This window comes from Carica papaya, chromosome 1, assembly GCF_054855325.1.
Source record: "Carica papaya isolate Zhongbai chromosome 1, ASM5485532v1, whole genome shotgun sequence".
Lineage (NCBI taxonomy): Eukaryota > Viridiplantae > Streptophyta > Magnoliopsida > Brassicales > Caricaceae > Carica > Carica papaya.
In genome coordinates, this window is record NC_142309.1 from 7,475,073 (window position 1) to 7,761,104 (window position 286,032).

Genomic DNA, 286,032 nt, shown 5'->3' on the forward strand with positions numbered 1-286,032 from the left:
TTACTGAGGTAGTGTAGCTCACTCTTTTATTAATCATTTCAAATCAAGATGACCAAGATCCGGATCTCGATCTATAAGAGGGTTGCGAATAAGATGTTCAATTGTTTACTTTTCAGTTATTTCTTCGATTTTTTGTTGTTATTTTAGAATGGTCATTCTGTAGCCCTATTAGGTATTTTGAATTATTGTATAAGGAATGTAAACCATAACGCTATTATTTCACTTTCGCATTCAATTTATAATTTATTCCCTTTCTAGTTCCTGGTCATTACAGAATGTCCTTTATTAGGGTATCCAAGGCTGAGCATGGCGCTTCCCTAGACAGCTTTTACAATGAATTTTCTAATTCTCTTACCCTAAGCAAGCTTCAGCCTTTCAAGACTTCATAAAGTTTTGTAACCATTAAGGAATTGTGACAATTTTGTGTGTAACTCCCATATGCCATCTTGCCAAATAGTCTTTAGTAAATCCACTTGTCGAAGTGTTACCATAATCACCCTCATTGAACCATCCATGTTAAGCTTAAGCCAACCAGGGCTAGCTGTCCAAGGATACTATTGAGAGAAGTCTAAAACTTTTGAACTATCTAAATAATGTCATGTTAGATGGATTGGTTTTGCATGACTTGATAACAAAAATAACTTCGTTATGTTTTTTTCCACAAAATCCCTACTACGATAAAAGAAATCAATTTTTAACTTTCAATACCACAAATGCTTAAATTAATATTCAAGTTCCAAGAGATCCTCTTGTTAAAAGAAATAAAAATGAAAGCATTAGAGGACATTTCATCAATTAAATCAAACAACATGTTTTGTTAGTGGAAAATCTCGAATTGCATGTTAAGTATCTCTTATACTCATATATCATCTGGCGCATAGGTCATCCCAGTGATGTGTCTATATTTCTTATCAAAATTTGTCGAAGAGACTTTTAAAAGAAAAAAATCACATGAACTATCTAACACGTTTTAGTATAGGCAAAGTCCATATACTCTTTTAGTATCCCATGAAACTAGTCTTCTAATGGAGAGCTCATGAGAATGTTGGTTGATTTAACTGTGAATCTATCATTACTTTAATTAGACATGTAGGTTGTTCATGTTAATATCTTTGGGATCACCTTTACACTTATAATCACAAGACATACCAAGTTAGAAAAAATGAGGGGACAAAGTGCTTTCCAAGGAGATAGGATTGTTGATATGATAGATTTAGCAAGAATTGTAATTCCAGTTATAAAGAGATAGGGAACATGTCATCCCACAAAGTCTCTTCTATCCTTGATCAATGATATCCTAGTATATGTTGCAAGTGATTCTATAGTGAAAAAAAGGCACCCTTAAATATCTCTCAAGATCATTAATGTGAGAAATATGTGTATTTTGATTAAGTTATACATCGTCTTCCTATTGACATTTTATGAAATCTCTAGTGATCTCAAATTAGCACAGACGTGTGGAGCATTTCTTTATCATTTACATTTAACCTTTAGATGCTATTGCAAACAAATGATATCGCTAAAACATTGGCATGGGCTTGTGGACCAAGTCAAAAAAGTATACGACACTCTTTTAATATTGTATTGTACAATGTTTTTACTATTTAGTGTTAAACCTTCATTTTTTTTTTGGGTAAGATTTTTATCCATGCTATGATATGCCTCAATATTTTGATATATGAAAACATCATTTTGTTCTACACCGATTTTTATTTTAGTTAACTTCAAGAGTAATTATTATTGTTTATTGACTGCATAAAGTATATCTACTATGCCTTACATGTATTAAAGATTTATTCCACGAACAAGTTGCATTTTAACATGTCTTAACTCTCAAGTAAAGGTAAAATTTGATAGGTTTAAAGGAGAGAGATTATGGGAGAAATTACAAGAGAGGAAAAGGATTTTAATTATTATTGTTATTATCATTATTATGCTTTTTATTAAATAAATAAAGAAGATTAACCAATTTACAAGTAAGGATAATAATAAAAATTATTAAATAGAATAAAAATTTTAAAAGTTAAAAGCAAACTTTTTACATGCGCAAAACTGATTAAAGCTCCTCCTATCAAAAAAACATGATTAAGTTTATTGTTAATAACAAGAAATACATGTTAATTAATCATCGAGCTGATTATCATTTGATGAAGCAGATGAGATCTCGTCTCCCTCAATCCCCCAATTCTAATTATGTAACAGATTCTTCAAACAATTAACAAATCACAACATATATACTCTGCCAACCAAATTAAAAGGGTTTTTTTTTTTTTTAGTTGAAAAAACTTAATTATGTTCTTGGTTCGTCTGAAGATATATGGTGTTGAATCAAAATTTATATTACCTTCAATTTCTTCTTTTGTTAACAATTGGAAGTTTTTAAGACAATTCAACTGATTATTTTTGGAATTACACAATTATAATATGCTTTTCTAATGAAAACATGCAAATAAATATTCCCCAATTCAAATCTGCACCTTATAGAGAGGAGTAGAAATTTACAGCCAAAAAGAGGGGAAGCTTTTAAGTCAGATCATATACATTTCACACAGACAAACATACATATATATATATATATATATTAACATTTCTATCAAATATTACATTTGGGGGGGGAATAATTAACAGAACACTCTCTGTTTTCTCATCATAACAATAAAATTAATTAACTACAGGCTGCAATAGGAAAGATAATTAGAATTAACCTTGTGCTGGTGGTGGAGGGCTTAGAAGGAAACCAGTTTTGGGGTTGGTGTTTGGACCTGGATCTTGATAATCCATCACTTCAATCATCTCTCTGGATTTTCCTCCGCTTTCCTGCAAACCAAACACCCATCAATCCTATTTTTATATACCCTCAGAAAATCACTTTAATACAAGACAAATAAAACCCACGAAACCAAATTAAATAACCTCAATTTGGTAACTGGTGGACTCTCCATTTTCAGCTGTCGCCATCGCTTTCCTTCCAAATCCTTAAAAGTGACAAAAACAAAACTAAATCTGAGAACAGAGAAGAAGATTTTAAATAAATTTTGAGAAAAGAAAAATAAGGGGAAAGCAAGAACAGTTACCATGGGAGAAGGCGAGAAGCAGAAGCACCGAAAGAAGAAGAAGGTTGAGAAAACATGACCGACCCATTATTGCTTGTACACTTCTTGGAAGTGGGTATGCCTCAAAAACTTAAATTATATACTGAAATCGAAAAGAGAGAAAACCAGTTTTTCTAGGTCACTAGGAAGCTGCTTCAGCTTCAGATCCGATGACGGGGGCTTCTACTCTGTATTTATATAGGAAAATATTTTACTTCTACGCGGATTACCATCATATCACATATACACCCATCATGAGAGAGAGAGAGAGAGAGATATACATATATATATGTGAAAGTGCTTGAAGATGAGCTGTTGAGTAGCAGCAGTACGCTTATTTATTAAGAGGGTTGGCTTGGAAACTGGCAACTGCTTTTGTCTGTGGCGAAAAAGGAGAGCTTTTTTTAACGTTTTTGGAAATAGCTTTTCGATAACGTCAATGAGAAAATATCCAATTTTTTTATTCATATTTTTACGGCTTTTCATTCAACTTTTCTTCACAAAAAATGGGGGTTGAAAAGGGTCTTTTACGTTACGAAGTTGGAGACATCAACGAAGGTGAGTTTATTCATATTTATTATATATTAAACTATCGAATCGAATTTCGACCCATCAATTCTTAATATGAGTTCATCTTTGATATTTACTTAATACAAAAAAATTTATATATTATGTAATAATAAAAAAATATCTATTATGTATATATATATATATATAGGATTAACAGATGAAGGGAGGATTAAAAAATGTGATGAGAGAATAAAATATGAAAAAATAAGAAAATGAATTCTTCAAGTTTCATCCAATGTGAAAATAGGTAAGTGTTCATTAATTATGATTAGTATTATAATTTTAATGCAATATGAAAAGTTAAATAATTATTCTTTGCGTGCATATTTTTTTTTTTAAAAAAAAACTTTGAATTAAATAAATGATCTTCTACCTAAACTTATTTAAACACAAATTAAAGAATATATTTGTTATTCGGGTTGACTTCTTGAATCATATTATATTTTTAATTTCTGCGCAAATGGCAACTAAACGTGGATTAAAAATTGAGTTAGGAACAAAATGAAGAAACTATTCTTAATTATCTTATTAATTATTACTTTCAGATGTCACAACCTTGCATACTTTGAACGGATAATTGCAAGTGTATGTAAATCTTAATATAAACAAAAATAATTTTCAAATTCTATGAGAAGTTAAAAGTTTAATACGAGTGTATATTTCACTTAATTTAATAAATAAAAAATATATATTTATGTATAATAAATAAATAATTAAAATACAAATAAACTTCTCAAACAATATATGTATATATATATATATTCTTTTATTGAGTTTGTGTATAATAGAGTTAGTCATAATGGGAAAAAGAATGTCAAAATGGTGAAGTAGCAATTGAGAAGAAAAATGGGATATAACCCACTCCAAGTTTTTGAGAGGACCGATTACAAATGTCAAGTGATCTTCTGCACAATTTATAAGTGGGAGCAATCGTCTGTATGACTAAAAATATATGGTTGGGTTTTGTCTAAAAGATTTGGATTGTATAAACTTCAAGGATTTGCCCAAATCACAAGAAACTGAGAACAAGATAAGGTTATTATTTAAAGACATTTGGGCCGAACACTGTGTTTTTATTTTGTCTTCAAAGACAAGTTAGCTTATGATTTTTTACTTTTCCAGGTCAGTAAATAAGGTTTTTATTTTCTTTAAATATCTTTTCATTTTTCAAGGTTTATCAAGTGTCTCTTTTATTTTCTAAAATTTAGTTGCCTTTTTAAGTATCTTTTTCTCTTTTTTTTTTTAAAAAAAATAGAGGAAATCAATCGAAGACTTTGAAAAAAAAAAATTTATTTTAGAGAGGAGTTATCTAACTCTCTTAGCGGTGAGAATACCTCCTTGGCTATGTGTTTATAGGTTTTAATCCTTCAGAATTCGCATCACTTTATCTACCAACCACTTATCTTTGACTAACATTCACCAATCTTTAATACTACCACTTAAAGCTTTTTAAATAATTAACATTGTCGTTTTAGTGTTGTCTATGTTAAAATCATGACATGAAGACATATTACACTACTAACAACAAAATACAATTATTCCTAAAGAGTATGAAATACTAGCAAAAGAGAATAAACGATGGAAGTTATGCAATTTTTATTAAAATAGATAAAATTAGAATCACTTCATACTATAAATCATGAGATAAACATAAATGTTTAATTGAAAAGAAACTATTAGAAAGATTTGATATTGTGAATTCTCAAGAGAACATCAAAAGACCCTTAAAAGTAATATTTTGGACTCTTTTAGAGATAACAAAAAAAGAAAAACTCCTACTAAGGCCTCGAGGAGGTATGAAGTTGCAACAAGTAGAGGAACTAAACTAAATTTATATAAGAAATTATTTTAAAAAGTTTTAAATCTTGAAACTTGAATATTAAAATAAGAAAGATCTATATTACTTTAACTATTCATCTATGTCTCATTCATCTACTATATTAAAGAGATATCGCCTTAAACTTTAAACATTATCAATTTGATCAATATAATAGGTTGGTACTCTCATTAACTATCGTAATCACCATCTCATAAAGATGAAGTTTCATGGGGTTATTGATGTAATATTTTGTTGACGGTCTACTTTTACACCAAAAAAAAAAGCACGAGATTGATGGTAAGAACCATATATAATTTTAAGGAGTTGTTTAACTAATTCATCGCAATGTTACTAATAACTAGAAGCTAAAAAAAATTTGTATTGCCTTTTTATGAATGAAAAAGCAAATAAATACAGCCCTCCTTTAATGTATTTCACGCTTTATAATATAATTTACTACTATACATAAACTAAATGAGAGAATAATAAACTTGAAAAGATAACGTATTACTCATTTTTATGAAAGTTCAAACCATGAGATTTAAGGTATTCATTAATTCAAAATCGAGAACCATGTAGCGCTCGGGAAATTGAAGAAAAAAAAAAACGTGTGTGCCACGTCAGCAGACCCAGTCAGCAGTCCTGACCAACCAGGACCTGCCACGTGGCAAAACCACGTCGACCGGGGACAGGCCACGTTGGCGATCCGCGTGCGCGCGATCGGACGGCCCAGATCAATCGCGCACACGGACGGCCCAAATTTAATCAAAAACGGACGGCCCAAATTAAATCAAAATGGACAGCTGAGATCAAAAGGCAAAAGGGTATAAATAAGACCCCCCACACCAGACCCCAAACCCTAGCCGCCTGCCCTCGCCGGAGAAGACGAACCAGAAGTCGGCCGCCGCCACCCGCCGCCGCACCGGAGGGATTTCCGACCGCCAATCGAGGTAAATTTCATACCCCCGACTCGTTTTTCCACGCTGATTTCCCCAGTGGCCAAATCGGAGCCAAAATCCCGGCCAAACGGCCGGAAAACACGGCCGAAAGCCAGCGGCGATGCCGCGCCCCTCCTCGGTTTTTGCCTCCGATGAGGCCCTTCCCGGCCTCCGTTTAATGCAATTTTTATATCACCGTGATCACCATTCTTTTCTCTACGGGTTGATCGGAGCCGAATCACCAAAACACGAACTTCACCGGAGAGCCACCGCACCCGAGAGCACCGCCGCCTGTAAGCTTCGATTTTTCGTAAATTTTCGGCCCCCCGAGGGCCGTAGGGTTGTTTTATCGCAGGAACCAATGCGAGTGTGGCCGAATTCTGCCAAAAACTGCCAACCCGAGGCGAACCGCCGCCGCAAGCGGCGGCGCCGTCGCCGGAGCACGGCGGAGCCGCTGTGCCGGAGTTGCGATATTGGCCGAAAGGGGCCCTGGGCCTAATTTGGAATCTTTTTTGGAACACGTGCAGGTACCAGTAGTGCGTTTCAGTTCCCCGGAAAAAATTCAGGGAAAATTAGGGACAACCTGCAAGCGCACTGTGAAGCCGTGTTCGGACCCCGAAACGAGTAAGGACCCCTAACCCTATTTCCTATCATGGTATTAAAGTTCAATAAATGATAAAACGGTATTTCATGAATCAACGAATGTGTGAAATTGCTTAAGGTCGCTAATGGAGCCCGAGTCTAGTGTGTTTGTCGGTTAACTGTTATTTGACCTGTTTACAGTTTTAAATGCAGTATGAGGTTTGATGTTTTCATTTTACAGTTTCGTGTGCATATTTTACTGTTTTACTGATTATGGATTGAATGACTGGAGTATTGATGCTGTATGTTGTCTGTTTGACATAAATTACCGTTTCGCTTGTTTGTATATGGATTGATAATGCTGACTGAGGGAAAGGAGAATGAAAGGTTATGTAAATGGGTAATTGTATAATGTGGTCAGCCTGACTAGATATCCTGGGAGATGGTGGACGGACCGGGTCCGTAGGGAACCCTACCGGGATTATGGTCTCCCATACCGGACGGGGTATGGAGATCTTATGTGTTTTGGCGCCCATACCGGACGGGGTATGGGGACGGCCCGTTTCACCCTCATACCGGACGGGGTAATGAGGTTTATAGTTTTGGCGCCCATACCGGACGGGGTATGGGGACGGCCTTGGAATATGATTTCAAGTGTTAAGGGTTAACGGGTAGCGGGACCCCTATGGATCCCCATGGATACTAGTGGGCTGGTAAATGAGGAAAATATGTTGTGTAACGATTGAATTACGAAAGACTTGATAAGTATTATGTTATACAGTTTATATATGATTTCATGATGATGATGATGTTATTGCTTTCGTATATTGTTTTTATGAATTTCACCGAGGTAAGTGAATGGTAAAGGTTTTATTATTGATAAAATGATTTATTGTAAATTATGCTCCATTGGTCTTTTTGTGTTTTCTACCCACTTTTACCTCCGTGACGGGGAGATATCGTGATGTCTTTACTGGGCTAGTGTAGCTCATTCCTTATTTAATCATTTCATATCAGGAAGACATTGTTCCCGAGCGGTTCCGCAGGAGGACGACGAAGGGGACGCCTAAAGACTCCATAGTCATATTCGTAGCTTTTACTTTCAAGTTTCTCCTTTAGGTAGTTTGATCTTTTATATTGTGAGCACGTTTTTGGTTTTAGTGTAAGGGATGTTAATCGAATTTTTGACTTCGCTTCCGCATTTGATATTTTTAATATACATTCCATTATGAATTTTCGGGGCTGTTACAAACCAAATAAGAGTGAGTGAGTCCATACAAAAAAGCAGAGCATTCTCAATTTAGTTTAGACTGAAGTAAATCAAATTAATATTATTATTTTAAAATATATTTTAATAAAAAATTGTAAAGATTAAAAATTATTAAAAAACTAAACCGAAAATAATGTATATATATGTGTGTGTGTAAGTTATTGATTTTTTGATCATTTTGTACGTGGACTGAAAATCAGAGCAAACAATATTTGATTTGATATGTTAACAATTTTTCGATTTTAAGCAGAAAAAATATACCTAATAGCAGCAATAAATTTTAAGAAGTATCTTTTTATAAATCCAAAAATATTGAAAATCAGGCTTTGGAATGAGTCTACAAGTTGAAATACCAAATTATGATATAATCCACAATTAATAATTTACGGCTAAACTATTACATTCAGTTGAGTTAATGCATGATGCATCATCAACTACAAGATAATGTATTCCTGCCCACTCATATATGTATATATATATATATATATATATATATGTACATCCTACACGGATTATATGTCTAATTATACTGTTTTACTTTAGTATAATTTTTAATTAAATAAAAGTTTTACTTTTAATTAATTACACAGCTTGTGGAATATATTACATATCTTTTATACTTTTTCACTAGTTATTTAGTCGATAAAAAATTTATACTTCAATAATTTTAATTTTAATATAATTTTCAATTAATAAATTTGCAATACGTGTAGTTTTTTTTTTTTTACTTTTTATTAATTATGGTGTATTTTTAATTAGAATATAATTGTATGTAGATTTTTAATTTGACAATAATCATCATTGTTTAATCGACACTAGAATTGCTAACCTAAATTTTGATTTTTTTCTAAACTAAAATTGTGAATTCACAAGATTCGCAACATAATTAACAATTTGGATTATATTTTTAATTATATGTTAAATGAAATCAAAATATTTAAATTTCAATATTTTTAGAAACTCTGAAATATATTATTGCTTTTTATAGTCTGCGTTTATGATATTTTATAATTTAGAAAACTAAAAAAATATTAATCTTAAAGTTTTAAAATCTACACAAAATTGAAAATTTGGACACTTGAGGAATTATACAGAGCTGCACACTTGCATTTTTAAATACACCAGTTTTAATATTAAATAATTTTTAATTTTTTCATTTTTATTTTGAGTATCACATTTTTACTTGATCTTAATTTTCTAATTTACATATTTTCATTTAATTCAAAAAATAATTTTACTAAGATTTGGGATTAAATCATTTATTTATTCATTTAAATATAAAATTTTAAAACCTTATTTCAAAAGAATGAGACCCCAACACATGTTTTAATTGAGGACAACTACTTTAATAATGTTTATAAGGATTGATTGATTGATTTCATTTAGTTCTCTAACTCTAAATTAATTATTTATATATAATATGACCTATAAAATAAAGTATCGATAAAGAATTAATAAATATTATAATAAAATTATTACGAGAATAAAATATAAAATTATTTAACATATGACAAATTTCGTAATCTATAAAATTATATTACTCAAATTTCGTTCATTCGATGATTAAAGTAATATATAAACTATTTTAATATCTACATTTTATCATAGTTTATATAATCTTCTTACTAAAAAGGAGGGACCATCATCTTTGGTTTAATAAAATTTTAACCACGTCAATTTTCTTCTTTTTTTTTTTTTTTGGTAGTAATTACTGCATAAGTAATTTCTAAATTCTTATAATGTTAGAATAATATTATTGTGACACATATTCTATGTTTCTTAAATCAAAATAAGTTAAGGAAAAAAACTGATAATTATTATTGGATTATCAAAATAATTCTATAAATAGAGTTTAAATATGAGAATAAAATAGAAATTTTATAAAAATAATTATAATAAATTATTAAATATAGATGTTGACCTTCCCTTCTTTTTTTTTTTCTTTTTTTTTCTTTTGTTAACAAGTACAAGTTTTTTTATTGATTGTCTTCAACTCTTGCAATCTATATAAACATGGTAATGATTATGAATTTGTTTGAATAAGATATTCTCAACTTCAATGGCTTAAAAATGGATTTTGAGTTATTTTAATATAAGGATTATAAATATTTAATTTCATTACCACCTACTTATAACTTAACTTTTCTTTTTTATTTATAAATAATTCAAAGCTTATAACATTATATTATACTTTTATTTATATTAATATGAAATAGGGACATAAAAATGATGGAAGGGAATAAAGTGGGCCAGGCCCAAAGAGCTGGCCCACAAAATCATTCGGACATCATTTCTGAAAAGGCTGTACAAGCCCATTATGACTTCAGCCCACGTAATCTTTCTGCCTTTCCACTTTTAGAAAAAAAGAAATTAAAAAAAAAAAAAACCCAGTTACACATGCCGAGTGCTCTCTGCAAAATTTTGTGACAATAATTATAAACCAAGCAAAGTATACGACGCTCCCTTGTCCTCTCTGCTTCTCTTCTCTGGTTTCTCATCTCCGCCGGCCATCCTTAAACCTTTTTCATTTTCTTCAGATTTCCTAATATCTCCAAATTCAATTCAGATTCACTCTCCTAGATTTTTTCCCTCTTTTCTTCACCTGCTTTTGGACTGGAACACTTTCATACGTCTGCGCACCGACAAAATCTGATCTAAACTTCAGACGCACCTTCAATTCGTCTCCTTCTGCCTCTTTCATGAACTGGATCGATCCGATTATGCGTATCGGTTGGTGGGGTTTATATGGATTTACGGTTGATTAGCGGGTGTTTATAAGATTCTATTGGGTTGAAATAAATTGCTATTTTTCATTTTGAAATGGTATATTTTCATTGCTCAATCTCGGTCTGCAACTCCGTTGACCACCCACCGACCAAGATCATGGCAAACTCTGTGAACTCAGCTGATTTTTATCCCAAACCAAGGCTCAACAATCATCTACACAGAACCAAGAAGGCACCCAATTCAACAAACTGCTTGAAAATCCCCGCTTGCCACCGATTTCGATCCGCAGCAATTGATGTTTTGATGTTGATTGCGGTGATTGGTGCTTGTGGGTTCTTGTTGTTTCCTTACATCAAATTCGTGGCTGTGAAACTGACTGAAGTTTTTGGTGCAATTATGTATCTCCTCCGAGAAGAAATGGGGCGAGCTCCATTGATATATGGATCTATAGCGCTTAGTATCTCTTCTGCCGTGTTGGCTGTATGGGCCATACTTGTCTGCACTAGCAGGAAGTGTGGGAATCCAAACTGCAAGGGGCTAAGAAAAGCAGCTGAGTTTGATATTCAGTTAGAGACAGAAGAGTGTGTAAGGAACTCGAATATGAAAGACGGCGGTGTCAAAAGGGGCTTGTTTGAATTGCATCGTGATCACCATAGAGAGCTGGAAGCAGAACTCAAGAAGATGGCACCGCCTAATGGGCGTGCTGTACTGGTTTTTAAAGCAAGGTGCGGTTGTTCTGTAGGAAGATTGGAGGTGCTGGGACCCAAGAAGCAGCAAAGGAAAATCAAGAAGTAGGATTAGTTTCTTCATGTTTGGTAATCGATAGAGAGGGTTAAGTGAATACAGGAGTAGTCATAAAGCAGAGAGGAGGGTGCCTTTCTGGTTAGTTTTATGAGAATTATGCTTTGTTTAAATAAACTTTCATGTCAATAAATTTGTAAGGACCATACACAGCTTCTTATAGTGGGGAATATAACAATACTTTCTTTCAATTATTTTATCTCTTAGTGGCTTATGATGAATGCTTTTTTTTTTTTGCATTTTATTTTTGGCAAGTGCTACATTACAGGGTGCTTCGTAGGTTATATTTGCTGTTGCAGTTAAAAAGTTAATATCGGCTCAGTTATTCTTGAAGTTTTCTATTGGTGTAACCCACATGAGTTTTAGAATATTTATCTGTATAGTGATTATTCATGCTGATAGGAAAATAAATTAGAAGCCTGGAGGATAGCCCTGCTCCGTTGAACTCTTTAAATGCAGCCTGTTTGGATTCAGCAACATGTAATGTAAGCTAAAACTTATTCGCTCTTTCCTATGGTTTTCTTTTTTTTTTTCTTTTAGTTTGTGTTACATTAACGGTCAGGTTCTTCTTTCTTCAATGTCTGTGAATACATTATAGAGATAAAACTATTTCTTTATGAGAACAGAGTCCTTGAATTGCATTTAGATGTGATTTCATTAATTGGTTTATCTAACTTGAAGTTTGGATAAGTGAAAAGAGAGAATTGAATCTTTGGCCCATCATCAGTTTTCCTCAACCAGCTAGTATTAAAGTCTTACTGCATTTGCTAACTCCTTTTATTGTATCTAATCTCCAAATGGGTTTGGTGCTTCCATGAATCTACCATGTAACAGTGGCACACCAGTCCAAGGTTTAATATTTTGGCAATGGCTTTAGGCTTCCAAAAATGTGTATATATATATATTTTTGCATGGGAGAGATTTGAACTTGATAGAATCCAGAAGGTGAGAATTGAAATTAATATGAATATCTTATTTTTCCTTTTCATTTCATTTATTTAACATTGATAATTTTACTGCTGAGGTAGAATAATGATTATTTGTTCTTTTTATCTTTCAATTCTTTTTCATCTACACCTTTCTTCCGCACATTTCACTTTTTTACTTATTTTGTCGAAGGAAACCTGTGCATAAAAGATTTGATGGTTCTGTTGCCATCCACTCATTTGATGAAGCTCCTCGATTATATTGAAGCAAAAATGTGATAACTTGTGCAACAGGTGATTGACAATGAATGTTACTCTCCTTCAGAATAGATAAGAATACAAGTTATCCTGATGCTTCATATCGAGGATTACTTAGCTATTGTAAGATTTACGGAAACAAATTGTAGCATTCTCTAAAGTTTTCTGTCCATTTCTGATAGATTTCTCTGTCTATTACTGGTAGATTTGACTGTTCTGTCTTGGATTAAAATCATTTTGGTTATCTGAGTGCAAGTATTATATGTGAATACTGCTAAATTTATGTGATCAGATTACGCAACACAGTCTAATAGTAGATATTAGACCAGTTGATGGAACAAATACCTTGCCCACGTGTTGCATTTAGGTTCGAATGACTGACCAACCACAAAAGATGAAAGGTCTGATAGATAGCCTTCACACGGAATCAGCTTGATTTGTCTTCTGAGGATTCTAAGTTGGAATGTACCCATCTGATTGTTTTGCCAGGTTATTTCCTTTATTCCCTGGTTTCAGGACTAGCTGTAGTTTTTTGGTTGTGTTACTTGAGATTAAAATGGATAGATAGTGCCATACCATGAGACAGCTATTTTTAGACTTAAAAGTGCTCCTTACTGGAAATCTAATGGATCTTGATTGCTGCAAATTATGAATGGTCCCAAATTTGTATGTATATGCTTTTCTCTGCAGATCACATAAGTCAAAAAGATTCTGAATTCTTTTTTCTTAAAAAAAAAAAAAACTGTGCCAGACTCTGAGACATGGAGGAGTTGTAGAAGGGCTTCCTATCTGCTGACTGTTAAGGAAGTTGATTCAGACTAGGAAAACTCACGCGGGACAAGTGGCATTTTGATTGTGATGATGTGCAAAAGATTCTATAAATGTACAGCCTAGTTGACAAAGTCTACCAACTTCCGAAGAATCTGGTATCAAGACATTTCTTCCTTGGGAATAATAGTGGCAAAACAAAATCCTGTTTGTTCACGTAAGTTTATGGTGTCAATTTCTGTGAGAGAAATCCAGCATACTGCAGGGAAGAGCATATATAAGCAAAAAAAAGTTGGTTTTCCTCCTCAAATAACTGCTGGTTTAGTAGTTAGTAGTGAGACATGGGTAACCAACAGAGTATGTGCCCATTGACCTTATAATAGCTTTTGCTCTTTGATTGAGTATGTCCATATAGTTCTATTATAGTGTGAGTGATCCAGTTACTTTCGAAACAAGATCTCACCCAAGGCACATAATGACGTAAAAATTTCGAGTAGAACTCTTTGAATTAGTTTTTCTCAATTGTCTGTTGCAGCACATCTGCTTGAATTTCTAGTCGTGACAGGAAAGAAGTCAAAGTCAAGAATGATTTGCAAGATCCCATCCCTTTTCATGCTTTCTTGCTACTTGGGTAACCGTAAACTGGCTGATCCGTGCTTACTTTTGCTTGTTCGGATGAGATTAGAGTCGGTCATTCTCTGGGATCAGTTCATACGGTATCTGATTTAAGGTATTATATTCCCCTTAAGTGTGAAAAAGAAATTTGTTGATTTTTGAGTACGACTCGTGTTTTTTTTCTAGCAGATGCTACAGGAAATGCATTACTTGGTTTGGCTATTGGTTGCCTGGAGGCTAATGTTCTCAGGTCAAAGTCTTGTTGCCACAAGTAGCACTTTCCCTCGTTGTAACTTGAAAATGAAACAACACGGCTAGATTCCTGCCTCATCAATTGGGTATCGAAAGTAAATGGTCAATATTCAATTACTTGAGCCAGATTATACATCTTTTGGACTAATCTTAGGACGGATTTTAAGTCCACAGATTCCCATTATGATGGAGATCAAGACAAAAAGCATACTGGAGAACATGTAAAAGGAGACTGAGTATATAGTGTGAATGCAGGTCATAGTATGAACACCAACTCAAGATGCACAATAACCACATGGACCATTTTAGTGAGTCACTCACTAGATCACGAACCAAGAGATTAAAGCAAGTCTTTTAAATTTATGTTTAAGAATGGATCAATGAATAAGGAAGTCACATGGAGAAGCAGAGATTAATCTTCTATAAATTATGGCCCAAATTTCCAAACTTAAATTCATGAAGAATAAAATTTAATTAATTAATTAAATTAAATTTATTTATTTATTTTTATACATAATGTGGAATGTTATGCCGTAGAGGATGTATAGGAGTTATTAGGTTGGTGAGAATTTAATTCTATGTACAATTCAATTTAATTCACAAATAAAAATAAATATGTAAAATCATACGGAGGAAGTCGCAAGCTCCACCTAGAATCTCTTTCTTCACTTGAGAGGTCGCAAAAGAACTCATTGACAGTCTCATGAAAAGAGGTTTCCAAATAGTTAACCTATGTTCCATATGCAAATCTAACTTGGAAAGCTGCAGACACCTTTTGTTATGGTGTTCAACCACTTATAGTTTGTTGACTTATCTCTACAGTTTAATGGGTATTTATTAGGTTATAGCAAACTCCATTGAAGTTGAACTTTTTCGCATGGGAGGGTCTTACTTTCAAGAACAAGTGTTTCTAAGTGACTCCACTTACTATATTCTGAACTCTTTGAAAAAAAAAAATAATAGAAATCTTTAGAGTATTGAGAGAAATTTTGTTAATATCAAAAACACATCTTTAATTCTATTATCTTAGAACACAATTTTGATAGTTTTAAAAATTTTGGACTCATTATAAATACTTTTAAGGAGCTGTAAATTGCATTTCCTTGGTGCCTAATTAATATATGTCTTACACTTTTTTTTTAAAAAAAAATATTTTATATCGAATTCATTAATCTATATAAATTAATCATCTATTTTCTTATTGTGATTCAGAAATAGTTTATAGGTAAGATTAATTCATTCACACAATTAATTACTCAATTTTTTTTTATTATGATTAAATTTTAGCATTAAATCAGATCTTAACTTTATGACTAAATTAGATATAAAAATTAAGATTATTTTCCACTCCTTTTAAAGGTTGAGATTAGTACAACAGTTTTTATATAAAACTTTTTTATGTATATTTTCTTTTATTATGTTATTTTAAAAAATAATTTCGATAAAAGACCATTTTTTGTTGCACCAATAATTAATTTTAACTTATTAATTTTTTTTACATTTAATCAATTTTTTTTAATCCCATTCATCTTAATTTCAACTAGAAATTAATAGCTGATTAAATAAAAAAGATTTGTTTAGATATAAATTTTAATACTAATTGTACATGTAAGGGTTGTGTGTATGAAAAAAACAACAAGAATCTCTATATTCTTTTGTTTTTTATACCAGACTACAAAAAGAATTTTCATATTTTGTATGTATGAATATATATACACGCGCGTATTTTTGTATCCAGCTACAGCTCTCATTGTACGCGATCCAAATCTATATGCATCCGACCCGAGTCCGAGTCCGAGGCCGCTTCTTCCGGGTCATTTCGGCTGCCCGAATCCGAATCCGAATCCGAATCCATTTCCATGGAGTTACCAGCCAGAACCACGGGCAAATTCATCCAGAACATCAAACCCGTCCTTTGCCCTCCCCCGCATCACTTCCATCTCCTTCCTCCGCAGGCATAATAAAGCGGCAAATCGGGCAGGACCCATGCATATTCAGCCAGTTCTCGATGCAACCCGAATGGAATCCATGGTTGCAGGGCATCTCCCTTAACTCTCCGCCAACCTCGAACGCCTCCAAGCAAATAGCACACTCACTTCCCGCCGCCGTGACCTGAATTCTCGGCATCGCGTCTATTGATCCCTTTGACGCCGGCAACCATCCAGGCTTTTCCAAAGGTGAAGGGAAGTCTGGTTGTACGGAAGGCTCGATCAACACCATAATTCTTAGCATCTGCATTCGGGGCTGCCCCGTATTACCAGAGCCGACGGCGCCTGAGGAATCCGACATACTTGAAGTTGAGTAAAGAGAATGTATGAAATCGGTGTTTTTCTTCTGTTCGTTGTCAAGAAGGAAAATGGTTTTGGATATTACGTGACATTAAATGATGAAGACGGGTACATAAAGAGAGAAGGAATATTATGAGGTACGAGAAGAAATTAATGGCGGCTACCGGAAGGGTGTAGAACTGTACAACAGTGATAGCGAGTCGGCTTGGCGATCGTGTAAGCTTACGTCGGTGCATAAATCATATTAATTTTTTAACGATAAATGCTTGAAATACTTTATTAATAGAAAGTTATAAAAATGATAAATTGTTAAATAAATAAATGCTTACTTTATAATTTGATTATTAATATTTTTATTTTTATTATAATTTAATTTCTAATTTTATTTTATATTAATTTTTAATAAAAAAATTAAAATAATTATGTTATATTTTTATATTTTTAAAAAATAATTCAAGAATAACATTAATAAATTAATTAAATTCATAAATTAATAATAATTAAAAATAAATATGTATTAGTATTAATTTAGTTAATAATTAAAATTATTTTTGAGTTAGCTTTTAAAAGTATTTAAACATAACTCTAATTATTTTACTTTTTTATTCTAAAAATGGAAGAAAATTGCATGTTTAAAATTTTAGGAATTAGAGCATAGTGAAAAAATATATATATATTGAGAACTAAATTGTAATAAGTCACATAGTTTTAGAAACTAACATGGTAATTTATCTTAAAAATTAATGAAATTTTATCTATCATGTAATTTAATTGATTTTATAAATATTGTTTGAAATATAAATGTAACTTTTATCTCGTAATTAATATTTTCTTTTATTGTTTTGAAATTTAAAATAAAAGTCATTGTTTCAACTAAAGAGATATCGACTCCCGATTTGATTCAAAATTAATTGTGTGAGAGTTTTGATTACTAATTAATTAATTTAATGATATATATAATTTAATATTTAGTTGTATAATTTTACAAACAAATAAAAATATTAAAAATATGATAAGATATTTTCCTTGGTTCACGTAGGTTTGGCTAAAGGATTCTTCATGTAACATGGTGGTGATATAAATATTTAGTTTTCATGTAAAACAGATGACATATCTCCACCCCTTAAACTTTATGCAAGTGCATTTTAAAATCCTACTTTCGAAAATTCTATTATTGTTTTTGATTATTTTAATTTTATTTATAAAATGAAAACATAGTTAATATTAAAATTATATTAATGCCTTTACTTGACTAACAATAGAGGCATGGATTAATCCTTTACTGTTAGTGATCAACATCTTTATTGAGATGAAGAAGATGATTGGCTCACCTTTAAAGCCAATAAATCAACTTGAGGAGTGAGGATCAACACGATAAATGATTTACTAGAAATTCAAATATAACACATGTATTATTTAAGTACCACAAGCATGTGTGAACTAGAGAAAATATATAGATTGACTGATAAAATAATTTGTGTGATAGCCTTAATAATGATTGGAAGAAGGGACGAAGATGACAAAAGGACAATTTCATTGTATAATACAAATCTAGTTCTAAAAGGGGACTCGTTTCCTTATTATTATGGCTCTATATCAACTTTAAAGAAGATGGTGATAGTAGGATAAGAGAAGAGAACCATTCTTAATGTGACTGAATAGTCTACAGTGGGCATAACCATATTTTAAAGGCATGAAAATAAATTCAAAGGTTGCCACATTTCTAACAAATAAGATGATGAATCTATAAGATTGAACACTAGATATTCTAACGTAAAAGATGGAGTTAATAACACTGAACAAATTTTTGCAAAAACGATGCATTTATAAGAGTATTAAATATGATGGATCAATTTGATTAATAGATGACATAAATGATTGTAAAAGTTGAGATCCACCTCAAGTGTTGCTAATGGACTATGTAAGGTTTTGGCACGAACCTAATGCCTATATAACCTAAGAAGATATCTAGTGGAAGTAAGCGTGGTCATCAGCTTAGATGAAAGGTTTTTCTTTGAATCGTGATCTAATGTGTCACGCATGTAAGTTTACAAATATCCTAATTTGATTAGCAATAATGGTTGCATAGTAAGAATAATAGAGCCAAAATATAGACCTATAACCTAGATCCACCAATATGTTTTTCTTTTTGAAGTCTAATTCCTTCAGGGCTAAGTTTGAATTAGAAGTTTTCAAAAATTAACATCAATCTACGTCTAAACTACCATAATAGTCTAAAATTCGGTTTAAATTTGACTTGTGTAAAAAGTAAAGAGGTTTCATCATGAAACTTTGAAGGTTTATTAAAATTTGAATAACCACTTTATATGGTGTAATTCTATAGAGATAAGTGTACCTATAAGGATTAATTGTCAAGATTGGGTCTAGACTCCAATATTTTCCTTTAAGGATAAAATGGGTAATATTAGCTGTTGTATCTTTTGTGTGAACTTTTATGTCTTCTATACAATAGTATAGTAATAAAACTCACAATAGGTACAAGGTAGAGACTCCACTTAAAATTAACAAAATTCACATCTAATAGAAAATAAAAATGACAAATTATAACGGCCCCGGAAATTAAAAGAAAATGTATATATTTATTCTCAGTGCGGAAGCGAAATAAAATAGATTATGATTAACATCCCTTATACAATAATCAAAACGTATTAAAGATATGAAATGATAAATTAACTAAAGGAAATACTCTGAATAAATACTATAAGGAAAACTAATAAATCTTTAGGTTTCTACTCGCCAGTCTTCCTGCGGAACGGGCTCGGGAACCAAGTCTTCCTGATTTGAAATAGTTAAGTAAGGAATGAGCTACACTAGCCCAGTAAAAATGTCACACTATCTAATTGTCACAGAAGTAAAGGTTGGTAGAAAACAAAAACGACCAATGGAGCATAATTTATAACAAATTCATTTATCAATAATAAAATCCTTTACTGTCCACTTACCTCGGTGAGATTCATGAAAATAACTTATAAAAACAATAACATTATAAACATCATAAGATCATGCACACTCTGTAACATAACACATATCATACTTTTGTATTTCAATCATCAGGCAACAAATTTCCTCTTTTATCAGCTTACTAGTATCCATGGGGATCCATAGGGGTCCTCGCTACACGTGAACTATTCACCTTAATTCCAGAGCCGTCCTCATACCCCATCCGGTATGAGTGACAAAATCATAAACTTCAATACCCCGTCCGGTATGAGGGTGAAGCGGGCTGTCCCCATACCCCGTTCGGTATGAGCGCCAAAATATTTAAAGTCTCCATACCCCGTCCGATATGAAAGACCACGTTTCCGGTAGGGTCCCCTATGGACCCGGTCTGTCAACCATTTTCCAGGATATCTAGTGAGACTGTCGACTTATCCGTTCATAAATTCACATACCATCCTTATTTTTCTTAATCTCAATTACCCAATCAACATGAATACGTAAACCAGTAACGCACATCAAACAAGGCAACACAACATCGGATTCACAATAATTCAAACCATAATAGATTAAACAGTGATTCATGCATACATAACCACAGAATAAACAATCAAATACTATACTGTATTTAGACTGTAAAATACATCAAACAGGAACAGACCGACAAATACATCAGGTTCAGGCCCCATTAGCAATCTTAATTAATTATACATATCTATTAATTCATAAAATACCGTTTAATCATTTATTACGCTTTAATGCCGTGATAGGAAATAGGGTGATGGATCCTTACTTGTTTCAGAGTTTGAAATCAGATTTTCACTGCGCTTACGGGCAGTCCCTAGATTCCCTGAATTTTTCTCCGAAAACTGAAACACACTTCTTGTACCTGCACATGTCCCCAAAAAAAAACTCCAAATCAGACCGAGGGCCTATTCGACCAATTTTGAAATTCCGCCACAGTGGCTCCGCCGTGCTCCAAAAATAAGTTTACCTATTATTATTATTATTTCCCATTAAATTAAATTAAACTAAATTAGAACATTTATATTATTACTTAAATAAATAAATAAAAGAAAAAATTATAATAAAAATAAATTATAATAATTCTAATAATAATAACAAAAAAAAATTTGGGTGTTACAACTTTCCCCCCTTAAAGAAATTTGGTTCCCCAAATTTGCCTCTTACTCCTGGTTGAAGAAATGGAGATATTGGGCTCTAAAGTCTGATTCTAGCTCCCAAGTAGCCTCCCTTGGCGTGTGGTTCTACCACACGACCTTTACAAATGATAATTTTCAGTTGCGGAGTATTATGCTCTTTCAGTCCGTGATACCGACTGGTACTTCCTCATAAGACATGTCTTCTTGGAGTGGAAGCGGTTCATGAGCCAATACATGATAGGGGTCTGGGTTGTACTTACGTAACATGGACATATGGTGGACCTTGGAGAGCTCTGGAGGCAGTGCTAGTTTGTAGGCGGCAAAACCAATCCTATCCAAGACTTCAAATGGTCCAATAAATCAAGGGTTCAATTTTCCCCTCTTGCTGAACCTACTAATTCCCTTGAAAGGAGTGACTTTAAGGAACACCCGGTCGCCTTGCTCAAACGCTAAATCTCTCATCCGGGTGTCTGCATAACTCTTCTGCCTGCTCTGAGCTGTCTGAATGTTCTTTCTGATTTTAACTATTTTAGGCGTGGTCTCCTCTACCAACTCCGGGCCGAACAATTTTCTGTCGCCCACTTCTTCCCAAAAAATCAACGATCTGCATGGGCGCCCATATAACGCCTCATACGGAACCATACCAATGCTTGCTTAGTAGCTGTTATTGTCGGCAAATTCTATCAGGGGTAGATGGTCGTCCCAATGGCCCTCAAAGTCAAGGACACAAGCTCGGAACATATCCTCAAGTGTACGGATTGTCCTTTCTGATCGTCCATTAGTCTGAGGATGGAAGGCAGTACTGAGAGACAGCTTTGTTCCCATGGCCTGCTGAAAGCTACTCCAAAATCGAAAAGTGAACCTAGGGTCCCTATCGAATACTACTGTTACTGGAACTCCATGCAATCTGACTATTTTTCGGATATACATTCTTGCCAACTTGTCCAAAAGATCGGTCATCCTGATGGCTAGGAAGTGGGAAGACTTGGTAAACCGGTCAACAATTACCCAGATGGTGTTATGTCTTAAACGTGCCTTGGGTAATCCCATTACGAAGTCCATGGTGATATGTTCCCACTTTCACTCCGGGATCGATAAAGGCTGAGGTAACCCGCTTGGGCGTTGATGCTCTGCCTTGACCTGCTGGCATACCAAACATTTAGATACAAAGTCAGCTATGTCCCTCTTCATCCCATTCTACCAAAATCGGGGTCGCATGCTTTGGTACATTTTGGTGCTTCCGGGATGCATGACAAACTTCGAGCTATGGGACTCTATCATGATGTCTCCCTTTAACTCACTGTCGTCTAGAACACACACCCTGTCCTGAAATCGGAGTAACCCATCGGCAGAGATTCGGAATTCTGAACTCACTCCCTGTTATGCATCATTCTTGCGGGCTACTAGGGCATGGTCGACTGACTGGGCTTCCCTTATTCTCTGTATTAACTCGGGTTGGACGGTCAGACAGCCCAAACATGCGACTCCCATCAGGTCCTGAAGCTGAACTTGTTGTGTGGCCCCAATTTGCCTGTATTCTGAAACCATCAAATGAGCTAAGATACTTGCATTTTTCCTGCTGAGAGCATCTGCCACCACGTTGCCTTTACCCGGATGATACAAGATATCACAATCATAGTCTTTAAGGAGTTCCATCCACCTTTTCTGACGCATGTTGAGATCCTTTTGAGTGAATATGTGTTTTAAACTCTTATGATCGGTATAGATCTGAAAGGTCTCTCCGTATAAATAATGGCGCCAGGTTTTCAAGGCGTGTATGATTGTGGCAACTTCCAAATCATGGATGGGGTAATTCTTCTCATGATTCTTTAACTGTCTGGACCCATAGGCTATGACCTTCCCATGTTGCATCAGGACACAACCTAGACCTAGATAAGAGGCATCACTATAAACTGTATATCCCTCCGATCAACTCGCTAAATCCAGTACAGGTGCAGTGGTCAGCTGCTCCTTTAATTCTGAAAAACTTCTCTCACAGTTCTCATTCCACTCAAACTTGACATTCTTCTTTGTGAGTCAGGTTAGGGGAGCCGTTAGACTAGAGAATCCTTCGACGAACCTGCGGTAATAACCTGCCATTCCCAGGAAGCTACAGATCTCTTTAACTGATATCAACTTCTCCCAGCCAAGTACTACTTCAACCTTTTCAGGATTCACTGATACTCTTTCCTTCGATATGATGTGTCATAGGAAGGCGGTCTACTCAAGCCAGAATCCACACTTACTCAACTTTGCATATAGCTTCTTTTTTCTGAGGACCTGTAAAACTTGGGCTAGATGGTGAACATGCTTTTCTCTGCTTTTTGAGTAGAACAAGATATCATCGATGAACACAATAACAAATTGATCCAAGAATTCTCTGAAGACTCTGTTCATCATATCCATAAAGATGGCAGGAGCGTTGGTTAACCCAAATTGCATGACCAGGAACTCATAGTGTCCGTACTTAGTTCGAAAGGCCGTTTTAGGGATGTCTTCTGTTCTTATTTTCACATGATGGTAACCTGATCGCAAGTCTATTTTGGAGAAGACCTGTGCACCCTGCAACTGATCGAAGAGGTCGTCAATTCTGGGAAGGGGATATTTGTTCTTGATTGTGACCTTATTCAATCATCTGTAATCAATACACAGTCTCAACGTTCCATCCTCCTTTTTGGCAAAAGTGACTCCGACACCCCAAGGAGACACACTGTGTCTAATAAAACCACTATCTTACAATTTAGTGATTTGTTTCCTCAGCTCTTCTATCTCAACGCGGCTCATGCGGTAAGGAGCAACCGAAACGGGCTGGGTGCCTGGTTGTAGGTTTATAGTGAACTCAACTTTCCTGTCCACTAGCAGTCCGGGTAGTTCGTTCGGAAACACATCTGAAAAGTCTCGGACTACCGGAATCTATTCGATACAAATTTCCTTCTTGGGCTTGCCTAGTTAGAGAAAATAGCAAGGTTAAAGTACTTAAAAATTAAGGAAACTTGCCATCAAGGAATAAGTATCAAATGATTTTATTAATTTGTAAATGGTTCATCATTAGGAGGATTAAATACAACCTTCTTGTTAAAGCAATCTATGGTGGTGTAATACGCTGCTAGTCAATTCATCCCTAAAATTGCATCAAAATCCCCCGTATCTAACCCTATTAGGTTTACACTCAATTTTCTATTTGGTATCTCCACGGCACAAGCCCTGTAGATAACTTCCCCTAGTAGTGTTTCACCTCCAGTAGTAGACACAAACAACATTGAATCAAGTTTATCAGGTAATACATTAAGTTTGGATACAAAAACATGTGAAACAAATGAATGTGATGCACCAGTGTCAAATAAAACATGAGCAATATGGTTACAGATAGTGTACATACCATGTACCACGTCCGGGTCGGCATCGGCATCCTGCTGTATGAGGTTGTAAACCCTGCTCTGAAAAGGAGGTCTTCCTTGGTTCTGGTTCCTTGGGTACTCTCTCGCATAGTGCTGGGCACTACCATATATGCGACAGGTGTTGTTGAGACGATAGCATGGTCGGTCCCCGTGATCCCTGCTGCAGTGCTGACAGATCTTGCCATTTGCTGCCCCTGGAGCCTGAGGGGGAGCTTGGATCGCCGGTCTGGGTCTCTTATTTTGTTGGACAGGCGCAGTAGGTGCTGGTCTGCGAGGTGGAGCTGAGGGTCTGTGACTCCCTGCTGACTGAGAAAGGGTGTTGAAACTCCTCTCCACAATCTGCGTCTTTACTAAAACGGCTGAATATGTCTTGAGCTTTAGTACCAATAAGTGTCGCTTGATCTCTGGGCAGATGCCCCATTGGAATCTCCTAGCCTTCCTGCCCTCATCTATCAATGTCTAGGGGAGTATCGGCCCAGTTCTAGGAACTTACGAGCATATTCCGGTACCATCATGTTTCCTTGGACCAGTTGGATAAACTCCATCTCCTTTAGATGTCGGATGTGCTCGGGGAGGTACTCCGCATGAAAGGCTGCTAAGAACTGCTCCCAAGTGACTGGTGTAGGCAGGGTGATCTGCTTGAGCTCCCACCAACGACCTGCTTCCCCCACCAGCATGTAGGAAGTAAGGGTAACCCTCTGTTCGGGAACCACTCCTAATGTCTTGAAGGCCTTCTCTGTCTCCGCCAACTAGTATTGGGCATCTTCGAAAGAGGACTCCCCTACAAAAGTGGGAGGGTTCAGTCTCCTGTACCTCTCTACGTAGCCCGAGTCAATCAGAGAAAGAGGTGGGTCCCGTGAAAAAGGGATTGGGCCGGGCTGAGGATAGACTAGGGGCCCTGTGGTGGCACCTGCTGATATAATGGGGGTACTGGATTGTACTGTGGCGGTGTTGAGCAGTACTATGGCTGGGGCACTAGATTATACTGCGGCGGTGGTGCCGGGGGGTACTGTGGAGGAGCAGGCTCGTACCGGGGTAGCTCGGGATTCGTTCGCTGTAGTAGTGGCTCAACCTGTGGTAGTGGGGGAGGGTCGGGTAACTCCCTTCTCTCCTCTCAGCCTTGCTGGGCAGTAATGATCCTTTCTAGCATCTCAAATATTCTGTCCACATCTTCCCGAAACGAATCGTCCCGAGCTTCTCGGTTTAGTGGGGGTCTTCCTCTCCTCATCTCTCTGCACCTGCATTTCACAATGAAGGGTTGAGTAATGATTAATCGGTTGGTATCAGAGCCGCGTTCCTCGGACTCGTCCTTTACACAATAATATTAGTAGGCTGATAAAAGAAAAAATTTGTTACCTGATGATTAAAATACAAAAGTAAGATATGTGTTATGTTACAGAGTGTGCATGATCTTATGATGTTTATAATGTTATTATTTTTATAAGTTGTTTTCATGAATCTCATCGAGGTAAGTGGACAGTAAAGAGTTTTATTATTGATAAATAAATTTGTTATAAATTATGCTCTATTGGTTATTTTTGTTTTCTACCAACATCTACTTCTGTGACAGTGAGATAGTGTGACATCTTTACTGGGCTAGTATAGTTCATTCTTTACTTAACCATTTCAGATCAGGAGGACTTGGTTCCTGAACCCGTTCCGCAGGAAGACGACAAGTAGAAGCCTAAAGATTTATTAGTTTTCCTTATAGTATTCATTCAGAGTATTTTCTTTAGTTAGTTTATCCTTTCATATCTTTAATACATTTTGATTATTGTGTAAGGGATGTTAATCAAAACATATTAAATATATGAAAGGATAAACTAACTAAAGGAAATACTCTGAATGAATACTATAAGGAAAACTAATAAATCTTTAGGCTTCTACTTGCCGTCTTCCTGCGTAACGGGTTCGGGAACCAAGTCCTCGTGTAAGAGATGTTAATCATAATCAATTTCATTTCGTTTCCGCACTGAGAATAAATATTATACATTTTCTTTTAATTTCTAGGGCCGTTACACAAATAACTATTATTTACACTATTCGGATAAAATATAAAATTTTTATAACCAATGACTCTAATTGTACCATTTTAATAATTACTTGATAGTGACGTGAACTTATAACACAAAAATAATAAAGATTATTTTTCTACACAACCAACACAATAAAATAAAAGTTAACTTACCTATTTCAAGAAGACATACAGAGGATGAAGAAAAACAACATCATTCAAAGAAATTAGAAGAGTTGAACGATGAACTGGAAGCCGACAGGTCAATGGATAGTTATAAGAGATGAAAAATTGTATAGATGTGAGAAATAAAGTCGTTAGATGAAAAAATCAAATAGATCTAATATAATTTAGCATCAACTCACAAAGGAGATAACACTAACCTCTAGAAATAAAGAAAACTCTTAAAAGGAGACTATATTCTAGTGGGGAACAGTTTTGTGGACGGTAGAAAATGAGAGTTTTGTATATAGTTTATGAAAATTATTGAACTTCTTATAGATTTTTTAAATTCTACAAGAGCTGTTGTACTTCTTGTAAATTGAGTTTTGTGTGTATTTTATGAAAATTATTAAAATTCATATATATATATATATTAAAAATTTCATAGAAACTATTCAACTTTTTATAATTTTTTTCTAAAAAATTCCAGTATATTTGCCTATCAATTTAAGGTGGCCATAATTAATTTTGCTTTCTTTCATGTTCAGGATTTCCGGTTCACCCAAAAGGAGAGAAAAAGAAGAAAGAAAATCGCCACCGGATCCGGTTCGCCTCAGCTCATTTTCACAACATAAGAGTCTACTCGCCTCTCTCTTTCTCTCTCTCTCTCTGCCTGGCAAGACAAAAATCAGAGCAGCCAAATTGCAGAAGATAACAGGTACAGGAAGGGGGACAAATATAGAAACTCTGCTGTAACAATCTGTAAGCCTTAGGGTTTTAGTTTGACGTTTGTACCTCTCCCTGATCAAGGTTTTGCTGGCTGGAGCTCCGACTAGCCAATCTATGGATTCGTTGAGTTCGAATCGGATAGACATATTTGAGATTTATCGAAGATTTCGTGGTAACTTCTTTTACTCATTTTCATTTTATTTACTTTCGTTTTGTAGCATCTGCTGATTTTCTTTTTTGTTCTTAATTTTATTTTATCTGTTTTAACCTTGGCACTTATGTATATATGGATATGTGTGTATATATATATATATATATATTATCTTATATATAGAGAAAGATAGAGAAAAAGATATTTGATTAATCTTCTTTCCCATCGATTTCAGGAAAATGTTTCTAGGAAAACTGGCAATCTTGTATTTCAGTTTTATTATTTCTATTTTCACTAGAAAACCGGCAATCTGGGATTATGTCCTGCCTCTTTTATATTTGGACCAATTATTTGAAGTATGCTCGACTAGATTGCTTAATTGGTTGCAGAGCAACGAGCTCAGACTAAAACCTTGAAAATGGTGGTTCTGTTTTTTCTTTTTTTGTCTTAGTTTTTTCATGTGGGCCGGGTTAAGTGAAAACAACTATTCTTTTAATATCGTGCATCGCTTATGATTGGTTTATATACAATTACAACCTCAATGCATGAGGTGCTTTGAATTATGTTCTTCATTTATTTATCGTATTAGATGCTATGGTACCTGAAATTAAAGAAATCTTTTTTGTCTTGCCTAAGATTCCCCTGGTACATATCTCTCTAAAAAAGGATTGATAGACCTATGAACTGGTTCAGTTTAGGTACGTCATTGACTTAAAACATCTAATGGTTTAATCGCATTTATGTTTGGAAGAAAATATAGTAAACCTGTTCAATTTTAGTTTGTGTATGCTGTTGGTTAAGAATAGTTTAGTAAGTTTGAGTTTTCTTTCTTCTATTGCAGATATTAGGTCAGGAAACACATATTTTAGCAGGGAAGAGGGATCCAAACAAGATGATGAGTCACATAGAGCTGCGTATTCCAGGGAGGCCTTGTCTCAGCTCTTGAAATTAGTGGAGTTAAGGTTCCACACAAGGTATACAATCTTAATGGTTACTTGGATTGGCATTTGCTTGGAGTAATAGATAATGTTGCTTGAACTTGAGACAGATGTTTTTTCAGTAAGAAATATATATTTTGTTGGACAAGAAACGGTCATCCTGTCTTTAGAGAAGTAATTATCCTATAATTTTCTCCAACTTCAGCACCATAATCCAGCAAAAAGAGCAACTCTTGGAAGCAAAGTATCCTTTATATTCTTCTCGTAACCCTAGAGCGAGGAATAAATAGGACTTTAGAATGAGGAGAAACCGATTGGATATTGAAAGTATTAAACAACTAGCCAATATGCTCCGGTGTTCATCACAATTCAGAACACCACAATCTAATAAAAAGAGTTCATCCAGAGAGCAACCTATCCTCCTTATTCTTTCTAAACTCCAGATAGAGGAAAACCCTGGAATGGGAAGAGATCTCTTGGACACTAACAGTATCAAACAGCCTAGCCCACATCCTCCAAGCCACCTCAAAATGCAAGAAGAAGTGGCTATGGTTCTTGGCCTTCCGAATGTTGCCATCTTCCTCTATTTGTTCAAAACCGACTATCTTATATTGATATTTCCCCCTTCTGTCTGCTAAGAGGATGCTTATCCTCCCTCTTTTCATCCTCTTTCTCTCTTAATAATATTATCTTCGTCTATACAAAAACTCAAAACCACAAATACTGTGGAAATTGGTCTCCTCCCCAACCCCCAGCCTACCTGAAAATCAGCCTACTGAGATCATCCGTAATCACAATGAACAAGAAAGGGAGAGGGTGTCCCTTTTTTCTATGTCTCTTACATGATAATGATCATTGTTATTGGTGCCACGAAAAGGCTTAAGTGGTTCCAACTTGTCTTGAAATTTGCCCAATCACCCATCCAATTCTGGGAGTCTACCAGCCTTCTTAATGTCATATTTGTAAAAGATATCAGGTTGCTTGTTTCATTTATTGAGCTATTTTCTGGATCTGTACTGGCTTATATTTATGCTCCTGTTCAAGATTGTACCTACTATATGCATATTGAACACCAATTATCCATCTTCATTTTCTCTGTGTAGCCAAATACCGAATTTATGGAACCATTTCGAATCTTTCACCAATGATTCCTTTGACAGGTTCTCAATTTTTGATGAACTTTTCAAGCTGATGTCACGACTAGGCTTAATGGTAAGATTCTGGATCTTTGAAATTCTTTGTTGAAGTGTGTCTCTCTCTCTCTCACACATACACATTGATAATGTGATAGACCTGGTACTATGTCTTCTTTTTATAAGTATTTTAATTTTGTGGTAATTGATGTTCCATTTGTTGCTGCCGATCCATTTTACATGTACTCTTGTGTTTATTCTGGTACTTTGTGGTTTTGACTTTTATCTTTTCCTCTTTCTATAGGTGGACTTTTCTGAGTTCTCAAACTTCTATGATTTTGTTTTCTTCATGTGTCGTGAAAATGGTCAAAAGAATATCAGTAAGTTTCTTTTAGTTCTTTATTAATGAATATCCATTTGTTCAGTGTAAAAACCACATTTACTGATCCACTTTTTATGAGCAATTTACAGCTGTAAGCAGGGCAATTGCAGCATGGAGATTGGTTTTGGCTGGGAGGTTCCGATTACTTAACCAATGGTGTGATTTTGTTGAGGTATGGTTGTATTATTATACTAATGCTTCTAAGGCTCAACTTTCGATATGCATTCTCTTCTATGCTTCTGTTGCTCTTTCTGCTGGTGGCAATCTATTGTGTCTTGCATAAAAATTTACACCATTGCGAAAACTTAAGTGGATATGTAGCTGTGCTTTTTAGCTACCTTTTTTTTAGCCATACAGAGCTTCCTGATTGTACATGCTCAAAATTGAGGAGATGAATCTGTCTGGGTACTAGATAACACTGAGGTAGACGGCTCATTTTAATACCTTTTATGTGGACACCGGTACTTAGGAGAGTGATTAACTTATAGGGAGTTGATGTCATGCATGTTTTTGGGTGCTTCAATTTGGTGCCTGACATTTAAGTCATTATTTGAGAAAATTATAAAAGCAAGTACTTAACACAGTAATTAACTATAGATAGTTTATGTTATCTATGAATTCGGGTGCTTTTTGAAACTTTTTATATTTGCTGCCTGACATAGCTTTTAGGTTGTTATTTTAGAAAACTATTAGAAGTTCTATAAGTAGCATGGGTGCTCTTAACAGTGTCTATCATTATAGGCATGGTAGTCTTAGTCTGTGCCCAAGTTTGTGAATTTAGGTGTTTGCTTTCTTTCTTGTTGAGGTGTAGAATTAGCGTTGGCATACTAATGCAAACAAGAAGATTTATGATACACAGTATGATCAGGTAATTATGTAATTATGTAACTATGATATGTTATATTATAGATATGTAATTATCTTATTGTATATGTTTTTAGAAATATTTATATTATTTAGGAAATATTAACTAGTTTTAGAGGTTAGGTAATTTAATTTAGTTTAAGATTGAGCTTCTTTTTTCCTATTAAGAAATTCTGTTTTTTGATTGTTTTATTTTGGTATGTTGGTTGAATGGTTGTACCTATACAGTTGTTCTAGTATACAATTATTCGCTCTTATTCTGATTATTATTTAATTCTTTTTGAAATAAAAACATGCATATTACGTACAAGACCCTTTACAAGAATATTTACAAATCCGTTAGTACATCAAATACCCTCCCAAAATCATCCCATCCATACATATCATGATCCAGAATTAAAGTCCCAAAAGTATGTAACCATTTATCTCTAATTCTTCCTATATCCCTCACACACTCATTGAACGCTATATTGTTTCTCTCTTTTTAAACAACCCAAAAAATAGTCAAAGGAATCAGTTTAACAATCTTAAATCTATTCTCCATCCCATCCCAAGCCCACAATTCATTTTTTACCGAGCCCCCAATTACCCAATTGATATTTAATAAGCTGTACACCGTATGTTATAAACTACACGTCACCGGGCATCAAAATAGAAGATGGTTGCATGATTCAGGAGCTTCCATACAAAGGTAGCACCCATTAACCATAACGTGGCCCCTCCTCACCAATTTGTCAATAGTGAGAATGCACTCCCAACCCTCTTCCCAAGCCAAAAAAAACAATCTTCAGAGGTGCGTTTACTTTCCAAATCTGATGGTTCGGAAAATTTAAGCAATTATCCTCCTTAGGCATCAAATAGTCATAGAAGGATTTCACGGTAAAACTTCCATCTTTCTTGAATTTCCAAGTAGTCTTGTATCTATTAGTATCCAAATGAACGTCTGGAAGAACTTGAAGAAGCTTTTTATACTTGTCAATCTCCCAATCATTCAAATTTCTAACCAAATCAATGTCTCACCCACTCCTCCCATCCCTCCCCCTAAACGCCTCCTTCACCACCACATTCTTCATCGTTACTAAACTATAAACTCTTGGAATTGATTCATAAGACTACCCCTCCCTAACCACTCATCCTCCCAAAAATTAATGATGTCACCTCTCCAAATCTTCTATTGAATACCCTCCATGAATTTCTCCCTCCCGATATTAATACCCTTCCAAAGACCCAACCCATGAGGTCTAGCTAATCTCCTGCTATTCTCATTCCCCACCAGATCCCCCCACCTCGCCCCAATGACCCTACACCACAACATTCCCTCCTCCGAATGGTATCTCCATAACCACTTCTTCAATAAAGCTTTGTTCAAATCCACCAGTGACCGGAGACCCAAACTCCACCGCCCCTTAGGTTGCTTCATTTCATTCCACCTAACCAAATGATATTTTTGGTTTCTCTTATCATTTCCCCATAGAAAACGATATTGAATGCTCTTTAACTTCTTTGCAATTTTCACAGGGATAGTCAAAGGGGACAAGTAATAGATAGGAAGATTAGAGATTGTATTTTTAATAAGAGTCAATGTTCCCCCTTCAGAAAGAAAATTTCTTTTACACCCTGCAAGTTTTCTGTCAAATAAATCAATAACCAGGTCCTATGATTTCATGTCTTTATACTTAGCCCCAAAGGAAGACCCAAATATTTAATAGGCAAATTAACAAGCTTGCACCAAGAGGTTTAGCTAATTGGTCACCATTACTCTTACTATCCAGCATCACTAATTCAACATCACTAATTCAGACTTCTGCGAGTTGATATTTAACCCAGAAATAGCTTGGAAACACAAGAGAATACATCTCAAATTCAAGATCATCTCTTCTTCTGGTTGACAGAAAATCAATGTATCATCCACAAAGAACAAATGAGACACTTTCAATTGATCAGCACCTCTCCCAACCACAATATCTCTAACCAAGTTCTCCTCATTGGCTTTTTCAAGAATTCTGTTCAAAACTTCCATAACAATAATAAATAAAAGCGGAAATAAAGGGTCACCTTATCTTAAACCTCTAGAGGCCCTGAAAAAAGCCGAAGGGCCACCATTGACCATAATCGCAAAAGAAGCCGTTATTATGCAAGCTTTCATCCAATTCCTCCATTTCTTACCAAATCCCAACATCCCCAAACATATAATCAACAAATTCCCAGCACACATGGTCATACATCTTTTCCATATCCAATTTGCATAAGACCCCTTCCTCCCTCTTACCCACAACCTCACTAGCCACCAAAACCGCATCCAAGGTCTGTCTACCCTCCACAAATGCATGTTGACTCTCACCAATCATATCCCCAAACATCTGAGTCAATCTTCTGGCAAGAACTTTAGAAATGAGCTTGTAGATGCAGTCAACCAGACTAATAGGTCTGAACTGTCTAATATCTTTAGCACCCTCCACCTTTGCAATTAACACAATAAAGGTTGAGTTGAGAGATTTCACAAATGTGCCGATTGGTGTAATTCTTTAAATATATTTATCAAATCATCCTTGAATAAAGACCAAAACTCCTATAGAAATTTCATGTTAAAACCATCCGGCCCTGGTGCTTTATCACTATTGCAACTTCTAAGGCTGTCAAGAATCTCCTCTTCGGAGAACTCTTCCTCAAGATAATGCCTGTTTACCTCACTAATTTGCTTGAAATGAAGCCCATCCAACTTCAGTCTTGTCAAAAACTCTTCTGTGTATAACTGCTGAAAAAAGTTCATAGCTCCCTCCCTCAACTTATCATTACCCGAGACACTATTGTTATCACTTTGTATTTCATTCACATAATTGCACCTTCGCCTATGGCTAACAAGACTGTGAAAGTACTTAGTGTTACGATCTCCTTCCGCTATCCATTTCTCCCTTACTTTTTATTTCCATGAAATTTCTTACACAACCTATTTGCCAAGTCCGCTCTAACCATCACCCTCCTCTCCCCCTTCTCCCTCGAAAACCTGCCCTCCCTTCTTCAAGATCCAAACTCTCTAACTCCTTTAACAACCAATTAATACCTTCTTCAACCCTAACCCTCTCCTCCCGCACCCACTCTTTAATAGCTGCTTTCAACGCAATTAATTTTTTTGCCATCCAAAAACTTGCCTTACCAAACCCATTCTCTTCTCTCCACACCTTGAGACTTTGAGTTGTATTGTTGGGATGTGAAATCTCTGATGTTTGTTTGTTCAGTTTCTCCTTAGGTTTTCCTTTAAGCCTCCTTATCACAACAAAAAGCTTATTCTTTTTGTAAATTTCCAAGGATTCAAGATGCTTCATTAGAAAACTAGAGGTTGAGTTTTCACAAAGTGGGGGACAATAATACAGAACTGGAAGATATTGAAGCGAAATAAAGTAATGTTATGTTTTATCAGGAATTTTTAACTTAAGGAAATATTTAGTTTTTTTGGTAAATTTATTTAGTTTCCTATCAAGGATCCTATTTTGTTAGTTGTTTACTCCTACGCTTTGGTTGTATTGTTGTTGATCAATAAAGGGTATCTCTGTCATGGGGGCCTATTATAACTACTATTTAACAAAATTGGGAATTTTGAGTCTGTTGGATCTTTGTTATTTGACCTTTCTTTAATTTTCCCTTTGTCTTGCCTTAACCTATGCTTATGCGAAATTGCGTGAAATCAATTGAAGTTCAAATTTTTTTGTCTTCTATTAATATGTGATCTTTTGTTTTTCGCTTTTTAATAAAAGAGTCTAATGTCTTTGAATTGCTTCTAGAAAAATCAGCGACACAACATTTCTGAGGATACTTGGCAACAGGTTTTAGCATTCAGTCGGTGTGTGCATGAAAATCTGGAAGGGTACGATCCTGAAGGTATTGATTTCTTCTGTCTAGTAATGTTTTTAGATTCATATGGGATGTTCATCTAATCAGAGGTGATTAATCATAACCGTATATTTCTTTGCTGATGCGTCCTATGAAATAGATAGAAAGTAAACTGAACTGCTATGATATTCCTATTTTATCCATTATTTATATTGAACCAATCTTTATTTATTTCTATGATGCGTACACAAACATCCCCCTCTTTGATAACATATGTGCAGGTTTTCTGTGATCCATATAGTAACAAATCAAGATCTAAGATACAAAATTAGCTTTAATATAGCCTTTTTTTGATTTTGTGTAATTCTTGTTTGGTGAAGCAAAATTTATGTTTTCTAGAGGAAGTTTGATATGTTCTTTTAGCTATTTTTACTTCTATGTTTACAAATTAAAATTGCCTTTTTTTGGGGAGGGGGTGAGGTGGGGGGGTTCATTTTGTTTCAATAGAACATTATTCTGAATTCTCTGTTCTGTTGGTGAATTAATAATGTTTAGGTGCATTGATTATTGTTGCAGGTGCTTGGCCTGTTCTTATAGATGATTTTGTTGAGCATATGTACAGGTTTGATTTCTGAAATCTTGATCATTTCATGGAAGTCCTAAGTCATACATCCTTTTCTTGCTATCTATCTTTCTGTTCCAATTTTCTCCAATGATATTCTGTGATCTTTTCTATTGGTTTCTGTAAATACTGATATTTTAGCTGCAGTACTTCCTTGATGTTTGAATTTACATTTCATCCTGAGGCTTCCACGATGTCTGGGAAACAATAACTTTGTCAAAAATGATTTCCCAAGTGTATCTATGAATCTTGAGGGCTTGTTGAGTTACTCTGATGTTTGAAACTTTTTTTGTTGAGCTTATTGATCTTTGAAAACTTTAGGTGTGCTTCCATGAGAAAATTATAGATTTCTGGCCTATAAATGCAGTTATCTCCAAAAGTGATCCCTTGAAATCATTGATGATGGCCGTTCTGCGTGTTCAAAGGTTACCAATATGATTCACAAAATTATGCATGTTATGAATCTACCTGGAGAATTTACTGTTCTTGGTATTTGAATGTGAATCAATATCACCAAAGCACGATGCCTCTTAACTTTTTCCCTTGATAGCTATATTACATTCTGAAATTCAACGGATAAATACTCAATGATTAAGGTGGGGTAGAGAAGTTTCTCAAAAATTTTCTTTTGACTGTTTGACAACCTCTATTTAGATTGAACTGTGGATATTTGTCTCATAATGGTTAGTTCACGGAACTTTTTGCTATAGGCATTCTTCTTCTTAAATGCGTTTTTTTGTTTTTTAGCTATAAAAGTTAATGCACATCTCCAGACTCAGATTATTATGAAGCTCACAATTTTTTTTTTTTTTTTTAAATAAAAAATTCACCGAATTTTCTTAATGGATGAAAAGCAAAGAATACTTAGTTGTAGAGCAAGACTTGTGAAGAAGTGGAGCTTGCTAAAGTGATGGGGGCTATAAAAGCTATATCTCGGGTAGAAACAAGTTAAACCGAATACCTAAGTATTCTAGATCGGTTTTAGTTTAGTATTCCTGAGTCTAACTTTGTGCTAAAAAATATGTTGAAACACTCCATTCTACTCAGGGCTTGATTGAGTTTCCTCAAGCTTTAGCTTGATCTCACACCTTGATTTTTTTTGAAATACAAAGATTTGACGTCTTGATTTTGCATGCATAGGATAGAAATCAAGCTCGACCTGAAAATCAAACGTATAATTGCTTGGTAATTATGAAAAATCTGTATGTATAATTGTGCTGCATTATTAATGTCAATACATAAAACAATATATAGAACATCTAGTTAGTTTTTTATATTTAAAATTAACATGTTTATGAACTTTTGATCCGAGTATTTATGGCAGGAATAATCTTTGATCATAAATGACAATTAAGCTCAAGCTTAATTGAAATATTGTCAAACTGAGCTTGAGCCGAGTTTGATTGAACTATTAATTGAACTCAAGCATGGCTTGGTGCCAGTCCTACTCTATATATAAAGTATTTGCCTGAGGCATTGTGATATTAAGGGGAAATAGTTCTCTCCGCATTTGGTCATTAATGCATTTTCCTCGCATTACCTTAATCATAATATTAATTGTTCTTCCAGAGTATCGGGAGCCTGTGAAAATATAAATATTTTTTGTAGCTGTGGTGATTCAGAGTCTCAGTCATGCCTATACGAGGAATCTCTTCCTGGTAAGTCAATTAAACTGACATTCTGATTTAGTGCCATATATTAGCTAGTCTGATGTATATTAAACAAGTTGAATGTGCATCTGGTACTGTAATAATCGTGAGAGATTTTTGTTTAAGGCTTGAAAAGTGTCCCTGGTTTGAAAAGAAAGCTGCCAGCTCTTGAAGATGATGAGATGGAGTTTTCTGAAACCATTAATTCCCCACTGAATTCAAAAAGAAGTAGGGTGCTTATTCACAAAGCAGATAACTGCGGAGAGAATCCACCTGATAACCTTGCTGAAGATTGCATGGAAATCGTTAAGAATGGTAGTCCCTTGTGCTCTTCCAAATCCCCATGTGCAGTTGAAGGCTGTCTGTCCAAGGGCTTTGCTGGATTATTCTTTACCCGCTCCTATTTGCAATTTGGCTGAGAAAGAAGAGTTCCTTGTACCTAAAGCTCCCACCGGAGTTGCAAATATAGAAAGAGAGAATCCCTTGTGAGTCTAAGATTTGTTGCTTGCTCCAATGCCCCCACAATTTTTAATATTTGTGGGTATTTGAAGAAAAAAAAATTTCAATGTTTGTGGGAATACCTTATCTTTGTGGGACATTCATGGAACCATGGTTAATGCCTGAACTGTCATTGTTGTATTCTGTTTGGACTTTTTAAGTTAATAAAAAGAAATATGATTTAAGTTTGTTTATTAAGGTTCTTGATCAAGGTTCCTAATTGATTTCAGAAACTTCATTGGAAGGAAAAAATCACAAGGGCCAGCCATTTTATTAAAATCACAAGCGTCTATCACTTATAACTGAAGAGTAAAAACGGCAAGTTGCAATATACGTTAGTGAATATATTAATGTTACTTGCACGTGCGACTGCTCTCTTCCTCATCCTGACTTATAACAACCCCAAAAAAATCAATATTTGGGTACACCAATTACCTATATACTGACTAGCAACGCAAAAAAAACTCCTTTACTACTGTCAAAAAGCCTAAGCGAAAAAACAACTTGATCTTCGCATATCCTTCAATGAGAGAAGGCTCTTGGAATTGAAATTACTCCAGGATGGTTGATCTCCAAATATATCAGCCCGGCTAAAACTCAATATGTCATAACCACAGAACACAAATACTCACCATTGGTACTTGGCTGTAACAAGGACCTCCTCATACTTTTCTGCAGCATGATCCCAGCTGAGGTCTTGCATCATCCCACGTTTTTGTAGGCCTTCCCAACTCTTCTTGTATTCTCGGTAAGTGTATAAGCAGTTTCCTAATGCAGGTATCAGCTTATCTGTGCTAGCACTGTCAAATGTCCACCCAAGCCCTGACTCTTCGTATGGATTAAAAGGGACAACAGTATCCCTCAATCCGCCAACAGCATGGACAACTGGTATTGTCCCGTAGCTCATAGCATATAGCTGATTCAGACCACAGGGCTCAAATCTTGATGGCATGAGCAAAATGTCTACACCAGCAGTTATTCTATGAGCTGTCTTTACAGAAAATCCAACCCATCCCCTTATTCTGTCATTGTATTGGTTTTCAAAGTTCCTGAGCAACTGTTCTAGGTCAGGCCTACCAGTGCCCAACATGATTAGTTGCACATCCTGACTCATCATCCATGGAACTGCCTCAGCTATGAGATCAACACCCTTTTGGTCATCCAACCTCCCAATGAAACCAATCACTGGGACATGCTCACGTACAGGCAGACCAAGCTCTTTCTGCAAAGCTGCCTTACACTGAGGCTTCCCGATGTGCAGTGTCTCCAGGGAGTAATTAGTGTAACCATCTGATGTCAAGTGAACATCAGACACTGGGTTCCACTCTTCTGTGTCAATACCATTTACGATGCCACTCAATTTCCAGTCATTTTCATTTATGATACCATGCAAACCCCATCCCCCTTCAGAAGTTCTTAGCTCCCAGGCGTATCCATGACTCACAGTGACCACACGATCAGCAGCCTTTAGACCGGCAGCAAAAATATTGAAGTGTTCGCCTCCAATAGGGTCAAATAATTTGAAAAGGTCAATGTAGTGTTCAGGCAGATCCACAGAGAAGAAATCCTCCACTGGTCCTCTACCCTGGATATAACAGTATTAACTACAGAATGTAGAAAATCAATCATAGACTTCCATGCATCAGGAAGTGATATTTCAAATTGAAAATCTCTGCAAGTTTTTCTAGACTGCTAACTTTATTCTTGTAAAAACTTTCTTCTTAGAATCAAAACACATAAATCATCTCACTTAGTAGCTATCAAATTGCCCAGTGGTGTTGAATTCAAAAAGAAAATGTGCTTGTCCTAGCCAATAGGAAGGAACCAACCTGGTGAGCGATGTTATGAATTACAAGAACAGATCTTGTATATTTCATTAGTTCATGATCCCTGTAGTATGCTTTCAAGTAAACTGGCAGTAATGCAGTGTGCCAATCATTTGCAATGAAAACCAAATTTCCATCTCCATAGCAGACACCACCACATGGAACATGCCAAGGAACCTGAAGATAGAACATCGATTACCAAGAGAATTGCTGTGACAAGAAGGGAAAAAAAATTACAAATTCCCACTAGAAACATGTTAATTATTTAACAGTTCTCTAATTACAGTTTTCATGGTTTCCTTACACATTTATAGTGCCTCTGAATGCAAAACTTTTTCTATATCAAAAGATAAAAGAGTAAGGCAACTATCCTATAGATTATAAACATAAGTATACATATTACGACAGAAGCAATGCAGTTTGAAGGACACCCATTATGTGGTACCAACTATTTCTAGAGGTACTCTTAAAAAACAGACACATGGTATTCATTCTTGACACCATGTTCACATGTATCTGATGAAGAAAATGAAGCTCAAAGAAAGAAAATATTCTAATATAAAGATTTTTTTTTGCAAGTAATTTAAAATGACATTTAATGGTAGTTTATGTTTATTATTCAGTTCGGTTAATGATAAAAAGAGGAAGACCCTGTAATGGAAGTATTCTAATATTAAGAGATACTTATGTAATGATGCAATTATGCTTTTTATGCAGTATTAAGACATTCAGTTTATTTATGAACTGTTAAGACCATGTTTGGAATAAATAAATTTTTTTATGGAATGCATTTAGAGATCTTGTAGTTTTTATACTTTAGTTCAAGCATGAAAAAAATGAACATTCAATTTTAAATAAATTCTAAGTGGATTTGAAGAAACATGTTTCAAATTTTACCAATCTTGACAGATGAATTATGGTGGCTTTAGATATCTATCTGGTTCCTATCTTCACTAACCATTTAGGGCATGCTAAATGGAAATGACTTTCACAAAACTATAATTTATGAATAAGTTCAAGTATAATTCATTTGTTCCGAGCATATCCTAAGTATAGACTTGTTATTTATTTATTCAAGATCCTATGTAATCATTTCCTATCTAGTATTCCAGACATGATGGCATTTCTAAGACCCCTATAAATAATTAGATGATATTATATTATATTAAGACTGCCTATGAATAAATATACAAATGCACTCATTGGTTGATTGTCTTAACAACCTCTTACTGTAATTATATATTGTATCTTCTGGATTTTCAATGTCTGTGGTTGTAAGTCGAATATGTTTCTCCCTTTTTTGTCCTTTTTGCTTTAAAGATTATTGTGTAACCTCCAAACAAAAACACACGAAAATACAGCATAGCTTGAACCAAAACTTTTTACAGAAGAAAGGACTTACCAGTCATTGAACTTAGTGATTAGTGACATCAATATCTTGATTGAGAAGATTTTTTCCAATTTCAAAATAGTGGGACCAAGAATTTTTGGGGCCATTACTATAGTCCCAGAAATGTAAATTTTAACATGATTAAAATATTTACCTCCACAGCTGCCTTGCAAAACAGCACCATCCTTTTCAAGATATCCTGTAACAAAAAGCCAAAGATATGTAAAATTCAAAGTGTTTAAGGATGATGCTGAAGTATGATATCAATAAACTAACTATGGTCTTCACTAAGAGGTGCGAGCAAGACAGGAAGCAGCACTGCTCTATTGCAGGATATGGGACAAGTACAGCATTCTGGGAAAAGGTTGCACAGCGTTCTAGGGAGGGACTTATACACAATAGAAATTGGATTGTTTTGATGATGTTTAGTAATTAGTTTGCTCCATTAAAAGAAATTCCAGATTTGTCTTAGCAGTGTTATGATCTAATACATCGTGGGACTTGGCTCTCCATAGGAAATAATGTTTTCCTTAATTCTTTTCATGTTTCGGATAAATTTTCATGAAATGACCATAGTAATTTATGAATTATATACATCTAGCAGTCTTCAGATCTGGGTGCAGCTATCTTAGTCTTACCAGTTGGCTTCCTCCATATATGCTGCTTCCCAAGTGGCGAAACATAGGAGTATCCATAAAAACAAAATCCACGCCATCAATATAGGCTTGGAAGTAAGCCACCTCGAAGTCCTGTAGAGTAAGATTATTACAAAAATTTTCTGTTTGATAACATTAACCAAATAACCAGATAGGGAATGAAGTACAGCTAGGTACTCCAGAGTATTTGTACCTGACCATTCACCTTATACCGCTTACGAACTCCTGAATCTTGAGCTTCAGCATAGTCACCATATCGAGGTGCCACAACCTAAGAAAGAAATGGTGGAAAGGAAAAAGAAATTGAATAAATCTTATTGAGCTTGACTGGTTTCTAACTGATGTTGGAAAGTAAATTAAGCAATCAATGGAAGATATCCAGACTCCACGCTATCTGGATCCATGATGTTAAACATACAGAAAGAAAATGCTTGTGGCAGACAGGTAGTAAATAAAATAATTTTCCAGCTCACAAAACGTTCACTGAGATTCAGTTAATAATTGAAAAAGATATATTCCAAAAGAAGAAAAATATTACCATAACCCTATGCCCACGCCGAGCTAAAGCCTTCGGTAAAGCCCCAGCTACATCTCCAAGCCCACCTATGACAACTCTTTCTATGAGTCCATAGGCCAGATTAAGAATAAGGATATACAAGTCCATGGGTGTACGTTTGTGTGAATGTATGTACACAAGCATCTGTTCACAGTGCAGAAATCTAATTTTATCTAGTCCAGGATAAAGAGTATGTTCACAGCTTCAAATATGATTATGATTATATAAGTTACCAAGTATAGGGGATTGAATTCAACCATCAATTACCCTTGTCAAGAAGATAATAGTCAGTCCATCAAATGAAGCTGCACAAATGGGCATGCATGTCTAAATAGGAGTAAAACAAAGTTGAGTTCACCAGTTAATATGAAGTTGATGAAATTAGCGGCCAAGAGAACAATAAGCTGTTTTGACACAATAAGCCAGTTTAGATTGATAATATGATTGAAAAATCTCTTGTTATACCCAAAGTCTTGCCTTAGTTTTACTGAGATTAACTGTTACCATCCCAAGGAACAATGTTATCACTTTTTAGTGGATGAAATAAAAATCATTTGTTCCATTATGGGATGAACCATGTTTCAAACCAACAAATCCATAATATATCTACTCAGTCTGAAAGGAGAAATACCACATACACCCATGGAGGAAAAATCTCCTAACAAACAAAATCCATGGAAGAGAATCCTTTAACAAAATTTAAAATCATCTAATCTAAGAATATCTTCTATGAAGTATCAAAGGATGAAAACCTTTTAACAAAAGTTATTACCATCTACAACATGGAAAATATAGAATACCTGTTTTTGACCATGGAGCACATTCTGCAGCTACTAATATAATATTCATAACATTTGCCCCAGCCAACGGAGGGGGTTTTTCATATTCGGCAATAGGAGGATTTATTTCACTGCTAGTCAGTTCCAAAACTTGGCCTGCCAAATCTTCATGCTCTTCATCCTTTAAATTGGATTTGTTAGAGGCATTCGAGAGAAAAGATGGCAGCTCATCAGACCAAACCTCCTCTGATTTAGTCTTACTCAACTGTTTGGTTGAAACTGCGTTGGGGGAGACCTTGTTTGCAGGCAAGCTCTGCCCTGTTTCCTTTACTGAGGAAACCTTGTTTGGAGGCAAGCTCTGCCCTCGTTCCTTTACTGAGGAAACCTTGTTTGGAGGCAAGCTCTGCCCTCGTTCCTTTACATCTTCACCAGAACCATTACTGACAGCTGATGGCCGGAACTCTGGAGCTCTACTTGTCTTTGAGTGTGCATGGCTGCTTGAAAGAGTGCTAGCATTTTGGTTTCCATCAATATTTTTAACACTGGCTGAAGGGGGATCAATGGTAGAAAGAGATTTGTTCCCTAGTTTACAAGAAACTTCATTTTCTTCTAGGTTGTTAATGTTACTTTTTATGGATGAAATCAATTTCCTTCTTTCAGAAATCTGCTGAATATTTAAACATTGATTAAAAGCATGTAAATTCACAAAGAGCAAGCTAATTACATACGGAATTTGTGGGTATTTTCCGAGAAGGAAACTTTTTCGACCCAGAGAATATGATCAATTATGTTGGAAGACAAGGTCTGCAAACATGCCTAAATCAGAAAACATCCTTTTATCGTTTTATCTGCTTTATATGGAAAATAAGTACACACTTCAACCAAAAACATTTTCTGTTCTTTTTTTTCCTTGTCCATTTTTAAAATATTCTTTTTCAGTTCTATTTATTCAACAGTAACCTTTTTTTTTAGTGGGACAATAAAGCCAAACAGAAGATACAAGATTGGAAAATTAAAATGCAAAAAGTAATAAAAGGTGATCCATTAACTGGGTTTAAAGTGTATGAAATGCATGAATTAATGAATTGTTTTGTAATTAATGAAATGTATGAATTTACAGAAAAAGCAGAAAAACCAGCTTTCTGATATGGCATGAAACTCTTTCAAAACCACAATCCAAAGGATTTTCACCTCTTACTTCGAGTACTGGATTATAATTGTAAGCATCAATCAGACACAAGCTACGAAAAACAAGGTGTTCAAGGGCAAAAGAGCATGGTTAATGACCCCCTTACTAAAACCACACACTGATTAACAGCAGAGTTTCGTTATAAACAATATCTAATAAAAGAAACGTTCAAATTTAGAAACCCTTTCGGCCATTAAGAACCTCACCTGATTGTTTTAAAATTTACCATCGTCAAACAAAATCTTTTCTTTTTCAAATAATCAGAAAAGAATCAAATAGAACGTTTATTTTCTCAAATAAATTACCTGTTGAAGAAGGTCCCTTTGCATAGCAAGAACCTTCTTGCTCTTCTCAATGGTGGCATTAAGTGTATTCTCAGATTCAGAGCCTCCCACACCTTCAGCATTTGTTGCTTTCACATTCTTCGTACTCCATTGCTGTCCTCTGCTGCAACCAGCTCCGAGTCTATCACCGAACAGAGAGCCCCCACTTGTTGGATCGCCTAAAACAGCTAAAACTCTAGAATTTCTAGGCCTTGGCGTGGAGAAAGCCGAACTGGGTCGTTGCTGCTTTTTATTGGAAACAAGAAGACAAGTCTCAGCTTTCGTTTCAACAATAAAAGGTAAAGGTCCAATAGACGCCATTTATGTGTTCGTCAAATTGTCTCCAAGAACCAACAACAAGATAATGAATCACAAAATCTGAGACGATATTCCTGAACCGAGACTGACCCAGTTGAGAAAACTGGGAAATAAACAGACCCAATTGATGAAGTTGGAATCTGAGATGATACAATGAGGAAATTTATGGCGATTGAAAGTGAAGAAGAAGAAGGAGAAAGCATGAATATGACTGGGTGAGGATTTTGTTGATGTGGGTGGTAGGACCAGTGGATGGAAAATCATAGAGGTGGTTAATTTGAGGTTGAGGTTAGCTGAGAAAGGAGGAACAGAAGCGAGGTTTCTGCCAAGCCATTGCCACATGTTGATCATTCTCTTCGCAGAGAAAAATGGGCCTGTGGCTATGGTGTGGGCCTCTAGACTAGAGTTTGAAAAGGTTGCTGCATCGCCACAGCAAGATCCCAAAATATCAGTAAGTGATGACAAGGAAGATGATGATGGATCCAATTGTATATGTCAATTTTGATGAATTCGAAAACGTGATTGAATTAGTAATAATAAAAATGTGATTGAATTCTCTTCAAAAGATAAAAGTTTTGCCAAAAATATCTATAATAATGACAAAAGCAATGAAAGCAGCAGAAGGAGAAGCAGAATCAGTGTTAATGTTCTATGAATTCCCACGTGAAGAGACAAAAAAGGTTCACTGAATTCAACTTAATTATACAATATTTAATATCATCAAATCCTTGAACTTTGACTTTTAGATTAACCACCACCGTGTTGGTAAAAGGTTGGATCCTTTTTAGATGTTGTCTGTTTTTTTTTTTATTTTTGAGTTGTTATCAGAAGTCTTTGCTAATTAATGGAGAGCATGTTGCAACAGTAGTTGACTCCGAATTGTGAAGCTTTATGGTAGTTTCTCTATTCAATTACACTACACTTTTTCTCCACAATTTTTAAGTATTATACTTAATCATTCTACTTTTCAAAATTAAATAAAAAAAATTATTATATTATGAAATATCAAATGTAAATATATAGTCAGATAGAAAAATTTTTACTAAAAAAAAAAATAAACAGAAATTTTGATGTAAGTATTTAATAAACTTTAACATGATTATCGAAATAAACTAAACCCGACGTGATTATCAAAATGAATTTTGGATTCTAGCCCAACTCTTGGCAATTGTAAACCATTGATTAACACAATTAATCTATAGTTTTAAAAGAAATGTAGGTTGTGATAGAGATTGTAACAATGTTAAATCAAAACTTCAACTCAACTTACTTTGATACACCATTATACTTATTCAAAGTAACATGATTGATCTCATAAATTACTTGTATAGTTCAGACAACGTATGCGTTCAATAAATAATAAGTTCATTAAACTAAACTACATAAATTCCTTAATGAAATTTATTTCATTGTCAAGCATACAAGATTCATTATAACAATAATGCATGTTAGTCAATTATATTGGGAGTGTTCCATTTTATTTTAATATTATTAACTTATAAATTTTATGATTACTAAGTATATTATAAAGTTAAAAGGTACATGAGTGTTAATAAAGAGTACATCATTTTCAAATAAAAAAACTTATATTTTATATGACTGGAGGTATTTAATCTAAAAAAATTTTTTAGTTGAAAGTGTGACTAATTAGAAAAGAAATTTCTACTTTGATTTTGGGATTAAGCTAGCCAGTCATATTACATGGTGAGGAATGACATTAGTTTGACTTTGCAATGCTCCAAATCTAAGTTGGGTGCATCATAATGTTGCAGATCTATGAAAAATCTAGTAAATATGTAAGACCTAAATTCAATCTCGAATTAACTAAAGTAAAGCTCAAACACTATACAATAATAAATGCTTTAAGTTACAATTTTACTTGAAAATTCAAACAATTTAAACTTCTTACATAAAATAATTTTTCAATTTAAATTCAAAATATAATCAATATATTTAACTTTCTATATTAAAAGTTTTTAATCATTCACACATCCTAATTTTTCTTTGTGCAACTTATTTTTTATACATGAGTTTAAAGTCTTTTGGTACTTGGGATAATCCTCCATCACCTTCTCCCAGTTGAAAGAAGTCAATCGATAAAGAATGAGAATGAATATACCATTCTCAAAATCAAGAATTTGTTGTTTTTAATTCATTTTCGGAGAATAAGTAGTGTTGAACGTTAGATGATCTCTCTATCTTGAAAACCACAATTTTATCGAGAGAAATTGTGACCTCTCTATCAAGTACACTATTGATAATCTATGAATTTTGAAAGTTTAGGGACCAATTTGCATGTTCTGACTTATAGGACTGTAAGTTGTCAATCCTTCCACATTATAAACATGACTAACATTTATTCAAGAAATTAGTATACCAAGCTTATATACATTAGGTCCTAATTTGTGAAAAATGGCTAATATAGTACAACTGCAGTGGCTCATTAGTTTCCTTTGTTTTCACTTGGAGCAAAATCTAGCTTAATGTAACTAGAATTGTATTTCCATCCATTCAAGGATTGATTAATAATATGTTCAAGAATCTGGAAATAATCGACAACTGCCAGTTCTGAAGAGCTTTCCTTTGTTGAAGTGTATGCTGTCAAGCTTTTCTTGGCACCATTTGAGTTGAGAGGAAGACACCACAGACATTTGAAGCACTCTTGACACCAGTTTCATGTCTATCATTGTGAATAGCATCTCCATTTTCTCAGATTCTTCAACTACTGGTCTTATGCCTTTTCTAAAGCGGCATTTCTTTTTACCCTGAAAATCTTTGAACCATATCTCCTTCTGCAAATTACATATTTTTCCTTAATTAATTACACATTTATATTAATTTAATAACAAGTGGAAAATTAAAAAGTACCTTTTGGAGGTTTCTGGTGAGATGAGATAGTAGGTCAACGTCTCTTGGATCTTCTACGGGGGAAAAACTCCAGAGTGAAGTTGTTAATTTCCACCAAAGCTTTTGATTACGATCTGTTTGAACAAGAACCCAGAAAGCCTCTGTGCACTTCTCTATGGCTCTTAATACTTGCTTTACGTTTCTTTCAACTTCTTCATCATTTTCTTCTGCAACAAACCCTTCAAGAAAACGCAAACCACATCTCTGATTTATTATATTCTCTGAGAAAATAGCTATATTGATATATAATATATCAGCAAACAAGTTATTAGTCTTGTTGAATATTGATATATGACTATGTTTATATATGAGGTTACTAAAATGATAAATACATGTACGTTTGTTACCTGAAAGTTTTGGGACTTGAAGAAGGCTTTTGAGAGCAAATCTTCCTCTAACGAAATTCCAAACTCTCTTTCCCTCATACCTTTCATCTTCTAAAAATCTCTCTAGTAAAACCTGAAACCTTTGGAATTCTCCGGCTACATTATCATGAAACCTGCGATTTCGAACACCAGATGTGTTGAGATTTTTGACCTTTATATATTGATGATGGAGAGCCTCCCATGACAAGCATAACTGAGCCACGTAGACCAGCTCAAAATCACTTTCTATGCTTTTCAAGAGCCTTTTCCTAGCCATTTTGTCCCATGATAAGAGACTGCAGTCCTTAGAATTAATGCTTTCAGATGAAGTAATACTTGGACTAGTTTCCAATTGTATGTTCTTGATTGCACCTACAATATACCCAATTTCAAGTTAATCAGAAATCTCTTACAACTTTTTTTTTGTATTTTTTAGTCTTTTCTTTTTGGGGTCGAGGATACCAAATTGTTTAAGAATTAGTAGGTGAAGAAAAATAGATATAAAGATACCTACTTATTCCACATGTTCTATCATAATTGAGAATATCAAACCATCCCATTCTTTCACAGTACTCCTTGTAGAATCCATCTGATTCTTCATCACCATGATCCTCCTCTCTATTACTAACAATAACTTGTCTTTCCACAGCTGATAAAATATTGGAGCTGTAGATTGATCTTGATCTCCCTGAGCTTGAATCTTGAGCCGGTGACTCTTCAATTGAATCTTGAAGCAGTAAATTTGAACAACAAATTGAGGTTGAACTCTCATTGGAGCTGTGCAGAGATGAATAACTCTCACAATCTGAATCCACAATACCAGTAGTTAAAAAGATTGAGCTTTGAGCTGCACGGTAATCCTCCTTCCTTTCAAATTCATCTTTCTCATAATCTAACAACTTCAGCTGGCATCTTATTGGTGTTACCCTTAGAAAACTATGTGATTCTACAAGTTGGCTGAGCATATAAATAACTTGTACTGCAATCTCTAAGTTACCAGTTCCTTCTCTAAAATCAACATTAGGAACTTTGGTAGATGAGAAAATAAAGGTGATAAAACTTTTGAAGAGTCTGAAAACAGATAAACCTGGAAAATAAATTAGTCTAAGTGGGTAAGAGACAAGAAGTAAAAGCCATGTATTCAGCAATTTAAGCCAGACAAAAAGTAGGCAAACAGAAACAAAAACAGGATGGATATGGAAGCTTAAGTAAAACCATTTTAGCTTTCCATCTGGGATAACGAAAGATTCGATGATTAACCAACAATTTCCAAGCAAACCCATCTGATCACACTCACTTTTTTTTTACATGATTACTCCTGTATATGCATGAAAATAGTTATGCGTGTGTGTGTCCCTATATTGCAGTATGTATTTTCCTAGTTGGAATTAGATGGAAAGATTAAGCAGTTGCAGGGTCGTCTAGCTATTAAAAAGGAACGAACCCAGAAAGAGCCGTATTGAGAACTTGGCACATTGATGGAGGATTTATAAATTATATAGGGAGTTTTTTAGTTTTTTTACTTGAATAATATATTGTATATGGCAATAAATTCGTACATATATTAATTTGCTGAATAATTTCTTTGGTGCTTTCTGTCAATGTACTTGCTTACTCAGACACTATCCATAAATAGTTAAATAAAATAAAACGGCAATAGTCCGATACGTAACTCTCATATTGGTCAAAACGCTTTTATTTAAAGTTTGGACAAATTAATAAAATTCTTTGAGCTTTTATTAGGAAGTACCCATAAAAGAAAAGGGTTTAGATATCCCTTACATATATATATATATATATATTATATATTATATATACGTATATTGACATATGCGCCCCTAATCTGACGCTCCCTTCCTTTTCTTTATTAGACAGCCAAAATTTTGGTTGGACGAGACCTGGAGTCAAGCGGTCGTCCAAATTCTTCATCCACCCGAGCCTGCCGCAATTAGGGGCTCCAAGCTCAGATAAGGCTGCACTTTGCTAGATTGCTTCCATCCACCAGCCTGGAGTTCCTCTTTAAATTATGGGGTTCCATTTCCTTAGGTCTAACCTTCTCATTATTAGCCTTTTTATGAGCCAGGCAAGATGAGGCCCAATTATGATGAGAGGTGATCTTGGTTCTTAATGATGATGATGGGCTCTTCAGGTCTGGCCCAGTTGGCTTTAGAGATATTAGAGCTCAATAATGGTTGGGTTTGTGTTGATGAGGAGTTTGGGCTGCACGGCTAGGGTTTACTGTTAAGCCCAAGTCTTCTTCTCCTGTTTATTTCTTCTTCCAATGTTCGTGTTTCAGAGGGTATGACTCGTCAAAAATGACAGCAGCAGGTTCATAGCCGGTGTCCTCATCCTCATCAGCCTCTCGGTTTGTGCTGTCTCACTTATATTCTTTCTTCTGTTTTCCTGACCTTTTTCCTTTCTCCTGGACTTTCACTGACTGGGCCAACATTTGGGATTTGCATGTTCGAGTTCATTTTTTCCTTCGTCTTCCTCCTTCCTGAGGTCTGGATTCTGTGGTAACGTTCTCGTCAGGATTTCCCTCCATCAAATCTGAATCTAACGTTGCAAATCTCAAACCTTGGCGTTTAGGAGCTGGAACCCAAATCCTCTTCTGCCCTTTTTCTTTTTCCATAATCTAATGTAGAGCCGATTCTTTTGTTCCAATTCACTCATTGAGCTCGAGGAGCAGCTACCTTCTGCTCTTCAGTTGGTTGTTTTGACCTCGTGATTTTTCCTTCTCTGTCTCCCCAACTTTTGTTTTTGTTATTAGTTTTATTTTTTTCTTTCTTAGTATTTATATACATAAGTATTATTTATGTTAGTAATATATCCCACAGTTCCTTGCTACATGAATTATGTAATATTTCAACAAAAAAGTTACTGCCCATTAAATTCAACTTGAAGAAATTTATCTAATGTAGTTGATGTTATTTATCTTAAAATTATACACAAAATAAGTTTTATGAATAATTTTATTTTACGAAATCTGAGAACCATATGCTAGTAAATTATATCAGTTCATCTTCTATATATGGTGGGAATTTTTATGATAAGATTTTGAATTGTTTTTGAACTAGTGATGTCAATAAGAAATAAAATATTAGTTGTTAAAATTTGTGATTCTGTCAATAAACTTGAACGTTGGTAATGTGATTATGTTAATAGAGGTCCGAGTATTGGTTATTATGATTCTACAAATAGGAGTTAAAAAAACAATAATCATGTCAATATATCAATCAATTTAACACACAGCCGCGAAGCCTCACTGACTACTGTATGCCTATATTGGTGTATTTATACAAACTGGTCTTCTCTCTGCACGAGTATTTGTCTTGGTTGCTGAATTCAGGGAGTTTTCTATATATATATATATATATGCTGCGGCTACATTAAAGTGTATACATGATGCATGCATGGTAGCTGTAGCATTACTCCATCCCAGAAATCATTCACTCTCTGCGCCCATCCATGCCAGACACAGAGACAGCTACATCAAATCTACTCCCATAAAAAACTGTACAAGGTTAACATGCACAAATCATGTATCTAATCTGTTTTCATTTAAAATTTATTTAATTACTAATTAGGGTGGTAATTACTACATTTTTTACAAAAAAAAAAAAAATTGGGAATATAAATAATATTTATATTATAATTGATAAGTAAATGTGAAAGTAAAGAAAAAGTAAGATTGATGGATGTGGGAGGTAGTTGCAATTGGTTTCCTGAAAGACTACAGCTGTCTTGTAACCAAACCAATCTTTGTTTGGCTCCACAATCACTGGACTTCCCATTTCATAATAAATGAATCACTTTGTCTTCTTCTTTCGCTAACTCCCACCTTCAATTTCACTTCTCTCATCATTAAATATTCATCATTTTAAATTAAAATCTCAACCCAATATACGATTTGTGCAAGTTAATTGGAGACAAGTGATGGTGAAGTACGTCTAATTCAATTCAGGCGCAAGATTAGTTGGAGTGATCCCTTGTTAATTAATTATGTGTGTTTTAATCCTCTGCTTGTACTCTCTCTCTCTCTCTCTCTCTCTCTCTCTCTATATATATATATATATGTATATATATTTATATTTATAGTGGATACACTGCATATCTGCAAGATATTTATATATGCAGCTGTAGCTGTTGAGAAAAGAGTTAAGATTAATGAAATAAGCATTCACGTGGAAAATACAGTGTCTAGGGACCAAGAAGGACAGAAGTTTTGTCCCAGATTTGTTAAACCTATAACCCTTATCCCATTTCCTTTTAATTAAATTGGATTTTTTTGGAGACACCACCTGCAATAAATAAAACCCTTTTTAGCTGTCTCTCACTCACCACGTACAGAGCTCCTGACTGCCTTGTTATTTCATTGCCTTTTCTTTTCTTTCTTTTCTTTTTTTTTTTTTTTGTTTTTTATTTTTTCCATTCCCATGCTTTCTTCGAAAACCAAAATATAACCTCTTTAAGAGTTCTTCTTTGCAACCATTTAATTTTTATTAATTAAATTTTAGAATGTGATTGTTAGATTCTCTATGTATGTAAACTGATCCATTTTGACCAATGTTTTCACTACATGTGATACTCACGTGTAGAGAAGAAGAGGGAAGATCCCAATGGCTCTGTCGATATATATATGTATATTTATATACATAAAGAAAAAGAAAAAGAAAATGGGTACTTGCCATATTTAACTTATCTTCTTGGATCATTTTTTTATACTTTCCTCTATTATTCTATTCTTAAAACAGGAAACAATTGAATTGGAGTATAAATAAGGCAAGACAGATATTCCTAGGTCCACTACATATGCCCATGAGTTGGCGCTTCAAGTCCTATAAATCCCTATTACTACCTTGGTTAATTATTAATCAATGGATTCAAGTTATTAACTCAACTAAACAATCCATCAATATCGTGGTTTTTGTTTAGCCTCTATATCAATTAAAATTGAAATGCAAATCTATGAATTAATTATATTACTATATATTTCGTTGAATAATTAAAATTTACTAATAAAACTTTATGTAGGCAATATATTTATAAAATAAGGTAATAGAACTCAATAGATTCCTGCATTAAAATCAAAATTCTTACTGATTTTTAATAATAATATCCGACAAATTAGTGATGTCTGAGCCATGCTACAAATAATTGTAGAAAAACAAGCGAACCCAACAAGCCATGATGGTAAGATTTTCCAGTTTCATTGAAGGGTATTTTGCATATAAATATTGGTAGGGGCAGAACAGGTTTGACGGTGAATAAATTATTGAATACACAAACAAAAACCCTAATGAGTAAATAGATATACAAATTTAACTAAATGATTCATGTATCAGTGATGATGTGTTGGCATGCACCATTTACTCACTCAGTAAATTTAATTTTTCCGTCACCTGCCGTCACTCTATTTAAACCATTACGTGCTTCTTCTTCTTTCAACAATCACTGGCTTGACTTGAGTGTCTTGCAATGGCTACCAAACCTCTCCCTTTCCTCTTTGCCACCCTCCTTTTACTCACTTCTTGTGTATGATCTCTCTCTCTCTCTCTCTCTCTCCTTCTCTTTTTTCTCTGCCTCAGCAAAATATAGTCAGTTTTTTTTTTTTTTGGTGGCTTAATGTCTTTGTTTCTTTGCAGATTGGGTCCAATGAGGAGGAATTGAAGATACCTGTAAGTTGTAACAAATTAAAATGTTTGCTGCTGATTTCATTTTCTTCTCATTCTAGTGAAGATTTTTAATATGAACATGGGTTGTATGTATAGTTGTTCTGAAACTTTGGTATTTTGTAAAGGATGAGTCAGAAGCTTTAGCACACTACACCCTTTTAAGCAAACCCTTTTGTTTATTTACAAAATATGCTATTTAATATTGTAGCAAGAAAGAGAATTATTTTTTTCTTTTTTCTGTTTTAAATGGTTTTATGGAGATAAATTACAATCAGTTCTACAATATTTTAAACTTAATCTATTCGCTATGTTTATTTAATGGAAGTTTTTATTTTGTTGCAGGTTCCTTATTTGCCAAAGGTCCCAGTAGCAGCACCACCTCCAGCAAATATTCCAATAAAGGCTCCTCCTCCAGCACCTCCGGTCAAGCCACCAACTCCTGTACCCCCAGTCAGTAAGCCACCAACTCCTGCGCCACCAGTCACTAAACCACCAGTACCTCCGGTCAATCTACCAACTCCTGCTCCCCCAGTCAGTAAGCCACCAACCCCTTCACCTCCAGTCACTAAACCACCAGCACCTCCAATCAAGGCACCCAGCCCAGCACCACCGGTCCAGGTCCCAACTCCAGCACCACCAGTCAAGCCACCAACTCCTGTACCACCAGTAAACCCACCCACTCTTCCTCCCAGACCTCCTCCGGTCAGGACAAGATTGGGTAACATTTCTTTCATATCACTTGTATCCGTATTACGTGTATATAGTTAGACTTGCATTTTGTCCTAGGTGTTCCTTTAGAACTAATATATATCTGCTGTACGGTGATTTTGTTTAATTTGCAGATTGCTTCCCATTATGTGGACAGAGATGCAAACTACATTCGAGGAAGAATCTGTGTGTTAGAGCTTGTGTTACGTGTTGCAGCAGATGCAAATGTGTTCCACCAGGAACTTATGGAAACAGAGAGGTCTGTGGCAAGTGCTACACCGATATGACTACTCATGGCAACAGAATCAAGTGTCCTTGAAGCTCATGATATAATACATATATATATATATATTTATATAGGAGTCAAAAGCAGTCTGTAATACTTCTTTTTACTAGAGGGAAAAGAACATAAATATTTTTCCAGACACCTCTCTGCCACTGCTACAAGCTTAATATATATTGGTATTAATAGTGTTAAGGGGCCATGGCTTGAATTATGTCTTGTCTATTCAACGTTCAAATGTCAGTAGCAACTATTAATACATATATATATATATATATAGTAGATCATTGTTAATGTGATTGTTTAATTTTTCCTTCTTAAGGAAATTGTTCGAGTTCTCATTTCAACTGGTATATTTACTTAGTAACCCATTTCTTGATATGATGTGTGTATATGTTTTTATAGTAATAATTTCAGGTCTAACAATGTATTGAACTACTACAATGGGTATATTACAATGGCCAAAAATCTATTCGGAGAAAAAGAAAACATTGTAACAATCAAATTTCTCTGGTTAAAGAGTAGTGGGTGGGTGAAGGGAAAACAAGGATTTAGCCACGGGGGAAAATGGTTCGGTGCAGATTCCTGAAGCGTTGAGATGATGAGATGGGGATAATAGCAAGTTGGGTGTTGCAGGGGACGTGATAGTGTTAATTTCCATGAAGACAACTTCTTCACAAGGTTCTTTGCCTCGTGTTGCAGAAAAGAATATGGTCTCCTCCTTTTTTCTATACCTTTTTGTTTTCTTCTGTAATCTCTACTCCTTTTAATAAAATTGCAGTTTTAATCCTCGAGTACTCCAAATTGTTGTACCAAGTATACTAAAGTTTTGGGTACACACCCTTTCACCATCTGAGCCACTAACAAAAAAGTTTACAAAAAAAATAAATTCACAGAATAAAATTAAAAATCTCTAATATAAAATATTATAGCCGTTCGAGTTTGTGTATTTTAAAACAGAATAACTAAAATTAATTTAATTTAGAATTGAACAGGAGTAAATAAGTTAGACCAAATAATAGTTAGTAATAGTCTTCCCTCTAAAGATGGGGGGGGGATTGAATTGCTACAAGTTTAACAAAATTAAAAATTAAAAATTATTATTGTAAATTAACATTAAATAAGTTATTGTTTATTTTATTAATTGAAATATTATATATAAATTATTATTTGTTTTTAATTCAAGCAAGACATTTGACAATACTACATAAATAACACAAGTTTATTACTAAATCTAATACAAAACTATTCGCTCCATATTTTTTTTTTAAGTCAAAACTGACTTGACCGTTTAAATTATTCTTTGATTTTAGTAAAAAAAAAAATGTTAAATTTTTTTTAAACTTTACTTATTTTAAATTGACCAGCACCGCTTGTCGAGCTACCAACTTCTAGCTCGAGCCTCCCAGGCGTCCTTGAGTTACGACAAGATTGAGATTGGGTATTTCATTCTTTTCTCACTTGGATACTCTTATATGTGTGTGTGTGTGGATTTTCTTTAAGTCCTGGGTGTCTTCTTGAAAATAATCTATGCGTATGGTGATTTTGTTTAATGGGCAGATTGCTTCCCATTATGTGAAGAGAGATGCAAGCTGCACTTCAAGGAAGAAGCTGTGTGTCAGAGCTTGTATTACGTGCTGCAGCAGATGCAAATGTGTCCCCCACCGGGAACATATGGAAACAGAGAGATTTCAAAAGCATACCGTAATACTTTTTTTTCTAGAGAGGCAGAAGAAAATAAATGGTCTTCCAAGTCACCTCTCTCTGCCACTGCTACTGGCTTAATATCTTGGCATTAGTAAGTTTTGCACGCCATTTTGTCTAATTCAATTCTCAAATACATTCTGGTAGTATCTAAATTCTCAAATATTTTATATATTTAAAGATTTATTTGAAAATTGTAAAACATGACACTACTAATTTCAGTAGTAGCACGGTTCCTTCTTAATTTATATAATATAACTTTTAGTTGGAAACAATTTTTCTTAAAAAAAAAAATAACATATTTTGAAAATATATAAAAATTATTATATATCAATTTCTATCTCTTAAATAATTTTTTTTATTTAATATGACAATATATATAATAGTTACATGTTTAAATTATAAATTGTTTATTAAATAAAGTTAAATATTAAAGTAATTTTTTATTAATAATTATTTATTTAATTTTTTAAATATGGAATAAAATTAAATTTTTTTTTAATTAATTACGAAATCAATGAACATCAAGAATAAGATTAATATTGTAACATTTTTATGTTAGTTAAATTGTTAATTGACTATAACTCATTACCACGCAAATATTTATTAAAAAAAAATTAGTGATAACATGGAATACAAATATAATTTATACTTTTAAAGTAATAAAATTTATTTATATTTTTATATCTCATTCATTATCTAAATCTTTCACAAAAAAATTAATACATGATAATAAAATATTTTTTATATTTTTATTAAAAATTATATATAATTTTTATTCATAAAATAATATTTATGTTTTTTATAATTATAAAAATATTTTTAAAAATTTATTTGTACGTGAATAATATAAAAATTTAGTTACATTTAAATTTGGACCGGAATACAATTTCTACATCTAATTTTTATGGAATAATTTTCTATAATTTATGTATTTACTATGTTATTTCAAAAAATGCAATTTTTAGTAAAAAAAAAAATTATATTGGGTTTGAGCTCAAAACTAATTTTGATATTATCTAAAATTTTCATTAAAAAAAAATTAAGATATTTAAATTTTTATTTAAAAAATAAATATTGTTATTCATGATAATTAATTGGTCTTATGAACTGAGTCTTTTTTTTTTTTTTTTCGCTTTATAAAAAAGCTGGGTTAATTCTTATTCAAGATTTGGTGAAATTACCATCTCAGGTCGACTTTTCTTCTCTTCGTGATTCAGATCAACAGTTGCGGCGGCCCATTTGATGACAAGATAAACAAAACCCACTCGGCGGAGCTAATACCAGAATGCAGAAAGCATGAGAGGCAACGGGATCTTGGGGATCAATGACTTGGACCACAGCAGGGCAACTTTGAGCAGAAGAAAGAAATGGCTACAGAGACGAGAGATATGGCTTGTGATTCTTGGCGTAGTCCTACACGCAGTATACATGCTCAGTATCTTCGATATCTATTTCAAGACACCGATTGTTCACGGAATGGATCCTGTCTCCCCTCGATTCGCCGCGCCTGCAAAACGCCTCGTGCTTCTTGTTGGTATGATCTCTCGCTCGGACCACCCATAGTCCTTGCGCTTACTTATAATACATGATTTGTTAGGGGGAGACTATTTCGAGTTAGTATTTTCTCTGCGGTTAAGAAAGCCTTTTAGTAGTTTTAAGTATGAATTCGTTCGTGGTGTTCTCTTGTTGACTTTGAAGTATTTATTGTGAGATATGGGATTGACATACTTTAGTATAAATCGGGTTTAAAATGTTTTTTCGTGTTTTAAGTACAGCTGTTGCTTATGAGAAATGGGACAGACCCACGTCAATGCGAATGAAATTTACGACGTTTAATCGCGTTTTAGTATGTTTCAAAAGAGGTTTTATGTTCTGCATTTGGAGACATTGTCACTAATTTTGAATATTTTTGTATCTCGGGTCTATTGGATGTTTCTGCTTGCGTTTTGGTTGCATTTTTAAAAAGGATTATCTTGTTTCTCTATATGGAAATTGTTATCATTATTTTAATATTAAACATTTTATTCTGTCCAGTTTTATTTTGAGTGGTTTACAGTGGTTAATCTAACTGGCTAGTTCTGTTGTGAGTGATTACTTTGATTAATTTAACTGGCAAAAGTAATAATGAGGGCCTTGGAATGGAATTCTATCATTTTTGTTCATTGTGAAGTTTGTTTTCGAGATATCATCCTTAGAATCTGGAAATTTCCATACAGTTTTTATGATTGATTCTTGATTTTCTTTTGTTAAAATGGTGACGCCAGCGGATGGTTTACGCGCTGACAAATTCTATGAGGCAGATTCAGAAGGAAATTACCGAGCACCTTTTCTGAGAAGTGTAATTAATAACCAAGGTCGGTGGGGAGTCTCTCATGCTCGGCCTCCTACAGAATCAAGGCCTGGACATGTTTCTATCATAGCTGGTTTCTATGAGGATCCTAGTGCAGTTACAAAAGGTTGTCTCTTATGGCTTTTTCCCTCTTTTTCGTGGTTCCTTACTGATATCATAGAATGTGTATATGAGCACAGGCACCTAGTAAATGTTGTCTTCTTTCTTTCATACAACTATATCAATGTTATACATACACACCCACACATAGCCAGGTGTGCGTATTGCACCAATGACGACCCACTTAAAGTGCATTGATGGTTTGCATCCCGTTCTCTCTGCTAACGTAGTTAACAATCTTATATTACATCCTCAGGGTGGAAAGCTAATCCAGTTGAATTTGATTCTGTTTTTAACCGGAGCCGGCACACATTTGCTTTTGGTAGTCCAGATATTGTTCCAATCTTTTGTGGTGCCTTGTCACACAGTACATGGAATAGTTATTCTCACGAGCTTGAAGATTTTGCTACTGGTTAGTTCACAATCTCAGAAAACAATTTACTTACTCTTATCTTTTTTGTGAGATAATTTACTTACTCTTATCTGGATGCCGATACCAGATATATTTTTTATTGGAAAACCTTTTTAAAGAACTTCACAGCGAAATGTTTAGCATTATGAATCATTCCCTCATCTGCAAGCATACTGCTTCTTTGCCCCCATTATGTACAGTGGTTGCTTACTTTCTTCCGAAATATAACTGATATCCATACTTTATCCATCATTTGTGTTCTACTTTCCAGTTGCATTTGTGAGACATTTATAAAAAAATGCAAATTTATAAACTTTTGGGCTTATAGTTTAAATCCACTTTCTTCTGATAATGATAGCACTTATTTATTTATTTATTTATAATCTGTGTCAAATTAATTTAACTTACTTTCTTAGGAACTTGTTAATATATCCTGTATCATTTGCTTTTAGGTATATAGTTATTCTAAGAAAAAGTGTTGTCCAAACATGACAGTATGGTAGTAATAGGAACTGAGATGAGGGTCTGTGCAGAAGAGATCCTACAATTTAAACTTTTTCAGTTCTTTATCTGTTCAATAGTGGTAATGCAGATGCCTCCTTTTTGGATGAGTGGTCTTTTGATCAATTTCAGAGCCTTCTGAATAGGTCCCATGAAGACCCAAAGTTGAAGGAGCTACTTCTACGGGATAAGCTTGTGATTTTTCTCCACTTACTTGGCTGTGATTCGAATGGCCATGCACATCGACCTTACTCTTCTATTTATCTCAATAATGTTAAGGTTGTTGATCATGTAGCCAAACGGGTTTACAATCTTTTGGAAGGTTATTTCAAGGACAACCGGACAGCATATATTTTCACAGCTGATCATGGGATGAGTGACAAAGGTTGGATATTAATATTTGTATTTGCAATGTTGTTTTGCTTCTTCTGCAAAGATTTTGGAGTTTATGTGCTCGTAGATTCACCTACCATTGTTGACACAACTTTGTTTTACTGATAGGAAGTCATGGAGATGGGCATCCTACAAACACTGATACTCCCCTTGTTGCTTGGGGGGCAGGCATTAAATATCCCAAGCCATCTAGCTTTGATCATTCTGGCTCTCATCTTCGTTATATTGATGAACATGCACATGACATGGCAACACCTATGGAATGGGGGCTTAAAGATGTTGAAAGGGTGGATGTTAATCAAGCGGATATTGCCCCACTTATGGTTGTAGTTTTACCTCCTGAAATTATCTCCTCGAAGCAAAATTCACTTTCAGACCTTCTTATATTTGTCTAATGTTTTTTGACTTTGTTGGCAGTCAACTCTTCTTGGTTTGCCATGCCCTGTTAATTCAGTTGGGAGTTTACCCCTCAGTTATATTAATATGAATGAGGTGAGCTCTATTTTATTACAATTCAAATGTGCTTATCGAACGGTAATAATTGATACACATGCTTTCACAGACAGAAGACAGCAGCTTTGTCTTTTGAAACTTTTTAACCTAGGAATTGATTTACTGCTACTTTAATAATTTAGATGTCATCTTTACTTTTTTTTTATAATAAGAAAAGTAAGAATTCAACTTTTTGCATGAAAGGTCCATGACACGATTTACTCTAAAGTGAATGTAAAAGATTTAGGCTGACACAAACAACATCTCTGTTGTCATGACCAGGCAGAAGAAGTGGAAGCAGTGCTAGCCAATACAAAGCAAATTCTTAACCAGTTCCTTCGTAAATCACGTATCCTTCTTGTGTACCAATTATAGGAGAGTACCAGGCACTGCCTTTAAGCTTATGTATCAAAGTGTTAAATTGTTTAATGATGTTTTTTCCCACGAACAATTATTTTGTAGTTGGTAATCTAGCAGGACAGTATTTGCCCAAAGAGGTTCTAGTATGGAAGTTCTACTGACGACTATTTTACTTTCTGCAGTGCGGACTTGCCATTATGGACCTGCTTCTTTATTTTTGTGATTTTAATCAGTAAATATGTCTAGCCAAAGTTCAGGATTTAGGCTAGTTTAGTTGTATATAATATATTTCTGGTGGAATTCGTAAATATATGTCTATGCCTGTATTCCTTTCCATATCTTCTGTTCTAATTTCTTTGCCATGTTCCTTGGGATCGAGATTTTTTTTGTTCTTGACAAACATAGAAATAAAGCAGTCAAATTCATTATATTTCAAGCCTTTCAAGCCACTGGAACATTATTCTTCTCTTCTGGAACAAATTGAGGATCTAATATTGGCTCAGAACTATGGAGCTGCAATGAAGATGTCAGAAGATCTCAGAAGCTTGGCACTGGTGGGACTTCATTATTTCCAAACATACGATTGGCTGATGTTGATGACTATGATTACTCTTGGGTATATTGGATGGATGATCTTCCTTACTCTCCACGTGCTGCAAGCATATACTTCATTGCCAGGAGATATATTTAAAGAGGAGCAAACAGTTCTTCACAAAAAAAATACTGGAAAGGTAATGTCGAGAAGAGCTTAAAATTATATGTTTTATTTTTATTATAATGTAATGATGTGATTTCTCTAATATTTTTTTTTTTTTATAAAAAAAATATGGTTACTAGGAGATACCATGCTCAGTGATTCATTTAAGGCTTTCAAACATGAAACTGTTTCCAGTTTATAGTTGCTTTCTTTTATTTGAGATCATCAAGCACCAAAATTTCTTTTCGTAGGAGGCCTAAACTAAAACTCATTCAGAAGTATTTTATTTTTTAGCCTTTTTAACTAAGAGAAAAATCTCAGTTCAAGTGGTTGCAATCTTCTCATCTTCCTGCTGAATGCCCTGTCGAGTGTATTGTAGGATGTGTCTATAGCTATTCCATCCTCATATTAACATAAAAAAAAAATTATTGCCTTCTCTTCTAGCTCTTTTTGGCTACATGTGTGCATGTATGGATTGCAAAGTCTTTTTTTTTTCTTGAGATCTTTTTGGCTGGTTGCCTCTTAAATTTCACTGTTGGTGTGATTATAAAATAGCATCCCTTTTCTTAGGTATCTTCATTGCAATGCTTCTTTATGTGTCCCAGGTGTATCTATTCGGATGTCTGTTGGTGGGAGTTCTTTCTGTTCTTCTATTGGTGGAGCATTCTCCTCCCCTTTATCATGCATATGTTGCCATGACAGTTTTCCTCTGGACTCAAATTTTCAGCGAGTCTCAGTTTATCCAAGCATTATGGAGATACTTAAGTGGAAGGAAGAGCTATTTTGTTAAACTTCTAGTTGTTGGTGTTGCCTCAGTATTTATTCTGGAATTTCTGGTATGAATAACATATATTACTATAAGTTGCTTACATCTTTTGCTTTTAGTGTGTCATTCTGAACTGGCTGTTTTGATATTTTTGCAGGTCAATAGCTTCACTGAGAGGAAGCTCTATACTTGGTGTTTCCTCATATTGGGAGCCGGAGGTTCAATTCATCTCCACAATTCAATCCCTTGGAGATCTAGGCTACCTGTTTTTGTGTGTATTGCATGTTGGTTTTTATCCACGTTTACTTTGATGCCAGCAGAAATTCCTGACAACAATCAGTTAGTGTATGTCACTGATTCTGTCCTCTCAGCTATGTCTAGATTTATGTTCGACTTTGTTTAGTTTTCTGTTTTTCCTTTTTCTTTTCCTCAAATAGCTGTCATCTGGAGAAAATGGTTTAGAAATATAAGTTTTGCTTCCTCAAATAGCTCTTGGCACCAATCACGAGTAAGACTGCTTTCTGTCTGTCTGTCTCTCTCTCTCCTTTTTTTTTTGAGATGAAAGAATTCTTCTTGTTGATAAGTGTTTGCTACCTCTTCTATCATAAATCAGGAATACTTGTGTGTGTTTATTTACGAATTCTTGAAAAGAAAACTAAACCGGGTATAAACAATATTGAATTTTATTTAGTGTTCAAACTTTAAGTTTTGATCGCTTAAGTGCATTGTAACTTATTTGTTTATAGGCTTGCAAGTGTTTGCTATTGAGATGAAAGGATTCTTTCTTATTGATAAGTGTTTGCTACCTCTTCTATCATACATCAGGCAAACTTGTGTGTGTTTTTTTGTGGATTCTAGAAAAGAAAACTAAACCGGGTATAAACAATATTGAATTTTATTTAGTGTTGAAACTTTAAGTTTTGATCACTTAAATGCACTGTAACTTATTTGTTTATAGGCTTGCAAGTGGAGCTATCATTATCTTAATAAGTTCTGCTGCAAGGTGGCTTGACCTGCATGGTGAAGGCAATAAATACTGGGAAATTATCTGTAATTGTCAAAGGAAGAAACCGAGGTTCCCCATGCTCTTTTACTTACAGGTGCATTATATTTCTTTACCTTCCGGTTGAATGAATGACATTCAGTTGCTACTTGATATGCTTAAAAGTAGTACTTTTCTCTTTTTTTTTTTAAATCAGGCTCTTTTGGTTGGTTTATCATCAGTAATGGTATTATTATCAACATCTCACAGAACACAGAATCAAGAATTACATGTGTTGCACCAGTTAATCAACTGGTCAATTGCTGGTACGCCTTAGAACACTTACCTTACTTGAACACTCTTTTTTCATGTTTTCTGGATAGAGCTATGATAAGCACTTTCTTATCTCATGTTTCTGAATGTTCTTAAAATTCAAATGCTCTCTGATTAATACAGAATGCACATTTTGTTTCTTCAAACAAGTCTAACCTCAAACAGACCAGTAATAGATCAGTATAATTAGCAAATAATCCATATTTGTTTGTGACAAGCTATAGAGCAATTATTAGGGCAATGCTATTCCAACTGCATAGGCATGATCCCAGAATTACATAGAACATGTTTTATCTATTATTTTTCTGCCAGTACAGATTAAACTAATATGGTTTTTGGCTTTTCTGAAGAAGTTCCTTAATTGCATATTTATTTTGCACCTTAAGCATTTGCTATGTTTAATAACCTGTGCTACATTATAATGTGTATTTACCTTGATAATTTGCTTTCTTTTTAGGTTTCTCGATGGTCCTTCCGTTGTTTTCAGAAAATGTTATCTTGTCCCGGCTAAATTCTATATTTCTTGGTTTTGCACCAACATTTCTTCTTCTATCCATTGGGTACAACTCTCGCTTATAATTACATCATCATGTTGTCAATTGAAATCTTCTGGGGGCATGGAAGCTTGTCAGGTACATACTGATGATTCCTTTCTCCCTTTCTGTGAAACTTTTGCAGATATGAAGCTCTTTTCTACAGTGCACTTGCGCTTGTACTAATGTCATGGATGCTATATGAGAACACACTTCTTTATTTAAATAGAGTGAAAAAACCATCTGCCTCAATGGAAAATATGGAGGGACATCTAATTCTTTACAGTGATGATAGATACTTGCAGCTATCTGATGTGAGAATTCCGTTAATTTTTGTAAGTTATCTAAACTTGTTTTGGCTGTCTCTCTTTTTTCTACCCTTTCATCTCTTGTGGGTGTTGTTTCCTTCTCCCTCTTTTATGTCAGCTATAAAGCAGTCATATGAAGAGTCATTTCTGATATATTCTATAGTGAACAATGAACAAGAGTAAGGTGCTGGTGTTCTATTGTTCAGAAATTTTTATGGTTGATGGTTAATTTAGTTCTTCTTTGTCCTTTTGTGGAGCCTATGCAGCTTCATTGCATTTTATTACCATGGGAAATTTGTTGACTGGTGGACTTATTTAGTGGTTGTTCAAAACTGGTAGGTCTGGAAAGTTGCTTACTAATTTTGTCATCAAAGAGGAGACATGAAACAATGTTGAGATCTAGATTTCTCATTAAGGCCATGGGCTGGCTTATATGGTGATCTTTGAATTGACCTATTGAACTGTTATATATAATGTCGTGCTTATATCTCCCACTATTGCCACATGAAGCTCATAGATTCAAATTTGTGTCCATTAGTTGTACATATTTCAGTTGCTGTGAAAAGGGGATGCTTCTTCTTGCACCTCGATAGGGCTGTCTTGATGTTTTTGCTTTTCCGGGAGTTAGTAGCTACCGATCAAATAGAACATTTTGTTATGAAATAAAACCTTTATTATCATGCCAAAGAAAAAAATTGGCTCATCTCTTGCCAATTCCCACTTTCTTTTAATTAAAGAAAAAAAAAACTGCCTCATCTTTATGAGTGATTTACTTACTGTGGAGCCCTAACAATAAATACAAATGGTTATGCTAATTACATTATTACAATTGCTGTTGTCTTGTAGATGATTTTATTTAATGTTGCCTTCTTTGGGACGGGAAATTTTGCGAGTATTGCAAGTTTTGAGATTTCATCTGTTTACCGATTCATCACTGTCTTCAGTGTAAGTAATATACACTTCTAAAACAATTTTCAGTTTCTTGTTGTAAATCTTTTAAGAATCTTATGCAATTCAATCTATACTGCAGCCCTTTCTGATGGCAGCCTTACTGATCTTCAAGCTATTCATACCATTCATGCTTGTCATGTAAGTATAATTCAATTTTCAGCTTTCTAAATCTGTTGAATAAATTTTATAAGTGGAAGCTTACGATTGCATTTGAAAGTGGTAAATGATGTTTGCTAGGGTAGTGGAAAAGGTAAATAATGTTTTTACATTGTGCAAGCAGGATTTGAACCTTCTTGTCCAGAAAGGGGTAGTTTAGAAGTAGATGCGAGAATCGTTTTTTTCTGAAAAAAAGGGGACAAGAGGAATGAGGGGATTAAGGTGAAGAAATAAATAAAAATGGATAGTAGAAAATAGAAGAAAGAACTACAAAGATAACATGGAATAAACTGTAACAAAATAATTCTTAATTCATCATTCTCTTCTGCTATGTTTAGGTTAGTAGCCTTTATATTGGCACTAATTACCATAAATAAGGAAAATATCAAAGGAAAAAAGAGAAAGTTGAAAGTTTCTAACTTCTAATTAACTACCTAAATAGTGAAAATAAGTTGAAGTTTTTTTTAGAGATCATAAATTAAGGACATTGAGTAACAATAATACTTAAAGAGAAACAAAACTGTCCCAATTTTGGATTTTTTCTGCAACATGTTTAGAAGTTTTTGTTTTCAGTTCTTTGCAAGTGTGTTTTTACCCATTGCATTAGTTCTATGATGTTTTTAATTTATTGATTTGAAAATGCAGATGTGTTTTCAGTGCAATTACCAAACTACTACAAGTTCCACGCTTGGGATGCTATTTTCTTGTCATAATATTTTCGGATGTAATGACCATCCACTTCTTCTTCCTGGTATAGTAACTGTTCTCTTCAAATTTTTCCTTGTGAAAGTTTGGTTTCATCAAAATAAAATAATATTGTTGAGATAAGAACATCTGAAGCTGACATCTCTTCAGGAAGTACCCCCTTTTTTTTGTTTGTCTATGCAATTATATAGTTCCTTTAAAAAGTTGCTCTGGAATGCCATCCAGTGAGAGCTAGTGTTGTGAAGTTAGGCCAAGTTGTTTTCACTCTTTTACGGATCTTGTTTACTTTGCCTTCTTGAACATTCTTATAAACTCACTGTTCTGATGGTAAACAGGTGCGAAATACAGGCAGCTGGATGGAAATTGGGAATAGCATCAGCCATTTTGGAATTATGAGTGCACAGGTTGTGTTTGTGCTGTTACTCTTTGCCCTTACGAACATATATACAAAGGCGATCCAAGTTTCTACGTCTAGCACATCCTCTCGGAAAGCAATGTAAAGTTACAGAAGAAACATGGACTTAGGTATCAAACTCCGTCTAATTCTCTGCAGAAAAAACATTTTATGATCTGATGGTGGCTTCAAGGAATACCAGCAACCTCAGGTGATCATATCTTTAGTTTGGATTCTTTTGTTTCCATGTATTATGCGTGAGAAACTTGTAGAGCAATGAGATTTTCCACATCCTCTGTTGAACCATACAAATGCTGAGGCTGAATTTTGTAATGTTATTTTAACTCTTCGTTTAGACAAGCTTTTGTAACTCTATTTTCATGAATTCAAAACATCAAAACTGTAAACGACCCGCTTTTTCTGGTAAGAAATGAGCGTTACCTTACACATAAACTTAATAAATTTTGTGCAACATTATATTAATTTCTATAAATAAATAATACATTTCTTATATAAAGTCACAATTCATGAGTCTCACAATTTTTCGAAATTATATCACAATAATGTATTTAGATCTATTTCACAATAAACGTTCAAGATGGTTAAAAGATTCTTCGAAGTTTTCTTTTGATCTTAAATTTATTCATGATCTGAACTAATCTGCACTGAGGGTTGTGAATTGGGATGAGTTTTACGAACTCAATAAGAATAAAATAGTGTTCAAAACAAAAATATGCAGATGCACATTCATATAAGTTTAATAAAATAAATACACATATTATATATCATACTCATTATCATTATCGCAAAGTATAATAAAAAAAAAATCAAGAACCACATTCTTTTCATTACTCGTTTCGACATATCTATATTTAACTATTGTACATATCATTCTCATTCATAAATATTATCATATCGTGTTGAATTTATATTTAGATAATTTCGTTTTGTTCATAAATACTATCAACCACACCAGATACGTATTTAGATCATTTTCATTTTCATTGAATATTTTCATTTCTATCACCGGTATCTCTAAGGATCTATAGAGATCCCCATTAAACGTGGATGTACAAAATATTTCTTTTACAATTTACCGGTCATCCTCGTACCCCATCTAGTAATGAGTGCCACAATTATAAACTGTTTCAATACTACGTTCAGTAATGAGCGTCACAATTATAAATCGTCTCAATACCTGGTTCGATATAAACGTAATTAGACCAATTTTCGACCTCATTCGGTTGGGACTTCCCACCCTCGTACGATTAAGGACACTTCCACAGCAGAGTTCACTCTATGTACCAAGTCTGTACACTCTCTCCCATGATACCCGATAAGCTTTTTCTTCTTCAAAAATTATTTTTATTTCATATTTCAAATTCAGAAATTTAAACACCAATCATAAATTTACATATTCTCATATTTCTACACTTACTAACTTGTTCGCGTATCCATTATACATATAATTTATATGTATGTAGCACACTTCATATTATATATATATATATATAGCAATATATATCTTAACTATCCTTTATACATATTTCGTATATAATCATGTCTACCATTAAAAATTTATAGATTTACACCCACAGTCATATAACAGCTTTAATCACCCATCGATACATTCACTATATCATATATGTTCACACGTACACATCACTTATCAACATGTTCTTACCTGTGTATCCACAAATTTAATATATACATATGTTTGCGGTCATTATCAGCACACACAGCACCCATTAAAAACTTATATACACCTATACACATCCAAACACTCGTACATATGCATATTAAGACACCCATGCACTTCAATCACTTTCACATATGCACATATGTCTATATAATAGGATCCTTATACATATGTATACATATATATATATATATATATTTACTTGTGCTTGCACAATTAAGTTATATACTTGCACACCCTACCACATGACTTTCATTACATATAAGTCAACACACATCCTGCACACATGCATTCATCTTACCTATATACTGCATATATTTAACATATATCATATTTATCCATACAAAATTATATACTGCTCATTTAAAATAATTACCTACATAATCGTATGTATATGTATATCAAGATATACAGTTTGTAAATATACACTCCCACCCATTATCTCCTATACATGTATCTATTGGTACACGTACATACATTCAAACACTCTCGACTATGTGTTCGTACAACTTCAACATTATTTTTAATTATACAAACACAATCGTAACAAACCATTCACATATTTTTACATACATATGATAATTTGTAAAAAAATTTATTATAAAATCATCCATTAAATTTGGATCTATCATTTCGAAATCAATAAATTATTTTACGAACACATAAAATCTTCGAATAAAAACTAACTCAATTTTTACTAGAATCTCTAACGAAAGAAGAAATCGGAAAACTTTCGAATAATTTTGATTCCATATAGTCGACTCCCTTTTCAGTTTTCTATTCTCAATTTTTTTAAAAATTTCATGCACATGATTAAAAATTTAATTTAAAAAAAATAATGGAATGTAAGGTTGAAAAATATTTACCAAAATCGGTGTCAGAATTCAGACTTCCGACTTGAAACAATGCGGTTTCGGTCTCTCTCTCCGTTTCTATGATTTTTGGTCTCGCACGGATGTTTGAACGAATCTAAAACGTCACGTCGTAGTCTGCCTCACACAGATCAAGTCCACCCAACACACACTTTGCTTCTTCTTCTTCAGCAACGCGCGTTGCGCGCCCGACACTGCGCACCACACGCAGCTCTTCTCTTCCGACCGCGCACGTCGTGCGTCATACTTCCTTCCTCCTCCTCCTCCTCCTTCCTATTCCTCTTCTTCTTGTTTTTTTTTTTTTATCGTCTTCTTCGGCGATAGCGCACGCCGCGTGCTTGACACCGCGCGTAGCTCCTCCTTTCCAGCTGCGTGTACCGCGTGCCATGCTTATTTCTTTCTCTTTCTTCTCCTCCTCCTTTTTCTTCTTCTTCTTCTCCACTGGCCTTGTCCCTCTTTCTCCTAGGGCTTCTTTTTTCTTCTTTTTTTTTTTTTTTGAATTTCTTGGTGGCTTTCTCGTCTCCCTTGGACCTGGTTATTACGAAACATCTTACTAGCCATGTAATCTTTTTATCTTCTCTGTTAGAATTTATGGTATATTTAGTTTGTGAAATAAAATACAATTGGAATATACTAATTTCATCGAGAACCCAGTAATTTTATAATGAATTATAAGTATATTACAATCACTAATAACTCAATGTTTGTTTTGTTAGTATTAAAAGTCGAGACAAAATAATACCAAGTTACAAATGACTTAAAAGTTTTATTTATTAAATTAGTTTAAAATTAGTGTATCACATATATACATATTATTAATTAGCTTTTGCAGTCACTCCAAGATTCATTTCTAATTTTGGTGAAAATTTTTCAATTTAATTTGAGATTGTGAGTGTTTTTTTAATGAATTTTCGAGAAAAAAAAATTTATATTCAAATAATAATTTAATAATTCATTAGATGGAATTATCATATTTATTCAAAACGTAGAGAATATATTATTTTTTTTTTTTAGAATTAATGGACACTTAATGTAGTCACAGTTTCTGACATCTTGTAATATTTTATTAATGAATTATCTAAATATTAAATCTTGGTTCCGTGACTCCTATCAATTTTTGCATGCGACAAATTCCGGACAAACTATTACCTGGATTTGTGGAGTGGAAGATGAAGAAGGAGACACGGAAAGGGCAGAGAAAATTTAGTCGAAGACTTGAATTCCGTCGTTTACACCGTGGAATATTCCCTAATTTTTCGTACTCGAATACGATTCATTTCCTGAATCAATTTTTCTTCAAAATTTGGACTTTAATTTTATACTGAACTCCAACTTTGATTTGACCCATATTTTTCCAGTTGCCGCTCCCATGTAACGAAGGAAGGCAGGAAGAAAGGAGCCGAAAATGGAAAGGTAGAAACATGAAGTTATTCGGCTCGAGGAAGGAAGATAAAGGAGAAAGGAGGAAAGGAGCTTTCCCATGCGTTATAGCAGAAAATCTGAGAACAATGAAAGAATTCAGAGGTCAAGGAAGTAGGGGAACAGAGATGGATATGAATAGAGAAAGCAGAGGTCAAGGCTCAGAGGAACAGAAGGAAGTTAGGGATTCGAGGCGATGACCGGGAGCTGGGAAAGAAAGGCTCGGCTTTCGGCTACAAGAAGGAGACGAGAGAGAAATCAAAGTAGGAGGTTTTAGGGGGGTAAAATTTCGTAAAAGGGGAGAGCAGCAAGAGGTTCGGGGAAAAGAAGCAGAGATTGGGATCGATAACAGAGGTAGAAGAGACGGCGAGAGAATAGTCGGGGGAAAAAAGATAAGATTTTTCTGGGTTTTTTTGGGAGAATGTAGGCACAAGTTAGAGGGGACCTTGGGAGACGATTTTGGGGAATTTCTAGGAAAATCAGAGCGGAGAATTGAAGGAGTGAGGAGAATCAGTTGGAGAGAGATCGGAGCGACTTTAAAAGGGCGGCGCTTTTCTGGTTTGTTGAGAACAGAGCAGAGCTAGTGGAAGGCTGGGAACCGAAAGAGAGGGTCCACAAAGCCAGCGGCGGTAGCAGGGACCTTCAATTCTGAGGGACCATAGGGAAAAGGAGTGGTTCTTAAGTTGAACAAAGGCTAATCAAAAGAGAGGACGAGCTTCGACTTTTGGAGCACACGAGGGAGGGTATTGCCTGATCTCTTGCTTTCCCTTGTTGGTTTTGTTTCAGTATGTCAAAACTGTTTTCATGATTAATGAAGATAACTTTTGGTTCATTATTCCACTGACATTTCTTTGTTACCTTGGTTCTTCTGCTTGTCCTGTTTTGGTTTTGTTATGATCCATATATGGTTCTGCTCATGATCATCCGATGATATGTTGATCTCGGATCAATTGAAGTTGAGGTTTCCTTTTATTTTTGCTTTTCCTCCATGATCTGATATAATTGTTCCGGTACTTGATCATACTGATGTGAATCTCTTATTGTTGTCTATGGTCATTCTGTATTTTAAAATAACCATGTTTACCGTTTGGCATGCCAATTATCTGGCAAAAACCTGGGAGAAGGAATTAGCTTGAGCCTTTTGAATAGGTCTCTTTTAGGTCGTTCTTTCCATCTGTTTTCAATTGGTTCAATGGTTCCTAAGAAAAAATCTGAAATCTCTCTTGGGGCTCAATTTTCACTGGCCTTTTTATTTCCATCTTGATGCTGAGGTTCAATGAATGAGTTCGTTAAACCTAGGGTGCCATAAGGCATGCTTCGAACAATAATAGGTGGAGGCTGGAAAACTAGTTAAGGTTGCTTCCATTTCTCTTCATGTCTGTTTACTGTTCTAATCAAATGCATTTTTCCATCATTTTCTTCTTGCATTGGAGATGTGGACACTTATTGCCTTACTGAGCATAGATGTTTGAAGTTTGCTCTTGGAGAACTTGGCAGAAAAGCACCCTAGTGTCAAAAGAAAAAACCTTCAAATTGAAGTGATGGAAGAGAAGGTGAATGTAATGATGCTAGTAATATTATACCACCATGTAATAAGAGGGCTTGAATGATGGCTTATATACATTGGTTATAAGTACTCTAGCCCTCCCTATTCATCTAGTTTACTTATTTGCCTCTTGGAGTAAGTTAAGTATTCTCTTAAAAGTATATCAAGAGTATCTAAGTTGACGCGGGATGGACTTTGTTTATTGTGAAGAGCCTTAGTCAGTGATCAGTTTCTCTAGCACTTAAATATCAATATGAAACGTAACTTTGTTTATGCATATATAAGCTAACTAGAATAATTGCACTACATATCCATTTGATGATGCATGATTAAAAAGATGTTTTTAAGTCTAATTGTTTCTATATTTAAAGTATTAGTTATAGAATGAGGTAATCACATATTAGAGAAACCTTAATTCTTGAAATGGAGACTTCATTTGGTGATATTTGATCTTGATTGTGAAGAATTAATTGTAGAAATGTTCGAGCACTTTCTATCTATCCAACCTAAACAGAAGAATGTTCTCTCACACATGGAAGCGATTATGACCACTCTTACAAGAAAGTGAGTACATTGCAGTGAAGTTGCTCTTTCTACTTTCATCTAGTCTTCAGGGAGATAACATGGAGAGTTCTTGAAAGTTGTGCCATTAGATTTAAACTATTTTGATGCAAATAATTAAATCTTAAAGCATTCCCCTCCAGGATTACAATAATTTAGAGACCACTGTATGCCATAACTTATCTATGGCGCAGCATGATGTTATTGTCATTGATGATCCAACTCGTGAGAGCAAATTAATAAAATAACATAACTAGGGAGATAACCAATTGATAATCAAACTAATGATAACAAGTGAGTAAACAAAGTAATCAAAGAGATTCAGATCATGTTGTAAGTTTTACAACACAGATTGAGTCATGTAGTGATAGATCTCTCAATTTGGTTGTAAGCAATAATGCTGTGGAGGTTAAAGACAGGGTGACGTTATTGTTGATTTGAAGAAGAAAGAGGCTCCACTTGAAGATATTCCCAAGATTCTTTGTGGCTCCTAGTAGTAATTCGGAAAAGTTTGGCAATACTTCCTGGTTCTTGTCATCCTAATTGGTTTACTATTTTTTCAAAATCTTTTATTTTTGAACATTCTTGTTTTCTGATGATGATAACAAGTTCTGTAAGCTTCAATCACTAGGAAGACAAGTTTCAATTTTCATATGTTTTCTACCTCGACATTTCAAAACTTGAGGTTGGGTTGTCATCAAGTGGGGTAAAATAACATAGAAGAAAAAGATTCTAAAGTAAGCATATTTCAATTTGAAGAAATATTTATGTAACTATAATACTTATGCATTATTAAGGTGTTTACCTTATTTAAGAATTAGTATCTATAAACTTATTAGAGGTATGAGTTTATTATTTCCTGTTCAGTTAAGTTTCTTTATTATTCTATATTGTAGGTTCTTTAATAAATGATTTTCTTGGTTAGTTAAATTCTTAGATAGATTTACAATTTTCTATTCTTATTGTAGTCTGATTCCTATAAATAGGGTACTCTAGTTATTGGTAGACTATTCATATAATTGTCATGCAAATATTTAGTTACTAATTTGATTATTAAATATGAGATATTCATTTTGGTTCTTGATAATTCTTTTTCAATTCTCTTTTGTCCTACATTGCTAGATTTAGGCCACAATTAATTAGTCTACACAATAAAGAACCATGTCTTATACTTTTCTATCCTGTATAAATTTGGACCCAATTTTTTTTAAAATTATTGGTGCTAATCTTGGGGTCTAATACTGTCTTCCATAAAATCAGCGACAACTCTCCTTATTTTTAATTGAAATTTATTTTTCTATGTGCAACTGCTGTTGTGGCATCACTGGAGCATCTGTTTTCATTTATTTCCTTGGTTCCTCAGACCATCAACAAAAGCACAGAAGATGAACAGTGAGCAACCAGGACAGAAGATGAACTATTTGAGGTAAAAATGCTCCTCTTCCTTTATTTCTTGTTCTTTTCTTTTTCCTGATTTTTTGTTCTAATCTCCTTTGTGTTTGTTTGGGGTGCAATAATGTACCTTGTGTTGCTTCTTTTTGTAGATTTAACAGTGGGCTCGAACTAGCCAGCTTGTTGGTGAGTTCGGATCTCCTCCACAATTCATGGGCTATCATTCAGAATCTTTATGAAGTCAATCGAAGTGAACCAAAATCCCTAAGATATCAAATGTACAAACGAGCCAATATTACTTTTGTTGCTTTTGTTACTTCGCCCACTTGTAGCAGGAATGATCTTCAAGATGTAGCTTTACTTTGTTCATCCACTCCTCAGGAGACTTTCTCTCTGTTTGGGTTCCTAAGCAATGGCAAAAGTCCATCATTTTCCTTTCAAAATACTGCAGCCAATCTGTTTGCTTCTTTTCACAATGAACTGTCCCAATTGAAATCCTTGGTACTCCTTCCATTACTCTGTTATCAGTCTCTCTCTCTACATATATGTATATATGTATATATCTTAAAGATTTGGTATTTGCAAGATTAGAGCAAACCTTAAACGGAAAAACTCTCTCAATTTTGAGTGGTAGGAAGAGGCAAGTGATAGAGCTTTTAGACTTGGCTCTTATCTCAGATATTTGGACTGTTTTGCTATGCTTCAAGATATTATTGCATTATTATTTATTTCTTCCGGATATTATTGAACTATGCTTAGAGATTCATTCTTACTTATTCTAGAAAAATATTATTGAACTGAAGTACATGCATTGCATTCTTGTTCACTTCTTCTGGTATGCATTATTTACTTATATATGTATATATGTATATATTTAACATATTGGGATTGTCATTTAACGTAGAACAACGACGACCCTAAAATAGAAGGATTGCAATGTTAAGATATAATTTTTTAACTATAGTTTTTTTTGTATTTGGACTCTTCATTTTTATTTATAATCTAGTTTAGAAAGCTACCAATTATTTGAGAAATTTAACTGTAATGGGATATCTAGTCTGTGAATGATGGTATGTTATAAAACTCTAGTTAAGAAATACCATGATGGTGGACTTGTTAACAATGTGGTTGTCAGTACTTTCTGACTCTTGTAGTTGTGATCATATACCGGTGACTGTGGATTGTTTTTGTTTTTTTTTTTTCTTTTTCTTCCGATTCTAGTTCAACTATGATACATCACATTTTCTGATGCAGGTTGACAACACTTGGCCATTAGTTATTACTGGATACTCTCTGGGAGGATCTATTGCCTCTCTCTTTACCTTATGGCTGCTAGAGATCATCAATGGATCGACCTCCAAGCACCCCTTTTGCATTACTTTTGGTGCACCCCTTATCCGTGATCCTGGTGTTCAGGCAGGTTTAGAAAACTCAAGATGGAATTCTTGCTTCTTACATGTGACTGCAAGGGAAGATCCAGTTCTAAAACTTTTCATCTCACCTGACTACCGGCATATTATTGATTCAGCTTTCCCAAATAGAAGTTACAAACCTTTTGGGACATTTCTTTTGTGTTCTGAATTTGGATGTACTTGGTTTGAGGAGCCTGAGACTCTCTCGGAATTTCTTGTGGCAATGGGCTTGGAGAGTGCTGGAATTCAGATTCTAGAGGATGATAACTTATTGCTGCACTATGGGAACATATTGAAAGTTATTGGGTCCATGCTGATATTGAAAGGAAGTTCAGGGCTTGATAAACAGATTAGGCATTCGCTTGAAGCAGGAATAGTGTTGAAACTTGAAGCAATTGGGATAAAGAAGCCACAGGTAATCGTGCAAATCATGGTTATATGGTAGAATTGTCTAACTCTAGATAGAATTTATGCTACAAATATAATTTAACCTTCCTGCCAAAAGTCCATGACAATTAGTTATGTCCACTACACTTGCTAAAGCATAATTTAGGATGATAATAGTTAGCTTTTGTATGTATGTAACAGCTTATGGAAACACTTCTTATAATCGCTTGCAAGCTCTAGAAGCCATATTATTCTGAATAATATGAAATTCGTGGTTGCAGCCACAGCAGATTATTGATCCTTCTGCACTTATGACAAGAATGGAGAAACTGGAAAAGCCTTTTGTATTTGATCCGTCGAAGAAATTAAACAAAATGAAGATATACATGGCTGAACTGGAATGGTACAAAAAAGATTGTAGGGACAAGCAAATAGGTTATTATGACAGTTATAAGAACAAGGCGTCCAGAAGCGACATAAAAGTTGCCCGGAATAAGAGAATGCTAACAAATTACTGGAAAGAAATGGTTGCAGAAGCTAATAAGAAGCCTCAGAAAGAAGGGGCATCCTTTAGGACACGGTGGCTTTATGCTGGTACAAACTATAGAAGGATGATCGAACCGCTTGAGATAGCTGAGTACTACAAAGAGAGGGGCCAAGAAGATTACATAAGAAAAGGAAGATGCCAGCATTTTGTTCAGCTGGAGGAATGGCTGAAGGAAGCAGAAAAACCATCAGGTAGTTCAAGCAAGTTACCTAAGCAAAATCTAGCTAATTTGCTTACCTTTGATTCTTGTTTTTGGGCGCGCGTTGAGGAGGCTTTGATTTCATGCAAAATGTGGATGGATGAAGGATGCAATGCCAACGAGAGGATACTACTGAGAGATAAACTGATTGAGTTTGAGCAGTATACAATGGAGTTGATTGAGAACTATGAAGTTTCTCCTGAGATTTTTTTGGAACATAGCAGCTTTATGCAATGGTGGAGACAGTACGAGAAGATTATAGGAAATTGGTATCACTCGCGATTCACTAGCTTCATGAAGAATTGCAACTATCTTCGCTATGATAAGAGTGATTAATGAATGAGGTTATATTGAATCTATGAAATTTATTTGTAAATCAGTTATCAACAAAGTGGTAAAAAATCTCATGAGGTTAGTTTTAAACCCAGTTTTGAAGATGTGAAAAATTGTAGTTAGTGTTGTGTTTTTATCTACTAGGTAGTTGTGTATTTTTTGAAGAGGTCATGGGGATTTTAATTGTGAGGTATCTATTATCTAGAGAAGTTATGCAATTGAGTTGAATTATTATCTCAAAATTTAAAATATGAATATTACATTAACTTGAAACATCTCCCTGCTCCCTTAACACACACCTTATCCGCTGCAGCAAATCCACTTGGAGAAATTGAGATTTTAAAGCAACTCACTGGTCAGAGCTTGGAATTAACAATATATACAGAACCCTCGAAAGCCACCTTTGTTTATTTTCACAGTAACTAAAGAAAACATGATTTCTGCTTTTTTATATGCAATAGATTGAATCCATCCCGAGTAGGGGTGATGATTAGATATAACTTTTTAATAAATCTGGTAAGAAAAATTATGATGGAAATAATAATAATAATAAAAAAGAATATCCGGTGGAAAGTGCGTACTGGGGATTTTAAACCAAATGAAGCTGTGTGACAGAATGGAAATGAGCTGTAGCGTGTTTAACACGGTGAGCGAGAGCAACCCACCACATGCACATAATAATAACATCTATTTTCATTCTTCCTATTAACATTTCTTTAATAATAATAATAATAATAATAAAATTGATTGCAATTTCCCTGCTGTCTCCAGACCCCATTATCGTCTTCCTTGCCATTATAACCTCCAACGCCAGGGAACTTCTTCTAGAATTTTTCACTTTAGTTGCAAGCAAGACGTGCTTGTATATTACTGTGAAACTTCTTTATAAATTTTGTTTGTTTCTGAATTTCTTTTTATAAATTTGTATTTATATATGTAAATTTTATTTGGAGATTACAAAAATTAATTACTAGTTACGCTATAATTTTGAATAAACTGTCTGCTGCAAATCAGTCATGCTTCAGAATTGACATTAAAGTGAGGTAGCAAACTGCTTATAGACTTACCAACAAAAGGTTTCGATCATTTCAGCTATAATGTTCTAAAGCTATTAAGAGTTTAAAAAATATAGTTTAAGGTCTATCATTCGTCAATATAAATTTGAGCACTCGTGAATGATGTACTTTTGACGAGCAACATCGATCATCTTTTCCATCTAGAGGGTCTTAGCAAGCACGCGCACCTCTTGAGACAGTGCATAATGACATAATACGAAAATATGCATACACCATCACAAGACTATAGCTAATATTTTCTAGTTTTTATTAATAACTATATAAGGATGACATGAGTGTATTTTTTAAAAGAGGAGTTAGAGATTTTTGAAATGTTCGAGAAGTTTAAGGTCATGACGAAAAATCAAAATATTACTAACTAATCAAGACGGTGAGTTTGCCTTGAAGAATTTTTATTGTTCTTGTGAAGAATAAGATATTCAGATATAGTTGACAACAATTTATACTCCTTAATAAAATGATATCACTAAGAGAAAAAATTGAACGATTGTCAAGATGGCTAGATTGATGATTAAGGAGAAAAATATGTTTACAACAATATATAAATTGAATAGAAGTCTGACAAAATCAAATTCTAATTGAAGCATAAAACACTATCAAATCATATCAGTCACATTAAGATTTTTGATTGCATTTAATAATAAAAATAAAAGATTTATTTTTGTTAGTTATAATGATGACACAAAATGGTACAAGGTGTACAATTTGGGGGAAAAAAAAAGCTTAAAATTACTAGAGATGTCATATTCAATGAGAATACTTTCTAGAATTAGAAAGAAGAGAAGGTTCAAGAAAAGTAGTCATCACCAACTATTATTTCATTGGGTCAGTTAATTGCTCCAATAATTGAACCACATGATCAAAATAACACTTAAAGACAAGATGGATCTAGTTCAAATTTAAGCCCAAATTCTAGTAGAAATATAAGAGAAGAGTCGACTGCTTTAAAATTAACTTTAAGACATATAAGAAGCCTAACAAAAAATTATGAGTCATGTAATTTCTCAACTATTGAGTCATAAAATTCTTAAAAAGTTGAGAAATAACATAATTAGGTAAAAACAATAAAAAATGAAATTCATATGATAAAAAAAAATAATATTTAGGAATTAGTAGATTGAATATAAGATTGTGAAGTAATCAGTGTTAAATAGATTTACGAAATTAAATTGAATTATAACAGCTCAGTTAGAAATATAAAGCAAGAATTATAGCAAAATACTTCAAACAAAACTACAATATCGACTATTATGATATATGTACTTTTAGCAATATTAGAAAAAATTAAAACAGTTATTATTCTAGCAGCTCAAAGAAAAATGCTCTAGCAGCTCACAAGTGTATGTCTTATTCGACCACACAAATAGTATTATAAAAGTAAGTGCTCATACTAAAATTTAAATAGATAATGTCATTCATGCAATGAAATTAAAGTAACCCAAAGAAAAGGATATCAAACATCAAAATTAACTCGAATATACAAATATGAAAGTGTAAATCATATTAAGGCTACATCGGTCCATCTTGTCACCAAATGTAGACGTATTTGTTTTTTTAAAAAATATTATCTAATTTAAAAAAAAAGTAAAATTATATATTATTACGATGATCTCATTTATATATTTTTTAAATTAATTATTATAAAAATAAAGTGTAGAAATTATGGAACAGTTACTCATTGTGCAACCTACCTATCATATGATCAAACCGCAAATTATTAATTTATATAACAAATTATAACACAAAAGACATTAATGACATTGGATGTAATGCTTGAGTTCATAAAGGTCTTTGGATATGAGTTGTAAGTGGCCAAGGAACGTGCTCTTTCATGTGAACAGCTTAACGTAATACGCGGCAAATATATATCAATTGCGTCTTTACCAACTTCAACTATTTAAATAATAATATTCACAAATCAAATATTTTTAAATAGAAAAAATTCAATCAAAATATTATATATATACATAATATCCTCCAAATTTGCTTTTCACCGAAAGACGAAAATAAAAAATCTACTAAAACACCTGAGCCCACATATTTATATAAAATAGATTTTTAATTAACTATTAATTGGACTCTGTAATTTCGTTATGCTATAAATTAATTCTTTTATTATAATTAAACCAACTAGTTCAAAAATTGAACTCAATTTTTTTAATTAACACTAACATACTTTCACCCTATATTACAGGTTGTACTTTTGAAAAACAATAAAATCAAATCTAGCGGGTACGTGTCAACAAACGACACCGTTTACCCCTTAGAGGACGAAACACGCCACAACGACGAACCTACTGCATCCAGAACTGGGCCACAAATCACGGAGCGGCTGGCCCAGACAACGGCGCGTGTCTCTACGCTACCACTGAGATAAAAATGAACAACTGTAAAACCCTTGCATTAACTCACTCCCCTCCCAGACTTCAAGCTTTCACCTAAAAAACCCCCTTCTTATCTCTTCTTCTCTTTCACTCACTCACCCTCTCTCTCTCTCTCTGAGTTGGTTTTCACGGAAACTGAAGCAATGGCGACGGCGAAAAGATCAGCACCGTCTTTTCTGTTGGTGATGGGTGTGATTTGTTTCTTCCAGCTGATGTCCATGGCGTCGCTGGCTGAATCCAGGCTAACCACCGACTACTACGCCAAATCGTGCCCGAGATTCAACGAGATCATGCAAGATATTATAACCAACAAGCAGATCACTAGCCCCACCACCGCCGCCGGAACTCTCCGCCTCTTTTTTCATGATTGCATTGCCAACGGCTGCGACGCCTCTGTTCTTATCTCCTCCACTCCCTTCAGCACCGCCGAGCGCGACGCCGACATCAACCTATCTCTCCCCGGAGATGCCTTCGACGTTATCGTCCGAGCCAAGACCGCCCTCGAGCTTGCTTGCCCCAACACTGTTTCCTGCGCCGACATCCTCGCCGTTGCCACCCGTGACCTCCTCACAATGCTTGGAGGTCCCTACTACGGTGTCGTTTTGGGTCGTAAGGACGGCCGCGTCTCCCAGTCCCGTCTCATCCGAAATAGACTCCCCCTTCCTTCGATGCCCATTTCCCAACTCATCGACCTCTTCGCTTCCCGCGGGTTCAGTGTCCAGGAGATGGTAGCTCTGAGCGGCGCCCACACCGTCGGGTTCTCGCACTGCAAGGAGTTCAGCTCCCGAATCGGGAACGATAGCCATTACAACCCGAGATTCGCGGCCGGATTGCAGAAAGCCTGTGCTGGTTATCCCAAGGACCCGACCCTATCGGTGTTCAACGATATAATGACACCCAACAAGTTCGACAATCTGTATTTCCAGAACCTGCCCAAGGGTCTGGGGCTCTTGGAGTCGGATCACGGGCTTTACGGTGACCCGAGGACGAGAGAACTCGTGGAATTGTACGCCAAAGATCAGGCAAAGTTTTTCCAGGATTTTGCTCGAGCGATGCAGAAACTCAGCCTTTATGGAGTGAAGACCGGGAGGAGAGGGGAGATCAGGCGCAGGTGTGACGCCATCAACTAAATTTGAGGTCTGTTTTTGTGTCCATTGATTTTATTGTTTCCGGTGGTTTGGTGGATTAAGGTGGATTCTTTTTGGGTTGGGAGGATCTGGGTTCATTATATTTATACTTGTCTGTACCAATAATCATATCAAAAGCTTAAGAATTATACATATATTTATTTACTGGTTATGTGTTGTGGGTCGTATCTAATCTTCTTGGCAACTTTCCTTTCGCTTGTTCTGATTAGATTGCAGATTCTCCTCCTCTGGTTATCTATTTCTCCAATTGAGGTCTTCTTGAAGGGGAGGTGAATTTTGTGAGTTAAGAGATTTGTCATAGAAAAGCGTGTTCGTAGAAACACGAGAGAGGAGCTTGCAACTCACGTTTTGGAGAATATAATAATGAGAAAGGAAAGAGAAAATATGCTTTGTGAAATTGGATTCGCTGATGGATAGTTTTATTTTGATGGATTCAGTTGAGTTTTGTCTCATCCTCGGTGTCTGGGGGGAAGGGGGGTAAAAGTGCTTTGAGATTTGAGAAGAAAAATTGTGTTTAATATAAGATTTTAGTGTATTATAATCATGTTTAGTTTAATAATATTAGGCGTTAAGTGTTGTTTTGGTTGAAATTTTGCAAATTCAATTACAAAATTATAATTCTAACAAAATCTGTTTTTTTATTTTTTTTTTTTTTTGGGTCTTTGATAAAAGTGAAATCAAATGCTTTTTAAGAAATTATTTGTGTTGTATGAATTGAATAATAATATTTTTAAGAAATTGCCAAATGGGCTTCCAAGAATAATTTTCGTGGCCCTCTTGCCAATATAAACTTTATTTTATAATCTTAATACTAATTTTTTTTTAAAAAAAATCATAATAATTAAAGTTGTGCAAAGCCAAATGGAGTTTCTATGTAACACAATACAGCTGGTTGATGATGAAGTTTGATCAATGAGTTTTCTGAAAGCAGATTGATGGTGCTTGCCATTTACAATGCTTTTGGGTATTATTATCTTTTGCCAAAACATTGTTTTGTGTGGGTCAATTTTTTTCATCCACTCAATTACTTTTTTCTCTATGTTTGGTATAAATTCAGAGATGATATAGAATTTGTTTCTAAATACAAAATTAAGTTCATACAAAAAATATATATATTTTTTGTATTTGAATTTTATTTGGAATTAGAATAATATATTTAAATTGTATCGAATTTCTATAATTCTACATTAGTTTTAAACCCATTTTGAAGGGAAAGAACTTCAAAATTATTAAAAGCCAATGCCAAGGTCAAAAAAGAACTGGCGAGATATATATATATATATTCTTTTGCATAACTTTAAATGGTAAATAAAAAGTTACTGCTGACCAAAGTTTTATTAATATATTAAAATTATATTTATTAATTAATAATCAATCAATTTTTATTTTCTAATTTTAAGTTTTAATTTCATCAACACCTGAAAATAAAACAAAAACAAAAAAACAAGGTAAAAAATTTTTGTAAAGTGAATTCTGAAATGCAAAAAGGTTTCATCCCCGGCCCATATGACCCTCTCAATCCATTATTAGTTATTATTATTATTGTATGTAAATGCCAGGGGATGATGATACAAGCGGATATATAGAACCTTGAACTGCAAATGCAGAGTTCAAATTGATACTGAATTCAATAGCCTGGTTCTCAGCAACCTCCTTCCCCGCCGCCGCCACCAGAAAATCTTTTGCGGGGTTTGTGATCATCATTGTCGCCGCAAAATGAAGACGACCAATGACACAGGCGAGAGAGAGACAAGCACCATGAAAAGCAAGAAGAGGCCTCCACCTGCAAAGTTGTTCATCACAAAACCTGCACCTCCATTGCCTTTGTCACTAACATAGGCCAACTCTCTCGCCATTTCACTTCTTTTTCTTCTTCTTCTTCTAATCTCTTTTCTTACCTTCTAATGCTGGAATACTTGCTGTATTTGTAGTCATAAATATCTATGAAAATTCTAAGTAATGTCTTAATTAGCTTGACATTTCAAACCATATTTTTTCTTCTTCCGATCTTGTTTTATCATAGTTAGATTACTTGAGCGACTTGCATGTACAGCCTGTGGTGTGTGTGTGTGTGTGTGTGTGTGTGTGTGTGTATATATATAAAGCTCTGGTATATATAGAAAATGTATAGAAATCACCAGGCAACTTCGGAGGTTGAAGTTTCTTCCCTCAATAGATATTTCTAATAATGGATAAATCTCAAATGGTCTCCTAATCTTGTAAGCAAATCAATACACAGATGACATTGTTCGTATAAAATCAGTGTAGAAACCAGATTTTAGATACGAATTTGTAGATTATATTTCTCACGTGTACTCGTTATATTATATATATTCTCACTAAAAACTTGTATTATCATTGATATATAAGTATTTTACTTATTTAATAAAATAACTGGAAAAAGTCACCACGGACGCTGCAAGTAATCTTCCATTTCCTACTGACGCGGATCTCATTTGCTGCTGTCAGTGAGATTGAAATTGGGAACCACATGAGCACAAATTTCCTCTACCTTATCAAACGAAGATAATCCTTGTTGACTTATTAATTATTATTATATCATAATTAAATTATTTCAGAGTAAAAAATTTCTGCATCATGCAAGTAAAAGTAGAAAGGGTGAGCTTGTTGGTGATAATTTCCATTTTGCACATTAATTGAGGCTCTACTGATCTTCGTTTGGGTTGGTCCAATTGATTATTTTTGGTAAAAGATGGCAGATTCAATTCTATAAATAATCAATACAAACACAATAAAAGTTTGAATAATTAAATGTTTATATAGATTTTCGAAAGTAATTAAAATATTGATTTGAGTCAAGTCAAACTTTAAACATCAATAATTTCAAGTTGTTTATCTTCATCCAATCGTAACTAGTTATGCCAATCCAGCAATTCAACAAAGTAGAAGACGGCAATAAGGTGAAAATGGATATTATTCAGTGTAAAAACCTTATAATTTACTTGATATTTTGATTAAATTTATAATTTTTTTTTAAATTAACCTTAAATTTTTATAATTTAATAAAATTTATAGTTAAATATGTGAACTGAATTGATGTAATAAATATTGAGATAAATGTCTCACTCAAGGTCGAGATAGAAGAAGATTTTTCTATTCATTCCGAATTTTTTAAGTTAAGAACATTAGATGGTAATAGACTGATAAGGTGGGAATAGGGGAGGGGTCCCGTATTCTGTACTCATCATACTGTTATTCTTAAGTACAAAATATATTTATACATTAAAGATAAATAACCATGTTATTTACTAAAGTTCAATTTCAGTTATTAATATACAATTTAATGATATATTATGAAGGACATAGCATGCCATGTGACAAGAAGGTTAACAATGTTACACTATTCAATTAGTGAGAGATCTTGATTGAACACAATTAAATATGTCATGCCTTTTGTTGAATATGACAAAATGTTATATCATTGATAGCACAAATGTGCAAACATTAGTAATTAAATTAGAATTTAGCTACTTTGTATCATGCAAAAATTTTGAATGAATATGTCTTAATAAATTTTCAATGATGGGCAGAAGAGAGAAAATCCCAAACTTGAGACGTGACAGGCAGAAGAGAAAGAAGATGTTTGTGAGGGAGGAACGGGAACGGGTTGAATGACAAAAGAGAGAGAAAAGGGGAATATTAGGGTTTAACAACGTCTTTCTTTCATGGGTCCTGTAAAAATGGAGGAGCGTTCGTATTTTCCATTAATCTTTTGTTGTGTCAAGCTTGTGTTTGGTTCCTTAAATTGGAAGTGTATGAAATAGGAAGGGGCTTCATTCAAAGTTTTAGGTATAATACTTGTTGCTCCATCTAATTTTTATTGTTTATTAAGTAAAACATGTAAGTTACTTTCTGTGTAAATGAACACTTTTCTTGTTCCTTTATGCTTCTCTTGATTGGGAATTAATGAACTCTCAGCTTCACCTTAAAAAAGAATCCTCTGCTTTGGTGTTTCCTCCTTATTCTCCAACGAGTCGGTAAGCCGACTCATCAATAATCTTTTACTTCTTCATCTTTAATCTTTCGACATGCAATGTCTAAAATGAAAGGATGAAGAAAATGAAGCTGTTTGAAATAAGTCTTTCTAGTGAAATTAAAACAGACTACAGTGGCATGGTCCATCCCTTTATTTTAAGTCTTTTTCCTCTTTCTATTTCTCACTTTTTTTCTTCTTCTCTTTTTCTTTTTTGTTCTTTTCCTCTTTAATTTTCTTTCTTTTTCCCATTTTTGTCCTTTTCTCCTCAAATTTTTTGTCTTTTTTCTTTTTCCCTTTTTCCTATCTTTTCCTTCTTCATTCCTCTTTTTATTCCATCTTCGTTGAAATAAAAATAAAAATAAAAGAAAAATAAGTCAAAATATAGTATAATAATAATAATAAATGACATGGACTAATTCAATTTTTCCACTCATCACATCACCAAATTTTTTATTATCATTGTCTGTTGCTATATTATTATTATTTTAATTATTTATTTTATTTTGACGGGATAAAATTAATATATAAAAATTATCAATACCAGCAATATGAAAAATATTCAAATATTCTATTTTGTTACTATTACTAATCATCTTTTTGTTGTGATGATCCTAGATCAGAAAATGATCAAGAAATAAAATATTATGAGATGTGTATAATTAATAAGTACGCTAATAGACAATATATCAATATAAATTGCAAAAGAAACAACACTTTTTTAACAAGCAAGCTTGGAGTGAGTTAAATATCACCATATAACTAAACGCTAATGTATGTATTATTCGGCCAAGTGAAAGTATAATGAAATAAAAACATTTGCATTTGAGCAAATGTGCCTAGAAGTGTAGGAATTACTTTTTATCTTTTCTTAAACCTCACATTTTGAGAAACACGCATACATATACCAACAATTGCTATATATACGAAGTAAAACCACCATTATTGTCATTATTCTTAACAAATTAAGTCAAATGATTAGACAACAAGGTCATCAATTGTTAGTGCTCATGATAACTGAGAGTACAAATAAAACTACCAATTAAATTTGGACCTTGTTTATCAGTAATACCAAAATGAACAGGAAGCCGGTTAGTAGATACAGTTATAGAAACTTGATTTATAAAAGCAATTTGTCACTTTTGTCTTTAATTGTATAAATACCAGTAACTATTGATTTTGTAACACTTGTCTATTATATGTCCATGTAAATTACAATTAAAGAGAACCATTCTAAATCCATCAAAGTTAAATCTCTTGTGATAATCTGACTTAATCAAAAAACTCATTTTTACTTACTAAATGAGAACCATTATGAAAACTAATAACTTTTTCACACTTTTCTTAAGAAACTGAAGAAAATGCTTTTGATAATGCAGGGGATTGGACCAATATCAATTATTGGCCCCTGATTTAAGCAGCTAATTTTATCCCATGGGGAAAGACATTATATATTCCATTTGAAAGTATATATTTATCTTAGCAACTCCACATGTGCATTTTACCATAAGTACATTGGTATGAAATTGATTAATTCTTCTCATGATGTCTTTACCTTTATGAAGTAAACATTCATAGAGTTTCTATGTTGTGTATGATTAGTCAATTTATCATGTCGAAGCTGAAAGTTACAAGAATCATTATTCTACTAAAATTGATCCTTCATGTCATTCTATATCTAATGTGCATAGCCCGAAATGATGATATCATAAAAACTTTCTTTAGAGACTAAATTCAAAATTCATTTGATTACTATGTTGTTACTTCGATCTGTGAATGAAATATTGATAATTAAGAATCCATCCGTAGAGATAAATGTTTTTGGCAGAGAGGGTAGAGATCTATCAAGAAAGCCATACAAATTTTCATACTTTAGATTAGGAAAAATTTTGATCTTTTTTATCGCAGGTAATTTGAAAAAGGTAAGATTAATTATGTACGGTTGAGGGGGTAGAGGTAGAGATGGGAAAAATAGAAAAAATGTTAGGAGATTAAAGGGAATGAAGAATAGTTTCAGAATTTTCATTTGAGTCTAATACTGTAGATCAATTTAGAATATCTAAATAATTATTTTGTATTATGATTTTACCTTTATTTATAGACCTTATAATATAATTCGAATTGATAAAATAAATTTAAATATTTATAATAAGTGCATTAAAGAGCTATTGGAGTGTTGAAGGTAACTTACTTGACTACTTTTTTTTTTTTTTTTTGTAATTTTAAACAATTTGAATGAAACTCAATTAATTGAGAAAAACAGTTTTTTTTCAATGGAAAATCATCATAAGAAATCAATGAACCAGGACGAAAAAAGCATATAAAGAGAGAGAAAATAAATTAATCATTTAAAATCATAATTAACATAATAATATTCGAGAAATTATATTTTGTAGTTTCTTGAAGGTATGAATAAAAAGTAAATGTTATTTTTAAAAACCTTCTTTTCTCGGGAATCAATTCTTCTCACTTCATTTACACACCACTTTACAATTCTCCCTTCTTCTTCTTTTTTTTTTTTTTTTTTTTTTAATAAAACCACCAAAATTCTATTTTTAATGGAAAAGTTAAATACACCCCGACTCCAAATAAAATACTTTTTTTTTTATATATATATAAAAAAAAAAGAATTAAAATGAGAAGAAAAAATATCCAATATTACTCGGTTCAAAACTCCGATGAGTTCACACTTGACCCTTCCGGTCTGACCCGACTCCGACTCATCAATCCCGAGTCAAGCAATTCCTCCCAGTCCACTTCTTCCACCGTCTCCTCCATCTCCTTTCTCCTTCTCATCATCTCTAACATCTTCCTCGCCTTCTCTCTCCCCCGCTCGCTCCCTGTCCTCTCCACCTTCCGCAATACCTCTGCCCCTCCGGCCGCCATGGCCAAACCCTTAAACCTCAACCCCACATGGCTCAACCCGTACAGCACCGCTACACAACTTTCCCGAGCCGACTCCTCCAAATTCTCCCCTCTTAGGATCCTCATCAGGCACTCCACTCCACCCGAGTCTAACACAGCCGTTCGCCCTTCCCAACACGAAGCCAAGTTGCAGAGTATCAACAGAACCCGACCCCGCATATGACCCGACCTCAACATGTTTATCAGGACCGGTACACTACCCAGTTTCACCAATTTACTTCTGTTGCTTTGAACTAAAGAGAGATGGTAAAGAGCCAAGGCGGAGTCTTGCCGAGTCCGCTTGCTCTCGGATCGTAGTAAGTGAAGAAGAGGTTGCAATGCACCTAGTACGCCAATTGCGGTCTTGTTTTCGTCATCGAGGGCTAAGCTGAAGAGAGCACCGGAAGCGTGTTCTTGCGCCTCAGGGGATCCTCCCTTCAACACGTTGATCAACGGTGGGACTATTCCTGACCGTACGATCTTCACCTTGTTGGATTTTTCTAGAGATAAGTTTACTAATAATGCGACCGAGTTCACCTCAATTACGGTGTACCTCGAGATGATCAGAGATCGTAGGGCTGATAATAACTGAGGAGTGCAGAGACGGGCTCTGCTTTCCTCTCGTGTCCTGGTCATCTTTCTCAGTGAAGTCAATGCATCTTCAATCTCACACACTTGTGGACTCTTAAGTTTCGTAACAAAATCTTCTTCTTCTTCTTCTTCTTCTTTGGAATTAGGATTTAGGATTTCCATCTCTGATGAAGATGAAGACGAATAGCAACTCGGTCGAGTCGCAAGTTGCAGAGGCAGGGTCGACTTGACCGACTCGTCAGAACTCGAGTAGAAGTGAGTCGGGCGCCGAGTCACTTCTGTTGAAGCGTGGTTATCTCTCACCGAAGGATTAGTTGCAATTCCTTGAATGAGCTCTTTCTCTGAAGCGGATACTTTAAGGTCTTTCTTCTTCCGATGCGTATCAGGTTTCGGCTTCTGTGAGTCAATTAATGTACGGACAAGCTTCTCCGCCGAGGAAGAATCAAGGGGTTTAGGGGGTTCAAGAGAACGATTACTGCACCAGTTAAGAATGGCAGATTTAAGAGCGAGATTAGGAATGACGTTGGAGAAATCAGGTGGGATAGCGTCCGCAGTTGTAGGGGAGAAGCCCAGGGTTTTGCAGGCTTGAACGCAGGCTCGCTCGAAAGTATGGCCTGAAGAGACAATAACTGGATCAGCCATTAAAGACCCAAAAACAGGACAAAGAAACTCTTTAGGGGTCTGCCCCTGCTGCGGTGGGTGCTGCTGTGTATGTTGTACTGGTGTGGTTTTCGAGGAAACCGATGAAGATGGTCTGTTCAAGGAGATCTTCCATTTATGCTTGGCGGGAGAAACTGCGGCAGTATTTTTGTCTCTCTGGAAGATGGTTTGCTCAGGCGGTGGTTTGTGAACCATTAGCTTCATGACCGCTTCTCGAAATTCCATGGCTGTGGGTGGTGGTGGTGTTTCTCTTAAATGGATATCGGAGCTTTTATGAAATTAGCAAGTGAAGAGGGGATTGTGGAATGTAAAAGGAAATAGGGTCGAAACTCCATGATTATGGAGGAAAAGAGGTAGATACAAAAAACATGAAGAAGAAAGAAGAAAGAAGAAGAAGAAGAAGAGAAATGGAACAGAGAACGGATATGAGTAATGCAGCAAAAACAGAGGGATAAGGGAGTTTGTTGAGGAAGAAAGATTTGGGAGAAAGATTAGGGGGGTTGCAGAGCAGGTGTTTTTTAGGAGGAGAGAAAAGTAAGGAATATGATTCGTCTTGGCCGCTTTAAGGTATACGTGATTGATTGCTTGTTGCATGTTAAAATTACATATAAAATATTTTATAAAATTACATATATTTAAGCGGATAAAATCTAACAGCTTATATTACGTTAACGAAATTGAGCAAATATATATATATATATATATATATATATCGGTGGAAATAAGGCGGTGTGAATTATTAATTAATTGTTTTAAGAGCCTACTTCTGTACAACTTATTGGATTCAAACTTCATATGAAGAGTAATTTACTTTTAAAAAAATAAAAAATAAAAAACATATAAATATAAGATAATTTCTAATAAAAATGTAAACAAATTATCATATATTTATTTCTTTAGAAGATTTGCATTTGTGAGAAAAAATAGGTGATTAATAGTTATTCAAAAATTTGTCCTCAATTAAAAATTAACCACCTAATAATATTATCATACTTCTATCACATTATCTAGTTTTAATGTTTAATATTATTTATTAGATAATTTGTAATTAATTAAATTTAAAATTTAAAATTTAAAATTTTAAATAAATAAATTATCACATTATGTATAAAATTATGTAAAAATAAAAAATAAAAACCGATTGATGTGTGTCATATATATATATATTTTTTAATTTTACTTTTATATTTCATAACTAATAGATTTGATATATTCAATACGAGAGTTTAAGTTCGAATTGTAAGTGTTGCGTGTCTCGTGTTATATGTTATATGTGATCAATAAAATATGTAAAATTAATATTTTTTAATAAAACTAAACGCTAACTGTGGTATATTAATTTTGAATACATGTAATTTAATTGAGTTAAAAATGAAAAAGAAAGAATGACAATTATAAACTTTAGATTACTGTCAAAATCTGAATGTATTTACTTTTATAAATATTAAAAGTATTTACTTTATTTTAACCATATGTTTCACGTCTGGAGAAAGCTCCTTTTGTTTTTTAACATTTTAAATCCCTTTCACAATGTCCCATTTACTTTCCCTTTTTAACTTAAATGCAAAGGAGAGGTTTCCTGTTTACTTTACACTGGCAGACCAAATCAAATTATTGCATACTAGTTATTTTCTTAATTGCTAAGTATTTGGACCCTTAATTTATTAATTCTTTAAAATATTAATTCAATTATTATGTTGACTTTTGGAGTGTTCTAGGCTGGACGTCTTTCCCAACCCCCCACTGCTTTACAAAAGTTATTGGATTCCTCTGTGTTTTTCTCAACATAACCCCCAAAAGTATAGTTAATATTTTTTTCACAAAATTCATGCATCTATAAGATTTTGAAATTCAATTCAGATTAATTTATAAATACACAACTTTTTTTAATAAAAAAATAATAATAATTTTCTTGATAAAAATTAAAATTTTACACGATGAATCAGAACAATATATTCTAAATTAGATAAAAATTAAGAATATATAATTTTAATTCATTGTATTCCGAAATATACTCCGGTCATAATTCACAATGATTTCCTTTTCCAAGAAATTAAATCTAAAATTATCAAATGTGGAGAGCCAAGTCCCGATCACACACACGTATACAAACTGTATAATACAATTATTTATGTGGCAATAGAATCCAAAATGTGCACAGAGAAATAAAGGGTGTTTGGTGGTGATGTATATGTCATTATATAGGCACTAATTTTTTGGTTCTATTACTACTAATTTCTCCGTATATTATTTATAAATATTGAATATGTTTACATACATATATTAAGCATAAAAAGAGTTTTAGAAAACGTGGAGAGGAGGGGTTACCTTTACAAATGTCATGCACATTGTTAGTTAAGTACGTTGCTAGACTGGCCAAGTGGGCACAGTGGTCTAATTAGGAACATTGCCTTTCTTCATTTATTTATTTATTTTTATAAGAAACTTTGTTGAATTTTTTATAAATTTAATTTAATGTGGGTTATTTCAATCAAAAGAATTTAACTGTCAATTTTAAAGAGATTTATACAACGAATAAGAATTTTTTTTTACATTTAAAAGAATAAATAAGAATGTGTTATTTAAATAAAAAATAAAATTTCTAACCTAATATTATTTGGTAACAAAAAGTAAAATACGGTGGGAATTTATTTAGTCAATATAATAAATATATTCTATTACGTTAAAAAAAATGTGATAAATAACGATAAAATAAATAAATTATAACCTACTTGTAATCCCTCAAGTTTAAGGATTGAATATGTAATTGAGCTTAGGAGTGTAAAGCAAATGTTTAATTATTATCGTTCAATCTTTACTTTTTTTTAAAAAATAAAAAATAAAAATAAATAGAAATTCTCATTTCAAACAAAATCTTAGTTTTGGAGCCAATTTGAAATTATTGGTCCAACTTCAAATCTAAAAGCTGCACCAACCCTCATGGGGGCTTTTTCAATCTCAATCATAACTCTCTCCACTCTCTTATTCTAATAAATTATTAATTTTGTTTTCCTAAAACATAAAATTCTATTTATTTGATGAAATAGATATTTTACAAATTTCTATCTATTAAAACAAGAATGGGCCTTTTTTTTAAATCCAAGTATATTGGTCCTTGTGTTTTCTTTCTTTTTTACAAAAAAAAAAAAGTTTATAATTGTAAAGTATTTTCACATGAAGTAATTACGGGTTACCAACATTTCGGGTTTCTAGTAGCTTTGGGTTTTCAAAAGTTTCGGGTGTCCACTGGACTCGAGCTTCACCTACTTCTGGTTTTTTTTTTCTTCAAATTTCTGTAAAGGCCCGAACCCTTACTTAGCATTTCGAGCATATAAATCAGAAATACTGAGATAAATAAAACTGAAATTTATAATTTTCTCAAAAATAATTTAGAGTTTAGGGTTACATTTCTTGTACAGTTTACTCAAAATGCATAATAGGAGTACGTGAATACTCTTAGAAGACAAATAAAAAAGAGTAGTAAAGAAAACAAATATGTTCATCCTCTACTAGAAACTGGGTAAGTGAAGAGGCAATCTTCTACTTAGTTTTCTTGCTGTTTAGGATTCGAGTCTTAGTCATCTTGATATGAAATGACTAATAATAAAGGGTGAGTTACACTATCTCAATAAGAATATCAACGTCTTACCATTAATACAGAAAACTAAAAGTTTATAGAAATTGTAAAACAACCAATTAAGTTTATTTTTTTTCTTAAGTAAATTTATTTAACTGAAAACTATTTATTCTACACCCACTTTTAAGTTTCCAGATGCCATTTATGAAGGAAAGAATTAGAACAGTAATTTTTATTATACATTTTGAAAGACCAATGGTAATCAACATTTATCATTTTACTTACTTACCGGTGCCGCTGGAGGTCCATAGGGGTTCCCACCACACGTGGACCAAATATCCACTTTATTAATCAATCGACCGTCTCTGTACCTCGTCCGGTAATAGACGCCAAATACACTACCGCTTCAATACCTCGTCCAGTAATGAGCATAATCAAACAATTCCTAACTCCTTCTGTTATGGGATTCATCAGTCCCGTCCGACTGAGGATAATGTCAACGGCAGGGTTTACCCTATGTACTAAATCCATCAACCATTTTTCATGACATTCGGTAAGCTCCTTTAATTTTTTACAACATTACCTGCACGTACAAGTTTACATTATCATCTAGCCACTAAATACGTGCAACACTCACACTTCATAATTATAGAAAAATAGAACGATCATTTAATAGGCGATATAAATTAAAACCCAGTGATTCAAGAAAATGTAATTAAGATATTTGTTTCAAAACTGAATTAACGGATAAAGATGAAAATAATTGAGTAAACTAAATAAACAAGAAAAGTAATTAAAATCAATAAATCAAAGTACGCGAAGTAATAATAGGTAATTAAAGTAATATAACAACCGATAGACAACACAAATAAGCTAAGGGCAATTATACAGTTACCAGTTACTAGCTCCATCGGTGACCTATATTTAATTAACCAATGGGTCGCCAACATTTATAATTTTCTATTTGTTATTTATTATTTATTATTTATTTAACTTTAATTTAACCGTAACGGGAGAAAGGGTGAGAGATTCTTATTCCGGGTTGATGTCTGAAACACCACATTTTTCATTATACTTTACGGCGGTTCCTAGTTCTCGAATTTCTTGGATTTTTTTGTAAAAATTAAAACATACGTCAAATATCATGGAAATATGTAAAAAAAAGCCAAAAATGGTCAAAATTCTCCTGAAGACTAGTTTAGGGTTCCAGTATGGCGTCGCTACCGTGCTCTGGCACTGGTTCCGTCGACTACGGTGGCTCCGGCACTGGTCAGGCTAGTTTTGGGTGAAAATCTGCATTATTTGGGGTTAAGTGGCTTCTGTTAGTAAAAAAATATAAGGAAAATCGAAACTTACCAGCAGTTTGGAGTTTTTAGCACAACAACTCCGCCGTTCCTCCCTTGCGGTCGCGGTCCTCTTTCGATTGTCCTGCACTGAAAATATATTAGATAACCTATGGTAAAAAAATGAAAGGGAACAGAAAGAGGATTCGAGTTCATTGGAGGGGTTTTTCTGTTTCGGATGCGGTGGCTCAGCCGAGCTCCGCCCTCCGTTTCTGGCTTCTCCTTTGGTTTTTCGACGTCGATAAGGGTTTGAGGTGGTTTAAAATGGAAAGACAGAGCGAACAAGAAAAAAAACTCACCTTTCGGCATTGATTTGGTCTCTGGTGTGACGATGACAATGGTCAACTTCCTCTTCTTCCACGACTGGTTCGCTTTCCGGTCGCCCTTCTTCTTTTTCTCCGATGGTCTAGGCGACTAAGGTTTTAGGAGCTAGGTAGCAAGGTTTAAATACCTCACCGGCTTCAATTTGGGTTGTCCGTACAGGGACACGTGGAGCGGTGATGACCATTCGATCGCGCCTAATGGGAATATTGATATAGACCGTTTGATTAGAGACACGCAGGCTGTTCGATCGAGCTTATTCGAGAAATCAATCTTGACAGTTCATGCGCGCAGGAGAGGCCCCGAGCTGTTCGATCGGCTTGGCACGCGGATTGCTCCCGTGGCTTCTTGCATGGAACCGTGTTGGTGTGTTCGTCACGTGGCACATGACAGTTCGTCATGTTGCCGACATTGTCGTCCCACGTGGTCACATTTTTTTTATTTATGATTTGGCCAATGTTTTTCGATTTTCTGTTCAAATATATCATTCTTTTATTTATAGTTTGACCATAACTTTTGAAAATTACTTTCAAATACATTCAAAATGTATATTTCTCCCAAAATTCTAAAAAAAATTAAAATTTAAATTTTTTAAAATTATTATTAATATAAATTTAGTCATCCTGGCCTTGGAGTGTTAGAGTTTCAACCTCACTTTTCTAGTTTTCAAATATGCAGGAGATTAATGTGATGAAGGGGGGAAACACAACGAAGAAGATGAAGATGAAATTGGGTTGTCAAGTTAGGGCCCATTTTTTGCTGGGTTCGTTTGATGGAAGAAGATGAAGAACGAAGGGAGAAAAGAGGACCTGTTATGGTTTCATTCAGTTGTGTCACGTGGACGTCCACGTGGCTTACACGTGACCCGTACAAAGAGAAAAACCACATCAGCTGCCATGTGTACCTCAATTAACGGTGTCAAGTCTATCTAACGGCTAAGGGCTGGTTTGAAAGATTTTTGAAAATAAAAGGGTGATTTTGAAAATATAATCCACGTGGGTAGTCAAAATAGGAAGAACGCGTGAGGCTTGAGTCTAGAAACATCAAGATAATTAATAAGAATAAAACCAAAACACAGGAGGTTTCCGTCTCCTCTTCTGGTAGGCGGTTGCCTTTTCTTCCTGTCTTCCTCCCCAAGCTAACCTATTTATATATACAATCTGCGTCTTTCAACCTCAACAACAATCATCATTCTCTGAATTTTCATCTAAAACACAACACCATGGGAGGAGGAACAGAAGCTTTCCCAGATTTAGGAGACCATTGCCAGCATCCAGATTGTCATCAGCTCGATTTTCTTCCTTTCCATTGTGATGGCTGCAAAAAGGTATTCTGTTGGAATTCAATAAATGGAGTAATTATATATGATAATTACAATGCGTGAATTGAATGAATTGATTTAATCATATGTTGTAGGTATTCTGTTTAGAACACAGATCGTACAAGTCTCACGAGTGCCCGAAATCAGAGCACAATAGCAGGAGAGTCGTTATTTGTGGAATTTGCTCGACTTCTCTGGAAACCACGGGGTTTGACGAAGATTCAGCCAGGTTAATGGTAGAAAGACATAAAAAATCTATGGACTGTGATCCGAGCAAGAAGAAAAAGGTTGTTTGTCCGGTCAGACGGTGCAAGGAGGTGTTAACATTCTCCAACACCAGCACATGCAAGGTTTGCCATTTGAAGGTCTGCCTCAAGCACCGGTTTCCCGCTGAGCATTCCTGCAACCAGGCTTTAAAGGCGACGGTGATGGCCGGTAATGGGAGATGGAATGACAAGTTTTTGGTTGCTTTGGGTTTAAGGAATGGGAAAGATTGTGGCGGGCGTCCTACATCTCCAACAAGTACAAGTAAACATTCGGTTAAAGCTTGTTAATCGTTTTTAGATGGAGGGTTCAGCCAAAAACGCAGTCTCTTAAATGCCAATTGGGTCTCAATGTTGAATTCTTGTTTTTTGTATTGTTCATTTTATTTATAAGAATATCAGCTTGCAACTTCTGTAAAAGATAAATTGGTATTTTTAAATTATTTACATGCTAATCTTACTAGATTAATATACTTAATTTAAACATTAATTAAAATCAACCAATATATCCTCCTCAGGTTAAAAAAGAAAAATCAGTAACTATTTGTATTGCATAAGAGGAGAATTGTTGGAGTACTTCAACGGCAAATCTTCATCTCAATGTTGAAATATATTACCTGTTACTTACACTCTTTTAACTTCTGAAATCACACAAATTCATTTACATAAACATCTAGTATTGCAGCTAAGGTGGATGTCGTTTTGAACAGGCCTTCATCGCAATAAGAATCTTCTTCCTTGGTCCCTGTAAATCAAGCATAATATCGGAAAATCAGTTCATACTAAATAGAAGCAACAAACTCGGTGCAAAAAAATTAATTCCTGCTAACATCATACTGTCTATCTATTAGCTTTCTAACCACTTTGTCTGAGTAATTAGTAACCGAGTTACCAACTTATTGGTTGCCAAACATGATTTATAGAGTCAATGGTTACAAGTCATCAAATAGAAACAAGATCAACTTGTTGTAATAGAAAAGTTAATGATAATACCATTGGTATCCCCAACTCTTTTAGGTCCTCATCTCCCATCTGCTTCAATACTGTCATGTCTACCTGTAAACAAAAAAGGAAATAAAGAATTAAGAATCTACTGCACATAAAGTCATGTTGATAACTAAAGAAAGCACTCTGTGCTAGATGCGCATCCAACCTTGATGTCGGAAATCAACAAAAAATCCGAACTTCCTGGCTAAAAGAAAGATATGGGCTTCTATTGATCACTCTCATGCAGTGTGCATGAGTCTTTCCTCATAACTTGTTAATCAACAATTTCTTCCTTATATTCCTATCTACATGGGCAGGTTTTTCTTTTTTTTTTTGGGTCATTTTCAAGTTCTTATTTTCCTCTTCTCGACAGCCTTACAGCTCCTATTACCATATCTCCTACTCTGACTCACTTTCCACCTATTTGAAATTACATGGTCTATACATAAAGCATTCAAGAGCTTAGCAGCGTAAGTTGCAGGTTTCAGAGATACCGAGAAGTTCTAAAGATTTGCATGATCAGAGGAAGGGGAATCCATATTCGATGATCAGTTATGCGTATGACTTTGATTAAGCATTTATATGACATTTGAAAACCAGACCAACCTATTTCAGAGGGTTAATAATACCAGAAATGATCTTGTCAGGGCAAGATCTTAGAGCCTTTATTGACATTTTGTGTTCTTCTGAAATAGTTTTGGTCCTTTTCTTCGGGGCCGGGCATACCCCAGGTGCCTATTAATATAATATCCTTTTCCTTTTCTTTAATTAAAAAAAAACAGAAACGAAAGTTAAGTTCAAAAGTCTCCTCATACCATTTCAGACAAACACATCTAAAAGTTAAAAAAACCTGGGAGGTGCCCCACTCCTCAGCCTGAAATCATTATTTCTGTTCACTAAGTAATATCCTCTTGCCTTACTTAATGTAAAATAATGTTGCAAATTCCTAGGTTACACTCTAGAAGGCTAATACAATTGCCTATTAACTTTCGTGTGCTTTTGCTCAAACTAAAATTACCAAAATAGATTCCATTGGCCTTCTGAAATCATGATTTATATGGCTTTTAGTTCTTTTCATACAAGCAGGGCACTTACCTCTTCAGCTCGGAAAAGAATGGCATATTTGTCTAAGCCAAGCGAATGCAAAAAGCTTGAAACTGTGAGAGGCTGTTCCCCCTGTTGAAAGTACCACAAATAAGAAAAGAAAATTCAACTAAGTACGTGCATAAAGATCATCTGAAGACACTAAACACTAGTTGCCTGTTTGGAGATTTTTGACAATAAAGCAAGTAGATATACCATGTGTGAACTTCTCTGCACCATGCCACTAGGTGATGCATATTGTACATGTGGCCCAGATGTTCCTGATGTAGTTTTCATTGTAGTAGGCCCCAGCCCTGCCCATCTTCCAGTCATTTCATGCACAGAGTCAGGTTTCCTCAATGACACTCCTGTTTGAAGATCATATATAACTTCTTCAGGGGGCATGTGTCTCAAAATACTAGTTCTCTTCGGTTCGTGACTTTGTTGCAGCATGCTAACACCAGACCATGACTGAGATGATTTTAACAGATTCTCATGCAGTTTCTTCCTCCTCTGTCCTTTACTGACACCCACTATTTGCTTAGATAGGCTTTTATGGATCAGTTTTAATCTGAGATCATTTTTGCCAACCTGGGGAGCTTCACTCAAATCAATACAGTAAGAATAAAGGGGAAAAATGAATAAAAATGCCAGGTAAATGTGAAATACACAAAACCAAACCAAATTAATCGTTACCATCTATTACATTGACACGGGAGTTCCACGCGATACCATTTCCCCGTTGCCTGTTGAAAAAGGAAAAGAATTCTCTCCATTGGCATGTGACTGTACAGCTAAGGGTTTGCTTTCATAAAGAAAAAAAAAACATTCCTCATGACCCTAAGGCAAATTACTTTAAAAGAAAAAAAGGCTATTTGACAATTTACATAAGCTTCATAGAAATCCATCAAATTGGAAAGAATATTAACGAACTGATCTTAACAGCAGTTACTCAGCTAAATATTTAACTTCTCCCGGAGCAGAAAAAGTAAATCCACATTACTTAAAGTTTTGGTACTTTCCTGAAGCTTGCTAACAAACAAGTAACAAAATTCAAGGTCTTTTCTCCTAGTTATTACAGTTTAACAACATTATAGAAATAATAAATAACTGCAAAGTTCAAGGTATGCACCAAACCAAGAATGTTCTAACTTAAAAAGAAAAAAGAAAATTTGCACCAAGCCAAGAAAAAAAATCTGCGCAGCAGCAGAACCACGCACCTTTTGTTTGAGGCAAACGAACCAGTAGGTTGACTCTGTCCATTCGTTCGCTTCCGTCCACTCAAACTCCTCGATGTTGCTCCTCTCCTGACCACCTAGATTCATATGCATACATATCATACAAATACATATATGTTGTTTATGAATCGAATAAAGCGAACCGGAGATGTAGATACAAAATTTATAAAAGTAGGGCTCATCGGGAACCAAATAGAGGCAAATAGAAATAGAAGAAGTACCCGACCAGAGCGTCCCAGAGTGATCGTGACATCGGGGTCTGACATGGAGGTCGAAACGATCGTTCAGACAAAAACTTACAAAATTCGCATTCTGAAGAGGAAGAATAGAATAGAAGGTAATAGAGGAGAAGGATTCCATCGGGAAGAAGAAAGAGTCGCTGTCAATCACCGTTTCACTATGCGAATCGCTGACATTTGATGTGGGCCGGGAATCCTTCAACATATCAAACGGTTCAGAATAGATCAAACCAATAAATAATTTAAATTGGGTAAATTCATCTGAAAAAGAGGTAATAAATTTATTATTCGACACAAAATTCCAAAATTTTAATTCAAAGATGCTTAAATGTCCATTTTACTAACTTTAAAGTTAATTTTCTGAGCTTAATTATAAAACGTTTCATGATTTTTTTTTTACCCTTTTTAAATTTCGTATTTGACATTTCAATTAATTTTTTTAAAATAATTATTTTAATAATTCACTTTATAAAATAAATAATTCTTAAAACGTCATTATCATATAATAATTATTTCATAAAAAATAAAAACATATTTACCATAGATTAATAAATTACATTCAAAAACTTTCATCTATTTTAAGATTCAAACTTCACCCTTTAAATATTATCTTTATAGTTGTATTGTTCCTAACTATGTGATAAAAATTGATGATTGAATTTTTACGTATATTAACGTAATTTATATTTTATCTGTCAAATATTATTTATTTCAACGAATATTTTCTTTATGTATCGACTCAAATTTTATAAATATATTCAATTTAATTTTTAATCATGTGATAATTATATCATTAATTTTTTATGACATGACTATTACATAATATTAACATGTCTCTTAACCTACTTATTTTAACAGATAAGTTAATATTAATTTTTTAAAAATAAATAAATCAGAGATTTAATTACAATAATTAGAATGTTAGAGCTTTATACATTTACTAAAAACATTACAAGAATTAGTTATATTAAAATCAACAAAAACCCACTTATATTTTTAAATTATTTAACAGCATTATAAACATTTACTAGGTTGCCATTTATGTTTATATATGTTTAAGTTGGGCAAATATTACAATGTGTCAAACAACTTTACCAACAAAGGAAAAAGAAAGGCACGTCCCAAGTGTAAGAAGCTGAAGAAGAACACGGCTGCACCAAGATTTGGTGGAGAGAAGTTTACAGATTAAGGAAGAGTGAAATAGGAATAGATAAAGAAGACAGAAAGATTTGGTTGCTTGTTAGTATACAGATTTACATACAAACAATATAATTGTTGTTTTCCTTGTTTTCTTTTTCTCGTATTCTCCTTTGACCAAGTACAAAGTTAAATCTAATAATTCATCAGAGCTCACATATTTGCTGTTGTTGCCTTGATTTCTTCCAGCGAGATGGTCTGCACAGAAAACAGATATTTTTGTCTTCCTTAATTTCAACAGATCACCATCAATTATACAAACAAAACAACCATAGGAATACATCTCGGCAAACTTTTAACGATTCATTAAAGGGTGTCATGAATGAAAAAATAGCAGGTCCTCTAAATTACCTGATCCGTGCCAGCGAAATCATTGTCTGGAGTCAAGAAGAGCATGCAATGGCACTCCTTCCTGCTTGAGATGTCATACACTTTAAACGTGAAAACTAAGAACCACATTTTTTTTTGAAATAAGTGAAAACTAAGAGCCACATTAATGAACATAGAGCAGTCTTTTGTGACAAATCGTTTTTATTTGTGGGATTCTTTTCAAAATTCAATTTATTTAACTACGACAAAGGTGAAAATACCATCAAAAGTGTTTATAAACCAAAATTCTAGAGAATATAAAGTTGAATTAAGATTTGATAAGATCTGAAATGCATTCTTTCAATTTTAATTGCAATTTCTTATAAATTTAATTTTTATCATTTTTTAATAGAATTTTTATTACATTCCAATTGAACTAAACATAGATTTCTAAATAAATTCCATAAAAAAGCTCATTTACTAAAGAGTGATATAATCGAGAATTCAAGGAAGCTCTACAGACGTGAAAGATATTGCAGTGAGTTTATACAATTAATCATTCTCGTGCACCATCCTTCACAAACCATACTTCATAACAAAAATTCTCTCAGAAGAAATACTATGAAATAGGATTTTAGAATTATATAGTTCACTGGGAATTATTTCCAGCAACTGGAAAATGGACATCACAACAGGTCTTATTTTCTGGCCTTTAAACTGAGAAGAAATTCTAGCAAAACCATAACTTGCTGTTCTAGGATAATTATTTGTCTACATGTGGCAGGAGTATCACATACTTTTAAGCAAATGGAATTTCTCTCTGAAAGTGGAAAAGCAGATGAATAGTTGATTTCTTGACTTAAGCGCTTTCCGTCCTCCAGATAAATTCTTAACGAATGTTCTTTAAAATTATTAGATATCCTGAAGAACCATCTGACCTGGTTTCCTACTGCTAATAGTTCCCTGATAACTAAGATTCACCCGGTGACTCACTGATAATAGTTACAGGACAATAAAGGTTGCAGGGTTCCTCTCAAATGCCATGTAAAAAGTGCAGCCAAAAGCAGCAAATGCCAGTCTTGGTTGTTGAGATCTCCTCCGTTCTTCACTCTAAGCTGATATCTAAAGAAAGTTACTACATAAACTGTGTTCTGTTTCCTCCTCAACCAAAATCCTATTGTCTAAGGAAGCAAAGAGGAACTAACATCTCCGGCCATCCTAAATTAGCTCGTATACAAAGTTATGTTGAATTTTTTCAACACTGGAAGGAAAATCAAATTTTCTTTTTTGAAACAAAAACTCAGGAAACTTTTCACACTAAGTATCTGCTTTTCACGACTTATTCTACTGTATTCCTTTCCTGGAGTTGTTCTACTGTCAGGTGACTTTATACAACAGATTTCCTAAATCTCTTAATCCATCATCTCAAGGACCTTCATGCTGATTTATCTCTACGAACAGATTTCATATCTATAGCATGTAATAAATCTATCTCTTAATCCTTCTTTTAAAATTTTTCTATGATTTATAAATAACTAAATCAAAGTTTCAAATAGAAAGCAACAAGATTTATAGTCGTTGCATCAACTTAGTTGATATTTTTTTTTCAGGGAAAGATTAAACTTATTTGATATTAGTTAAAAAATCATGAAAACTGAAAGCTAAGGCTCCACTTGCTACAAGCTTTATCTGTGTTTATGCATGTATTATTCATGAAAAGTATGAGATGCGTGTCCGTGGAGTAATCCAAATGCAAATAAAGATTATTTCCTAGATACTAAAAGCAACATCTTAATTTTTAAACTTTGTCCTCATTTTTACTCATATTTTTCATTATTAACTAAAATATTTTTACTTATAATACACATGAAAAGTCAATAAATAAAAACTAAAAAGTACTTTATGTACCAGATAGAGCCTAAACCTTCTAGATTTTCGAACAAAAGGGAACTAAGACGTACATTTTAAAAGCAATTAGTAAGGTTCAATCCAAATTTATAATGTCATAGTAAACTGGATTTCAAAAAAAAAATCAAAAAAAAGAAACTTCTAAATTCAATTTTGGCTTGATCTTTGAAGCTTTTTCAAAGACTCTCCCTCTCTCCCGTCAAGTCAAGTGTAAAGAGATGAAGGCGTTGGATTGTTTTGAGGGGTATAGTGGTGGGATCCAATGCAGCATTTCACTTATCCGCAAACTGAATTATTGGAAGGTTAATGAGTCGGTATTTCTCCTTTCCACTTCGGAGTCTACTCAGATCCTGCTTGAGGTCAAAGGCAGACCTTTAGAAGCAAACCAAATGATGGGAGATTTAGTGGTAACTACTGTTACAGCTATATGATTTCCCTAATGTTGTCTTGGAGAATTTAACCTGGAAGAATACCTAGAAAATAAAGCCTACTCCTAGAATTCCTTTTTACAGGCGGGAAGTAGCGTGGGGAATTTAGATTATTAATAATCTTATAGAGATACAGAATTTCGGTTAACAGATGCTTCTCGTGAATTTAGTGATGAATCCACAAACCATTTCACTGGTGTCCAAAACTAAAAGGTTCCCTTAGTGAGCTCTCAACCTCCTCAACTTGTCTTGGATGGTCATCACTCACACAGGGTGGTGTTCCAACTACGCGAAGGAAAAAAGGATTCCTGTCTCTAATACTCTTTATATCTTTTGGGTTATTTGGAAAGAGAAAAACAATAGAAATTTTAAGAACTATACCTCTTCTATGACCTCCATTGTGGAACAATGGTTTCAAATACTTACAGTCTGTATAGGGGTCACCCTATGGTGGATGGCGTGGATTTGGTTTATCTTTCTTTTTTCTTTTTTCCTCTAGGGACTCCTTTCATACGTGGACGGCACTCAGTTGCTGCCCTTTTTACGTTGATTGTCTCTTAAGAAACAATCTTCTATATTCAGAAAGTTCGATCAGAGAGCAAAGATTTGCTTCATATAAAATCAGTAAGAAAATATACCTTTCTCTCATAGGAACGCATGGACAGTTCCAAAAGCCCTGCCCTGCCTCAGCAGCTTTGTCATCATAATGCCTGTAACACAGTGGGCCAAAACATGAAAATTATAACACGCGAGTTGCGAACAAGCTGAAATTTTTTTCCATTAACTGATGACAGATTCTAAAGCAAATGCAAGTACTCCAGAAAATAATGAATAAGATCCTAGAGGAAGATGATACCTGCAAGGGCAAAGAGGTGCACCCAATGAATCTTTATGGTCTGCCAACCCCTATCCAAAATACCAGGATGATTCGGCAGATGAATAAACAGCATCTATTTCATAGGAACTAGAACATACATTTAAAACCTTAGCAGTGTTTAAATATTTTAATATACTACAGTATATAAAAGAAACTTTGCTTCAAATAAGGCATCAAATTCTCAACTAGTATGAAGACGTAAATTCAACCAAGATTCTTTTTCCATCTACAGCAATTTAAGTGCCATCCCCAAATAAAATGATGTTCTCAGAATGATTACGTCAACCTAAACAAGTAAATGACATAACAACAAAAACAACAGTAATTTTTCAAGCCAGCTATAACATGTTATTCATCAGCTTGTAGTTAAAGAAGAACATTTTAGAATCTGCAGGAGGATAAATTTCAATCAAGAAATTTTTTTTTGGATAAAATAACCTTCACTTTCACAATAATATTTTCTTGCTCCATATACAAGCTTGCAGCAGCAGTATGAAACAATCTGCATTCTAAGTCAACATGATCCAAATTTTGCAGCCTTTGGCTCCATATACAGCAAAATTAGTCAAATGAACTTGCCAATTTATAATAACTTCAAAGCATGCTATTGCATCAGCCAGTTAGAACCACATGCACAACATAGTAATACGTCCAGCAACTATCATTTTTGGAAAATATGCCCAAGGCTATGTCTACACAAATAAACTATTACTCAGAAATTCATTTAGAAACCTATGCGTAGCACAGATATGAAAATATAAAAATTTAATTTTAAATAACATATAAGTGGAAATCTAACAATGAATTTCAAATTTTACCAAAATTGATGAAATCTGGAAACAAAAATCAATGGTGTAAAAGAGGAGTTGGTTCATTGTTTAGGTTTCTATCTTTACAAAACCATTTATGATATGATAAATGGAGAAACAGAATTCTTCATCTATTCCAAACATTACCAATACTAATATAATATACATTTGTCTACTTCTACAATAACAGCATAAAAGCATCAAAACACCTGATAAGTTCTTGAGCAAAAGACATACACAAAATAGATTCAACAATCAATACCAACATAATTATTTCTAATTTAACTGCAAAAAACAAAAGAAAAATAGTTAAAAAATACAACAAATGAGTATGCAAATACCTTAATGACAACAGAAGTAACTCCTTTATCGACACAGAAATAAGTTCCCGACCTACGAGCGTACTGCTCGGAGAATTTCCTCATGATTTCAATAGACTTATCAGATGGTTCCGCTGCAATAATTATGGCCCACTACTTTAATTAGAAACTAAAAGGAACAAGTAAAATACTCTAAATCTGAATTCACAATGCTAAGCTCCTCATTTCTGTCTCTTGAATCACAAGAATTAAAAATTAAGAGACAGAATGCTGAAATCAAGCAAATTACAGAAAAAAATCATTTTGAATCCAGATTGCACGGAATAAAAGAAAATGTCGAATTACTTTGGGCTCGAATGACAAAGCGGCTACGAGAAGTTTTTGGAGGGGAAATGAGAGCAGAGATACGGACAATGCTACAAGAACTCGCCTGAAGAGTCATGGTTTTCATCGATTTCTGGCTTACTCAATCAACAACCAACAAAATCTCTCTGTGTCGCAGTAATTTTTTTTTCTTTCAATTTTTATTCGATAAAAGGTTTGGTTTTTGGGGTTGTTATCTCAATCGTCTTAGGATTATTTTCGGATTTTATTTGAATGTTGAAGGGCTTCGTTGCCACTCATTGCAAATATCAGCCATGAATCCATACAGACCACTCAGTCTGTTTTGGGCCAATTGGGCCTCCATCACAATATCACTATACAAAAATTACAGAAATATTTTTAGATGATTAGTATTTAAATTTTAATTATATGGAATAAAAATAACAGTAGAATGCATGGGATATAAATTTAAATAAAAATAATGTTTAAGTTTTAAAATAATTTCACGTTAATTTTAAATTTATTTTTTTATAAAATTAAAATAAATTAAAAAATATAATTTAAAATAATATTTAAACATAATTTATTCTAATATAATACTACAAAGATACAACATTACATATTTATCAATCAAAATTTTGATAATTTTAACATATATATTAAAAGTAAAATTAAAAAAAATATTAATTAGATATATAAAGGAGAAACATGAGACGGACGCATCACGGGTAAATTATTTAATCCATATTCGTTATATACATATTTCATATTTATAATATTTTACCCATATCAAAACGTAGCTCATTAATTATGAATTTTTAATTATTTTATATACAATTGATTGAGGTAAATTAACGGATAACATATTTCTATGCTCGTCTTTAATGGAAATCATGTATTACGAAATAACTATGTCTTTAATTACATAAGAGTAAAGTTTGAATTCTTTCAACGAAATATTGGAGGGAAAGTTCATTCAAAAGTTTGTGTAATTATCTATAAAGCATTTTTTATATGAATGTACATATATATATGTATATTTTTTTTTTTCCCAAAGAGAATAGTTATCCAAGGTAGGCTTTCTGTCTCAATTCTTGGGGACCATTTAGATTTTTAATTTGGTATTCATTTGTAATGGAAACATTTCTAATTTTGACATTTGGTATACATTTCTATACAAAGATGTCTTTGCATTTTAGCATCAATCACTTCAATTTGATATTACCTTTCTTGTTTTGGATCTTGCATTTCACCATATTCATTTTCATTTGTTGGCCTCACAATCTATTTTTAGGTTCTTGAAAACTAAAATTTTCAGCTTTCAAGAGACACATTTTTATAGATTTAAGTATATATATTTATTTCTTGTCAATTATGAGCCAAGAATACTAATTCTTAGGTAATGAAGCATTAGGTGTGCCTCTTTTTGTCTCAATTATGTAGGAGGGAGTTGATCTTGCAATATATATTTTTGCTCAAGTCGGACTAATTTTATTGTACCTAAGTTATAATATCATATTTTTTCTTTTTTTAAAAAAATTTTATTTCTTATATATTTTTTAAGTTATAAAGATTATTAGTTGCAGAACTTAATTAAGTTTATAAATTTTGTGATATACGATAAAAATTTTTGCATAAAAATAAATTATACGGTATTGATCACCTGATTACAAGATATAGGAGTGCAATTTGTAATGATATTTTAACAATATTTTACAAAATCAAAAATATCATCAGGTAATAAACTGAATTCTTTTAAATGTCCGTACTACGAATTGAGTACTTTGAAAAATCCTTGTGCATCCCCTTTAAAAATTATATTCTGTATACTTCTATCTTGTGTACTTTCACACTACACGTAAACGAGATTTGCTTCATTATAATAAAAGCAATCATATATCAAAATCTTCAAAAAATGGCTCCCATCCCCTTCCAACCATCCGTTAGAAGCAAAGTATTTGTATTTAGTTTAACGTATGGAGCCAAGAAGCCTAAGAAGTAGGTTGAAGAGGTTAATGAATGAATTGTTCAACTTTGCAAAGGATTGCAATATATTTGTATGGTACATAAAACTTATTCATACTAGTCTTCTACCTTAATGTATAAAGTAGGAGCTATGATAATAAAAAAGATACTATAGAATTAGTTCTTAAACCATTACTGTTATTTTAATTTCTTTTTTAACAAAAAAAAAAACGTAATATAAAATTTTAATTTATTGTAATTACTAAAATTAAAAAAATTTAATTTTTATGATTTTTTTTTATAATATATAATAAATTTATTTATATTTAATCTAAATTTATAACTGCAACTTTACCAATCACGTTAGTGAATTAAGTAATTAGTTTTACTAGTTAAAATATTATATATCTGACACCATCAGTTCATATATACTCACAAAATAAGTAACAATCATTCGAACTCATAAATTTTTGAGTAGTCATGTTGTTGGTTATTGATAATTTTTACTTTTTGATGGAAATAGTTATGCTTTTTGATAACAGGATGGAACACGAGTGTGTATATATGTTACTGTATAAACTGGGAGCCATACTAATTGATAAAAACCCATCTTCTTTATATCCTCAAGTCGGCCAAGTAAAGTAAATAAACAGGAATAAAATAGGGTGTGTAACGCTTCTGAAAAAAGTAGACATGGGTGCAAAATAGTGTACTTTAATTTCTCATAAAAAAGAAGGTGTCTAGATAGAACAAGGTGATCATGATCATATCTTTTCTATGTTTTCTTGAACTGGTACCTATACATGCATATATACATAAATAATATTGTGCGTTAAAGATGATAAAATCGAGGAAAAAATGTATCCGCTGAATCCCTGGTGCTTAATATCTCAGATATACGAAATCTCTCTGTTGAGTGGTCTTTGAAAGAAAGTCCGTATAGAGATGTTTAGCCTTCGATGCCTCTTAATTAATCATTTTTCGAGTAATTATACACAACCACAAATGAATAAGAGGAAACCACATATCAAATCTTTATATGGATGTATATAAAGTTAATTCGATTGCATGTAATTGAGAGTCTCTCTATATGTATACATGCGTTTGCGTGTGTATATATATATATATAAGGAATTCATCAAAGGGCACTCTTGAGGACTGAAAGTTATAAAGCAAACCCTAATAAACGAGAACTGCACTTGCAGACGGGTGTAGTTAATTACTAAGAAATTAATGTCGATTATTTTCTGAACTACATTAAAAAGCATATTGCAAATGAGTAGATGAATTATTTCACATATTGAGAAGAAGAACACATGCTATGTATATGAAATATTATTTGATCATATCATATCAATAATATTTCATATGCATGAAACTTTAACTCGCAGATCTATAGAAGTACACACAAACATACATATTTATACATCCAATTAACCTTTACTCCTTAGCAACAAGAACACTTTTTGAGTTTATGTAGGAGATAGAGAAAGATAGAGATCATACATACATATCTATATATATATATATGTATATAAATAAATAAACAAGGTAAGAAGCAAGATATATTAAGCCAAAACCCAAGAAGCTAGAGTGATACAAGTAGAGATAGGTAGTACAAGTAAACTAAATAAGAGATGGTGAATGAAATATAAATAATATATGGTGGATCTAGGAAATAGTCGGACCAGGATGCTTGATTCCCCAAAAGAAAATTTAAAAGAACACGGAATGGATGAAAAAGTGTTTGGGAAAAGAGAAAACAGATCATCCCATATCGGCTCAAAACAAGTAATTATGATTTAAACTTGAAGGAACATGGAATCATGGATCTTACTAATTGAGCCAGCTGCTCCGAGGTGGTGGCCATGTCCATGTGCATGTTTGTTCTTGCTGTTTTGTGGATGGTAATGATGGATTGTCGTAAAAGGAAGAGGAGAAGTGGTGGTAGTAATGATGGTGAAAGAGAAAGAAGTTGGAGAAGACATGATGAAAGATAAGAGAATTCAAGGGTTTTTGTGCTCATCCTCTTCTTCCCTTTCTCTTTCTCTATCTCTCTCTCTCTCTCCTGTGTCTGACACAGAGTGAGAGAGAGAGAGAGAGAGTGGGGAGTGGGTGATGATGATGATGAGAACTAGGGCTACATATTATATATATATATATATATAGACGTGTATATATATGTTAGGTCTAATCCGGGTAATGGCGCGTGCAGGCTAACCTCTAAAGGTGATGAAAAATTGGCTTCATGTTTGTTGCCGGTATGATAAAAGGCACTTTTCAAGTTACAAGCCCGGTAAAAAGATAATCCTGGTTTAGTGCACTTGCCTTTTTTAGCTTATGGTAATTCTGAATATAATTGTTATTTGAACACAGAAATTAATAAAGTTAACAAAAAAACAATATTATACACGGTCTCTCTTTTTCAAGCTTGGGAATAAACCGAGTCTGACTCTACGGGACAAGTAAAGTAAACTCACTTTAAACTTATTAGTATTTTAATTTTGTAAATTTAGTATATACTAACGCTCTAAATTATAATATAGAAAAATGTATAGTTGTTAAATTATATTATGTTTTTGTATGTATAAAAATTGAGAATTTAGATGGGAATTCACCAAACAATGTGTATCACCTAAATTATTTGTATTTGCATTATAATTTTAATGTATTTGCATCACCTAAATTACTTTGATTAGTTTAAAAATATTTTTGACATTAAATTGAAAGAAGAAGAAGAAGAGGAATTTGCGAGATGGAAACAATTCCCATTTAAGGGAACATCATCTTTGACCCGTTGCTACTAATTTCTCTACTTAAACTCCGATCATTAATCTAACTCCCCCGCCACCAAGGTTGAATTATATTATTCAACTCATGTTGAATTACAATTTATAAATGTCAATAAAAGCTCTACTTTCTATGATTCGTAAAAACATTTAACGCACATTTTATAATACTTTCCATCACAAGTAATTCCAGTTCAAACACTGACCCATCGCTTCGGATACACATACATACATACATACATATATATATGTATATATACATAAGTTGAACTTGAACTTCAAAAGCCATTTTTAAGTCAAATATACAAAACAAATCGCGAGAAAAGCGCATGTACGGTCGAACCAGACAACTCCACTGGGAGCTTTTACTTGAATATTCAACGAGCTTCCTGTGTAACAAGGAATTTGCACAAGCACTCGTGTATGGTGCCATGATTTCTCATCAACAAATATGCACGAGAGATTTTTTCTTCTTAGTAGATATTTTACAGTCATATCCTGTAAATTTGCATTCATTTCAGAATGTCTTAACACAAATCCTCTACTCCTGTTACATGGTATGTACAAACAGGAAGCTAGATTTATTAGATCAATAAAACTAAAATCCGGTGACAAAGATTTCCATGTTAGAAAACCTCGAAGACTACCAATTTCCCTTCGTCAATTTCACTGAGATGGCTAGAGGTAGCTTTACCAGAGACCATTAAATAAGACTCAAGGAAGGACCCAAACCATTAGCCTCAAAACACCATAAACCATCTGATCTTGATACCTTTTCTTGGGCACAAATTAAGGAGGTGGCAAGAAAATAATTTTCAGGGTTCAGATAAACAGCATATAAACCTTAGCTTCCCGCCCGCTGAGCTGCTTCCTCCTGGCAGTCCAGTCCGCATTCAAGTTTGATGGCTGCAATGAGCTCAGGAGACACAAAGGGCCGACCATTGTCCTCTGATGTGATCCCTGCATCTCTTTCTTTGTTATAACGATAGCCAGGTCCAGCTCCTGCACCCCAACCCCTATATAGTATGACTTTGCTAGGCTCCTGAGAGACTAGAACTCCACCCGTGGCTTCCTGTTAAAAATAGGTAGAAAGGAAAGTTTACGGCATTTTAGTTGAAGTTAAAACAAGCACAAGTAGAATGGATTTTGCACAGCCAGACCTGCAGCTTTAAAACCACTTCTTGCACAGAGGTTCCTTTGGCTCTGCCTTTGACATTCACTATAGCAAGAGGGTTCTTTTCGAAGTGCGCCTTGATCACTTTTGCTACACCACTGATGAGATTACTTCTCCCTAAAAAATAAACAGTGAAGAGCAACACTATAAGTGATCAATGAGATAAACAAGACAGCGAAACCTTTGCTTTTGGCTCTTCATCTTTCTTCAGTTGGTTTGGGTGGGGGGAGGGGAGTGGGTTTAGAGACTTCATGTTAATAGCCCAATGCTTGGGCACCAGTTCAGATGAAATTGTCTAACAGTTCTCATAAAATTAGCAAAATTCAGATAGCAGAAATCACCTACTGCAAACAGAGGGCATTTCTTCATATTCAGCGCTTGCTTCCGCAATAGAAGCCTTTCCTTGTTGGACAGACTTCTGATTCTGGACACCATCATACTTGATCCATTTTTTATTACTGATTCACGTCCTATTTGTGAATTTTGTTTGGTTTGTTCTAGCAATAAATCCTCTGGTTCGTTATTGGATAAAAACTGCTCAGCATTATTATCATTGTCCTTTGTTTCTTCCAACTGTTTTGACGACACAACAGATACTCCATCAGAAACATTATGAATATCAAATTACAAAACAGAGAGGAAGAATTCATGACATTAAAATAAAATTATTAGGATGAGATAGGCAGTCAACAATGTCATTTTCACCATGCAAACCAGTCTTCCCACTTACATAGGCCTTGATGCTTAAATATTCAGAAGAAACTAATTCATTAGAGATATCCATTACCTTAGCCTCTTGGCTGGTTTGTAGAGAATTTCCTGTAGTATCCATGCTATTAGTGATCATGGAATTTGAATCCCACTCATCTTCGTTGCTAGCCTAAAACAAATATAAAAAAACTACTTCAGACACCATATTTGAAGAAATCCAATAGTAATAAGTGGACATGAGGAACTGATAAAAGAGGCTTATTGAATTTATTGCTATAAATAATTTACATAATGATTTAAATCTTTTGCATCAGCAGTTAGTATGCAGTAAGAAGAGTACGGAACCAACAATTGCATACTGTTAAGTTCCAAGCATATTCGGAAAAAAAAACAAAACAAAGAAACCAATCTATTTGCGCATTTAAACATCTTGCTGTTACAGTTCCTGTATTCACATTGTCTATGTGGGAAGAAGGAATAGAAGAATGGAAGCAACAACCAAATCCAGTTTCAATATCTGACTTAACAAATTCATCTGGCTCAGTTCCCTTTTCTTCTTTGTCCTATATTGTGATGGAAATTTCTGATTTATTTCAGAATAACAAGTCTACAAGGACGAGGATGTCATAGATTGAATAGAAACTTATGATAACTTCCTGATATCAATCTTGCTTCAGCAACAGATTGCACACTGTACATGTCTTTATCATTGACCTGCATTACTCTTAATTTGATTATTGAATAACCTGATAATTTATTTAACAGTCACAGTCCAACCAAAAACGAGAAACCTCAGAAAACTCACCAGCTGACGCTTCATATCATCTATATTTTTGGTAAGTTTTAAGACATGTAGTTTCAGAGACTGCACAAAAATAAAAGAGTGAATAAGATGATTATATGGTCAGATACAAAAACAAAAATAGAAAACGGGAAAATATGCAACAGAAAGATAATGCACAAATTAAGGTCAAATATTAAAAACTAAACAAACAGCCCAACGAGTCAATAATAACAAATAAACATCTAAACTGAGCAAGAAGAATACCATATCCTATTATTTAGTTTACATGCATATATATATGAATGTTAATTGAAAAGCCCCATCCATCATCAAAATCTCAACCAGAAAGACAACCATCACAAACACTTGAGCACCAGTTTGCAAGTAAGAGTTTCTATAACTATTTTCCTTTTGGGGGGACAGGAAACAATGAGCTCTTTCCTTTCCTGGAGGGGCTGAAGCGCAAAATAATCTTAAGACAAGCATGGTAATTATCAGAAGTAATCTTTCACCTCTTGACGCTGTGCCTCCAGAGAGCGCTTCATTGCTTCCCTTTTATTTAGTAATGTCTGAGGCCTCAAACGAGTAGGCCGGAGATAATTCTTTCCACGATAAACAATGATTGCATAACCTTTACTCACTGTCTCCACAGCAATCAATATGCCACCACTTTCTTCTTCCAATGTCTTTGCTACTTGGCGAGCAGCTTCAATGTTTCTCTCTTTGGCAATTATTTTTACAAGTTCCCTATATTTCCAATGAAGATGCATATTTTCAATAGTTCCGTCAAACACACCACGCCTACCTGACAACAAAAAGAGAAACTGCCATTAGGAGAAGGAAAGAGATGTACACCATAATGTTTCAAGTTCAAAACTACTGCATGAGTTAGAGTAACTCACCCAGCAGTAAGAAAGGCTTCATTCTCAAGCCAACCTTCCTAAGCATATATCTTTCTTCTTCAGTTATACACTCTTTATCTACTTCAGGTTGTTGGGGAATCTCCATTTTCTCGAGCTCTGCTAGAAGTTTCTCAGCCTTTGCTTTCTTTTCTAGGGCCTATAGTGAAAAACATATGAGTGACAAAATAAGATCTGGCAAATGGCAGCTAATAATAGCACCGCAATGAAGATATACCATTGACAACTTTGTGCTAGTTCTTTTAATAACTGCCTCAGGAGAACTTATTTGACTTGATACAGAATGAAGAGTTCCTTTCTGATCCTTAGTCTCCCCAACTTCTTTGTTTCTCAGCATATCACCCTCAGCAAATTCTCCAATCCGCTTTTCATGCCTTCTCCGCTCTTCAATTGCAGAAGAAACAGCAGATGGCAGGAAATCCTTTCCTCTATACAAGACAATAAATTCCCTATCTCGAGACAACAAAACTCCCCCTGTCAGCCACTGCAGAAAGAATATCTTTTATCAATAGAATTCTTCACAAATATCTTAACATAATTATCATTGGCACTAACTTTTAACTCTTCAGACATCAATTCGCTGTTAGTGTTCTGTACTCCTCTCTTAACAGCAATTTTGGCAATCTCACATCTCTCCCAGAGCTTGATAATTGCAGCAGCCAATCCATGAAGTTTTCTATTCCTACCTGGCAAACAAGGGGAAAAAGTGAAACAAACATCACGAGCAGAAAAAAAACAAGTAGAATCAAGAAGCAAACTCACCTAATGCAAAATGGCAAGGTAATGGTCGGCCAAGTCTCTTTAACGTGGTCATTTCATCATTTGTCAATTTTGGGTTCACACCAAATGGAAGAAGGCGGAATGGTCTCCTATATCCAGGAATAATAGCTGGTAGAAGGTCCGCATCAACAGGAAGAGGGTCGTATCCCCACCAGTCAGTGAATCTAGGGCCCAATCCATCCAATAAATGGTCAGCTTCCTCTACTAATTGAGCTTCGCCTGGAAGTTGAAACCGTAGCTTATTTGGAGAACCAACACCTTGAATTAATCTGGGTTGAGCTGTTTTATCACTTGCACTTGGTCCAGAAGCTTTTACACCCTTTGTTCCAGGCAAGCTGCTTTCCATCTTTTCCATTTCTCCATCATCCAATTGTTTATTCAGTAAGTCATTTGGTAGAATTTCTTTTGTAGAATCTCCATCACATACGAAGTAAGGATATTTATATTTTGCTCCTCTATACAGTATTATTTTACTTCCAGACCGCCAAACAACTAATCCTCCAGTTTTCCTCTGAGAAGGCAAACAGGAAAACAAACATCAGTCTCTAACCCCTTAGGACTAACTAAAAAAGCACAAGCCTTAAAGCATGAGTTTTTGCTCATACTATTGTAGAATTTTTGGAATTTGAGAAAGCTATCATGATTGATGGCAAGTAAAATAAAATGTATGTTTCAGATTGGCCAGTTTTACAAATGTACAGTATATTAAAGATTTTGAATAGACATTTTAATTTTTTAGGGTTATGCTATATCAGATGGGACATGTTATTTCTGAAAATATAAATAGCCAGTTGCGTCAAAAAATGACTTGACAAAGAGTTCAGTTGCTATCAAGTAGACAGAATATCTGCATATTTAAAGAGTCTGATAACAAGAAATAGCTCCAACTGCCAAAAATCTAGCTGAATCTTAGCCCAGATTGTAACAGATGATTAGTGTTGGAAAGTGACAAGAATTCCACATTAATGGAAATCCTGGTCAAAGTTCTTCCTGATTCTAGCATGATGCCCTTTCCACTTAGAATCCTTGATTCTGTGCTGATTTAGGCTAGTTTGATTAGATATTTTTTCCTAGAATATCTCCTAAATTTTCTTTGTAAACGTATATAGGATATACAGACTAAATCAGAAAATTTTATTCAACCATTCTGATTTCATAGAATTAGAGCCAGGTTTCTTACCAGCTCAATAAAACCTAAGATGGTAACCTTTTTTCACTGCAACCATGTCTGGTACAAGTCAACCATCATCCTCAGAAGAATAATCTACTATTTTTCCAAGGAAAAACGGTAGTATAATATTCTTTTCTTCAACAGAGGTAAATCATTCACTGCAAATCATCCACCACAGATTGAATGGTCAAATTTCTTTGTGATTTCAATCTATGTTGTTAGTCATCCGAGGAAAAGGGAAAGAAGATGGCGACTCCCTTCTTCAGTCAAGATCAGCAGCAACCACAGGTCATGGGAAATCGAGAATTCTGTTGTTGTGGCCTGGCTGATCAACTCCATGGAACCACACATTGGATGCACTTATATTTTCTACAAGACAGCAGACAGAATTTGGAAAGCAACTCAGGAGATGTACACTAACTTTGAAAACTCATCCCAATGCTTTGAGATTTAATAAACTCTCTGGAATAGAAATCAGGGTACAAAACCCGTAACAGAGATGGATTTATTTTATGCAATTATATTGAAGTGTATTAATGATGAGATACTGTACAATCAGGTACTTGAGAAAAACCGTGTCTTTGATTTTCTTCAAGTAAACAAGGAATTGGATGAAGTACGTGGGAAAATCCTTGGAACCAAACCGTTGCCATCACTTCGAGAAGCCTTCTCAGAAGTTAGATTGGAAGAAAGCAGGAAGACGGTGATGTTAAGTGTGACCTCGTACACAGGGCCTAAAGAACTATCACAAGGTTCTGCATTCAACACTACTTACTCAAACTCCTCTTATATCCAAGGTTAGAAATCAAGGGAGAAAATACTGTGGTGTGAATACTCTAAAAAACCTTTCCGCACAAAAGAGATTTGTTGGAACATCCATGGGAAACCATCAGCCTGGAAACCATGAATTGAAAAAAATGAAAACCCCCCCTACCCATATAGCAAAGCAGCTGTATCGACCAAGAAACAAAGTGCAGCCACATTTACTCCAGAACAAATGAAAACCTTGAGAACCCTTATCACCAACAAAGAACAGACCACTCAACCGTGACACCCATGGCAACAATGGTACAACGAGGTATTATCTCATCATATCTCTTATCACGAAAAGATGGTTTGGATGAATGGATTATAGACACTGGTCCATCAAGTTATGACAGGTTCACTCACTAGCTTCTGTAACTTCAAAAATGTGCTAGTAATATGAAAGTATCTGTGATTGATGGGAGTAGCTCTTAGTGACTGGGATAGGAGATATAGTTTATAGAAACATGCACCTAAAATTAGTACTTCAAGTTCCCAACCTACAATATAACCTTCTTTCTGCTAGTAAGTTAACTAAGGACCAGAATTCATGGCAATATTTCTACAGGATCATTTTGTTTTTCAAGATCTGTCTTAGGAGAAAATGATTGACAATGCTAAGGAACAAAATGGTCTCTACTTTCTTACTGGTTCTTCTCTAACTCCAAAAGCACCTATATTACTTTCTGTCTCTAGTACTTCTGATGTTCTTTTATGAAACAGTTGTATCCAAAATTATTCATCAACAAAGATCTTTCCTCATTTTTTTGTGAATCATGCATTCTTGCTAAACAAACAAGAAATCATTACTCTGTTGAAGAATATAAAATGTCAAAACCATTTCACCTCATTCATAGTGACCTTTGGTGAGCATCACGAGTCATTGATTTAGCAGGCAAAAAGTAGTTTATCACCTTCATAGATGACTGCGCTCAAGCCTGCTGGGTTTGGCATTTACTAAAGGAACCTAATTTTTGATGGCACAGTGTGGTAAAAGCAAGTTCATGCTGCACTAGAATAATTAGGACATGAAGAGGGTTCCTAAATTTTCCACAAAAGCCCCTTAAAAAGCAATTAGTTAGGCTAATGTTTCACTTCACCCGCTTGTCTGGGCTAGGATTGGCAATGAATCTCTCTTTCTTATTGAGACAATCAATGGGTAGGGATAGACTACTTGCATCTTTTCTCCGACGCATTTATAGATTATCTACTAGACATAATTTTCCAATTATTTGCTTCTTATCCCTCCATGATAATCATATATCCTAGAACCTCTAATTTTTTAAGAATCCTCAATTGATGAGAAACGTCGAACTTGGTGTCTTTGATCTCTCTTCAATTCTTTTTATCCCTCTTCCAACCCTGATTCTAGAATTAGGTCCCTTCTAAAGTGATAGTTTCCTTTCAGACAACAACACTTTAAAAAATTAAAACAAATAGTTTGCTTGGAATATGACGATCAGTTGCTTCTGCACTGCTTTGAATGTTTAGACAAAACCTCTCCCTCTTCCAGACTAGCTTGGGTTCCACCCCCAACCTCCATCCCAAACTAGATTTTCATTTCTACTCTGCCATTTTATTTAGAAGCAAAGAGCATTCCACACTATATAGGGAAATTTTTCCAATTTTTGGTTAGAGAGAAATATTATAATTTTAATCATTGTTTCCAATTATGTTACTGATTTGTGGGGCAAGATTGTGTTCTTTGCTTCTCTTTTGGCTAAGCAACATGGTATCTTTAGAGGGATTCCTTTTTCTGACTGTCAGAGGGATTGGATCGCTATCTTGTGCTGATTCTTGGGTTTCTTCATTCCATTGTATGTTTTTCTTCTTTTGAGTTTATGGAGGATAGCATATTCTCCTTTAGAATGTATCTCCTCTTTCTTTATCTAGGATACTTTTTCTATCCTTAACAAAAAAAAAGATGAGTGACTACACCACATTCCTTTTTGTTGCTACAAATATGGTTTCGTGGATTGTGAAAAAGCAAATTACGAACTATAGTTCAAGTGCTAAAGTCATGTAGTGATTGCAATAGCTGATATTCGTTGATCTCAGAGCATGTTAAGTGAATCACCTTGTACTTCTCAAGAGCATCCCATTATTTATTGTGATATTTCTAGCACTATCTATATGACAGCTAATCCAGCTCAACATACATGGTCCAAACATAGAGTTTGATATTCATTTTTTATGAGAAAAGGTTTCAAGCTAGCTCATCACTAGTTAGTTACATACTAAGTCATATCAGTTGGCTGACAGATCCACCAAAGGCTTTCATCTGCCTGGTTTAATCATTTGAGTCCAATTTATGCATGATACCCACATAGTTAATGGGGGATATAATAGGAAAGGGATAACTATGAATGATTAGTATTTTACTAGTATTTTAGATGTAATCCTAGAGATTTATGGCATAGTTTTTCTAACAGGATTGGACATCCATTTTTGTATAAATACCCATACTACATCATTGATAATGCCGGGTGAATCCATAAATGGAACAGACTGAACCTCAAGAAAGCTTATACATTTTTTGTCAAGAATTCTCCACATATTTGATTGTTCTTTAACTTTGTAAATATTTGGACCAGGATCCCCAACTTCCCTTAAATTCTCCTCTAGTCATATTTCAGCAACATCCCCTGAGCATGATTACCTTGGGCATGCGGTTTCATTTTGTTTTTCCAACAACTCTTTTATCCCATTTTAAATTCAGCATTCTTATTAAGCTTTAAGAATGCAACCAAGCTACTATCTTAGATACATTCCCATTTATACTTCATCAAAATTTCACTGGATTTCAAATCCGAATATCACAGTTAGTCATATGCTCACTTATTTGCTTTTTTAAAAAAAGCTTAATTTAGATAACAAAATATTAACTTTAAATCAAAAACCCCACAATGCGATCAAGTAGTAGCACAGAGATATCGAACAAAGGTTTCAATATATAAACAGCGAACAAACCTCCAATAAGTCATGGGTCCTCTTCATGTTCATTCTACATAAGTCCTCGCACACGATCTTCACCACCTCGGTCCTTCTCCACCGCTCATGAATACCATTCACAATGCCCTCCGTAATCCCTGCTTTCCCAACCTTCAGCTTCTTCTTCAGCGCGATTCCAATTGTCCTCAGTCTCCTCAGCTCATCCTCCGGCAATGTCAGCTCCGCCAACGTCGGAACCCTCACCTCCTTCTTCAACAACTGCTTCTCCCTTATCACCTCGCTCCTTAATTCATGATACCTGGATATCGCAGTACCCGAGCCTGGTTCCGGAACCGGGTTCTCTGGCGTGCTCCAGCTGGTGTCGATTGTGTGGCCGACCCTGTAATTGGGCAGCCGATTGGGCAAAGGGACAAAGATTTCTCCTGCAGAGGTTTTGTGAGGTTGGGGTTTGTCGGTTGTGGCTTGGGAGGAAGTTTCTTCCGTGAAGCCGAGACTGCGGAGCTTTTCAGCAATGCGTTGGATGGCTGATTTGGGGAGGATTTGGAGGTCTGGAACAGAGCTCCGGACAAGGAATTTGGAGGTTTTCGGTGTCGGGAGAGCGAATGTTTTACGAATGGAAATTGGAAATGGCGAGTAAATATCGTTTGTTAGGGTTTTAGGAAGAAGGGAGGGGTGTTGAAAGTGCAGATGAAGTAACATCTCATTGGCCGAGAGATAGAGAGACTGAGACACAGAGAAGGATTCAAATGCAGTGAAAGATATAAAAGAGAATGATAAAAGGAATTGACCGACTGTTCTAAAAATATCCTGTCTTATCTAGTTATGTCCACCTGAAGAGCCGTGAACTTTGGGATAACTAGTAACCAGTTCTGCAATATCGTTATTTGGTAAATCCCAATAGTTGAATATATGTATACACAATCGTCTGTTCATCTGAGAGTTAGAGAAAGAGGTTGACCATGTTTTGAAGAAATGAAATACAAAGTTCACACAAATTCTTTCAGAGTGGCTTATTGCACAACTCAACTTCATAGATTTAACTAATTACTGTACAACTTTTGAGCATGAACTGAAGGGGAAAGTAAAATTAAAAATTTACAACTTGTGCCATCAACTTATTTCCCTAGGATAATTCTTTTAGCGACTTCAACACTTTACAAACACATTCACACTATTAGTGTGCCTGCACCAACAGAATATGGTTAATTTCTTCAAGCTTGTTCCAAGTCTTTAAGACACTTGACCTTCACATCCAACTCCACATAAGTTGTATAGAAACCACATGAATTTTCACATGATGAAATCATGCCCCTTCCTGTACATGGTAAAACAAATGAATCACAACCCACATGGGATTATTCTGATATTAAGTGTACTACATGGACTATATATGCTTCGGCAGTATCCTCTCCATGCAGTTGAAACTACTTACATTTTTTTATGCAGATAGTCATACACAGTCAGAGGTTTAGCCCCACCAAACCAATCAATCAAAAATATATTTTCAATCTCTAACTTGAAAATCTGAAAATTGTGACCTTTAGGCCAGCCTGTTAAGAAATAAGATGAAACAAATAAAAAGATGGTTATCACAAGAAAGAAATGACAACAGAAGGGACATCTATTCCAGTCACTGGTGGTGTAAATTTATATGCATTACCCTCCATCTCTGGATGCTTTGAGAACAAGGCATGTCTAGCAACTTCTGCTTCCTCTGACTTTCCATCGACTACCAACAACTAATACACCAAAAAGTCCAAAACATATCCAGCATTAGTCCAAATCATTAGTAAACAAAACAACTGAACAATAAAGTTTTCCTCCTTATTTAGATTACGTTCAGGTTCAAGATCTCCCATAAAGCACCAAAGAGAATGCCATCTATAGCCCACTCTATTGCAAAGGGATATCTGGGCTAGTACTAGCAATCCTAACTTTCCCATCCACTTGCCTATGTGCCTAAGCAGCACAAAATCCTTGTTCTCTGAACTTTCTGATGGTTTTTCTTCCCGTGTCAATCATCATTCCAGTTATATTTTCATTTTGTTCAGGACCTAACCTATCTTAAATATTAGGGATCAATTAGTTTTTTTATGCAAGTTAATGTTTCTACGAATATCAAAGGGAAAAAATTATAATATTCCTGTGAGCAAACACAAAATACTACCTTTATGACAAATGGTTTGGTTTACATCAAACATTAAGCCCCATTTTATCAACCTTAAAAAAAACCTCCAAATATGATTATCATCAATGATTAATTTCATGTGCAGGTCACCCCAAGATCAAGAGGTAACAATTAAAGAACGAGGTTAAAAATCATGAAAATGCATCTGTCTAGTAGAGGTTATTCCTTTATGCTGAATTACCAACAATAGTTATATCATACATGATTAAACAGCGAGTATAAAATTGAATCCCAATATAAAAACATTATTTATGGATCTAGCATCCAGTATCTTCTTTTCTAATAAATCTTCTTTTTAATGTAAAAACAAAATCTGTGGATCATTTGGCCTTTTGTCCCACTGAAACTAGCGTTATTGATATAACTACATGTTGCATGACATATAAGAAGCAAAAGTAAAATTCATTTTGTGCCAAGAAAGTACACGAATGTACTCAAACTACAAATACAGACTAATAACAATATTAAAAACCAACATATTATGCCATAAATACTTTCTTTTCCATCATACCTTTCCTGTGAGGGTAATTTTTGCACAGGTGGGGTTCTCAGGATCAATTTTGCCACAAGTTCCAAGAGGATACTCGCTAATCGTGAGAGAAGACCTCTTGTCTACTAGTGCATTTCTTGCAGTTGGATCAAGAGCTGTCAAATAGAAGTATGGGATGCCACTACCTTCATTAGGTGGTCCATCACTAAATGAAACAACATTCCTGTATATCAAATTAACAATTGTTGTTAAGTGGAGCCAAGACTAGGAAAAAGAAGTGCAAAAATGTATAATCGGGAATCATGTTCATTCCCAAAATTCAAATTTTAAACAGGTAATTTTACAAACTATTTGGTTAAATTCTTTTTCTATTTCTTTTCTTTATTACTAGAATACTCTTAATGTGTTAAATGAATTATCTCATGTTTGTATCAACTCTCCTCTTACTTCAACTTCTTGGATTTCTGACTTTGACTTGTCTAGGTAGAAACCAAAACCCATCTAACTTCGAATTGAAAATGGAATAGAATGCTGTTCTTATTCTGGCTTTATCTCATTTATAACATAACAGAAATAGCATTTAAACCAAAAATAACTTTACTAATTCAGAATGACTCAACAAATTAAATAAATACTAGTAATCAGATGCTGATGCAGAAAATCATGATTTGAACTAATAGAGTTGTCTTGTTGAAGACACAAGAGAAGTAAACACAACTAAGCAGTAGCTTACTTACTGGAAGCAGAAATAACTCTCTTTCACCTTTATCCAAATAAAAAATTAATACATCCATATAGGGAAAAAAAGGAAAAGAAAAAAAAACTGCTTACCATTTAATCTGTTTCCTGTCATATTTTGGGGGAAAACAAGATTCCAAGTGAGAACTTAGCTTTATATATATCATTGAGTTTGATCAAGTTTATTATACTCTAATTCTGTTCCTAGATTGTAATTAGTTGATATTTGATGCACGACTAAATCAACCTCACTTGTATCTTAGATTCCACAATGATAGATTTGTTATCTCAATTATAAAAAGTAATTACAAAAATAACGAACTTAAATTGGATATCAAATTCATGTCAAATTACAGTACTACTTTATTCAAATCTTTGTCATATTTGTATTTTATTCACATTCATAATCTATAAAAACCAAATCCAAATCATATTTAACCTTTATGCTAATCTGCAACACACAAACTGCAAATGCAAAAGGCCCAAAATAATGAGAGTGCCTCAATCATACATTGAACTTCAGAAACATTAAATGCTCTTATTTTTTAAAATTATTTTTTCTGTTTAAAAAAAATCATACCAGCACTATATCCGAATTGAAGACAGACATCGGCTAAAATCCTTTGTTTCACATATATTTATTTCCTCAACAATGTTTTTCCCATTTTGTTGAGATTATCCACTAATTATTTATCAAAGTAAACATTTGTCTAGTAAAAAGTTATAATTTCCTATTGCCAAATCCCAATAAGAAGGCAGAGGTATAATGATAAAAATAGAAGGATGTTTACAGTATAAGAATGAAAGAAAGGAGAAATTACCCAAAAGGAGCTCCTCCCAACTCACTTGATATGGTACTGCAAGAACACAATAGCATATCAGCTTATATTTTCCACCAACAAAGGCATCTATTATCCCCTATTGAGAAATGTAATATTATCAACCAAATCACTACCAAGAAGGAATGTACGTCTAAGCAACAACAATTACAGGGCATAAATCATAGAACCCTCATCAAGAAAAGTATCAGATGCAAGCTCTGACATCAAAGGAAACAAGAACACAATCATCCAGTTTTGGAATTCATAAACAACAGTTCTTTTGTTCACTGCAAATTCATAAACAGTAAGCTTCGAATTCTCATATATGCCCATCATCTCCCCTATTATGGTTAATTAACAAGCAGAAACGAGTCAAACAAAGTCACTCCTCTCTACAATTTGAGATAGAGAAGAACCGATGGGAACAAGACTTAGCACCATTAAAGGCCGGAATCAGGGAATCAACTTAATAAAGTGATAAAATATAAAAATAGTAGAAAATCGAAGGTAGAGAGTAAGAAAGAGACTATTATACTTTAAGACCCCCCAAGAATTCTGGGCGACCAACCAACGAGCAGTATAAGCGGCATCTTTGGGGTCAGGACCGCTCAGCATCGATATAGGACGACCCTGTACGGAATCAAGAAAGCTCACAAGAAACAAGACGAGAAAAGAGATAGAGAGATAGCGAGCAAGGTTTTTGGTTTCCATGGTCTGATCTCTGTTTCAACGAGAAGATGAAGACCAAGATGAAGAATGTATGTATTTATACTGAAACGAACTTGCCGTTCTACAGTAAATTTAGAGGGTAATCACGACAAAAAAGCAGCAGCAAAGCTATTACCAGTCGTATCGATTTCAATCCATACACGGCAAAGCAACTGTTTTATAGTTGAAAGTGGGGTGTATGATAATTAGTTCCTTTCGGATTAATTGGACGGTCTTGATCTTTTAAAACCAGTTTTATCAAGAGCTGTGACAGCTTGATGATGATTTTATTATAGGCTCGGTGTAGCAGATTGAACAGGCGAATAACAAAATGGGTCGACAATTGTGGGGCCCATCAGAATGGTAAAGCCCTGATGAGTCACTGACTTGGATAGATATGGGCTTGATTTTATCCGGCTCACATGGGAAATCCTCCTTGTGGATTATTATTTATTGCTTGTGATATCCAAAAAGGATAAATAGAAAAAGAAAAAAATTGCATTATTTAATGCATGAAATAAGAAATTAATAATTATAGAAATACTCTGTAATTATTATTTTTATATAAATTCAATTACATGTAAACTCGTTACGTGCAGAGATTGATGATTATATGAATATAAAAAAATTAATAATTAAAAAGTAAAATATGCATATTATTTATTTATTAAAATTACATTAAATCAATATTTCTTAGTACAAAGGAATTATCATAGTCCCAATTTATTCAAATATCTCTGTAATAACTTAACTATTTTAAAAATAACTACAAAATATATAATGGACAAGAAAAAGTATTAAATATTTTGTATAATACCACTCTATTATGTAAAATCCACTTTTCTAATACTTCCAATATGGATAAAATATATAAAGATATGTTATTTTATTTAAAATTTTGTCTGGTCCTTATCATGATCAAATAGGCTATAATTTAAAAAAAAAAATTAAAAGATTATAATTATAAATCGATATGGAATGAATTATTGTCTATTTTATATATTTTATTAATTATTACTTGTCATATATAATTATGGTTTATAAACTTTTTATTTGCTTTAAATCTTTTAGGTAATACTCGGGGTCGAAAATCGATCCGAGATAAATTTTTTATTTATAAAAATGTTTATAAATAATTATTTTATTTTTTTTATTTTAATTTTATTAAATTTTTTTAAAATAAATTATTGACAAAATTAAAAGCAATTTTAGGAAAAGGCGGCGAAATTTTTAATCCGATGTGTGTTTTTGAAAGAAAATCTGAAAATAAGGGGTTAAATCGCAAAAAGGAGAAGTTTGGCCACTTGGGACGGCTCGATCAGCAGTCATGGCAAACCAGGGCACGCTGCGTGGCAACCCGGCTAACATCGACACCACGCAAAAGCCTCGCGAGCGATCCGCGTGCCTAGCGATCCAACAGTCTAAATCTTATCCCGCACGTGTGAACGATCCAGATGTATTCTCTCTTTAGACGGGATCAAACAGTCAGATTCAATTTGATCGTGCGGTCTAAATTCATTCTCCGATTAAGATAGATCCAAAGGATGAGAAAGGGTCACGTGTTCCTGAATGGACAGCTCAGATCGACACGGGAAGGAGATTTAAACATCGCATTTCAAGGAACCCTAACCCTAGTCGCACTAGCCTTCGCTGGAGAAGAAGAACCAGACGCTGGAGAAAGAGGCTAACAACCACCGTCGCATTGGAGCCACCACCGACTGCCAAAAAAGGTAAAAAAAAATTTCCTCCCGCTCGGAATTCAAATCCCTCTCCAATGGCCATATTTCTTCCCTATGGCCATATCGGAGCAAAATAAGTGGCGAATAAGCTGAAAACCGCGGGCAAAGCCCAGCCGAGCCGTCACGGCGAAAATCTAAATCCCTCTCCAATGACCTCCTTCCCGTTTTCTGTTTCATCCGATTCTTTGACCATCATGTTCACTATAATGACCCCGAAAATTTCAAAAGAAATATATTATAAATTAAGTACGAAAGCAAAATAAATAGTTAGGGTTTACATTCCTTATATAATGACTTAAAGTACCAAGTAGGGCTACGAGAATGACCATTTGAGAGAAATACGATAAATTAAAGAAATAACCAGAAAATAAATAGAATTGGCATCATTCTCGCAACCCTCTTGTGGATAAGACTCTAGATTCTAGTTCTCTTGATCTGAAATATTTAATAAATGAATGACCTACACTACCCCAGTAAGAATATCACGCTACTCACCGACATAGAAATGAAAATTGGTAAAAATAATAAAAACAACTAATAGAGCTTTTAATTTAGCAAAATCGTTTATCGTAAATAAAATCATTTACCGTTTACTTACCGTAACGAGATTTACAAAATAACTTATAGAGATAATAACATAACACATCTAAGGATTTCATATGCAATTGGTTGGAATAATAATTTTCTCTTTTATCAGTCTATTAGTATCCATCGGGGTTCATAGTGATGTCCTCATAATGCGTGAACCCTTTCTTTTAAAATTTTTAATTAACGGGCTGTCCCCATACCCCGTCTAGTATGAGCGCCAAATAACTAAACCTCAATACTCCGTCTGGTATGAGTGTCATATTACCAAACCTCGATACCCCGTCCGATATGAGGCAATGTTCACATTAGAGTTTCCTATGTACCCCCGTCCGTCCACCATCTCCCATGATATCCAGTAAGGCTGTCGATTCATCCATTCACTTAATTACACAATTTTCTGTTTACCTTTAATCTACAGTTTTTCAATTCAACCGTAATCACATAAAACAAACAATACATGCATTCAAAACTATAAAATCGATCAATCAAATACTATCATGCATTCAAACTACAAAATCAATCAACAAAATCAACAGTAAATAATTTTCGATTCTGGCTCCATTAGTAACTTGTAATTAATTATGATATTTTTTAAATTGCACAACATACCGTATTATTGTTAATTTGACTTCGATTTCATAATAGAGTATTGGGTGAGGGATTTTTACTCAAATTGATGCATGAAATCCTAAACTTGTTGACTGTGCCTACTGGCAGTCTCCGAGTTCTCTGAATTTTTTTTTTGGAGATTAAAACGTGCTACAAGTACCTGCAAATATCCTAAAAATCCAAAATCAGTGTGAGGACCCCTTTTTGGCCAATTCTGAAATTCTAGCACGGCAACTCCGCCGTACTCCGGCAACGGCGCTGCCCCTCGCCGCGGTGATTTACCTTAGGTCGGCTATTTTAGATCGAATTCGGTCGGTTTTACATCAATCCCTGCGAGAAAACATGTTAAGTGGCCTCAATTGAACGAAAAAAATGAAAAATCGAAACTAACCGGCAGCGGGGTCCTTCGGTGCGGCAGCTCCGCCAGCTCATATTTGCGGTTGAGTGTTTTACTTCGATCAACCTATAGAGAAAGAAACGATATTTATAATGGTGGAAGAATTACATAGAACGGGAATCGAGAAGGGCCTCAACAGAGGCGATTTTTGCAATTTCCTGCGGTGGCGTCGCCGGGCTTCACTTGCGATTTTCGAATAATTCGTCGGTCTTTTTGCTTCAATTTGGTTATGGAGGTGTTTAAAATTGAATTCTAAGCAAAAAATTTTTTTTTACCTCTTTTGGTGGTCGAAAGTGGTGCCGGCGCAGAGGTAGGTGGCAGCGGCTTCCCTTCCCAACGGTTGGGTCTTCTTCTCCGGCGACGGTGTCTGGCGGCTAGGGTTAAGATTTGGTATGAAGAGGGTTATTTATATTCGTCCCCTTTTAACCTGGGTCATTCATCGTGTTTAATCTAGGTCGTTCGATCGTGATTAAATAGGAAATGAATCTGAACCGTTCATTGTGATCTGATCTGTACTGTCCGATTGTGTTTAAATATAAAGTGGATCTAGACCATTGATTGCATTTAAATCTGACTGTCCGATCGTGTTTGGGGAGGAAACGCATTCGGACCGTTTGTGCGCGCGGGAGCGAATATGGACTATTCGATTGCGTTTGGGGAGGGAACGCATCCGGACTGTCCGTGCGCGTGAGAGTGAATCTGAACCGTCCGATCGCGTTTGGGGAGAAAACGCATCCGGGCCATCCGTGCGCGCAGGAGCGAATTTGGATTTTCCGATCGTGGACACGCAGATCGCCCGCATGGCCTCCCTCGTGGCATTGTGTTAGCATCCCTTGCCATGTAGCGTGTTCTGATTCGTCGGGGTTGCTGACTGAGTGTCCTACGTAGCACAACTTTCTTAAATTGTATAACCCACAGTTTTTGATTTTTCTTTTAAAAATACTCCAAAACCCAATTTTCACCACTTTTTCCCAAAATTATTTTTTTATTTCATCATTCACCTATTTTTCTTCATTTTTACATTAAATTTAATTTTGAAAATTAAAAAATCTATATTTATTACAACTCTCCCCCCCTTAAAAGAAATTTGGTCCCTCAAATTTATCTCTCTCTCACTCAATCAAACAGTTGGAGAGATTGGGCTCTGAAGTCCGATTCTAGCTTCCATGTGGCCTCGACCAGTGTGTTATTTTGTCATAGGACCTTAACAAAGAAAATTTTCCAGTTACGGAGTACTCTGCTCTTTCGGTCCACGATGCTGACCAGTATTTCCTCATAGGACAGATCCTCCTGGAGGGGAAGAGGCTCGTAGGCCAAGACATGAGAGGGGTGCAAGTTGTACTTGCGTAACATGGACACATGAAATACATTATGCACCCTGAAAAGTTCTGGAGGCAGTGCCAATCTGTAGGCAGCAGCGGACACCCGGGGATTTAACTTTCCCCTCTTGCCAAACCTACAGATTCTCTTAAAAGGAATAACCTTAAAAAACACTCGATCGCCTTTTTCAAATTTCAAATCTCTCATCCGGGTGTCCGCATAACTCTTCTGTCTGCTTTGAGTCGTCTGAATGTTCTTCATAATCTTAACTATTTTTGCTGTAGTCTTCTCTACGAAATTTGGGTTTTCTATCACCCACTTTTTCCCAACATATCAGCGATTTGCATGGGGGACCATGCAACACCTCGTATGAAGCCATGTCAATACTTGCTTGATACCTGTTGTTGTAGGTGAACTCTATCAGGGGTAGATGGTTATCCTAATGGCCCCTCGAAGTCAAGAACACAAGCTCGGAGCATATCCTCAAGTGTGCAAATCGTCATTTCTAACTATCCGTCGGTTTGAGGGTAGAATGCAGTATTAAGGGATAGTTTCGTTCTCATAACTTGTTGAAAGCTAAACCATAATCAAGAAGAGAACTTGGGGTCCTTGTCGGACACTACTGTCACTGGTACTTCATGTAATCTGACTATCTCCTAGATATACATTCTTGCTAACTTGTCCAAGGGGTCGGTCATCCTGATAGCCAAGAAGTGGGAAGACTTGGTAAGCTGGTCAACAATTACCCAGATGGCATTATATTTTAAGCCCTAGGCAATCCTGTTACGAAATTCATAGTGATATGTTCCCACTTCCACTCTGGAATTGGTAATAGCTGAAGTAACCTACCTGAGCGTTGATGCTCTGCCTTGACCTGTTGACAAACCAAACACTTAGAAATAAAGTCAGTCACATCTCTTTTCATCACGTTCCACTAAAATCGGAGTCGCATACTTTGATATATCTTAGTGCTTTCGGGATATATGGCAAACTTTAAGATATGGGTCTCTGTCATGATGTCCCTTTTTAACTCACTGTCACTTGGAATACAATCTTGTCCTAGAATCTGAGCAACCCATCGACAGAGACTTATAATTCTGAATTAACTCTCTATTCTGTATTTTTCTTGAGGGCTGCTAGGGTGGAATTGGCGGACTGAGCTTCTTTTATTCTCTAGATTAACTCAGGTTGAACGGTCAAGTGGGCCAAACATGTGACTCTCTTCAGGTCTTGAAGTTGTACCTATTGTGCAGCCCTAATAACCTTTCATTCTGAAACCATCAAGTGAGCTAATATACCCGTATTTTTTCTACTGAGTGTGTCGGCTACCACGTTGCCCTTACCCGAATGATATAAAATGTTGCAATCATAGTCCTTTAGGAGTTCTATCCACTTTCTTTAACGCATGTTGAGATTCTTTTGAGTAAATATGTGTTTTAAGCTCTTATGATCGGTATAGATCTGAAAGGTCTCCCCGTACAAGTAATGACGCCAAGTCTTTAAGGTCTGGATAATTGCAGCAAGTTCTGAGTCATGGGTGGGGTAGTTTTTCTCATGACTCTTCAACTGCCTGGACCCATAAGTTATGACCTTCCCATACTGCATCAAAACACAACCTAACCTTAGGTAAGAGGCATCACTATAAACTATATATCCACTCGATCTGCTCGGCAAGGCTAACACAGGTGCGATAGTCAACAGTTTCTTTAGTTCTGAAAAATTTCTTTCGCAATCCTCGTTCCACTCACACTTGACGTTCTTCTTTGTGAGCCGAGTCAGAGGAGCAGTTAGCCTAGAAAACCCTTCCACAAACCTGGAGTAATAACCTATTATCCCTAGAAAGCTACGAATCTCTTTAATCGAGGTCAATTTTTCCCAGCCGAACATTGCTTTAACTTTTTCGAGGTTTACCAACACTCCATCTTTTGATATGATGTGCCATAGAAAGGTGGTCTACTCAAGACAGAAACCATACTTACTCAACTTTGCATACAGTTTCTTTTCTCTGAGAATCTGCAAAATCTGAGTCAGATGGTGAGCGTGTTCCTCTCTACTTTTTAAATAAATCAAGATATCATCGATGAAAAAAATTACGAACTGATCCAAAAATTGTCTGAAGACCCTGTTCATCAAGTCCATGAAGATGGCTGGAGCGTTGGTTAGTCCAAATGGCATGACCAGGAACTCATAGTATCTGTACCTAGTTCGAAAGGCTATTTTGGGAATGTCTTCTGCCCTGATCTTTACCTGATGGTAACCTGAACGTAGGTCTATCTTGGAAAAGACCTGGGTACCTTGTAACTGATCAAAGAGGTCATCGATCCTGGAGAGGGGGTACTTGTTCTTAATCATGACCCTGTTCAGACCTCTATAGTCAATATATAACCTCAACGTCTCATCTTCCTTTCTTGAAAATGTGACTCCGGCACCCCAAGGGGATATATTATGTTAGATGAATCTATTGTTCTACAATTCAGTGATTTGTTTCCTCAATTTCTCCATCTCAACACGACTCATGCTGTAAGGAGCAACCAAAATAGGCTGAGTGCCTAACTGAAGGTTTATGGTGAATTTGACTTCTCTGTCCACTGGCAGTTCAGGTAGTTCATCTAGGAACACATCTGAAAAGTCTCAGACTACCAAAATTTCGTGAATATAAATTTCTTTCTTGGGTTTGCCCTGTACCACGTCCGAGTTGGCTTTTGCATCCTGCTGAGTGAAGTTATAAGCTCTGCCCTGGATAAGAGGTTTGGCCTGGTTCTGGTTCATCAGGTACTCCCTTGTATAATGTTGGGCGCTACCACATATGCGACATGTGTTATTGAGATGATAAAAGGGTCAGTCCCCATGATCTTTGCCACAGTGCTGACAGGTCCTACTGCGTCCTATCGCGAGAATCTAAGGGGGAGCCTAAGTCATCGACCTGGGTCTCTTATTCTGTTGAACATGTGCAGTAGGTGTGGAACTGAGGGCCTGAGGTTCCCTACTGCTGGAGGAAAAATACGAAGGTTCCTCTCCACTAACTGTGCCTTGACTAGAACAGCCGAGTAAGTACTAAGCTCGAACACATATAACTACTGTCTGATCTCAGGACGGAGACCCCACTCGAACTTTCTTGCCTTCATGTCTTTATTCATCATACTCTTAGGGGAATACCGACCCAACTCTAGGAACTTTTGAGCATATTCTGATACAGTAATGTCCCCCTGGACCAAGTGTGCAAACTCTATCTCCTTCAGATGTTGGAGATGCTCTGGAAGATACTTTGTGATAGGGTTACCTAAGGCACATTCAGTACATGATGTTATCTGGGTTATTGTAGATCGGCTCACCAATTCTTTTCATTTCTTAACTATTAAGATGACTGACCCCTTGGATAAGTTAGCGAGAATCTATATTCGGGAGATAGTTAGGCTATATAGAGTCCCGGTATCAATGGTATCCAACAGAGACCCCAGGTTCACTTTTTGGTTTTGGTCTAGTTTTTAGCAAGCTATGAGAATGAAATTGTCCCTTAGCACCACATTCCATCCTCAAACTGATGGAGAATCAGAGAAGACGATTCGCACACTGGAGAATATGCTCCAAACTTGTGTTCTAGACTTCGGGCACAATTGGGATAATCACCTACCATTGATAGAGTTCGCCTATAATAATAGCTATCAAGTAAGTATCGGTATGACCCTATATAAAGCATTGTATGACTAGCCGTGTAGGTCGTCGATCCGTTGGGAAGAGATCGATGATAGAAAATTATTTGTCCCGGATCTTATAAAGGAGACTACAACCAAGATAGTTAAGATCAAGAAGAACATTTAAACAGCTTAGAGTCGACAGAAGAGTTATACAGACACTCGGTAGAGGAATTTGGAATTTGAGAAAGACGACCAAGTGTTTCTTAAGGTCATCCCTTTTAAGGGAATCAACAGATTTGGCAAGAGAGAGAAATTAAATCTCTGGTTCATTAGACCATTTAAAATATTAAATAGGATTAGTACGTTTGCCTGTAGACTACCAAAACCTACAAAGCTATCTAGAGTCTATAAATTGTTTCATGTGTACATGTTATGCAAGTACAATCCTCAAACTGATGGACAATCAGAGAAAACGATTCGCACACTGGAGAATATGCTCCAAACTTGTGTTCTAGACTTCGGGCACAATTGGGATAATCACCTACCATTGATAGAGTTCGCCTATAATAATAGCTATCAAACAAGTATTGGTATGACCCTATATGAAGCATTGTATGACTAGCCATGTAGATCGTCGATCTGTTGGGAAGAGATCGATGATAGAACATTGTTTGTACCGGATCTTATAGAGGAGACTACAACCAAGATAGTTAAGATTAAGAAGAACATTTAAACAGCTCAGAGTAGACAGAAGAGTTATGCAGACACTCGGTAGAGGGATTTAGAATTTGAGAAAGACGACCGAGTGTTTCTTAAGGTCATCCCTTTTAAGGGAATCAACAGATTTGGCAAGAGGGAGAAATTAAATCTCTGGTTCATTAGACCATTTAAAATATTAAATAGGATTAGTACGTCTGCCTGTAGACTACCAAAACTTCCAAAGCTATCTAGAGTCTATAAATTGTTTCATGTGTACATGTTATGCAAGTACAACCCGAACCCCTCACACATCTTGTATCACGAGCCCCTTTCACTCTAGGAAGATCTATCATATGAGGAGGTACCAGTAGATATTGTAGACCGGAATAGCAGACTATTTCATAACAGAGAAATTCCCTTCATCAAGGTCCTATGGCAGAATCATACTCAGGAAAAGACTACTTGGGAACTAGAATAAGACATCAGAGTCCAGTATCCCCAACTGTTCGACTAAGTGAGAGGGTGAAAAATTTTAGGGACTAAATTTTTCTTAAGGAGGGGGAGAGTTGATAATCCGGGTCTAAAAATTGGCCTAGGATAAATTTTTCATTTATAAATTTAAATTTTATTATATTTTTGAAAAAAATGAATTAGGGATCAAATTGAGAATAATTTTGAAAAAAAAGAGTGAAATTTTGAATCCGATGGGTGTTTTTGAAAAAAAATTTGAGAAATTTGGTCACGTGGGACGACCCGGTCAGTAGCCCCAGCGAACCAAGGCACGCTGCGTGGCAATCCCGCTGACATCGGCACCACACGGGAGGCCACGCGAGCGATCCGCGTGCCTGGCCATCCCACGGTATAAATCTCGTCCCACATGCATGAACAACCCAGATGTTCTTTAGACACAATCGAACAGTCATATTCAATCTGATCGTGCAGCTCATATTTATTTTTCGATTAAGATAGATCTGAGGTACGAGAGAGAGCTATGTCTTTCCGAATGGACGACCCAGATCAACACGGGGAGGGTATTTAAGCATCGCATTCCAAGGAACCCTAACCCTAGCCACATCAACCCTCACTGGAGAAGAAGAATCAGATGTCGGAGAAGTAGGTCGATCATCGCCACCGCTGCACTGGAGTCACCATAGACAGCCAAAAAAGATAAAATTTTTCTCTTCCTGCTCAGAATTCAATTCTGAGCCTCTTTGTGGCCATATTGGAGCAAAAAAGGTGATGGGTGAGCCAGAAACTGGGGGTTAAGCCTGGACGAGCCGCCGTAGCCAAAACCCAAAGCCCTCTCAAATGACTCCTTTTCCATTTTTCGTTTCATGCGATCTTTAACTATCATATTCACTGTCACTTTCTGGTGTATATTAGTTGAAGAAGAACCCCAGTCGCGAAGGAGGATTGGTGGATCCGCCGCACTCGGAGATTACCCCACCAGTAGGTGTTATTTTTTTTTTATTTTTTGGGCAAACCGAGGCTTCCTAACGTATTTTTCTCAGAAATGCGTATAAAATCGACCAAAAACGACTAAAACTTACCTAAACCAGCCAAAATCGGCCAGACCAAGGCGAACTGCCGCATTAGGTGATGGAGCCGGCGCTAGAACCCTAAAATTTGTTGGAAAAGTTTTTCAACATCGATTTTGACTTTTTAGGGTATTTTTTTGGATACGTGACAAGTATTTTAATTTTTGCATAAAAAATTCAGGAAATCTGAGGACTATTAGGAGGTGTAGTAGATAGCACAGTGTTTTGAAACACTGATCCGAGTAAGAATCTCTCACTCTATTCTCTATTACGGTAAATTGAGACTTAATAATTGTATATCTTGTGTTTTGTGAAAAAATTAAAAAATTTTAAAAATAATTACGAGTTACTAGTGGAGCTGGAACCAATCAATTCATATTTGCCCTGATTCACTGTTTATTTTTCTGTATTGCTTGAGTTGTTTATTATTATATTGTGCGTATTTAATTGATGGTTTTGATTGTTTTCTCGGTTGTTTGGTTTACTTCAATGCACATTCTCGTATTGGTCTTTTCTGAAATAAAATATCTTATTTATGTTCTTAATGTACATATCACCTGTTTGCTTGACCTATTGTTGATTTATGAATACGAAATGTTAGTATGAATTTGATGATTGATTGATGATATAGATATATGAATAAAAGGCTTACTAGGTACCCTGGGAAAGAGTGGACAGACCCAGTACATAAGGAACCTTACTGTAGATATTACTTTAGTTGGACGAGACTGATAAGTCACATACCGGAAGGGTTTGGGAGACATGGTTCACCCTCATACTGGATGGGGTATCGAGACAATAGTGTGTTTGACGCCCATTACCCGACAGGGTATGCAAACAATTGGATTAACTGACAAATCTAGATATTGGATTTACGAATAAGAGAATATCTTTATATACCCCCAGGGTTTCTAGTAAGCAGGTTAAAAGGAGAATTGCTAATCTTGTTCACTTGTATATGAAACTAAAATAGTATATGGGAATTTATCTCCATATGTTGATTTTGGAAAACTCTTAACGATAAATCATAATGTTATCTAAGTGTTTATCTTTATAGATTGATTTTGGAAAACTTGTAACGGTAAGTATGGTATAAACAGTTTTCTTTATATTAAATAAATTTACTTAAATAAAGGGCTTCATTAGTTGTTTTATGTTTAACATGATATTTTTACTGAGGTAGTGTAACTCACTCTTTTATTAACCATTTCAAATCAAGAAGAACAATATTCATATTCTGATCAGCAGAAGAGTTGTGAGTAGATTACTTTTCAGACCCCATCAAGTGCTAGTGGAAGTTAACCCTCCTATGACATTTGTTTACTTATTTTTAATCCTTTATCTATTTCTTTTTATAAACTATTGTAGAAGGTACATTCTCGTAACCCTATTGGGTATTCAAATTTATTGTGTAAGGAATGTAACTCTAACATTATTGTTTATTTCCGCATTTAAACAAATACAAATTTATTTCCTTTAAAGTTCTAGATCTTTACAATTTATATTCATTACTTCTATATTGAAGGGAAAAAAAAATCTAATTTGGTCCATTATTTGATTCAATATATGGTTTAGAAGTCCAAAATATTTATTTTTGTTGTAGCTTTATTGTTTCTAATTTGAATATTATTGTTTGATTTAATTTAATTCAAAAAAATTAGATTCTATTGTGAATTCCAATTTATCATAAATTTTAAATGAATCTTAAAAATTTGTAGTAAATTGCTTTTTTCGTTCTTTTAATTCATTTATGTTTAGTTAATATTAAATTTATTCAAATATTTAGATAACTTACTTTTTATTTAATTATGAAATTGAAATATTTACACAATTTCTTCTAAAAATCATTATTTCGTTAGTGTTTTATAATATTAATATAAATTTGTCAGAATATTTTGTTTTTAACACTTTTTTAGAATTATAAATAAATAATAATAAATTTTAATTGATATGCTATATTTTGAATCTCATAATTCAATTCAATTAGCAGTTTTGTAAAGGTCCGGAACCTTAAAAGAAACGAATTTATAATTTAAATACGGAAACGAATAATAATATTAGAGTTTACATTACTTACATAATAATTTGAGATGTTCAATAGAAATACGAGAATGTCTCTTCTATTGGGTTCATAAAAAACAAACGGTAATTAAAGAAAAACTAATAAATAAGTATCCTAAAGCAACATTCACTAGCACTCAAAGGGAGTCTGGAGGTGGATTACTCACAACTCTTTCGCTGATCGTGATCTGGATCTTAGTCTTCTTAATATGAAATAGTTAATGAAAGGGTGAGTTCTACTAACCCAATAAAAATATCAGACTAATCACTGATACGGAAAATCGCAGGTCAGTAAAAATTAAAAAATAAATAATGGAGCTCTTACTTTAAGTAAATACATTTATCTTTAAAACTTTTTATTCGATACTTACCGTTACATTTTTTTTTATCTAAAATCAACTTATGAAGACAATAAATCAAATGGCATTTCAATTTCATGCATAGGATCAATAATATTTCTTTTTTAACCTACTTACTAAGACCCTTGGGGGTTCATAGAGATATCCCTCTACTCGTGGACCTAGTATTAAAATTGGCAATTAACCCAGTCATCCCCATAACCCGTCCAGTAATGGGCACCCAAAAACATCATCGCCTTAATACCCTTCTAGTATGAGACTTTTCAGCCCCGTCGGACTGAGGTATTAGTCCACGGTAGGGTTCTTTATGTATCAGGTCCGTTCACCATTTTTCAGGATGCCCAGTAAGCTTTCATTTATTTAATTCTCATCATCCAAACAACTATCAAAGCATACCAACGTTTTATTTCACTTTCACTGATTAATTTAAATGACATTTAAGCAAGCGATATAATTTATCATAACTAATAACTAGGTAACCAGATGACTAAATAAACAATGCAAGAGGAACCAAATAAACAGATAATCGAGAAGATCATAAAAACTATCAATTTAAACATGCACAATATAATAGTAAGCAATTTAGACAGTATAGAAAAATAAATAGGAAATCAAGATAAATATGAACTAATCGGTTCCAGATCCACTAGTGACCTGTAATATTTTTAAGATTTTTTTAATTTTTAACAAAACATACAATTATCGATTATTAATCATCAATTTACCGTAACAGAGAATAGGGTGAGAGATCCTTACCCGGATCAGTGTTTCGAGACGCCACACTATCTCCTAATGGGTCCCGGGTTTCCTGAATTTTTCTGCAAGAATCTAAAATACTCGTCACACAACTAAAAATACCTCAAAAACCCAAAATCTGTTTTGAAAACTCTTTCCGACAAATTTTAGGGTTCTTGCACGGTTGCACCGCCGTGCTTTGGCGCCGGCTCTGGTGCCCATGGCGGCGGTCTATCTTAACCTGGTCAGTTTTGACCGGTTTTACACATATCCCTACGAAAAATACGTTATGGGACCTCGGTTGGCCATAAAATAACAAAAAACCGAACTTACTGGCGGGGCCGGGTGGGGGGGTGCGTGGAAGGGGTCTCTTGGTACGGCGACTTTGCCAGTTCTCCTTCACGTATGAGGTTTCTTCTTTGGCTAACCTGCACAGAAAAGGACAGTGAACACAATAGTTAGAAAATTTTATGAAACGAAAAACGAGAATGGGCTCATCGAAGGGAGCTTAGGGTTTCGGTTGTAGCGGCTCCGTTGGGCTTTGCCCGCGGTTTTCGGCTCACCCGCCATCTCTTTTGCTCCGATATGGCCACGGGGAGACTCGAAATCAAATTTCGAACAGGTATGAGAGAATTTTACCTTTTTTGGCAATCAGCGATGGCTCTAGTACGGCGACGGCTAGGGTTCGGTCTCATTCTCCAACGGCTGGTCCTTCTTCTCCAGCGAGGGTAGGGCGGCTAGGGTTAGGGTTGCCATGAGATGTGATGTTTATATATTCATCCCGTGTCGATCTGGACTGTTGATTCGCGTTGACATGGAACGAGAAGAGTCGTCCAATCATTGCCTCTTTAGGCCGATTGCGTGGATGAATATGAGTCGTTCATCGCGATTGATCTCGTCCATCCGATCGCTCATAAGGAGGGAATGCAGCTGAGTCGTTCACGCGCGCGAGATCGAATCTAGGCAATCGGATCATTGGGCACACGAATCACCCGCGTGGCGTCGACGTCAGTGTGTTTTGCCACAAAACATGCGCTGGTTCGTCGGGGTTGCTAACTGGACCGTCCTATGTGACCAAATTTTTTCTTTTTATATTCTGACCCCCAATTTCTAATTTTTCTTTCAAAACACTTTTCTAACTCAAATTTTCACCAATCTTCCCCAAAATTGCTTTCAATTACGTTCATAACCTATTTTTTTCAAATAATTTAATAAAATAAAATAAAATAAATATTTTTAATTATTTTTATAAACACGAAAATTGAACCCTAGCCAAATTTTAGGCTCGGGTATTACAAATTCTCAATTTAAATTTTTGATCTCTTAGACTCAGTATGAATCTTGATTGAAAAACTATGATAGTATTATATAAATTTAGTTTTTATACGACCAAAATTATAATATTATTACATAAATTTAACTTTTTTATGTCATTAAGACCATATTTTATACTTATTATTCTTGTATGTTGCTATATTTAAACAATTTTTAATAAAGAAGTAATTCATATATTGTAGAGTCCCAGAATTTAAAAGGAAATAAATCATAATTGAATGCGGAAGCGAAATAATAAAGTTAGGGTTTACATTTCTTACACAATAATTTAGAATACCCAGTAGGGATACGAAAATGACCATTCTAAAAAAACAAATGAAAAATCAAAGAAATAAATGAAAAGTAAATAACTGGGCATCCTAGGACGATCTTCACTAGCTTTTGAAGGGAGTCCAGGTGGTGAGCTATTCACAACTTCCTTGTAGATCAGAATTTGAATCTTGATTCTCTTGATATGAAATAATTAATGAAATGGTGAGTTACACTAACTCAGTAAGAATATCACACTACTCACCGATACAAAATTGAAAGTTCGTAAAAATTATAAAAACAACCAATGAAACTCTTAAATTAAGTAAATTCATTTATCATAAATAAAACTATTTATTGCATACTTACCGTTATGAGATTTTCAAAATCGACCTATAAAGGCAATAACACAAACAACATCATAATCTCATATTCAAGTGGTCAGAATAATAACTTTCTATTTTTATTTGCTTACTGGTATCCCTGGGGGTCCATAGGGATATCCCATTATGCGTGAATCAATATCCAGCCTTGTCAACTAACCGGTCGTCCCCATACCTCGTCCGGTATGAACGCCAAAAGTATCATCCCTCCATACCCCGTCCGGTATGAGGGTGAATCGGGTCGTTCTCATATTCCGTCCGGTATGAGTGCTAAAAGTACCATCCCTTAATACTCCATCCGATATAAGGGTGAATCAGGTCGTCCGCATACCTCGTTCTATATGAGTGCCAAAGATACAATTCTTTGATACCCCGTCCGATATAAGACAATATTCAAGGTAGGGTTCCCTATGTACCCGGTCCGTCCACCATCCCCTATGATATCTAGTAAGACAATCATTCACTCATTCACTTAACCAATCAATTTTTCGTTTACATTTTAATTTTTGGTTTCACAATTTAACTGTAAATCACGCAAAATTAGCAATACATACATTAAGGAACTACAACTGAATAATCTTACCAATTTCAGTATATGATCATGCATTTAAAACTGTAAAATCAAACAATCAATTAAAACAGGACAAACAGTAATAAATAACCAGTTTCGCCCCTATTAGTAACCTGTAATTAATTTTCGGAGTTTTCTAAATTACGCAAAATACCGTATTATTGATAATTAAACTTCAATTCTATAACAGAGAATTAGGTAATAGATCATTACCCGAATAAGTGTCTGAAATACCTAACTTTGTACTGCATTTACTGACGATCTTCGGGTTTCTTGAATTTTCTGCGGAGATTAAAACATGTTTTATGTACTTAAAAATGCCTAAAAAATCTAAAATCGGGGTTAAAAATCCTTTTTCGGCCAATTTTGAGATTTCGGCATGGCGGCACTGCAGTGCTCCAGCGATGGCACCGCTGCTCGCGACGGTGGTTTGCCTCAGCCAGGTCGTTTTCAGCCGATTTTAACCAATTTATGCCGATTTTATACCCATCATGCGAGAAAACACATTAGAGGACCTCGGTTGGTCCAAAAAAATTAAAAAACAAAAACCTATCGGTGGTGGAATTTTTTGATGTGGCAGCTCCGCTGGCTCACCCTCGCGGCTGTGTGTTTTTCTTCAGTGAACTTGTAGAAAATATAACGGTAAACACAACGTGGAAAAATCACACGAAACGAGAATCGGGAAGGAGCTCATCGAAAGCGGTTACAGGTTTTGCTTGGAGCGGCGGCGTCATACTTTACTTGCGGTTTCGGGCTCACCCACCATTTATTTTGCTCCGATATGGCCACAGAAGTGCTCGGAATCGAATTCTAAATGGGTGAGAGAATTTTTACCTTTTTTAGTGGTCAAAAGTGGCTCTGGTTGGCGGCAGGCGACAGTCAGCTCCCTTCTCCGGTGGCTGGTTCTTCTTCTCCGGCGGGGGGCTGGCGGCTAGGGTTTGGGTTCTGTGTGACGCAAAATATTTATATCCATCTCGCACGAATCTGGATCGTTCATCGCGTTTGATTTCGGCTGTTCGATCGCACATCAGGAGGAAACAAATATAGACCGTTCATTGATCGCGACCGTCCGATCGCACCTAAGGAAGAAACGAATCTGGAACGTCCACGCATGTGGAAAGATGTCTAGACCGTCTAATCGCGAGGCATGCAGATCGCCAACGTGGCCTCCCACATGGCACTAAGTCATCGCGTCTTGCACGCAGCGCGTTCCGATTTGTCGAGACTGCTGACTGAACAGTCCTACGTAGTGTAACTTTTTAAAACTGTACTCTGACACCCAGTTTCTAATTTTTCTTTCAAAAATACCATCAATACTTAATTTTTCACCCATTTTTTTAAAATTGTTTTCAATTTCATCCATAATCTATTTTTTTTCTTCATAATTTCACATTAAATTAAAATTTATTAATTTAAAAAAATAATTTTTATATATTTTAAAATATTAAAATTAGTTCCCAACCAAATTCTGAATATGATTATTACATAAATTATTTTATTGACAATAATATTCCTTTTTCAAATTTGTAAAACTTCATAAAGACAGAATCTTGTTCTTTCGATCTTGAAGTTTGAGATTTCCATCAAGAATACTTCCCGAAAAAAATTATTAGACATACACAATGCTTTAAGTTATATATATATACACACACATATATACATATATATGTACATAAAGAAAAGGGAAAACACCAAAATTTTATCTACATCAATAACCAAACAATCAACAACAAAAACTAAGGGAATAAAATGGTTAAAATTTCATCTAAACGCCAATATTCTTAGTAATTTTTTTGAAATATATTATTATTCATAAAGTCTATGTTATTAATTTTTCTAAAATAAAAATATTATAAATCAAATCAAATTTTAATCTTTTATTTTTAAATCAAATTTTATTTATTTCTATTTTATATAAACATTATATATATTTCAAAGCTAGATTTTCAACTTATATACATAAAATATAATTTCAAAGAATTTTCTATAATTACATAATACTATAAATATAATCTTATGTAAATGGAATTATTTTAGTAAAAAGATTTCTAATAGAAATTTAAAAGATTTATCATATTTTATTTTTCAATAAAAAAGGATTAATTCGAATAATTTTTAAAAGTATAAAATATGAAAAAAAGAATTACTTAGAAACCAAATTTAAAAAAATAGTAGAAAGACAGAAGTTAGTAGTTAAGCATGACAAAATATGTTAAACTAAACTACTAAACAATGTATGCTACAATCATATGTTATTATTATTGTAGTCTAATAACAAATAGTAACTAAAATTATAACATAAAAATGGAAAATGCAAAATGGTAAAGATGTTGGGTCAATACTACTCACTCCAGAACGTTTCTCTATTGAATACTAAAGATGGTTTCTGATATCATCTTCATATTGGTCACCCAAATTCCAGTAAGAGCAATGATGTAAGAAGAAAGGTGATTGATAATTACTGAACAAAAGTTAAGTTTGTTACCTCCTTATCTCTCCACTGAGAGATTGATGGTTCAAATCCCTACTGCTTGCACCTAACTTTACTTATCTATCAAAAAGAGAAACGTGATTGATAGATAATCCAGACAGATAGAAGAAAACTAACCCACAATTTCAGTAGCCAACTTAACCTTCACCTTCATTTAGAGAACCTTCCTTGCGACCTTCGAAGCCAGGCCGCATGAGTTTTTTCTCTCTTTTTGCAATTCGCCGCATCTTCTTTTGCTGAATCCTCTCTGCTATGTTCTCTGATCTCTTTTGTTGTTTTTCTGTTTTCATTTTCACTTGGCTTTCAACTCTTTCCTTCCATTTCTGAGCATTTTTCTGAGTCCTCTTCTTCTCTTTTTTGATGCTTTGTTTCAACAACTTTGGATCATCATGGACTTTGATCCCTGCAGCTCGACTAGTTGCCGCTTTCCATGAATGCTTGCTTGCAACGATATCACCTTTCTTGGGATCTTTCTTTGCTTCTTCCAATTTCATGGCCATTTCAAGCTCCTTCATCTTTGAAACTTTTCTCTTCTTCCTCTTCCCATGCTCTTGCTCATCTCCAATTTTAACATGACTAAATGTAAGTTCCTTTGATGCCTCTGCGACACCTTTCCGCACTTTATCTGAAGGCTTACCAATTGTAGGATGCTTTTCCCTGGCTCCAGACTCTCTCTTCCGTTTCTTTTGCTGAATTTGCTTTTTCTTGATATTCTCATCCTTCTTTGCTTTATCTGAACCCCCACGACCTGCTCTAAGCTCTTCAATTTTACGACGAAGGCATTGTCGGAGTTCTTCATATGTTACTGATCGATCATCACCTTCCAGACCAGCCATCGCAGGTGAAATATCTGTTTCGTCATCCTCATTCTCCTTCTTTAGTTTTTCCTTCTCCAAGCTTTGTTTTAGCAAATCAAGGGTGCTTGTAGACGATATTTCTGGATCTAATCGATCTCTGCGAGCATTCTTGAGGTTCTCCCTCGTCTTCTTCTTTGCTGACGCTTTTTCCTCCTTGCTAAGTCCCCTAAACCATATCTTCTCCTTATCATCATTTGGTAAATAGAATTTTGCAGGTATGAGCTCAATCAACTTGTCAAAAAATAGAGAATGCTGGTGGATGATTCCCTTGAGGTCAGCAATAGGATCAGACTCAGGGATAACTTTTTCCTTTTTCTTACCCATCTGCATACAGATTGAAATTGAGGCAACATCATTTAATCAAAGCCATTTACTAATCTTTTTAGGGATTAAAAGCAATACCAAAATTTTGTACTAGGTTCCATGCTTAATTAAAGCTGAAAGAGAAGTATCCCATCAGACATTCTTTTATACAGAGTAGTTTTCCCTCAACTCCACTAACTGATGGAATACTCTTTTTTCACATGATTTATTTAAAAGTTTTACAATATAAAATTATTTAATATGTACAATAAAACATAATCATCCATAAAACTTAAATCAATTTATATACATAATGGTAAATAGAATCACAGGTAAACTTAAAAAGTTAATCACATTTGGAACCATGTCTAAAAAATAAACAACTAATATACAATTTAATCATCCAAATTACTAATTACAATCTGAATCAATGCAACAATCTGTTACGCTCCAAAGATCTAAGAAACAACCCAAGAAGAATATCAGATATTCAGACAATTAAGGAAACTGCATCAGTTATCAATAACACCAGCGGTTATACTACCATTTTAACTTGTGTAATAGTTATCCTAAAGTATGCAAACCACTGTTGTAATCTTCTATTTAAACTCTTGCAACTCAATGAAAAATTCATGTGTGTTCTTGTTTCCAAAATTAAGGTTATTCTCGCCTAAAAGAGAAATTGTCATCTAATTACTTAAGGTTCTGACTGGGACCATAACACAATTTCTAACCTATGCTAACCTTTCTGAATCTTAGTCCTCTGTACTACTGTTTTTCTAATGGTAAATAGAATCACAGGTAAACTTAAAAAGTTAATCACATTTGGAACCATGTCTAAAAAATAAACAACTAATATACAATTTAATCATCCAAATTACTAATTACAATCTGAATCAATGCAACAATCTGTTACGCTCCAAAGATCTAAGAGACAACCCAAGAAGAATATCAGATATTCAGACAATTGAAGAAACTGCATCAGTAATCAATAACACCAGCGGTTACACTACCATTTTAACTTGTGTAATAGTTATCCTAAAGTATGTAAACCACCGTTGTAATCTTCTATTTAAACTCTTGCAACTCAATGAAAAAGTCATATGTGTGTTCTTGTTTCCAAAATTAAGGTTATTCTCGCCTAAAAGAGATTGTCATCTAATTACTTAAGGTTCTGACTGGGACCATAACACAATTTCTAACCTATGCTAACCTTTCCGAATCTTAGTCCTCTGTAGTACTGTTTTCTTTCAAGTTTCAACCCTCTTACCGACTTCCTGTACACCAATTCCCACCTCAGCTTTTCAACCTCCCAGAACAAAAATACAGATATTGAAGTAAAAGTGATTTATTTGAATTGGATTGTCACTATGAATAAGAAGGATCTTACAGTCAAAACGTATGCTACATAAATACAAACTGAGAAACTACCCCAAAGAGGAGACTAGAAATCTTCAGAAGCTGGGAAGAGATGAAATGCTGCCGTGAAGACCCTTACTACGAAGAAGACATAAAGAGCCGCTGCTATCAACACAGGAGGCGCAGCTACAGCCACAAACCGCCTCTCCTTCCAAAGTTCAAAGAGACGAGAGAGGGAGAACTTCAATCTCTAGCTTCTCCAGGACCCTTTGTTGTGAAGATTATGAGATAACGGAAGAAGCGGGGCACGGCTGCCGATTTCGACAGGGAGAAAGAAGCGAAGAAAATATAATAAAACCCTATTTACACTTAAATATATATATACATATATATATATGTATATGTGGAGCTTTGCGTAAATAAAAATAAATTTGGGTTTAACTTTTAATTAACATTTTCTATTTACATTAAGGAGATATATAACTTTGAACAGAAGAGCATTTTTATTTTATATTAAATATTTATTTTTTCTGCTTTTTATATCTAAAAAAATTAAAGAGATGTAATTATAAAAATAGAAGTCATAAAAAAATTAATTTATAAAATTTATTATAATAATTTTAGTGTAATTATTTTACTTTTATAAGAATTATAATATTATTTTAAATGTTTATAATTAATACTGATTTTATCAAACAGTTTCGTATTAATTTTGAATTTAAATCTAAATTTGAGTTATATTTTTAATTTTTTTAGATTTAAATTTTATAATTGAACTACATTAAAATATATTAAAAATAAATATTTTTTATTTAAATTAGTTAATTAAATGAAAAAAAAAAATCTTTTAATTTCTTAATATCTAATTTAAAAATTAGATTAAATATTATTTAGTTTCATTTAATATGAACTGTTCAATTCGTTCCAGTTTAATTTTTAGTTGATACTAAAATTTGAACGAAGTCTAATATCTTTCACTCTTGAAATGCCATCTAATATGTTTTATAACATGCACGAACCTTTTTGAGCTTTTAGAAAAATATTATTTTTCTTTTTGTATGAATATAATATTCAAGAAAGAGGCTGGGCGTGGTTTTTGTCTAATAATTAGGGAGGTGGGGTAATTTTTTATATGTTTTAAACTGTGGATGGGCTTTTCTATAATTTATGAAACCTTTGGGCCCTACAATTTAAACTCCGCCTGCAGGCACGGCGGCTTCCACCGCCATCCGCGATGCAAAAAAAAAAAAAGAAAACCTGAATAAAGCAGAAAAAAAACAAAGAAAATACAACTGAAAACGGAAGCACTTGTGACATTCAAAAGGTCAACGACAGCAACAAGAGGACTACCCTACCTGTCTTCCCTGAAGATCTATATGCAGAAAGAAGCTAAATAAATTTTGACTGAGGGGTTAACTCAAGGATGGGGTTTTACGGTTACATCGTAGCAGGCGGTTGTTTCATTCTGATCGGTGCATGGGAATCTCTAGCCTCTTCGAACTCGAATCCTAATACTAGCCCTTCTTCACCTGTCGATGAAACCGGGAGTGCGATTACTTCAGCCGATAAATCCAAAATGTCTTCTTCATCTTTAACATTCATCGCGATCTCTGTAGTTTCTTTTCTGTTTATACTAAATTCTCTCTTGTCCTTGTTTGACGCGCTTAATTCCCGTGATCGGGTCGGCTCGGTTCTCCAATTGCAAGTACTCGTCATCGCGCTTCTGTTTCTGTTTTATGCTGTCTTGGGATTTTTTGTTAATTTCAAGACATCCTTTCATTTGCCTTGTTCGCTTCTCAACCTGATTGCTCTCTTCGGCTTTCTTGAAGAGTTCGTGTTGTTTTACATGCAGAGGAAGGACCCAAGCGGGATCGAGAATCGTTACTTCGATCTCCTACTCGTGCCCGTCACCATCTGTGTGTTCTCTACGATTCTTGAATTTAAATTGCCAACATCAAATTACCCAAGATTGGCACGTGGGTCTGCGTTGATTTTGCAAGGGACGTGGTTTTTGCAAATGGGTGTTTCGTTTTACACGAATTGGATGGTTCAAGGGTGCTCTTTGCACCAGAAGAGTAGAGGGAATTTCACTGTGAAGTGTAAAGGGCACCCTGAATACCACAGGGGAAGAGGGATCGCTACACTTCAGTTCAACTGCCACCTTGCTTTGCTTGTGGTTCTGACAGTGGGGTTGTACTCAATAATGGCAAGAAAGTACGGGGATGGCAGTGACTTTTCGCGGTATAGGCCGCTAGGTGCAGAAATGCGCCAGATGGAGAATATGGGTAACTTCACCTTGGATTCTGATGAGGATGATGGGATTAGAGACGAAGATAATGTGGCAAAGGAGGGAGCTATTGTTGAAACGGGCGTGAATGGTTTTGGTTCCCATAAGTGAGGTAAAGCTAATGGCTCTTTTAACTGACGAATGAAACACAAAATTTATTCTTTTAAGATGGTTGTATGTGGAATACTCGGCTGATTTTCTATAAACGAGTTGACACAGAATCTTTATCGCTTCTCAATTCTATAGATTTGCTTCAATTTCCATGAGTTAACATGCTTTCTCTTTTTTGTTGTTCATTAAATTCAGTTTGCCTAGGTTTCTGCCTTTGTATTGAGAAAACGTTTTGAAATTGAGTTGTTAACATTTCATGGCAGTCCTCTGAGTGGCAAAAGGTTATCCGACTTAGACAATAAATGGTTATGGAAAATGGGGATGTCATTGTCTCCTTTGCTGTAAATTTGTGAAAATGGAGATGTCATTTTCTCCTTTGTTTTATACTTGTAATCCAATGCACGGAAACGAAGAGAAGTTGTAAAAGGTGGGATGTGGTGATATTCACCTTTTCTAAAAGCTTCCTAATGGAGGAAAAAGTGGGTAAGGCTTGTGTAGGAGGTGATGCCATGTGAAACAAATAGGCAACACCCAACACCTCTTCTCTTGAAACACTGCTCATTGATGGTAGTTTTATTATTTTCATAGAAATCTAACTCATTTATTATTGCTCAACTTGGCAATCATAATCTCTTTTCAATCATGTAACCTCAATTTTGAAGTAGTCGTTGATTTGAACAAGTTTGTTCAGTGATGACACCTGTGGCTGTGACCTTGATTTTATTCATGGTTACAAATGCACGGAATGTTGTATTGTGTTTTCAACTGTTCATTTACTGGTGTCTGCTTGTGTGTTATACTTATCCTTAGTTACCAGATCAATTTCATGGCCAATCCCTTTGATAAGGTTAAGAGATATTCTAGGTTAACTGTGTGTCCATGCATGTTAGAGGCAGGGCCACTAACAATACCAGACTATGTTATTTTCCTTGTTCAGTATTATCGCCAGCTTTGTATGCATACTGGGTTTGGCTCATGGAAATGGCATGCCTGCTCATTTCTGATGAGGAGTTTGTTTTTATTTTTTTGGGTGAGTTTTATAACATTCTATGATTGAGGTTTAAATATATCTTTTAAATGAAAAGTTTTGGTAGATGAGATTGTTGATGAAGTTTCTCTATACGGCTTTGTCAATGAAATTTCAGATCTTACAAGGTCTAACCATGAAAATGATATCCGTATTTTGCAGTTGTCTTACAAGTTTCTGTTATGTGGTTTCTTGCATCTTGCATAAGAAAATCCCAGACCAAATTAACCTGGCTGTGCCGACAAGATCAAGTTGTAATTATGGTTGCTTGGGGATGCTATATGCGAAGTCACATAAAGCAACCAAGTAATACTTATTCCTGAAGATTTTTTTGGAGAAAAAAATTATTTATTTATTTATTTCTCATACCACTTATGATATTATAACTGAGGTATACATACAGAATTTTTGTCTAAGAATAAAGAAATTTACATTATTGTAGAAATTTTAATTGATTCTACTAATTAATTACATAATTATAGGAATGATTATAAAGAAAAAAATATCTCAACTAATGGAGTAACGGAATATTCTAGTTAACAACTCCATTGAAGGTTTGAATAACAGTAACTTTCATGTTAGAGAGGATGAAACTATTGACATTGAGGATTCTGTTGTTAAGTTAAAGGAAAAGTGGCTACTCAATTTCCAAATAGGTGCTTTTATTAATTTCTAGGAATATGAAATCCTTGGTTGTCAAGATAAAAAAAAGACACAGTTGATGTTCTCTATGGGGTGTGCTCAAATGGATTTTCGTATGGAACAAGTTAGGGCCATTTGGAGTCAACCTAAACCGCAATGAGAGAGAATGTGATTAGGTTTCATATTTAGTTTCGGTAATTTAGAGCAGGTATTGCCAAATGATCATCTACTATCTGAATAAATAAAGGTTTGACTCCCTTCTACTTTCATATGAACTATTTTATCAATCCTTGATTGAAGAACTAAATTTTCACTTATGTCTTGTGATTTGGAGTTGAATTGGATCTGCATTGAACATGACTTCGGAGACTAGCTAATGACTTGTATGGAACTTGATCTTTGTCTTCTCATTTCCTCGCTTAACCAATTTCTTTTTTAGCAGCAAACTTTTATGATCCAATGCAACCAACACACTTTTAAGTGCTTTGGCGTTGCTTACACAATTATAAATTATAAATTAAGTGCGGAAGTGAAATAATTAGTTCGGATTTAAATTTCTTACACAATAATTTAAAGTACCAAACAATGTTACGGGAATTACCCTTTTGAAGAAAATATAAAAATTTAAGAAAATAAACGGAAAATAAATAAAATTGGCATCTTATTCGTAACCCTCTTGTGAATTGAGCTATATATCCTGATACTCTTGATTTGAAATGATTAATAAATGAATGAGTTACACTAGTTCAGTAAAAATATCACGCTACTCACCGACACAAAAATAATGAATTATAGAAAAATCAAAACAGTTAATGGAGTTCTTAATTAAGCAAATTCATTTATCATAACAAAATCGTTTACCGGCTACTTACCGTAGCGAGATTTACAAAAACAACATTTAGAATCAATAACATAACACATATCATGATCTCATATTCAATTAAGTAATAACAACAACTGTCTCTTTTCATCAGCTTACTGGTATTTATGGGAGTTCATAGGGATGTCTTCACAACGCGTGAACCATTTCCTTTAATATTTTCAATTAACGGATCATCCCCATACTCCGTCCGGTATGAGTACCAAATTACAAAACCTCAATACCCCATTCTGTATGAGGGTGAAATGGGCCGTCTTCATACCCTATCCGGTATGAGCGCCAAAATTTTAAGTCTCGATATCACGTCCGGTATGAGGCAACGTTCACGGTAGGGTTCTCTATGCACTCGGTTTGTCCACATCTCCCTGAATATCTAATAAGACTGTCGTTTCATCCATTCACTTAATCACACAGTTCTTATTTACTTTTAATCTCCAGTTTTTCAATTCAACCGTAATCACATAAAACAAATAAACATGCATCATGGAATGCAATCACAACTCAGTTTCTCAATTTAACAGTAGTCACATAAAGCAGCAATACATGTATTCAAAACCATAAAATCGATCAATAAGATATTATCATGTATTCAAACTGTATAATAAATCGACAGAAATCAACAGAAAATAATTTTCGGTTCTTACTCCATTAGTAACCCGTAATTAATTATAAATATTTTTTAAATTGCACAAAATACTGTATTATTGTTAATTTGACTTCAATTCCATAACAGAGAATAGAGTGAGAGATTCTTACTCAAATTGATGTCCGAAAAGCTAAACTTGTTGATTGTGTCTACTGAGAGTCTCTGGGTTCCTTGATTTTTTTTTTCGGAAATTAAAACGCGCTACAAATACCTATAAATATATAAAAAAACTCAAAATCGATGTCATGATCTCTTTTTGGCCAATTCTGAAATTCTGACACGGTAGTTTCGCCGTGCTCCGACGACGGGGCGGCAGCGGTTTGCCTCGAGTCAGCTGTTTTCAGCTGTTTTCGGCCGAATTCGGCTAATTTTGCATCAATCCCTGCGAGAAAATACGTTAAGGGATCTCGGTTGGTCCAAAAAAAATAAAAAACTGAAACTTACCGGCGACAGGGTTCTCTGGTGTGGCGGCTCTACCGGCTCACCTATGCGATTGAGTGTTTTGCTTTGATCAATCTGTAGATGAGAAAACGGTGGTTACAATGGTGAAAGAATTACGCAAAACGGGAATCCGGAAGAGTCTCATTGTAGACGATTTTTGAAATTTTTCGCAGCACCATCGCCAGATGTTGCTCACGGTTTTCGACCAATCTGTCGATCTTTTGGCTCCGATTTGGCTATGGGGGTGTTTAAAATTGAATTCCGAGTAAAGAAATTTTTTTTTTATCTCTTTTGGCGGTCGGAAGTGGCTCCGGTGCGGCGGCGACTCTACTTCCTCGTGGCTGGGTCTACTTCTTCAGCGAGGGTGTCTGGCGACTAGAGTTAGGGTTTAGTGTGAAAATAGTTATTTATATCCGTCTCCTTTTAATCTGAGTTATCTATCACGTTTGATTTGAACCGTCCGATCGCAGTTAAATAAGGAGTGAACCTGAGCCGTTGATCGCATTTAAATTTGACCATCCGATTGCATTTGGGGAGGGAACGGATCAGGGCCGTCCGTGTGCGCGGGAGTGAATCTGGACTATCCGATCGCGGGCACGAGAATCGCCCGCGTGGCCTCCTGCGTGGCACCGCATCAGTGTCCATTGTCACGGGGTGCGTTCTGGTTCGTCGAGGTTGCTGACTTGACATCCTACGTGGCATAACGTTTTTAAATTGCGTTTTGACCTCCAGTTTTTGATTTTTCTTTCAAAAATACCTCCAAAATCAAAATTTAACCCATTTTTTTCAAAATTATTTTCAATTTCATTTTTCTCCTAGTTTCCTTTATTTTTACATTAAATTAAAATTTAAAAAAATTTAAAAATTATATTTATAAATTAATTTAAATTATAATTAAATTAATTTAGGTATTACACTTGTATGGAACCTTATCTTTGTCTTCTCATTTCCTTACTTAAACAATTTCTTTTTTAGCAGCAAACTTTTATGATCCAGTGCAACCAACGCACTTTTAAGTGCCTTGGCGGATTGCTTTTTCTCTGTGAATAGATGTTTCTTGGAGGATGGATATTGATGTAACACCCAAGTATTTTTAATTTGATTCTTATTATTATTATTTGTTTTTGTATTTGAATTTTTGAGATTTTTATTTAATTTAATTTAATTTAATGAAAATAAAAATAATAATAATGATAAAATTGGGTAAAAATATTATTTAAATTTAATTGAAATTAATTTTGAGAAAAATGGGTGAAAATTTAGATTATGAGTGTATTTTTGAAAAGAAAATCGAAAACCAGGGGTCAAAACGCAATTTAAAAACGTTGTGCCACGTCAGCAGCCACGTCAGCGGTCCGGTCAGCAGCCCCGGCCAACCAGGACACGCCGCGTGACAAGAAAACATTGACACGGGACGGGCCACATGGCAATCCGTGTGTGCGTGATCGAACGGCCCAGATCCGTTCCCGTTCGCACGGACGGCCCAGATCAAACGTGCGCACGGAGGGCCCAGATTCACGCGCACGGACGACCCAGATTCACGCGCACGGACGGCCCAAATTCACGCGCACGGACGGTCCAGATTCACGCGTACGGACGGCCCAGATTCAATCAGGCACGGACGGCCCAGATTGCATCGCGATGGACGGTCCAGATTTAATCCCAATTAAATCGCGATCGGACGGTCTAGATTTAATATTGATGGACGGTTGAGATTAAAAGGCAAATGGTATAAATAACTCCACCCACACCTGACCACAAAACCCTACCGCCAGTGCCTCGCCGGAGAAGAAGAACCAGACGCCGGAGGAGCCGGCCGCCGCCACCCGCCGCCGCACCAAAGAGGTTTTCGACCGCCAATCGAGGTAAATTTTCTCTCATTGGCTCGTTTTTCAATGCTGAGTCCACCTATGGCCAAACCACCGGCCAAACGGCCAGAAAACCCAACCGAAGTTCGGCGCCGCCGCCGCCGCGACCCCCTCTGTTTTTGCCTCCGATGAGGCCCTTCCCGACCTCCGTTCGATGCAAATTTTATACCACCATGATCACCGTTCTTTTCTCTACAGGTTGATCGGAGCCAAACATCAAAACGCAACTCACGTCGGAGGAACCGCCGCACCCGAGAGCACCGCCGCCGGTGAGTTTCGATTTTTCGTGATTTTTTGGCCCACCGAAGGTCTTAGGGTTGTTTTATCGCAGGGACCGATGCAAATTTGGCCGAATTCGGCCGAAAATGGCCAACCCGAGGCGGATCGCCCCTGCAGACGGCGCCGCCGCCGTCGGAGCACGGCAGAGCCGCCGTGCCGGAATTTTGATATTGGCCGAAATGGGCCCTATATCTGATTTGGGATTTTTTGGGACACGTGCAGGTACCGGTAGTGCGTTTCAATTTTTCAGAAAAAATTCAAGAAAATTAGGGACAGCCTGTAGACGCACTGTAGAGTCAAATTCAGACTCCGAAACAAGTAAGGACCCCTCAACCTGTTTCCTATCACGGTATTAAAGCTAAATAAATAATTAAATGGTACTTTGTGACTTTATAGATGTATAATTGATTAAAGTTGTCAATGGAGCCCGAGTTTGATACAGTGTTGGTCTGTTATTATTTGATCTAATTTTCAGTATTAAATGCAGTATGATGTTTGATGTAATTATGTTATGGTCTCGTATGCATGAACTATGGTTTCTTTTATTATGGTTTGTATTATGGTGAACCCGGTATTGTATTGTCTTATTTGGTGTCAATTACTGGTTTACATGTTTTGTATGATTGGATGATTGAGATTAAGGAAAAAGGCAAAAAGGTTATGTGAATTCATAAGTGGAAAATGTGGACAGCCTGACTAGATATCCTGGGAGATGGTAGACGGACCCGGTCCGTAGGGAACCCTACCGGAAACGTGGTATCTCATACCGGACGGGGTATAGAGACCTTATGTGTTTTGTCGCCCATACCGGACGGGGTATGGGGACGGCCCGTTTCACCCTCATACCGGACGGGGTATTGAAGTTCATGGTTTTGGCGCCCATACCGGACGAGGTATGGGAACGGTCCTGGAATCAAGTTGTAATGTTAATAGTTCACGGGTAGCGGGGACCCCCTATGGATCCCCATGGATACTAGTAGGTTGGTAAATGAAGAAAATATGTTGTTTAATGATTGAAATGCAAAGGTGTGGTAAGTGTTATATTATAAAGTCTATATGATTTCATGATGATGATAATGTTATTGCTTTCATATGTTGTTTTCATGGATCTCATCGAGGTAAGTGGACAGTAAAGATTTTTATGTTAATAAACGAGTTTGTTATAGATTATGCTCCATTGATCATTTTTGTTTTCTACCCACCTTTATTTCCGTGGCGGTGAGATAGTGTGATGTCTTTACTGGGCTGGTGTAGCTCATTCCTTATTTAACCATTTCATATTAGGAAGACATTGTTCCCAAACCCGTTCCGCAGGAAGACGGCGAAGGGGACACCTAAAGACTTCATAGTTATATTTATAGTTTTTATTTCGAGTATCTCTTTTAGTTAGTTTGTTCTTTCATGTTTTGAGTATGTTTTAGTTATTGTGTAAGGGATGTTAATCAAATTTTTATTACGCTTTCGCATTTGAGATTTTTAATATATACATTTCATTTAAATTTCCGGGGCCGTTACAATTGATGCTAGTGCAGGAGGTCATTTTTTATCCAATGTTGGTCTTTATCTCTTAACTCAGGCAGGAAAGATGTGATCATAACCTGGCTATGTTTAAAGCATAATTTGGGCCGAGCTCAAGCTTGGGGAAGGAAGATTGTATTGGATCTCAACCTGATTGTATTGGTATTATCATAACCTGACTATGTTTAAAGCATAATTTGAGTCGAGCTCAAGCTTGGGGAAGGAAGATGGTATTGGATCTCAACCTGATTGTGTTTGTATTATGGGGTGCCTGCAACTCCAATTCAGGAAAGACGGTGAGGGAGAAGCTCTTCAACTTTCGTACCATACCTAACTGCAGAGTTCCAATAGCTTTTGATCCAATAGCTTTTGATTGAAGGTTATTAGTACTACTTATTTCATGAATTAAGTGTCTAAAAGGAGGAAAAAGTGAGTTTCTTCATTCTGTATCTCCAATTCCTTCATCCACATCCAATACTTTCACAATTTACAACCAAATGACTGTAAACAAGTATTACACGTTTAATAAAACACACTACAAATCAAGACCTGAGATAATTCCATGACCATGGCCATGTTAAGCTGATTAACATTGAAGTTTCCTGCTATATGAAGCTGCTCCTCAATACATCAATATTTACATTGATGAAATCAACAAGACAGGAAAAACTAGAAAACTTTGAAAGAGCTCACTTACAATTTTCATCTTCGAAATCGCTCCTACTCTTGAAGCATTTGCACAAAACTATGTACAGTAACAAGCTCACTGCACTTGCAATTGCCAGAAGCCAGTAATATTTGTCTAACCCAGTTTCTCTCATGTTATCAGAGAACCAACCTTTTCTATCTCTTGAACTTGTAAAGAGTTCAATGAGTGAGATAAGCAAGGCACTCAAGAAGCTTCCCACACCAAAAACACTGGTGTAAAGTGCAAACCCCATTGTTCTCATTTTAACAGGAACCTCATTGTAGAAGAATTCTTGCATGCCAATAACAGTGAAAATATCTGAAATTCCCAGCAGAATGTACTGAGGCAACAACCAAAATATACTTAAATTTACTGTTTCTGATTCCATATTGAGAATTCCCATTTTCTTGCTCATCTTGAGCCTCTTGGTCTCAACAACTGCGGCTATCACCATGGCGATGATGGACAGAAACATGCCTACCCCCATTCTTTGCATCACGGTGATTCCCTTCTCGTCTCGGGCTATTAAACGTGTGGCTGGGATTAAAATTTTGTCATATAAAGGCATTAAGAGGATTATAGAGAGAGTGATAGCACTTTGTAGGGTTGCAGGTGGGATCTTGAACTTGCTTCCAATGTTCCTCTTCATGGTCATTCCTTGTTTGGTAAAAAATGTTGCAGGTTGTTGAAAAATTACTGCAAACATTAGGAGCATTGTCCATATGGGTAAAAGACGGATTATTATTCTCAGGTTTTGTAGTACATATGCTTCTGTGCTGGGATTCTCATCCAAGTCCTTTCTGCTGACCAAATTTGACGGACAAAGAGGTTTCTCTTGAAGCCTATAAACAAGCAACAAGTATCATCAGAAACTCATGATTATCACAAGATCAATCCTTACCCATACTTGCCTTGGGGCCCAATTCAAGGAAAACTTACTCTAGCTCCACCACATTAGAATTGTCATCTGATAAAGTGATTCTGCTACTCAAGAGTTTTGATGTTCTTGCTTTGATAGCCTGAGTTAGTCTCTGAAAAAGCTTAACATTGAGATTCCCACCAGCTCTATATGCATAAATACGGCTTCCACAGGAGAAAAATGCAATCGATACGATCATTGCAATTGTAGGAATAGCAAATCCTAGTACCCAACCAAATGTATCTTGAATGTAAGCCATGAGTGTGACACCCAACAAGCTGCCAGTACAAACACCAAAATACCACCATTGAAAGAATAAACTTTTCTTTGTAGACTTCTGGTCAGCTGTGTCAGAAGGCAGTTCTTCATCGTTATCGAGTTGGTCTGTTCCGAAGGCTTGTAGTGATGGGTTATATCCTCCTTGGCCTAGTGAAATCAAACATAGAGACCAAAACAGAAATGAAGAAGAGATTTTGCTGTTTGAAGGAGACCATGCCCGAGCTAATGCTGTTGATGTTACAGCCACAAGTCCCTTTAAGAAGAAAAAAGAGGAACAAAAAATGAAACTGAATTCATGAGTCACAAACCAGGATTTATTACTGTAAGAAACTCACTAAACAAGAATATTCAGTGTGCCTATGAAATCTTTCTTTTTTTTTTCTTTTCAACTTTACTGTGACAATCATGAACATGGAATACCCAAAAGTTTATCTTGAGTATAAAGTTTCAATGATATTGATACTGTCCATCTAGACTCCATAAAAGCAAATTACAATCTCTATCTCTTTACATTTACGCTCTTCTTTTAACCTTCTAATCATTAATGACCACAAATTTTTTTTTCTTTTTTTCTTTTGAAGATTACTTAGATTCACCAGTAACATTTATAATCAGAACAACCCAGAAACAAGAATTTAAAGAAAAGACGGCATTAGTGTTAATCTTGGACTAATACTTTTGTTTTCTAATGAGCCCATAAAGCAAAATGTTTTAATTGTTTCAAAATTGTGACTCTCGTAAGATAACAAAAACGAGTGGAAATGACTCAGCGCCCACCATGTTAGCCCTGACCCATGTCACAGGTGATGCATCAAACAGCAAATTAAAAAGAAAGACTGAACAGATTAATCAAGGATCCTGCTTTGCAAACTTGATGATTATTAAAAAAGGAAAAAATAAAAAGTAAAACAGATATATTTTTAATTAATTGAAAGCCAAGTAGCCCACTTCATATCATCTTCCTTTCCAATATCTGGGACATATGTACCTAATTAAATTAAAGCTATTAAAAAACTCCAAAAAAAGTTAAATGGGTCTTACCCAAACAAATCTCGAGTGCATAAAATAAACACTATATATATATATATATATATATATATTATACCTTTATATAATTAGCACGAATACAGAAAAAAAAAAGAAAAAAAAAAAAGAGTGATTATTACCACAACATATAGAAACGAAGAGGCGAGAATGGTAGAATAACGATCCCAGTAAGAATCAGCAAGAGGTGCCACCAGCAAAGGCAACATAGATGTGAATCCACACCAACTGTTCACCGTTTTGGCTGCAGAGGAGTTGCTCATGTCAACAATGTCAGTGAGATATGTCACCAGATTCGATGCTACTCCCTTGAATGCAAATCTCTCCATGCCAGCTACCACTGTATATATATATATATATATACAAACAAATTAATGTTATAAATACTTTCGAACAACTTCATTCAGACATTAATGTATATACATATATATAAAGAGAGAGAGAGAGAGAGAGAGAGATGAGAGACTTACCCAATTTATTGAAATGGCAAAAATCAGGAGAGTAATAAAAAAATGGGTTTTTTCATAATTAAAAGAAAATATATTATGTATATAGAAGTATATAATTTACGGTTGAATGTTTCCTGAGTAAAGACATAAATGATTACCTATAAGAAGAACACATGAGTTGCCAAGTCCTTTTTGTTTCTGCCTTCCAGCCATGCGAGCAAAATGTCAATGAGAAATTGTAAATGGCAAAACTGCTACTGTGCTCATATATATATATATATGTAGCAAGTAGAGAAAGCAAGATTTTTTATATTTCCATATCTCTGATGATTGGGCGAGCAGAAGCTTTCAGTACCTCATGGTTGATCCATTTCGAATGCAGCAACAGATTAACAGCCATTGATTTGTGCAGAATTATATATAAAAATCCACACGATGAGGGGAGAAAAAAAGAAAAAAGAAAAAAGAAAACAGTTTTGTTTTGGTGGGAGTTGTATATAATGGAACACTAGATAATCACTTATATAAAGCAAAAGCAAAAAAAAAATTTGCTACTTTTCTGCAACTGGTTTTTGTCTGCGGAGGAAAAAGGTTAATCCCACTTTCAGTTTTCGAGCTAGTGTCATGATGATGGCAAATAATGTCGACATTTATAAAGTAACAGCTCGGTTACCTGACAGTAGTCCAACTCCCATTTCTATGTTACGTACAAGTGTACGTCCCACTGGTCGACACGTGTAACCTTTACACGTGGGAAGTTCGCAGCGTTGCCAACTATTTGGTATGCATGAACAATTTTTTTGTGGGTTAAAACAAGTACACGGAAAGTGATGGGGGCGAAGAATTTCTGTTGGAAAAACAAAAACATTATTTCGTTCTCTAGCAAGAATTTTAATTATATTCTGTTTTGTATTATATACTTTTTAAATTAGAGAACTAAAAGATGTGGTAATTTTTTTTTTAGAGTCTATTGGATTGTGGTTAATTCCGTTTATTCACGTGATTAAATTGTGAATTTATATTTCCATTAGAAGAAGATTGTGTTATTATTAATTAATAAATATTACGTACTTAATAAAATATAAAAAATTTATTAAAACATGCATGCAATTCAATTTATTTTTTCACAAGTCAATTAGTGCCAACTCCTATGAGAGGGAGGAAAATGAAATTGATTTTAGATTAGTAAAGGCTATTTAGATATCTATTCGTAATAAATGTTAATCACATATCTAAAGTAAGTAGATTGTAGAAGATTTTGTTTGTTAAGAATCCTCCATTAAAAAAAAATAAAAAGTGTCAGAAATCATTATGAATCATAGTTGACAAGAGCATATTTAATTTATAAATAAGAATAGAAGAAGGATAAATAAGAAATAAGCAAACTATCTTGAGTCAAACAATATCATTCAGTTACTCATGTTTTATCTCTTCTCATTCGATTTTTTAATTTCAACTTATTACTTTTTTCTTGCTTTTGGTTATCAACAAGTATCAAATTGATGTTGATAATTGAATCAAACAATTTCAATTTTTTAAAAAAATTTGTCTCACTCATTTTGACCACAAATTGTTCTATCATATTTTACTCTTTATTATATAATTTACATAATTGCATAAAAGCGTATATGTGATCCAATCAACTGTTTTGTTATGATTTCTTAATTATTATTTGTAACCCTTTAAGTTAAATTTTTAGAGAAACAATCGTAATTCAAATAATTTGTTGCTTTTATTTCTTTGTAGATTTTTTTATCTCCTTTCTTAATAACGAATATCTTTTATTAGAATTTAGGGTTAACCACAATGTATATCAATTTATATATTAAAAGAATGTACGAAAAGAATGATTAGATTATTCAAATATGTCTTTCATATGTTGGCCATGTGTGTTTGTTTTTAATCTTTAATGTTCTTTTGTCATTACAAAAGAATTATTTAAGTATTAAGATCTTTAAAATGAAAATTTATCGGAGTATATAGTCAAGATTTAGTTTAATGCCTTATTTTTTCCTTTTATTTTTTAAAACTCCCATGTTATTGTTGTACTTGTGAAAAGAGAGTGAACTTTGTTTATTTTATGTATGTTAGTTAGATTTGACAAAAAGTTTAATTACTTTTGTTGTATTAATTTGGTGTTTACTTGAGTTAAATAGAAACAAATTGCATTTGCATCTTTAATTTGAAAGGAAGTATTTTGTTAATCTGACGCTTAATTGAGTTAAATGAAAGCAAATTGCATTGACCTCTTTACCTAAGGGTTTGGTCTTACTATTCCATAGCTTGATTTTTACTCAATATGATATACACACGAGAATGCCTCATATGTTAGTTTTGTTTTAGTGGTATACTTTTCATTAATTGATTTTAATTACTTTATTCTCAGCCATTTGAAATTTTTATGAGTGTGAGTTTGAGTTGCATTTGGGTTTCGTGTGTTGTATTTGAAAGTTGTCTTATCATTATATGCGAGTGTTAATTAATAAATATACGAAATTTTTACTAAAAAAAAAAATCAAAGGGCATTTATAGCATTATACCTTTAGGAATTTTTTTTTTCTTTTTTACTATATACATTTCAAATCAACACATAATTTAAAAGGCATCTTAAGAAGCCTTGATTAGTAGGTCCAGGTAATTGGCAAAAGAAAGTTAACTAGGATAGCTTCTTCATGACTAAATGGTAATGTTCTCTCTTATGGCATGTGATTTTTTACGATCTTAATTATTTGATGACAACAACATATTTTTCAAGAATAAATTTTTATAATGCATATCAAGTATGTCATTACTCTCAATGCATATATGGGGAGGCTCACGTGGTATATAGAATATATTTGAAAGAAAAGTTTCATGAGAATGAAATAGATTTTTTCTTTTTGTTACAAGATATTTTATATTAATATATGCGAAAGTGTGAGAATTAGAAAAAATAAATCAAAATATTTTATGAACTTTTACTTGTCATAAGTTACATTCTCAAACAAAGGAAGATTTCTTCAAAAAAATGGTAGCCATAGAAATTGTATGAAAACCTTTAAAGTTGTATATCATTTCATATATATTTGAATTTCACTTCCCGTTATGATTTGTGGAGTAAATAATTATTTTATTTTTAGTATATTTAATTATGACAATACTTTCTGTTTTATATCGTTTCATATATATTTGGGTTCCACTTCTCACCATGGTTTGTGGAGTAAATAATTCTTCTATTTTTAATATATTTGATTATGACAATACTTTTTGTTTTATATCATTTCATATATATTTGGATTCCACTTCCCACCATGGTTTGTGGAGTAAATAATTCTTATATTTTTAGTATATTTAATTTACCATTAAATATTAGAATTGTCTACTTTCACAATAGGTAAAAAATATGAGAAGTGCATGTAATTTAAATATTAATCAACCAATCCACATTATATTGTAGGTTCTTTATAATTCTAGTTTAAACTTAAATATTTGAATCACCAAACAATGTCAATATCAAACTTTAGTGTTTTATATTACCTCTAATAACTTCTTTAAATTTGAATATTTTTAGAGTACTGTCGTATTACCATAGAGACATATGACGTTACTAGAAGTTAAATATCTAAAATAATCATATTTTATGGCAAGTGGCAACAAAATATCTAACAAGAAAAAAATAACTAAAAGTAGACAAATCGATTGTAAAACACATAAAGCTCTCTCAATGGTAATTGCCTTTAAAATCGTGTACCTCTTGAAGATGTATATTGTTTTAACTTAAAGTCTACTAGATTGATAAACGGTTCGTCACTAGACAAATAAAAAATTTCGTCCTTAAAAAGAAATAAAAAATTATTTGCTAAGCTAGTTAGGAGGAGAGTAAATATTAAGTGGACAAAAGGCTTAGTGCATAGTAAGTACTAAATTAATAAAAGACTTGATGAATAAAAAATATCATACGGAAATAAATCTTGATTGATAGTAAAAAATTATTGTCAAAAGCTCGAAGGGATAATAAACATCGATTAGACAATAAATATAAATAAAAATAATACCAAATGGATAATAAATATAAAGTAAAATGAATCTTATAAAAAGATATAGAAAATTAGATAAACAGACAGAACTCTCAAGATTACCATGTGTCAATCTACTTCTTATTGGATAAAAGTAACTTGGCTATTTAATGAAGATGATAGTATATTGTTTTGAGGACAAATGGTAGTTCATTTCTTAGTGGAGAAAGGTAAGTATAATTTTTGGTGATTACACATTAATTTATCTTTAATAAACAGAACTCAGTCTATTTTATATAAACACCACAATAAAAAAGAAACAAGTAAAGAGATAAAATATGTTTATGTGTACAATACTAAAAAGTTCTTTAAATATTTTTTTAAATTTTTTTTTTAAATTTCGCTCAAAAAAGTGTGAGCTTTAGAAAAGAAAAAGCTCTCAAAAGGAGATACAAAAAATTAAAAGTCGTGAGAAAAAAATTTAAAAAAATAAAGAGACACCACTCTTGTACCCTAAATAGTGAGGAGACATTTTATATATATATATATATAAATGAATGAATAGTTTAAAAAAATAAATAGATAATTGTTGTTATTTTTATTTTTATTGCTCTTGATAATTATTATTGGAGGAACACAAACTTTTAATTTGATGTGAAAAAGAATCATGCTCAAGAATTTGCTACATTACTTCAAATTTTGTTAATTAAGGAAATATGAGGCATCTAATATATCAAAATTTGACAAATATCATGTGGGTGATACTTATATATATATATATATATATCTATATATATATATATGTAAGTATATATATATATATATTCATTTTGAATCTCTTCCACAAGTTGATCAGAAAAAAAAATATATATATATATATATCTCTTCCACAGCACACACTCTTAGTGCGACTCTCTTTCTCCTCTCACCTACATATTACACCTCTCCATTTTCCATCATAATTAAACATGATTATAACACCCACTAACAATAAGGATTAATATTACACCAAAAATAAAGTATAAGAGCTGATTTAGATTTTTTAAATATTACATAAAAAGTGTATTGAGTACGTACCTCACTACAAAATACTGTATTTAATAAATTTACTAAAATAACATAAAATGTAATGTAATTAAAAATATAAATATAATTAAATGTACCATGTTGCTGGAATTTTACCGCATGCTCCCAATCATTTCTATTTTGCCATGCACTGTACGTATAACCCAGTTCATGTCATATATATATATATATATATATAAACATGAAGAAGAAAATGAGTAAAAAAGTTGCCCCACGTGAAATTATTATCAATATATCTATGAATAAATCAACTCCTTTACATTTACTTATGGTCCAATACCTTTAGTCAAACATCCTTTTTTTTTTTTTTTTCCCACTCGAGACATTTCTTTTTTCTTAAAACTCAATGATTGAACATCTCACCAAATCAAAACAAAACTTTATATTAGCTAGCAAAAGATCTGGACTAGGCTGGCGCTTCTCTTTAGACACGAATAATATTTGAATTTATAAAATCTTGCCGAGTTAATCTTCACCACAAAGTGATCATGACACGACTTGGCTATATATGGCACATATACATACGTAGTGTATGTAGATAATCATGTGAAAAACTTTCCATTTATATCTTTAACATGTATATGACGTGGGTAACCCCACAGAAACCCTGAAGTAACAAACATGGGCATGTTTTGGCAAGATAAGATTGAGAAGATGTTGTGGAGCACTCAAAAGTGAGACAATTGATATTCCAATATATCTAACATAGCATACATACATATATATATATATATATATATATATAGTGTGCGCACTCACTTCATGTGTATTTGTTTTCTTGCACGAAATGCTGTTAGCACTTGGAATTTAGTTGATGCATTAATCAAAGTATATATCTACGTGCTTTAATGGGAATAGTTATCTAAATACGTGTGTGCGTGTATATATATATACACACACACACACAGCCACTATCATAATTCATACATAAGAGAATTTATTTACATATCAACCTTTTATGATAAACTTTTTTATCCATGAAGAATTGTTTTCGAACAACTAGTGGTGGTAGGTGCCAAGTCCAAGTGATTTCCGTCTCACAATACCACCAAAGTTTATGCTTACTAAATGTCGGGGGGGAAAAATAGAATTACATCATAATTATTTAAGAAAAGTACAAGCAAATACAAATCAAAAGTGTTAAGTAAATTCAGAGTTTAAGAGTGTAAATCAATTAGGTAATAAATATAGAATACATTTATCTTAGTAAATCATTAAGATGCATAGTAAAATTGTCATCAATTATATCGAGTAAAAGCTAGTTCTTTTATTCTTTATTATTTTTCTAGAATGATGATTAGAAATGAAGCAAATCATATGTTTATACCAATAAATGTGTTTCAAAAACTTAATTCCAAAACCCTCTCTAAGAATTGTGAAGTCGGCGTGCCTACAAGCTCCTTTGATTCATTTTTTAAATAAATATTTTACTAAAATATTAAATTTTATTTTATACTATTTACAACTAGTTAAATTTTACCATATAATATTTTTTAGTTCATACCAGCTAAAAAATTTAAAAAATGAGACAAATAACACTTCTCCTTATTAAGGCCACTTGACATCATTATATGATAAAACGATGTGTCAATGGTGTGGTAATAATATGTCTATCTCTATCTTTTTTAAAAAATCAAGAGTCTCTCACCATGGATATCCCTATCCATTAAAATATTTCAAAAACTCTTATCAGTTGAAATTTCTAAAAACTCTACATGTAAATATTGGTGCCTATCTTTATTACACGGACTCACTTTCTCTAATCGTTTTCCATGGAGAAGATTACGAGAGAAACAATGGGGTTTAACATTTAGGTAATAAATAATTGTGACAATAACTAGTTGTGGAATGAAAGAATTGCCATTGATAAACTTCATCTGAGAAGAAGAAGAGTTTGAGAGGTGATTCCAATACTTCAAAGAAGAGGAGTTTTGAAGGTGAATAATCTGAACCTATTAACCGACCTAAATCAATCCACCGGCAAATTTTTTAATCTTATATCATATATTAAGTTACATCCAATATAATATTTAGTTTACCTTCTTAGTAACAAAAAAGTATTACATATTTAGCGTTTCACTTATTTTCAGATAAATTAAAATATATTATTTTTTTAATAAATTTAACGCGTAATATTAAGTTAATAGTGTAAACAGTTAGTAATCAAGATAAATTAAATTAAATTGTTTTTTAAAAATATAAAAATAAAATTGACACAAAATAAAAAAAAAATTAGTTTAAATAAAAATAAATAGTATAAATTCTAAATTAGTATTTTAGCTAGAAAAATAAGTTAAGAATATCAGTCCAAATTATGTGGATGTGGTTTTAAGAATATTGGTCGATCCGTGTATATTTATGTGGGTAGAGAATCCTTTCTTTTTTTTTGGCACTATCAACAAATCAAAAGCAACATCGAGCACCTCCTCCTTATATTTCGTAAGGATGTATATACATGAATACGTACACACACATATAAGTATCTTATGGTTTGGTATAACTCTAAATCATTCAGTACCCACCAAATTCTTGTCAGGGTACTTTATGGTATATATTATTAATATTTTATTATTTATTATTTACAAAAGAAGCAAATGATTTTTTTATTAGCTTATTTTGTTGTTTGTTGTTTTTTATTAATTTTTCATTAAATGAATTATTGGGACAAAGTCCATTATATATATATATATTTTTAAAAAATAAATAAATAAATAAATTATGTTTCTAAAAGAACAAATATTTTCTACATAATGTAACAAATTTTATAGGAAAAAGAAAAGTTAGAAGAATGAAATATGTAACATTTCTTTTTTTCCTTCCCAAAGATTTCTCTACAAGACTCGTGCATTCATTGAAATAAACGAAATCATTTCCCCACCCAGAATAAATTATATAATTTTAGTACACCAAATTAAAAGTGAAAACTTTAACTAACCATTTAATTGATTAAACATCTACTTTTAAGTTTTATATATAAAATTAAATTGCTTTAAGCTATGTTTTACACCCAAATATATATATATATATATATATTACCATTTATGAATTCATTGAGATTCAAACCTAAGTAGCTTTTTTTTTTTTTTTTTTTGTAAGAGTGATTTCCTGTATAGAATTCAGGAGCTCCAAGAACAGATGCCCATGCACTCCCTACCCAAGTGAAGTCGGTTAGTGCTGTTCGAGTAGTAATTAAACATTACGCGTGTCAGAAAATAATAATTAAAATTATGAGATTGAAACAGCAGAATCATTGTACATATACAAAAAGAAACAATTCTCAAATAATAACAAGTTTATGTGTAAATAATATTTTATTTGCATGCATTTTGAACTGACAATAACGTGCCCCAAATAATAACAATCAGAGATTTCTTCCCATGTAAAAATTAACATATAGACGGCTTCTACCCATGGGAATGCTTGTATACAGTTAAAAATCAAAGTGGTCCGAGGATTCATATAAACCCCCAAATTCTGTATCAGGGAAATTTCCTCCCAGAGAAGTGAAATACTTTTACCATCTCAATCAGGAACCAACCAAACCCTTGAAACGAGCATACGACATAATCATCACGAACAAAATAGCACAAAGTACTCCTGTGAAAATCACCACCTACCAACAGTAACAATGGATGCATCACAAATTTGTGCAAATGAAATTCCATCAAACCAAACCCAGAAGCATACTACGCATACCCATTTGAACATATATCCATGATTTTCATTCCATGAGTACGGGATATTCATGCCAAATATTCCAGCCACCAAAGAATAAATGGATAAACAAACAGTTCCTGAACTCAGAAACAACTCCAACTGCAGCATTAAGATGAAGATCAGATCAGATTATAAAATCAATAACAACATAACTAATATCTACACTTCCTTTTTCACATGAAAACAGTTGTAGTTTACATTAAAAAACAGGTGAGATTGCTGAAAATAAAAATGTCTAAAGTAACGACGAAAATGTGGCATAAGTCAAAGGAAACTATTTTTTAATATTTCCCATAAAACTGTTCTCACGCTGCAGTAGACATAAAAATACCACCATGCTTATATGCATACATAAGAATTTAAGAAATCAAAACAAATTCTTGCAACATACAGATTCTTAGCAATTTCACTCAATAAAACATATGAAAGAAAACAAGAGAACGATAAAAATCAAAGAATGAATAGTAAGCATAACATAGAGTGGACATTTACACACCTGAATAAGCTGGTTTCGATGATTATCCAGCTGCAAAAAGGATGTAAAAAGACTAAGATGAAACTATTCAAGTACAGTCTACCAAATTTAGGTTTCACATCAGTTACCTGAATGTTAATATAATCCTCTGTGTCATCAATATACTCCCGCAGCTGCATGGCTCAAATTGAACAATTAAAAAAATGAGATTCAACAGGAGGAAGCTTCAATTGAACAATTAAAATGAGAACTGTCGGGGGAGGGGGGGGATATACGTGTCGAATTAATCAATGGACACAAAGAACGGCCCATCTCCAAAGTTGTTCCTACATACTAAATATTTTCTGCTGCATTTGCACCTGAACTACTTAAAGGTCTTAACCTTCTAAGGCATTGAGTTGACTTTCACTAAGGCTATTTTTGAAACAAATGCAAAATTTTGGTAGAATTCATTTGTAAGTTCATACTTGATTCAACTACACAATAGTGAAAATCCTCCTACAAAAGAACAACAATCTAAGATGGAATTCCACATGAACTTTATATGAGATTATATTTTTTGTTAATCCTAATACAATTTATATTTTGCGAAAATAAGTTCCACTATATTTCTGGATTTATTCCAAATATAAGCACCCACTAAAACAGGCCCATAAAACCACAGTCATGCCTCCATAATCCTGTATGTGACACATACTGACAAATAGATGTCTATTGAATTTGCTAAAACAAAAAAAAAGGGAAGATTAAGGGAAAAAAATTACCGTTGTCAATTTGTTCAAAGTGCCATCAATTTGCATGAAGTAAGCCTGCAAATTAGATTACTATATTTTCAGATTTTACATTTCATAAAATATGAAAGATATGTAATAAGTATATCTTTAAACCTCTAGTAACATTTCAAGCTCCTCAACATCATTCTCATCTCCACGAACTGTCGCTACACTTGCTCTACTAGCTCTGGAAATCTTGGAGCCTATCGTAGGGGAGGCAGCATACCAATTGGCTCCACCAGAGGCACTAACAGGTGATGACGCACCAGCTAACTTCCTTGACAAGTAAAGGTCAGCCATATCATCATCATCATCCAGTAATTGCTCGAGTTCATCCCTAACCTGGAGTATATATTGACCAATGGATTACTTTTCAGTTAATTGCATGAAAATTCTATGCAGCTGCATTTGTTTCTCAAACCAAGAAAGTGTTATCCTAAATCAATGCTACCTATTCAATACGATACATGGTCCACAAACTCTTTCTTCTTGAATTCAAATTGATTATGCACTATAATGGGTGGGCTGCTACTAAAGGCATGTAAAATGAAATGAGTGACACTGCATAGATAATCTGGTAACAAAAATAAAAGGAGTGGATGTCTTGGCAAACTTGGTGTTCAACAGATTTTTTTGTTGAAGGGCAAAAAGGTTCTTTTGCCATTATTTCTTCCTTCTTTTAACCATCACTGTACCTCATTTTTCTACACATCTTGTTAATTTTCCGTTTTCTCCTCTCCGTCTTTGTTACTGTTTGGCCTAGATTGTTAATATTTTTTTCTTCATCCACTTGATCAGTTTACCTTCACCGTTTCTACATTATTGTGCCATAAATTAATTAGCAAGTTCTCTTATATTTTCTGAAATTTATTTCCATTGAGAAGAAGATGAATAGATTGTTTGTCAACTACTTTATGGCAAATTACGTAGAAAACAAAAAAGATAAACTGATTAAGAGGAGGAAGAAAAAAGAAAGAAATAATAAAAATCTAGGCCAAGCAGGAATGGAGAAGAGACATAGAAAGGTGACGTATCAAAGAAGTGAATAAGGGCAAAGCTACCATTTTGTCCTTGAACAAAAAAAAATTGTTAAAGTTAATATATTTTTTTTATTAAGACGTCAATTGATACATGTTAAAAGTTACAGAACAAATGACTTGGGTCATAGTTTATGTGGTACATGGTACGAATAGATTTTTTTGTTTGAAATGTCATTTATGACTACCACATTGACTGCTTTGTTGTTGTTATTATCTTGACTATCCCAAGAAAAAGGAAGTCTTTATTAGTAAGTCATTTTTATTAACAATCAAGATTCTCTGCCCCAAGTAAAAAAGAGAGAAGTACATAAAAAGAAATTTGTTTGAACAAATGTCCATGTGTGAGTTTCACATAACAGACACTGAAATTAAACATCAACAACCAAGATTAACCAGTAAAGAAGGATGAGCTGGACTCATTTGGTAAACTTGGAAGTGATTCTATCCAACAAAGAGTCCACATCATGCAGCAAATTCAAGGAATGATTGCAAAGTAGAACAGAACTTAATTAAAAAAACAGAGTAACCTGATATATCTTTGGCTGGCAATTAGTAAAAGACAAAAAAAGAAATGAAGATTTTTTAAAGAAAAAAAAAGGAAATGTATTTTCCTTGATTGCATATCTAAAAATAAGGGGGAGAAAGAAAAGGACAGAATATGCAGTTTAATTCTCCTTAATAGCGCTTTAAGTTTTATGCAGTGTACATATATCCAGCATTGCAGCACCTCAACTGGAACTGCAATCTATATCTGGTAGTCTTGCTTTATCATGTTGACACAAAGTATAGAACCAAACTCAAATACACATGGGCAGAGGAAAAACAAAGTTTCAACAGCTATGAAGAAAGAATAGAATAGTAAAGCAACTACAATCTAGATGCCTTGAATATTTGGATTTTCTTATTTTTGAATTACTTATATTTTATATATGACCCAGGTGATTTTCTCTAATCTATTTCTTCACATATCGTTCATAAATCCACATAAATATAACATGTATAAATATAAAACAATCTTATATACACTTGAAAAAAAGGGTATCACATACAATGAACCCAAAATAATGAGGCACAGAAGTCAAACCCAAGTAGCATCTGCCAAAGAAAATGACGAACCATGTACTCGTACCATGTACCATACTAAACTATGACCCAGGTAAGTTAGTTTTATATAAATTAACAAAAAGAATTTGCTGACCCTCATAGTTTTCATAAGGACAAGAAACATGTTCTCCTCTTTTAATTAATCCTTATAGTTGGACACACTTCATTAAGAAAATAGTAAAGTGGACATAGAGAATTAAATAGACAATTGTTTATTTATAATTTTTTTAACTTCTTTCCTTATGCTCACTATCCCTCTCTTTTCCTTCCTATCTTTTCATTTTTTTATACGAACAAAAAATTATGGTTCCTTTCTGGCTTCCTCCTATTTCTTTTTTTCCTTTCACCTCCCCTTTCAATCCAACATAGTGTAAGAGAGTCAGATGTTGTGTTTGAATTCTGAACACAAATATAAATGTACAAGCAAATACAGTGCTACAATTAGTTTTGACATTAAGAAGCAATATAAATACCTTTTGAACCCGAGCGGTCAATCTTGTCATTGCACTCTTCAATTTACGAACCCTGTCCAAGTTGCGGCTACTAATCTGTATATTGAAGTACTCCACAAAAAACTTTAGAATTCACAAGGCAAGATTCAAACAACATGAAATAAATCATACAATCATATATTAAAGATTTATAGAGCACAAAAGCAAAACGAACATATGTATAGCGGATATGTAAGGAAAAAGGGGAAAATTACAAAATCTTATTGCCATCCATATCCTGAGGTTAATAACTCGTACACTCTATAGGGAAAAAAATAAGAAATTTAAAAGAAATCTCCCTGTAAGAAAGCTTCAACAGGCATAGAAGTTTAGAACTATATGTCACATGTACAAAAGCATTATGGATAAAGAAATGGTGAATGGAAAAGAATGTAAAATACGAAAATAGATTGATAAACCAACACTTAATAGAAAAAGATTTCCTTCCAAAAAGTTTTCATAAGAAAGAATTTATAGTTTTTTTAAAAAAGGAAAACAGTAAGAAAGCTTCAAAAGGTTCTTTTAATAAAAAATCAGAGTTAAAAAGTGAACATGCAAGAAAGCTTTAAAAGCCGTTCAACTAGAAGTCCATATGTACAAAAATACAAAGTATAAAGTGGAAATTTTCAAACAATAACAATATAGTCTTCTGTGAAAAAAAAAAAATCAAATTAAAATAATATTGCTGACTGTCTCTTCTTAATAAAAAATTAATATTGTTGACTGTACAAACATTGGGTTACATTAGTTCTAATCCCATTCTATTTCCACTTAATTTCTACTTCCAATCCTCATTTTAAGTCCTGATTTAGAAAATTAGAACATAATTTCATCTTTAATCTCATTCCTAAATCCATTTTGAATTATTTAGCGGTGGAAATCACTTATGAATTAAATTAGAAACTGAATTCACATAGATGACATACAAAAATTATGTACATTAAGGGTCCATCTGGCGTCGTTGGTGCTTGTGTTGTGTGCTTGTAAAAATACTTTAAGATGACTTTCAAGAAAAGCAGCTTTAAGGTAAAAAATAATATAAAATATGATATCATATTTAATTAATTATATTATAAAATTAATAATAAATATTGAAATAATAAAAAATTATATTATAATAAAAAATAACTTTTAAATAACATTATTTTTCTTGAAACTGTTCTAATAATTTAAATTATTTAAAACATTCACTTTAATTTAATTATTCTATTTATTTTATTTAATATAAATATTAATTTTTAATTATTATTTAATTTTACAATAAACATTATTTAAATAATTGATAATAATTTAAAATTATAACAATGAATTGATATTATTTTTATTTTCAATATCAACTATATTAATTAATAAAACATAAAGATAATAGATATACCCATCAAATTATTATTTACCTCTTACAGCACAAGTGATTTCTCGAAAACATCTATCTCCAGCTTCTAATCTTGTTGTTATCAACAGTAAAAAACAATTTCTGCTTTTACCTTAAAACACTTCTGTTTTTTAGCACTTAGCCAGACTATTGCTTTTCAACAGTAAAGCCAAGCCAAACAAATACTCAAAGACTATCAAAATTATAGGTAAAATTAAGTGGGAATAAAATGAGAAGAGAACAAACACAACATAATCTTAGTAATTGTTATAAAAAAATAGAAGAAAAATACAAATCAACGAATGTGGGAAAAGAAAAAAACAAAAGAGAAAAGCAAACAAAAAAACAAAAAACACAAAGTTTCTCTTTGGTACAAGAAAACAATTTTCTAAATTCATCTGTGTTTATGCATGATCATATTCATAAAACTACAGAAGAGTTTGTTAGGGGCAAAATAATTCCTTACCTTAATTCATCAAAGAATGAATTAAAAGGAATAATCTTGTGTACTTGTTTATCTATGTGTGTCAATTTAAATGTTATTATATAATTTTTATGTAAGCAGTTTTTAATCAAGTGTTAAGTATATATTTGGGTGGGAAATAAATATATTGTAAGACAAGGATAGTTTAGGTAATTCTGAAAATACAAAAATTGCAGAATTAACTACCTTCTTTTGTATGTATCCTCTGCTGTGGGATAAAAACAGCATTATGTCTGAAATTCTTCTTGAATGAAGAGTACTTTTCAAACCTAGAGATTGTAGGATTCTCTCTATCCAAAAGCCTATTATTTCTTTAATTTCTAAAGATAGGTAAAGGCAGAAAATCAAAGAAATTTCCTTAAGTAGAGACCTTAACAAAGTTGCCTATTAGTAGAATAACCAAAGCACCAAAAAAAAAAAAAATTTAAAAATAAAACAGTACTTAAATTTTCCAATTTTCATCTTAAATTTCATTATTACTCTTGTTAATTAACTTGCACAGTTTTATGAATAAAATAAATATAAATTTAGAAAATGAAAATTATAAAACATTTTCATGTACCAAATGGAGCCTAAATATCCCCTTTACAATATAAGATAGAAGTCCAAAGGTACATGGGTTTAAACGATTAAATAAATCTATGTTATTGTAACATAAGCAAACTACAAATTCAGAAAAGAAAAATGAGGAACATAAAAAGGAAAACAAAAATAACAATCTAAACATTCTTTAAAAAGCTTCTGTTAAAAAAAAAAAAAGAACTGTTCCTTAAGAAAAATGGGGAAACATTAAACCTACCCTTTATCATATAAAACCAAGGATTTCTTCAAGGATTGACAAAATCTGCCACATAACCATCACAGACGAACAGGACAATATTAACAAAACCTTTCTCCCATCAGACTACCTAGAAAATACAAAAACCTTCCAGAATAGCTGACATGGACAAGAATTTACAATGAGGAGTTACTTCCCACCCCAATCAACCAACTTCACCAAAGGTTCCGAAAATGTAAAACAAGAAAAATGCCCCAATAACTCTCCACTTTCTATACCAATATAATTAAGTTTGCACGTTTCATTCCAAATCATAAGCTAAAAGAAAAATAAGAAGCCAATAGAGAATATACCATAGAATGACAAGTCCACAAAGCAAATTTATACCCCATTTAAAATTTCAACCACCTTCCTCAACATCAATTTATTAGCAATATATAAAATCTATAGATTCAGAAATCAATGCATAACAGAATGTAGAGAAAATAAATGCAGCCAGGACATTTTGCCATTGGGCTTAAGAAAGAAAAAATAACAAGGAAAACGAACCTTAGAGGTAAGCTCATCCAGAGCAGGATAAGCAGCAGTTTCTAGCTCTGTTGTCCGAGCAGCTAGAAAACTACAAATAGCTTCCAAAGCTACCTCTAGTGCTCGAAATTCAAATGGAGACTCTACATTGTAAAATTCAATTTGTTCATATACTAAATAACAAATAGATACTAACTTTTCTAGAAGATTATAATTCAAATAACATAAAGACTTTTAAGATAAAGAATAAAAATCCCTGCTTTTGAATAATTAACTTGATTCAGTTTAACTCTTAAATAATAGAAGTAATGTGGTATACCATCTTCTTCACCCAGCTCAACATCATTTTGCCCATTTAAGTCTTTTCCATCTCCTTCACCTTTACAGATAGCATGGGAAGGGGGTAATCGCCTTTGAAGTTCCTCAACAACAGGGATAACATTTTCATCCAATGGATCTCTAAGGAGTACCTATTGCAAAATTTAACAAGTAAAAAAACAAATTATAAATGTGAAGATTGTATCTTATGAAACCCATTTAGTTCCTTCCTGAGGCAGAAGACCAATAACAAATCCAAACATCAATGCATTGGTCAAACATCAACAAGTGTCAGTACAGAGCTTGACTTTACAGCAAGGTCATTCCATAAAATATTAAAAATCAAAGTCGATAGTTTGAAAATGAGCTCAATTATTGATTCTCAACAGCATGTATATATATAAGTGACAGACACCAAAATTTGCCCATCCCACCGAATGCTCATGAAAGCTATCAAAGGGAACATTAACATTTGCAAGCGTACACCTTTACTTTTTTCCTTAGTGTATCAGAAAAGCAGTTTCAAAAGTACGATGGGATAAAGTTTATTTTAATAATCCATTATCGAAATTATCATTTGAAGTCATAATTAAGTTCTTTTCCAAACTTATACAATAACTGAACACCAAGGAATAAACTAAGATGTGAGCCTCTGTGTTATCATTTGTTCCAAAGTTCTCCAATGATGGAACAAAAACAAAATTGTCTACCCTTTCTGAAGCTAAGAACAATGCAATCATATCAGAAGCTGTTACTAATTCAAATACACTCAAAATATATACCTTTTCTATGGCTAAAAGCGCTACAATGATGTAGGACAAATTGGGTTGATTTATCCATTTAGGAATTCAGGGGTAAAAAACCTAGACATCGTACCTAGGGTTTCTTAGATGTCAATACCTCCACTTCCTAAGCCAAATGGCCAAATCAAACTACCCTGGATGAAAGATTCATTTTAAGCAACACCCAAGTAATTAAAAACCTAAAACTAAATACAAAATCAAAAATTTTAATAGCTGTCTCCTGATTACATGATTAGACTGGTGTCCCCTTATTTCTATTTCGCCAATAATAGAAAAACCTCACAACTTGCAAAGTAAAATAAACATTCAAACAGTTAACCATACAGCAAATCCCAGTTTTTACTTCAAAATCAACAACTAAATTCACAATCTAGTGATATTTAAAATTTAAAAGAAGAAGAAAAAGAAAAAAAAAACTAACCTCTTCGGCAGTAATGATCGCCTTGAGATGCTATATACACCCAGAAAAACACAAACAACCAAAAATCAATACTTAACAACCCAAAAAGAGGAAGAAAATAAAAATCAACAACCTAAAAGACCAAATAACATCAATACCTCCAAGTTCAAGACAATGGCCCTTTCACGACCCAGTATAGTAGAAGGGTAGGACAAGAGGGGGTCGAGGATGCGGAGATCACGGGCGTGGATCTGAACGCGGTGCATGATGGCATACTTGTCAACATCGAGGACGGTGCTCTGCCCTGTACAGTCCAAGAGGATCCAACTCCGCGATGACTGCACCTTATTCTTCACAGCAACCACTGCCTGTGGATCTGCCGGAACCACATACCCGTCTCGCGTCATCTCTGACCATCCCGCTTCCAACAATCACATCCCACTTATCCTTTTTACCGCATGTGCGACCCCTTAACACACGAGGCTCTCTCTATGGCTTTGTGGTATGGAGCCAAAAAGAGAGGCCAATAAGGGGACTGCATAAATGGAAGGTTTTCTATCACCTTTCTTTTGAATTACTAAAAATCCACTTATTTTTCAGAGTCTAAAAGCATATATATCATTTTTTAAAAATAAAAAAGCATATATATCATTGAAGTATAGAAATATCGACTGCTCAGAAAACAATGAAAAAAGATGCAGAAATATAGAATTTATAACAATTTAAGAATGAAACGGATCTTGCAATTGTTTCATGATTCTCAATTTGCCATGACGAACTTACTTCCTAACAGCGAACAAATCAGCATTCTAAGAAGCATATAACGTGAATTGATTCACACCGTTCAATGGTTTGACAATGAACGCTTTTCCTCTCTCTCTCTCCACTTAATGATTCTCACTTAAACCGTCAAACGATGCATATTAATTTTAAGATTTACCGTCAATGTTGAAGAAAAAGCAAACTCTAAATAAAATAGTGAATTTGATGGAATATTAGATTTTTTTATACTGGGAGTATTAGCTTAGGATTTTGCAGAATTCTAAAAACAAGCACATAATCATCTCCAAGTTTAGTTAAAAGTCTACTAACAACTGGTAACCGAATGAATCCCCAATCCCAAACTGGAATTCGAAATTTAATAACGCAAGACCTAAACCCAGCAATTGTTCACCAATCAACCTAAAAACCCAAAGTTCCATAACTATACTTACCTAGACCGGAGCTACAGAGAAGGGCCGAATCGAGGATGTAAATAAGCTTCAATCGTCCATCTACTTGGTTCCCAAAAATGGGGAGAGAGAGAGAGATAACCGAGAAAGTGAAAGGAAAATTCGCGAGAGCGGTAAAGAGAGCCGAAAAAGTGAAGATAAAGAAGGATTTGGCAAGAGAGACAGAGGCGAGCTCGTCGGTTGGCAAGAATGGTGGTCGCGTTAGAATGGCGGGGTAGAATTGGAAGCAGATGGTTAGGTTTTCTTCACTGTTGAGATTCATTTGTTTTGGTTTTCCTTTAAGGTGTTTGTTTGACTTCGGAAAGGAAACTTTCGGTTTTTTACTAAAATAAGTAATCACAAGTCGTAATCGTACAGCCCGGGTTCTCATATTTCTTTATAAATATTTATACATTATAATTTTTATAAAAATTTTAATTACTTTAATTAATTTTAATTTACTATCAATGTTTTCTATACTATAATTTTTTATTTGACAATTAAAAGAGCTTCTAATTAATTTTAAATTTTACCATAATTTTTATTTTTAGTTATTCAATTTTTCTAGTGAAATATTTTAGTTTTGATAAAATTCCAAATTAAATAAATAATATAATTTTTATCTAGATTATTAATAATACATCTTTTTTAAAAAAAAATTACTTTTTAAAACACTGATTTGTTTAGTAATTTATTTTTCTTTTCCCTCTGTTTTTCACCTGCATGGATTATATACATACACACTGCACTACCTGCACGTTGCAATCTCTCTCTCTCTCTCTCTCTCTCTCTCTCTCTTCTGACGCACATACATATACGTACTAAAGTACATATATCTAATAATACGTGTACGTATTATACGTACATATTTCAATAAACTTTTTTTATATAACATGGTTTTGATTTTCTTTTTGTATTCACACGTTTTTTTCAGTACATAAATATGATCAAATAAGTTAAATTTAGGAGACGTCACTAAACTTATATCTTAAATCTTATTTGATTATTTTAATTAAATTTAACTTTTAGTATAATATATAATGTATAATTATTATTAAATATATATAAGCACACTAATATAACCCGTATAATTTCAAAATTTTGTTATCATTACTAAAAATATTTTTAACCAATTTGTCTGTTAATAATATTAATATAGGATCAAAGCAGTTTCATTACATGTGTCGTAAATTCATTAATGTTCGCTCATATTAATATAATGAATGACACGAATCAAGTACCTACGTGTAGCATATAAATTGTATCTAATGTGATTTTTAACATGCTTAATTCCCAACTAATCCAATTATATTCTTTAATCCAATCAAATCCAACATATTTAGATTGAAAATAAACTATAAATTTTACCATTATAGTGAATAATCATGAATTATTCATAAAATAACTATAAAATACATTTATAATTAAAAAAACTTTAAAATATGATTAAAATACAGCATACTCTTTTTTTTTTTTTTTTTTAACTTTTATTTCGTTTCTCTTTTATACCACAATGATTATTCCAACTATATTTGCTTAAAAATTAATGTTTGAAATACGTTTTGTAATAAACACGGTGATAATTACCTAATTAGTACTATCATTTTTAAGCTCTGATCCATTTATTAAACAAAATATATGATTATACATACGTAAAATGCTGCACAGCACTGGGTTATTTACTAATTTTGTATATGAAAGTGCTTTTTATAATGTCTGTATATAATTTTTCTACCATTGGACTTAAAATATTACATAAAAAGTAGTGGAATAGAACTTTTAAAATCGGTAGCTACTTTGTCATCATTTTAATTCTTTTATTTAAAAAAAAAAAAAGAAGAAGAAGAAAATAAATAATTCGCAGGACAAAACTATTATAAAGTAATTACTTTTCAAAATTAAATCTGTAATTTTTTTTTTAGATTAAAAAAATGCTTATGGGTCAATTATCTAAACTCTGATTTGTAGGGTCCAAATTTTTTGAATTGACCAAAGAATGAAGTCTACGCATTATAAGTAATTTGTTGTTTGGTCGGTCCTCTTAGATCCTATTTTGCTCCTCTAAGCTCTCTCACCATCCACGTCTCGTACGCACATGGCGAAAACCACTAAAAATCCCTTAATTAGATTAAAGAAGGAAGCCTTGGATTGGGAAGGACAATAATCTGAAAAAACATAGAGAAAAAAAAAAAAGACATTAAGTTTTGTAGCAACTAAAGGAGAAGAATGCCCTTCTCCTCCTACGTTGGTAACATCCTCCGTGCCGGAGGAGGCAACTGGCCCCAGTCGCTCCTCCCGTCATCGGCCAAACCGAAGCCCGTCAATAGGAAATCACGAAAACGAACGACCCTCGTCAACTTTCTTTTCGCTAACTTCTTCACCATTGCTCTCTCAGTCTCTCTTCTCTTCCTTCTTCTCACAATCTTCCATTTCGGGGTCCCCAAACCCATCTCCTTCCATTTTGCTAGAGACCAATCTACTCGCTATCTTAGGTCCCGAAAGCCTATATCGAGATTCAAAAATGCCACATCTTCTGGCGCCCTTGTAGATATAACCACTAAGGACTTATACGACAAAATTCAATTCTTGGACTTGGATGGTGGACCATGGAAGCAAGGATGGAGAGTAAATTACAAAGGAGATGAGTGGGATACTGAGAAGCTCAAGGTATCAGAGGTGTAAATTAATTTATTAGTTGTTGTGTTTTTTGTTAATTAGTTTACCATTTATAAATACTTGTTGTATCTGATTAATTAGTAATTAATATGAATAATTATTTTTTTTCTCACTCTGTAATATGATGTTAAAGCAAATATTCTTTGCTCCTTGTCTCATAATTTCCTACTCACTCTCTTTCCTCATTAACTCCTAAAAAGAATTTTGATTAAAGAACTCTGATTTTTTATTTCTTGAAGTTTTCTTTTCTTCAAATATTAAAGAAAACTTTCTTTCTTAGCTTCAAAAAAGAAAACACCATCAACAATCCAACAAGTAATTTTTTCTCATATTATTTAGATAGTCCTGACTTAATGTCAGTGTTTCAGTAACTTAGCAGAGATCATTATTCTTCCTAAAATAAAGTGTTGACGATGTACTTTTATTAAAAAATAAGATAGAATTTATTGATGGATCTATTATAAAGCTTGATTTTTTTAATCAAAATCTTCTTGATTTATGAATTGCAACAATAATAGAATAACTTCCTGGATTCCAAAATGTGTCAAAAAAATTTAACAAGTATTATATTCTCTGAGTCCGCATTTTAAATTTAGATAGATTTTCGTGACTACTTCTAACAAAGTAATTGTACAATAATTTTTCAATGTAGAAGATACCTTGTTAACCATGTGCATAATCAAAATTCTATAAGTTTATATTTTACCAAGTTTAAAGCTATTTAGAAAGAACCGGATAATTCTTAACTTGAAATGCTCATGTGGAGGCATTAATGAACTGAATAGTTATTTTTGGAGAGAGTATGTTTTGTCTTTTCTCATGGGATTGAATAATAATTTTTTTTTTTTTTATATAAGAGAATAAATCATTCTTATGAATTTATTATTTTTTAATAATAAGAAGATGATGATTGGTATGGTTTATTAGTGAAATGACCTCTATATTTTACAATATGAAAGACACTCACTGGACATTGTAGATTCTATATTTATCAATAAAATTATTGTTCAATATGATCTTATGGAGCATGTCTTCTAATATTAATTAGGCATCGTGTCATGACTTAAAAACTTTATTTTTAGGTATTATATATTTTTTGGAGACTCCATGACCTCATAGAAGAGTAAAAAGTAATTCACAATTTGTAAATCATCTACAAAAGTTGAGTATCGTATCTTATCTTTAAGTGCTAGTGAATTCCACCGTATTAAACAATTATTTCATGATTTTGGTGCCGATGTTTCACAACTCTGCACCTGATTTTTTGTAACAATCAAACCGCTATTAATCTAACTTTCAATATCGTATTTCACGAATACATTAAACACATTAAAATTGAATGTAACTTTATTCGAAATTAGATTCTCGCACAACACATCAATCTTCTTCATTTTTGGTCTCAACACCAACTTGTGGATATTTCAATCAAACTTTATCTTCTCATGATATGTTTCCTCTATTATCTAATATGACAGTTAAAAATATATTTATTCTATCTTGATGGGAAGTATTAAAGGTATAAATTATCTCTTCCACTAATTACTTGTTTTTTAATTTACCTTTATCATTAGCTTTGTTGATATATCTATAAATACTTGTTGTATTTAATTAATGAGCAATGAATAAAAATAATAATTTTTCCTCACTCGGTAATACAAGGTGTTTGTGGTGCCTCACTCGCATAATGATCCAGGCTGGAAATTGACGATACAAGAGTACTACGAGAAGCAATCTAGGCTCATATTGGACACCATCGTAGAAACACTATCGAAGGTACATTAAGGGTTTGTTCTCTTTTCCTCTCAATAGAGAAAGATTTCATGCTAGACATATAATAAAAATTGAAGCAGACTTGCTAAATTCAGTGAAAAAGATTCAAAGTTATTAGTACAGGTGAAAACTAACAATTCATATATGCTAAGAAAAATGTTGGATTTAGTTCGTTGAGTTTATTAGTTAATGCCTTTTTAAGTAAGAGTTTTTATTTCTTCTACATATATATATATATATATATAAAATAATATTTGAATTATAGGATGTCCGACGGAAATTTATATGGGAGGAGATGTCTTATCTGGAGAAATGGTGGAGAGATGCCTCAGATATTCAAAGAGAATCTTTCATCAACTTGGTGAAGAATGGGCAGCTAGAAATTGTTGGAGGTGGTTGGGTAATGAACGACGAGGTATTTATAACATATTTTTAGTTTAATAAAACTTTTTAATATATTTTTTGGTTTAGTGTATATATATATATGTATAATATATTTTTTTGAAATATATATTTGTAATTTTAATTATATATATATATATATATATGTATCAATTTAGTGTCTATGTTAATAGTGTATATAAATATAATTTTGGTTTTGTTCTTCTTGCTACAGGCTAATTCACATTTTTTTGCCATTATAGAGCAGGTATATATCCTTATAACCCTCCCTATGCATATATTCATTTATGTTCTTCATATTTTTCCTTAAATTATTCTCTTGTATAGTTTTTCTCTTCAAATTTTAGCTTCAATAAAGTTTTCATCTACATATGAGGGGGGTGTTTGCAATATCATATCTATCTTTTGATTTTCTGGAACAAAAACAAATGTCATCTTGTGTTCTGAAAATCTAAAAAGAACAAAAAGATCCACTAGGTAAATATTCCCATGAAAGAGAACTCGTGGTAATATATTTGAGTAAGACTAGATTATAATACATACTCATACAAACATAAATAATATGCATATATATAATCTCAACAGTTAATAATTCATCATTAGTATTAGGCGGATGACTTGTATCTCTATTTCTCTTTATACCAGACAAGTTTCAATTTTGATTGGACTTTCTTATGTTTTTGTTAAATTATTATGTTATTATTGATATATGAAATATCACATAATTAATGAAATACGTAAAAATATAATTTTTATTTGTATTTTTTATTTTTATTGTCAGTGAAGTTCGGAACTTTTAAGTTATATAGTAATTAGTTACCACTTTCAGTCCAGATTTTTAATTGCTGTTAACATTTTTAATAGGTAGCAGAGGGAAATTTATGGTTGAATGACACCATTGGAGTTGTCCCAAAAAATTCATGGGCAATAGATCCATTTGGTTACTCATCAACAATGGCTTATCTTCTTCGTCGCATGGGTTTCGAGAACATGCTTATTCAGAGGACTCACTATGAACTTAAAAAAGAACTTGCTTTACATACGAATCTGGAATATGTTTGGCGTCAGAGCTGGGATTTTGAAGAAACTACTGATATTTTTGTACACATGATGCCTTTCTATTCATATGATATCCCGCACACGTGTGGACCAGAACCTGCCATTTGTTGTCAGTTTGATTTTGCTCGAATTCAAAGCTTTCTGTATGAGCAATGTCCATGGAAACAGAATCCTGTGGAGATCAACCAGGAAAATGTACAAGAGAAAGCACTGAAACTACTAGATCAATACAGGAAGAAATCAACTCTATATCGGACTAATACACTTCTTATTCCACTCGGAGATGATTTTCGCTACATCAATGTCGATGAGGCAGAGGTACAGTTTAGGAATTACCAATTATTATTTGATTACATCAACTCTGATCCCAATTTGAATACAGAGATTCAATTTGGCACTTTGGATGATTATTTTCGAATCCTTCGTGATGAGGCAGAGAGAATTAATTATTCTCTCCCTGGAGAGATTGGTTCTAATCAGGTTTTAGGATTTCCTTCTCTGTCTGGAGACTTTTTCACTTATGCTGATAGACAGCAGGATTATTGGAGTGGTTATTATGTTTCAAGACCTTTTTTCAAGGCTGTCGATAGAATTCTTGAACAGACATTGCGTGCATCAGAGTTAATGATGGCTTTGTTGCTAGGTTATTGTCAGAGACCACAATGTGAGAAGTTCCCCTTAGGGTTTACCTACAAGTTGACAGCTGCAAGGAGGAATTTAGCTCTTTTCCAGCACCATGATGGGGTAACTGGTACTGCTAAGGATCATGTTGTTAAGGATTATGGAATTCGAATGCATACTTCTCTACAAGACTTGCAAATTTTCATGTCTAAATCTATTGAAATACTACTTGGAACTCGCCAGGAAAAATCAGATCATCACCCATCTCAGTTTGAGCCAGAACAAGTTAGATCTAAGTATGATGTTCAGCCAGTGCATAAAGCAATTAGTGCTCGTGAAGGTACTGTACAATCTGTTGTTCTTTTTAACCCTTTGGAGCAGACAAGAGAAGAAGTTGTGATGGTTATTGTTAACAGGACTGAAGTTACTGTGTTGGATTCAAACTGGACTTGTGTTGAAAGCCAAATTTCTCCTGAACTACAACATGATATAACCAAGATTTTTACTGGTAGACATCGTGTTCACTGGAAAGCTATTGTTCCCGCTATGGGCTTGCAAACATATTACATTGTTAATGGTATTACTAGATGTGAGAAAACTAAACCTGTAAAACTCAAGTACTTCTCTGAATCCGATAAGTTTTCTTGCCCAGCTCAATATGCCTGCTCAAAAGTGGAAGATGACATGGTGGAAATCCAAAACAAGCATCTAACTCTAACATTTGATGTTAGAAATGGCTTATTACAGAAGATAGGAGAAGCAAATGGTTCTCAAAGTGTTGTGGTTGAAGAAATTGGTATTTACTCTAGCTCAGGAAGTGGAGCCTACTTATTCAAACCAATTGGTGATGCTTTACCTATTGTTGAGGCTGGGGGACATATGGTGATTTCTGAAGGTTCATTGATGCAAGAAGTATATACTTATCCAAGGACAAATTTGGAAAATACTCCTATTTCCCATAGCACTCGAATTTATAGTGGAGCTAATAACCATAACACTATTCAGGAGTTTGTAATTGAGAAAGAATATCATGTAGAGCTTCTTGGCCATATTTTTTATGACAAGGAATTAATAGTTAGATACAAAACAGATGTTGATAGCAAAAGGGTTTTCTATTCTGACTTAAATGGGTTTCAGATGAGCCGGAGAGAAACCTATGATAAGATCCCCTTGCAAGGAAACTACTACCCCATGCCTTCTCTTGCATTCATTCAAGGATCTAATGGCAAGAGGCTCTCTGTCCATTCTCGACAATCTCTAGGCGTTGCAAGCCTTAAAGATGGATGGTTAGAGATTATGCTTGATCGTCGTTTAACGAACGATGATGGACGTGGCCTAGGCCAAGGAGTAATTGATAATCGTCCAATGAATATAATTTTCCATTTTCTTATGGAATCCAATGTTTCTTCTACTTCTGATCCTATATTAAACCCCCTTCCTCTTAGTCCCTCTCTTCTTTCTCACTGTGTTGGTGCCCATTTAAATTATCCATTACATACATTCATTTCTAAAAAACCACAAGAAGTTTCCCTTCAGCCGCCTCCAAGATCCTTTTCCCCTTTAGCTTCTCCCTTACCATGTGACTTGCATATTGTGAATTTCAAGGTTCCCCGACCATCGAAATATTCTCAACAGCCAGTAGAAGATCCTAGGTTTGTTATAATTTTACAAAGAAAAAAATGGGATTCTTCCTATTTCCGAGAGTCCATATTAGGATGCACTAGCATTGTTAATGAGTCTGTAAATCTACTCTCCATCTTCAAGGACCTTACAGTGTCGAAAATAAGAACAACTTCTTTAAATCTTTTACATGATGACATGGAGATGCTTGGGTATGTTGAGCAGTCAAGAAACATCCAGGATGGACAGACTATGATTTCTCCCATGGAAATACAAGCATACAAGTTGGAGTTACAACCACATCACTAAATGTAAAATTATTTAAATTCATTAGGATTCATTTGTTGTTTGTCATAGCTTTCATTTTTTTTCTTTTTCTTCTAATAGAATTAACGTTTATGATCAAATTAGTCTCTCTTTTAGGAAAAGAGTTTAGGATATGGTGAATTTTAAAGAAGCATAGTTCACTCATAGGAGGTTAAGAATCAAGTTTGTATCCATACTATTACTTTTACTTGGAATGTATATACAATTAATTATCATTTCATGCATGTTTGAAAATTATTTTTCAAAAGTTGTATGTTTTGGCCCAGTCAATAAATATATCATCATCAATAGTGGCAAAGAACATGTTCTGGGTTGATTTTGCTGCGTATTTGATGGTGTAAAATTTCTATACATGGATAGCTTACTCCACCCAACTATTACCTTATCTATCCTACTTACTAACCCACTTCACCGAAACTACCTTACCCTGAGCGTCAAATGCAGCCTTGACTTTTTACGTATTTCTTAGTCTTAAGTACTAATTTAAACATTCAGGAACTTCAGACATTTTAAAATGATCAGTTACTAAAAAATGCAATTATAGTGTGAAAATCAATTTTCAACCTAACTGATCATAAAAATGAAATGTCCTAATTACGCATTCAGGACATGCAAGCAGATATAGAAAGTCATAGCTCAGTGGTATACCAGCTTTACATTGGAGTTGATGCCCCAGGGGACTGGTCCAATCCCATTCTGTGTTTACCATCTTGGGCTAACAAAGACAAAAAAGAGAAGCTATTATTCTCTGTCCTATAATTGTTCTCAACTGTGGTTTGAAGCATAATATCAAGGCATGAAATGGACATACTGGAATTACAAGTGGAAATATACTCTACCTAGTTAAGCAAGAAAAGGTTGAATATGAAAGTAGATAGTAAATTTTGTGCTACTTGGACATTCTTTACATGATTACATCTCTGCACAAATTTAACCCCCTTTAGTTGTCCCAAGAAAAATCATTATCTTTGATAAGCAGAAAAACGTATGCAAGATAACTAGGGGTTTCCAATTCTGACAGGTATACTTATAAAAAGAAACTTTGTAGGGTTAACCTTCCTTCCAAGTCAGAAACACAGGTGAAAGGCTAAACTTACTGACTACTTCACACCTTCAATCTGTAATGTCAAATCCTTTATCCCAGCATCCCGTAGAATATGAGACACCTGCAACTTCGTAGAGCCATGATCACTCTCCGCTGAGACATGAACATGAAGTGTGCCAACGACATCCGTGTTCGTGAAGCTCCATACATGCAGGTTCTGAATCCCTCGTACTCCGTTTATTTTCATAATATCATTGATTGCCTCTTTCAGATCCTGCTCATAGGTCCTAGGAACTCTTTGAAGCAAAATTTCTGCAGAATTTCTGAGCAACGGAATGACTGAAGATACAATCAAAACAGAAATAAATATTGAGCAAGCAGGATCAGCAACAACCCATCCCTTGTACTTTATCAAGAGGGTTGATATAACAACTCCAATACTTCCCATGGTATCGGCCAAAACATGCAAGAATATTCCTTCCATGTTGTGGTCAATATGGTGATGATGATGCTTCTGCGGCTCCCCATGATTGGATACCAACTTTTGCTTTTCAGAAGAAGAATGACCTTTTCTATCAGAATGGTGAGCATGAGTATCTGAACCTGCTCCTTCACCCTGAGGATTTTCTCCAATCTGCCATGCAAAAGAATGATCATGTGAAGTTCTAGAACTATGAAGCAGGCTTTCTTTGACAGAATAGTCATTGTGATGCTTATGACTATTGCCACTGTTGTGTGCATGGCCAATGTGATCATGGTGATGAGCATGGCCATGGTGGTCATGGTTCTGAGCATGGCCATGGTGGTCATGGTTCTGAGCAAGGCCATGGTGGTCATAGTTATGAGCAAGACCATGGTGATCATGGTTCTGAGCATGGCCATGGTGGTCAGGTTGACTAGCATGGTCATGGTCAACATGGTGCCTATGTTTGTGGTCATGGTCATGGTGGTCACTGTGGACATGATCACGGTGATTATAGCACTTAGCATCTAGAGTTTTCTGATGTCCTCTGCAACCTTCGGCACTTCCCTGTTGATTATCACGATGGTGGTCATCATGATCATGGGCAGAGCACAAGTCTTCATGGAATTCATGAGACACAACAACAAATTCGTGATGCTTACCATCACATTTATGATGTCCAGCATGATCGTGTTGATGGTGGTGATCATGATGGGAATGGGAGTGGGAATGAGAATGAGAATGAGAATGAGAATGAGAATGAGAATGAGAATGAGAATGAGAATGAGAATGCGTGCATCCAGATCCCCCATGGGCGTGATGATGTTCCTCGTGAAAGAAGATTAAGCCAACCACATTCACAAGCAACCCTCCAATTGAAACAACCAATAGACTGTTAGTTGACACCTCTTGAGGGTCCAAAATCCTCTCAAAGGACTCCAACACAATCAATACTCCAACCAGAACAAGGAAGACAGCGTTAACATACCCTGACAAAACCTCAAATCTCCCTCGACCATAGTTGAATTGATTATTCGCAGGCAAACGCGAAATATAAGAAGCATAGAGTCCAATTGCCAAGGCAGCACAATCAAACAGCATGTGACAGGCATCCGATATCAACCCAAGACTATTGCTCATGAAACCAGCAACAAATTCCACAACCATGTAACCGGTGTTAATCAAAAGGAAAAGTGCAATTTTCCGGGACTTCCTTTCACCCAAAATGTGGCGGATAGGCTTCATAAACAAGGCAGTAAATGACTCTGAGGATTCAGAACCGATTTCATGATAATTAGAATAAATAGGATCCAACTCCCTGACAGCAAAATACAGCAATAAACCACATAGTAGCAGCCCCCAAAGCGAAAGCTCTGGGAAATAAAACAACTCCAAGACAACTGTGCAAACACAGGTAATCAGGAACTCTCTTTGAAAATCCTTAGAACTCACTAACTTCTCATCACCATACTTCTCACTCAATAGCACCCCAAAAACGACAGTATTGGCTAAAGGCCAACCTAGATTCCCAATAGAGAAGCCATCTCCGTCACTTTCAAAGAATATAATGCTCATAACAGCAGGAACAAAAAGGAAAATTGTAGTGAAAAACAGCGAAATCAATCGAACACGTTTCCCACCCAGTTGCCGGATAGTTCCCCAATTCATGGAATCTCTTTCATAGCAAGCCAAGAAGCCAGATAAAAAAGGAAGCAACATAGGCCAAATCCTGAGACAATTATCCCTAGGATAAACAGAAAAGCCCCATTTTTCAATAAAAGAAGTCGAGAACGGGAAACATTCAACCCGGTCCCAACTTATTGATAGCAAAAACAACCCAAGAAACAAAAGAACAAACCCACGAACCTTAGACGAGCTTCTCCGGCTCCGTTCACTCGAATCCCACTTCTGCTCCTCCGCCACGAACTTCGCAGCCACGTTTCCGGACAACTCCGCCAAGATCATTGTTGCAGCACCGCAATAGCGGAGAGCCTGGAAGCGGAGGAGAAAAACGACGGCCAATAGAAGGGATTTGGCGAGTAAAACCTTGCGCTGCGGTGGGGAAATCGATGAGAGGGAGAAGAAAGGTTGGTTTTGCTTTTGATAGAGAAAAGGGTCTTTTGTAGATTGAGAGTAGGGGAAAAGAGAGAAGGAGAAGGAGAAGAGAAAGGAGAGAAGGGAGACGAGGAAGGAGAAAGGGAAGAGAGAAAATGAAGGAGAGGAACGAAGGAAAGGAAGGAGCGAGTACAGCGAACGGAGAGAGAAGAGGAGGAGGAAGAGGAAGGAAATAGAGGATTTGGTGGATTTGGAGTTGGAGGAGGAGAAAGAGGAGAGTCTGGTTTTAGATGGAGTTGGGGTTGGAGTGGTGATGGAAGGGTAAGGGTAGGAAGGGTAAGACCTGGTGGTGGAAATGGCAGTGGTTCGTGGGGGCAAGGAGATGCGGTGTGGCCGGTGCTGGTGGTGGCGATGATGGTGATCGGCCATGGCGATGATGAAAGTGAGAGAATTTTGTTCGGGTTTTCTGATTCTTCCCAGACAAACCACGCCCTCTTCAAGAGACTCAGTCAAAGCAGGCTTTGTTTGAATTCTCAAATCGCTCTGGCTGCCCGTTTGATCTGAGTTTATTGTAATTTTGTTTTAAATGGTTTTATTATTAAACGAAGAAAAAAAATTATTATAATATATCAATCTTTTTTTTCAACTACATCATAATATATATGTAAAAAAAAAGAATTAAAAAACTGAAATCACTATTGTAAACTAGAAGTCAGATAAACGTATATCAAAATTATTATTAAAATATATTTTACTATATTGTAATATATTTAGAAAACAATAATCAAAATTAGGATCGTTATTTTTAATTAAAAGCAGAATGAAAACTGTTATTAAAATGCATTAGGTCAGTTAAAACTTTAGTACTATTATAACTCTATTTTCATTAACAATGTTACCCTATACGGACAACTGTATGAGTAATTTTTTTAAAAAAAAATTAAATCATCCTTGTGTTAGTTTGATTATTGATGGTACACTCCAACTTAAGAAATATATAAATATATTTTTCTAAATTATAATCATCTTCTAATTAATTACTTGAAAATTGTAATGATCCGGAACTAGAAATGAGATAAATTTTAAATTGAATGTGGAAGCGAAATAAATAAAATTAGAGTTTAACATTCCTTATACAATAATTCAGATTACTCAATAGGGATATGGGAATGATTATTTTAAAAAAATAACAAAAATTAAAAAAATAAATGGAAAGTAAACAACTGAACATCCTATTCACAATCCTCTTGTGGATCGGGGTCTGGATCTTGGTATTCTTAATCTGAAATGGTTAATGAAACAGTGAGTTACACTAGTTCAATAAGAATGTCACACTACCTACTGACACAGAAATAAAGGTTGGTAAAAACCATAAAAATAACTAATAGAGCTCTTAATTTAAGTAAATTTATTTATCATGAATAAAATATTTACCTCATACTTACCGTAGTGAGATTTTTAAAATCGACCTATAAAAACAATATTATAATTTCATATTCAATTAGTCGAAATAACAACTTTCTCCTTTATCAGCTTAATGGTATCTATGGGAGTCCATAGAGATGTCCCTATTACGCGTAAGCCTTTATTCAACATTTTCAACTAACGGGACTGTCTCCATACTCCGTCCAGTATGAGCACCAAAAGATACCATCTCTCAATACTCCATCCTGTATGAGGGTAAAACGAGCCGTCCCCATACTCCGTCCGGTATGAGTGCCAAAATACAAATTCTCGATATCTCGTTCAGTATGAGATAACGTTCACGGTAGGGTTCCCTATGTATGCGATCTGTCCACTATCTCCAAGGATATCCAGTAATGCTACCATTCATCCATTCACTTAATCAAATAATTTTTCGTTTACCTTTAGTTTTCAGTTTTCCAATTAATTATAAATTATGTAAAACAAGCAATACATGTATCAAGAAAACACAATCGAATTATCATACCAATTTTAGTGTATTATCATGCATTCGAAACTGTAAAATCAATCAATCAGTTAAACATTGCAAACAATAATAAATAACCGGTTTTGTCTCCATTAGTAACTTTTAATTATCGATATTTCTAAGTTAAGTAAAATACCATATTATTTATAATTAGACTTTAATTTTATAACAGGGAATCAGGTGAGGGATTCTTACTTTAATCGATATCCGAAATGCTAAGTTTTCAACTGCGCCTACTAGCTGTTCCCGGATTCTCTGAATTTTTCTTCAGGGATTAAAACACGCTCCAAGTACCTAAAAATACCTCAAAAAATCTAAAATCGATGTTAGAAACCCTTTTCAGCCAATTTTGGGATTCCGGCACGGCGGCTTCGTCGTGCTCTGGCGACTGCACTACTGCTCGCGACGGCAGTTTACCTCGGGCTGGTTGTTTTCGGCTAGTTTTAGCCGATTTCGACCTGTTTTATACTCCTCCCTACAAGAAAACATGTTAAGAGGCATCAGTTGGCCAAAAAAAGTCGAAAAACAAAGGCCTACTAGCGGTGAGGTTTTCGATGTGGCGACTCTACTGGCTCACCTTCGCAGTTGGGTGTTTTGTTTCAGTCAACCTATAGAAAAAGGAATGCTGATTACAATGGTGAAAAATTTGTACGAAATGAAAATCGGGAAGGGCCTCATTGGAGGCGATTTTTTATTTTTTCCACGGTGGTACCACCGGGCTTTACCCGCAGTTTTTGGCTCATTCGTTGGTCTTTTTGCTCCAATTTGGCCATGGGGGTGTTCAAAATCAAATTTCGAGCAAATAAATTTTTTTTTACCTCTTTTGGCGGTCGGAGGTGGCTCTGGCACGACGCCGATCGGCTCCCTTCCTGGCGACTGGTTCTTCTTCTCCGTTAGGGGGGTTTAGCAGTTAGGGTTAGAGTTTGGTGTGAAGTGAGGTATTTATATTCGTCTCTTTTTAATCTGGGTCGTCCATTGTGTTTGATTTGGACCGTCCGATCGCGTTTAAATATGAAGTGAATATGAACCGTTCTTCATGATTTGATTTGGGCCGTATGATCGCGTTTAAAGGAGGAATGAATCTGGACCGTCCATACACACGAGAATAAATGTGGACCGTTCGATCGCGATCACGCGGATTACCAGCGTGACCTTCTGTGTGGCACCGCACTAGCGTGCCTTGTCATGCGGCGCGCTCCGGCTCGTCAGGGCTGCTGACTGGGCATCCTACGTGGCACATTTTTTAAAATTACGTTTTGACCTCTAGTTTTTGATTTTTCTTTCAAAAATACCCACAAAACCCAAATTTTCACCTTTTTCTCAAAATTATTTTCAATTTCATCATCCACCTATTTTTTCTTTATTTTTACATTAAGTAAAAATTCAAAAATCTAAAAATTATATTTATACATTAATTTTTAAATATACTAAAATTAATTTCGGGTATTACAGCTCTCCCCCCTTAAAAGAAATTTGATCCATTAAATTTGTCTCTCTCTCACTCAGTTAAACAGTTGGGGATATTGGGCTTTGAAGTCCGACTGTAGCTCCCATATGACCTCTCCCTGTGTGTGATTCTGCCATAAGACCTTAACCAAGGGAATTTTCTGATTACGGAGTACTTTGCTCTTTTAGTCCACAATACCGACTGGTACCTTCTCATAGGATAGATCCTCCTAGAGTGAAAGAGACTCGTGGGCCAAGATGTGAGAGGGGTTCGGGTTGTACTTGCATAGTATAGACACATGAAATACATTATGGATCTTGAAAAGTTCTGGAAGCAGTGTCAGTCTGTAGGCGGCGGTGCCAATTCTGTCTAAGATTTCAAATAACCCAATAAACCAGGGATTTAGTTTCTCCCTCTTGTCAAACCTATTGATTCTCTTGAACGGAGTGACCTTAAGGACACCCGATCACCTTTCTCAAATTCCAAATCCCTCCTCTAGATATATGCATAACTCTTTTACTTGCCATGAGTCGTCTAAATATTCTTCATAATCTTAACTATTTTGGATGTAATCTCCTCCAAAAGATTTGGACTAGACAATCGTTTATCACTCACCTTTTCCCAATAGATCGGCGATCTGTATGGGCGGCCATACAACACCTCGTACGGGGCCATGCCAATACTTGCTTGGTAGCTGTTATTATAGGCGAACTCTATTAGGGGTAAATGTTCATCCCAATGGCTCCCCGAAGTTAAGAACACAAGCTCGAAGCATATCCTCCAGTGTGCAGATCGTCCTTTCTGATTATCCATCAGTCTAAGGGTGGAATGCAGTACTAAGAGACAGCTTCGTTTCCATGGTCTACTGAAAACTAGACCAGAACCGAGAAGTGAACCTAGGGTCCTTGTCGGACACTACTGTCACTAGCACTCCATGTAACCTTACTATCTCCCGGATATATATTCTTGCTAACTTATTCAAAGCGTCAGTCATCCTGATGGCCAAGAAGTGGGAAGACTTAGTGAGCTGGTCAACAATTATCCAAATGGCATCGTGTCCCGAGTGTGCCCTAGACAATCCTGTCACAAAATCCATTGTGATATGTTTTTATTTCCACTCTGAAATTGGTAATGGCTGAAGTAGTCCGTCTGGGCATTGATGCTCTACCTTGACTCGCTGATATACCAAACACTTAGAAACAAAGTCAGCTACATCTCTTTTCATCACGTTCCACCAAAATTGGGGTCGCATTACTTTGATACATCTTAGTGCTTCCGAGATGCATGGCAAATTTTGAGATATGGGTCTAATGTGAAACCCCAAGACCCTTGTTTGAACCTTAGAACTCTTCAATCGGTCTATAACAGAATTTAGATCATAAGTAAAAAAGAATTAAGTTTGTTCAATCACCCAAATGGTAGAAATTAAATAGAACCCAAGAAAGATAAATGATATTCCTTGAACCCAATCCAAACAAGTACCAAGAACAATTGAAATAGAAAATCAAAATTGAAATATAAGTGATAACAATTGTATTCCAAATCAATAACTTGTGCATAAAGTGAAAAGAAAGTCAAAACACTCCTTAACTCAATTCTGAAATATTTGATTACCACTCTTGATGTCCACAAAGAAGAGTTCATATGGTATTTGTAGCCAAATAAATTAATGATAAGTTACAACACAATAACTACAATTGTAACTCCCACAATAACTAGGCTAATTATGTGATAATTACAATTGTAACTCCAACAATAACTAGACTAATTATAGGCATGTAATTATTATGTAACTCCTTGTAACTCCAATTTTCTTAACCAACATCGCTAATTGTTTGTGGCACCATATAGTTATGGGCTCATTCTTGTAATAACACTAAGAGAAGACTTAAGCCTAAATGAGTTACAATAGACTATATGGGTCTACTTAACTCAAACTAAAATAAAATAATCCAAAATACTTAAAATAACTCAACTAATCCGGCCTATACACAAGGCTTATTCACTCATTACCAATAAGACTCAAACAAGCCCAAATTATCCCAAATCATTTAAACCCAATTAAAGTTACGAATTTGGGTTGTTCAAAAAGCTCATATTTGAACTTTTCACAATTGGCCAGCTCATCATCCACATGTTTTTGAGTGAAAACTTGGAGTAACTTTTTAAACTTCTTTGTATTTGATCTTGTTACTAGTCCGTTGAAACTTTCTAGATTTGGAATTCTATTTGTGTTCACATCATTTGAAATCTACTCCAAGTCACATTTTGATGCTTTTTGAGTATCTTGAGTTTTTTTAGCCTTGTTTGTATCAGGGTCTCTGTCATAATGTCCCTTTTCACCTCATTGTCACATGAAACACACACTCTGTCCTGAAATCTAAGCAACCTAATGACAGAAACTTAAAATTCTGAATTAACTCCTTGTTCGGCATCTTTCTTGAGGGCTGCTAGGATGGAATCGGCGAATTGGGCTTTCTTTATTCTTTGAATCAATTCAAGTTGAATAGCCAGGTGGGCCGAACATGTGACTCTCTTCAGGTCCTGAAGTTGTACCTATTGTGTGGCCCCTATTGCCCTGCATTCTGAAACTATTAAGTGAACTAATATGCTTGCACTTTTTATATTGAGTGCGTCGGCTACCACATTGCCCTTATTCGGGTGATACAAAATGTTGTAATCGTAGTCCTTGAGGAGTTCTATCCATCTTCTTTGACGCATGTTGAGATCTTTTTGAGTAAATATATGTTTCAAGCTCTTATAATCAGTATAGATATGAAAAGTCTCCCTATACAAGTAATGGCACCAAGTCTTCAAGGCGTGGATAATCGCGGCAAGTTCTAAGTCATGGGTGGAGTAGGTTTTCTCATGGCTTTTCAACTGCCTGGATCTATAGGCTATGACCTTCTCATGCTGCATCAGAACACAACCTAACCCCAAGTAGCAGACATCACTATAAACTGTATATTCTCATATCCCGCTCAGCAAGGCCAACACAGGTGGGGTAGTCAACTGCTTCTTTAGCTCTCAAAAAGTCCTTTCACAATTCTCGTTCTACTCAAACTTGATGTTTTTCTTTGTGAGCCGAGTCAAAGGAGTAGGTAGACTAGAAAATCCTTCCACAAACTTGTGATAATAATATGTGATTCTCAGAAAGCCACGAATCTCCTTGATCGAGGTTAATTTTTTAAGCCGAGCACTGCCTCAACTTTTTTAGGGTTCACTGATACTTTATCCCTTGATATGATATGTCATATGAAGGTAGTCTGCTCGAGGCATAACCCACACTTACTCAGCTTTGTATGTAACTTTTTTTCCCTGAGAACATGCAAAACCTAAGTCAGATAGTGAGCGTGTTCCTCTCAGCTTTTTGAATAGAGCAGGATATCATTGATGAATATAATGACAAACTGATCTATGAATTATCTGAAAACCCTTTTCATTAAATTCATGAAGATGGTTAGTGCGTAGGTTAGTCCAAATGGCATGACTAGGAACTTATAATGTCCGTACCTGATTCGAAATGCTGTTTTAGGAACGTATTCTGTCGTGATCTTTATTTGATAGTAACCTGAATGCAAATCTATTTTGGAGAAGACCTGGCACCCTGCAACTGATCAAAAAGGTCATCGATCTTGGAGAGGGGATACTTGTTCTTGATCGTGACCCTGTTTAGTTCTCTGTAGTCAATACATAACATTAATGTCTCATCCTCCTTCCTTGTAAATGTGAATCCGGCACCCCAAGGGGACACACTATGTAAGATGAATCCACTATCTTGTAATTCTTTATTCTGTTTCCTCAACTCCTCTATCTCAACACGACTCATGCGGTAAGAGACAACCAAAATAGGCTAGGTGCCTAGCTGAATGTCCATGGTGAATTCAACTTCTCTATCCACTGACAGTCCAGGTAGTTCATCCATGAATACATTAGGGAAGTCTCGAACTAATAGAATCTCTTGAATATAAATTTCTTTCTTGGGTTTGCCTAGTTAGAGAAAACAACCAAGTTAAAGTACTTGATAAAAGGAAAATTTACCATAAGGGAACAAATGTTAAAGAATTTTATTAATTTATAAATGACTCCTCATTAGGAGGGTTGAATACAAGCTTCTTATGAAAATAATATATGCTGGCGTGATACACCGCTAGGCAGTTCATTTCTAGGATTACATCAAAGTCCCTCATGTCAATCTCTATTAGGTCTATACTTAATTTTTTATCTATTATATCTATGACACAGACTCTGTATATAACATTCTCCAGTAGTATCCTACTTCCAGGAGTAGACACAAATAATATAGAATCAAGTCTTTCAGGTAATACATTCAAGTTTGATGCAAAAGCATGTGAAACAAATGAATGTGAGGCACCAATATCAATCAAAACATGTGCAAGATGATTACAGATAGTGTACGTACCCTGTATCATGTCTAGGTTGGCCTTTTGCATCCTGCTGCGTGAGGTTGTAAGCCTTGCCCTAGATAGGAGATCTGGCTTGGTTCTGATTCTTCGGGTACTCTCTCGCGTAATGTTGGGCACTCCCACATATGCGACAAGTATTGTTGAGGCGATACCAGGGTCGATCCCCATGTCCTGCCGCGTCCTGTTGTTAGAATCTGAGGAGGAGCCTGAGTTATTGGCCTAGGTATCTTGTTCTGCTAAATAGGTGCAATAGGTGCTGGTCTGTGATATGAAACCGGGGGCTTGAGGTTCCCTACTGCTTAAGGAAAAATGCAAAAGTTCCTTTCCACTAGCTGTGTTTTGACTAGGACAGCCGAGTAAGTACTGAGCTCGAATACATACAGCTGTTGTCTGATATGAGGACGGAGACCCCACTCGAACTTTCTTACCTTCCTACTTTCATCCATAATGCTCTCAGGGGAATACCGAACTAACTCGAGGAACTTTCAGGCATATTCTGATACAGTCATGTCACCTTGGATTAGGTGTACAAACTCCATTTTCTTCAGATGTCAGAAATACTCTGGGAGGTACTTTATATTAATGACTACCAAGAATTATTCCAAAGTGATTGGAACGGATAGGATGGGCTGCTTGAGTTGCCACCAGCGGCCTGGTTCTCCCACCAGCATGTAGGTAGCAAGTATGACTCTCTATTCAGGATTCACCTCAAGAGTCGTGAAGGTATTCTCTATCTCAGCTAACCAGTACTCGGCCTCTTTAAATGAGGATCCTTCTACAAAATTAGATGGGTTTAGTCTTTTATACATTTCAATGTAGCATAGGTCCATCATGAGAGGAACTGGGTCCCATGGGAGAGGGACTAGATTGTGCTGGGGATGGACTGGATGGCCCTATGGTGGTACTAGATGATACAGTGGAGGCACCGAATTATATTATGGTGGTGTCGGGTGATGCGATTGAGGCACCGGACTATACTGTGGTGGTGCCATGTGGTACCGTGGCTGGAGCACCGGATCATACTGTGGTGGTGCTAGATGGTACTATGGAGGAGTAGAGTCATATCGAGGTGGCTCAGGATCCTTTCACTGCTGGGGTGGCTTGACCTGTGGCAGCAGGGGTGGGTCGGGTAGCTCCCTCTTTTACTCCCGAGCATGCTAGACAGCGATGAGTCTCTCTAACATTTCAAATAATAAGTCCACATCCTTGAGAAGCGAACCTTCCCGAGCTGCTTGATTTAGTGGGGGTCTCTATCTCCTCATCTACCTGTAACTATATTTCAAAAGGAATGGATGAATGATAATCCATTGTTTTTGGTGTTTCGTAAGGATTTTGTGTAAGAAATGCTCGGAATGCAGCTCTGATACCAACTGTAACGACCCAAAACTAGAAAGGGGATATATTTTAAATTGAATGCAGAAGCAAAACAAATAAAATTAGGGTTTACATTCCTTACACAATAATTCAGGTTACCAAATAGGGTTACGAGAATGACCATTTTACAAAAAATAACAAAAAATCAAAAAAATAAATGGAAAGTAAACAACTGAGCATCCTATTCGCAACCCTCTTGTGGATTGGACTCTGGATCTTGGTCCTCTTGATTTGAAATTATTAATGAAAGAGTGAGCTTCAGTAGTCTAGTAAGAATATCACACTACTCACCAACATCGAAATGAAAGTTGGTATAAATCATAAAAACAACTAATGGAGCTCTTAATTTAAGTAAATTCGTTTATTATGAACAAAATCATTTACCACATACTTATCATAGTGAGATTTCCAAAATCAACCTATAGAAGCAATAATATAAACAGTATCATAATCTCATATTCAATCAATCGGAACAATAACTTTCTTTTTTATCAGCCTACTAGTATCCATGGGGGTCCATAGGGATGTGTACTACAAGTGAACCTTTTTTCAATATTTTCAACTAATAGACCGTTCCCATACCCCATTCGGTATGAGCACCAAAAGATATCATCCCTTAATACCTTGTTCGGTATGAGCACCAAAATACAAATCCTGGATACCCTGTCCGGTATGAGACAATATTTACGATAGAGTTCCCTTTGTACCCGGTCTGTCCACCATCTCGAAGAATATCCAGTAAGGCTACCATTCATCCATTCATTTAATCAAACAATTTCTCGTTTACCTTTAATTTTCAGTTTTCCAATTAACTGTAAATCACATAAAACAAGCAATACATGCATAAAGGAAATACAATTAAATTATCATAACAATTTTAGTGTATTATCTATCACCACCTCTTCCCAACAGATCGACGATCTGCATGGGTGACCATACAATGCCTCGTACGGAGCTATGCAAATACTTGCCTGGTAGCTGTTATTGTAGGCGAACCCTATCAAAAGTAGATGATCATCCCAATGGCCCTCGAAGTCTAGAACACAAGCTCAGAGCATATCCTCCAGTGTGCGAATTGTTCTCTCTGATTATCCATCGGGTTGAGGGTAGAATGTGGTGCTAAGGGACAATTCATTCCCATGACTTACTGAAAACTAGACCAAAACTGAAAAGTGAACTTGGGGCCTCTGTTAGATACCACTAGTACTGGAACTCTATGTAACTTAACTATCTCTCATACATATATTCTTGCTAGTTTGTTCAAGGGGTTAGTCATCTTGATAACCAAGAAGTGAGAAGACTTGGTGAGCTGGTCGATAATTATCCAAATAACATCATGTCCTGAGCGTGCCTTAGGTAACCTTGTCACAAAATCCATTGTGATATGTTTCCACTTCCACTTTAGGATTGGTAATGGCTAAAGTAATCCGCCTGCGCGTTGATGCTCTACCTTAACATGTTGACATACTAGACATTTGGAAATAAAATCGGCTACCTCTCTTTTCATTTCACTCCACCAAAATCAAGATCACATACTTTAATATATTTTATACTTCCAAGATGTATGGCGAACTTGGAGCTGTGATCCTTTATCATGATGTCCCTTTTTAGTTCACTGTCATTTGGAACACACACCATGTCTTGAAACTTGAGCAATCCATCGACAGATACTCAAAATTCTGGATGTATCTACTGTTTTGCATCTTTCTTAAGGGTGGTTATGGTGGAATCAGTTAATTGAGTTTCTTTTATTCTCTAGATCAATTAGGGTTGGACAGTTAGGTGGACCAAACATATAACTCTCTTAAAGTCCTAAAGTTGTATCTGTTGTGCAGCTCCTATTACCCTGCATTCAGAAATCATTAGGTGAGTTAACATACATGCACTTTTTCTACTGAGCGCATCAGCTACTATGTTGCCCTTGCCCAAGGGATATAAAATATTACAATCATAATTCTTGAGAAACTCTATCCAACGTCTTTGATGCATGTTCAGATCCTTCTGAGTTAAGATGTGTTTCAAGTTCTTATGGTCAGTAAAAATCTCAAAAGTTTTCTCATACAAGTAGTGGTTCTAGGTGTTCAAGGTATGAATAATAGCGGCAAGTTTTAAGTCATGGGTGGGGTAATTTTTTTTACGACTCTTCAACAGTCTGGACCCGTAGGCGATGACCTTACCATACTGCATCAGAACACAACCCAACCCTAGGTAGGAGGTATCACTATAAATTGTATATCTACCTGTCCCACTCGGTAAAGCCAACACAGGTGCAGTAGTCAACCGCTTCTTGAGTTCTATAAAACTCATTTCATATTTCTCGTTCCATTCAAACTTAATATTCTTTTTTGTGAGTCAGGTCAAAGGAGCGATTAGGCTAGAAAATCATTTTATAAGCCTGCAGTAATAACCTGTCATTCTCAGAAAGTTACGAATCTCCTTGATCGAGGTCAACTTCTCCCATCCGAGGACTATCTCAACTTTTTCAGGGTTCACTGATACTTCATCCCTTGATATGATGTGTCTTAGAAATGTAGTTTGTTCAAGGCATAACCCACACTTACTCAATTTTGCATATAGTTTCTTCTCTATAAGAACCTGTAAAACCTGAGTCAGGTGGTGAACGTGTTCCTCTTTGCTGTTTGAATAGAGCAGAATATCATCGATAAACACAATGATGAACTAATTTAAAAATTATCTGAAAACTCTGTTCATCATGTTCATAAAAATGGTTGGTGCATTAGTTAGTCCAAAGGGCATGACTAAGAACTCCTAATGTCCGTACCTCATTTTGAAAGCTGTCTTGAAAATGTCCTCTACTCTGCTCTTTATCTTATAGTAACCCGAATATAAATATATTTTAGAGAAAACCTGTGCACCCTGCAACTGGTCAAAAAGGTTATCAATTCTGGAAAGGGAGTACTTGTTCTTGATCATGACTCTGTTAAATCCCTTGGAGTCAATACACAATTGTAACGTCTCATTGCCTTTTCTTACAAAGGTGATTATAGCACCTGGAGGAGATACACTATGTTAGATGAACTCATTATCCTGCAATTCATTGATATGTTTTCTCAATTCTTTCATCTTGATACAACTCATATGATAAATGGGCTACCGAGATAGGTTGGGTGCCAGGTTGACGATCTATGGTGAACTCAACTTCTCTATCCACCGGCAGTTAGAGTAGTTCATTAGAAAATACATCAAAGAAGTTTCGGACTATTAAGATCTCTTTAATGCAAATTTTTTTCTTAAGTTTGCCTAATGTAGAGAAAACAATAGAGTTAAAGCACTATGTAATGAGGAAACTACCATGAAGAAATAACATTTAAAATTTTCATTAACTTGTAAATGACTCTTCGTTAAGAGGGTTGAATACAACTTTCTTGTAGAAGCAATCTATGGTGGCGTGGTATACCCCTAACCAGTTCATCCCCAGGATTACATCAAAGTTTTCCTTGTCAATCTCTATCAGGTCCATACTCAATTTTTTATATGTTACGTTTATGATACAAGCTTTTTTTATAACCTCCCTTAGTAGTGTCATACTTCCAAGAGTAGACATAAACAACACAGAATCAAATCTTTCTGGTGATATATTTAAGTTTTGTATAAAAGTGTGTGAGACAAATGAATGTAAAACACCAGTATCAATCAAAATATGTGCAAGGTGATTACAGATAATCTACATACCCTGTATCACATCTGGATTGACTTCAGCATCATGTTGAGTAAGATTGTAAGCTCTGCCCTAGATAGAAGGTTTGACCTGTTTCTAATTCTGTGGGCACTCTCTCGTGTAGTATTGGGTACTCCCACATATGTGTCAAGTATTATTGAGACGATAGCAGAATCGGTTCTTATGATCCTTACCACAGTATTGGCAAGTCTTACCGCGTCTTGTTATCGGAGCCTAAAGAGGAGCCTGAGTCACTGGCCTAGACCTCTTATTCTGCTGAACCGGTGCAGTAGGTACTGGTATGTGGTGTGAAAATGGGGGTCTGGGATTCCTCACTGCTGGAGGAAAGATGTGAAGGTTCCTCTCTACTAGTTGTGCCTTGGCCAGAATGGCTGAGTAGGTACTGAGCTCAAATACATACAGCTGCTGTCTAATCTCAGGGCGGAGGTCCCACTCGAACTTTAGTGTCTTCCTACCTTCATTTATTATGCTCTCAGGAGAATACCGACCAAACTCTTAGAACCTTCAGACATACTCCGATACAGTCATATCACCCTGGACTAGGTGTGCAAACTCTATTTTCTTTTACATGTCGAAGGTGCTCTAGGAGGTACTCTGCATTGAAGGCTATCAGGAACTGTTCTCAAGTGACTGAAACGGGCATAGTGGCCTGCTTGAGCTTCTACCAGCGGCCAGCCTCTCCCACAAGCATGTAGGTGGCAAGTATAATTTTCTGTTTGGAAACCACCACAAGAGTCACGAAAGCCTTCTCTGTCTCAGCTAACCAATACTCGGCCTTTCAAAAGAGGATGCCCGTGCAAATGTAGATGAGTTTAGTCTTTTGTATGTTTCAATGCAGCCTGAGTTCATCATGGGTGGAATTGGGTCCTGTGAATGGGGAACTGGATTGTGCTGGGGAGGGACTAAGTGGCCCTGTATGGTGTCGGATAATATAGTGGAGGCACCAGGTTGTACTGTGACGGTAATAGATGATGCAATAGAGGCACAAGATTGCACTGTGGTAATGCCGGATGGTACGGTGGAGGAGCAAGTTTGTACTGGGGTGGCTTCGGATCTTCCCGCTGCAAGAGTGGCTTAAATTGTGGCTACGAGATAGGGTTATGCAGTTCCCTCTTTTCCTCAGGCTTGCTGGAAAGAGATAAGTCTCTCTAGCTTTTCAAAGAGTCGGTCAACATTCTCTCGAAGTGAGCCATCCCAGATTGCTCAGTTTAGTGAGGGTCTTCCCCTTCTCATTTTCTTCTACCTGCATTTCACAAGAAAAAGTTAAGTGATAGTTTGTATTTGGTGTTTTTAATTCTTTGTGTAAGGAATGGTTCCAAGGAACGCAGTTCTGATACCAACTGTAAAGACCTAAAATTTAAATAAAAATAAATTTATAAATTAAATACGAAAACGATTAATAGAGTTAAGATTTACATTCCTTACACAATTATTTTGAATGCCCAATAAGGTTATGAGAATGTCCATTCTAAAAGATAAGTGGTGATTAAAAAATAAAACGAAAAATAAATAATTAAGCATCTTAGGACAACCTTCACTAATACTTGAAAGGAGTCCAGATAGTGAATTACTCACAATCCTATTGCTGATCAGGATCTGGATCTTGGTCCTCTTGATCTGAAATAGTTAATGAAAGGGTAAGCTATACTATCCTAGTAAGAATATCATACTAATCACATATATGGAAAACTGAATATTGGTAAAAAATAAAAAATTTAACTAATGGAGCCCTTGCTTTAAATACATTTAAACTTGAAGACGTTTGTTTAATACTTACTATAACGAGTTTTCTAAAGATAACCTATGAAGACCCATATCAATACCACTTTTCATTTTCACGTATAATAGAATAAAAAATAATAGCTTTCATTTCGTATATGTTTACTGGTACCCTTAGAGGTCCATAGGGGTGTTCCCCCTACCCGTGAATCTGATATTTAATTTAAATAATTAACTGGCCGTCCTCATATCCCGTCCGATAATGGGCGCCAAACATTCCATCATCTCGATACCCCGTTCGGTATGATGGTAAACTATATCTCCCAAATCTTTCTTGTAAGGGACTTTTCAATCCCGTCCGACTGAGGTAACGTTCACAGTAGGGTTCTTTATGTACCGGACCCGTTCGACCATTTCCCAGGTAACCAGTAAGTATTTCACATACAGATTTCTATCAACAAATAACCAACAAGCGTATACCAATATCTCATTATATATTTATAGATCAATCAACCAATATTTAAGCAAACAGTACGATTTCATACCTCAACAATTAATAAACATAATTGGGGCTTTTATTTCAAATCAATAAATTAGATAAAGATCATGATCAAACAATCAATAAATAGGAAATAATTAAAAGTAATAATTTAATCATACAGTGGATCAATCAAGCAAGTAGGACTCTACAGAAAAATAAACAAAAAATTAAGACAATTATGAACTAGTCAGTTCCGGCTCCACTATTAACCTGTAATTATTTTTAGAATTTTTTACAAAAAAACATAAAACTATACATCGTTAAGTTTCAATTTACTGTAATGGAGAATAGGGTAAGGGATCCTTACCCAGATCGGTGTTTCGAGACATTGAGTTGTCTACTACGCCTCCTAACGGGTATTGAGTTTCCTAATTTTTTTTTGGAATCCAAAACACTTGTCACATATATAAAAAAATCCTAAAAATCTAAAGTTGGTATCTAAAACTCATTCCGGCCAATTTTGGGGTTCCGGCACGATAGTGCTGCCGTACTCCGACGTCGACTTCGCTACCTACGGCGGTGGTTCTCCTTGACCTAGCCGGTTTTGGTCGATTTTGGTCGTATCTATGCATAAAAATACGTTAAGTGCCTTGGTTGGCCAAAAAATCATAAAAAATCGAACCTACCAGCAGGGGGAACCTTCGGGTGTGGTGGCTCCACTGGTCCTCCTTCGCGGCTAAGGTTCTTTCTTCGGGTAACTTGTACAGAAAAGGACAGTGAACACAATGATAAAAAAATCACGTAAAACAAGAATCAAAAAGGGGCTCATCAGAGAAACTTTTGAGTTTTGATCGCCGCGGCTCTGCCAAGCTTTACCCTCAGTTTTCAGCTCACCCACGGTCCCTCTTACTTCAATTTGGCCACATGGGTGCTCAGAAGAATTCTGAGTGGGTATGGGAAATTTTTACCTTTTTTGGCAGCCGACGATAACTCCGGTGCAACGGCGGTCGGCAGTTAGTTTCCTTCTCCAGCATCTGGTTCTTCTTCTCTGGCAGGGTTGGCGGCTAGGGTTCGGATTTCTATGTGATGCGAAGTATTTATATCCATCCCGCGTTGATCTAGATCATCCATTGTGATCGATTTCGTCCGTCCGATCGTACTTAAAGAGGAAATAAATTTGGATCGTTCATCACGATTGATCTCGACTGTCCGATTACGTCTAAGGAGGAAACGAATTCGGACCGTCTACGCGCGCGAGATTAGTCCTGGGCTGTCTGATTGCGGGGCACGCGGATCGCCATCATGGCCTCCCACGTGGCATCGACGTCAACGTGGCTTGTCATGCGGCGTGCTCTGATTCGTCGAGGCTGCTGACTGAGCGGTCCTACGTGACTGAACTTTTTTTTTATACTTTAACCCTCTATTTCTAATTTTTCTTTCAAAAATACCGATAACCTTAAATTTTCATCACTTTTTTCGAAAATTACTTTTAATCTTATCTTTAATTCATAATTTTTAAAAATTTTAATTAAATAAAAATAAACTAAATTAAATAACTTTTTAATAAAATAATTTAATAAAAAAATATCTCAAATCTTTTTTCCGGGTATTACAAATAATGTATGTTTATACATAAATACTAACTCTTTTCTCTTTTTCTTTATAATTTAATTTTAGTTCTTTCTAAAATAATAATTACTGCCCAAAATAATACTTAATATATGTATATTTGTGTGGGACCAGGTTTTTCATATAAAATGTTATATACATATACAAATATATGTATATATCACAGTACATATTTGTTATATATAATATATATTTTATATATTATAGTATTTACATATATTAATATTACTGCATAAATAATTATACTACTTCAATGTTTAAAACTATTTTACCCAACATATATAATTTCTACTTCAACATGTTCTATTCTTATACCGTTTTTATTGCATGACATGGCCAGAACAAATACAACCCTGTGCTTTTCAAAGAATAGAGGAATCCCTGCGTCCAAACAGCCATTTAAGAAACGCCCATGTTTTTTTTTTTTTGGGAGACGACGAATGAAGGCGCTTGAATAAACAGATCCAGGTCCAGAACTCCAGTCCGCAGGGGCAAAGGGGTTTTCTCTCACGAATAAGTAATTCCAGCTAAACTGTCTGAAACCTTACCAGATCAAGGACCTTACTACTTTATTCTCTTCTTCTTAGAGGTAATAGAAAATGAAAATTCTCTTAGTTTTTTCTCTTTTCCTTTTTATGTTTGTTTTTTCTTCAAGGTATGGCGTCGAATTTTTTCGTCAATGGATTAGCTTCAGTATAATTTCTTTTTAGATCCGTTTAATTTATGTACGAATCATATTTAGTTTTCTTGGTTAGGTGTTATCCAAATCTTGAAGAACATAAATTCATTTTCGTTTGTTTGCAATATGCATCTGCAAATCCGGTTTAATTGTTTCCGATTTCGGCTTATAATATAGCGTATAATATGTAACTGCCATCTATTGGTAGACGGAACCTAGTTTGAAGTTTTCTAGAATTTTTAGGTTGATAATTTTGCTGTTGGGGCTGAGGGATGCTAAGTATCTAGTCTGGTGATTTGTGTGCTGATTTGTGATGAAATTGGATAATCTGGGTTATGGAATTCGAGTCACTCTTCTTAATTTGCATGGAGGATTAATTTGATATCCTGAGATGAAGTTAAATTGGGCTCCTTGTTATGGGTTAATCTCATCAATACAATTTTTTGGTTTGTTATCTTCCGTGTTTATCCTTATACTAGGGAAGGCTTTGTTGTGCTTGAGCTTTCTAAATGGTATATCCTGTTTTTGAATCTCATTATAATTTTTCTTTTTGTCGCCTGTGTTAAATTGAATATTTCCATGCTTTAAGCATAGTAGAAGTTCCTGAAAAAGTTTTGGTTAGTGGGTTTTGATTTACAGTTCTGTGATAATATATAATAAGCTCTCAAACAACTGCAGAAGTGAAGGAACTGGGGAGGTGGTAACAGGTAGGGAAATCAGGAAATATGCCTTCCCAGAAGATTGAAACTGGTCATGAGGACACAGTACATGATGTAGCCATGGATTACTACGGAAAACGTCTGGCAACAGCTTCATCTGATTGCACAATAAAGATAATTGGAGTCAGCAACAATGCTGGCTCACAGCATCTTGCTACATTGACGGATCATAGAGGTCCTGTCTGGGAGGTTGCTTGGGCACACCCAAAGTTTGGGTCTATTCTTGCTTCCTGTTCTTATGATGGCCAAGTGATAATCTGGAAGGAAGGTAATCATAATGACTGGCTGCAAGCTCATGTTTTTAATGATCATAAGTCATCTGTGAACTCCATTGCATGGGCACCTCATGAACTAGGCCTCTGCTTGGCTTGTGGATCTTCTGATGGGAATATCTCAGTCTTTTCTGCAAGGGCTGATGGTGGTTGGGACACCTCCAGGATTGACCAAGCCCACCCAGTTGGAGTTACATCAGTTTCATGGGCACCTTCCATGGCTCCTGGTGCTCTGGTTGGGTCTGGTATGCTCGAACCTGTCAACAAGCTGGTTTCTGGTGGGTGTGATAACACAGTGAAGGTATGGAAGCTTTATAATGGGGCCTGGAAGATGGATTGCTCTCCTGCCCTCCAAATGCACACTGACTGGGTTAGGGATGTTGCTTGGGCACCCAACTTGGGGCTTCCAAAATCCACAATTGCTAGTTGCTCACAGGATGGAACAGTTGTTATATGGACTGTGGCCAAGGAAGGGGAAAAGTGGGAGGGTAGGGTTTTGAAAGATTTTAAGACACCAGTTTGGAGAGTCTCGTGGTCTCTCACTGGAGACTTGTTAGCTGTGTCTGATGCAAATAACAATGTAACTGTCTGGAAAGAAGCTGTGGATGGCGAGTGGCAACAAGTCAGTGTAGTTGAGCCATAGTTTTCAAGTGAAACTGTTATAAGTCTTTCATTGGTTATTTTAATGGTCTTGTCCATCTCGGGAACTTGTCTGGTTAGTATAAACTATTTTCACAAATTTTCACAAATTGATGTTGAATATTTGATTTGTATGGTTGGTTTGGTTACTATTGTTTCTTACCAAACAAAAGAGTTGTAGCAAATGAGGATTATTTTTAATTGTAGCTATATATCTCAGCATCGCGTTCGGATACTGTTGAGTGGTTCAGCACTTGCTGTAATATGGTAAGCTTCAATGTCTGGTTACATTTTGAAGAAGTCATTTGGGAGAGAGTAAATAAATATGTAAAAGGTAGCCATAAAGTAAGTAACTAGGTTGATGTGAATTAGTTGTGATCCTGCTGGTTAAATTCCTGATTATGGTTATTGTTTGTTTGTCCAATTCTAAGTTGGGTAATAGATAAATTTATTTGCATTAAATTATGAGTTATCTTAGAATATATTTTTTATTTTTTCTTTTAGTTTGGTCTCTGAATTTCTCATTGTCTGAAAATGTAAATTTCTTTCAGTCCTATTGTGATACAAAAAAAAAAAAAGACGTAAAAACATACTAATTTCGTTAATAATTTAAGAATTAAAAAAATAATATTCAAATTTTATAGAAAACAACATATGAGCTGTTAAACCCAAAAAGAATTTCATGTATCTGAGCATATTTAATAATTTAATTGATTTTAATTTTTATTTGATGATTAAAATTAGAAATTAGTTTTCGTAAATTATTATAAAAATTACAAGAATCATTATGATACAGCAACATATATATATATTTATATATTTATTACATGTCTTCTCAGCATATAGTTGTGTATAAAATTTACCGTTTAAATACTTTTTATCTCATTATTTTAATAAATATTTTGATGTTGATAATGTCATTTGCATATTATTAGTTATATTCATAATTATAATTAATCTATAATTACTGGAAAATAATAAAGTTTATCACAGCCATTATTTTTAATTACAAAAATAGTTTAAATGTTGTATTATATGATATACTGTTTAAAATATTCATGAATATAAAATGCTAGTTATATGATAATGAGAGACATCAACTATGTACCGTCAATCTGGTTATGGTGCCATTACACTAACTCTGGACATATTAGGCTTTAAACATAATACACGAATATTCCTAATCATATCATCAGTTTATCATTAACACCGTAAGGCCCAAGCCTAAAGGAAGCCGGAACCACGATCCAGATTCAGATTTAACCTACCAAAGAAACGACGCCGTTTTCTCATGTTTCCACACCAATTAAAACCACCAAACGACGTCGTGACTAAATGCCTATTAGCTCAAAACTACGTACTTCGACGCAAGTTTCAAAACATTCTTTCGTCTTCTACGTTTGCCGGTGACGGCTGGACGGGAGCAAGCTACACGTGAGGAAGAAAGGAAGCATGATGTATACGAAGAAGAAGGGAAACGTGATGTGCAAAGAGGAAAAGAAGCATGGCACGTGGAGATGAGCCGTAGAGCTAGGTGCAAACGTGTGAGGACGAGTCAATGAAAGCTGCTCCACGTGAGAGGCCTGAGGAGATCCCCAGAACTTCTATCTTATGTGTGAGGATTAAACGAAAACACCGAAAGAGGTACGTTACGCGCAGAAGATAGAGAAGGTGTTTTGAAGGCCGTTAGAGAAGAGAGGAGGTGGGACGCCCGAGGGAAGAAGATTCTGTCTTGTACAGCGTTGCTCTTGCAACCCATGCCGCGTGTCTTTGAACCAAAAGCCACAGTGGAGAGTGAGAAAGAATAAATAAAAACAGGCGGGGAGGGGGAGGGGAGGTCGTGGGGATGCCAGCTTGAGTAATTCAATAAATTTAAGCCCGTGTTTGTCTTTCTTTGTTTGGGAACATGATTCTGTGAAGAAGGAAAACTTTCATTCAAAGCTTAGACATCATTCCCTTTCTTTTTCCTTTCTTTTAATCTGTCTTTATGGTCATGGATTGAATCAAGTGGTTTGTTCTTTGTTCGATTGAGAAAAAGGATTATAGGTACGGTATGAGTTCCCTTATATGGGTATAAACACATGACTGTTGATTGCTATATAGGTCGTAGAGTTTTGATTTGTGAAATGGGAGATTAAACCATAGGTTTCTGATACAACCAGAAGATCAGCAAGGGTCCCAGTCAAGAATCCCAAGTATCTCTAATTCTAGTATTGTGGAAGTAAGCAGAACTCCCCCAAGATCGGGTCAAATTGTTTGGCATCAACTTCTCTGTTTTTTTTTATTATTTATTTCCAGCATATATCTTATCTTTTTGTTGAGATTTTTTGAGTTCTTACTGGCTGTTGTGCCCCCTGGATAGTAGGGAGAAATTGTTGTTTCCTTCCCATTTAAAGTCCCATCAGATTATAGATGGGGGAGAATAAAAATTTACAAGAAAAGTGTGGGCTTTACTATCCCAAAAATAGAAACTTTCGTGCAATCATTCTTGCGTTATTCTGGTCATCCATAATTTTGGTATCAGAGTCATGTCTCACAAAGAAATGATTGAGAATTTGAAAGAAAGCCTCAGAGGACTGCAGGACAGCTTCAACCGAATGGAGCTTGGAGTCGCTGATGAACTCCACCAAATGGAGGATACCAACAATTAATAAAGACTCTGTTAATCAACCGTGAAGGCTCACGTTGCAACACCCCAAACCAAAATGGAGGAACACAACCGAACTGCGATGAAGGAGCTGAGTGAAATAAAGGTGGCTGACAACTATTCTTCTCCAAACTCGCCAAGCTGGAATTTCCTATCTTCTCCGGAGATGACCTGACCAAATGGCTCAATCGCGTCATGCAATTTTTTGAGTATCAAGGAATTCCCGAAGAGTAGAAAGTCCAGCTATCTTCTTTCCACCTAGAGGGCAAAGCCAACCAATGGTGACAATGGCTTCGCCGGACTTATAAAAAAGAAATGAAGAATGGTGACATGGACAGGATTTGAAAAAGAAGTCTGGGCTCGTTTTGGGCCATCCGAATGTGAGGACTTCGACGAAGCCCTATCATAAGTGAGATAGATTGGGCCCTTACAGGATTACCAAAGAGAATTTGAGAGTTTGGGCAACAAAGTGAGAGGCTGGACTCAAAAGGCCCTGGTAAGGACATTTATTGGCGGGCTGAAGCCTGAGATTCCTGAGAGTATTCGGATGTTCAGGCCCAAATCTTTGAAGGAGGCCATTAGCCTGACCTGTATGAAGGAGGAGCAAGTGGGTCGACAGAGAAGGTTCAATCGGGTCGGACATAACCCGATCAGCCCGCCCCCAACCCTAGCTGTAGATTCAGCCCCGAAGCACCTCTCATGGGAAGAGAAGCAGCACCATCGAACGCAGGGCTTATGCTTCAACTGCGACGAAAAATTTACCACAGGCCACTGCTGCTGCCGAGCTTAAGTTCTGCTCTTGCAAGGGACTGAAAAAGAAGAAAAAGAACTGAGAGAAAAGGAGCCCGAAATTTCCCTTCATGCTTTCACTGGTTGGTCCGCCACAAAAACAATGCGTGTTGTTGCAACTATCCACAATCAACGCATCGTCATCTTCATCGACAGCGGCTCGACTCACAACTTCATCAGTGAACGAGTTGCGAGTTTGCTGAACTTACCAATACTCTCGACCCAAGCCTTTTCAGTCAAGGTTGTGAATGGTAGCATGATGAGATGTCATGGACGATTTGAAAATATGTCGGTTAACATCCAAGGTATACTCTTCCATTTGACCCTTTTTGTTTTGCCATTAACTGGTCTTAATCTTGTCCTTGGAGTTCAGTGGCTGGAAGCATTAGGGGCGGTCATGTGTGATTGGGGTCGGATGACCATGAAATTCCAGTGGGGTGGTTAACTGCGACAGTTGCAGGGCCTTGACGCTCCACCTCTCCAAATTGCTTCAGCTGAAAAAATTGCCAAAAGCACGCTTCGACACTCCTCTCTGTTCACGATGTATCTGCAGGCAGAGGACAACACCTCTTTGTTTCCCGTCCATCCCGATATGCAAGCCCTCTTGGATCAGTACCAGGATCTCTTCAAGGAACCACAGTCTGTTCCTCCATGTCAAGACGCTGATCATCGCATCAATTTGAAGAAAGGGGTTGGACTCGTAAATGTCAGGCCATACAGGTATGCTTATTTCTAGAAAAGTAAAATTGAAAAACAAGTGAATACAATGCTTGATTTAGGGCTGATTTAGCCAAGCACCAGTCCGTTCTCTTCACCAGTGCTATTGATACGCAAAAAAGATAGAACTTGGAGGTTTTGTACCGACTACCAGGCCCTCAATTCACTCACCATCAAAGACAGGTTTTCCATCCCTACAGTTGATGACATGTTGGATGAACTCCATGGAGCTGTTTTCTTTACTAAACTCGACCTCACTGCAGGTTACCACCAGGTCAGGGTACATCCAATAGATATTCACAAGACAGTCTTCCACACTCATAACGTTCATTATGAATATCTCATCATGCCATTTGGGCTCTGCAATGCCCCTTCCACTTTTCAAGCTGTCATGAACAACATCATCCGCCAGCACCTCTGTAAGTTTGTTTTGATTTTTTTTTATGACATCTTAATATACAGTCCCAGCTAGGAACTACATCTTGAGCAGGTTAAGTAGGTTTTTGACATCCTCCGACAACATCAATTTTTCATCAAGCTAAAAAAATGTGTCTTTGGGTAAAAAGAACTTGAGTACTTGGGGCACATAGTCACCTCACAAGGGGTCAAAATGGATCAAACCAAAATTAAAGCCATATTAAATTAGCCTCGACTAAACAACATCACTAAGTTGAGAGAATTTTTGGGTTTGACTAGCTATTATCGGAAGTTTGTTCGGCAGTATGGAATTCTTGCTCGGCCTTTGACTAATCTCCTGAAAAATGGGCAATCTAGGTGGTCCGAAAAAGAAGAATCAACTTTCCAAAACATCAAGGTTGCCATGACCACCACTCCTACCTTAGCGCTCCTGAATTTTTAAGAGCCATTTATCATAGAAACTGATGCTTCTGGCTGCTGTATTGGGGTCGTCCTCACTCAGCATAAGCAGCCTATAGCTTACATGAGTCGGGCATTATGCATTGCAAAGCAGTCATGGTCAACATACGCCAAAGAGATGCTTGCCATTGTTATTGCCATAAAACCATGGAGTGGATATTTGATGGGTAGAAAATTCTATGTGCACACGGATCAGAAAAGTTTGAAACATTTGCTTAACCAACAAATCACAACTCCGGAATAACAAAAGTGGCTCTCTAAGTTATTTGGCTACGAATATGAGATCGCATATAAATTAAGAAAAGACAACTCTACTGTTGATGCTCTATCTCGTAGGGAAGATAACCCCACCCTACACGCTATCTCTATGCCCAAAAATAAATTATGGAATATCATCCGGGAAGCTACGGATCATCCCTTTATGCAGACAGCCTACAAGTTAGCCGCTGACTCAGCAAATGGTTCCTTTTCACTCAAGAACAGGTTAATTTATTTTAAAAATCGAATTATTGCCCCTCCTAAATCAAAAATCACACAACAATTACTGCAGGAATTCCACTCATCTTTAATCGGTGGTCACTCAAGTTTTCAACGAACTTATAAAAGATTGGCCCAACAATTTTATTGGCCAACCATGTATCGAGATATTAAAGAATATGTAATGGTATGCGACACATGCCAACGGGTCAAAGCCGAGACACTCTCACCAGTCGGCCTCCTCTAACCATTGCCAATCCCTTGCTAGATATGGAATGATATTTTCATGAATTTTATTGAAGGACTGTTTATCTCAAACGGAAAGAATACTATCTTGGTTGTGGTTGATCGTCTCAGTAAGAGTGCACACTTCATTACTTTGGCTCATCCTTACACTGCTAAGACCGTGACAGAAAAATTTGTGGACAATGTGGTTAAACTACATGGTATGCCTCGCTCCATAATTAGTGACAGGGATCCGATCTTTACTAACTACTTATGGCAAGAGTTTTTTAAGTTGTCTGGCACCCAGCTCCGAATGAGCTCCTCCTACCATCTGCAAATAGATGGACAGTTAGAGGTTGTGAACCGCAGAGTGGAACAATATCTACGATGCTTAGGCTACCAACAACCACACAAGTGGAGTTCTCTCATTCCTTGGGCCGAATTTTAGTACAACACAACCTGCTACTCCTCTATTAAGATGACGCCCTTTCAGGCCTTATATAGGAGGTTGTCGCTGCCCATTCCCCATTACCAAGACGACTCAACCCCTATCAATGAAGTTGACCAACAGCTCTGTAACCCAGATGCCCTCCTCAAACAACTTCAAACCAATTTACAAGCAGCCAATAGTCGTATGCAAGCTACCGCCAATGCCCATAGACGTGAATTTGAATTTCAGGAGGGCGATTGGGTCTTTCTTAGGCTCCAACCATATTGGCAATAAACGATTTTCAAGAGAGCCTTCTAGAAGCTCGCATGTCGATACTACGGGCCTTATTAGATCCTCTGTCGAATTGGCCCCATTGCTTACAAGCTTCTACTTCCACAAGGGTCGCGTATCCATTCCGTTTTCCATGTCTCTATGTTAAAAAAATAGATTGGTGAAGCAATTACCCCTACCGAACATTTGCCTAAAATCTCTGAAGATGGGATCTACTGCTGCAACCCCAAACCATTTTGGAAACTCGATGGATCGAAAAGGGATCAAAAATTGTTGAAGAAAGTCTTGTCCAATGGAAGAATTCGCCCCTAGAATAAGCTACCTGGGAAAATAAGAGAGAACTAACAGACAAATTTGGCTCCTTGGACCTTGAGGACGAAGTTCCTACAAAAGAGGAAGGCAGTGATACAACCAGAAGATCAGCAAGGGTCTCAGTCAAGAATCCTAAGTATCTCTGATTCCGGTATCGTGGAAGTAAGCAGAACTCTCGCAAGATCCGGTAAAACTGTTCGGCATCAACTTCTCTATTTTTTTAATTATTTATTTTCAGCATATATTTTATCTTTTTGTTGAGATTTTTTGTGTTGTTATTGGCTGTCGTGCCCTCTGGATAATAGAGAGAAGTTATTGTTTCCTTCCTATTTAAAGCCCCATCAGATTATGGATGGAGAACAAAAATTTACAAGAAAAGTGTAGGTTTTACTATCCCAAAAATATAAACTTACGTGCAATCCTTCTTGCGTTATTCTGGGCATCCATCAATTTCATCATGAAAGTCATTCGAGATACATTGAAATGTAATTATTTTTATTTGGTAAAAGATTTGATGATATTAAGAAAAGTTATAATTTGAAGTCTAAATTAGGTTTAGAATCTTTTGAGGATATGATAAATTTTTGCTGGATCATTTTTACTAGTTAGTCTTTAAGTAAGTTATCAATTATTTAGGTATATATATATATTAATGTTTATTTCTGATTGAAATCAAATTTTTTTACTATTCGTACTTGATTGATATTAATTTTTTATTGATATCAATTTAATGCTAGCGTGCATTAAAATGGTGTTCACGTGAGAACTTGTAAATAAACATGAAAAATTGTAATAGTATAAGGTTTTATCACTTGCTATGACTAAAGAAGGTAAACATAAAAGTAAATCCCACGAGTTAATGTAAACTAATCACAATTAATTAGGATACATTAGAAGTTAAATGTTAACACATTCCTATCTCTTTTTGTCCAAAAACTTAGAATCTCTGTCACTAAATCAATAATTTTCAGTGGTAGATCTCACTTCTAATAAAATTAGTTATGATTTAAATATTTTAAATTAATCATTTTTGCGATGTATAGACACTAACCATCAAGGTAGAGACGGAAAGGAGATAGGATCATGGCCCCCCATAGTTCCACCCATGATTATGTTTTATGTCACACGAAAAAATTCCATATATTAGTAACATTAAAGGAGAAACACTAAAAAAAAAGTTGCAGTGACTTAAATTTTAAGGATTATTTGTAGCATATCAGGATAGATCTCTTTATTTACAAATTAAATTTTTTTCAAGAGATCTATGTGATTAAATCATCTAAATTAGTATGTAGTGAGCACATATAGAATTGTTCTTGTATAAAGTACACAAACATAAAATGAGATTAATCAAATTCCTGTGTATAAATGTAGCCCATAAAAATTTATTATATAGATAAAACAATATTCGTTGTTTCTCATTTTATGACTGCAAGCATACATTTAATGAAAAGATTGAATGTAAATTAGGTCTTTATCATATTATTATTTTAAAAAGTAAAATACTTTATGAAATTAACTTAATTAAAAATTATAAAGTATAAATTTAACTCACTATCACCAAAACTGGAACACAACTATACTGCCATAGAGATTGATAATCATAACTGAAGGAAAAATAAAGCTAGTAAATTAAAGCATACATTAAACTAGAAATGAATTTGATTGATGTCATGGAAGAAAAGAAACACAAATTAGAGACTAGATATCAAATAGAAAACAAGCTGACAAGACAAAAAAAAGTCCAAATCCTGCATAAAAGCAAGTAAAATAATCCATAAGCCTTTTAACAATTGACTTTGAAAGCAACAAAATAACTACATTCCAATAAAGTAGCAAAAAGAGAAAGTAAGCACGTAATAGAAACCGAATACATGCCATGCAAGCATTTTATTTAAATAAAATAAGTAAATATCCAACTTACACTTGAAACAGAAAAAAAAAATTTAACAAACTTGAAGAAGCGCGAAACCAACATTGTAGTTTGTATGCCTATGAGAGGATAATATCATAATTCAACATATCTTCAAATAAGACCTCCAAACATGTGAGAATTTGTATTTTAAGGACTTAAGAGCAATAAACAATAACTATTCTTTAAAAAAAATTGTCATGTTCCCTTAACCGCAACCTGTTGGAATGAGGGAAAGATGTAAACCTTAAACCTAATATGAATCTATGATTTATTCAACTTTCTACTTCGAAAATATTTATAAAATTGACTTTTTTTATATTAAAAATGTAATAAAGAAGCAAAGCGCTCTTATTTTATCTTGTTGAATGGACACGTAAATCTCAATCACATTTACCAATTCCATCCATGAGTACAATGACTCATTTTACTTGTGAAAAAATAATTTTTAACTTTGACATATTACACACCCTTAAAAAGAAGAAAGAATATTTAATGATGACAATAAAAATTTATAAATATTAAATTAAGTAACTAATATTTATTCTTATAAGACAGTGTATCATTATATATGTACTGAAACTTTTTCTCGCTATCTCTTTATTATTTAAACACATTTTATTAAGCTTTTTCGATATTTAGAAGATCTACTATTACCATCCTTAATGATCACATTGGTAGAATGTGAAGATGTTTATGTTCATTAAAAAGTCTGTATTTATTTAGGTCAATACCTCTCACTCTACCTGCACAAATTCTAGCTTCCTAATGAAGGAATAAAGTACGCTAAAAAAAAAAAAAAAAAAAAATTGCAAGGACAATATGGCTTATAGGCTACTTTTGGAAAATAAAAAATATATAATAATAATATTATTATTTTTTTTTAAATCTCTTTATAAGAGATTTTGATTATATCCTAGTTCAATTAAATATAAATTTTTTTTAATAAATTCTTCAAGATTATTCCAAACGTACCATAAGTAATAAATTAGAGCAGAAAAAGACAAAATAGTGCCATTTATTTGTTATAACGTATCTAATTATTTTTCTATTTTATTATTATTTTTAAATACAATGCCTAATACACTAAATATTGCAGAGAGTTATTAATTAATTTGTTTAAATTAGTTATTTTTTTTAAAAAAAGATCTTACATAAATTCTCCAACTGTTATCAACAGAAGTCACCTTTAGAAAACACATGCTTTTCAAAAATTAATTTCAGTCAAAATAAACAAATTAGTAAATCATTTTGAAGTGTTTTATTATGCAAATATCTAGATACAGCAACCTATATATATATATATGTGTGTGTGTGTATGTTTGTGGGTGGGCGTTTGAACTTTTTTTCCGTAAATTCTAAATCATAAATTTAATCCTAATTAAGACTGTAAGACAAAATTCTAAAATTAAGAAAAAAAACCCTCACAAAATCCTGACAAGGACTAACAAATCCCACCTCTCTCATTGCTTCCCACGTGTACAAATGCAAGAGAAAGTGGAAACGTGAACTGTGTGCTGAGAGGTCACAAGGTAAAAAATATATATATATATATTAATTATATGTCAAAGCAATTATTATATAATATTTAATTCTTAATTAAACAGTAAATCTACGGACAATGATAATTAATTAATTGGGATAGACTTGTTTGCGAAGATAATTAACGTTAATTACATCCTAGAATACATTATCTTTACGGACAGTAATAATTAAAACATAGATATATATATATATATGCGTTATTACCAAAAATGAAAGTAATAATTAGCCTAGCGAGGGCATAATGGTAATTTCAAGTCAGCCGCGCTTCGTAATTTAAAACGCGCGAGACGACCAAACCACGTAAACTTCGGAGTGCATCTTCACCCTCTCCAGACTCCAAAGCCCTTTCAGAGCTAAGATCCTCTTCTAAACCTCAATTTCTCTCTTGAATTTTCATGTTCACCGATCAAATTCTATTAATCGGGAGTCTCTGGAGAATCAAGAATCAGATTGAAGTTTTTCCTTTTCGTTTCTCGACCTTGTTTGTTTCGAGAAAATGTCGCAGCAGCTTGTTGATAATACTGGAGAAGGAGAAACCGTGTTCAGCGATCGCGAACCTTACGATCGCAAAAAGAGATCCCTAAAAGTTCTTTGCGCCAAGTAGTCTCTCCTTCTTCCACTTCGATTACATCTTCTTCAAGCTTCGATTTTCTTATTTTATTTTTATTTCTGATGGCGTATCAGTTTCCTCAAGTTGTACGATAGAGACGAGACTTGCCTGATCGTACTGGATGAAGCGGCTTCAGAATTAGGTCCAGATCTCTTTTTTTTTTTTTATTACTTCTTCTTCGTTTTGATAGCTTATCGGCCGATATTCATTTTGAGTTTCACTGGTTACTGCGTAATTAATAATTTCTCCTCGGTTTAAACAAGCCTGAAATAATTTAAATGTTCCCAAGAGAAAGACGGAAGCCTGAGTTTTTTTTCCCCTTAAATTTGTTTTATATTTTTCTGCTGTTCGAATTCTTAGCAGCCGCAATAAGACTGAGCCAACTAAAGCTCATACTTTGAATTCTCAGGAGCTGGACGACGTCGCTTATATGACGTGGTGAATATACTGGAGAGTGTTGGAGTAAGAAAACAACGCATAGATTTAGATTTCTAATTGAATTAAATTGACTGATTTGATTAAATTAGGTTAAATTTTTTAAAATTCTGCAGATTGTGATAAAAAGTGGAAGGAATCAATACTTGTGGAAAGGTTATGAAGCAATTCCTCGGGTTTTAAAGGAACTTAAGGTATACTGTTTGTTAATTTCTTTATCTTTGGATATTTACATTAAGGAATTTCTAACAGCTTTCATGTTATGCAGGAAGAAAGCGTAAGGAAGACTATCAGCCTTTCAGATTCCAGAAACTCAGTCCAGGTTCAATCTTATATTCCCTGTGATGCTCCAAAAGAAAATGCTGAGACCTTGTTTGACACAGTTTCTGGTTTTGATTCTTATATTTCGAAAATATTTTTATAACCAAATGGAATCAAAATGAAGAGTAATTTTGGCAAAAGGTAAAACCCAAACTTAACTTTTAATAGGTTTAAACACAAAAACTACGATTTATAATTTTTAAAAAATAATTTTATAAAAATTTACATTTAAAACCTCAAAAATCATATTCATCAAATATAAATTATGTTTTTTTTTAAATGATATCATATTTTACAATTATTTTTACCATACACTACATAATTTTTAGCTAAAGACATTTCTAATGAACAACAATTTTACATTTTTTAGTAACAGATATTTGAACAATATTTTTAAAACAAACAACATAAATTACAGGCTCCTCAAAATGCCCAGTTAGTAAAAAAGAAAACCAGTAGAAGTTTACAAGTGCAGATAATTTTGTTTTTGTTTAATCAGGTTTCTTGTGATGATGATGACAATGGAGATTCTGTGAATGAAAAAATTGATGGGGAGGAAAATTCTTCACTCTCATGGATAACTGGTAATCTCGTTATTGTGTTTCTTAATTACATTATTTAAATTGGGAAGTAACTATTTTTCCCATCTCACAATAAACTAAACCTATTGGATTCTTAAACCATTAATTCATGATCTTTTTACTGACTTTCCAAATTTTATTCATATATATGCTTTATTTGGGTATGGGACTATTTGAATCCAACTTAAAAAATTGGAGACATGGATGTTGATCTTTTCAACCTACGCAACAAAAAAGGGAGGTCTCTTTGCTTTCTCACGCAGAACTTTTTGAAGCTTTACCTTTGTTGTGATGTAAGTAAAGGTTTATGGTGTTTTTGTAATGACCTACTATTTTTCTTTTTCCCCATCACTAACAGGCCTGATTAATCCCCTTCTTTTCTCATTTAGATCGATATAATCACACTTGAGGATGCTGCAGCTCAAGTGTTTGATGAACCCGACCGTCTAACACCTATCAAAAGTAACCAAATATATATATAATATCATTGATCATAAATTAGAAAGAGAAACAATAGTGAAGCTATGTATGACTGACCCTTTCTCTCAAAATGATTTGTTTTGCAGCTAAAGTTAGACGATTGTATGATATTGCCAATATTTTATCCTGTTTAAATTTGATTCAGAAGGTAAATTGATGCACATCCTTGTTTATGTATACAAGAGATATATACATAGAGTAGGATGTTTGTTTAATTAAGTAAATACTCATGGAACAGGCTAGTCACCCTAAAAGCAACAAAGCGGCATTTAGGTGGGTGGGATGGAGAGGAAAAGCTTTTAATTCATCTGGTATTGCTTTGTATGTGAATGATATGCCAAACAAAAGAAAGTTTGGGACTGAGGTTACAAACATGAACTCAAAGAAAAAGAAAGCTGAAGTGAAGCCGAACTCAAAGTCAGAGGAGAAGGAACCTTCACTGATTGAATATTACAGAGATAATATTCTGAAGGAAATGGAGAAGCAAAACTCAGACCAGAGAACCAAAGGCAAGATTGTTTTTGGTCCCTTTGCCCCCTCCACTAGTATGGCTCCCAGACAAGTACAGGATTCTGGAGATAACAACCATCAGCTCTCTTCTACCAATACCCAACGTCAGTATTACAATGAAGGTACATATTTTCTAATTAAACATAATTTGGATAGGAGTTTAACTCGAATAAATAAAAAATTATATAGGACTAAGAATAAAATTATATATCATTGAAATATTTTGTCAGAAAATAAATGAAGTTAAGATCATGCAAGTGAACTCTATAGGAAATATAGACTGACTTTTTGTTTTTCCAAGAAGATAATTTTTTTTTAAGAAAGAAACAATATTGTATGTCCTATACATTCATGTTAATTTTAGATGATTTTTTGTTTGGTTACCCGCTCATCAAATTTTAATCTAATTATTTCATGCATGCATGTTCTGAACTTCTGGGAATGTTTTGTTTGGTTGATCCACTGTGAGCTTTCTGGTTAAATTTGAGGGCTCAATGTAGTCAGCATGTAGCTGCTGCACCCGCATGCAGCTATTTATTTTCTTATATATATATTAATATATTAAAATAGGACAATACTCATATAAAATGTGTTTATTCCTTAAAACTTTGATAATATCGATATGATAAATAGATTTTTTAGTTTTTAATAAATAATGATATTTTTCAGAATAAATAAATTTAAAATTCATTTATTATATACATAAATTATTTTTAACAAATAATATTAGTTTTATGATATATCTATAACATAAAATATATTATAATCATTTAGTTATATTTTATATGACATTTAATTTTAATATATATATAAATAACATTTTAAAAATAGTTATTTTGCTTCAAGTATATTATGCAATCATCATGCAGTAATGCAGCATGGTTTCATGGAGGCATATTGTATTAAAACCTATATACATTAATGCACAATGGTTTTTTTTTTTTTTCTGTTAAAGAAAAATCATTTCATAAATTAGATAATAAAAATACATTCTTTTAAAAGTACCATCTCCAAATAAATGCATACATCATGTATACTAACCATCTTTATTAGATACAGAATATCTCCTGATAACAAACTAAACTCTGAAAAATTTTAGATAGAACAAAAGTTAAACTCCAAAACAACCTGATAATTGCTTTCCACGATAATATGAATAATGTTTTCCATAGACCTTTCCAGTTTCAAACCATATATGAAGGTTATAACCTTAGCTATCTCCATGGTTAATAGCATTGACATTCTTCCAAAAAGCACATTTTCACTAAAATTTTTCTCTGCACATCCTCCGTTTGAAGCATCAATATTTAACTATATATTTCCATTAGAGCCACAACCAAAGTAGAGAGGAAATAGTTTGCCATTTGATTCTTCATTTGTGGGTCTGAAATATGAGAATTATTTAATTCTTTCATTTCATCTAATCTATATTGTTACTGCACTACTAAATAATTTGGGTATTACAAAAATATTTAAAAATTAATCATCAACTCTATCAAGTCACCAAAATCCTCCATAAAGGTATGCACAAATTAGAATAACCTTAAATGGAAAATCATGACTCAAGGCACCTACCGGCCATGAAAGATTATTGCAAGCAATTAAATATTTCTATGTTCATAATGCATATACTGGCGATAAAAACCTCCTCCATACATCACCGCCTTATATGTTTACTCATTGCAGGACAAACATGAATGTTGTAAGTATACGAAGAATCAATACTAACTATTTATGAAAAAAAAATAATAATTCTAAACCGAAATCGAAAGAGAATCAATCTTCCATACCTTATTAGGATCGGTACATAACTAAATTAGGGTATCTAGGAGTAATCTTTATGCTTGCTACATCCATGATAAATTAGATCAACTTGCACTTTAACGATGAAATATCCTTATATAGTTATCAAATGAAATAGTTTGCCTTTGGTTAAATAGGTATATGTCTAACTAAAATTTCTTTAAAATCATCAATGAGATTCCATGATGATGAAACAGTTGATACCCTACTCTCATTAAGCCACATGATAGCTAGATTTAACCGTACATTCTCTATAACGAAAATTTGTCCAAAAAGACTACTCTAATAGGAGTCTTCTAGTTTGAGAAAAACTATCAATAAAACTTCAAAAGGAATGTGCAGTTATGAATTAATGTAGTATTCTAAGTATGTGATTGATTAGGAAAAAGCAAATATAAAACAAGAGCATGATGTAGAGTTAATGCCTTGGCAATTCGCAATTAATTACTTTGGATAAAGGAATAATTATTGAGTGAATCCAATGAGAAGTACTCTTTATCCATCTCTAAATCTCCAACAAAGAGCTGACTTGAGACAAAATAGAAGTACTCTTTATCCATCTCTAAATCTTCAACAAAGAGCTGATTTGAGACAAATTTTGCTAGAATGCTTTTCTAGGAATAGCTTGACTTATTTCCCAATTAAGTTGATCCAAAATCTCTACTTCACATATTTTGTATTCAGTATTTAAAAAATAGAGAATCAAAGTCATGTATTAACCATACCAACTGATTAACTAGTAAAGTTAAATATAAATATATGAAGGTCTCCAAAACCTAAACATCTGTCATATTTACTTGTATGATATTAGATCAAGTAAGGCAGTAGATTCTCCTTTCACTATCATTAATGCATTTATGTGATTGATTAATATTTTTATTTATTAATTATTAATTATTAAATATTAGTTACGATCTATAGTTATTATTTAATATCATAGATTTACCCTCTTTCCATTTTAATAACACACTTTTTTGCTTTAACTCACTTTGAACTTTTTAAAGAAATATTCTTGTTGGTATATATGTATGTGTATGTGTGAACCAAGCAATATTCTAGCTTTTACCTTACTGAAACTAGTGTTTGTACATGTAAGCAATTTTGATCACAAGAACATTTTGGTATCTTGCAAAGTAAGATAAGCTATTGATATGAATTGATATTTCATTAAGCACACCTATGCATGTCTTACAGGTACAAACCAAAAAGATGAGGAAAAATCAAAAACAGAAAAGCACAGAAATCTATTTCCATCATAAGAATTAATCTATAAGAACAGTAAAAAAGATTGGTTTTTAGTTTTATATATATATATATATTCGTTTTACATGTTATTTTATAGATCCATATATACTATTCATGATATCAAATATGACATGAATGATTTGGCAGCTCTCAGGGAGCTCCATACTTATTATATGGTGGCATGGAATGCATGGTATGAAGAATTAACAAAGAAATGACAGATCTAATGAAGATTCACAATGATGCTCGCTTCTCTTCTCTCATAATTTACTCAGGCTGACCAAGAAAACATGTTCAACAACATTATTTCTCTCAACTTTTTCTTAGATCATAATTTTTATTTATCTTTTAGATCAGATGAGGGTAGAAAATTTTTGTTGGGTAAGTATTTTCTAATATTTCTCCAACAAAATGAGTATCACCAAAACTTCTTAATTTACATTTACTTTTCAGTTTAGATAGAGAAACATCAATCAATAAGATCCTTACTTATTAGTATATAGCTGAAAAGATAGATATCTATATATATAGATAGAGAAAGAGGGTTTGAATTTTATGTAAGTTCTCTATATCAATATGTATAATGAGTATTGTCTTCATTAAAAGAGTATGTTTAGTTCTTTTTTTGTTTATTTTCCACGAGTTTTCATTTAGCAAATAGTTATTGATGTCACTATATATTATATATAAATAACTTAAAATTAATATAATAGTTGAGTTTAGAAAATTATATTAGTAGCAAAATTGTAACAGTGATTTTCAACCACCTAAACATGAGTAAGAATTACAACCTTTTTGAAATTTGAATTTCTCTTTTTTACAAGAACAATTATCAAATTATCTTTTTCATTGGTAAAGATATTTACTTTTTCTTTTTTCATTTGTACGGCTATGTTCATTTGCTATTCAATTCATCTTCATTATTATTCAATTTTTTCTTTTTAAAGAAAAGTAATTCGTATCCATTAATTAATTTTACTTTTATCTTGTTTTAATAAAATAATAAATATTAAATTAATAATAATAAACATTAGAATTTTAGGGTGTCAATTAATTGAAAACATTATGTGGTTCTATCATATGCAACTACTTCAATTTTATGGGCATTCTATCAAATAATTAATATTTGACTCCTAATTTTAATATATAATAATATTTGAAAATCTAAACATATTAAATTAGCAAATTTATCTTAAATATAAATAGAATATTATTTTTTAAAAGATATAATTACAGAACCAACTCAAAACAGCAAAAAATCTGAAATTTTCACATAAGATTTTAGAATCTTTAATAATTTTTCTTAGTCAATTAAATAGAAAAACTAATATATATATATATATACTAAATGTGAAAATTAGTAGAAAGATTTTTAGATCTCTTATTCCTTTAGAATTTTTCTAAAGAAAATCCTTTTAATTCTCTTTCAATTAACCTCTATTTTTCTCTCTTCTCTGTTAGAGATTATTGAAGGCTGACTTGGGTTGGCCCATTAATCATAACTTAATCTTAGAATTATGTTTAAATATAACTTAATCTTAGAATTATGATATGATATAAATCTTCCATCCCGTGTATTTCCAAACAAACAAAATTACACCTTTTCATTTTATTTTCTCATATTTGCTGTTGTTTCTATTTATATAGAAATCAATTCACTTTTTACGGACAGCAAAAGATGTTATATTTTTTGTAATTATTATATACTTTGTTCGCGTTCTATTTCTACCACTATATATGCTTATTTTTTTTTACTAACTTTATAATAATATTATTACTATTAAAATATATTCATCAATCACTTAAAGTATCCAAAAAATAATAATAATAATTCATTATGAACAAAAACGAACAAAACATTTTTATTTCAAATTTTATATTATTAATTATGAAAAATTTTACTTTTTAAACAAATTTTTGTGTTTTTTTTTAATGTAAAATGTGATAGGAGATAAATTGTATGATAATTTACAGAATAAGATCATTTTTTAAAAAAAAATTATGGTTTTTAATCTTGCATAAAACAAATTTCAGCGAACAAAATATAACTTGCAATTTTAAATTTATACAACAATACTCTCCTAAGTAAATAAAAAAGGCAAATTTAATTTCACGTCTTGTGGTTTAAGCTTTTTTTTTAGATTAAGATATTTTAACTTTTTTTTTCTTTTTAATAATTTATTATCTTATATTTCCGATGTTAATCAAACTCGTTAACTTTGCGAATGGTAAAAGTAAAAAGTGATGTTATGATTTTTTAGCCATACACGTGGAAAAAAGGAAGTTAGTTGTTTAATTAAAAATTAAATTTAAATATAATAAAAACAAAAAAGTTATAATATAAAATACTGAAGCACAAACTTAAAATTTTAAAATGTAGTAAAAAATTACTAAAATCTTAAACATATAACATAAATATAAAAGTTTGTATAACTTATATCAACCACCTTATCTATTAAATAAAAGAATATAGTACTAGGTACTTTATTTTTTTTAAAAAAAAATTAGCACTACTGATAAAAAAAATCATTGAATTTCAAAAAACTTCATAATCCTAATTCAAGCCTTTTTACTCATTAATATTTAATTATGTGAAAAGTAAGTAACTTAATTCTTATAAAAGAGTGATGACTCAAATTTATATATTATGTTATAAAAAAATCCTAACTATTATTTAATTGTATTTAATTATTTAATATTATTTTCATCATTCTTTAGAAAAAAAATTGATAAGTAACTTAATCAACTAAAATAACAATCCTTGTGCTTAAGAAATGAAACTAATCACATGGGTGATTTTTATGTAATTATTTAGATAAACGAAATACTTTTTGAGTTAAAATATGAGTATCTTATTATATTTTCTAGAAATTTTTAAAAGTGATAAAGACATCTTCTACAAGTGTACTCATATGAGGAGGTTGAGCGCAAATGGATTTAAATAGAGTTTGTGCATCACTTTCTACGGTAATATATTGACTACCTTTAAGTGTGTTATTTTTAATTTAAATATTGATACTAACATCTCAGCAATGTTAATTAAAGTCATAATAAAGGTTTCTTGAAGTTTTTATAAGTACAGTTATTTTATTTTAAACTTTATAAATAATATCAAAGTCAGTGTGCTCGTTTCGAATAAAGGCATTAGAAGTTAATTCGTGTACATTATGTAGTGGTAGATTTTATTCCAAAAAAAAAAAGTACTTGAGTTACGTGTTTATGTAACGTAGTGGTAGATTTTATTCCAAAAAAAAAAGTACTTGAGTTACGTGTTTATGTAACTCTGTTTATACATATTATCGAACTCAAAAAATTATAAAACTAGTAAAAGATGATCAATTTTAATTTCTTAGTGAACTTATTAATTTTAATTTTATCATAGATATACTTGATAGATATACCTGAAAGGGTGACATACTAGTTTATTTTATACTTACTCTACAATACTTACAATTTTTTTTTTAAATTTTAAAAAATATTACAATTTCTCTACAACAACAAATATTTGAATATAATTTTTAATTTTTTTAATGTATTTCAAAAGAAAAAATTAGCAAAAAGTTATTTCAAAAGAAAAAAGATTAAAAAAATGTTTGAATATAACGAGAATATGGTAATAAATAAAAATTAAAAATAAGAGGGAATTCGCTCGAGCTATAATGCCTTGAGCATCACTTTTTTTGGACCTTTTTGTCTAAATCAAAGCTCAATTTTATTATTTGAACATTAAATAACCATATGATTATAATAATCTTATCATATGTTTTATTATATTGAATAAATTAATACCCTTTACAATTTTATTAATTTATATAGTATGATAATTTTTAGTAAAAAATTAAAGTTAATTATAATTTTTATATCTCAAATATTATATACGTAGAAATTGATTATAATTTACACATTTTATACATAATTGAATTAACGTTGTTTATATTATCAATTCCACAATCATGAATTTGTAGTTTTATTTATTATAAATGAAAAACATAAATAACTGAGTTTAAATTAAACTTATAATTTACTGAATTTAAAATATAATTTTTAGTTAAATTTATATCTATTATAAATTTTTTTAAAAAAAGAAAAAAAACTATTAATTGCGCAATTAACCCAATTTTTATTCGACGGGCTAAAAACAAGAGAGCTTAGACTTCCACCGTTTTTTTTTTTTTTTTGTAAGAAAGATTTTTTTATTTCGAAGCGCAGACAGCCACAAGAGAAAGAGAGAGAAAGGAGAGAGTTGTTTGAGCTCTTCCATGGCGGCCACTAGTAGAGCTTTCGTTCTGTCTCGCTTCACTGACGTACCATCCAAGAAGCTCCTCCACCCTCCCCATCCTCCGCCGGCTTTGCCTCACCGATTGTGCAGACGGCGTACGGGCGTTAACGTGGCGACCGTCACGAGTTGCCTGAGCAGCGGTGGGGTTTCCGATGACTATTTCGTGTCCACCCGAAAGATCGGATTAGATAGGGGGTTTGCGGTGATTGCCAACATGCTGCGGCGGATCGAGCCCTTGGATACTTCAATAATCTCCAAGGGAGTCTCGGATTCGGCCAAGGACTCCATGAAGCAGACCATCTCCTCCATGCTCGGCCTCCTTCCTTCTGACCAATTTTCCGTCTCCGTTACCGTCTCTGAGCAGCCCCTTCATCGCCTTCTTATCTCATCTATCATCACTGGGTAAAAAATAGAATTCAATAATACTCACAGAGTTGATAATTGAAGAAAAGACTCGATTTATCAAATTCAATTTTTGCTTTATTTATCTTTTATTGTGTGTATGTGTTCCGGGATAGGTATACGCTGTGGAATGCGGAGTACAGGGTTTCGTTGATCAGGAATTTGGATATACCCGTGCAGCGTGGAGACAAAAGGACGCAGAGAGAAAGTTTCGATTTGAAGGACCGACAGACTGAGAGAGAGAGTGGTATTGAAGAACTGGAGACGATAAGGCCGCAAGTATTCGGGGATTTGTCACCTGAGGCTCTGAATTCTATCCAACGGTTGCAGTCGGAGTTATCTTGTGTCAAGGAGGTAAGCAACTTCAATGCTTTTTCCTATGTTTATTCCCAGTTATTTTTCCCCTTTTACTGGCTTGAACTGGAATGGATGGTAGGGAATGTTGAGAAATGGAGGAGATTCTTTAATTTCTTGATAGGAATCCTGCTTTCCAGATTATGCAGTTTTGTTTTCATCTAATTTCTGGTGCCACTAAGCCGAAAGTGTGACCGGAAAGCTTATATTTCCATTTGTCTGTTAGGAATTAACGTTTCTTGACTTTAAAGAAGCTTGCAAATTTTGGTTTCTTATTAGCCATTTCTTGATGGCTCTCAGAAGTTGATCCATCCACTATCATTTTTGCTCAAAGTATATGTAATTCTTAACTTGTTTATATCTGAGCATAGTGATTTAAACTTTAGCAGGCAGATTTTCTGTTGATTAATATAAATTATTTTTCCATTCTTCGAACTTTGTTGTGCCTATTTACTCCCAGTTTGTAGTTAGTCCCCACTGAGTTACACCATTGCCACTTCAATTGAACTTGGGCTTGTCCTTACTCTGCCGGAAAGTTCTTATTGCATCTTTAGAACCTGATGTATTAAGTTCTTTTTGTTAGCACATTCAATTTAAAAGAAAAGCTTGGTCATTTCTTTTTTTTCTTTTCCTTTTACATAATCCTTACAGAGCACTTAAGAAGATCTGTGGTCCAATCTGTTAGACAAGGCCTCTGAGTATATGGTGATGTTGAATATTTTAATGGTACAGCTCATAGCTTATCAGCATTGTGGCCTGATTATTTTGGACTGTCTGTTTGGGGAACTAGGGAACAGAGTTTAACTTCAGTAATTTAATGTGAAATTTTATGTTATTAATATATGCATTCACTGGTTTGGAGGTTATTTGCATGAATCAATTTGTAATCATGGACGATTTTGGCATGCCATAGGACTATGATGTGTATTTGATTGTATGGTTGGCGATGTTCCTCCTCTTAGAATATCACTATATGTGGTTTCAGGAACTAAATGCACAAAAGCAGGAGAAGAGACGAATGGAGAATGAGAAGAGTAGTAGGAATGATTTATTGGAGTATCTACGGTCCCTGGATCCTGAGTTGGTAAATCTTTTTTTCCTGTGTAAAGAAATATTGTCCGCATTTTTAGATAGCCATATCTCCCAAAATATCTTTGCACTCTTAATTGGTCGACAGGTGTCCGAATTATCCCAACCATCATCATCAGAGGTGGAGGAAATTATCCACCAACTTGTTCATGGTTTGTTACAGAGATTCTTTAAAGACGAGGCTACTTCCAATTTCATGGGAGGATCTGCAATAAGGAGTACGAGGACTGATCATGATGCTGGTGACGAAAGTCGAACTGTTGGCACTTCCAGAGACTACCTTGCTAAGTTGCTTTTCTGGTAAAAGTTTCACTTCAATGTTAAATTTCAGTAGTTATCTCAAAAAAAAAAAAAAGAAAAGTTTAAGTTTCAGTATACATGCTTTTTTATATAATTTAAGAATAGTCTTCCCCACACACACACACACACACACACAAAGGGATCTTTGCATGTTCCTGAATTTGCAAGTCAAATTACACTGCATGATCACATGCGTGCAGCAACAGATGCACATGTAAACAACACAAATCCACAATAAGAACTAAAAAAAAGTATGATTATTTTCCATTCTTGTTAAATAAGATATGGAGTCACTATTTTTCCTTTCAACATTTCTTTTTTTTTTTTTTTTTGGTTTGTTGTTCTAGCTTGAATTGTACACTAAGGGGTCTCTTTTGTGGTGGCAGGTGCATGTTATTGGGTCATCATTTAAGAGGATTAGAGAACAGATTGCATCTGAGCTGTGTAGTGGGGTTGTTGTGAAGTAAATTTTGGGAGGCATGTAAATTCTTTCCTCCCCCCCCCTACTCTTCTTTCCCCTCACGATCCTTATAATTTTTCTTTCTTCATCTGTAATTTAAATTCAGTTTTTCACTAACATAATTACAAAATTAGTTAATTTATGATGTTTCAAGTTCAGCAGTTTGAATTCTGAATGGCTTTTAAATTAACTATAAAGGTTTCAAGATTTAACTTAAAATCACAGTAGACGACTCCTTGAAATTTAATTATGAATTGGTGGAAGTTCCAGAAGACAAACCGTGAATTTTGAAATTCCTATGATTTTGATTCTTTTCATTTTCAGGTTTATTTTTTTGTTGGTAATTTTATATGAAAATATTAATTTTTAAAGGTTATTTTCTCAAGCGTTTTAGATTTTTGTAATTCTAATTTATTTATCAACTTTTATAAATGTGACCTATGAACAAATATATTCATGTAAATAAAAAAAAAAATGTAGAAAGTAACCAAAAAATAATTACAAGATAATTAAATTGTATAATTATCTTATTCATTCAAAGACAAAGATTCATTTATAAATTCATTCTGCATTCGGTTTGGTGGCACTTGAAAAAATTAAAAAAAACAAACAAAAAACAAAGCCTATACTGACATAGGACAAAAGGTTAAAAAATAATAATAATAATAATAATAAAAGTAAATCTAGCAACAACTCAGGTTATCATCAATGCTGGTATTATACTTTTTCCGGATGCCAATGTTTCTCCCTTTGAACAAGGGAAAAGCAACTTATACAAGACATCTCTGTTTCATCACTGTCTATACATGCACAACATATATATATATATATATAAATATATAGTTGTGAAACTGTAACGAATTAAAGAAGAAAAGAATTAAAAAATTGAATTTTTATCTACCGGAAGAAATTCTACTTTGGTCTATGAAGATCATAAGGCGCCCAAAGATAATCAACAGGGCAAGGCTGATGAGCATCAAGCCTGTCCCATGGCTTCCCTTTCCCACTCCAATGAAGCAAACTCACAGGTCCCGGATGCAATTTCCTGCAACTCCTCACCAAATTATCCCCGCCAAGTCCGTGCTGATTCCATCTCTTATCAATCCCTTCAATCTCCCCACCAAATACCAACAAAAATGGAGGCAATGAACCCAACTGGTAAATCCTCTTTTCCTTCTGAATTCTCATCCAATTCTCAACCCTTTTAGTATAATCACCCTCTCTCCATTTCATCAAATCTATCACCATCACTCCTGTATTGAAATAACATGGACTTTTCCCTCCAAAAACTGAAGATAGTTCTGGGTCTAACCAGAATTCTTCGGTGAAATACTTGCTCAAATCTACATGACAATACTGTGGAGCTCCAATTACTCTTGACCCGGTTAAAGGAATCCTCCATAGCTTCTGAATCTCATCCACTGCCAGCACATCTGAATCTAAATAAATCACGCGCTTTATACAAGGATCCAGTATGTCAGCCAAATAAATTCTTGCGTAGTTAAGCGGGTTGTCCAGAGCTTGTCTTATTGAAGACGAGATTAGATTCGTAACACCGTGTTCTTCAAATTCATAGACCTTGAACCTCAACGAAGGGAATGTAGATCTCATGATCTTGGTCAGTTGAATCGGATGAACTGATCTCGAAGTAGAAGCAATGAAATGGAAGAAGATGTTTTCCGGACACGATGAGTGTTTCAGAACGGAGTGTACTGCTGCTATTGTCCCTCTCAAATACTGCGAATCAAGTGTCATCGCTATGTGAACATGGGTCGGGTCACACGCCATATCCGAACCCGAAATCGGACATTGAGCTTCGTTCTGATACGCCGGTGCTTCACTGAACTTCAAATACCCGTCGTCTTCATTGATGTGAATTGATCTGATTCCTGCAACTGGAAAAACAAGAAGAGAAACCAACAAGATTGTCTGAACAATCCGCCGCATAATCAAAATCATTCTGGGTTGGTGTCGATTTTTGAACGGTGTTTTCTGAAAACAACAATGGAGATATAGATGTACTCTTGTTTTAAGGGCAGAAGAGACGGACCTTCTAGTCAACAATATACATATGGAGACATGTATCTGTATATATATATATACATATGAATAATGATGAATAAACAGGAAACAAAAGTGTTTAACACGTCTTGGTATAATAATAATAAATAATTAAAAAATATTAAATTAATTAACAACAATATAATAAAACGCGGTTGCGAGTTGCGATGGTCAAAGACCGTCGCGTTGACTAAAGACCAGTAGCCAATGGTTGAGCTTCTAAGAAACTACCATGAACATGAACATGAGCATGAGCATGAGCATGGGAGGTTTCAAACTCCAATTACATTGAATATGAAAATAAACACATGATTTGAACTGGGTTTCTCTCATTTCATTTGGGTTTTGTTAAATTTAATGAATTGTGAAATTTAAGGCAATGAATTAAAGGTGATATATTTAATTTCAAAAAAAAAACATACATTTTAATTGTTTTAGGGGGCTAGAAACAAATTAGTTTAGTTCACATAAATATGAATTTTGCACATGGAAATTTTTAATTCACTGCATTTATTTTTCTTCCAAAAAAAAAATAATTGCACCCAATTGTTAAATACATTGTATTAGAAGTACATAGCTAAAATAAGATATTTGTTGCATAATTAATTTGACTTCCCATCTCAAATAAAAAAATATATATATTTAATAAACTACCTCTCTGAGTACAATTTAGAATTTGGGTTTTCATGTTTGATATATAAATTACTTTTATTAACCTAAAATTTAGAAAACATACGTAATTTAATAAAAGCTTGAAAAAGAGTAACTTACCAAATGTCATTTTTTCAAATGCAGGTAAAGCATATTTCTCTTTTTAAGTATATGTATGTATATATATATATATATGTATGTATATATTCTCTTTTCGACTGCTGTGACAGGAATGTGCAACAAATCATTTTCCTTTTTTTTTTTTTTAAATAAAATTTTAGAAAATCTAAAAGATTGAATTAAGAATTAAAACAGATGGAACCAAAAGTTTTAAGTTATTGGTTAACTTCGCTCTCCTTTATAATGAAGAATCTATATATTTAGTTTAACTGATAATTGCACACCCTAATGTACAACACAACTTATGCTATCTACCAAACAATGTTCAAAATATTCTAATTTTGTAACTATAGAATACAAAATGTGTAGATTAAACCTGTGACAACAAATGAACTTAGGTATAAATTTATGAACAAATTACTCATTTTTCCATTAAATTGAAATAAAATTACAATTCATTTTTAAAAATATTTTTCATTTTAATTTAATCAATGAAAGTTTTATAATTACTTTTCTTTAATTTCTTTTAATTATTTCAATATGTTATTTATGAAGAATAATTCAAATAAAATAACAGTTTATTTGTAAGACAAATAACTCAAAGTAAACTTTTACTTGCGAAAAAATACATAATTTTCCCAAACAGCATTCAACAGTGGAAGGAAAAGGCAAAGTAAGCTATATATTATTTGGATATATTTATGCAAATGGCTAAAAAGTCCTGACTTTGGACTAAGCCTTCCATATGTATCTCTTTTGGTCTCTCTTTTGCAAGAACCTCCTTCTCCTCTCCATTTTTTTTCAAACCGGTTCCTCTTTCCCTTTTCATTCTACCCTTCATTCTTTTTCTACAAAAATCCTTTTGTTTTTTTTCATATTCTAATCTATTATAATCTCAACCTTTTATCACATTCAAACAAATGTTCTCACTATTTTATATTTATAGAAGTAAAATAAGAATTATAACATGAAAAGTTTTACATAAAATTTTTAAAAATGTATCAGTTCATCCTATCGATTGGATTTTATTAACAAAAACATTGAGAGTCAAAATTAATATATAAATTAACTGAAACGAATAAACAAAATATCGGTAGATTCACAATTCATACTACTAATTAGGTGACAAGTAACTTTCACGTTATTAATAACTAATTTATTTTTAATAGTTATATTTTTGTCACTTGTCGTATTAACTTTTTAAGAGATACATAATTTTTGTGAACTATTAAACTGAATTTAAACTTCTGAAAAAATGAAATTGCTCCTCTTCTCCTCGTCCTTGCTTTCTTCCCTTATTTTCTTCTTCCCCTGCCCCATTGCCTAGCATGTAACGCCCAATAATTTTAGAATTTTATTATTATTATTATTAATTTTATTTTTTATTTATTTTATTTATTTAGTTTATTTTAATTTAAGTTAATAAAAATAAAAATAACAATAATTGTAAAATTGGGTAAAAATATTATTTGGATTTAATTGAAATTGATTTTGGGAAAAAAAGGTGAAAATTAGGATTCTATGAGTATTTTTGAAAAGAAAATCGGAAACTGGGGGTTAAAACGCAATTTAGAAAAATTGCGCCACGTCAGCAGCCACATCAGCGGGCCAGTCAGCAGCCTTGGCCAACCAGGACCTACCGTGTGGCAAGACCACGTCGACCCAGGAACGGGCCACGTGGGGGATCCGCGTGCGCGCGATCGACCCAGATGCATCCCCGCGCGCACAGACGGCACAGATTTAATAAAAATGGACGGTTGTGATCAAAAGGCAAAAGGGTATAAATAAAACCCCCACACCTGACCACAAAAACCCTAGCCACCTGCCCTTGCCGGAGAAGACAAACCAGACGCCGGAGGAGCCGGCCGCCGCCACCCGCCGCCGCACTGGGGAGTTTTCCGACCGCCGATTGAGGTAAATTTCATACTCCCGGCTCATTTTTCAATGCTGAGTTCCCCTGTGGCCAAATCGGAGCCAAAATCCCGGCCAAACGGCCGGAAAACACGGCCGAAACCCAGCGGCGCCGCCACGCCCCTCCTCGGTTTTTGCCTCCGATGAGGCCCTTTCCAGCCTCCGTTTGATACAATTTTTATATCATCGTGATCACCATTCTTTTCTCTACAGGTTGATTGGAGCCAAAACACCAAAACACGAACCTCGCCGGAGAGCCACCGCATCCGAGAGCACCGCCGCCGGTAAACTTTGGTTTTTCGTAATTTTTTGGTCCCCCGAGGGCCCTAGGGTTGTTTTATTGCAGGGACCGATGCAAGTGTGGCCGAAAACGGTATTTCTTGAATTAACGCATGTGTGAAATTGCTTAAGGTTGCTAATGGAGCCCGAGTCTAGTGTGATTGATGATTTACTGTTATTTGGCCTGTTTTACAGCTTTAAATGCATTATGGGGTTTGATGTGTTCATTTTATAGTTTCGAGTGCATATATTACTGTTTTATTAATTATGGGTTGAATGACTGAAGAACTGATACTGTATGTTGTTTGTTCGGCATGAATTACGATTTGCTTGTTTAAATGTGAATTGATGATGCTTATTGAGAAAAAGGAAAATGAAACATTGTGTAGACTGATAATTGTATGATGGGGTCAGCCTGACTAGATATCTTGGGAGATTGTGGACGGACCGGGTCCGTAGGGAACCCTACCGGGATTGTGGTCTCACATGCCGGACGGGGTATGGAGATCTTATGGTTTTGGCGCCCATACCGGACGGGGTATGGGGACGGCCCGTTTCACCCTCATACCGGACGGGGTATTGAGGTTTATGGTTTTGGCGCCCATACCGGACGGGGTATGGGGACGGCCTTGGAAACTGATTATGAATGTTAAAGGTTAACGGGTAGCGGGACCCCTAGGGACCCCCATGGATACTAGTAGGCTGGTAAATGAGAAAAGGATATGTTGTATAATGATTGAATTACAAAAGGCGTGATAAGTGCTATGTTTTACAGCTTATATTATTCCATGATTGTGATAATGTTATTGTTTTCTTATATTGTTTCATGAATTCCACCGAGGTAAGTGAATGGTAAAGGTTTTATCATAAATAAAAGGATTTGTTGCAAATCATGCTCCATTGGTCTTTTGTGTTTTTCTACCCACCTTTACCTCCGTAACGGTGAGATATCGTGATGTTCTTACTGGGCTAGTGTAGCTCACTCCTTATTTAACCATTTCAGATCAGGAAGACATGGTTCCCGAGCCCGTTCCGCATGAGGACGACGAAGGGGATGCCTAGAGACTCTGTAGTCACACTCATAGTTTTACTTTCGAGTTTCTCTCTTAGTTAGTTTAATCTTTTATATTTTAAGTACGTTTTTGGGTTTCCGTGTAAAGGATGTTAACCGAAATTTTGATCTCGCTTCCGCATTTAATATTTATAATATAATTTCCATGTTGAATTACCGGGGCTGTTACAGTAAATCACAAGTTCACATAATTTAGACACTTGAAAGAATAATATTTTACTTGTTCAAAGATTTCTACACAAGTTTCACAAAATAATCAGTTTATGTCATTACGTATACAGTTTTACTTTCTCCATCTATGAAAAATTAATTTGCACAGAATAAAAAATGGCCCCATACTAAATCTTCATGGAAGATGGCATAATTATCCATATTAACATCTTAAAATCCACCTCGCATGCGCTCTGAAAAATGGCACTCGATTGCACCGAGAAAGCACAGTTGCTATTACCTTGATTAAAATAAAAAGAAACGTGTAGAAATATTGCCATCTAACAAGAGATTTGAATAAAAGCCTTTACTACTCTTCCCTTGGTTTCATTCTTTCTTTCACTTACATATAAGGCAATTTCAATCCCCCAGAAACTCCGAGATACAAATCAGAGCCCACTTTAGAACTGGAGGAGACAGGAAAAAAAGAAAGAAAAAAAGAAAAAGAAAAAAGGAGACTGTACCTATCCAGCAAGGAAACTAAGAAAACAAAGCACATTTTTTCTTACAAAGATGTCATTCAGCTATGTACACTAATAGTGAACCGCGCTGCTCATGGGAATTTACAATTACCCGCCAGTACCATTTCCGAGTTGTGGCCTGGCAGAGGATTTGCTGGAGTATGAGAATACAGTATGTCACATCTTGAAACTACGTCTGTTTCTTAAGCTTCTTTCTGCAGATACACAAAGGGAATAATGTTTTTAGTTACGTCTGTACAAGGTAAAGCACAAAAGAAAAGAGACTTGGGGGGGATGGGGGAGAAATGGGAGCCATGGAAAAAGAAATTCTAAGATGAAAGAAGGGCACCTGAATGCCAGAGTCCCTGTGAAACAAGAAAAAAGAAACTAAATTATTGTGATGTGCACAAGAATCTGTGAAACCGGTCTACTTTAGCCTGATCATGGCAGCCTGATCCTATCTTTGATGTCTTTCCTCTTTTACTGCGAAAGAAGAAATCTTCTGTATCCAAGACGTACGATATCTGCCTCAGCCAAAAGAGAAGCCCACAGATAAACATGCAACAAACGTTTGAAATCAGTTAGCTACATATCAATACCAAATAAGAGCAACAACACAAACTAGACCTGATAATTTTTGAAGAAAGTTTAATGCGGAATGAGATCAGCATTTTTTTTTTAATGAACTTACTGGGGATTGACTCCCAGCAAAATTATTCCTTATATGCACACACACATATAAATATGAAACATGCTGCATTAATAGACTTCCATGACATGGAACAGTCGGGTGGTGATGAAATACAAATGAAGAAACATGAGTTCTAGTTGCAATAGTACAATATAACGTTTTGGGTAGACTTCTACTTCACTCCCACCAAATTTTACCCCTATTTTTAATTACCTTGACATATAGAATTAGGATGCTACCTTTATTCAAATCTATCATTTTCATTCTATTATCATTCATATCACATAAAAATGGAACTTTAAACCAAACCAATTTAAAAAGTAATATGAGAATCTGAAGCAGGAATTGAACCAAAAACAGCACAATGGTAGCTGTAATTGTAATCACCTTGTATGTGCTGCAAGATATCTTGCACTCCAAACCATTAACAACTTGAACACCTTCCATGGCCTTGTTAATAGCAGAAAATTCATCTAGGCCAGCATATTTTCGCTTGTTTCTGCATACACCAATTGAGAGCAACAACGCTTTAATTAATTGGAAACCATGGTGGAAAATCTTTTCTTCGTAATCAATTCTAAAAATTCTAGTAGGTTATTGAACTGCTTGCAATTGATAGAGCTGAAACCTCAGATCAGCTACCTTTTTAGAGAAGATTTCAGATAACTGTCCGACACCAGTGGAATCTTTTTTCTTCCAGGGTGTAAATTCGTACATATCAAGTAGTTTGATGTACAGATTTTAATGTGTTTCATTGGACACAAGCAAAATAAGAACAGATTGAGAAAATAAGTAGTGTATTCATTTTTAGCGCTTACATATTTCATATATACACGAATTTCTAAATGTAAATAAAGAAATTTTCCTTATAGTAGGAATTCTAAATAATTACAATATTACGAGAGAAATTAATGATAGAACTACATAAGAAAAATAATACGGTCATTTAGAAAATAAAATTTGTGTCAACACCCTCCCTCAAGTTGGTGCAAAAATATCGCACATGTCCAATTTGCATATGAAGTTTTGAAAAGTTTTATTGCAGAATCCTTTGGTGAAGATATCTACTATTTGATTGCTAAAAGATACATGATATAAACATAAGGAGCCATCAACCACTTTTTCTTTTATAAAGTAACGGTCAATCTCAATATGTTTTATCCGGTCATGTTGAACTGAATTTTGAACAGTACTAATAGTTGTTTTATTGTCACAAAAAAATGATGGACTTTCTTCTTTAAATAGTTTTAATTCTTTTATTAATTTTTTCAGATATAATAATTCATATACTCCTAAGACCATTACTTTATATTTTGCTTCAGCATTAAAACAGACAACTACATTTTGCTTTTTTCTTTTTCATGTAACCAAGTTGTCTCCAACAAGTATGCAATAACCAGTGGTTGACCTTCTATCATCCGGAGATCCAGCCCAATTAACATTTGTAATAGTTTTATCTTAAGATGGTCATTTCTGGAAAAGAATGAACATTTTCCTAATGCAGATTTTAATATCGTAATATTCAAAAGATGGCATATAAATGAGCCTCGCAAGGATCATGCATGTACTGACTCACAAGGCTAACTGCACAGGTTATATTTAGTCTGGTATGTGAGGGATAAATGAGTTTTCCAACTAATCTCTGAAATTTTTCCATGCCAACTGATTTACAACTTACTTGTAATTTGTGATTACTTTGAATAGGGGATTCAATTAGCTTGCAATCCATCATACCAATATCTTTTAACAAGTCTAGAATATACTTTATTTGAGAAATGAAAATTCCTTTATTAGATCTGTCAACCTCAATTTCCAAGAACTACTGCAATTTTCCTAAATCATTGATTTCAAATTCTTAAGCAAATACTCCATTTAATTGAGGTATCTCCTTTGTATCATCTCCAGTCACGACAATATTATCTAGATAAACAATGAGAAGAGTGATCACACCCTCACAATGTTTGATGAACAAGGGTATTAGCATTACTTTGTTGATATCCGAAAGAAATTATAACTTTTTTGAACCTTTCAAACCATGCTCTTGGAGACTGTTTCAGTCCATACAATGCCTTTTTTAATTTACAAACCTTATCTTGTGTTCTTTCATCTTTAAATCCATGTGAAATTTTCATATATACCTTCTCCTCTAAGTTCCCATGGAGAAAGACATTTTTACATCAAAGTGGTGTAAGTCCCAATTAAGATTAGCAACACATGATAATAATATTCTGAATGTGTTCATTTTTGTGACAGGTGCAAAGATTTCCAGGTAGTCAATTCCACAAGTCTTAGTAAACTCTTTAACCACTAGTCTATCTTTGTATCTTTCAATCGACTCATATACTTTGTGTTTTATAGACCCACTTATAACCAACCATCTTCTTTCTTTGTGGATTGAATCAAGCTCTCATGTTCCATTTTTTAGCAATATTTTCATTCTTCAATCACCGCTTCTTTCCATTGGAGATCTCCTAGAGCTTCTCTCCAATTCTATGGTATAAATACAGAGGAATCAGACAAGACAAAAACTCTATAGTATAAAAACAAAGTCAGACATAAGATGCTTAGTGCAAGTTCTGATTTCTTTTCTAAGAGTAATGAGTTTATCAAATAATTCACAAGTAAAAAATGATTCACTAGTATCTTCAGGAACTGAAAAAGATTCTTGACTTGGGATACACTGCATGATGGCTTTTCTTGTCTTATATCTCCCTGAATTACGTCTGATTTATCCAGTCGTCCAACATTTTCTTCTTGAATAAAATCTTCTGACATTGAATTCTCCCATTGAATATAACTCAAGGGTTACCGAACTGGGCATCATCTCTTCCATTTCACTCTCCCCCTAGAGGCGTTGGGGTGAAACTGAAGTATGATTCAGATTCTCTAAAAATAACCTCCATAGTCACAAAATATTTTCTAAACAATAACTGATAATACTTGTAACCCTTTTGAGTAAGAGAATATCCAACAATTATGCACCTGAGAGCTCTAAATTCCAACTTATTCACATTTCTAGCATGGACAAAGTAAACACATCCAAACACTTTTGGAGGAACAGTATAGAAATTTGTACCTTACCAAACCTCCAAATGACTTCTAAAATCAAGAACCCGTAAAAACATTCTATTAATAAGATAAGTGAAGATTTTGAGAGTAGAAAAAACTCTTCATTCCATCAATGATTAGTGCCTCATTTTATAAGCAAAAACAGAAGAAAAGAAACAAATAAACAACCTTCCCTAGTGAAAGGAATAATCGGTAAATGTCAACTAGCATTCCGCTGCTGTGTCTGATCCTAGCAATAACTTATCTCTAATAAAAAATTTAAAAAAAAAAAACAGAACGCGGTAATAGTAAAAGTAAACAATAATTGTAAATACAACTTATTTCTAATATTTCTACACTCCCCCTCAATCTAAGTTACATAAATGTTGAGTAAGCCTAAATTAGATATCAATTCGTTGAAGGGTCCTTTGGGAAGTGCTTTTGTCAAAATATTTGCAGTTTGCTGACTTGTAGGAACATAGAGTATTGTAATTATTTGATCTTCAATCTCCTCTCTGATGAAATGCCTATCTATCTCCACATGTTTAGTTCGATCATGATGTACAGGATTTTTAGCCATATTGATTGTTGATTGATTGTCGCACCATACTTTCATAGGAGTAGTAACCAAGAATTTTATTTCCATTAGAACCTTTTTTAACCAAACTCCCTCACATATTCCATGAGCAAGTGACCGAAATACAACTTCTATACCACTTCGTGACACAACAGATTGTTTCTTTCTCTGCTAAGTGACTAAGTTTTCCCAAACATAAGTATAGTACCCAGATGTAGATCTTCTGTCAGTTATAGAACCCGCCCAATCTATATCTGTGTAGATTTAAATATTCCTGTTCATTATTTTCTGAAAAAATAATCCTTGTCTTGGAGTCTTCTTAAGATATCTTAAGATCCGATATACTACATTCATATGATCATCAGTAGGTTGGTTCATGAATTAACTTACAGTACTTACAGCAAAACTAATGTCAGGTCTATAAGCAAGATAAATGAGTTTGCCCACAAGTTTTTGATGTCTTTCTTTATCAACTGGCTTGCCATCGGTTTTAAGTCCAACTTTTGTAGTCGTTTCCATGGGTGTTTCTGCTGGTTTACACCCAAGCATCTCTGTTTCTCTCAACAGGGCAAAAACATATTTCTGTTGTGACACAAATATCCCCTTTTTAGAATGAGCAAATTCCATTCCCATAAAGTACCTGAGTGCTCCAAGATTTTTTATCTCAAATTTCGTGGCAAGAAAAGTTAAGTTTCTGAATTTCCTCTATTTTATCACATGTTAAAATAATATTATCAACATATACAATTAGGATAACTTTCTTACCAGAGGCACTGCTCTTGACAAACAAAGTATGATCAAACTGACACTGCTCATAGCCCACATGTTTAACTACTTTCATGAATCTATCAAACCGAGCTCTTGGAGATTATTTTAGACCATAGAGTGCCTTTCTGAGTTTGCACATCTTGTGAGAGTCATGTGGTCTAAAGACCAAAAGGAACTTCCATATATATTTCTTCTTCTAAATCTCCATTGAGAAATGTATTATTTACATCAAGTTGACAGAGAGGCCAATCAAGATTAGAAGCAAGAGAGATTAATACCCGGATAGTGTTGTGCTTAGCCACTAGGGCGAATGTCTCCTAATAGTCTATCTCATAGGATTGAGTGAAGTCTTTAGCCACTAGACGAACTTTGTACTGATTCACACTTCCATCAAGATTGTGTTTTGTAGTGAATACCCATTTGCACCTCACTTTATGTTTTCCAGGAGGAAATTCTATCAGTTCCCAAGTCTTGTTCTTTTATAGGGCCCTGATCTCTTCTTGAATAGCAAGGGCTTCATGAATATTTTTAGGTTCAGTGGAGCTATCATCAAGTTTACTTACATATCCATGATACTTTGAAGACAAGTTGTTGAATGAAACATAATCCTGTATAGGGTGTCTAGTACAAGATCGAGTTCCTTCCGCAAAGCAATAGATAACTCAGTATCATGGTCAGTAATAGTAACAATATAAAAAATTGTGCCTGAAAACTCATTACCTTGTGTGTCCTTATTGCTTGGAACTGGAATGGACTCATGGCAATGTATAGTTGGTTCAGAATTTTTATCAACTGGAGCTTTGTTTCTTCTAATATAGACATGTAACTCTTTGTTAATAGCAGTAGGTACAGGTTCAGGTTCAGGCTCTTTGTTACTGGTTTTAGGAAAATTTGATGAGGACTCGGGAATAATAAGGGGAAAAGAGGTAAGAGGTAGTGTACTTATATCCCATACTTGATATTCCTGATTAATACTTTTCCCTTAAATATCAGTAGTGGGATAGAATAACTGATCTTCAAAGAAAGTAACATCCATAGTGTTACAGATGCAACAGGTCCAGGGACAAAAATATTTGTATCCTTTTTGACTTAGTGAATATCCAACAAAAACACATTTAATGGCTCTTGGATCAAGTTTACCCCTGAGGTGAGTATGAATATAGACATAGGCTGAACAACTGAAAATTTTATAGGGAAGGGTATGAAGGATATGAAATTTTGGAAAGACCTTTAAGAGTGTATCATAAGGTATTCGAAATGTGAGAGTTCGGGAAGGCATGCGGTTTATCAAGTATGCAGTGGTGAGAACAGCCTCTCCCCAAAGAAATTTTGGAATGTGGGTAGTGAACATGATTGATCAAGCTACTTCAAGAATATGTATTTTTTCGTTCGGCTATATCATTTTGTTGTGGGGTATTAACACAAAACTCTGATGAATAATGTCGTGATCAGAAAAATATTGGCTCAAAATGGTTTTAAAGTATTCAACCGATTGTCTGATCTCAATACTTGAATTTTAGTGTGAAATTTTTGAAAAATCAGAAAATTGATTTTGAATCATCACCAATTTTAATTGAGAATTTACCTCTGCACTTACTATATTCCTTAAATAGTGAGATATCCCCGGTCATATGATCGGAAGCACCTGAGTCAATAATCCACATTCTTTTTTTTGTGGAATAAGCTGAGAAACTAGAAAAATTACCTTTGTGAGCTATGGAAGCATTACCGAGAACCATATTAGGAGAAAACATTTTCTGGAGAAGGCTGATCTGTTCAGGACTAAATAGAGGGTTTTTGGTGGGAACAGCTGCAGCTGATTCCTCCTCAGTTTGAGACAAAATTGCCTCGAGGAGTCTCCTGCTTTGGTGTCTTCCTTTCAGCTGGCTTCCTGTGAAGCTTCCAGCATTTTTTACGAACGTGCCCAGGTCTTTTACACTATTCGCACCATGGTCGTCCCTTCCGCTCAGTCGCCCGATTTGTGAGAGCTACACCAGCCTCGGGTGAGCGAGAACCACTTTCAACAAAGGTTAGGGCTGAGTTGCGATTCACCCATCATCACCTTCTTCCTGCTTTCTTCACGTCGCATCTCAGAGAACACCTCTCTGATGTTTGGGAGAGATTTGGTTCCAAGGATGCGTCCTCTTACCTCGTCGACATATTTGTTCAGTCCGAGGAGGAATTTGAATATTCATTTCTATTCCACGATGCTTTGGAATCTCCTGGCATCCTCGGCAGCTCCAAGCATGTTCCTCAAAAACGTCAAACTACTGTCATTTTCGGGTAAGAAAATTGTAACATTGAGTTACCGTCTTTTCTCCTTGGCGCAGATCGTGAAGACTTACTTCGACTACGAAGATGAAGAAAGTATTATCACAGGTAGAGTAGAACTCACGAGTTGCAACCCAGATATCATGCGCAGTCTCATAAAGGAGAAAATTTTCTCCAATCTCGGTGGTCACTGAGTTCACCAGCCAAGACAAAACAAGGTTGTTCTCTACTTTCTATGTCCGAGCATTCGGATCATTCGCGGGAGGTGATGAGAGCTCTCTAGTGGGTATTCGTCCCGACCTTTCCCTTGGATGAACATTAACACCGAAGACAACCATTGAAGATAGTTACTGTCATTCAGTCGATGGCCAGTAATGAAAGAAGGAGCCCGATTAGCGAGAGCATGACTTCCAAGCACCGGAAGATAGGAGCCCAAAAGAACTTCGGGCGGAAAAGAAGTCTATTCATCCATTGCCTATTAAACGCAAGAGGGATGCTGAAGAATTTGGATCAGGTAAGTTCTAATACCATGAAGATTTTGAGAGTAGAAAAACCTCTTCATTCCATCAATGATTAGTGCCTCAATTTATCGGCAAAAACAGAGAAAAAGAAACAAATTAACAACCTTCCCTAGTGGAAGGAATAATAAGCAAATGCCAGCTAGCATTCCGTTGCTGTGACCGATCCTAATAATAAGCTAACATAAAAAAAAAAAAAAAATAGAACAATAATAATAAAAGTAAACAGTAATTGTAAATACAACTTATTCCTAATATTTTTACAGTAGACAGTTGAGAAAATTGCATCTCCCAAATAACTTTTAAGTAGATTTATTATGAACATTAGTGACCGAGCAACCTCCGATATATGTCTGTTTTTTCTTTCAACAATCTCATTCTATTCATTAGTGTAGGCACAACTTGTCTAGTAAATTATCTCATTAGACCCAAAATAGGCACGGAATACACTATGCATATATTTTATACCGTTATCTGTTCTTAAAATCTTAACTTGAGCATCAAACTATGTACATACCATTTTATGAAATGATTGAATGAATGAAACCACATCACTTTTGACTTTCAACAAATAAATTCATATTAATCTAACACAACAGTCAATGCAAATAACAAATCATTTCTGACCAGATAAGAATGTATTTTGAGTAAGTCTCCAAATATTAAAGTACATAGTCATAAAAGGGGTAAGACTTCTATGGTTACTCACATGATATGAATTCTTATGTTTAGCTAACTCACATGTATCACAAAATAAGAAATCCATAAAAGTTCTTTTAAATAATGTGAGATATAATATTTCTAGAGCAAAAAAAATAGGATGTCCCAACCGTTGATGCAACTATAGGATTTCTCTATTGACATTTGTATCTTCGAAGACAACTTGATTCTCAATTTGACTTTGACTTATATTCAAGACATATAAGACATTTTGCAGTCTACTAGAATCAATCGTCTCTCTTGTTTAAAGATCTTGAATGACACAATGCTCAAGAAAAAACTCAATTTTATGATTAAGATCTCTAGTAAGGGACATGAAGGATTAAAGGCAATATAATGATCAAAGTACAACCAATGGAATCTATTCCAAACGCAAGAGTGTATGATCCATTTGCGACACAGATATTTTCCTGTTGAGTACACGAAAAATAGTATATGAAGTTTTTAAAAGAGTTTGTTATATGTCTATTAGCTCTATGGTATATAATCCAAGTATCATAATTGCAAAATAGTAGGGAGATGAGCAATATCTAAGTTTACCATTTTTGACGTACCAATAATTAATGAATGGTCACCTGAACTTGAAACAATTAATTTCTTTACTCCTGTCATTATTTAAAAATAACTGGAGACAGCAAAAAAATAATATCTAACTGCTAATCTCAACAAGATAGAAAACAGTTCAGTTCCGCACCAAAAAAAAGACCGGAGAAAATCCTGACAAATTGGAGAAGATTACTGGAGACGAGAGCTGAAATGTGCACTAGATTGCAATAGCATATCACAAAAAAAAAGGGAGAGCCCTTGCTAGAACGAAACATGAGATTTCAAAAACAGAGTAGGTCAAACAACAAAAGAAAACCAAAAAAACCTAATGAATGGACCTTGCTGGAACAGTAGAAAAAATAGAAGAAAATTGGGCGAGGGAATTAGAAGCTGAAACCGAAAAAATCCAGAGGAGCGGCCGAGGAAACCCGACAAATCAAAAGCTGCACGCGAGGGAACCCGGCTAAGGAGCAGCGGCCGTGCGCGAACCAAAAGCTCCACCAAGTGTGTGCGAAGGAACCAGACGTCGTGTGTGAAGGAACCAGAGGTGCAGCATGAACCAAGGAAGGAAGCAGCGCAAACCAGAGGGGAGGGGAGGTAAGGGTCGAGTGTGCGCGAACCAGGAAAAGGAACTAACGTGAACCAGAGGCCATGCGCGAGAAAGCAACATAGATAGCTAGGTACGACCAGAGCAAAGGGATCGGGTAGGGCGGAGATGGTCACCAAAACAGGGCGGCATGCCACTAGTGAGGCTTGGACTCCATTTGGATGGGTGTTGAAAATAGCTTAGTGTTTGAAAAAAACCTTGAAATTAAAAAAAATCCTAAAATACTCTTATTTTTCTTTGATATCATGTAGAAATTTTGAAAAAATATATTTACTTTATTTTTCACTACAATTTTTGTGTTACAAATGACTCATATATACAAAATTCTTAAGTGCAAATAAGAAAATTTTTCTTTTAATAGAGATTCTAAATAATTATAATGTTATGAAAGAAATTAATGACAAAACTATATAAGAAAAATAATACGGCTATTTAAGAAACAAAATATTCGTGTCAACACAAACCTATTTATTTTACATCCATCACAAAGATGAATAAACTAATCACTGTCTAAATACTAGCCACATGATTAAATACTAGTACACCATTCTTGAGCCTAAGGTAATTTCTCTAAAAGGGGTATTCATGTAAAATTAGGTTTCTCCTTTCATTAAAGACAGGAAAAAACCTTATTTGTTTCAGGCAGTTCTCCACATGGTCAAAAGTCATTCTTCACATAGTCAAAAGTCACCTCCTTAGGTGTCATAATATGAAGAAGAATTTTGAAGCAGAACATTCCAGGTCAGAAGAATTGGTGGCAAATACACATTGTGGAAGAGGTAGATCTCAGGATAACGATCCAACGAAAGGAAAGCCTAAGAGAGGTCAAAGTCGAAAGGTAAGAAGAAGGCATACTTCAAATACAAGGAATAGGGCCACTGCAAACATGATTGCCCTCTGTAATAGAAAAATACTGAACTAAAAGAGAATCCTACAAGTTCCGCTGCTTTAGTGTTCCTCAAATGACAAGTTTATTGAAGTTTCTGAAGGTAGCAGTTCTTATTTAATTTCTTATGATTCAGCTTGCCTGTCTCATTAAACAGCAAATAGAGATTTGAATCTTGAAAAGTGATATACATATCTATGAATTGAGAAAGAATTTGATAGGTCGATCAGAATCTTGAAAAATGATACACACATCCAAAAATTGAGAAAGAACTTGATCTCCTTGGGTCATTTAGAAAAAGAGTTGGCATGGGTTTTCTGAAGATCCTAACAGTGGAATCCTAAAGGTCATTATGGGTGTCATAACTGTAACAAAAAGAGAAGCAAACAGAATATTGTACAAGTTGTTTAGTAGCCCAGCTATGGGTGATACTTTCTGCTGATATATTAGAATCTGACAAAAATTACTCTACTCTCTCATGTACGCTTTTGCATTACCTACTCTCTCGCAGTTTCAAACACTGGAAAATGAATTTGAACAACAATAGGGAAACAAGCTAAATGCGTCAGATCTAACCATTTAAGGAAGTATAAAAGTCAGGAGTTCTTGGATTTCTATGAGGCATTTCGTTATGCCTAAGACACAAAAAGAATGCTGTTGCAGAAAGGGCGAACAGGGCATTATTAGAAAGGGCCAGAATATGAGACTACAGTCTGGATTACCTAAATAGGTCATCGACCATAAGCATTTAACACAGCCTTCTCCATTGTTAACAGGTCATATTCAGCAAAATTTGAAGGAAAGGTAGCTTAAGAGGTGCAGAAAGATAGAAGAATGAAAGATTCTACACTTAGAATATTCAGTTGCCTAACATATGCACATATCCCCAGCAATGTGCATTCTAAGTTGGATGCCAGATCATTAAAATGCATATCTGTCAGTTACTAGAAAGGATTCAAAGTTTATAAGCTGCAGCATCCAATGGCTGAGAAGTTGATTTTAGTAGAGATATAATAATTGATGAGGGAACAATGGTAAAGAAACATCCAGGCCATGTGTCTAGATGTACAAGGTCATGAGGTGCAGCTGGAACTTAGTGATTAAAAAAAAAAAAATCACCTCAATCAGTTTAGTCAAATGCAAAAGTGATTCCTGATCCTCTCATATTGAACAACACCAAACCCAATTTTATACCATTACCTGACAGACCTTGACAATGAACTCATAAGGATATTATGAGATCTGTATTCACCAATGCATCAGCTCCTATTCTATTAACTAGTCATGGAAATCTTTTTTTTTTTAAATAAAAGTGAAGTATTATTATGGACAAAGGTACCAAAGGGGTACCACCCGTATACAAAATAGTTACATATCTACCAAGTAGTCAATAACTAATCCAACATTTTCTCAATCTTTAATGTCATGACCCAACAAAATAGAGTCAAAAGTGTGTATTTGTCTATCCCTATTGTTTACAAAATTAGTCTCAACGCTCTCAAAAGCTTTTGCATTTCTTTCCGTCCATACAATCCAAAAAAAATGGTAAATGGAACAAGGAATAAGTGTCTTTTCTTTTTACAAAAACCCGCCCACGCCCACAACTCACTACTTATATTCCCTGCCATAACCCAGGTCAGCCCCATAAGCCCAAACACCGTCGACCATATGCAGTTTATCTCTGGGCAACCCAGCAGTAGGTGATAACACATTTCCTCCTTAGCTTTGCGGAAATAGCATCTGTTAACCACTGTGTTTCCTTTTTTCTTTAATATGTCAAGTCAAAATGCATTCTTTAGCTGCCTCCCAAGCAAAAAATGCCATTCTAGGTGGAGCTTTTGTCTTCCATATTAGCTTGAAAGGTGCAGTCATGCTCAGTATGCTCTCCCTCTTGCATAATCCATTATAATAAGACTTCATTGAGAAGCCTCTGCTAACATCCAGTTTCCGTAGCCTTTCATCTTTATTTTCGGTCAGCTTAATGTTATCCAAGCAAAGAAGTAAGTTGCTATATTCTTCAACCTCCCAATCTTGCAAATTTCTATTAACCCGAATGCTCCAAGTCCTCCCCCTCCCTCCGACCCATTAGCCCTCTCCACCCTAACCTCCTTATCGCTAGCAATCGCATAAATTCTGGGAAAGGGATCTTTTAACTTAAAATCACCACCCATTCATTCTGCCAGAAACGGATTTCCTGACCATTCCCCACCTCCCATCCCACACAACTCATAAACACCTTGTTGCAGCCCTAATTCTCTTCCAAAAACTCTTACCATGTTTTCTGAACCGACCCCTCCTACCTCTCTCCCTCTCCCAATCACCCCATCTCGCTATCACCGCATTCCTCCACATCTTCTCCGTCTGGGTGAGAAACTTCAGTAGCCACTTCCCATGGAGAGCAAGGTTCATTTCTTTAATAGATCTTAATCCCAGGCCCCCCTCCCTCACGGTTTTCTTACATCTCACCAAATGATATTTTCTATCACCCTCCTCATCACTCCAAAGGAATCTACATTAGATATTTTCAAGTTTTGCTGCAACGCTGGCCGGAATGGTTAAAATTAAGAAATAATAGATTGGTAGATTCGCAGGGTGCTCTTGATTAACGCGAGTCTCCCCTTTTTTGATAGAAAATTTTTCTTCCATCCTGTTAACTTCCTTTCAAACAAGTCCACAATAGGCTCTCAAGTATTTGATTGGTAGAGTTGATACCTGACACCCCAAAACCCTAGCCAAACTCCTTTCATCCCCTCTATCACCAATCCTAATCAATTCAATCTTCCCCATATTAGTTTTAAGCTCGGACATTATTTGAAAACAAATCAAAATACACCTCAAATATAGCAAGGCGTGAACATCCGGCTCATAGAATATAAGTGCATCATCCGCAAAAAATAAGTGCCACACCCTCACCCTTGTTTCCCCTCTCCCCACCACTATAACCTTCAACAAACTCAACTCCCCAGCCTATCCATCAATCTACTAAATGCTTCCATTACTGTAAGACATAGAAGAGGCAACAATGGGTCACCTTGGCGAAAACATCTTTAAGCCTTGAAGATCGATGGACATCCATTCACCATAACAGCAAAAGAGGTTGTAGAAAAGCAATTCATGACCATTTCCTCCATTTGCTCCCACTATCTCATTGACGATCATCAGAGCATCAAAAATTTGTCTACCCTCCACGAATGCGTTCTGATTTTCTCCTATTACCTCACCAAGCACTTTTGTCATTCTTTTTGCCAATACCTTAGAAATCAGTTTGCACACGCTTCCCACAACGCTAATCGATCTAAAGTCTTTAATGTTTTCCACATCAACCACCTTTGGAATTATAACCAAAACAGAAGTGTTGATTAAGTGGACAAAAGAGCCTGTCCGATAGAAATCATTGAAAACAGCCAACACCTCTTTCTTGATCACCTCCCACTAGACTTGATAGAACTTCATATTAAAACCATCGGGCCCCGGCGCTTTCTCACCATTACATTCATCGAGACACCCTCTGAATTCCTCTGCAGTGAAATGGACCTCAACCCCCATTTTGCTTTCCCCACACAACTGCTTAAAATCCAAACCATCCAGCCTGGGTCTGCAGCCTTCTTCATCACTGTACAGGTTCTGGAAAAACAGTTTAGCTCCCTGCCTCGTTGCCTCATTCCCTTTTACCGTCTCACCATTAAAACTAAGTTCTTCCACAATTATTTTTTCTTTTAAAATTAGTCATGCTGTGGAAATATTTTGTGTTCCTATCCCCCTCTTTCAACCATTTCTTGCTACCTTTTTGTCTCCACGAAATCGCTTCCATATTCATGATGGTTGCTGTCTCTATCTTTAAAGATTCCCTCCTAGCCCTTCCTTCCTCATCTAAACTCCCCTCCATCTCCATACTATCTAGAGCAGCTATCTCCTTAAAATTTTCACTGCCTTTCCTTTCTAAATTCCCCTCCTCCCTAGCCCATTTTTTAATTTCCTCCTTCAGAGTTTTTAATTTGGCAGCAAGAATGAAGCTAGCTGTACCATCCACTCTAGTCTGTTCCCATACCCTCCCCACCAAGTTCTTGAACCCCTCCACCTTCAACCATTTATTGTCGAGTCTCAAAAAATTGGGCCCCCAAATGATACCTTCTGGAACAAGGCATATGGGAAAGTGGTCCGAGGTTGGTCGGTTAAGGACCGTTCGACTCAAACCTACAAGCTGCATCAACAACCCGTTAGATACTAAAAAATGTTCAATTCTTGACCAAGAGGGGTTCTTCTTTGAGTTGGACCACGTCCATTTTCCTTCCCCAAGTGGAAGACCTACCAAATCAAGCTTTTCAACCATATCCTTGACCTCTTCAATCTCTCTAGGACTTGAGCTCGCACCAAGCCTCTCCCTCATATGCGGGATCATATGAAAATCCCCCCCCAATCACCCATCTCTCCCCCCATCTCCTTTTGCAACACTGAAGTTCAGCCCACAAACTCTCTTTATCCTCCCTAGACCCTCTACAGTAAATCCCCAAGAAAGCCCACTCTTCCCCACTCCTACAGTTCTCGAACAGGTAAGACAGTGAAACCCTTCCCCTCTCCACCCCTTCGCAGAAGAATTTTTCTTTATCCCACATAATAAGAATACCCGCCACCCTGTCTACGGGCAGAAACACCCAATCCACCTTGTTATCTCTCCATAAACTACTGATCACAAGCCTACTGACTTCCTTTAACTTGGTTTCTTACAAACATACCACCTCTGGCTTCCACCTTCTAATACAGCCCTTAATAATCCCTCTTTTCTTATAGTCATTCAACCCTCACATTCCATGATAACATTTTCCCTATCATAAATTAATCTCAATAGGCTAGACCCCTCCCCCCCTCCTGCATTTTTTTTTACTTCATCCTTTAACAACCATTCAAGTCTTTTAAGTTCCCTACTTCCCCCTTCCCCAAGTTTCTTTCCCTTCTTTTTGTTTTCCTCTCACTCTCTGCCAGTATATATTTATGTTCTAACTCCTCTAACAAGCTTAACATCCTATGTTCAAGCCCATTAAAAGACATTTCAAATATTTTACAGACCTTTGCAAAATTTCTTTGAACCCATGCAGAGTATAGCTCAATTTTTTCCACTTCTGCCAGAGACATCAAATTGCAATGGGGGTCATCAATCTAAATGGGAATCACGTCCAGAACGCCTTTGCCTGCGTTCTCCGATACCACCTCCTTAGATACAGACAACCCATTCAACAATGAGACCGATAATGCCCTATCAACTCTAGCCGCATCCTCCTCCTTGTCACCTTCTCCTCCATTCTTGTCTCCATCCACTGAAAGTACAAAGTCAACGATCGTACATGCATCTTCCTCCTCTTCATCTTCGTCCTCCGTCTCCAAGGTTTCCCGAGCCCTAAACCTGCTATCCCCTTTCGTGCATTTTTTTTTTGCACTCCCCTGAACTGTATTTCCTTCCCCCTCTAATAATTTAGCTTTTGGCGAACCGGGTTTAACCCCTTTGGGTCTCCAAATCTTCTTGTTCTGATTTGAACTTGGCCCAGGTTGGTCTACTCATTTTCTTTTTTCCGCCTAGATGAACTTCATCCTTTCGCCCACTTTCGGCCCAAGGAGCATCTTTTTATTTTCATTCTCCCTCCATCCCCCTTGCACGTGACCTCCAACATCCTTGGATTTGAAATTCAAATCGACCCGACCTGTTTCATTCCGCCCCGACAACACTGCCTGCCCTACCCGATTCCCACTCTCCTTTGTTTCCTCAAGGCATCCGCAAAGGTCGCCACCTTCTTCTCCAGACGAAGTTCCCACTCCATACTGCATCTCGGACATTTAAGAACACAAGTCGCAGGTTCAACATTGTTCACTGCTTCAGACCGATAATGACCTATCAACTCTAGCCGCATCCTCCTCCTTGTCACCTTCTCCTCCATTCTTGTCTCCATCCACTGAAAGTACAAAGTCAACGATCGTACATGCATCTTCCTCCTCTTCATCTTCGTCTTCGTCCTCCATCTCCAAGGTTTCCCGAGCCCTAACCCTGCTATCCCCTTTCGTGCATTTTTTTTTTTTCCACTACCCTGAACTGTATTTCCTTCCCCCTCTAATAATTTAGCTTTTGGCGAAATTACCGGGTTTAACCCATTTGGGTCCCCAAATCTTCTTGTTCTGATTTGAACTTGGCCTAGGTTGGTCTACTCATTTTCTTTTTTCGGCCTAGATGAACTTCCTCCTTTCGCCCACTTTCGGCCCAAGGAGCATCCTTCTATTTTCATTCTCCCTCCATCCCCCTTGCACATGACCTCCAACACCCTTGGATTTGAAATTCAAATCGACCTGACCTGTTTCATTCCGCCCCCGACAACACTGCCTGCCCTACCCGATTCCCGCTCTCCTCTGCTTCCTCAAGGCATCCGCAAAGGTCGCCACCTTCTTCTCCAGAAAAAGTCCCCACTCCATATTGCATCTCGGACATTTAAGAACCCAGGTCGCAAGTTCAACATTGATCATTGCGTCAGACCGATAATGCCCTATCAACTCTAGCCGCATCCTCCTCCTTGTCACCTTCTCCATTCTTGTCTCCATCCACTTAAAGTACAAAAGTCAACGATCGTACATGCATCTTCCTCCTATTCATCTTCGTCCTCGTCCTCCGTCTCCAAGGTTTCCTGAGCCCCAAACCTACTATCCCCTTTCGTGCATTCTTTTTTTTTTCCACTCCCCTTAACTGTATTTCCTTCCCCCTCTAATAATTTAGCTTTTGGCGAATCAGATTTAACCCATTTGGGTCCTCAAATCTTCTTGTTCTGATTTGAACTTGGCCCAGGTTGGTCTACTCATTTTCTTTTTTCGACCTAGATGAACTTCCTCTTTTCGCCCACTTTCGGCCCAAGGAGCATCTTTTTATTTTCATTCTTCCTCCATCCCCCTTGCACATGACCTCCAACACCCTTGGATTTGAAATTCAAATCGACCCGACCTATTTCATTCCACCCCGACAACACTGCCTGCCCTACCCGATTCCCGCTCTCCTCGGCTTCCTCAAGGCATCCACAAAGGTCGCCACCTTCTTCTCCAGACGAAGTCCCCACTCCATACTGCATCCCGGACATTTAAGAACCCAAGTCGCAAGTTCGACATTGATCACTGCTTAAGACTCACTGCTGCATCCTTTTCTTTCACCCAATCTGGTGGAATCAACTTCACTCCCACGACCTCGTGGATAGCTTCCATTAACTATCACCAGCCATCTGCCTTATCTCCTTTGGGAAGAAAGAGCCTATTGATTCTCCCCCTAGGCCACTCCTTTCCTACCGATAGCACCAGGAAGTTACCGCGCTTATTTCCGCTCAAAGTCATCCATAACGTCCTCCAGCTGCTTCGACCACTCGTTCCCCATGCACCTTCACTTTTGTCCCACCTAAACTCTTTGAAACTCTAAAGAAGACAGTCCATATCCTCCTTCTGAAAAAAAAATGATTTTCGAAAGCTCCTCCCATTCTCGTACACCCGTACTCCTCTCCCTTCTCCCACCACATAAAAAGACTTGTTTTCCACTATGAGGAATCTCCTCTGGCCCACTAACATTGTCGGCCTCTAAGTGTCTCTCTCTCATAATTTTCTCTTTATCCCCATAGAGAACCTTCTTTTGAAAAAGCAATTTCTAGTCCAAAGAAAGACAAGGGGATGAGAGCCATGGTTGAATGGAGTGTTGGCACATAGGTATAACAATAATTTTTTTTTTTTTAAATAAAGGTATGACAATAATTTATGATTTAAGAATCACATTATTTAGTTAAGTTTCATCTTTTCTAGATTATTTATGTTTTATTTTCCTCCCCTTACTATGAGTAGTATTTTTATACTTATCAGTATTGATATTTCCTATTATATTATAAGTTATATTTTTAATATTATTAGTCTTCCTATTTCTTGGTCTAATCCTATGCAGGAAAGACTTACTTGGCACTAAATAAAATATTTGACAACGCCTTGATATCATCGTTCAATTATTCAATAAATAATCTAATATATTTCTCCATACTGGATTATATGATTCAATCAAGTTTTAGGTGTGTGCCCAAGAACCGTAACTGCGATATCTAATTTTTTCACATCTCTATGTTGGCAAATTAACCCTAATTTATTTTACATCAGTTAGTATCCAAGCTAAGAATCCTAAACCCAAAATCTCCAAATTCTACGCCAAAATAGACCTACCCAATCTGCAACCCTACCTCTAGCAAAGTCAACTGATAGAAGTTTGTCGTTGTACAATGGTCGAAAGTTGGTTTGTGAGCCACACACGCCCCAGACCACAAGTAAGCCTACCTTGATCAACTCTACTTGATTTCTCTGAGCTTCAAGTTTGACGAGAAGGGCTCCTTGACTGGTTCGGTTCCCATCTCAAATACACCAGTTTGACAAGAAATTTTAGCTTCAATTATGATAATCAACAAATGGTAGGAGGTATGCATACCAGCCAACCACTAATACCATACTCAAAAAGGTGTCAAACGTGATCTATGTAATCTTGGAAGAATCGAGATATTTTCGGACTGCACTGGTCTCACCAATCCAAAATCTTCAAGTTTCATTAGACTTTTGTTTCTGATAGAATACATGTTGAAGATAATGTTGGAGATACAACCAAAACAAAACTCCTGATTTTGATAGAAGAAGATTGCAATCCGCAGTTAATTTACCTCAAATAAAAGATTACTTCAATTAGTATGACATGTCAGATGCACAAAAGATTATATTTGCCAAAATGAAGTTGTTTGGACTCACAGATATATAACAGTACAGTATTAATAAGAATATAACAAAAAGAAGACGACCAATAATGGTAACATGGATAAAATGAAAAAGATTCTTCACGAAAAGTATTTACCTCTCAACTATTTTGACAAACATAGTGATTAAACTTACATCTTAGTTCATGGCAAATGTATTTGCCAGAAACTGAAAATACATAAAAATTTGAAGAATCAAATACCTGAAGTCAGTTGGTAAAATATAATAGCCAATAACATCTTGACTAAAGGCAAGATTAAGAGCTAATAGCAAATGAAACTTAATCCAGTAACCTCCTGCAACCGCAACCCAAATTTACCAAATTGCCTTAGACATAAAAGCCTACTTGAACTAGTCCCCAACTTCAAGGAAATTTGAATTTTCCCTTGGAGAACTAACCTCCAGAAAAACTCGAAAGCAAATTATGATGCATCAATAGGTTCTATACGAGCTTTAAGCTAAGGCATTATTGCAAATTCAGTTTCCAACACACTCAATACTAGAGGTAAGAAAAGTCTGCTTTAGGGGCAAAAAACCAACCCGTATGGGTTATCAACGCCCTAAGACAAACAACTTACATATTAGAATAATAAAAAGAAGAAGAAGATGATGAGGATGATGATGATGATTGGCATTGTACTACAACATTTCAAAATCTTTCCGTTTGTGGACCTAAAGCCAAAAAGTTTGTTATTGATGGTTTAAATTGCATGAATGTAACGTTCGTCTTAAGCATTAAGTGTCTCAAACTTCCAACAAGACCACATCCACAACCATATAAGGTAAAACAGATTGATGATACAACAATTCCAATAACTCAACAATGTCTTGTCTCTTCTCTCATTCTGGTAAGTATGCAGGCACCATTTTGTATGATGCAGTTTCCATATAAGTGACTCATATTCTCTTTGTTGACCTTGGCTATATGATCAAGATGTATATCATAGTGAGAGAAAGAGTACATATTCCTTTCTTATGGGGAAAGAGACATTCTCTTGCAACCCATAAGTACAGAAGATACAAAAAACTTTAAGACTAGGAAAACACCAACACTTGCAACTAGTAACATATTCAATAGGCAGCACCATAAGAAGTGGCTACCCTACTCACTGACTTCCATAATGTTGCTCCAACAGATTTGCCAAACGAACACTCACCACGTGAGACCAAAAGATGAGTAGAAGGAATGTCCTCAAACTAATTGTACTTGGATCACATAAGCTGACCTCAAGATGTTCAAACCTACAATGCGTGCTATATTCTATTATGTCACTTGATGGAGCCCAATTTTTCTCACTGGAGAAAATTAATGGCATATAGCCTAGTAGCAAATTACGATTTAATAATTATATTAAATAGCTTTTTTGAGATAATTATATTATTTAGCTTATTTTTATGTTTCAAATTTATTAAATTTTTATTTTCCTAATCTTTAAATATTTCAAATGTTATTAGTATATCTATTTCTTTCTTATTAAGAATGGTATTTCTAATCTTATCAGTCTTACTATTTCTTAATCTAATCCTACTTGAAAGATACTTACTTAGCACTCCAAAATACCTTTATAGTCTCCTTGAGATCATTATTCAATTATTCAATAACATAGTTTGAGAATCTCTCAATACCTGATTGTGTAATTAAATCAAATCTTAGGCTTGATACATAAGAACCTGATGTAAAATATCTAAGAGTTGATATCTACTCAGTAGGTATGTTGAAAAATGCACTATTTATGGAGAAGTCCAAACATTGTTAAACTTGCTTCAGTGTTATTTGCTATTAAAGTTTTTCCTTTTCTTTCCTGATGATGAGGGCATCTCTGTATTTTCTTTCAATGGGTGAACATTCGCCAAGGTGGAGAATGTTGAGTTGCAATCGTATATAGAGTATCTATTATTCGCAAATTGCATCATATTCTTTTGCCTTGGTGCAGTTACTTTTGTCCCCCCACACAGGCCGAGGTAGTTCTTTTATTATAGAGGCATTTTGTAAAACTGAGTTTTGTCAATCCACTATATGTACTAAAAAAAAGCAATGTTGTTCCAGGCAGGTACCTAAGAGTAAAAAATTTCACAAGTGCCTTGATGGAGGAGGCACATGTCAAAACATGTTAAAATTCTTGACGAACTTTCCTTCTTCTACTTTAATCTGTGTGCATTGCATGAGTATTTACAGAGCACAAGGTGTATTAAGGACACATGTTATATTTATATTTAGTACCTCTCTAAAGTAATGCCATGAGGCTCTTTTTTCCCTGGAAAGACGGATAGAAAATCATTGTGCAGATAAGCTGTAAAATTTGGATCCATGGAAACTGCAAATGCCTCAGGCTTCTCAATAACATTATCCGTCAGCTGAATAGACAGATGGCATGGAGTAAATGACTGCAAAGTAGATGCAAAACAAAAAGCTCATAAATCATGGAGCAACCCGTGAAGTAGAGAATGACGCAAAAGGAATAATTAATTAAGAGTATGATGGAGGAAAGGGGAAAAAAAGGCAAATGGAGAAGGCTTACACATCCCAATCGGTAAATATTCTCTTCATGGAGAAGCACTCGTGCGTTTTCATAATATACTGAATCCATTAGCTTCCCAGCTTTACGGGATTTTTCATATTCATATAATTGAAGAAGTTTATTATCCATCTCATCAGCTGCAACAGCTTGAAGCTGCACAAAGAACTAAAAATCACAAGTTTGTTGGAAACAAGGGTCGAAAACACATCTCAACAAGAGAACTAAGGGCCGAACCTGTTTGACCAATTTATATATTAGCTTATCCAAAGTGAATAACACATACGACTGGTTTCCTATGATCGCTCGGCATTCATCTTCAAACTTTGCATTGTCAGCAGATCCATCAAGCAAGTTATACAGTACACTCATAAATCTGCATCAACATAGGATGTTAGCAGACACAACCATATCTGATTGTAGAAGTATTAACAATTTGATATGAAGCTACCTAGCATATGGGTCAGGTGAGCAAGCGTCTTTTGAAGTTCTCCATTTCTTTTCACCACCTATAGAATTTGTCTTAGCAGAAAGGATTCTCTCATATAAAGTCTGAAAAACAAACAAGACAAACAACACTTTAAGAACATTGACAAGAATTATTTCAAAAAAAAAAACATTGACAAGAATTGTTTTTGAAAAGAAACTAACAGAGCACTGCCAGTAGCATGGTAGCAACTCTATTAATAATCAGTCTTTAAAAACTTGTCAGAAAATTAGTAAAAAGATTACTCTCTTACCTGATGGAGTCTAAAAAGCACATAAAAATCATCATTTCCATAAAAAACCCTAGAATCTTTGCTTTTTACAGCAGGCAAAAATGTTGGGACATGCTTGGAAAGAGGCTTCACATTCCAAAGAAAACGTTCCGACAATGGCAATGACAAACCATCCCCTCCCATAAAGTGGGCATCAGCTAATCCATCAGCTTCACCTTCACTCTCAGCCTTACCATCAACTTCATCATGTTCGGCATCTTCTTCCTCTTCATTCCCTTCCCTAGAGCACTCGTCGCCAGCAGATTCACTGCCTGAAGCATCATCACCAGCATCAGAAGCATTTTCACTATCCTCATCATCAGCATCATTTTCTCCTCCAGCATCCTGACAATGCAAGTCTTCCCCATTTCCAGATTGATATTCCCCATTTTCAACATGTTTGGCCTTCTCTATTGGCTTCATAGCAGCATCATCATAGACGACAAAATTATCCTCATAATCACCATTTGGAGATAACTCACCTTCCTCTTTTTCCACTTTGGATGGTCCAACAGATTCATTATGACATCTATTGACTTTATCACTGTCGGTAAACACTCCATTTGCTGATAAAACTGATTTTACAGCATTTCCACCCTGAAGTGTTTATTGATATATTAATATCGAAATGAAGGCAGAGAATGGAAACCCAACTTCTACCCAAAAGTAAAACCGAAAGTTGACATACAACAATTTTGAAAAAAATAATATATCTAAAGTAAGAGGAAAATAAGGAAACACAGCCAGTATCCAAATTCATACCTCTGATGGAGACACAACATCAAGATTAGCGTCAGATCTATTGTCCTCACTGATAGCATCACCAGGTCTGGATGGCATTGCATGGGAACCTTGAAATTGAAGATAATCTCACAATTGGAATATCATAAATAGAAAGAGGTAATGAAACCAAAATTAAATACTCACAAAAGAACTATGTGGACAAGAATGCCCAAATACCTGACATCACTTCACTTCCAGTTCTCCCATGGATGTTTTCTGTTCCAATTGCTAGTAGGGCAATTGAACTGGCCACTCTTTCAACAGAAAATGTATGTGTGCTAGTGGCAGACCTTTTCTCAGGCTCAGTGTTCTTCTGCTCTTTTCCTACCTGAAGACTTTGTTTGGTTGAAGAATCCACATTCCCAGCTCCATTAAACTTGGATAGCATCTGTGAAGCATTGTCATCTCCATTGTCAGCAGACTTTAACTGCTTAGCATTTGGTAAGTTTGTATCAGTCCCAGGACTTCCATCAGTTTCAGCTATGCCTGATGTAGAGCAATTCACATCCAGACGCTTGATGTTTCCAACATCTTCAACACCTTTATGACCATCAGAATGAGGAGGAATTCCTAGCATTGGCTCCAAGAATGCAGTCCAAAGCCTCATGACTTTATTGAATTGGTCTTTGGTTGAGCATATCTCTTCACATGAAAATTGGACAAGTTTATACAAGTCCTCATGAATGCAAATATCTGAATATTCATATTCAAGGTGGGGAACTAAATATGGTCCTCGACCAGCAGCAATAGCCAAAAGAATATCATCCTCTTTTTGCATCTTCTCTTTCAACTCCTTGATTTCAGCCACCAAATCTATGTATGAATGAATTTAGCGTCAATGAGAATCAAGAAACCAAAGCTAGAGATAAAGCAAATACAAACATATGCATTTATTTTGACAAAGAGAACATTTTCTGAAATGAAAAGTATGGTAAGATTCATTCACAACAACCAATAGGGTGTCAGCCCATGTACAAAAAACTTTTACATGTCAATCAAAATATCGGTAAGATTCCCAAAACCCTCCATTGTATAAAGAGGTGACCCATAATTAAAAAATTCGAGGCTTAGAACCATCTATATCTAACTCTATCAGTCATTTTCCTCCCCCTCAAAAGTTCTCATGTTCCCCTCTTCCCACACCACCCAAAAATAAGCAAGGAGAACAAGACACATGTTTCTTTCCTCCATTAATATCTTTCCAGGCCCAGATCTCTTCCCTCACCAATCCAGCTATCACCCAACTGATCCCAATGACCTGTTAGTCATGATCCATAACTTATATGCAAGCGGGCACCAAAGAATGATGTGATTACAAGACTCCGCCTCTCTTTTAGAGAAAACATCAATTCACCAATATTTTCCTCTTCCTCAGCAGCATTTCATAGTAAAGGTACACCTATGACCTGCTTCCCAAGCAAAGAAAACAACTCTTGCTGGGGCATTAACCTTGCAGATTTCCCGAAAAGGAAAACTAGTCTCCGCAACGTCCTTCTTAATCAAATAATTATAGAAAACTTGACTAAGATCTCTAGTATTGAGTTTCCAAATTAGTTCGCTATTACTCTCGTTAATGGAGGCAAGCGATAGTGTATGGACAGGATTCTTATAGTTTGGTAATTTCCTAATTGTTGAGGTTTCCCAATACTTCCACATGCAACTCCCTTTTCCCCATTATCTCTAAATGACTCATAAATTGAGATATTCTAGTTTCATTCGATAGCATAGAGATGCGGAAACTGTTCTTCGAGTGATTCCCCTTTTAACCAAGCGCCTTGCCAAAAATTGGTTCAACCCCTAGTGCCAAACTTCCACCTAATACAATCTTGAAATTTATTTACTCATGCATATGTTTTCCACATCCTCTTCCTTTACAATCTAGTCGATAATGGAGTACCACCCTTTATCCACAGTTTCAAACTTCGCCACTATCACCCTCCACCATAGAATACCATTTTCATTCATGAATCTCCATAGACATTTACTTGTAAGGCCAACTTCATCTCCACTAAAGATCTCAACCCCAAACTCCGTAAGACATTGACTTTTTGAATTCTTCCCACACTGCAATGATACTTTTCCCTATCCACTAAATCATCTCAGAGGAATCTATATTGAATTGATTTCAATCTCTTGCTAAATTTGCAGGAATTTTCAAAAGGGACATGTTATTGGTTATGGATTGTAAAGTCCTCCCCCTTTAGATAGGATTTTTTTTTTATCCTACCAACCTCCCGAACCTCACCATCACAAGTTCCCAAGTCATCACATTTTTATGTTTAGCCCCCTAATGGTAACCCTAAGTATTTAATTGGCAACTTCACATGTTTACACCCCACGACTCTAGCCAAACTATAAGTGTCTCTCCCATGACCCAGTCTCACCAACTTAGACTTAGGTATATTAAACTTGCGTCCAGAAGCCACTTGGAAACTTAGTAAAATACATATGAGATTAAGTATTATCCATAATCCACTTTACGTAACAGTAAAGTGTCATCAGCAAAAAATAAGTGAGTTACCTCCTCTATAAGCTCACCCTCATTCACCTTTAAAATTTTAAATAACTCCAGTTCTCTAGCTCTTAACAATATTTTATTCAAGACTTCCATGACACAATAAATAGTAGGGGGAGATAAGGGATCACCTTGTTTAAAACCACTAGAAACCTTGAAAAATAAACATGCTCACCCCCATTCACTATGACTGCAAAAGAAGTTGGAGTACCACCCTTTATCCACGGTTTCAAACTTCGCCACTATCATCCTTCATTATAGTGTTTTCATTCATGAATATCCATAGACATTTACTTGTAACACCAACTTCATCTTCACTAAAGATCTCAACCCCAAACCTCCCTAAGACATTGGCTTTTCGAATTCTTCCCACGCTGCGATGATACTTTTGCCTATCTATTGAGTCATCCCATGGGAATCTACACCGAATTGATTTCAATCTCTCGCTAAATTCGCAAGAATTTTCAAAAAGGACATGTTATTGGTCATCGTACTTTTAGTGAGCTTAAGTCCCCTCTCCCTTGAGATAGGAATTTTTTTTTTATCCTTCCAACTTCCTTCAAACCTCACCATCACAGGTTCCCAAGTCGTTACATTTTTATGTTTAGCCCTCCAATGGTAACCCCAAGTATTTAATTGGCAATTCCACATTTTTACACCCAATGACTCTCGCCAAACCATAATTCTCTCCCATGACCCAATCTCACCAACTTAGACTTGGGTATATTAAACTTGCGTCTAGAAGCCACTTGGAAACTTAGTAAAATACATCTGAGATTAAGCATTACCCTATCATCCACTTTATGTAACACTAAAGTGTCATCAGCAAAAAAATAAGTGAGTCACCTCCTCTAAACACTCACCCTCATTCGCCTTTAAAATTTTAAATAACTCCAGCTCTCTAGCTCTTAGCAATATTTTATTCAGGACTTCCATGACACAACAAATAATAGGGGAAGATAAAGGATCATCTTATCTAAAAGCACTGGAAACCTTGAAAATTAAAGATGGACCCTTATTCACTATGACTACAAAGGAATTTTTAGTAACACATGAGTTGATCCACTTGCACTATTTGTCCCTGAAACTTAATCTCTTGAGCATATAATCAAGAAGGCCCCAATTTACATGACCATAGACTTTCTGTATATTCAATTTGCATAGGACACCCCTCTCTTTTCATGAATAACAAATCATCCACAACCTCATTAGCTACAATAGCCGCATCCAAAATCTGTCTTCCTTCCATAAAAGTATGTTGACACTCAGCTACAACCTTATCCACCAAATCAATCATCTTTCTAGCCAACGCCGTCACAATGAGCTTACAGACGCTCCCAACTAAGTTGATAGGGCTAAATTGTTTGATATTACCTGGCCCCTCCAACTTAATAATGACTACCAAGAAGGAATAGTTTAATGATTTAACAAAGGATCCGCATTGATAGAGTTCCTTAAAAAGCTCAAGAATGTCCTCTTTCATTACATGCCAAAATTCCTTAACAAGAGTTCATGCTTGGCTAGCATTCCTCTCTCCCTTCTCTCTCTCTCTCTCTCTCTCTCTCTCTCTCTCTCTCTCTCTCTCTCTCTCTCTCTCCCTCTCTCTCGCTCTCTCTCTTAACTTTTTCTGAGCATCCGACGCGGGTCACCTTGAGGTGTCGGCCTCTGGCATATCATGCCAATGGGTTGGCGGAAATTTCTAGTGGTAGAGCAAAAAACCTTCGACGTGGTGGAGGAAGGGAATGGAGTTAGGGTCTATGAGAATGGAAGGGGGTTCCGGAAGTCCATATTTTTCCAGAATGGGGACGTTGACTGGCTTCTCCAGAGCTTAAAAGAATTCAGATGGGAGAAGTCTAAAGGACTATGGAGTAGGTCCTGTAGAAGTAGTTGGAGGTCTTTGTGCATAACGCTGGATAGTAATAAACGAGGAAAACTCTTAGTGTTTTCAGTGGTGAAGGAGAGCTCAAAGGGCAGAATGAACTGTGTTATTGTGCCAGAGGGGAACATGGCAGATGGGTGGTGGCAGTTTATGGAAACGGTGCATGAGGTAGTTGGTGTTCGGCTTATGCCCCCAGATTGGTTAAAAGGCAATAAACCTTTAAGGTTTAAAGGTTTCAAAGCGACTGATCCGACAGTTAATAATATAGGGCTTACGGCGATGAGAAGGGTGGTTGGGTCATTCATTTGCCCGGGATGTAACTTGGAATGGGAGTTGAGAGCTGGGAATAAGCTGCCTACATTCGCTTAGGTGATGCGGCCGTCTGGGTTGTGTTGGGTAGGGTTGGTTGTTTGCTCAAGTCAAAATGGTGTGGGTCGAGGCAGTTAAAAACTCCAAATGGGAGATGTGGGGTGTCACGTGGGAGCAAGTAAGCAGGAAGGAAGGCAGAAAGTTTTGTTACATGGGCCAAGGATGAATGCCAAAAAAAAAATATCTGTGGGCTAAGAAAGGAAAATGGATTGATATCCCTGAATTGAGTAAGAATAGGAAGAGAAAAACAAAGAAAATCTGGCAGCCCAAGAGAAGCTGGCCCGTTTCACCAGTTTCTAATGTAAGGGAAGTGTCTGCTGTAGTGAAGGGTAAGTGCGAAAAAGTTTCAAAACTATCCAGTTGCTTCGAGGGAGAACACAGCTTCGTTGGAGCTAACCCAGACACAAATGAGAAGGAGGGGTTCGAGGTGGATGATGCAATGATGTCTGGTGTCTCGTTGAACACATCGTTGCTAGATGATGGAAGTGGATTCAGGGAGATGTTTGCTGAAAAGGGGCAGGAGACTAGGGCGAGTAGTGGATGCTCTGGTAATGAAAGGGTGTTGATTGAAGTCGACAAGGTGAAGCTTGATGACGATGGGCTTCTGGATGTGACGCCTATCCAATCAAATCACATCTCAAAAGAACTAATGGTCTTGCATGATGATGATTTGGCTAAGCAATACTTGGCATGGGTACAGAAAGATTTCATCAAGGTGAATAAATTGTTTGGGATGTGTTTTGAAGGGATGGAACAGAGGGTTCTCAGTTTATTAGCGGAGTTGAAGATCAGATTTTTGGAAACAGTGAAGGAGAAAAAGAGAGGGAAAAAAGTGGAAATAAAAAAGGAGGAAGTAGAGAGCTAAAAAGATTGAAATGGTCCTTAAACTACGAGGGGCAGAAAAGCATAAGGAGAGGGGAGGGTGAGGTGTCTATCACTAGTAATTAATGATATGGAAATCCATTTCTTGGAATGTGAGGGGGCTGAATGAAGCTAGCAAAACAGGTGTTATTAAGGGCTGTTTGAAAAGGTAGAAACCGGAGGTGGTCTGTTTTCAAGAGATTAAAATGGAAAACATCACCAAGGCTGTCATTTGCAGCTTATGGAAAGAGAGGAATGTGGGGTGGGAAGTTTGCCTGCGAAAGGGGCTATGGGGGAAATTTTGTTGATGTGGGATAGTGACAAATTCGTGTGTAGGAATATGGACGTTGGCAGCGTCTCCATTTCATGTTGTCTTGAGAGTTGTAGGGATGGTGAGAGGTGGAGTTTTTCTGGCGTTTACTCCAGAGGGAGTAATGAGGAGCGGGAGTACCTATGGGATGAGTTGGGGAGGGCTAAAGCTAAATTGGGAGAGAGATGGGTGGTGGGGGGAGATTTTAACATGGTGTTACATGTGAGAGAGAGGTCGGGGCTGAACACCAGAATGGGGAGATTTAGGAGTTTAGGGAGAGGATTGACTTGTTGGGTCTTGTGGATCTCCCTCTTGGGGATGGGAGGTGGAATTGGTCGAGTGGCAGGGAGGCCCGACATCGTCAAGGATTGACCGCTTCCTTATATCTAACTACTTGCTTATGCAGCTTGCAGGTTTGAGTCAAAAAGTTTTAAATCGCCCAGTTTCTGATCATTTCCTGATTTGCCTTGACCCAAGAGACATTATGTGGGGCTCTATACCGTTCAGATTGGATAACAAGTGGTTGTTAGTTGGGAGGTTCAAGGATTTAGTGAGTAATTGTTGGCAGAACATGGTTGTTGAGGGCATCAATAGTTTCAAATTTGGCATGAAGTTGAAAACACTTAAGAATGAAATAAAAAAGTGGGCGAAGGAGGAGGAAGGCAAAGTTGCGAGGGCCTCCGAGGATTACCTTGATGAATTGGGCGTACTTGACAAGGAGGAGATGGATGGAAGGTTAGGGGAACATGGGAGGAAAAGGAAGGAGGAGATAAGGAAGAGGGTGGCTGAGTTGATGAATATGGAGGTTGTATCGTGGAAATAGAAGGTTAGAGAGAAGTGGCTCAAGGAAGGGAATAGAAATACTAGGTATTTTCATTGTCTTGCAAATTTCCGTAGGAAAAATAATTATATAGAGGAGCTGAGCTGCAATGGGGAGATATGAAAAAGCAATGAGAGTATAAGGAGGGGGGCTAAATTGTTTTTCCAACACCTATATAGTGAGGAAGAATTCTGTAGACCCAACATAGACAATCTAAACTTTAGGAGACTTGGGGTTGATAGTAGAAACAGGCTGGAGATCCCTTTTTTAGAGGAGGAAGTTAAGGGTTGCCTTAATGAGTGTAATGGGGAGAAGGCACCGGGCCCGGATGGTTTTAATATAAAATTCTATCAGGTTTTTTGGAATGTAATAAAGAAGGATGTGCTCGATGTTTTTAATGAGTTCCACAACACCGGGTGTTTTGTTAATTCCGTCAACTCTACTTTTTTAGTTCTCATTCCGAGGGAGGCGAGGGCGAAGGATATCAAACAGTTTAGACCGATCAGTTTGGTTGGGAGTTTGTATAAATTGATCTCAAAGGTGCTCGCTAAAAGACTATCAAAAGTCTTAGGGGAGGTGATTGGTGAAAACCAGAATGCCTTTGAAATTGTAGATGACTTGGTGAGCAGGAAAAAGGAACGCATTTTATGTAAAATTGATATGGAAAAGGCTTACAATCATGTTTGTTGGAATTTTGTGGATTACATGATAATGAGGATGCGTTTTGGGGTTAAACGGAGGGGGTGGATTAAGAAGTGCATATCGACAACCTCTTTCGCGGTATTGATGATTAGAGGTCCATCTGTTTTTAAGGCATCTAAAGCTCTTTGCCAAGGGGATTTTTTGTCACCTTTACTGTTTCTCACTGTTATAGAGGGCTTTAGTAGATTGATGGAAAGGGCAGGGGAGCTTAACCTACTGAAAGGGGTGGAGGTGGGGAGGGGGAAGGAGAATATTAGAGTTTCTCATCTTTTCTTTGCGGACTATGCTCTCATTTTTTGTGAACCTTCTATAAATGCTATGTTACACTTGAGATGCATTCTCCTTTGTTTTCAAATGGTGTCCAGCCTTAAGATCAATATGAGGAAGACAGAGGTGGTTAGAATTGGCGACATAAGAGATGAGGAGAGGTTGGCTATGGTGCTTGGATGAAAAACTGCTATACTTCCTATTAAACATTTGGGTTTACCTCTTAGGGCCAAATACAAGGATGTGAAAATGTGGGAGCCTATTGTGGAGTTGTTTGATAAAAGATTGACGGGGTGGAAGAGAAACTATCTTTCGAAAGGGGGAAGACATACCTTGATTAAAAGTACAATAGTTAATTTACCAAGTTATTATCTACCTATTTTAACCATCCCGGTCAGCATTGTTAATAGGCTGGAAAGAATCCAATGCAGATTTCTACAGGGTGATGAGGAGGGAAGTAGAAAATACCATTTAGTTAGGTGAGAGGAGGTGAAGAAACCGGTTAGAGAGGGAGGGGCTGGGTGTGAGGTCCATTAGGGAGTTAAACTGCGCTTTTCAACAGAAATGGTTATGGAGATCACTTGTTGAAGAGGGGAGGATGTGGAAGGAGCTGGTGAGGGTGAGATGGGGCAATTGGGAGAAGGAGAGAGGTGGGAGGGGAAGAATTAAGTCCATGGTAGGAGCTTGTGGAAGAAAATAAGTGATGACAGTGGGTCTTTTATGGAGAATGTCATATGGCAGCTGGGGAATGGGAGAGATATCAGTTTCTGGAATGATGAGTGGGTGGGCTGCTACAAACTAAAAAATTGCCATACCAGAATTTATGAAATTGCTTGTGATAAGGAAGCCAAGGTGTGGGATAATTATGTGAAGATGGAGGAGGGGTGGGTGTGGAATGTAAGGACTGTTAGAAACCTGCAGGACTGGGAAATTGGTGAATTTTGTAAGCTGTTACAATGCTTGGACAGCATAAAATTAGATGATTCTAGAGATAAGAGAGTGTGGAAACCTGATGTGAGGAAAGGTTTCTCTGTGAGGTCTATGCACATGGTTTTGTGTAAATGGGATAATTGCAGACATAGCGATGGTGCTCCCTTCAAACAGATCTGGAAGAGTAAAGCTCCGCCTAGAGTGGCTTTTTTTACATGGGAAGCTACAAAGGAATGCATTTTAACTATTGATATGCTTAAAAGAAAAGGAATCACGTTGGTCAACAAATGCTTCCTGTGCAAATCGGACGAGGAAAGCTGCGATCACTTACTGTTGCGGTGTCCGAAGACCTACAGTTTATGGACTTCTATGTTTGGGCTGTTGGGGTTGAATTGGGTTATGGCTGAGAATGTGAGTAGTGAATTGTGGGCTTGGACGGGTCAGTGTAAAAAAAATAGACATTTATTTCTAATTTCACTTACTATTTTTTGGGTTTGTGTGGAAGGAAAAGAACGCGAGAGCGTTTGATATTTTTAGAGATAGGTGGATACATATTTTTTTATCTATTTTGCTTGGTCATGATATTAATGATTGGGAGGATCTGGGGATGGTCATGGACCATTTAATTAACTTGTAACTAATTTATTGGGTGATACCCCCTTGATATGTTTGTGAATAATGTCTTCTCTTTTATTTCAAAAAAAAATTACATGCCACAATTTTTGTAAAAGAACCATGTCGAAATCATCGGGTCCAGAAGCTTTATCCCTTCTACATTGCATGAGTCCCTCAAAAATCTCCTCCTTAGTGAACTCTCTTTCAAGTGATTCTCAACTCGGTTCATCCAAAGACATGAAAGTTAAGTCATCTAACTTAGGCCACCAACTGAACTCCTCACGATATGATCCGCAAAAGACTTCCATGACACCTTGCCTCAGCTGCTCATTCCACTTCACATCCAGTCATCTATCTCAATCTCCTTTATCTAGCTAGCCCTCCTACAGTGATTTGGCATAACAATGAAAAAATTTGGGTTTCTATTCCCTCAATTATTTACATGACTCTCGATTTTTTTCTTCATGATATCTCCTCTTTTTGTAGTATGTTTATAAATTTAAGTTTTATGGATTCCTTGCATGCCAACTCTTTAGGGGGACAAAACACTCTCCCCTCCATTCTATCAATTTCCTCAATATCATTTAGTAGAGATTGAGTGTACATACCATCACCCCTCTGCACCTCCTTGCACCACTTAATTTTGGCATTCACTATCTTCATCTTCTAAGCCACTTTAAAGCTAGTCTTGCTAACCACCGTTGCTTCTTTCCACCACTCACCAATCTTGTCGCATAAACCATTGCCTTTTTACTATTTATCCTCGAACCTGGAGGACAATGACCTCATTTGATCTCATTGGAGACTAGACAAATAGGGAAAAAATCAAAGGTAGTATATTGCAAAAATTTTTGGCTCATATTGTTATTTGTAATTGGCAGGAAACCTACACCAAAAATCTATCAATTCTTGAAAACAAGTTAAGTTGAGGTCTCTAATTCGACCAAGTCCATTTACCTCCCATGAGAGGTAAATCCAACAGATCAAATCTGTCAAGAGCCTTCCTAAACTTTTCAGCAAAAACCCTTGAGAAATGCTCACCTAACTTTTCATATATGCTCAAAACCATATTGAAATCGTCTCCCACAATCTATGGAAAATCCATTTTTGCTTACGGTCATACATATCCTTCCACAACAAACCTCTCTCTCTCTCTCTCTCTCTTCGCCTCTGTAGTAGACATCGGTGAACACTCATCTCCGCCCTTTTCTACGATCTTCAAACAGGCATGAAACAGAGCATTTCCCCAAAACACCTCCTCATATTCAAGAACCCCATCATTCCATAAAACCAGAATCCCTCCAGATGCCCCCCCTGGCTAGTAGATCTTTCCAACCTATCTCTTTAGTCTTCCAAAGGCTCTAGATAATCCCGTCAAAGGTGAATTCCATTTCAAATCTCAGAAGACAAAACAAATTAAGTTTCCAGCTTTCGTACAACCACTAAGCCCATGTATTTCCTATGGTCATTTATATCTCTAACATTCCAAAAGATAATGCGACCAAACATGAATTAAGCATATCCCCAAACACCCTTCCCCCTTCTTTTTCCCTTTCTGCGGATTGTTATAATTTATGTTTGACTGCAGTCTTCTCAATTCTCTAGAACCCACCACCCTCTGTATATTTTTTGCTTCAGATTTAACTTCTCCCCTCTCACTTTCTTCTCTCTATCTTTGTAAAGAGCCTCACAACCTACTCATCTAAACCGTCAAAAGTGACTCCAAGCATGTTTTAATCCACTTGATATTCTAAAGAACCCATCTAGAGTTTTCTTCCTCAATCAAGTCTCTAACCTTTTTCCCTACCTCATCCTCCGCCATCACCTCCCCCCTCTGCAACACAACCATATAATCTCACCTAGGTGTAACTACAGCCACGTCACTCTCCACCGGAACCACCGATAGAGTTCAGGCATAAACCCTTACATTATTCTCGGCGTGTCACGCCCAGTTACTTCGACTTCTCTCTTCTTTTCAATACCTAATCCTTCCTCCTCCCAAGACCACTAGTCTCCCCCTCTCCTTTGTTAACCTTGCTGAGTTGTAATCAAAATTCGCATCCGACATCGTTGCCGTTTGAGAGGTCTCCCCCTCACCTCCAATACCCAACACCGTGTTTCTGTTGTACTTTCTAGGTCACGGGTCGCCAAATACGATTTAACTAGAAACCCAACTTTTTAACCCATTTCCCTGGCTCGGCCCCCCAACCCATTTTCCCTTCTCAACCCATGTGAAATGCTTAAACAACATGTCTTTACTCTCGTGATTGGACTCTCCAAACCGAGGCCTATTCACTTTCAAAATAGTACCAAAAAGACGCATCACCCCCACATTTTGGGAATTTGAATTTTGAAATTTAAATTTGATCCCACCTTATTTAAAACCCAGTCTTCTCTTCCTTACCCAGCTTCCCTGTCTCAAATCCTCCTTCACAAAACTCTTTCTCTCCTCATCTCCAATCTCACCCACAGCTCCATTCTGCAGTTTAGACAGCACAAGATGGCCACCAACTCAAATTTTCTCCATACCATTCTGAATAGTGCCACAATCATCCTCCACCATCCGTCGGCCTGTGAGCCTTCAGGGATAAAAATTCAACTCACTACCTCCCTTTTTGCTCTGTATGACTAGGAGCCTTCCTCTCATGTTAGCGCCAATGGCCACCCACAAACTTTGACTCATTCCCGTCCCATTATGAACCCATACATTCTCACCTCTAGTCCAGTAAAACACGTACAGAGCTCCCAACTACCAGTCCGCTTCATCTTCCCAAAAAGAAATCGAAACCCCAAAACACCTCCCCTTTTCGCTCACCCTTATACCTTCCGACTTCTTCCCCTCGCAGACAACGTTGAACAACTAGCCTTTAATGACTAGCAATCTTCTGCTCCAAGGGAACATCTTGACTGCCCCCCTCTGACAGAGACAACGTTGGCTGTGTAGGTATGCTTGGCCCACATCCAGTTTGATTCTCTCGTCTAGTCAAAACATGTAGGTTTTCTTTCTCTCGTTCGGTTTTAATCAGCAGCCATCAATCACACATATTCATATTGACCCTTTTGCTCTCGATAATCAACAATAATATGTTATGTTGACAAAGAGAACATGTGAAATACATCCAATGAACCCTTAGCAATAAGTTTTAACATTAAGTATCAGAATATCTAGATCTTTGACTCTGTTCAAATTAACTATCTCAATGTGTCTAATACTGACAAAATACGATAAGATTCTTTCCTTCTTTAACTTTCTTAGGACTTTCTCTATCACAATATATATTTTTCTCTCCATTAAAGAAAGAACCTCTCTCTTAAAAACTCTATCAATCAACCTCCACCACCAGCTAATGGGAGGAAAAAAATAATTAGGTACTGGAAACTGATATTTTGTAGAGCATTAAACAAAGAAAACATGAATATGAACACAAAGCTTCATTATGGTAGGATATGAACTAGACACTTTGCTGCAGAATAAGAAGATCCTGAAGGGATATAATTTATGTAATTTATTATTAAGGTAGTTAACTTATTTAGGAATTTAACTACAGGCTTATTATTTAGCATATGTTTATTCTTACCTGTTTAATTAGGATGTTATTTAGTTATTTTTCTATATTGATTAGTCAATTATTTAGCTTATTTTACTATTTTCTAGATTTCTTATTTTGATTGTATTTTGGTGCCTATAAAAATAGTTTCCTTACTTAATCATTAAGTATACTATTCATGACAATTATTCAAATATTAAGATATTATTTTTTATTATTGATGCCCATGGTATCCAACCTTGGTTCTTGATAAAATTTCTCTAAGTTATATCTTCAAGCTCTCTTTGTCCTAGATCACACTTTTACATACGCAGGGTAACTACTAACTAAACACCGCAGCAAGCAATCACAATCTTGCATCACCAATGAATATCTAGTTCTTCATTTTAGAAGCTCTCTCTCCCGCAAGTTCAGTCATTTAAACAAATATGAGCCAAGATATTTATACATATTAAAAGCAAAAATATAATAGCTTCATAAAACAAAATAAGCTAGTTCAAAACAAAAATAAAAATAAAATGCTCCATAATAATGACAGATCTAACTGACAACCACTTGTGAGGGTATTAATCAACTTACATTTAGCGCTCAAGTTCTTTGAATCCTGCTGCTTGAAATAGAAGCTTCGGTGATCAAGTGATTTATAATGGTTTTTAGCGTATATTTCAGCCCAAACCTTGTTAAAATCTTCACGACATCTAGTCCACTCTTCTTGTTTCTGCTTCAGGCGAGTTAAAATGACAGGAAGTGCAAGAGATGGATTTTTTCGGAGTATGTCCAACACGTCAAGACCATGGTCACCATAAAGACGCTCGATGCACCTTAAGTTTAAAGCTGCAACAGGCAGCCAGTACAAAGAGGAGACAGTAGGCAGAGAGAAAGAGAGGAAACCTCAAACAGAGTGAACATAATTCCACAACCAACGAAAAGAAAATACAAACCAGTAAAGTGGTCTTCAATACGAATTTGCATATCTGGAACAATTTTATTCTCGCTGATACTATTCAACAAGTCCTCAGCACGCTTAGCTGTCGAGCTCACAGACTCCAACAACATGTCGAGCTCAAATCTGTAGGCATTCAAACAAGTATCTAAATCACCTTCAAGAAAATCAAACAGATTAAGGGACATACTAATGCACAAAACTCATAAATTTATAGTAAATGCCAGAACGAGAGAGGGGACAAAAAGAATTTTACGTGGTTTAAAATTTTGCCTCTACTGATGGAGCTACCTATAAAATTACATTTGCTTCATATAGTGGGTTAACAAGAAAGACAGAATAGCAACGATACCCCAACAATAAAGACACCCTAGTGCAAAACCCTTCCCTTGCCGGGAGCTTGTTGCAAACTTTATTCTTGTTAAATACCAAACTCAAATTATCATACGGTATCTACCTAACCTAAATATGATTATAAATATCACTAGAAAACAAAAAGATGAAACAATGGAAATTAAATATGATCCTGAACACTGACTTAAATCTCATTTGCAACTTATACAAAACAAAAGCCCACATTTTAAAAAGAAAAAGAAAAAAAAAAACCAAGCTAAGGGCCAAAGGAAAATTGAAGCAAGAACCATGCTACAGGCAAATTTTTACCTGTCATCTTCACATTTAAACAAACTTTCCTCATACTGGTTTCTGCGCATATGCTTAAATGAATAATCCTCACTTCCTGAAGTTACAGACACCCAATTATCATTCAGAACTTGAGCTCCAAGTTCCGATCTCTGGCTTGCTGAAGGTATCGGATACTGCAAAATAAAGAATCAAAGAGTTGCATCAGCACCGAACCCCTTAAAATGTGCATGCATATAAACAACTTTAACCAGGTTTTGCATACATCCTCTGGTAGAAGTCGGTAGCTGGGAGTACAACGTTCACAGTTAGAAAGATCGAGCTCTTGAATAGATTTAAACATATACTTCTCCCTGCATCTATCCTTTTCTTTGGCACCCTCCATTTCACGTTTCTGTTCTCTATCTTTATCTTCAATCTTCACTGATCTGGATACATGTCCATCACTCAGTGATTCTGCAACAAAAATAACTACAACATAAATATCCAGACATTACAGATTAAAGAAGTCCTGGGACATTGCCAAATTCCAATTGGCTCAGATTATGACATGAAAAAACAAAAAACTGACAAAAGTCTTATATCTTTTTCATCAATGAAAGTAACGATGGATATGTGGCATCAACATACTTTTACTCACAACGCCTGCAAGGAAGCCATCTGTAAAAGGGATATTAATCAGATGAAATAAAAGAGCGGTGTATGAATAACAACAATTTGACCAGTGATAATTCTCAAAACTTACCGATATTCTCAGAACGCACCAAGAAGTGATTGAACTCATCCATAAGATCAGGGTGTTTACCGAGTAAGTCAGTAACCTGTTATGAGCAGAGTTTACAATGACATAAAATTTGCAATAACATCAAGTGTTCAACAAACAATAAGAAATAACGGTATACAAGTGCCCCATGTTTTTGCGTCAATAACATCAAGTGTTCAACAAATAATAAGAAATAACCGTATACAAGTGCCCTATGTATTTGTGTCTTTTTGGTGGTAATTCATTTGCTTCTCCCCCAAGAAATCCAGTGAACAATCTGAGAATTGATTAACATAAAACCAATAATAAACTGTAGGTTCGACTACTTACACTGTAGCCTCCAAAAATATCAAAGTTGTTTTGAGTTCAAAATAATGATGTCTGAAAAAATTTACACCCATAAAATATTTCATAAATATGAATCAACTTACATCCATCAAACAGTTAGTTAGCATTAAAGAAGTCTCCTGTCAAACAATTTGGGCAAAGATTGGTAAAGTTAAATGTTTGACTGGGCTTCCTCATCTATAAGCTATTAAGTACACATTTGGCAGGGCTGGTGCTTGGGCTATGAGTGATAAAAAATATTGTTAAAATGGTTTTTCAATAGAAATGTTTTCAGTAAAGAAACTGTTAAGGATTTTGTCAAAATAATAGTAAAAAGATGCAGTCACTTTGAAAAAGAATAAGTTATTATATTTTCTGAAAATAGTTGTAGCACTAAAATGACCAAAATGAAATAAAACGAGAAGAAGACATTATAATATTTTTAATTGTTAATTTGATTTTGTTTTTATTTTTTAAAATATTATTAAATTTCAACAAATATATAATAATTGAACTATTTATTTTTAGTTCTAAACATTTGCTATTGTAAATACAATATAAGAGGACTTTTAAATGCTGAAATAACAAAAAAATGGCTTTAGAAAAAAGAAAAATTTGTAAGACTGATAAAGTCTCATGTATCTCGAGAGAGACACGCACAGTGACTTATTGGCTGTTCAAATTGCTCTGTCAACTGTTCAAATTACTCAACTTCTTAATTATTACTTGAGAGAGACAAGCATGAGAGACTGAGAGTATGTTTGGTGTTGGGTGTGGGGGCTGTGCAGTGGTGCAGTAGTGGTTAAGCAGTGGTGGAGAGGAGACTGTGACAGACCTGTTGGGTGTTTGCATGGAGGTGGCAGAGGTGGAGAGAGAAGTAGTTAGGGTTTGGTGAAAGTGACAGAGTGTGGTTGTGGGCATTGGAGGCGCATCGTTTGGGTTGAACGGTGTAGCCAAAGCAAGGAAGGATGTTGAATGGAAGCAGACAGTTTCTGGTCATCGAGCAAAAGTCGTTCGACATCATTGGTAAAGGGATTAGACAGGATGGGATAAGGCTATTGAAATATGGAAGGGGTTTCAGAACTTTCATCTTCTTCGGTAGGTATGATGTTGAGTGGCTACTGAGGTTCTTTAGTGTGGCTACGGAGGAAACGTGTGAACTATCCAGCTTTCTCCCTTTGCACACCAAATCATAAGATTTGTTTTCTATGACTAGATATCTTCTTCCGAAAGCACTCATAGCTAATCTTGTCGCCGGCCGACCAAAGGCCCAGCAGAACAGAAAAGCTAGAGAGAATTTTTTTGAGAGAGGAAATTGGTTTAACTATGTTGTTATGAAATTAATAATAAATATTGAGATTAAAAAATTGCATAGTAATAAAAATATTAATTATTGCAATTATTTAAATAATATTAATTTTTTCTAAAAATAATTCTAATAATTTAAATTATTTTAAAACACTTATTTAAATTTCATTTTTATTTAGTTTGTTCAATATAGATATTAATTTTAAATATTTATTATTTAATTTTAAAATAAAAACACATCCAAATAATTTACAATAAATAAATGACTGATTATAAATTAAAAATTATATTTTTACTTAGAAATATTAAATTAATATTAGTGAGACATAAATAAAAAAAATTACTCATTGAAAAAAATCATTCACTTTATGTGGCAGAAGTATTTCTCAAAATATATATTTTCAGCTTTTAATTTCACCTTTATCAAAAGCCAAAAACAATTTACTTTTACCTAAAGGGACTTCCATTTTTTAGCATCCAACTAGGCTTCTACCTTTTGTAACAGAAACCTGAGTCAAATAGACACTAAGTGGTTCAGCCGAGCTTCAATCCAGTATAGGATAATCAATTGCTAAGCCTATTCCCGTCCAAAATAAATCAAGGATGTTTGGTACCATATGCAAGATGATGAGACAAGGTGACCCGCTATCTCTCCTTTTTATTATAGTTATAGAGGCCTTAAATCTTCTACTGGAGAAAGCTAAAGAGCTAGACATGCTCAAAGGCTTCCTTATTGGTGGCAGCAGAACACCAATAGAAATATCTCATGTTTTCTTTGTTGATGACACCCCTATCTTTTGTCAACCCGAGATCACCATGCTTCTCAACCTGTGATGCATTCTACTCAGATTCCAAGCGATATCAGGACTTAAAATTTATATGCACAAATCCGAACTGGTGAGATTAGGAAATGTGAATGATGGTCTGGGTTTTTGGAAAAGTATTCTGCAACGACAAAGTGATATTTTTGCTTGTTCTTAATGGCAATTGGGCAGCGGGAACAAAACCAGTTTTTGGCATGATAATTGGTGTGATTCAGTCAGCCTCAGTACCAAATTCCCTAAAATATACGCCATCGCCAGAGACAAACATGCTTCCGTCAAAGAGTTATATGATGGCACTTGGTCCGTAAATACATCTAAATATCTTCAGGGTTGGGAATACTCTGATTGTTTGGACCTTCTCCATCTTCTTGCCACTATCAATCTCAGCAACAGACCAGACCGTCTCACCTGGAATCTTAAGGCTAATGGAATCTTCACGGTAAAATCACATTATGATCACCTGACAGGTAGCAGCAGAGGGCGTAATGACCCTTTCCCACAAAAATTGTATGGAAATCTAAGACTCCTACCCGCTTTGCTTTTTTCGCATGGGAAGCGGTAAAAGAACAGATTTTGACCATTAATAACTTGATGAAACATGGGATGATTATGGTGAACAGATGCTTTTTATGCAAATGTCATGTTGAGATCAGCAACCACATCTTAATGGGCTGCCCCTTCACTTTCAACCTTTGGTGTTCTATTTACAAACTCCTTGGAATTAACTGGGTAATGGCTAGGTCTGTTAAATCAGAACCGCTTGCATGGGAGGGGCAGAAATATGACAACGGTTAATCTCACCTCATCCCTCTCTCTATCATGTGGATTATTTGGAAAGAACAGAACAATAGGGCTTTTAGGGCTAAAGAGACACTGCTCTAACTACAGATAGATAGCTACACTTGTTAGGCTCTATGGCTTTGGGACATGATTTTTACCGTCCTGAAGATTTCGCGGTCTTTGTAAATATTCTCACTGACCATTTATAAATCTTTTTTGTACACGGGCAGTACCTCCTTGGTACCTACATTAATCTACTCACTCTTTTTATCTCAAAAAAAAAAAAAGATGATGAAACAATAAGCCATGTTCTAGGTGCTCACTAAATGCCATTACAAAAATGAAAGATCGCCTTATCCACAGAAAGACCAAGATAACAACTAGAAATAGTGTAAAACGTAGAGAGAGACATACCAAATTCAGTAAATCACTCCTTTTAATAATTCCATTGATATAAATATTAAGGCACTTCAAGAATGCTTGGTAGTCATCCACACTGCTCAACCTCTCCTTCACTTTCTCACAAAAAGCAAATGCTTGATTATACATACCTGGCACAAAATCATAAAAACCCAAAAGATAAACAATTAACAGTAGCAGAAAACACAATCATACACAAAATATCAAAATGGCATCGCAAAACTGTTAAGAAACAGAATCTCGTACTTACGTAATTAATGGGACTAGTTGAAAACAGCACATACCATCACAAAGGTTACTCAAAAGCCTATCCTCCCCCAAGCATGGAAAAGGAGGCCTCATGGAATTGTTTCATATGTTCCCAGAAGGTACATTCACATACTAGTAAAACACAAGAAATAAACAACTAGATTGTTGACAAAAACCTTTCACTAGAGTTTCCTAAGATTAAAATTACTGAGTGAAGAGAATCTTAAAAAAATTACAAAGGATATTTCTGAATATGTTACAGACTTTGACAAGAAAGGATTTTTCTTACTGAAATTCATGAAAGATGCGAAATCTGAAATTTGTTATTGAAATCCAACAAACATGTGAAAATGTGAAATCATCTGTGCACATGAAATATGCTTGAAAAGCATATAACATGCAATTGGACAAACATTGGACATGGTACAATGCATGATAGCCACTAACCGCAAAATTTGAAAAGCAAAATATCCTTCACCTAGAAAGCAATGTGCATAAGTATACACACACATGCGCTCGCATATATTATGCACATAAATATACAAAAAACTGGCTATAAGCTACATAAAAGAAAAAGGCAAACAAACGTACACTGGTCAAGCGCCAAACAGTAAAATCAACTCACGTTTCAAGTTCTCTTTGTCATCATGGGAAGCAAAGTTAGAATTGCCTCCAAACCCTTCAACCTTCTTGACAGCAGATTTCCTTTTGTCAGGAAACCTCTGCAAGTTGAAATCTCTATTGTTATCTTGCTCCACTTCTCTATCATCCAGATCACGGTTTCTCCTATCTCTATTCTCCTTTTCTCCACGCTTTCTCTGATCTTTTGACATTTTTATAATTGCCTTGTCATCATCAGGTTCAGGACAATCAACACTGACATCACGATCACCATGTGAACCAACAACCCTTTCCCTTCGACGTTGCTAGAAATGAGAGATCCATCAGTTCATGGTGAGAGTTGAGGGGAAGAACAGGGAAAATGCAATACAACTAAAATAGATGAAAAAATAAACATCAAATTACCTTGTCCATATGCATTTGCCACAGTGTGGGTGTAGCAGAGGTCCGTTCGTTGTATCGTTGAACTGAATTTTTGTTGTATGGAGCATTATTTGCCCGAGCCGCTGCTGAAGCATCTGGTAAAAATCGAGTGAATTCATCTAGCAAATCTGGATGCTCATCAAAAAGGGCTGCGACCTGCATGGACATCAAACAATATCATGGAGTATTAAATAAATCTGAAGAATAAAGTTTCCGACTGGGAAAAAAAACAGGTAGAGCAAGCAAATAGAGAGAGTATTAATCAATGAAAAAAATAAAACACGACAGAAATACCTCATTGTAAACTTCATCTATGTCCTTATGCTCCTTCCGGTACATATTCAAGATGTCCAAGAATGATTTATAGACATGCTCATCATTTTGGAAACGCTTCTGTGGAAATGCGAATTAATACATTAAAAGTATAATAACAAACTTATTTACAAAATAATTTGAACAATGCTTTCACCTTTATCTTATTTACAAAATTGATGGCTTCTTCAAATTCAACTGTTTTCTTCGGCGGAGTTTCATCCTCATCGAGGGTTATTTCATATCCCTTAGGCAAAAAGGTGTTAAACCCAAATATTAGGTTATTATGCCCCCTGAATAGTTGCTTAACTCTAGCAATTACACCAGCTGTATCAGTCCTGAAAGGAAAAAGAAATTGTCACAAAGCATTGACAGTCAGATCATTATTGGCAGAGACTAAGATGGTCCAATGAGTATACCGTTGCGCCTTAAAGTCTTTCATCACATCCAGGAACATATCATATTTCTCCCTTTGATCCTGAAACATTTCCTTCACTTCTTTTAGATAATTCAAGGCATCATTGGTCGTCAGTTTCTGTGAGCTGGCCCCAATCCCACCCCCTCCTACTCCCACTCCTCCTCCTCCCCCCCCTCCACCACCACCACCTCCTCCTCCTCCAACTGCCAATTCCACAACTCCTCCTCCTCCTCCTCCTCCTCCTCCACCTCCGCCACCTATCACAACCACTCCTCCTCCTCCTCCTCCTCCGCCTCCAACTGTTCCACCTCCTCCCGCTCCAATACCTCCACTTGGATTTTGGGATTGTCCATAACTGCAGGGAGGAAAGCTCATAAAATTGGAGACTACAATGTACAATTTTTCTCGTTATGCATAGGTCTTTTATGACATCAAAAACCTTTTTGAGATGTATCTAAACCTGAATTACCTTCAGCTTCTACATCAAGAAGGTTAAAGATATCCTATTTCAAAAACCAGATTACCTTAAATAATGGAGAAATTTTTTATCAAACCCATCAATGAGGTTTGAGTTCGAAACTGAACAAAGATCTAAGAAATGCTGTCCACAGAGCAATACAAAACCAAATTAAAATAACCAACTTATCATAAGATTCCTTACAAGATTTTAAATCAGCTTCAAGCATGACATAACTAGCATATTTCTGAAACTACTACCTTATACGCCATTGGCTAATTCAAGTCACACAAATAAGAAATCCCCCACAAACTCAAACCCAGGAGTTCCTGATAAAACCTAACAGACCAAATTGAAGGTGACGAGACAGAACATGACTAGTAACACGATCAACTATGCTTCTACTCGTGATCACCAAGAAGAAAACAACAAATAACAGCATTTCAAAAAATTACAGTGATGTGCACCAAAATCAGCGACAGAAACCGAATTCAAGGTGGGGAAAAAAGCAAAGCAAAACCAACTCGAAAGAGATGAGCGCATACACACGGAAGGGAGAAACTTACGATTCTCCACGAGAAGAACCAAAGGGCCGTTTAAATTGAGAACCACCATAAACATCATCTCTTATCCTCTTCATACCTGCCAAAAAATAAAAGAAAACGAGAATCTTCATTTCTCGCGCAATAAGAACACAAAATACAAGAAGAAATTCATATCAATTTTGGTGAAAGCAAAAGAACTCACTTTCCACTGCTCCGGATTTTACCGGGGAAACAACAGAAAACGTGCAAGGAGTGAAGCAGATCTCAGAGGATAAATAAAACCAAAAACAAGAACAAAAAGATGACAGTGCTCGGCTTCGATTGAGTTGTAGAGAGAAACGAACATGTATTATATGTATTGGTGGTAGAGTTTTTGATGCTAGAAGAGAGAATTGGAGAAAAATAACAGGGAAGAAGACGAAGAGATAGTTCGAAATTTGCAGGTAAGCGAGAAAGAGAGCTTGAGAGAGTAGAATCGAAATAAAAAAATGGGAATTCGAAAACCGGTGGAAAGATGGCTTGTGTTTGGGGGTTTTGTTTGTGTGCCTCCGTCCTAAATTTGTAAATTTTCTTCGTGAGTATTTGAGTTTTGTTTTGGGCCCATTCATGGGGCGACTTTTCCCCAAGTGCAAAATTCTCAAAATTATTAAATTTTAATATTTGGCACTTCCTTGTAATTGAATTTTTATTTTTTTTTCCTTACAATTTAGTTTTTGATATTTTTTTATTTATTTTAAATACTTATTTCTTTTTATTTTTCATATAAAAAGTTAAAATAATTAAATTATATTTAAATATTTTAAAAAATAAATTTAACTAATTAATAAAATTATAATATACATATTTTTTTTATTATTACTCATTTATTAATTTAATTAATTAATCAAAATTATTTTTTGAATTATTTTTAAAAAAACATTTAAATATAATCTAATTATTTTAGTTTTTTAATTACAAATATACATTTAAAATAAATAAATAAACGTTTAAAACTAATATTGGATATAAGCTTCATAACCGATCATCACATAATTAATCATCTTTACCATCAATTGGCCTCCATAGTCGACTTTAGAAGTTGCTACTTTTCCCTTCATCGTCATAGTTCCAAGTAGTTACAGTAGTCATATACATCATTTTCAACTCATCTCTTGTGACTAGACGTGAACAACTTCATATACCCATATGTTCTACGTAAAATCTTTCTGATTGTTTTTTCAATAATTAATTATCAATCAATTCTTATAGGATATCAAAAAATATATTCAGAGTTACTAAAGCAAATTCTAACATGATAATTTTATATATTAGTAAATTCATAGTAAATATTACAAGATAAAGAACATGACTTGAGTCATTAGAAAAACAAATAGATAAATAATTTATTGGCACACTCAAATATGACTTATATCTCACGGAAACTAAATGTCTTATGTAAATTATTTAAAAACTTTTGAATTATAGACTAATGAGTCATAGATCGTATCACTAATACTTTTGATCATTTTTATACATACGTTCTATATATAAGTAATATAAAGATTTTCAATGCCTATAGTTCCTTCAATACTATTACAAGCAATGACAACATTAAATTTAAACCTATTATTGTCATGGAAAATATAATATATTTTCCTAAATTATGCACTAATCTTGTATGAGTAAGTAAATTATCATAATACTTGAATTGTAAAGTAATATTATATTATTCTCAATGTGATT

At 34.9% G+C, this 286,032-nt stretch overlaps 26 protein-coding genes across 45 annotated transcripts; 12 read left to right on the forward strand and 14 right to left on the reverse strand.

Annotated features, from left to right (window-relative positions):
- Positions 1-2,511: 2,511 nt before the first annotated feature.
- LOC148269140 (uncharacterized) lies at positions 2,512-3,289 on the reverse strand. Its single transcript, XM_088217478.1, has 3 exons — positions 3,075-3,289; positions 2,914-2,975; positions 2,512-2,817 (listed from the first exon to the last, which is right to left on the reverse strand). Exons 1-3 carry the CDS (start codon positions 3,139-3,141, stop codon positions 2,701-2,703), a joined length of 246 nt encoding a protein of 81 aa, XP_088073604.1. The 5' UTR covers positions 3,142-3,289; the 3' UTR covers positions 2,512-2,700.
- A 7,387-nt stretch (positions 3,290-10,676) lies between these two features.
- On the forward strand, positions 10,677-11,993 carry LOC110825323 (Ribosomal protein L34e superfamily protein). The gene has a single exon (XM_022055774.2). The coding sequence runs from the start codon at positions 11,092-11,094 to the stop codon at positions 11,791-11,793; it is 702 nt and encodes a 233-aa protein (XP_021911466.1). The 5' UTR covers positions 10,677-11,091; the 3' UTR covers positions 11,794-11,993.
- Positions 11,994-27,128: 15,135 nt separating this feature from the next.
- Positions 27,129-37,589, forward strand: AAR3 (defective in cullin neddylation protein (DUF298)). Its single transcript, XM_088217491.1, has 9 exons — positions 27,129-27,502; positions 28,323-28,455; positions 29,523-29,631; positions 29,857-29,932; positions 30,024-30,106; positions 34,578-34,674; positions 35,203-35,248; positions 36,818-36,906; positions 37,024-37,589. The coding sequence occupies exons 1-9, from the start codon at positions 27,445-27,447 to the stop codon at positions 37,314-37,316; spliced, it is 984 nt and encodes a 327-aa protein (XP_088073617.1). The 5' UTR covers positions 27,129-27,444; the 3' UTR covers positions 37,317-37,589.
- A 129-nt stretch (positions 37,590-37,718) lies between these two features.
- On the reverse strand, positions 37,719-44,927 carry SS2 (starch synthase 2). Its single transcript, XM_088217489.1, has 8 exons — positions 44,097-44,927; positions 42,624-43,266; positions 41,806-41,870; positions 41,461-41,538; positions 41,250-41,360; positions 40,766-40,810; positions 39,225-39,398; positions 37,719-38,980 (listed from the first exon to the last, which is right to left on the reverse strand). Exons 1-8 carry the CDS (start codon positions 44,433-44,435, stop codon positions 38,024-38,026), a joined length of 2,412 nt encoding a protein of 803 aa, XP_088073615.1. The 5' UTR covers positions 44,436-44,927; the 3' UTR covers positions 37,719-38,023.
- Positions 44,928-46,758: 1,831 nt separating this feature from the next.
- On the reverse strand, positions 46,759-49,186 carry LOC110820261 (uncharacterized). The gene is made up of 4 exons (XM_022049691.2): positions 48,219-49,186; positions 47,687-48,076; positions 47,301-47,518; positions 46,759-47,224 (listed from the first exon to the last, which is right to left on the reverse strand). The coding sequence occupies exons 1-4, from the start codon at positions 48,985-48,987 to the stop codon at positions 46,967-46,969; spliced, it is 1,635 nt and encodes a 544-aa protein (XP_021905383.2). The 5' UTR covers positions 48,988-49,186; the 3' UTR covers positions 46,759-46,966.
- Positions 49,187-53,082: 3,896 nt separating this feature from the next.
- LOC110820148 (Gibberellin-regulated family protein) lies at positions 53,083-54,717 on the forward strand. Its single transcript, XM_022049571.2, has 4 exons — positions 53,083-53,239; positions 53,350-53,382; positions 53,722-54,097; positions 54,222-54,717. The coding sequence occupies exons 1-4, from the start codon at positions 53,183-53,185 to the stop codon at positions 54,404-54,406; spliced, it is 651 nt and encodes a 216-aa protein (XP_021905263.2). The 5' UTR covers positions 53,083-53,182; the 3' UTR covers positions 54,407-54,717.
- Positions 54,718-57,241: 2,524 nt separating this feature from the next.
- LOC110820212 (sulfatase and phosphatidylinositolglycan class N domain-containing protein) lies at positions 57,242-66,992 on the forward strand. Of its 2 annotated transcripts, XM_088217497.1 has the most exons (18): positions 57,242-57,611; positions 58,342-58,533; positions 58,783-58,938; positions 59,531-59,824; positions 59,941-60,155; positions 60,250-60,324; positions 60,607-60,673; positions 61,090-61,415; positions 61,987-62,217; positions 62,305-62,492; positions 63,106-63,247; positions 63,347-63,455; positions 63,920-64,022; positions 64,141-64,330; positions 65,150-65,248; positions 65,334-65,392; positions 66,056-66,161; positions 66,451-66,992. In XM_088217497.1, the coding sequence occupies exons 1-18, from the start codon at positions 57,374-57,376 to the stop codon at positions 66,613-66,615; spliced, it is 2,955 nt and encodes a 984-aa protein (XP_088073623.1). In that variant the 5' UTR covers positions 57,242-57,373; the 3' UTR covers positions 66,616-66,992. The 2 variants fall into 2 exon arrangements, with proteins under 2 accessions (XP_088073623.1, XP_088073629.1); XM_088217503.1 differs by lacking the exon at positions 57,242-57,611 and having other exon boundaries at positions 58,368-58,533; positions 59,572-59,824.
- Positions 66,993-70,163: 3,171 nt separating this feature from the next.
- On the forward strand, positions 70,164-77,118 carry SAG101 (senescence-associated gene 101). 3 transcript variants are annotated; one of them, XM_088217512.1, is made up of 6 exons: positions 70,164-71,242; positions 72,510-72,609; positions 73,970-74,032; positions 74,151-74,499; positions 75,253-75,825; positions 76,079-77,118. In XM_088217512.1, exons 2-6 carry the CDS (start codon positions 72,524-72,526, stop codon positions 76,877-76,879), a joined length of 1,872 nt encoding a protein of 623 aa, XP_088073638.1. In that variant the 5' UTR covers positions 70,164-71,242; positions 72,510-72,523; the 3' UTR covers positions 76,880-77,118. The 3 variants fall into 3 exon arrangements, with proteins under 3 accessions (XP_088073638.1, XP_088073631.1, XP_088073639.1); XM_088217505.1 differs by having other exon boundaries at positions 72,522-72,609; XM_088217513.1 differs by lacking the exon at positions 72,510-72,609 and having other exon boundaries at positions 70,165-71,242.
- Positions 77,119-80,255: 3,137 nt separating this feature from the next.
- LOC110820211 (Peroxidase superfamily protein) lies at positions 80,256-82,074 on the forward strand. The gene is made up of 2 exons (XM_088217519.1): positions 80,256-81,473; positions 81,694-82,074. The coding sequence occupies exon 1, from the start codon at positions 80,480-80,482 to the stop codon at positions 81,464-81,466; it is 987 nt and encodes a 328-aa protein (XP_088073645.1). The 5' UTR covers positions 80,256-80,479; the 3' UTR covers positions 81,467-81,473; positions 81,694-82,074.
- Positions 82,075-88,061: 5,987 nt separating this feature from the next.
- On the reverse strand, positions 88,062-90,001 carry LOC110820279 (RING/U-box superfamily protein with ARM repeat domain-containing protein). The gene has a single exon (XM_022049717.2). The coding sequence runs from the start codon at positions 89,856-89,858 to the stop codon at positions 88,146-88,148; it is 1,713 nt and encodes a 570-aa protein (XP_021905409.2). The 5' UTR covers positions 89,859-90,001; the 3' UTR covers positions 88,062-88,145.
- A 5,951-nt stretch (positions 90,002-95,952) lies between these two features.
- PMZ (zinc finger (AN1-like) family protein) lies at positions 95,953-96,913 on the forward strand. Its single transcript, XM_022049710.2, has 2 exons — positions 95,953-96,201; positions 96,291-96,913. Exons 1-2 carry the CDS (start codon positions 96,097-96,099, stop codon positions 96,747-96,749), a joined length of 564 nt encoding a protein of 187 aa, XP_021905402.1. The 5' UTR covers positions 95,953-96,096; the 3' UTR covers positions 96,750-96,913.
- A 64-nt stretch (positions 96,914-96,977) lies between these two features.
- LOC110820271 (uncharacterized) lies at positions 96,978-100,152 on the reverse strand. Its single transcript, XM_022049709.2, has 7 exons — positions 99,988-100,152; positions 99,749-99,843; positions 99,225-99,274; positions 98,745-99,127; positions 98,541-98,621; positions 97,452-97,514; positions 96,978-97,203 (listed from the first exon to the last, which is right to left on the reverse strand). The coding sequence occupies exons 1-7, from the start codon at positions 100,030-100,032 to the stop codon at positions 97,144-97,146; spliced, it is 777 nt and encodes a 258-aa protein (XP_021905401.2). The 5' UTR covers positions 100,033-100,152; the 3' UTR covers positions 96,978-97,143.
- A 1,038-nt stretch (positions 100,153-101,190) lies between these two features.
- Positions 101,191-106,423, reverse strand: LOC110820093 (ferredoxin thioredoxin reductase catalytic beta chain family protein). The gene is made up of 6 exons (XM_088217530.1): positions 106,199-106,423; positions 105,875-105,987; positions 104,704-104,753; positions 104,486-104,557; positions 101,554-101,614; positions 101,191-101,400 (listed from the first exon to the last, which is right to left on the reverse strand). Exons 1-6 carry the CDS (start codon positions 106,302-106,304, stop codon positions 101,356-101,358), a joined length of 447 nt encoding a protein of 148 aa, XP_088073656.1. The 5' UTR covers positions 106,305-106,423; the 3' UTR covers positions 101,191-101,355.
- Positions 106,424-111,366: 4,943 nt separating this feature from the next.
- CFM2 (CRM family member 2) lies at positions 111,367-121,073 on the reverse strand. Of its 3 annotated transcripts, XM_088217544.1 has the most exons (12): positions 120,246-120,385; positions 116,481-116,840; positions 115,283-115,811; positions 115,076-115,206; positions 114,738-115,004; positions 114,503-114,659; positions 114,113-114,405; positions 113,622-113,681; positions 112,893-112,985; positions 112,447-112,678; positions 112,092-112,222; positions 111,367-112,003 (listed from the first exon to the last, which is right to left on the reverse strand). In XM_088217544.1, exons 3-12 carry the CDS (start codon positions 115,653-115,655, stop codon positions 111,776-111,778), a joined length of 1,965 nt encoding a protein of 654 aa, XP_088073670.1. In that variant the 5' UTR covers positions 115,656-115,811; positions 116,481-116,840; positions 120,246-120,385; the 3' UTR covers positions 111,367-111,775. The 3 variants fall into 3 exon arrangements, 2 of the variants coding, with proteins under 2 accessions (XP_088073670.1, XP_021905306.2); XR_015818344.1 differs by lacking the exon at positions 116,481-116,840 and having other exon boundaries at positions 112,451-112,678; positions 120,246-121,073; XM_022049614.2 differs by lacking the exon at positions 116,481-116,840 and having other exon boundaries at positions 120,246-121,073.
- Positions 121,074-121,167: 94 nt separating this feature from the next.
- On the reverse strand, positions 121,168-125,331 carry LOC110820186 (Pyridoxamine 5'-phosphate oxidase family protein). Of its 2 annotated transcripts, XM_022049615.2 has the most exons (6): positions 125,000-125,330; positions 124,465-124,500; positions 122,927-123,128; positions 121,888-121,966; positions 121,660-121,777; positions 121,168-121,542 (listed from the first exon to the last, which is right to left on the reverse strand). In XM_022049615.2, the coding sequence occupies exons 1-6, from the start codon at positions 125,173-125,175 to the stop codon at positions 121,518-121,520; spliced, it is 636 nt and encodes a 211-aa protein (XP_021905307.1). In that variant the 5' UTR covers positions 125,176-125,330; the 3' UTR covers positions 121,168-121,517. The 2 variants fall into 2 exon arrangements, with proteins under 2 accessions (XP_021905307.1, XP_088073684.1); XM_088217558.1 differs by lacking the exon at positions 121,168-121,542 and having other exon boundaries at positions 121,656-121,777; positions 125,000-125,331.
- Positions 125,332-143,627: 18,296 nt separating this feature from the next.
- On the reverse strand, positions 143,628-146,755 carry LOC110825562 (uncharacterized). Of its 3 annotated transcripts, XM_022056030.2 has the most exons (3): positions 146,473-146,755; positions 144,030-145,062; positions 143,628-143,941 (listed from the first exon to the last, which is right to left on the reverse strand). In XM_022056030.2, the coding sequence occupies exons 2-3, from the start codon at positions 145,060-145,062 to the stop codon at positions 143,934-143,936; spliced, it is 1,041 nt and encodes a 346-aa protein (XP_021911722.2). In that variant the 5' UTR covers positions 146,473-146,755; the 3' UTR covers positions 143,628-143,933. The 3 variants fall into 3 exon arrangements, with proteins under 3 accessions (XP_021911722.2, XP_021911720.2, XP_021911721.2); XM_022056028.2 differs by having other exon boundaries at positions 143,628-145,062; XM_022056029.2 differs by having other exon boundaries at positions 143,628-145,062; positions 146,432-146,755.
- An 868-nt stretch (positions 146,756-147,623) lies between these two features.
- On the forward strand, positions 147,624-150,207 carry LOC110825560 (plant viral-response family protein (DUF716)). Of its 2 annotated transcripts, none has more exons than XM_022056026.2 (2): positions 147,624-148,799; positions 149,988-150,207. In XM_022056026.2, the coding sequence occupies exon 1, from the start codon at positions 147,824-147,826 to the stop codon at positions 148,796-148,798; it is 975 nt and encodes a 324-aa protein (XP_021911718.2). In that variant the 5' UTR covers positions 147,624-147,823; the 3' UTR covers position 148,799; positions 149,988-150,207. The 2 variants fall into 2 exon arrangements, with proteins under 2 accessions (XP_021911718.2, XP_021911719.2); XM_022056027.2 differs by lacking the exon at positions 149,988-150,207 and adding an exon at positions 149,062-149,413.
- Positions 150,208-156,513: 6,306 nt separating this feature from the next.
- Positions 156,514-160,037, reverse strand: LOC110820281 (Major facilitator superfamily protein). 2 transcript variants are annotated; one of them, XM_088217583.1, is made up of 5 exons: positions 159,834-160,037; positions 159,637-159,676; positions 159,152-159,369; positions 157,727-158,238; positions 156,514-157,629 (listed from the first exon to the last, which is right to left on the reverse strand). In XM_088217583.1, exons 1-5 carry the CDS (start codon positions 159,876-159,878, stop codon positions 156,789-156,791), a joined length of 1,656 nt encoding a protein of 551 aa, XP_088073709.1. In that variant the 5' UTR covers positions 159,879-160,037; the 3' UTR covers positions 156,514-156,788. The 2 variants fall into 2 exon arrangements, with proteins under 2 accessions (XP_088073709.1, XP_021905412.2); XM_022049720.2 differs by having other exon boundaries at positions 159,637-160,037.
- Positions 160,038-167,764: 7,727 nt separating this feature from the next.
- LOC110820209 (magnesium transporter MRS2-2-like) lies at positions 167,765-178,370 on the reverse strand. Its single transcript, XM_088217589.1, has 12 exons — positions 178,057-178,370; positions 177,001-177,377; positions 176,864-176,893; positions 175,641-175,791; positions 175,343-175,464; positions 172,142-172,216; positions 169,639-169,866; positions 169,516-169,560; positions 168,880-168,924; positions 168,773-168,802; positions 168,256-168,375; positions 167,765-168,172 (listed from the first exon to the last, which is right to left on the reverse strand). Exons 2-12 carry the CDS (start codon positions 177,247-177,249, stop codon positions 168,086-168,088), a joined length of 1,182 nt encoding a protein of 393 aa, XP_088073715.1. The 5' UTR covers positions 177,250-177,377; positions 178,057-178,370; the 3' UTR covers positions 167,765-168,085.
- Positions 178,371-180,096: 1,726 nt separating this feature from the next.
- Positions 180,097-186,510, forward strand: GMII (golgi alpha-mannosidase II). Its single transcript, XM_088219273.1, has 5 exons — positions 180,097-180,720; positions 182,389-182,502; positions 182,765-182,914; positions 183,116-183,148; positions 183,766-186,510. The coding sequence occupies exons 1-5, from the start codon at positions 180,280-180,282 to the stop codon at positions 186,508-186,510; spliced, it is 3,483 nt and encodes a 1,160-aa protein (XP_088075399.1). The 5' UTR covers positions 180,097-180,279.
- Positions 183,780-190,663, reverse strand: LOC110823667 (zinc transporter-like protein). 6 transcript variants are annotated; one of them, XR_015818351.1, is made up of 3 exons: positions 187,626-190,663; positions 187,177-187,243; positions 183,780-184,132 (listed from the first exon to the last, which is right to left on the reverse strand). XR_015818351.1 is itself a non-coding variant. In XM_088217592.1 (3 exons), exons 1-2 carry the CDS (start codon positions 190,518-190,520, stop codon positions 187,182-187,184), a joined length of 2,943 nt encoding a protein of 980 aa, XP_088073718.1. In that variant the 5' UTR covers positions 190,521-190,663; the 3' UTR covers positions 183,780-184,132; positions 187,177-187,181. The 6 variants fall into 6 exon arrangements, 4 of the variants coding, with proteins under 4 accessions (XP_088073718.1, XP_088073722.1, XP_021909910.2 ...); XM_088217592.1 differs by having other exon boundaries at positions 187,640-190,663; XM_088217596.1 differs by having other exon boundaries at positions 183,896-184,057; positions 187,640-190,663.
- Positions 190,664-207,221: 16,558 nt separating this feature from the next.
- LOC110820210 (Transducin/WD40 repeat-like superfamily protein) lies at positions 207,222-209,552 on the forward strand. 4 transcript variants are annotated; one of them, XR_015818354.1, is made up of 3 exons: positions 207,225-207,408; positions 208,177-209,204; positions 209,349-209,552. XR_015818354.1 is itself a non-coding variant. In XM_088217607.1 (2 exons), the coding sequence occupies exon 2, from the start codon at positions 208,224-208,226 to the stop codon at positions 209,130-209,132; it is 909 nt and encodes a 302-aa protein (XP_088073733.1). In that variant the 5' UTR covers positions 207,222-207,408; positions 208,138-208,223; the 3' UTR covers positions 209,133-209,363. The 4 variants fall into 4 exon arrangements, 2 of the variants coding, with proteins under 2 accessions (XP_088073733.1, XP_088073729.1); XR_015818353.1 differs by having other exon boundaries at positions 209,336-209,363; XM_088217607.1 differs by having other exon boundaries at positions 207,222-207,408; positions 208,138-209,363.
- A 10,114-nt stretch (positions 209,553-219,666) lies between these two features.
- DEL3 (DP-E2F-like protein 3) lies at positions 219,667-225,960 on the forward strand. The gene is made up of 11 exons (XM_088217613.1): positions 219,667-219,949; positions 220,034-220,101; positions 220,369-220,421; positions 220,511-220,588; positions 220,663-220,716; positions 221,215-221,299; positions 221,495-221,589; positions 221,686-221,758; positions 221,863-221,924; positions 222,015-222,408; positions 225,482-225,960. Exons 1-11 carry the CDS (start codon positions 219,846-219,848, stop codon positions 225,550-225,552), a joined length of 1,137 nt encoding a protein of 378 aa, XP_088073739.1. The 5' UTR covers positions 219,667-219,845; the 3' UTR covers positions 225,553-225,960.
- Positions 225,961-229,502: 3,542 nt separating this feature from the next.
- Positions 229,503-232,376, forward strand: LOC110820304 (seed maturation-like protein). 2 transcript variants are annotated; one of them, XM_022049756.2, is made up of 5 exons: positions 229,503-230,015; positions 230,132-230,369; positions 231,355-231,453; positions 231,622-231,758; positions 232,145-232,376. In XM_022049756.2, exons 1-5 carry the CDS (start codon positions 229,594-229,596, stop codon positions 232,218-232,220), a joined length of 972 nt encoding a protein of 323 aa, XP_021905448.1. In that variant the 5' UTR covers positions 229,503-229,593; the 3' UTR covers positions 232,221-232,376. The 2 variants fall into 2 exon arrangements, with proteins under 2 accessions (XP_021905448.1, XP_021905447.1); XM_022049755.2 differs by having other exon boundaries at positions 229,505-230,015; positions 231,547-231,758.
- Positions 232,377-232,917: 541 nt separating this feature from the next.
- On the reverse strand, positions 232,918-234,298 carry GATL10 (galacturonosyltransferase-like 10). The gene has a single exon (XM_022049480.2). The coding sequence runs from the start codon at positions 234,175-234,177 to the stop codon at positions 233,131-233,133; it is 1,047 nt and encodes a 348-aa protein (XP_021905172.1). The 5' UTR covers positions 234,178-234,298; the 3' UTR covers positions 232,918-233,130.
- Positions 234,299-238,796: 4,498 nt separating this feature from the next.
- Positions 238,797-284,860, reverse strand: SNL2 (SIN3-like 2). Its single transcript, XM_088217631.1, has 24 exons — positions 284,513-284,860; positions 284,332-284,407; positions 283,310-283,663; positions 283,048-283,228; positions 282,873-282,971; positions 282,561-282,734; positions 282,160-282,460; positions 281,280-281,416; positions 277,609-277,684; positions 277,494-277,523; positions 277,129-277,319; positions 276,885-277,039; positions 276,220-276,347; positions 275,858-276,112; positions 262,640-263,275; positions 262,442-262,530; positions 261,662-262,276; positions 261,373-261,473; positions 261,159-261,297; positions 260,925-261,077; positions 260,627-260,790; positions 240,062-240,173; positions 239,333-239,507; positions 238,797-239,198 (listed from the first exon to the last, which is right to left on the reverse strand). Exons 2-23 carry the CDS (start codon positions 284,403-284,405, stop codon positions 239,376-239,378), a joined length of 4,296 nt encoding a protein of 1,431 aa, XP_088073757.1. The 5' UTR covers positions 284,406-284,407; positions 284,513-284,860; the 3' UTR covers positions 238,797-239,198; positions 239,333-239,375.
- Between the last annotated feature and the right edge of the window lie 1,172 nt (positions 284,861-286,032).

Excerpts from the sequence above, each read along its gene's own strand:
- GATL10 (XM_022049480.2), bottom strand. The coding sequence starts at position 234,177 with ATGATTTTGATTATGCGGCGGATTGTTCAGACAATCTTGTTGGTTTCT.
- GMII (XM_088219273.1), top strand. The coding sequence starts at position 180,280 with ATGCCCTTCTCCTCCTACGTTGGTAACATCCTCCGTGCCGGAGGAGGC. Across the intron at positions 180,721-182,388 it reads GGGATACTGAGAAGCTCAAG|GTGTTTGTGGTGCCTCACTC; the intron begins GTATCAGAGGTG and ends CGGTAATACAAG. Across the intron at positions 182,503-182,764 it reads TCGTAGAAACACTATCGAAG|GATGTCCGACGGAAATTTAT; the intron begins GTACATTAAGGG and ends TTTGAATTATAG.
- PMZ (XM_022049710.2), top strand. The coding sequence starts at position 96,097 with ATGGGAGGAGGAACAGAAGCTTTCCCAGATTTAGGAGACCATTGCCAG. Across the intron at positions 96,202-96,290 it reads ATTGTGATGGCTGCAAAAAG|GTATTCTGTTTAGAACACAG; the intron begins GTATTCTGTTGG and ends CATATGTTGTAG.
- LOC110820271 (XM_022049709.2), bottom strand. The coding sequence starts at position 100,032 with ATGTCAGACCCCGATGTCACGATCACTCTGGGACGCTCTGGTCGG. Across the intron at positions 98,622-98,744 it reads TGCAGAGAAGTTCACACATG|GGGGAACAGCCTCTCACAGT; the intron begins GTATATCTACTT and ends TACTTTCAACAG. Across the intron at positions 97,204-97,451 it reads AAGAGTTGGGGATACCAATG|GGACCAAGGAAGAAGATTCT; the intron begins GTATTATCATTA and ends CTTGATTTACAG.
- LOC110820186 (XM_022049615.2), bottom strand. The coding sequence starts at position 125,175 with ATGGAAACCAAAAACCTTGCTCGCTATCTCTCTATCTCTTTTCTCGTC. Across the intron at positions 121,778-121,887 it reads AAAGCATCCAGAGATGGAGG|GCTGGCCTAAAGGTCACAAT; the intron begins GTAATGCATATA and ends ATTTCTTAACAG. Across the intron at positions 121,543-121,659 it reads GACTATCTGCATAAAAAAAT|GAAGGGGCATGATTTCATCA; the intron begins GTAAGTAGTTTC and ends TACCATGTACAG.
- LOC110825323 (XM_022055774.2), top strand. The coding sequence starts at position 11,092 with ATGGTATATTTTCATTGCTCAATCTCGGTCTGCAACTCCGTTGACCAC.
- LOC148269140 (XM_088217478.1), bottom strand. The coding sequence starts at position 3,141 with ATGGGTCGGTCATGTTTTCTCAACCTTCTTCTTCTTTCGGTGCTTCTG. Across the intron at positions 2,976-3,074 it reads GCTTCTCGCCTTCTCCCATG|GATTTGGAAGGAAAGCGATG; the intron begins GTAACTGTTCTT and ends GTCACTTTTAAG. Across the intron at positions 2,818-2,913 it reads CCACCAGTTACCAAATTGAG|GAAAGCGGAGGAAAATCCAG; the intron begins GTTATTTAATTT and ends TTTGGTTTGCAG.
- LOC110825560 (XM_022056026.2), top strand. The coding sequence starts at position 147,824 with ATGGGGTTTTACGGTTACATCGTAGCAGGCGGTTGTTTCATTCTGATC.
- LOC110820210 (XM_088217607.1), top strand. The coding sequence starts at position 208,224 with ATGCCTTCCCAGAAGATTGAAACTGGTCATGAGGACACAGTACATGAT.
- LOC110820148 (XM_022049571.2), top strand. The coding sequence starts at position 53,183 with ATGGCTACCAAACCTCTCCCTTTCCTCTTTGCCACCCTCCTTTTACTC. Across the intron at positions 53,240-53,349 it reads TCCTTTTACTCACTTCTTGT|ATTGGGTCCAATGAGGAGGA; the intron begins GTATGATCTCTC and ends GTTTCTTTGCAG. Across the intron at positions 53,383-53,721 it reads AGGAGGAATTGAAGATACCT|GTTCCTTATTTGCCAAAGGT; the intron begins GTAAGTTGTAAC and ends ATTTTGTTGCAG.
- LOC110820209 (XM_088217589.1), bottom strand. The coding sequence starts at position 177,249 with ATGACGCGAGACGGGTATGTGGTTCCGGCAGATCCACAGGCAGTGGTT. Across the intron at positions 176,894-177,000 it reads CCATTGTCTTGAACTTGGAG|CATCTCAAGGCGATCATTAC; the intron begins GTATTGATGTTA and ends GGGTGTATATAG. Across the intron at positions 168,803-168,879 it reads AGGATTATATTAACATTCAG|CTGGATAATCATCGAAACCA; the intron begins GTAACTGATGTG and ends TCCTTTTTGCAG.
- SNL2 (XM_088217631.1), bottom strand. The coding sequence starts at position 284,405 with ATGAAGAGGATAAGAGATGATGTTTATGGTGGTTCTCAATTTAAACGG. Across the intron at positions 277,685-281,279 it reads GGAGTGATTTACTGAATTTG|GTTACTGACTTACTCGGTAA; the intron begins GTATGTCTCTCT and ends TGCTCATAACAG. Across the intron at positions 261,078-261,158 it reads TATATAAATTGGTCAAACAG|CTTCAAGCTGTTGCAGCTGA; the intron begins GTTCGGCCCTTA and ends TTCTTTGTGCAG.
- AAR3 (XM_088217491.1), top strand. The coding sequence starts at position 27,445 with ATGGATTCGTTGAGTTCGAATCGGATAGACATATTTGAGATTTATCGA. Across the intron at positions 29,632-29,856 it reads TGTCACGACTAGGCTTAATG|GTGGACTTTTCTGAGTTCTC; the intron begins GTAAGATTCTGG and ends CTCTTTCTATAG. Across the intron at positions 36,907-37,023 it reads ATACGAGGAATCTCTTCCTG|GCTTGAAAAGTGTCCCTGGT; the intron begins GTAAGTCAATTA and ends TTTTTGTTTAAG.
- LOC110820281 (XM_088217583.1), bottom strand. The coding sequence starts at position 159,878 with ATGGCTGTTAATCTGTTGCTGCATTCGAAATGGATCAACCATGAG. Across the intron at positions 159,677-159,833 it reads CGAAATGGATCAACCATGAG|AAACAAAAAGGACTTGGCAA; the intron begins GTACTGAAAGCT and ends GCTGGAAGGCAG. Across the intron at positions 159,370-159,636 it reads CTCATGTGTTCTTCTTATAG|TGGTAGCTGGCATGGAGAGA; the intron begins GTAATCATTTAT and ends ATATATATACAG.
- CFM2 (XM_022049614.2), bottom strand. The coding sequence starts at position 120,926 with ATGTTACTTCATCTGCACTTTCAACACCCCTCCCTTCTTCCTAAAACC. Across the intron at positions 115,812-120,245 it reads GGACCCATGACTTATTGGAG|AGGAAAACTGGAGGATTAGT; the intron begins GTTTGTTCGCTG and ends TTGCCTTCTCAG. Across the intron at positions 112,004-112,091 it reads AAGTGGTTTTAAAGCTGCAG|GAAGCCACGGGTGGAGTTCT; the intron begins GTCTGGCTGTGC and ends TATTTTTAACAG.
- SS2 (XM_088217489.1), bottom strand. The coding sequence starts at position 44,435 with ATGGCGTCTATTGGACCTTTACCTTTTATTGTTGAAACGAAAGCTGAG. Across the intron at positions 41,539-41,805 it reads GGCGTGGGCATAGGGTTATG|GTTGTGGCACCTCGATATGG; the intron begins GTAATATTTTTC and ends TTTCTTTCTTAG. Across the intron at positions 41,361-41,460 it reads GGTATAAGGTGAATGGTCAG|GACTTCGAGGTGGCTTACTT; the intron begins GTACAAATACTC and ends CTTACTCTACAG.
- LOC110820261 (XM_022049691.2), bottom strand. The coding sequence starts at position 48,987 with ATGGGTTTGCTTGGAAATTGTTGGTTAATCATCGAATCTTTCGTTATC. Across the intron at positions 48,077-48,218 it reads TGATAGAACATGTGGAATAA|GTGCAATCAAGAACATACAA; the intron begins GTAGGTATCTTT and ends GGTATATTGTAG. Across the intron at positions 47,225-47,300 it reads TCACCAGAAACCTCCAAAAG|AAGGAGATATGGTTCAAAGA; the intron begins GTACTTTTTAAT and ends TGTAATTTGCAG.
- LOC110820211 (XM_088217519.1), top strand. The coding sequence starts at position 80,480 with ATGGCGACGGCGAAAAGATCAGCACCGTCTTTTCTGTTGGTGATGGGT.
- LOC110820279 (XM_022049717.2), bottom strand. The coding sequence starts at position 89,858 with ATGGAATTTCGAGAAGCGGTCATGAAGCTAATGGTTCACAAACCACCG.
- DEL3 (XM_088217613.1), top strand. The coding sequence starts at position 219,846 with ATGTCGCAGCAGCTTGTTGATAATACTGGAGAAGGAGAAACCGTGTTC. Across the intron at positions 220,589-220,662 it reads GGGTTTTAAAGGAACTTAAG|GAAGAAAGCGTAAGGAAGAC; the intron begins GTATACTGTTTG and ends CATGTTATGCAG. Across the intron at positions 221,925-222,014 it reads GTTTAAATTTGATTCAGAAG|GCTAGTCACCCTAAAAGCAA; the intron begins GTAAATTGATGC and ends CTCATGGAACAG.
- LOC110820212 (XM_088217497.1), top strand. The coding sequence starts at position 57,374 with ATGAGAGGCAACGGGATCTTGGGGATCAATGACTTGGACCACAGCAGG. Across the intron at positions 60,156-60,249 it reads CGGATATTGCCCCACTTATG|TCAACTCTTCTTGGTTTGCC; the intron begins GTTGTAGTTTTA and ends CTTTGTTGGCAG. Across the intron at positions 64,331-65,149 it reads TGAGAATTCCGTTAATTTTT|ATGATTTTATTTAATGTTGC; the intron begins GTAAGTTATCTA and ends GTTGTCTTGTAG.
- LOC110825562 (XM_022056028.2), bottom strand. The coding sequence starts at position 145,062 with ATGGGTAAGAAAAAGGAAAAAGTTATCCCTGAGTCTGATCCTATTGCT.
- LOC110820304 (XM_022049755.2), top strand. The coding sequence starts at position 229,594 with ATGGCGGCCACTAGTAGAGCTTTCGTTCTGTCTCGCTTCACTGACGTA. Across the intron at positions 231,454-231,546 it reads GGTCCCTGGATCCTGAGTTG|GTGTCCGAATTATCCCAACC; the intron begins GTAAATCTTTTT and ends ATTGGTCGACAG. Across the intron at positions 231,759-232,144 it reads CTTGCTAAGTTGCTTTTCTG|GTGCATGTTATTGGGTCATC; the intron begins GTAAAAGTTTCA and ends TTGTGGTGGCAG.
- LOC110820093 (XM_088217530.1), bottom strand. The coding sequence starts at position 106,304 with ATGAAAACCATGACTCTTCAGGCGAGTTCTTGTAGCATTGTCCGTATC. Across the intron at positions 105,988-106,198 it reads CTTTGTCATTCGAGCCCAAA|CGGAACCATCTGATAAGTCT; the intron begins GTAATTCGACAT and ends TAATTATTGCAG. Across the intron at positions 104,754-105,874 it reads TTACTTCTGTTGTCATTAAG|GGGTTGGCAGACCATAAAGA; the intron begins GTATTTGCATAC and ends TATTTTGGATAG.
- LOC110823667 (XM_088217592.1), bottom strand. The coding sequence starts at position 190,520 with ATGGCCGATCACCATCATCGCCACCACCAGCACCGGCCACACCGCATC. Across the intron at positions 187,244-187,639 it reads TTTGACATTACAGATTGAAG|CCCAAGATGGTAAACACAGA; the intron begins GTGTGAAGTAGT and ends TGTCTTTGTTAG.
- SAG101 (XM_088217512.1), top strand. The coding sequence starts at position 72,524 with ATGTTCGAGCACTTTCTATCTATCCAACCTAAACAGAAGAATGTTCTC. Across the intron at positions 74,033-74,150 it reads CAGAAGATGAACTATTTGAG|ATTTAACAGTGGGCTCGAAC; the intron begins GTAAAAATGCTC and ends TTCTTTTTGTAG. Across the intron at positions 74,500-75,252 it reads TGTCCCAATTGAAATCCTTG|GTTGACAACACTTGGCCATT; the intron begins GTACTCCTTCCA and ends TTTCTGATGCAG.